The sequence below is a fragment of the Arvicola amphibius genome, chromosome 10 (genome assembly GCF_903992535.2).
Source record: "Arvicola amphibius chromosome 10, mArvAmp1.2, whole genome shotgun sequence".
Lineage (NCBI taxonomy): Eukaryota > Metazoa > Chordata > Mammalia > Rodentia > Cricetidae > Arvicola > Arvicola amphibius.
Genome location: NC_052056.1, coordinates 94,910,577 through 95,185,194, shown reverse-complemented (window position 1 = coordinate 95,185,194; position 274,618 = coordinate 94,910,577). Strand labels below are relative to the sequence as shown.

The window sequence follows — 274,618 nt, the reverse complement described above, 5'->3', positions numbered from 1 at the left end:
CTCACCAGAGATAAACACGGGAACCCAAATGGGGAGCATTAGAAATGTTTCCTTTACAAAGTCTCTTACACATTGGGCAGTGGGTGAAGCCAGAGGGATAGGGACACAGCGGGAGCTAAGTCTTAGAGAGAGACGCTCAGAGTGGAGGAGAGAAATGGGCAAGGAGAAAGGCAGTGCCTACGGATAAACAGAAGCTGAGGTGGGGGACCTGGGGCCAGCTCTGGGGCCCAGGGAGGGAGCAAGGATAAATACAGTAGGACTCTCCTACTAGGGGCTGAGTGCTGCACGCACTTTTGCTCGCTTCCACCAGGGGGTGTAAAAGAGAAGCCAAGAAGGACGTTCTTTGCTTTGGGACAGTGAAGAACTCTGAAGGGGCCTGTCTGTAGCCGAGGCACACAGATCGGGTAGCGGTCACACAAAGGAATCCCCTAAATCAGGAGCTGATGTGGGCAAGGGCATTTTGGGGTGCTTTTAGCAAGATAGGAAAAGTTAGGGGCTTAGGAATCAGAACCTGGGAGCTGAAGACATGGTTCGATGGTTAAGAGTACTGGCTGCTCTTCCAAAGCTCCTGGGTTTGGTTCCTAAGGCCCAGGTGGAGTCGCATAACCACCTGTAACTCCAGTCCCAAAAAATGCAGCGTCATCTTCTGGGCCCCTCTGGCACTGCACACACATTGCATACAGACATGCATGCAGAGAAAACACCCTTGCACATAAAATAAAAATACATTTTTAAATTTTTGTTTGTTTGGTTTTTGTTTTTCGAGACAGGGTTTCTCTGTAGCTTTTGGAGCTTGTCCTGAACTAGCTCTTGTAGACCAGGCTGGCCTCCAACTCACAGAGATCCTCCTGCTTCTGCCTCCTGAGTGCTGGGATTAAAGGCGTACGCCACCACCGCCGGGCCATTTTTTTTTTGAGAAAACAAACTATCTTTTTATTATTATTATACATACCCAATACAAGTTCCCACTCTCTCCCCACAACTTTTTTTAAGAAATTAAAAGCAAACCTTTAAAGGAGGAGAGGGGCTGGAGAGAAGGCTCAGCAGTTAAGAGCACTCTGTGCTCTTGCAGAGGACCCTGGTTCAGTTTCTGGCACCCACATGGTGGGGTGGCTCACAGTTGTCTGTAACTCTGATTTCAAAGGACCCAGTATCTTCTTCTGATCATTCTGGCACCAGCCACACATACAGTATATGTAGGCAAAACACTCATATGCACGAAATAAAATCAGTCTAAAAAAGAAAGAATTAGAGGTTCGGGCCCACAAGATGCCTGGTGGTCAAAGGCTCTTGTCACTCATCCTGACAACCTGAATTTGATTCCTTGGATCACAATAGCGGAAGGAAAGAACTCCCCCAAACCTCCCTCGGACCGTCACGCTCCTACAGTGACGCTCTCACACGTACACAAAATAATTAAATATGGGGGGCTGGAAAAATGGCTCAGTGGTTAAGAGCACTGACTGCTCTTCCAGAGGACCAGGGTTCAATTCCCAGCACCCACATGGAAGCTCACAACTGTCTGAAAATCCAGTTACAGGGGATCTGACACCTTCACACCAATGCACATAAAATAAAGATAAATAAATCATAAAAATTAAAAAAATAAATATGAAAACAAAACGTTGATATTGTTTGTTTTAAATATCAGTCTATTTCTGAGGGGCGGAGCTTGGGGCTGGCAGGGGTGGGGCTGCCTTAGGATCTGCAGGAGGGGAGGGGTCTAAAGAGCTTCTAGCTCCTTTTAGGAGGAGAGGCCTTAGACGTCCAGCCCTCCAGCAGGCACTGTGACCCTTGGCCAGCTCAACCCTCCTAGGCTAATCTGACAAGTCAGCCAGCTGTGAGCACGGGCGGGATGCCTGTAGAGCTGGTGCAGTCTAGGCAAGCTGCGGGTGCCACAGCTGCTGGCTCTGCACTTGCGCACAGGAGCTGCTGCGGAAGGCAATACTGGCCTTCTCCACCCGGCAGAATGCGGAAGGGACACAGGCACAGCCTGCGCGGTGGGCCTGCAGCTCCAGGCCTCTGGCCTTGAATAGCCACTGTTGATCACACCAATAGCCCTAACTAGCTGCGGTCGCGCTGCAGAGAGAGCGTCAGCAGCAGGAGGGCCGTGTCTTAGCTTGCCCTGGTATGAAGACGGTGGGCAGTGATGTTGACCATTGGCTTGGCTAGGCCGGGATCCTCCACTCAGTGAATGGGGCTAAAGGATGTCCAAGGGGACCATAACGGGTGTGCACCTGAGCCCAGAGGGCTGGTCTTCCTCAACATCATCGCTCCCACAGCATCTCACATGGGCCGATCCTCAAGAGGTTTGGCTTAAGGGATGAAGGTGAAGTAAGTTGGGTGAAAGTCTGGCTCCCCCCAAAGTACCAGGGCTGGACTAGAGTCAGAAGGGTCCCACTACCTGGATCCCCACAGAAAGATGGATGAGTTTGGAGCAAGCCAGGAATAAGGGTGTTTGGATCCCTGGGTCTCCAAAGGGGGACGAAATGAGGGAGATGGGATGTCGGGCCGTGGAGATGGGATGTCGGGCCGTCTGAGCATCCTCTATCTTCACCAGCTTGGGGGTTAAGAAGTATTTCCTCAGTTGGGGTTGGAGGAAAGATGGTTGCCCGGGAAAAGCCAAGCCAACTTGGTCCTCGGAGACTGTCCCTTGATTGGCTGTAAGCAGAAACAGCGCAGGAGCCGAGGCTGCCTCTGGTGCAGCGCCTTCAGGGTCTCCAGGTACGCCCGCAGGGTCTGGATCCAGGCTGGGAGTGGCTCCCGCTGCAGACGCCAGCTTCATCCTCGGCCGCTAGGGGGCTCTCTCCCAACCTCCGCCCCAGCCATCTCTGGGGGTTCACCTGGCCCACAAGCCCAGACCACACCACTCAGGTGACAGGCCAGATTCGAGGAGGCCAGTATAGCTGGGACTACAGGGCTGAAGGGAGTCGTTCGCTAGGACCCCTACCTCTTCGGCTTCGAGAGCATCCAGGCCCAGACCATTCACCACGTCCCGTAACTCTGGCTCTAGCCCCAAGACTTTACCCACACCCCCAGATTGCTACCGTATTTTTTCCTCTATTAAGCTACTGTAGAGATAAAATGTAGGTTATTGCTATCCCTTTTTAACAAATGGATGAATTGGAGAAGTGGTTCTCAACCTGTGGGTGGCCACCCCTTTGGGGGTTTTCTGTCCTTTGACAGAAGTTGCTTAAGATCATTGCTAAACACAGATTTTGCATTACGATTCATAACAGTAGCAAAATTACACAACAAAATTAATTTTATGGTTGGGTGGAGGATCACCACAACATGAGGAACACAGTGTTAAAGAGTAATTCCATTAGTCTAGGTCAACTCTGAGTTCTGGCTCCCAGCTTCCTGGTCCTCTGTAGGACCCCATGGAGCCTCTCTCCTCTTGCTTCCTCTCCCCGTTTTGTGCTTCTGCCCTGAGACCCTAATGGGCCAAATTCGAACCTTCACTCTGTTTCTCCTCCTTCTTGCCTCCTGATCCTCCTCCGGTTGTTTCTGTCCCCTTAGAGACTTCCCTACCTGCCTATTCCAAATCTGTCTGCCTTTTTGTAGGAATCAAACCACAAACTACTTCCTTCCCATTTGGAATTCTTCCTTCCCTCCCTCCCTCCCTCCCTCTCTCCCTCCCTCCCTCCCTCCCTCTCTCCCTCCCTCCCTCCCTCCCTCCCTCCCTCCCTCCCTTCCTTCCTCCTTTCCTTCCTTTTTCCTCCTTCTCTTCCTCCTCCTCCTCCTTGGCCTGGCCTGGAACTCCCTATGTGGCTAAACCAGGCTGGCCTTGAACTCAGGGATCAGCCCGCCTCCCTGTGCTGGATTTGAGTTTTGTGCCACCACGCATCAGGCTCCTCTTCCTCCTCCTCACCCTCCCGGACCACTGCTGATCCAGGACTCCTCTCTCACACCTCCGGCTTGACAGCTTCTTTCCACATCCCTTCCTCCAGGTCTCCTTCGAGTCCCTCCCTATGAACCTGGCATGCTCTTGGCGGCCAGTTCTTCTATTTTCCTCTGCCCAAAGACAAGGCCAAAGAGAAAGGACCTCCCTCCCCAAGTCCCGATGACTCCTATTCCGGACCTATTTCCTCTTATGACCCTCATAACCACCCAAATCCACCATGCTCCTCCAACCATTTCCAGCATTCCTCTCCAATGCCCTTAGCCAAGACCCCAGGGACACAGACCCCCAACTATGCAGGGGATGAGTAGCTTGGTTGGCTTAAAGGGGGTAACCAGCTGCGGCACAAAGAGCTGTTTGAGGGGAACACTGCTGGTTTTTTTCCTATGGGTGTTTTTCCTGCATGCATGTTTAGGGACAAGGTGCATACCTAGAGTGCCCAAGGACATCAGGGCATTGGATTCCCTGGGACTGGAAGTACAGAAAGTTTGCCCAGAGTGGGTGCTGGAAACAGAACTGAGGTCCTCTGGAAGAGTAGGAAGTGCTCTTAACGGCTTAAGCCAAGGGTTCTCAAGCTTTGGGCCACGACCCCTTTGGGGGTCAAACGACCCTTTGAGAGGGATCGCATATCAGATGATTTCATTACGATTGATAACAGCAGCAAAATTTACAGCTGTGAAGTTGCAATAGAAATTTTACAAGGGGGGGCCACTACAAGGTGAGGAGCTGCATTCAAGGGCCACAGCGTTAGGAAGGCTGAGAACCACTGGCTTTAGCCCGCTCTCCAGCTCCTGAAACATACTTCAAAGAAGGCCTCCAGCTCCCTTTTCCTTGTCTGAGTATTTGTAACCTGCCTCCAGTTAGGCCAGCCTGGGTGAGGGGAAGCAGCAACGTCTAAGAAAAGAAGGAACTAGGCTTAACCCTGTCTGAGTTCCTCTAGGGCCACTGAAGACTACAGGGCCCTAGCCAAAGATAAAAGACAAAGCTCACCCCATTGACATCCCGTTATGGAGGAGGGAAGGATTCATAAAGGCCTGACCCTCAAAGACGGGTAGGAGTTAATCACTGCTAGGCGGAGGGTGGGACAGTTTCCTCAATAATGCAGCCGCCACTGTTATCCATGTTCCCATGAATAACCTTCCATTCATCTTCTGTAATGAGCCCTGATGAAATGCATTGGTACACACACACACACCCCACACCACACACTATACACACACATGCCATACACACACACACCCCACACCATACACTATACATACACAAGCCATACATACACACACACATTGCACACTATACACACATACATATACGTCATCCATACACTGTGCACACACACACACACACCACACACACTCAAGCCATGAAAAGAGGAGGACTAACTGGGAAGAGGAAGGACCTCAGGGAGTGTGACAGCTAGTGTCATGTGTCCACTTGTCACAACCTAGAACCACCAAGAAAGAAAGTCTCAAGATCAGTCAAGTCATGATCAGGTAGGCCTAGGGATATGTCTGCACGGGGCTGTCCTGGTTCTGCATTAATAGACAGGGAAGACCCAGAGCACTGTGGGCAGCACCATTCCCTAGGCAAAGGATCCTGGGTTGTAGAAAAGTGGAGAAACCAAGCTGAGCGCTGAATGTGCATACATTCATTTCTCTGTGCTCTTGACTGTGCGTGTGATGTGAGCAGGCCCTGACCACTTGGGAGGGGGCTGCCTTAGAGGGCCATGTTAGGGAAGGAAAAGCAGCTTTTGGGAGGGCGTCTTCCTGGATGAGCCTTCCCTCCACCCCTTTCTCAGAATGAAGGAAGAGAGATTATGAAGGAACTTGTCTGTTTGGCAAGGGTCTCCTTGGGCGGGGAACCCCAGGGACAAGTGACAGAAACATGGAGACCAGAGACAGAGGCGGATAGGAAAGATGAAGTAGAAGGGCCTCTGACACGCGAGGCTGGCCCCACGCGAGAGTAGCTTTCTGCGCACCCATGCAGGGCTGCTCCTGTTCCCCAGTCCTCTGCTTTTCTGGAGCTGGATCCGGGATGTTGAGAAGTGGAGAGGGGGAGGCCAGTGCACACAGAGAAAGGTGTCAAGGCAGGGGCATCACGTCCAAGTCTGGAGAGCGTGGGAGGAAGATGAGCAGGCACCGAGCTGGATGCGCTCCCGGGTACTAGCTGGGACCTGTGCTTCATACAGCTCTGGGGAGCAGTGGGTTCAGAGTTCAGGTGATTCTCTGTGGTGTCTCAGAGAGTGACTCCGAACTGTGAAGTCCCTAGGGGTATGGAGCAGAAACCCTCCATATGGATCTGGGCCAACTGGAGCCCAAGAGAACTCCAGGGATAGGGGCAGCTGGGATGCGGGTGCCATGAAGTCCTATGAACAAAATTTTGGTCCTTGTCCTGGCTGGGGAACTGGATGGAAAAATGAGATTGGTTGATGGTTCCTTATTTGCTTGTTTTCCTTGGGTATGTGTGTGGGTGTTTGGCCTGTACATATGTCTGTGAACCACTTGTGCGGTTGGTACAGGTAGAGGCCAGAAAAAGGTGTCAGATCCCCTGGTGCTGGAGTTGCAGACAGTTGTGAGCCACCGCCGTGTGAGTGCCGGGAATTGAACCAGGTCCTTTGGAAGGGCAGCAAGTAGCACTCAGGAAGCTGAGGCAGGCAGATCTTTGTGAGTTCCAGGGCCACCAAACCCCACCATAAAGATCAGAGGACAGAGCCGGGCGGTGGTGGCGCACGCCTTTAATCCCAGCACTCGGGAGGCAGAGGCAGGCGGATCTCTGTGAGTTCGAGACCAGCCTGGTCTACAAGAGCTAGTTCCAGGATAGGCTTCAAAGCTACAGAGAAACCCTGTCTCGAAAAACCAAAAAAAAAAAAAAAAAAAAGATCAGAGGACAGCAACGATGGCTTTTTTAGATGCTAATTCTCATGGGATGCGGACCACACTTTGTTTTCTTTTTCTTCTCCTCCTCTTCCTCTTGGCACCAGCAATCCATCCCAGGAACTCGGGCATGGAAGACAAACACGCTGCCTCTGATAATACATCCTCAGCAGTAGCTAATATTAGCCAAGGCCTTTTGAGAGGCAGGAAAGAAGGCCTTTGACTCAGCAGCCCTGTGTGGGTCCCCTCCAGGCCATGATGCATTATGAATCACAGCCCCATCCAGAGTGTTCTCAAAGAGAATTGGCATAATTCTCAGAAGGCCGTAGGCGGATAGTTACGGTGGGTGTAAATGTCACCGCAGTCATGTGTGTCTGAACACTTGGTCTCCGGCAGGCGGCGCTGTTTGGGGGTGGGTTTGGAGCCCTGCTGTGATGGGGGTGTATTTGTTACTTTCATAGTCGCTATGACAAGATAAGATACTTGACAAATATCAGCTGCCCAGAAGACGGGTTTCCCTTGACCCACAGTTCGAAGGTAGAGGCCCTTGTGATGGTGGCAGCGAGTCACATTGTCTCCATGGCCAGGAAGTAGAGAAGAATGAAGACTCAATTTTCTCCTTTCTATTCAGTCTTGGACCCCAGCCCACAGGATGCTACTGCTCACATTCAGGGTGCATCCTCTCTCCTCAGTTAAACATACTCAGAGGTGTGTCTCCTACATGACTCCAGATCCAATCATCTTGACCGCTTGCTCCAGCAGGTCTCCACCTCCTAATGGTTCACAGTCTCTCAAACAGCGCCACCAGCTGGTGACCGAGTATTAAAGCACATGAGCTCAAGAAAGGCATTTCATAAAGGCCAACCACAGGTGGGGAGATCAGAAAGCCAGCTTCATCTCCAGACACACAGGAGGTTTGAGGTCAGCCTGGGCTGCAGGAGACCCTGTCTCAAAAGTAAGTCAGTGGGCACTGGAGAGACATCAGTGGCTAAGTGCACACTGCACGAGGGCTAGAGTTCAGGTCTTGGCCCCTGAAATAATCAGGGGATTGCACAAATGCCTATAACTCCAGTTCCACATGACCTGACAGCTTCTTCTGGTCTCTGTGAGAGCATACACACACACAAACACCTGCACACATGCATGCATACACACTCACAAAGATACATATGTGCACATACATATAAATAAAATTTAAAAATTACTATGAATTAAGAGAATAGGCCTTTTTTGTTGAATGGAGCCAGGCTCTTGCTATGCAGCCTAGGCTAGCCTTGAGTTTGTGACCCTCCTTCCTCATCCTCCCAAAAGTTGGGATTACAGATGCTCAAAATCAAACCAGCTCTCACCTGCTTAAAAAAAAAAAATTGTTGGTACTGGAGAGATGGTTCAGTGGGTAAGAGCACTGACTGCTCTTCCAGAAAACCTGGGTTGGAGTTCCAACACCCACGTGGTGGCTCACAACTGTCTGTAACTTCAGTTTTAAGGGATCTGATGCCCTCTCCTGGCCTCCATGCGCACTGCACCTATGTGGTGCATCACCGTACATGCAGGCAAAACACCCAGACACATAAAACAAAATAAAATACTTTCATGCCTTTAATCCCAGCACTTGGGAGGCAGAGGCAGGTGGCTTTCTGTGAGTTCGAGCCTGGTCTAGTCTATGGAGTGAGTTCCAACACAGCCAGGGAAACACAGAGAAGAAATCCTGTCTAAAAAACAAAAAATGAAAGAAAACAAAAAACAAAAACAAAACAAAAACTCTCATAACTTCTAAAAGTCCAATCATTTAAAAAATTACATTTGGGCCAGGCAGTGGTGGCGCATGCCTTTAATCCCAGCACTCGGGAGGCAGAGGCAGGCGGATCTCTGTGAGTTTGAGGCCAGCCTGGTGACAGACTGAGTTCCAGGACAGGCTCCAAAGCTACAGAGAGACCCTGTCTCGAAAAAAAAATTACATTTGCGAGCTGGAGAGACATCTCAGAGGTTAAGAGCACTGGCTGTTCTTCCAGAGGACCTGGGTTCAATTCCCAGTGTCCACATGGCAGCTCACAGCTATCTGTGACTCTGGTTCCTGGACACCTGACCCCCTCATGCAGACCAAACACCAATGCACATAAAACAAAAGCAAAAAAATTCCATTCACTTAATTATGGATGGGGCACCTGTGCGCCTTAGCACACACGTGGAGGTCAGAGAACAACTGTTAGGAGTTGGGTTCTCTTCCTCCACCTGGGGATGGAGACCAGGCTGTGGCGCTTGGCAGCCAGTGCCTTCAACCACTGAGCGAGCCATCCTGACAACCCCATATGCTTTAAAACAAAAACAGGGCCACCCATAGCCCAGGTTGGCATCTAGCTCCTTATATAGCCGAGGCTGCCTTTCAGTTCCCAATCTTCCTGTTCCTACCTCCCTAGCTCTGGGATTACAGGCGTGAACCGTGATTCCAGGCTCCACTTGGATTTCTGCAGTGCTGGAGATGGATGCTAAGGCCTCCTGCTTGCTGGGCGAGCGGTCCACCCACACTGACCTACACCCCCCAGCGTCTCTCAGGTGTTCCATCGCCCACCATCACGAGCTCCCTCTTCAGACAAGGGAGGAGACCAGACACAAAAGGGTTAAGCAATTGGCCCGTCATTGCAGAGCCGAAGGATGCCTAAAAGCCTGACTCAGAAGGACAGCACTTAGAGGAACGGCCTGGATGGCGCTGATGTCACGCTCGCTGGTGAATCACGACAGCTCCCTTTCCATAAAGAAGACCTAACGCCTCGCTTCCGGTAAGGGCTGAATGAGATGATGCATGGAGAGGGCTTTAGTGTTATATTTCTGGCACAGAGGCTCAGGTAATGGGAGGAATTATTATGTAGCCATTTGGAGCAGCCATTCTCCAGCAGGGTTCGTCACAGCCTGCACCGCACAATGCAGCCATACCGGAAGTCGCTCTTGTTGACTCCGTGGGCAGGATTGTACGATTCTCGGAACACGCTTGGGAGCTTCCTGAGTCAGAGATAGAAGAACCGTCAGCCTTGGTCGTGAACCCTTTTAGGACAGGGTCGTGTGGGAGACATGCCTGTATCTCTGTGTGTTCGGTAGTGGCCGTTCTCATCACGGTGGGAGAACGCCTGGCTTAGATTTGGACAGTTCTTTGTTTGTTTTATTTTATTTTTTTTTTTATTTTATTTTTTTTGGTTTTTCGAGACAGGGAGTTCTTTGTTTGTTAAGACTGTGTCTCCGCATGTAGCCTTGGCTGTCCTGGAACTGCATTCTGTAGACCAGGTTGGACTTGGACTCCCAGAGATCCACCTGCTTCTGCCTCCCAAGTGCTGAGGTTGAAGGTGCGCAACACCACACCCAGACAAATTTGGATTTTAAAGTTGGCAAATTGGAGCTGGGTGGTGGTGGCGTAAGCCTTAAATCCCAGCACCCAGGAGGCAGAGGTAGGCAGATCTCTGTGAGTTTGAGGTCAGCCTGGTCTACGGCATGAGTTCCAGGACAGCCAAGGATACACAGAGAAACCCTGTCTTGAAAAACAAACCAACTAACAAAAAAGTTTAGCAAAGGGCTGGAGAGATGGCTCAGAGGTTAAGAGCACTGCCTGCTCTTCCAAAGGTCCTGAGTTCAATTCCCAGCAACCACATGGTGGCTCACAACCATCTGTAATGAGGTCTGGTGCCCTCTTCTGGCATGCAGGCATATACACAGACATAATATCGTATACACAATTTAAAAAAAAAGTTTAGCAAATTGGACTGGTGATATTGTCAGCAGGGAAAGGCATTTGCGGCCAAAGGGGATGGTTCAAGGTCCATCCCCAGGATCCACATGGTGGAAGGAGAGAACTGGCTCCCAAAAGTTGTTTTCTGACCTCCGCAAGCTCCTCAGCAAGCGTGCACCCACCCACTACACAGATAAATAAAATGTAATAAAATATGCAAAACAAAAATGGTGTTTTCAGTGGGGTGGGGTGGTACAAGGCACACCTGTCTGTGATTCCAGCACTGGGAGGGAGATGGAGGTAGGTGGATCAGGAGTTCAAGGCCAGTCTTGGCTAGATAGCAGTTTGAGACCATCTAGGCTACGTGGGAACCTGTCTCAAAACGGAAACCAACAACTGGGATGTAGCTCAGGGGTCAGAGTTCATGCTCACCTTAAAAAACAAAACAAAAAAACAGGTGTTTTAAAATATGTCCTTCTCTCTCCCCCTCCCCCTTTCTCCCATCCCTCCCCTCCCCCTTCATGCGTACAAGCACATGTCACAGTGTACATGTGGGAGCCAGAGAACGATTTCTAAGACTCAGCTCTCTTCTTCCATCTTGTGGGCTCTGGGGATTGAACCCAGGTAATCGGGCTTAGAAGTAACTAACCACCTTTAACCCCTGAGCCATCAGCTCACTAGCCCTTTCGGATTTTGTTTTGTTTGTTTGCTTTTTTGTTATTCTAGACAGAGCTTCCCTGTGTAGACCAGGCTGGCCTCGAACTCTCAGAGAGCCACCCGTCTCTGCCTTAGGAGTGCTGGGATTAAACTCGCTCCCCGCCACCGCACCAAGCCTTATGCTTACCGTCTGCAGAGGCCTGAGTCCAAACTTCAGCTCCCTGACCGAGCGAACCAAAGTCAAACAACAAAGAAACAAGCAATATTTTCATCCCACTCGTCTGGAATCCCTGGTGGGAGGTTTGTCTTCCTTTACCATAAAGGTGCTGAGACAGCTTCTCAAGGCACGATGAATGGCAGGAAGTGTTTCCCCTATTATTTTTTAAATAGGGGCTGAACAGATGGCTAACTGGTTAAGAGTATTTGCTGCTCTCACAGGGGACCTGAGTTTGGCATCCGGGTGGTAGCTCACACCCACCGACAACTCCAGCATACACAAAATCAATAAAATCAGTCTTTAAAATAAAATAACCTTATAACCTTTCCTTTTTCTTTTCTTTTCTTTCCTTTGTGTGTGTGTGTGTGTGTGTGTGTGTGTGTGTGTGTGTGTGTGTGTGTGTGTTTCAAGACAAGGTTTCTCTGTAGCTTTGAAACCTATCCTGGAACTCGCTATGTAGACCAGTCTGGTCTCAAACTCACAGAGATCCACGTGTCTCTGCCTCCTGAGTGCTGGGATTAAAGACATAAACTACTACCACCTGACTAAAATAACCTTTTCAAATTAATGAGTTGTTCCATGTCCTTTAGTGAGATCATCAGACTTTTTTGATTTTATTATATATATATATATAAAATTATTATATGTAATTATAATTATAGGTATGATTATTTTTACACTATGAGGTCTTACTATGAGCCCTGGCTAACCTTGAATTCACCATTTTCCCACCTTGGCCTCCCTAGTGCCTAGGTGACTAACGTGTTCCACTTCACCCAGCCCTAGTCCTTACTTTTAGCTGGGGGCATCTTTAACATATTGCAGTCTAATACAGTAAATGGGATGCAGGGCATCTTTAAGGGAGGTCTTGAGCCACCTGGCAGGTTGCAGGCCTGGGAAGCCCCTCTGGAAACTGTGAATTGCACTGAGGTGTCCCCTCCAGGTAGGCTCCTGGTCTCTAGGGAAACCCAAGGCTCGGAGGCCTCCTACTCTGTGCACTTTTCAGGGTATAGCGGCTCAGCTCTCAGGAAGCTGAGGCTGGAGGTTCAGAAGTTCAAGACTAGCCTGTGCTCCAAAGTAAGATCCTATCTTAAAGGCTAAAACCAAATAATCCAAACAAGCATAGCCAGGCAGTGCTGGTGCACAACTTTAATCCCAGAACTCTGGAAGCAGAGGCAGCTGGATTTCTGTGAGTTTGAGACTAAGTGTGACTGTCCATTGGATCCTCCCAGTAAGCTGGCCTGGCCAGCAGCCAGAGTTTTTAAACTGGAGAGGGACACATTTGCCTTGTGAAAGAGATCGCCCTCTGGTGGCCATTTCGAGAATGGCAGGAAGAGAAGGGTCAAGAAGCTTAGCTCACGGAGCCTCCTGAGTGTCGTCCTCCAGACGGCAAGGGAGAACTGTTCACTGCATGGTGAGGAAGAGATCCACACCTCCGTGAACTCTAGGATACAGGGCTCTGGAAAAGGAAGGGAGGGAGAAGAGGGGGAAGGGAATGGAAAGGAATGGGTAGGGGAGGAAAGGAGAGAAGGGGGAGAAGGGAAGAGGAGGGGAATGAAGAGGAGTAGGAGAACTATCTGAGTCATGCCTGGATTCTCAGCCCTCAGCAATGCTTGTGAATTCCAGGATAGCTTGGCTGCATACTGAGATCTCACCTTTGAAAGGAAAAGACAGGCTAGCATGGAATGTTAGAGACCTGGCTGCAGCCGCACTTTCTAGATGGGGCGGCCTGCTTACAGATAATAACAGACTTATTAGTAATTATGAAAGTTTGGCCTTTACCTTAGGCTGTTCCTAAGCCTAAATTAACCTGTTTCTATTAATCTATGTTCTGCCACGTGGCTTTTGCCTTTTCTCAGTACAGGGTGACCGACTTCCTCTGAGTCTGCTCACAAAAACACCTTTCTTCTTCCCAGCATTCTCTATCTCTCCCAAAGTCCTGCCTATTCTCTCCTGCCTGGCCACTGGCTGTTCAGCTTTTTATTAAACCAATCACAGTGACCCATCTTCCTAGCGTGCAAAAGATTATCGCACAACATTTCCCCCTTTTTGTCTAAATTAAATAGAAAGGTTTTAACTCTAACATAGTAAAACTATATACAATAAGAACAATTATCAAGTAATAATTACACTCACAGTGTCCAGTCCATTTGTATTAGGCATTGCATTAGTTCTGTACCTCATTTACTTTCTACCATGACCAAGGAAAACTGTAACTTGCTAGTCTTCAATCCTGTCAGAGTCCTGAGAAGGATATAATATCACCTGAGTAAACAGGAAGTGCAGAGCAGACAATTTCCAAAACTATAAAGATGACAGAGACATCTGGCTGCCTGGACAGTCACCCCAGGTTCCTCTGCAATGTTGGGGCATCCGTCTTCAGCCTACGGGCCCAGAATATCTGACGGACCTTTCTGTGAAACAGGAATTTTGAAGGACTGTCCTAGCTTGCCTTGGCAAAGTTCAGCAGTCATGTATTTTGTGTTCTGTTTGTTCCGTTTAGACAGCTTACTGTCAGCAGTTGAGGCAAGGACAGTTTCTTTTTTTTTTTTTTTTTTTGTTTGTTTTTCGAGACAGGGTTTCCCTGTAGTTTCTAGAGCCTGTCCTGGAACTAGCTCTTGTAGACCAGGCTGGCCTCGAACTCAGAGATCCTCCTGCCTCTGCCTCCCGAGTGCTGGGATTAAAGGCGTGCGCCACCACCGCCCGGCAAGGGCAGTTTCTTTACCCAGCGGCTAACTCTGCCACAGTGAAAGCAAACTCCATGTGGAGATTCTTTGATTCCCATCATCTTTTTTTTTTTTTTAAGTAGATTGGTGCTGCCAGGAGCAGATGTGTTTCACTGTCATGAAAACCCTATGTTATTAAAACATTTTAAATTCCATAATATATAGCTCTTTGACGTGTTTAAAGACCATCTATCTATTTTAAATATATCTTTGTTTGACCTTGAAAATATCCCTAACATGACTGTAAGTATGACTGCTATAAAAGTCTAACTACTAACTTGTCTTCCTTTATTATCCTAATAGCTTTCAAGTACTAGGACCTTACATTATATTTTTAAATGAGCTGCATAGGTACAATACCTTAAACAAGAATATAACAAAAGTAATCTTAAATTTCTATTAATATATGAAAATATCTTAAACAAGAGTAGAAACATATATACAGTATAACAAAAATAGCATTAAATTTGTATGAATATACAAAAATCCATACCAGTATAAAATGTTTGAGACTACTAGTTGCCTTTTTAGTTTAAAAGTAGACTCGATAATCTCCCCTTTTATCTTATCATTCCTATACCCCCTTTTTTTCATAATGAGACTCCTGAATCTAATATATTTTGCTTAGTTTCCTCCACGATCATGACCCATAGCAACTTGTAACCAACCCCCCTAAATGATGGCAAACATCCACCACCAAACCCATCCCTTGGGAATGTGGGCATCATGTTCTTAAAATTACTTGCTGTTGTCTGGGGGCAATGGCATCTTTAGGAGACCCTGAAAAAATTGGGATAAAGACCATGTCCTGGGAGAGCTAGCTATTACCAGTCTCGGTGTGATGGGAAAGTACAGGGCTTAGCTGAAGTTCTGACTGGAGTGGTCTCTGAGGCTGGCTCATCCTATCTAACTGCCTTGAAATTGTCCTGAGCAGTTTGTAGTCCAAAGCTGATCTTTGGGTTGTGTTTGTCAGCTTAGTGGTGTAACCACAAACCAGGTAGAATCGTAACTTGGGGCCCCACCATTCTTTTGGAGACTTCAAAGGTTGCCGTTAGGATTGGTCATGGTTCACTGCAGACATATTATTGGTCCAGTGGTATTTAGATTCTTTAGTTAGGCCCTTTTATTCTCCTGGAAAGTCAAAAACAAAACCCTGCCCAACCTGACTTTGGAGAGGTTTTCTTTTTGGCAGGTTATGTCTGACTAAATGAAAGACATTTGCTACTCTTATAAGTTAATTTAGATGGAACAGTCATGCCAGGATGTCTAAGGAATTTGACCCACTGAAGGGAAGGGAGCTTGGGTAAGAGCCACTCAGAAAGAAGTATGTCCTAGTAGATCATGGGACTATAGTGATATTTTGTTTATGTTTTAATATTAAAGCTTGCCTAAAGATCAGAAGGGCAAGGTAAGCCACTAGAGGTCAGGCAGTGGTGGCATACACCTTTAATTCCAGGATTTGGAAGACAGAGGCAGGTGGATCTCTGTGAGTTCAAGGCTACCCTGAACTGCACAAGATCAATGCAGAAACAAATCCAAGTAGTGGTGGCCTACACCTTTAAGCCCAGTACTAGGGAGTCATATGTCTTTAATCCCAGCAGTAGAGGGAATATAAAACGAGAGGAGAAAGAAGTTTAGTCTTTTTAGTCTGCGGTTGCCCAGCCCTGGTAGAGGTAAGACTTCTCTAGTGACTTGGCTGCTTTGCTTTTCTGGTTTTCTTTTCTTTTCTTCCTTTCTTTCTTTTCTTTCTTTCTTTCTTTCTTTCTTTCTTTCTTTCTTTCTTTCTTTCTTTCAAGATTTTATTTATTATGTATACAGTGTTCTGTCTGCATGTACACCTGCATGCCAGAAGAGGGCACCAGATCTCATTACAGATGGTTGTGAGCCACCATGTGGTTGCTGGGAATTGAATTCAGGACCTCTGGAAGAGCAGACACTGCTCTTAACCTCTGAGCCATCTCTCCAGCCCCGCTTTTCTGGTTTTTGGATTGAACCCCAATATCTGTCTCTGGGTTTTTATTATTTGTGCTACATTGGACTATTTTTTTTGGGGGGGGGGTTCGAGACAGGGTTTCTCTGTGGCTTTGGAGCCTGTCCTGGAACTAGCTCTTGTAGACCAGGCTGGTCTCGAACTCACAGAGATCCGCCTGCCTCTGCCTCCCGAGTGCTGGGATTAAAGGCGTGCGCCACCATCGCCTGGCTTACATTGGACTCTTAAACCCAGGGTCATGGGTTCGTGTTCCATGTTGGGTCTCAAATGTAGGAGCAGTAAGCATTGGGACCTCCACTCGGCAAAAAAATGACAGAGACTTATTATTAATTATAAAAACTTGGCCTTTAGCTTAGGCTTGTTTCCAATTAGTTTAGAATTTAAATTAACCTGTTTCAGTTAATCTACTTTCTGCCACATGGTTTTTACCTTTTCTCAGTAGAGCACGTTTGACTTCCTCTAAGTCTGCTGGCAAAAATCCCTTTCTTCCCAGAATTCTCTCTCTCCCCAGAAGTTCCGCCTATTCTCTCCTGCCTAGCTATTGGCCGTTCAGTTTTTTATTAAACCAATCACAGAGACACATCTTCATAGTGTACAAAAAGACTATCCCACAACACCTGGCACTTGCCCTTTCCTGGAGAGGATTTACTATGAGCGAGGCAAGGAAGCAGAGTCTATCATCTCAAAACTTGGAAGGTGGAGACAGGAGTACAAGAGGAGCATTGGTTACACTGCAAGTTCAAGGCCAGCCTGAGCTACCTAAGACTTTGTCTCAAATAGAAGAGGAGAGAAGGAGCGGGGAGGGGGAGGAGATGAGAGTGAAGGGGGGAGTCAGGAGGCATGGGGCGGGGCATAGGGGGCATGAGCATCTTCCAGGCGTGTAACAAAGTAGCAAGGCAGGCCCTAGAGAACTGGAGCCAGTAGGAGGCAAGGCCCATTGGGCTGGAGCCCAGGAGGGTTTAATCTGACAAGCTTCATACATACATACCTGTAACCTCAGCCCAGGGGTAGCAGAGACAGAAGGATTGCTGGGGTTGCTGGCCAGCGACTGAGCTCCACCTTCAATGAGAGCAATAGAGGATGCTGAGTGTCCTCTAGCCTCACTCTCTCAGTATCACACGCACAGACACACACACGCACACACACACAGGTACACACACAAACACACACAGCCACACACAATCACACACAGATACACACACAGACACACACAGTCACACACAGATACACACACAAACACACACAGAGACACAGAGACACACACAGAGACACACATGCAGACACACACAGACACATACTCAGACACACACAGACACACACAGTCACACACAGATACACACACAAACACACACAGAGACACACACACAGACACACACAGAGACACACAGAGACACAAACACACAGAGACACACATAGACACCAGACACACACATACACACACACACACACACACTACAACAAAATATCAGGAGGGCTGGAGAGATGGCTCATTTGATAGGATGCTTGTTTAGCACACACAAAATAACCCTGGGTTCCATCCCCACCACAGACAGGAAGATCAGGAATTCAAAGGCACCCTCTCCTCACTCAGAAAGTTCGAAGGTAACCTGGGCTACATGAGACCCTGTCTTAAAAAAAACAAAAACAAAAATTTCCTATCTGAAGAGGACCAACAAAAGTTGTGAATTTACCCAAATTTTTGCCTGGAGATACGAGAAAATTCTTCCCCTGAATATATTTTTAGGACAGTGGATGACAAATAGCGTTGCATTTGGTTCGTGTTCAGACAAATTGGTATTATCGTTATTACTTGGGCCAGGATCTCACTGCGTAGCTCAGGCTGGTCTCCTACTTAAAGACGCAGCAGCTGATCACAGGCCTGAGTCACCAGGCCCAGCTGACAAGTCCTGGATGCAGGCAAACAGGTGAAGCCAAAGTGAAAGGATTCTGTGGCCACAGGAGGATTCAGACGACATCAGATCTTATCTGAGCCATTAACCCTACTTTGGTCTCCACCCTTATTTTAAGCCCTTAAATCTTCTTTTAATACAATATTTTATATTAATTTGGCGGGAGGAAATTTTATACATGAATACAAAGTATTTCAATTACATTGACTTCTCACTTCTCCCCATCCATCCCCCACCCCCCTCATCCCCTCTGAACTTGCTCTCTCTCTCTCTCTCTCTCTCTCTCTCTCTCTCTCTCTCTCTCTCTCTCTCTCTCTCTCTCTCTCCACTCTCTTTTTTTAGCTCACTGACTCCGATTTGCGGTGCCCATACACTCATGGGTATGCATGGATCACTGGAATAGGTCTACTTGCCAGGGCAGACACCCCTAAAGAAAACTGCCTCTCCCTTCCCCAGAAGCCTCTGTCAACAGAGGGCCTTGTGGGCCCCTCCCCCTTCCACGCCGGTTTGTACAGGCAACTGCAGTTGGTGTGAGCTCGTGGGTGGTGCATCCTGTCGTGTCCGGAAGACACTCTTATTCCTGTCTGCCCTGACCTCCGACTCCTACAGTCTTCCTGCTCCCCTCTTCCCAGATGGCCCCTGCACCTCGACAGTGTCCCTCCCGGGCCGCGCACTCCACTGACGCCTGGTCTCTGTGCTTTATTTAGTTACGTTTCTCCCTTCACCAACGTCCGTTACACAAGGGAGCTTTCTGAGAAGGTCTGGGAGCCGTGGCAATCTGTGGGTATGGAGATTAGCAATGGGATTGTAGCAGGCTCGCCCTTGGCCCCTACAAGCTCCACAGACTATTGGTTCTTGGCCAGATTTACTGGTACGAGGCATGTGTTTCCTCCTGTTTTGTTTTCAGTCTCTGTGTGGGGTGTTTGTGTGAATGCGGGTGTACACCTAGACGTCAGTACCGACTGTCCACCTTGTTTGAGGCAGGGTCTCTGGTTTGCCGTTGCGTATGCCAGGCTAGCTGGCCTATCAACTTTCGGGGAGTCGACTGTCTCCTCCTCCTGTCTCGCTGTAGGAGCCAGGACCTTCCTGCCTCAGTCTCCTTGGTGCTGGGGACAAAGGCGTGCACACCAGGACAGATCCCAAGCTTAGCCTTTGCTCATGGTATTCCAGTACCTACCCTCACTTCTCCTACTTCCAAAATTCTGCTCACCCTTCAAAGCTAACCTTCCACACAGCTCTGCACTGTAGCCTGCTAGTTCTCCAACCCCTTCCCCGTCCTCCCACCTCACGGAGACAGGGTTTCTCTGTGTAGTGCTGGCTGTCCTGGAACTCGCTCTGTAGACCAGGCTGGCCTTGAACTCACAGAGATCCACCTGTCTCTGTATCCTGAGTGCTGAAATTAAAAGCATGCACCACCACTGGGTACCTGGCAGTTCTTGGCTAAACTGTTAGCCACATTTACAGAAGGAGCAAAATTCTCAGCAAGGATTACAGCCTCTCAGCAACACTCAACTCTAATTCCAACACTTGGGGCGTGGAGACAAGAGGAGCAGGGATTCAAGGCCCACCTCCACAGGTCTCAAAAGAGGGGTGGTCATAGTCACATCTTTAATCTCAGCACTTGAGAGGCCTGCTTGTCTACACAGTGAGCTCCAGGTCAGCCAGAGACTCTGGCTCCAAAATGGGGGGTGGAGTGGAGCTTGATGTTTGCTAAGGGGGTGAGACATTCTCTGCAAGTGGAGCCACTGGAGGGATGCTCAAATGCCTGTAAATAACACTAATGAAACTCACTGGGTCCCCAAACCCTGCAAACAAACAAAAAAAGACATGGAAGCAGAAGACAGACCAGTTGGAAAGAGGAAAGGAGGGGGGCAAGAGAGGATTATGGGTATAAGTAAGGTCAAACGAATTACACACATGTATGAAAATGTTGCCGGGTGGTGGTGGCGCACGCCTTTAATCCCAGCACCCAGGAGGCATAGGGAGGCGGATCTCTGATAACAGCTTGGTCCTTGATCTATAGAGCGAGTTCCAGGACAGTCACGGCTATACAGAGAAACCCTGTCTTGAAAAATAAAAATGAAACCGAACAAACAAACAAAAACCCCAATAGCTAAGAGTTTTAGATTTATTTTATTTTATGTGAATGACTGTTTGCCTACATGAACGTGTGTGCACCATGTGCTTGCCTGGTGGTGCCAGTGGCGTTCAGAAGAGGACAATGGCTCCCTTAGAAGTCTAGAGTTGTGGGTGGTTGTGAGCCTCCAACCTGGATCCTCTGCAAGAGCAACAAGTGCTCTTGACTATTGCGCCATCTCTCCAGGCCCACGAGATCCCTATTATGTTAATAAAAACTTAAGCAGATAGAGTAATGACGTATCCAAGGTCAAAAAACAGCCAGGACTCACTGGGAAGAGATTTGGGGTTTGGGAGGGACCCAGAACGGGGGCAGGACACCTTCTGTAGCATCTCGGGATGGGAGTGGCCATGTCTGGACATGCTTGCCTGCAGAATTAGCATTTCTGAAGGAGCTGAGTCTGGCATGGTGGAACTCACACAGGCACAGGGTTCAGAGTCTCAGGTCTAGAAGAAGGTGAGGCGGGTGGAAGCTGGGACACCATAGGCCTCCTTGTGGTCTTCAAACAACTGCTCCAGAGCCTTCATGTAGAGTAGGTGATAATGATCCACTTGATCTTCGGTGGGCTTGAGGGACTGGGGCACAGGGATGGGGCCGCCCACTGCAGGGAGGGGAGATGTGGGTGGCAGGGCTCTCTTGCTGCAAAGGAAACTGACAGCAGCTCCCCTCCCCAGGGATCCCCACTCACCCACAGTAGTGATGGGTGGGCAAATGGTACCAGACCCCAGAGGTTGGCCGAGAAGAGACTACGGCCCCAGAAGATGCAGGGGGAAGATCCCGTGAGTCTCTTGAAGGCAACTTGGCACCGACACTGCCAGGAGTTTTGGTCAAAAGACTTGATTCTGTAGATATCATTCTCCCCAAAGGAATACACAGGCACGAGGGAGGCCCTGGAAGGGTGGCAAGAGGAAGAAGGGCTTGCTGCAGTTAGTATGTGTGTCTCCTTGTGCCTAAGTCTCCCAGGGTGCTGGGATTTGAGGCCTATCTCACCACACCTTGAGATGGGCTGAAGGCCTGGCAATACTGCCTAGTCAATGAAGTGCTGGCCGCAGAATGGTGAAGACCTGAGCTTGATCCCCAGAATCTGGGTTTTAAAATCCAGATGCACAGGATGGAGCTGGAGAGACCTGGGTTCGAGTCTTGGCACCCACGTGGTATCTTATAACTGTCTCTAACTCCAATTACAGGAGATCCAATACCCTTTTCTGGCCTCCTTGGGCACTGCACACACATAGCATATAAACATGCATGCAGGCAAACATACATGCACATAAAAATTAAAGACAAGAGTACTTGCTGCTATGACAGAAGACCAAGGTTGGGTTTCCATGGTATAGGAGTTCCTTCTGTTTGTGTGTTGCTTTCATTGGTTAATGAATAAAGAAACTGCCTTGGCCTAGTTGATAGGACAGAACTTAGGTAGGTGGAGAAGACAGAACTGAATGCTGGGAAGAAGGGCAGAGTAGCAGACGCCATGGATCTCCTGCCTGAGACAGACGCTGGTTAGAATCTTGCTGGTAAGCCACAGTCATGTGGCGATACACAGATTAATGGAGATGGGTTAAATTAAGATGTAAGAATTAGCCAATAAAAAGTTAGAGCTAATGGGCCAGGCAGTGTTTAAATGAATACAGTTTCCATGTGATTATTTCAGGTGTAAGCTAGCTGGGCAGCCAGGATGACAAGCAGCCCGCTCCTCCTGCAACATTTCCAGTCCCTTTGCTGAGCAGCTCACAGCTAGCTTCCTGTAACTCTAGACAGGGGACCTGGTGTGTTCTTACAGCTTTGTGTGTGTGTGTGTGTGTGTGTGTGTGTGTGTGTGTATGGTGTATGCAATATAGATATATTTATATTTTTCAGGTAGAACACTGCATGCATGCATGAAGCCCTGGGTTCTAATCCCAGTATTGCATAAACCTGACGTGACGGTGCACACTTATTATAATCCCAGTACTCAAGAGGTGGAGGCAGGAGGATCAGAAGTTCCAAGTCATTCTTGGCGACACAGTGAGTTCAAGGACAGCCTGGGTTACTTGAGACCCTGGTGTGGGAGATCCTTCTGTATATGTGTTGCTTTTATTGATTAATGAATAAAGAAGCTGCTTTCGGCCAATGGCTTAATAGAACACAGCCAGGCTGGAAGAGATATATATAGAGAGAGTAGGCGGAGTCAAGGAGATGCCATGGAGCCACCAGAAGAGAAAGACGCAAGCCACAGGTTGGAACCTTGCTGGTAGGCCACGAGCCTCGTGGTAAAATATAAAATAATAGAAATGGGTTAATCTAAGAGGTAAGAGTGAGCTAGAAACATGCATAAGCTAATAGGCCAAGCAGTGTTATAATTAATACAGTTTCTGTGTGGTTATTTCGGGAGTCTGGGCAGCCAGGAAACGAACGAGCGGCCTCCGCTCAACAAGACCCTGTTACAAAGCACACCCAACCTGAGAAGAACCTGTAGCCCTGCTCATCCGTGCCTTAGCGCCAGGCGCACAAAGCCTTTCCGTGTTCTCAGTGTGATGCAGTGCTCCCCTGGAACCACGTACAGGGCTTCCTGGGCACCCCCAATCAGGATGGTCACTGCCTGCTCAAGCTGGGGCTGGGGACAGAATGAAGTCGACTCACAGGACACAGCCCTGCGGACAGAAGTGGGCCACTGTCACCACCCTCTCCCCAGCTCCCTAGCCCTCCCACCTCCCCTCTGCAGTACCTGACCCTTCCGAGTCCTGCGGCCCCTGCATCCTGTGCACCACACACCAAGCCGGTTCTCTTAACCAAGTACCAACCAAGTACCGAGTCTGCTGTGTAAGGTCCTTGTTGGTTACAGAGGGGACACCCTATAATCCGTGGGCACTTCCGCCTTTCATCTCTGTTCCTGTGTTTTCTCTGACCCAACGCAACTTAGAGGAAGGAAGGGCTTGTTTCAGCTTCCATGCAGGAACCCAAGGAGGAACTTGAAGCAAAACCCATGGAGGAGCACTCCTCATAGGCTCCCTTGCAGACGCATGGCTTAGCTAACTTTCTTATGCAGGCCCAGGGAATGGTGCTGCCCACTGTGGACTGGGTCTTCCTCCCTCGACTAACAATCAAGACAGCGCCTCACAGACACAGCCACAGGCCAACCTGATCCGGGAAATCCCTCAACTGAGAGTCCCTCTCAAATGGCTGCAGGCTGTGTCAAGCGGACACTAGGCTCAGATAAGGCTCACCATTGAACATGAGGTAGTCTCGATAGAGAGGAAGGTAGAAGAGTCCAGCCAGCGTGGCCACCCAAGGCCTAAGCCCGGGAAAGAGCTGGGAGAAGGCGTTGCTTTCCGTGGAGAAATTACAGAAGATTCCTGTGCTCATGATCCCGTGGGGGTGGGCACCCAGCACGTAATTCCGGTCAGCCGGCAGCTCTGTGGTTTTCAGAAGCTTTGAGGTATTTGGGGAGATACGCAGAGGAAGAGGCACAGAAAGCAAGGTGAGGGCCCGACAACCTGAGTTCAACCCCTGGGACCCACGTGATGCGAAACCTGACTCTGACTGCTACCGGCATGCGGTGGCATGCACAAGCCCCTTCCCCACCCTCCAAATAAGTAAAATGTAAACTTATTTTTTTTTATTTAAAAGGTAAATAAAAAAAATACAAGGTAACTGCTAGGAAGAACTGCCCTTTACCCCCAGAGTTCAAAGTTCAAGGTCCTAAGATGGGACTAAGGGCAGAGGGGGTCACTCTCACATATCACCCCATCCCCCAGCTCAGACATCCAGTGCAGGCTCCAGCAGGCAGGAAGGTGAGTAGCCTTAGAGAGGAAGGAGACCGACTGCCTTACGAGAATTTGAACTCGTCACCAGATTGTCCACCTTCTCATCCACCTGCTATGCCTTCCACCTGCACATGGAGAGATGGGGCCCAGGTTGAAAGAATTCCCCCAGGGAAAACCATCTCTTCTGGACTGGGGCAGGCGGCTCAAGGACATTGTCATACGCACTTGCCAGACAAGCAAAGCGACCAGAGTTCGGATCTCCAGAACTCATGGAAATGCCAGGTGGGCATGGAAGTCACTGTGATTCCAGTCTCAGAAGGAGACAGGAATCCCCCAGCGCACGCTGGCTAGCAAAAACAGCCACATATCAGTATGCTCTGGGTTTGATTGAGAGACCCTGCTTCAGTGAACAAGGCGGAAGAGTGATGGAATCAACCTCTGGTTCCCACCAGCAGCACTGTGGGAACCCACACACCAGCACCTATGCACATTTAAAAACAAAAACAAACAGCCCACATGCACACACACGAACAGTGGGAAAACACATCTCATGACCGGAGACCTCTGCCCCAGACTTACCTTGGACGGGTGTGTTCCAGTCCAGGTACAGCCACACTAAATAGAGAACAGAGAAGGACCAGAGCCGGGTAAAAAGGAGACAGAACACCAGAGGGTGCAGGAAAGGCCTGGGTAAAAAGGAAAGAAGACTAGGCTTCTGTCTGTCATGCAATCAGTCGAAACAATCTGCTCCCTCCCCTCCCCCCCTGCTGCTGAGCAGACCTGTGGTCTCCTCTGGCCCTTTCCTGGTGCCTGGAGCCCACAGTGGTAATAGCCCAGACATATGGCCACCAATGTCCTTTTCTTAGATCCCTTGTCTCTGGGCTCCCATGTCCGCTGGCCACCCCCGCCAGTCACACTTACCCATAAAGAGAAAAGTGACCACGTATTGGTAGGCGACTATCACTTCAAGCCTTTGCTTCTGAGGTGTTTTCATGGTGAGAGAGGAGAGGGGATATGGGGACAGCGGTCCTAGTGACTCTGTGTCACCAGGACTCCAGGACCCAGGAAACAAAGGGTGAAGGTTTGGGGGTGTGATCTCACAGGGAGCAGATCACTTCTGAGGTGATCGAATGTTGGACCTGGAGTCCCAGAACTTTCCAGGCTCCTTCTTGGACTTACCTTTGAACTTCCTCGGTCAATGAGTCTGGGCAGGTTACTGGGAGGAGCTCTCAGTGGGGAAAGAGAGGTAGAAAAGGGACAGCCCTCGCCTCCCTGGTGACTGAGGCATTGAGGTAGGGAGTAGGCAAGAAGCAGGTACCCACTGGCAGGCAGGACCCGGACAATGGGGGGACCGGAGACTTTGATCTCTGAAATACAGGCCAGGCAGGGCAGGAGGACCCAGACACACAGGCAGGCAGGCAGGCATTGAAGATGTAATCTGTTTGCACATCTCTGGGAGTGGTCAAGGCTACCAGGATCAGTGGGGACAATGGGTCCCCCTGCCTGAGGCTTCTCTTCCCTCCCCTGAACTTGTACAAACGCACACATGCTTCCTGTCTATTCTCACATTTAATTTCATTTCCCACGCATCCTCATCTCCTCCCCCATCCCTTGCAGCAGTCACTCAGGAAGGCCAGGACACGGGGACATGGAGGAGCCTAGGTGAGAACAAGGTGTTGATCAGCAGGGACCCCAAATCGTGTCTTGTGTTTCTCAAACAGCTGTGTGAGACGCTCTACATACAACGCCTGCAGCTGGTCCACCTGTTCCCGGCTGGGCCTCGGGCTTCGCTGGACTGGAATCGGGGTGCCCACTGAGGACGGAACGGGACGGGAGACGGGATGGGAGAAGATTGACTGTTGAGGTGTCTCTAAATCTCCCACTAACTGGGGATCAGGCTAGAAAGTTTGGGGGAATAAATGCCAGACTCAGGGTCCAGAGAGCTAGCTTTAAAAAGGGAGATGGTGGGAAAGATACATGACTCACCCACAGTGTGGATGCGCTCGCGGAAGGGTGGCAGGAGACCCAGGCGACCATGAAAGAGAGGCAAGGCCACACAGCATCGCCTGAAGAGCTTCCTGTACCCTCCGCACCCAGGAGCCTGGCGGGTTAGGATATTGCTGGAAGAGCTCATTCTCGCCAAAGGAGAAGACCGGCACAAGCGATGCCCTGGAGGTGCAGGAAGAGACACGCCTGAGGCGGACTGGGGCCTGAAGGTACCTGCGCCACATTCCTCCCCTCTTGCAGAGCAGCTCCCGAGGATAAACCCTGCCGCCACCCGCCCACTCCTCACCCGTGTTCCAGTGATAATTTAATGAATCCTTTCTGGTTCCGGAGCCGCAAACTCGCTGTTCCTGGCTTTGCCTCCAAGGCCTCCAGGGGACCTGCCACAGCCAGGACGGCCACCTGGCCACCCTCGGGGTGGGTCAAGAGATAGGAAGCGCTACCCTTGTCAGAGGAGACTAAACCTGGGTGGGGAGGACAAAGGCAGGGTCACATGGATACCACCAAGATAGAGGTGAACACAGGCGCCCGCACCCCTCCCCCAGCCCAGGATAAGAAAGGTTAGGTAACATCCAGCGCCCGGGGTTCTCGAGAAGGGGCTTCCTTTACTGCTGGTCATGATGTAATCTCGGAAGACAGGCACTTGGAACCAACATGGCAGCATGAGTAGGTATGGCTTGAGCCCCCGAAAGAGGCGAGAGAAGCCTGTGGCCTCTGTACAGAAGCTGCTGAAGGCCCCAGCAACCAGGACCCCGTGAGGATGGAAACCAAAAATGGGGTTTTGGGATGGATCCAACTCGGCCGTTTTGACCAGCTGGAGAACAAAGGGTATGGATGTATCCCATTTCCCAGTGAGGAGCAGCTCCCGAAGTGGGAGAGAGGGGTGGCCACATTTGTCTCTTTTGGAACCCCACCCATCTATCAAGCCAGCGCACTTTCTGGGACCCTCACCGTGATGGGGAAGTAGTCTCGGAAACACCTCCAGATTGCCTAGTTCCGGACTCAGGCAGAGCGGGGCAGCCCCCGATCCTGGGTGTGTGTCTGTCTCTGTAGAGCCAGGTCAGGTAGAGGACCGCGAGGGTCCAGGCCTGGCCTAGGAGGCTAGGACCAAGGCCGCCAGACACAGCAGGGCTGCAGGACCAGATAGCGAGGCTTGCTAAGAACCCAAGTGTTAGAGCTGGCAAGATGGCTGAGATGATAAAGGTGCTTGCTGTCGAGTCTGGTGACCTAAGTTCGATCCCCCTCCCCATATAATGAAATCACAGACCCGATTACTTCAAGCTGCCCTCTGCTCTGCACACATTTGCTGTGGCATGAACATGCCTCCCCACAAATAAATACACATAATAACAAATATTTTTTAAAAGAGCCCAGATGTTTAGGCCCTTCTCTCCCCGCTGGCCCACTCTCCCAGTCCTACGGTATTCAAGCCCCAGGCTCCTGCTAGGACCCCAGAAATTCCTTCTCTGTCTCCTTGGGATCATGGGGAAGAAAAGCACCAATAGCCAGGTTTGTCTGATTCCAGGGGCTTTGGGGACTCACCAAGTCCCAGGAACGAAAACACCCACTGAAGCACAGCAAACACTTGAAGATTCTGATGCAGGGGGCTGGACGAGACCTCCATATTTTAGAAGGGAATTGCACAGGGGCCACCCACAGATTAAGTACACCCCCCCCCTTGACTCAATCCTCTGACTTTGACCCCCGAGCCTGGGCCCACCCCCCTTCCTACCCCCTTGCTCTGACCCACACATTGATCCGCGTGGACAGTAAACTGTGAACAGGGACAGGCAAAGCTAGCTATCTCTCCCCAGCTTTCAGGAGCTGACCAATAGTATGAAATGGGAATGACCCAGGGCGTGGCCAGGAGCCTAGAGCAAGGCATTTGGACTCCAGAGCGGTTAGGGCCTCTGGTCTCCCACTAATGGGCTGAAGTCAAGATCTGACGTGTACTGTGTAAGGCCCCATGGGCCGTTACAAGAACAGGTTTGAAAATCCCATAGTCGATGCCCAGATCTCATTAAGGTCAAATTCCCAAGGCTGTAAGCGTCAAGAGGCAGCTGTAGGGCCTGCGGACGGTTCTAGTGCCCAGCTGTTGGGGTACGCTGTCTTCAGGCACAGGATCTTGACCATCCTGAAATCAGCAGGGGCAGCGCACACAGGCCCTACACACGATTTGGCTCAGTAACTGTCGTTCACAGAAAGGGGTGGGCACAGAGAACCCGGAGCCATGGCTGGGCAGTTAAGAGCACTGACTGCGCCCAGTCAGGGTGGCACCTTTAATCCCAGCACTCGGGAGGCAGAGGCAGATGGATCGCCGTGTACTTGAGGCCAGCCTGGTCTACAGAGCGAGTTCCAGGACAGTCAGGGCTACACAGAGAAACACTGTAGAGCACTCACCGCTCTTGCTGAGGACCTCTGTTTGGTTCCTGCACCCTTGTTAGCTGTCTCACAACCACCTGTAACCCCAGCTCCAGGGGACTTGATGCCCTTTCCTGGCCTCCACAGGCACCTGCATGCCCCTGGACACACATGTGCACACACACGAACACAAACGCAAATAAAAAATAAATATTTTACAAAAAGATTTTTTAAAATTTATTTTAAATCATGTGTATGTGTGTTCGGGGTGGGAGGATGAACGCAGGAGCCTTGGCGGCCAGAGGCATCAGGTTCTCTGGAGCTGAAGTTACAGGTGGTTGTTGATAAGATTTTCGGATCCCCAGGAGTAGGTTTCTCTGTCAACACAGTAAGCCAGATCAAGCCAATTTCATAAGACCAGGTTTAATCTGAGCAAAGCACTCCCAGGTGACTCTCAGGAAGGGAGGAGAGAAATCACAGGGCAGGTCTGTGGGTGGAGCTTAAATATCCTGTAGGCGTGGTCTTAAGCAAATCCAGGGGAGGAGCCACCACTTGCCAGGCTTTCTGATGGGTTCGGAGAGGGAAGGGCACTGATGTGGATCTTCCAGCTGAACAACTGAGCCGTCTGACCTGAGTGCTGGGAACCAAACTCAGGTTCTCTGGGAGACCAATATATAACCTTGATGGCTGATCTTTTAAAAAGGCGTTGGGGGAGGGCTAGGGAGATAACTCAGTCAGCAAAGGGCTTGTCTTCTTGAGTTTGCTCCCCAAGAACTCACCCACGTCAAGAAGCTAGGCATGAGCCCAGCAGTGGTAGAGCATACCTTTAATGCAGCACCCTGGAGGAAGGCAGATCTCTGTGTGTTCGAGACCAGCATGGTCTACAGAGCTAGGACAGACAAGGCTACACAAAGAAACCCTGTCTCAACACACACGCACACGAAGCTGGGCATGGACGCTTACTGTAATCCCAGCACTGGAGGGAGAGGTGGGGACAGGTGACCCAGGTAATTGCTGAGTGCCAGGCCAATGAGAGACCCTGTCTAAAAACAAGGTGGATGGCAACTTGGAATGACACCTGACATTGACCACTGACCTCCACCCTATGCCCACCCCGACACGTGGGGTCGTTATCAGACATTGACCTGTGTTTCTGGCCTCTCACTCTGACTCAGTTCCTGTCCTGGCTGCACGCAGTCTCGAGAGAGGTGCCACGGTAGACTTGGGAGGTGGAAGATTAGCCCAGCAGGCACTTTAGTGACAGCTTTCATGGGTCACTGGCTCACCAAACCAGACTTGGGTGGGGTAATCTCTTTGGTCTTTTGTTGCCATTTCCTCCAGCACTGCCCCCTCCCCTTTTTAGGACACTATTTGATAAAGCCCAGGCTGCCATGACACTCATTTATGTAGCCAAGAATGACCTTGATCTCCTGCTGGGATTACAGTGTGCTCCGCCACTTGGGGCTTAGTGCAGCACTGGGCATAGAAGCCTGGACTTCAAGCATGCTGCGTGTGGTGGTTTGAAAGAAAATGACCCCCAAAGAGAGTGGCATTATTAGGTGTAGTCTTGTTGGAGTAGGTGTGGTCTTGTTAAAGGAAGTGTGTCACTGTGGAGGTGGGCTTTGAGGTCTCATATAGTACTTAAACCACACCCAGTGAGAGTTCACTTCCTGTTGCCTGCAAGATGTAGGACCCTCATCTCCTTCTCCAGTACCATGTCTGCCTGCATGCTAGCATGTCCCACCGTGATAATGAACTGAGCCTCTGAAAATGTAAGCCACCCTATTCAATGTTGTCCTTGGCCAGATGTGGTATACACCTTTAATCCCAGCACTCAGGAGACATAGGCCAAGGACTCTCTGAGTTTGAGGCCAGCATGGTCTAAAAGCAGGTTCCCGTACAGCCAGGGCTGTTACATAGAGAAACCCTGTCTTGAAAAACCAAAACAAAACAAAAGTTTTCCTTTATAAGAGTTGCCGCGGTCATGGTGGCCCTTCGCAGCAATGGAAACCCTAAATAAGACACAAGGCAAACTGTCTACCAACGAACCCGCATTCCCAGCTCCTTTTGCCCTCTCTAATGAATAGAAATCGACCCTCCAGGAAGTTACCGAATGCCAGCATGCCAGAGGTGATTGATACAAAATTCTGGGCCCCAGGCAGACAGGCAAAGCCAGTCCTGCTCTTCCCTCTGGCTCATGTAGAGTGCTCCTTCCAGGGACCTTGCCAAAGTCCCCACCCCACCCACCTTGCTCAGGTCACTGCCATACATGGGACAAAGCTCTGCCCAAGGCAAGGGATGGAGGTCAGCTGTGGGGCTCCTGCTGAGCCCCCAGTAAGAAGCTGGGGGTGGGGAGTGTGGATCAGCGGGTGAGCATCCGCCTAGCCTGCATAAGCACCACATACACAAACATACAGTCTCTGGCAAATGTGTCCAAACCATGTGTGGGTTATCTGCCACCACCAGGAAGGTTTTCCTAGGAGCCTGGGTGTCAGGTGCAAAGCAAACTCCATTTCCCCAAATTCCCGCAGTTAGGCAAAAGCCAGCATTCCTTAGGAACACGTGCTGCTGGTTCCCTTATCACTGGCAGAAAGAACAAACGGTTGTCTGCAGTGCCCATTGGCACAGCAAAGCGTATGCTGAGGGGACCTGTTTACCTGTCTCAGATTCCATGCTGGCATCCTGACTTCCTCCTCGGGAGCTTCCTTCCCTCCCCGGAGCGGCTCATTTTCCTCATAACCCTGTTATTTCAGCCATGCTCTCTTCTCTTCCTCTTTCTCTCTCATTTGTTTGCTTGTTTTTCAAGACAGGGTTTCTCTGTCTATGTAGCCCTAGCTGTCCTGGAACTCAATTTGTAGACCAGGCTGGCCTCGAACTCACAGAGATCCGCCTGCCTCTGCCTCCGGAGAGCTGGGATCTATGGCGTGCGGCACCAGTTTGCTGTCTTCTCTCTTGCCGGCACTCTGTCCTCCTCTCTCCCGCTCTGCGCTGCTTCTCTCCCAGCCAGGTCCAGTCTGCTATGTTCCCTCTCTTCTCTGGACTCCTCCAGATGCCTCTAACTGTCCTCGCCTGTATCTATAATAAAGATCTTCCCTTAACCGTGTGTGGATCGGTTATGTCATCAGCTTATACGCTGGGCAGAGAAGGGACTTGCTGTGAGCATGGAAGCGTTATAAGGCAGGTATGCATGACTGGTGATCATGTCTATTTGAGTCCAAAATTTTTTTTTTAACTTTTAGAGGATATTTGTGTGTGGGGTGGAAAACCTACGCACACTCACACACACGCTAAATAAAATAAATAATAAAAGGGGGTGTGGGCTGGAGAGATGGCTCAGAGGTAAGAGCGCTTGCTGCTCTTGCAGAGGACCAGCGTTTGGTCCCCACCTGACTCAAGTCAGGTGGCTCTCAACCCAAACTACCAAGTTGGTAGAGTACTTGCCACCACACAGGACTCTGGGTTTGATCCCAGCACTGCATGAACTGGGCGCGTGGTGCACAACCGTAATCCCTGTAGTGAGTTGGAGGCCTGCCTGGGCTACATGAGACCCTGACTTTACGTATATGACTCATGGACTCGAGACCTACAAAGACCCTTTTATTCAATGTGAGGCTGAGAAAGCTCAATAATTTATCAGGCAGGGAACCCTCAGAAGTCCACTCCCATGGGCAGCAGTGGCACACGCCTTTAATCCCAGCATTTGGGAGGAAGAGGCAGGTGGATCTCTGTGAGTTCAAGGCCAGCCTGGTCCACACAGTGAGTTCCAGGACAGCCAGGGATACACAGAGAAACCCTGTCTCGGAAAATAAACAAAAAACAAAAAATAAAACAACAACGAAAGTCCACCCTCCCTGAGTCCATTGGGTCGGTGGGAAGGTGGCAGACTCCAGGGACCTCCTGAGAGGGACGCTGAGGGCAGAATATTCAGTGCCAGGCAGACACACTCAGGGAATGAGAAGAGCTGGGCCCCTTTCTCAGAGAACGGCGCTCCTGGAGCCCAACAAGGCACAATGGCAGAGAAGGTTTGGCAGACTGGTTGAGTGTCAGGGGTCAACAAAGGACACCATGATGTATCGAGTGCCCCGGGTGGTGGGCAGCCCCTCGTGGTAGTGTGTGAGGCGGCCAGGGTGCAGGAGAGCCCAGCCCTTCCTCGGGGATGAGATTCTGCAGTCATAGCGCAGGAAGCGGCAGCCACCTCCCTGGGGAGATGAGAGAGAACATAAAAATGGAAGTAAGGTTAGCAGACATGGAGACGTGGGGGGCAGGGAGCAATAGGCACGGGAGAGGTGCCAATCAAACGGGCTGCTGAGACAGGCGAGAGAGGCTATGTGCTGGCTGATCTGCACGCCAACTTGATAGGATTTAGAGCCATCACACAAACATGTCTCTGGAAATATCTGAGAGGGAGTTCTAGAATGGGTTAAAGAGGGGCGGGGGGGGGGGGGAGACGCCCCCCACAAAGAAGGATGGTGCCCGCCGTCTCATCATCTAGGACTGATTAAAAGGACCAAGTAAGGAATGGAGAGATGGCTCAGCAGTTAAGAGCACTGCTTGCTCTTCCAGAGGACCCAGGTTCAATTCCCAGCACCCACAGCAGCTCACAACTGTAACTCGGGGGATCTGACACCCTCACACAGACACACATGTAGGCAAACACACCAATGAACATTAAATTTAAAAAAAAAAAAAAGGAAGAAGAAAGCGAGCTGGGCTTCGGGCTTCACCTGACTGTGGATACAATGTAACTAGCAGCCTCCCCCTGCCAACAGGCCTTCCCCACCCTGAGGGACTGTACTCCCAGACTGAACCAAAACAGACCTACCTACCTTCCTTCCTTCCTTCCTTCCTTCCTCCCCCCCTCCCTCCCCGTCATTGCTTTTGTGGCCACAACAGGAAAGTAACCAATTCAGACATGGCCAGCCAGAGGACGTAGGGAGGCAGCTGTAATGGCTGAGTTTACATCAACTTGACACAAGATGGGATCAGGGAGGAGGGCGTCTCAACAGAGGTAAAACCTCCATCGGGCCAGCCTGTGGGGCATTTTCTTGACTGATGATTGATGGGGGAGGGCCCAGCCCCAGCCCACTGTGGATGAAGCTATGAAGAACAAGCCAATAAGCAGCACCCCTCCAAGGTCTCTGCATCAGCTCCTGCCTCCAGGTTCCTGCCTTCCATGACTGTGAGCAGTCCAGCCATGACCTGATACAGCCAGAGGCTGGGAAAGGAGCTGAGACAGGGCTGCCAGGTGAAGGTGAAGTGTGTGCAGTGTCCCGAGACAGGAAGGACCCAGACTCACCTCATAATCCACGCCCTTGTGGTTGAGGGCGACGTTGAGGGTGAAGGTGGACGAGTCGTGGTGTGGCCGAAGTGAGGGCTGTTCATCTGGCCGGTAGCGGACCACAAAGTTCATCACTGCCCGTGTCTGTGGGGACATGGGGTAGAAGCCACAGGGCGGGCAAGGGAAGCCATGCCTCTTCCTTTCCTCATTTTCTTCTGTTTGTTTTTGTTTTTCAAGACAAGTTCTCACTGTGTAGCCCTGGCTGTCCTGGAACTCACTATATAGACCAGGCTGGCCTCGAACTCACAGAGCTCTTCCTGCCTCTGCTGTGCCACCAACCTGGGTCTACTTGTCCTCCTCCAACTCAGGTTCCTCCCTAGAACTGGGAGTACAGATGTGTAATGCCATTCCAGCTTTTCACACAGGTGCTGATGACATGAACTCAGGTCATCATGCTTACATGACAAGCACTTTACTGACCGTGCCATCTTCCCCAGCCCCATTTCTCCTGGTTTTTGAGACGGGCCATGAAGCCCGGGCCGGCCTTGAACTCACTATGTGACTACAAATGGCCCTGAACTTCTGATCCTCCTGCTCCTCCCTCCTGAGTGCTGGACGACTCCTGTGTTACGGTCCTATCACTTTTACACAGTGCTGGAGACAGAGCCAGGGCTCTGTGCACGCTGGGCAAGCATCTGACGGACTCACATCCCCAGCCCTTCCTTTCTGTTCTGAGACAGGGTTTCACTGATCAGCCCATGGTCTCCTCAAACCTTTACTCTTCGAGCCTCAGTCAGTCAGTCAGTCAGTCAGTCAGTCTGTCTCTCTCTCTCTCTCTCTCTCTCTGTGTGTGTGTGTGTGTATTTTATTGATAAAACTTTATTTTTGAGCCTCAGTTTATTTTTTAAAAAATATTTATTTATTATGTATACAATATTCTGTCTGTGTGTATGCCTGCAGGCCAGAAGAGGGCACCAGATCTCATTACAGATGGTTGTGAGCCACCATGTGGTTGCTGGGAATTGAACTCAGGACCTTGGAAGAGCAGGCAATGCTCTTAACCTCTGAGCCATCTCTCCAGCCCGAGCCTCAGTTTCTTAATCACTGAGGTTACAGGTGTCAGCATGCCCGGCCAGGGACTCTTCTAATGACAGAGCAGCCCAAGTTGGAGACCTTGCTTCTTCCCAAGCTCCAAGTCTTTGGAGCCTGAGTTGCTGCAGGGACTGAGAGGTTCCATGTGGAGCCTTCCGAGACTGGGGTACAAGAAAACAGCAGTGGCTGGACAGCTTACCTTGGTATGATAACCAGGGAACAGGTGCTCAGTCATGGGCCCCACATATGTCCTCAGCAGCTGAAGCCACTGGTCTTCGTACCCCACCTGCTTCATGTGGATATCCACGGTGGGCACATTCTCGTATCCTCCAGCCAACCTGGAATCCTGTGGACAACAGACACTGAGCTACTCACATTTGTGCTGGCCCATTCTTCCTCAGGGACAGTATCCACTTCTTCTTGCTGGTTCCCAGTCTTTGTTTGTTTTTCGAGATAGGGTTCTCTGTGTATTCCTGGCTGTCCTGGAACTCGCTCTGTAGACTAGGCTGGCTTCCAACTACTCAGAGATACGCTTGCCTCTGTCTCCAAGGGCTAGGACTAAAGGCTACGGCACCACTGCCAGCCAGAGTCACTCACTGTGCTGGACCTTTTGGTCTCTGGTGTCGTCAGCTCTCCTATGAAATGCTCTGGCCTTCCCATGTTATCTGGCCATGCTATCTAACTGAGCCATAGCCCATGAAATAAGCACTCTCTGTGTAAGACCTAATCTGGACTGTCCACTTGATGGGCCTCATCCGGACCACGTTAACAGAGACGGGAAGACCTGACCACTATGGGCAGCGCCATCCCACGTGCCAAGGTCCTGAGAAAAGGAGCTGAGCACCAGCACCCATCTCTGCTTCCGACTGCAGATGCCCTGTGATCAGCTGTGCCAGGCTCCCGCTGCCTCGCCTCCCCGCCCTCACCTCGTGCCGGCCTCCAGACCACTGGCCGTAGTGCTCCATCTCCTCCACCAGCTCGTCACACATCTGCTCCGTCAGCAGAGGGAACCAGTACACATCTGGGCAGGGCTGGGGACACAGCAAGATCAAACTCAAGGACGAGGGACAAGGGGTGGGACAGGCGACAGGACAGGACAAGGGAGACACACAGGAGAGATCTAAGGAAGGGCGACCTGCGCTCTCTAGGCAGCTGCTGGGGTGTAGTCAGCGAAGAGGCCCTCCATCCTTCTGCATCAGCTTCCGGCGGTCAGAGAGGGCAGAACTAGGTGCCTAGAGCCCCAGTATTAGGACAATGATCCTGTTTTGCCCCCCCACACACATTTTTTTGGAGACAGGGTCTTATGTAGCCCAGGCTAGCCTCAAATTCACTGTGTAGCCAAGGCTGGCCTTGAACTTCTGGTCCTCCTGCTTCCGCTTTCCAAGTGCTGAACTCATAGGCGGCAACACCGTGCTCGGTTTATACAGCACTGGGGATGGAACCTAGGGCTCTGTGAATGCCAGGCAAGTCCTCTACCGAGTGAGCTACATCCCCAGCCCCTTTATTTCTCTTCAGTTTTAGACAAGGTCTTACTACGTAATCCAGGATGGTCTTGAACTTGCTATGTGTCTGAGGCTGGCCTTCAACTCCTAACCCTCCTAGCTTCTTCCTTCCACTACCTGAATTCTGGGATTCCAGGCAAGTGCCACCTCTGTTTGTCTTCATGTGAGCATGGGCACAGCTGTGTAGGGCGTGCATGCTCAATGTGTGTATGTGCGGATCTGAGTTCGCCATGAGGAACTGCTCAACTTTTCCTGTGCCTTCTCCACCGAGGCAGAATCTCTTAATCAAACCCAGGGCTTACTGATGCAGCCAGTCTGGCTAGTCAGCTTGCTGAGAATCCTGAGTCTTTGCCTTTTAATGCTAGAATTAGACAGGCAACCACACATGCAGCATTTACTTGGGTTCTGGAGAGCTGAACTAGGTCCTCATGCTTATGTGTTAAGTGCTTAACCACAGAGTCGTCTCCTCTGCCCCATCTGTTTTATTGAGACTTGACGGTATGACACTCACTACGCAGTCCAGGCTAGCCTGGAACTCTCCATCCTTCTGCATCAGCTTCCAGACCGCTAGGACTACAGTGTTATACTCAGTGTGGCTATCAGCCTCCCTCCTGTCCAGACAGCAAACCCTCAGTCTTGGAACTCAGCCGGAACCCACCAGTCCCAGCGGTGGGCGCGTCACACAGGCCGTGGTCCTGGGGCAGCTTACCTGCTCCACCAGCCCCTCCCCATCCAGGGCCCGGCTGTAGTTCTCATGAATGTACTGCTCTTTCCAGTCCTGCAAAAGGGGTTGTGGCATTTGAGTGGCGCCTTCTGTACTCTCCCCATTGGGCTACCCACTCCCCGTAGTGTACAACAGATGGGGCCCTTCTCACCACAGGGTTGTCAAAGATCTGCCAGAGGTCTGGGTGTAAGTGGTCAGTGTCGTAGCGAGAAGTGGCCAGCAGCCGGCCAAACTCATGCTGGTTGCTGAGGTGGAGGAAGATGCCCTGGAGTGGGGTAAAGGGTGGGCATGCGTGAGGAGGACCACAGGAAGCTGTCGGCACAGCATCAAGTCCCAGACTTGGCAACCCATGCCAACCACCCCACTCACCCTATCCCGTAGACTCTTGCAGAAAGCCATATCTGGGTCAGTGTCACTGCCTGAGAACACCTCCCTCTGGGGCAGCTCTGTCCTCAGGGTCTCCCCGCGGATCACATATGCCTGCGATATGTAGGGCACATTCCACACGCCCCTGCAGACACCGAGTATCGTTAGCCAGGCGGACAACCCCTCAGATTATACTTTATTCACTGTAAAAGCTCCGTCCCTCAGGGTACCCCAGAACCCTGAGCCTGTGGCCATCACATCACTGATGGGAAGTCAGTCCCCACCCACAGCTGTGGCCTATCTAATGACCACACAGGATGCTACGAAGTGTGGATCCAGGGACGGCTCTGGTCCCTGCATGGTACATGTGGGAAGGACTCACACTCGCTTCCGCTGCACCAATTCCACGTAGTCTTCGGAGCGGGCATAGTACTCATCGGGGCTCAGGGCACCCCAGAAGTTGGACCAGAGCTTGCCATGGCGGGAAAGCATGGGGGCTATTACCTTCCTGGATAAAATAGAGGTGAAGGCTGGGCAGAGGGAAGTGAACAAGAGGGGACAGGACTATGTCCCACCCAGGGGAGGGGTGGAGCTCCTAAGCCTTCCTGGGGCTTCATGGATGCATAGGGTTGGCTGGTCACCTGTTTTGTTCAATCAAGATGCGCAGGGTCTCTGGGTTGGTAAGGACAGCATCAGCATCCAGGCTGAAGTAGAACTCACACTCGGGGTCCTGCCGACAGTTATCCCTGGAGGGGAAGACCCACAAATGGAGAGAGGAGTTCAAATGGGACGTGCGGGCATGGCAACGGGAACGGTGGGACTAGCGGGGCTCTCCCAGCTCTGAGAGGAAGACAAGAGTCAGTGCGTGTCTCCTTCCCCAGGGGCTCCACCGTCTATGGCAGATGAGGGAGATTCACTCACATGGCCATGTCCCTGGCCTCGCCTGGGCTCAGGGCTTCCTCTGGCCCCACTAGCTTTGCAGCTGAAAAGTGGTCTTGGAGCTGCGCCCAGGCATCTGCAATGTGAGGCTCATGGTACACCTCCTGAAGATGGACAGGGAGGAGGATGGGCTGACAGTTGGGCAGAGGTGGTACCCAGAGATGCAATCAGGGCAGGACAGATGGGAAAGGTGTAGGATGTGAGGGTGGGGAGGTCCCATGTCTCACGTTGTTATGAAGGAAGAGGGAGATCCTGTCTGGGGGGTAATCCAGGAGCAGTAGGCGCTGCAGGAATCGAGGCAGGAAGGGGGTGGGCTGCTCCACAAACACGGCCAGAAGCACCCGGGGGGGAGGCTGAGGATACCAAGGACAAGGCTCACAGATGCCCGGGCCTCTCTTGGCCCCACAGCCCGCACCGGCCACTGACCACACTGTCAGATCAGGACACCCAGGAGCTCGGCGACTGGGGCTGCCCAGCTTGTCCTCCCTCCTCACCTGCCCCCCCGGGAGTGCCCTCCGGTTCTGGTTGCAGAATCCACAGCCTCCCTGGGGAGTCCAGCCATTGGGGACATAGTTCCCCAGGTAGTTGAGCTGGAGCTGTTGGGACAGAGGGGGGGTAGCTGAAATGGAGGTGTCTGGGGACACAGGAAAGGCAAGCCGGGCTCAGCACAGGGTGGAGAGAGGCGGCTGTTCCAGCCACCTCTTCTACTGGGACTGGGGAGGACCAGATGGTCCAGGAGGGATGGGGTACCCAGGGCTCGAGACAAGCAAGGGCTTAGGACACCAGAGGCACCTTGGTGGGACCATTTCCATGGACCACAACAGGGAGAGTGTCGTACGCCACGTTTCGGATGCGCACACGATTCTGGTCGAACTTTAAGACCACTTCATCTGGGGGAGGAAAGGAGGTTTTCAGGAGTTCCTTATTCTGGGAACCACAGAGCAACAGGCTCTTTACGTGTGCGGTGGGGGTCCCAGCTCCTCTAGCGGACAGAGCAGCGTGGAGGCCCAATGGTCCAGACTACAGCTCAGTCAGGGCAGTGCTCTTTCTTTTGTTGCTGTTGTTGGGCTGGGATTTCCTTATAAAAGCATTATTATTATATTTATTTACGAACTCACAGAGATCCGCCTCCCTCTGCCTCCCAAGTGCTGGGATTAAAGGTGTGCGCCACCACTGCCCAGCTTATTTTATTTTTTTAAATCATCATATAGTGTGTCTGACTGGGACTGGTGGGTTGGCTCAACAGATAAAGGCACTGGCCACCAAGCCTGGCACCCGGCAACCACACAGAAGTAAAGATCAGTCTCAAGAGCTCTCTCTGACTCTGCACCGGGGCACGTGTGCTCCACTCCAAAACAAACACATGAGAAAAACAATATTTTTGGAGTTTTTCTGTGAGTCCTTTCTTTCCTTTGATCGGGTATCGCTATGTAGCCCAGGATGGACTACAACTCAAGGTCCTCCTGCCTCTGGGACCAGGGAACTCACACTATCCTTGCCTTGCCAGTCTGTCCAAGTTGCTGCCGCCTTAGAGAGGTCACTCTATCTGACCTGGGGTGACTCACTAGTCCCTAAGGGAGTCAGTTTTCTCACCTGCCAAAGGGTCTTCCAAGGTGGGAAGTCAGGGAACACTCCCTTTGCAGAAGCTCTGTGTTAATGAAATCACAGCGGTAGTGGAGTCCCTGACTGGGGACCTTAGCGTGTGTCTGCTAGATATGTGGATGGTGCTGGGGACTGAACCTAGGGTTTCTGTATGCTAGGCACACCTTCTATCCCTGAGTTCCTCGCTCTCCAGCCCCTCACTGGGGGATTCTAGGCAGGTGCTCTACCACTGAGCCACACCCCAGCCCCTCACTGGGGGATTCTAGGCAGGGGCTCTACCACTGAGCCACACCCCAGCCCTCACTGGGGGATTCTAGGCAGGGGCTCCATCACTGAGCCACACCCCAGCCCCTCACTGGGGGATTCTAGGCAGGGGCTCTACCACTGAGCCACACCCCAGCCCTCACTGGGGGATTCTAGGCAGGGGCTCCATCACTGAGCCACACCCCAGCCCTCACTGGGGGATTCTAGGCAGGGGCTCCATCACTGAGCCACCCCAGCCCCTCACTGGGGGATTCTAGGCAGGTGCTCTACCACTGAGCCACACCCCAACCCCTCACTGGGGGATTCTAGGCAGGGGCTCCACCACTGAGCCACTCCAGCCCCTCACTGGCAAACCTTCAGCATTCTGCTGCTGGGCCACACTCACAGTCTCACTATTGCTGACACAATATAATACGCTTAGGTGTTGGATAGGTTAGCACACTGGTCATCCGTAGACCAGCCCAGTTCTGGCAGGAACCCGTCCCTTATCACCTATTTTGAACTATCTTCTTCCTCACCTAAGGCTCCATTGAGGTTCTGGAAGATCCGGGACTTATGGTCCAGATTAAGTTTGAGCTTCTCCTAGATGGCACGAGATGGAGCAGTGAACAAAGGGGACAGGTGACACAGTGTCTTCCTGAAACCCCCCTCATGTCTTCCCTCCCACTCAGTCAGGGGACGCCGCCAGCCCAAGTCTCCGTACCCGCAGCCCCGGGTCCAGGTACAGGCGCGTGTAGAACAACTGGTCGTCATCGTCATCCTTGTATTTCCACTGACGCACAATTTGATGGATGGTCGGGGCGAAGCCAATGAATCCTGGGGGACAGAAGAGAAGTAGATCCCCCCAGGATGCCAGGATCCCACTCTCACTGGCTCACCACTGAGGGCAGGGGGTTCTGTCTCGGGCACTCTGCCACTCACCACCAGAGTTGAGGAAGCGCTTGCCCGTGCCCACCTCAGGGTACTGCTCGGCCAGCCCCCACTCAGGCCAGCAGAAGCTCTCGGCAGAGAACAGCAGGTGACTGCCACTCTGGACAAACTTCTTCAGCAGCTCTGTCGGGCTGCTGGCCAGAATCACATCGTAGCTGGAGGAGGAAAAGGGTCTCTTTTTCTCTCTGCTCTTCCGTTTTCCCTCTCCCTCCACCCAGACAGACCCTCTTTACCTGTCTACAAACATGATGATCATGTCTTCCCGATCCGCGTACTTCTCCATTTCCTTCTTCAGCCACCTGACCTTCTGGCCTCCACCAACTGTTCGAGCGACATCACCCCCTCGCCACTCGTGTCCCAGGCCCAGGGTCTGCAGGAAAGAACCCACCCCCATGCCATGAAGGAGGTTCAGCAGGCCAAGGTGGAGGCAACAGGACCAGCTCCCAGCCCACTCCTGATGCAACTTCTCCAGGAGTCCCCCACTCACCCGCACGGTGTAGTTAAAGAACTCTGCAGACTGTAGAAAACGCCGGTATCCCTCTGTCTCTGTCGTAGCCACAGTGATCACCAGCAATTTGTCTGACACAGCCACGGAATTAGCACTTAGGACCCACGTGTTTATCCCTGTGTATCCCCTCCACCTCCCTGTCATTTCACTGAAGTTCTCTCCCGTTCCCTCCTTAATTCCTGCTCAGGGACATTTGGTCTCCAGAAGAGTCGAGTGAGTAACAGGAATGGGGGCTGGGGTGTTCCTGTCTTTCCGGGGAGACTGGAAGCCCCTAGTTCAGCGTGGGGAGAGGGTGATGCGCTGGGTCCCCGGTGAAAATGGACACTCCCTCCCAGGCTGGCAGACGCGTCGACTCTGCCCCCTCGGCCTGCCGGGTTTTCACCTGGGTTGACAGGGTTCGAGCCCCGGGGTCGATCGGAGGCAGAAGTCACAGGGGGCAGCGGCGGCAGCAGCAGCAGCAGCAGGAGCAAAAACCGGGGTTCCGGACCCGAAGCAGCCATGGCCAGCAGCACCCTCAGGCGACACCCGGGCCCGCCACGGGGCTGAGCTCAGCGCCTGGATTCCGACTCTGGGAGAAGGTTCTGGGAAAAGGGAAGCCGTGCCCGCTGTGAGGAGGAGCTGGGCTTGGGACTCCGCCCTGGAAAAAAGGCGTAACCTGAGGCCACCGAAAAGCCGAGATGCAGACGGCGAGACAAGGCAAGGCTTGTCCCGTGGGCGCGGGCTGGGGGTGGGGAGGAGCCGGGGAACCGAGCCCCCCGGGGAGGGTCCAGGGGACGCGGGGGCGGGTCTTGGCCGCAGTCCGGACCCGGAGGAGGAGTGGACGGCGAGGCCTGCGAGGGCGCGCGGCGGGACGACGGGCCCGGAGAGGCGGGATCGCGCGGACATCGCTGCGGGCGGGGGTTCCACAAAGCCCCGAACCTGACCACCACGCCTCCCCGCTGCCCGGGCACACGCCCCGGGACCCCAGAGACCACCCGCACCACGTTTTAAAAGTGACCCTTGGCGGGGGGTCAGGGGTTCCTAGGGTTTTTTTTTTTTAAACAACTACACCGCGACCGGAAGTAGGTTTGCCCCTATCAAAGATGGCGGAAAAGCTTTCTGGTCTCCAAGGGAACCTCACGGCCTGACTTCAAGTAGGAGGGGCTTGACTGCGCACGCGCCCGAGTGCACGCCACCGGAAGGAATGCATTTGGGCGGAGGGGGGGGTGGTTAATACGCTTGCGCAGTAGACTCTTCCGACAACTGTTGCGCAAATGGTGGAGAAGAAACCCTCGGGTACGTGAGCCTTTAGAGGTTCGCCCTTTTCTGCATCTCAAGTTCGAATCCATCTTAACATTACCCCGCCGCCCGGTTATTCCTGTCAAATCCCCTTGCAGGCCCTCTCGCCCGGCGTTGGGGCAGCCCCGCAACCATTAATTCGTATTTGGTGAATGTTTGCCATAAGCTAGACGCCGGGGATGGAGAGGAGAGCCTTGTCATTCCAAATCCTGGGTGCAATTAGCATTTGTACGCACCCCAGCTTCTGGATGGAGGGAGACGGAGACGCTCAGGAAATCAAAGGCCTTGGCTTTAAGTTCCCCACCACCACGCATGCCACTCTCCAAGTTCTTTTTTATTTATCGAGACAAGTTTCACTTGTACCCTAGGCTGCCTGTGTAGTTAGGCTGGCCCTGCCTCAGCCTCTCGATGTCTAGTAACCAGGTCTGTGGTTTGAGAGGGTTCAGGCTTGAGACTGGCATGTTACGTGGAACACAGCTCTTTCTTTGCGTTAGAAGCACCAGGAATGGGCTGCCCAGGTGACCCAGTAGGTAAGGGTGTTTGCTGCCAAGCCTGAGTCAGTCAGTCCCTAGGACCCACATGATGGGAGAAAAAAAAATCCCACAAATTGTCCTCTGTCCTCCACCCGTGTACTGCGGTACCCACATGCGCACAGAAACACATAAAATAAATGAACTTTTTGAAGTATAAAATGCTAGAAAAAGAGGCTAAGGATTTGGCTCGACTGGTAGAGGGCTTGTCTGGCAGGCACAAAGCTCTGTTTCATTCCCCAGCACCACATAAACCACAGGCATGGTGGTGCACAAGAGGTCATTCAAAGTCGTGCTCAGCTACATAGTAAGTTCCAGGCCAGTCTGGGCCTCCTGAGACCCTACTGAAGGTTGGGGGGGGTGGGGCAGGGTTATTAATAGAAGAAGAACAAGCAGAGGTGGCCTGAAGAGCTAGAGGGGGCCAAGATGTGAGACTGGGAAGTGCAGCAACCGCGAGAGGAGGACAGTTGGAAGTCATGCCAAGGAACAGAGACGCTTAGATCAAGGAAGGTATTCAGTGCAGTCACACGGCATAGAAACACAGCTCAGGCTGAAGGAACATTCTAGAAACATACACTGCAAAGTCACAGGTGTGTTGAGTAGGGAAGCCAGAGGTCAACATAGTGTCAACCCTCTAAATACACTCCCTTATTTTTTAAAGTGTGTGTGTGTGTGTGTGTGTGTGTGTGTGTGACTATGTGCGAATGGAATGCTAGAAAAAGGCTAGGGATTTGTGCCCACGGAGGACCTGGAGCTGGAGTTACAGGTGGTTGTGAACCACCCTGGTGGTTGATGGTCCTGTGTACTAGAAACTGAACTCTAACTCTGCAAAAGCAGAGAGTGCTCTTAGCCCCTGCGCCATCTCTCCGGCTGCAATTTATCGTGTCTCTAGTCACTTCTGGTACTGAGGACAAAGCATGGAAGGCTGAAGTCGGCTCCCCCAGCTGAAAGGAAGCAGGGTCAAGAGCTGGGAACTTCCCGCAGCATAGTCATGGGGCGAGGCCAGGAGACTGGCTCTCTGCCCTGTCAGCCAAGCTGCTCTCCTTGTCTTCCATAACTCTCCTTTGTCCCATCTAGTTCGCTCCCAGGACCCTGGACAGCGGCGGGTGCTGGACCGAGCAGCCCGGCAGCGGCGGATCAATCGACAGCTCGAGGCTTTAGAGAACGACAATTTCCAGGATGACCCCCACGCAGGCCTTCCCCAGCTGGGCAAGAGGCTGCCTCAGTTTGATGACGATGCAGACACAGGTGTGGTGGACATTGTGGGAGAGAGGATGAGATGGTGTCGCAAAGTTCCTGGCAGCCTGTTATTGCAGATGCCATGGAGTAGAGATGGAAATTGAATCTTTGTTGTATTTTTTCATTTCTTGTGTGTGTGTGTTTATGCATGTGTGTATCTGTGGACATGCTTGCATATAGAGGTCAGACGGAAACTGGTTCTCGCCTTCTACCCTATGGCAGTGTTTGAACTAAGTAACTCAGGTTGCTGGGTTTGACTGCAGGTGCCCTTACCTGCTGGGCAATCTTGCCAGCCCCTGGTTCTTCAAAACTTCAACTTATTCAGAGAGTCGACAATCTGAAAAGACAATGCATTACTCTTCTAAAGAACTATCTTCAGTCAGCGGGTTATACACAGACAAAAGGCTGTCGGTCATTCTGGATTGATTGACTTCCAGTCTTTCCCCTCTGTGCCACGTTTTCGAGACTTGTGGTGGCCGTGTCTCTCATTGTCATCCCTTGATCTTGTCCCTCATTCTATGGATGTCTGAGCTGGTGGGCTAAGGCACTTTGAACCACTGAGTAACTTGGTGTCTGCTGGCGTTACCTTTGTCCTGCAAGGACACCTGGACTGGGAGGGCGGGATTAACTCGACAAAACAACCATCCACAGCTGTGTGCACTAAGCTAGTAATAAATGTGCATGCCTGTTCTTTCCCTGTTCTTCCTATTGTAGGGAGGGTTTTGTCTGTCTCTTGTAGACTATTATTTTAAGATGTGTTACATTTGTTTATGCTGTGGAATATATGTTTAATGATGCAAAGATGTGTTGTGTTCTTTTATGTTGCATTTGTTTTACTCTGTGAAGCTGGGTAACTTTGCCTGTCTAAAACACCTGATTGGTCTAGTAAAGAGCTGAACAGCCAATAGCAAGGCACGAGAAAGGATAGGTGGGGCTGGCAGGCAGAGGGAATAAACAGGAGAATAAGAGGGTTGAGGAAACAAGAGAGATCAAGGAGTGTAGAAGGAGGAGAGGAAGACTCCAGGGGCCAGCCACCCAGCTACACAGTAAGCAAAAGAGTAAGAAGTAAAGAAAGGTATATAGAAATAGAAAAAGATAAAAGCCCAGAGGCAAAAGGTAGACAGGATAATTTAAGAAAAGCTGGCAAGAAACAAGCCAAGCTAAGACTTGGCAGTTATAAGTAAGAAGAAGCCTCTGTGTGTGGATTTATTTGGGAGCTGTGTAGTGGGCTCCCCAAAGGAGCTAAAGAGCAAAGGAGTAAAACAACCAACTACAGTCTGTTTTTTGAGAAAGGGTGTCTCTATATAGACCACACACCTTTAATCCCTGCACTTGGGAGGCAGAGGCAGGCAGATCTCTGTGAGTTCAAGGCCAGCCTGGTCTATAAAAGTGAGTTCCAAAACAGGCTCCAAAGCCACAGAGAAACCCTGTCTTGAAATAAACAAACAAACAAATAAATGTGTCCCTGTTGGCCGGGTGGTAGTGGTACACTCCTTAAATCCCAAAACTTGGGAGGCAAAAGCAGGCAGAACTCTAGGAGTTCAAAGCCACCCTGGTCTACAGAACTAGTTCCAGAACAGCCAGGGCTACACGGAGAAATCCTGTCTCAAAAACAGACAAAAGCAAACTATCCCTGTCTTTGGGAAAGGAAAGGAGTCAAGGCTGTGGAGGACCATGTGGGATGGGTCCAGCAGAGACGTGGCTGGGAACCACTCCTGTCTTTGCCAATGACTAGTTCCTGTGCTGGGAGCAACTGTCTTCCCCTCTCTGCGCCTGTGTCTTTTTCATGTAGAATAAAATAGATGGAGCACCAGGTATGATGGTGTGTACACCAACACACAGAAAACTGAGGCAGGAGAATTGCCACGAATCTAAGGTAGCTGGTCTGTGTTGTGAGTTTGACATCAGCTTGGGGTATGTAATGAGAGCTTGTATCAAAATAGCGAAAATGAAAGGCCTGTGGTCTCAGCACATGAGAAGTGGGAGCAGGAGGACCAGTCCAGGGTCATCCATGTCTGCTTAGTGAGTTCATGGCCAGCCTGGGCTACCAGGATTGGAGATGTCAGGGTACAGGCAGATGCAGGCAGGGAGGGGCAGACCCCAAGTGTCACAGCAGCTGTGTAGCAGCTCCCTGTCCTTGGTTCCCCCAGGAAAGAAAAAGAAGAAAACTCGAGGTGACCATTTCAAGCTTCGCTTCCGGAAAAACTTCCAGGCTTTGCTGGAGGAGCAGGTGAGAGAGTCCATGGCCTGGTGGTGGTGGGGGGTTCCCTAGAAAGCAAAGGGGTGAGCCCATGCTCTTCAGGATCCTTGGTGGACATCGGCTGCATGGCAGGTCAGAGCACTCAAGATGCCTGTGCCTTCATGTCTCTGCAGAACCTGAGTGCGTCTGAGGGTCCCAACTACTTGACAGCCTGTGCGGGTCCCCCATCCCGACCCCAGCGCCCCTTCTGTGCTGTATGTGGCTTCCCATCCCCGTACACCTGTGTAAGCTGTGGTGCCCGGTACTGCACGGTGCGCTGCCTGGGCACCCACCAGGAGACCAGGTGAGCCCAACTCCAACCGTTCCCTAGGCTCATTCCACACAGCATCCAGGACCTCTCTCCGCCTCCAACGGGCTTCTTTTTCTGCAGGTGTCTGAAGTGGACCGTGTAAACCTGCATCAGGAGAGGAAGTGCCCCCCAGCCCTTCCCCCAGCTCATCCTCAAAGGGTAGAGAGAAGAGCCGTCCATTCACCCAGCGAAGCTGTCCTGCCCAACCAACGGAGACCACACGGACCCCAGGGACTGTTGTAGGATTGGTCTAACCCACAGAGTTATAATAGATGTAAATATAAAAAGTGATCATAAATGGCCCAGCGAAAAGAACCTGCCTGCTTTTTCTGAGGTGTTTGGAGGTGAAGGGCAGGGTTGACTGTCACTCCTGCGTGTCTGTCTTCCCTGGCCTGGCCTTCCGCTGTCTGCCCTCTGTGTTGTGGGGTTTGTGCCCCATCTCCAGCTATGCTGAAACTCACCTCTGCCTTTTGTAGCTGCTGCTTTAGTTTGAGGGACTCAGTTCTCCTACCTTGTTGAGACAAGATTTTTACTGTGTCTGCCCCTCAGTGGCCTTCAGGCTAGCTGTTCCACAAGCTTCCAAGTGAGCGTTCTATGTGTCATCTTACTGTAGAGGTGCTAGGATTGCAGATAGGAGCCATGGCACGTGTGGGGGCCTGCTACAGATGGACCCCAAGAAACAACAGCCACTTGAGTACCTTTGGAAAAAAATTTCCTGCTGGGCTAAAGAGATGGCTCAGTGGTTAATTCCCAGGTTCGATTCCCAGCACCCACACTACGATCTGTAACTAAAGTTTTAGGGGATCTGACACCCTCTTCTGAGGGTGCTCTATGCTCATGCTTGGGGTGCAAAGATATATGTGAAGACAAAACACACATACATAAAACAATAAACACATGCATAAAACAATAAAAACAATAAACATATACATAAAGCAATAAACACATACATAAAACAATAAACATACATAAAACAATAAACATACATAAAACAATAAACATACATGAGACAATAAACACATAAAACCAATAAACAAACAATAAACACACATTAAAAACAAACATAAGCAACACGTGCAGAGAACAATAAATACATATACATAAAAACAAACATATGCATAAGAACAAACATACATAAAAGCAATAAAAGTTTAAAAATTCCTCCTCTTGGGGCAGGCATCTCTTCACCAGAGACTGTAGCTTCTGGAAGCTTGTAGAGGGGCTAAGGAGGGAGGGATCCCAGCCAGCCAGCAAGGCCAGCTGCATCAACCCTGGTGGTTAGTCTCTTGTTACAACCCCTCTTCTTCACCTCCTGTTAGTTGCCTGTTGTTTTTCCCTTGGTTTTTTGTTTTTCGAGACAGAGTTTCTTCTGTAGCTTTTGGAGACTGTCCTGGAACTAGCTCTTGTAGCCCAGGTTGGCCTCGAACTCACAGAGATCCGCCTGCCTCTGCCTCCCGAGTGCTGGGATTAAAGGCGTGCGCCACCACCGCCCGGCTTTTCCCTTGTTTTTGAAAATTTAGCAGTGTGTGTGTGTTCCCACCGCACTGGTTCCAGGAGTTGGACTCAACTTGTCAGCCTTGGCAGCACGCATCTTTGCCCACTGAGCCATCTTTACCGGCCCTATTTCTTAGTTAGGAATTTAGTTTGGAAGGAAGTGGGGTTTTTTGATTTATTTGTTTTGAGACAGGGTTTCTCTGTGTAGCTCTGGTTGTCCTAGGACTCCCTCTGTAGACCAGGTTGGCTTTAGACTTAGAGATCTGCCTGCCTCTGCCTCCTGAGTGCTAGGATTTAAAGCATGTGCTACCATACCCGACTTGGAAGAGGTTTCTTTTCTTTTCTTTTTTTTTTTTTTTTTTTTTTTTTTTTTTGTTTTGTTTTGTTTTTTTGTTTTTCAAGACAGGGTTTCTCTGTGTAATAGTCCTAGCTGTCTTGGAACTAGCTCTTGTAGATCAGGCTAGCCTCAAACTCATATAAATCCACCTGCTTCTGACTTTTGAGTGCTGGGGATTAAAGGCATGTGCCACCACTGCCCAGCCCTGGAAGAAGATATTTTTAATCTTTCTGGTTCTGAGCTTATTTTCACTTCTTTCTCCTCCCTTCCTCCCCTCTACTCCTGTTCCCTCCTCTCTTGCATCTCTCTCTCTTTCTCTCTTGCTCTTTTTTATTTATTTTTTATGGAGTTTAAGATATTGCCCAAGCTCTTCTACAGAACCTCACCTAACAGGCTTCACCTGGAGGGTCCTGGGTAAACACTCCACCCCTGAGCTACATCTCCCCACCTCCAGCTCACTTTTTATTTTGCAGTTTAAACAGGATCTCACTAGGTGGCCCAGACTGACCTCACTGTAGCTCCTTCAGGCCTTGAACTCCTGATCTTCCTGCCTCTGCCTCCCCAGCAGCTGTGATTACAGACTGCACTATCACCAACCCTTCGTGTGTTTACAGTTTTGAGCTAGCTTCAAGGGCTGGGTAGCTGGGCAAGTGTAGCGAGGGCTGAGGAACGTTGCAAGATGATAGGAGAGGGAACCAGTTCTGTCTGACACTTAACTAAGTGGGATCAGTGAGGCTGGTTCTTGTCCCCATGCTCCTAGTGTACCGGGACGATTGTCCTTAGGATGTCAGAAGAGGAGTTGTGTGGATTCCTGCAGCGTACTTGTACGACTGAGCCGTTCCCGGGAAGTCAGAGGTCCCTTTGCTGATGGTGCAGGCTGCTGAGGCTGACTTGGCGGTTACAGATCACTGCTTCTCTAAGTGGATTGCAAGCTGTAATCACGTAATCCTGGAAATCACCCTGCTAAGCACAGCAGGGTGTCCTAAGTAGTTGTTGAACAAATGACCTTAATAAGCTACTAATGAAATCCAGCAAAGTTTTGTGAGGTTTTTTGTTTTGTTTTGTGTTTTGTTTTTTGGTTTTTTTTTTTTCTTTTTCTTTTTTGGTTTGCTCTTTGAGACAAGTTCTCCCTAAAATTTTGGTTGGTGAGATGGTATAGTGGCTCAGCACTTTTGGCTGAGTCTGAGAACCCTAGTTTGATCCCTGGGACTGACTCCCACAAGTTGTCCTCTGACTTCTGCATGTATGCTTGGCACACGTGTGTGTACTCTCTCTCACACACACAAAGTACCTAAATGTTTTCATTAGTCAGGCAGTGGTGGCGCACGGCCTTTAATTCCAGCACTCAGGAGGCAGAGGCAGGTGGATCTCTGCGTTTGAGGCCAGCCTGGTCTACAGAATGAGTTCCAGGACAGCCGGGGCTACACAGAGAAACTCTGTCTTAGAAAAGGGGGGGATGTTTTGTTTTGTTTTTTTTTAAAGTTGCCTTTGGTCTTTTATAGTTATGTGACCACACAGTGACTGAAGAAATAGAAGCCCAGCCCAACGGTCATGCTCAATACAGTTAAGTGTGCAGTTGTGCAACTCGGCTCAGGCTTTCTGAAAGGAAAAGGAAAGAAGAGGCAGGCAGGGGAGCCGATGCAAATGAGTGGATTTGTTATAGAAAAAGAAAAGGCTGCTTGGTAGAACCCAGAGGCAGACCCCGCCTGGTCACCACTCAGCTGCAGGAGGCACCAGTCAGGAGCCCCTCCCTTCCTCCCACTGGATTAGAGGTTTCTGTCTAGTGGCTTCATTTTCTTCCTCCCTTCCTTCCTCTTTTGGTGTGTGTGTATGTGTGTGTATTTGTATACATGGTAGGTGCAAAACAACCGTGGGTGTTCTGGTTCACTTCTGCTGTTAACTGACACAGCCCAAAATCTGAAGGAGTCTCAGTTGGGGGACTGTCTGGATCAGATTGGCCAGTGGGGGAGTTGCTAATTGATGAGGGCAGGTCCAGCCCACTGTGTGTGCGTTTCCATCCCTAGGCAGGTGTGCTCCGAGTCTTTTTGGAGGGGGTGTTAGGTTTCAACACAGGGTTAGGTTTCTCTCTGAAACAGTCCTGGCTGTTCTGGAACTCGCTCTGTAGACCAAGCTGGCCTCGAACTCACTGAGATCCGCCTGCTTCTGCCTCCCCCAAGAGCTGAGATAAAGGCATGCACAACCACTGGCCAGCAGGTATCACTTTCTTATGAGGTCCTCTCTCGACGCTTGAGCTTCCGTCTGTATTAGAATACCTTTATTAAGAGCTGAAGAATTGACTCTGCGGATAAGAGCCCTAGCAGCTGACAGAGGATCAAGGTTCTGCTCCCAACACCCACAGGCCTCTGTTGGTCTCTTCGGGTACCTGCAGGCACATGGGGCACAGAAACATACATACATGTAAATAATGCATCTTTTCAAATATCTTTATTAAACCCCAAATCTAGTTCACACACACATACACGCACACACAGACACCTGTTCTGGATCAATGGCTCCTCCATGCAGCTGGAAGAGCACAGGTTAAGAGTCGAGAGAGAGACGCCGGGGACATCCCAGCTAGCAATAATTCCCTGAGGTGGGCACTGGCAATGCCTTTTGTTGAGAACCTATGCATGCTGTTTGTGCACAGTCTGTGTGCCTGCACAGGTCAGAGGAGAGCTTCCAGCACTTATCATTCTCTGCCTTAGACAGGGTCTCACATTAAACCTGGAGATAGGCTGGAAGCCAGTAAGCCCCAGAGAGCCTTTCCAACAGCACTGGGGTTATGGGAGTGTAACCTTGCCTGGCTTTTTACATGGGTTCTGGGGATTTGAACTCAGATCCTCACTGGACGAGACAGCTCAAAAGTGGACAGTATTGACAGTCTGCGGTTTGAGAGTGAGCCCCTCACTCAGCTGCAACTTCATGGCCCCTGAACAATCACAATATACATTTATTTATGCATGTATTTATATGGCATCACAAGCTGCAGACACCTCTGTCCCCTTGGGTCCAGCTGTAGGAGGCCATGCAAGTTGCCCCCCCGCGGCTTCTGTTCCTGGGGGAGGCTGGAGTGCCAGAGAAGGTATACCCAGAGCAGGTCATGGCTTCCAGGCACAGGGTGGTGCCTGGAAATGGCCTGCCGTGAGGTCATCAACTGGAGACTGGTCCGAGCATCCTGGGGACACTTTTCCGCTGGGGACAGGAGGGCAGGAAACGGCATCCACCGGGCCAGAGCTCCTACACGTAGGCGTTTTTGCCATATTTGCCAAAGCTGACATTGCTTTCGTCCGAAGTGGTTTTGGGTATCACGACCGTAGAAGCCTTATAGGGAAGCCTGGCCCTGCGGAAATGAGAGGAAGGCAGGGTCACAGGTGGTCACAGCCCGTCGCCGTCCCGCTCCATCCTCCTTCCTCTGTCTCCTCACCTGGTGGCTGGTTCCTCCTTGGAGGCGCAGCAGCAGGTGGAAAAGAGACAAATGCCACCCAGAATGGAGAGCAGGGAGGCACTCCAGCCCAAGTAGAGAGCAGGACCTAGCTCGTACCTGGGGGGCGGAAGCGGTAAGTGCCAGCCCAGAGGGGCTAGGCCGAAACCTACCCGTTGTCCCCAAGGGCAGGGTTCCTCACTTACTTGGTTCCAACATACAAGGGGTTGAAGAAGTCAGTAGTGATGTTGACGGCGTACCAGGAGATAGCCACCATCCCGCAGGTACCTGCAGAAAAGGTGGGGGATGGTCCCCTGGGCCCTGCTCGCAGCCACAACCTCTCATAGCAAGCAAGCTCTGAGGGGTTTGAGGGACTACACACATGTCCAAGAGAAACAGTCGCTTTCCTCTGTCCCAGACACGGCCTGTGTCCCAGACACATTCAAACGCAGCCTTTAGGCCACTTGAGTCCTAGGGTATCTTACTTTTTTTGTTTGTTCTTTGTTTGATTTTATTTTTTTTTTTTTTTTGAGATAGGGTTTCCCTGTGTAACAGTCCTGGCCATCCCAGAACTTGCTCTGTAGACCAGGCTGGCCTCGAACTCACTGCCTCTGCTTCCCAAGTGCTGGGATTAACGGTGTGTGCGCCACCACTGCTCAGTGGGGTATCTTACAGTTTTAAAGATAATCTTATGAAGCCTAGGCTGTGTAAAACCCAGCCTCCATCTTTGGAGGCCCCTCTCCTGTGCCCCTTGAACCTTGACCCCTCCCCAGGAAAGGTCAAGACCATTCCCATGGGCTATTTAAACTGCTCCCCAAAAAATAAACACATGGTTTTCCCTTTTCTTCTCCAGTGGTCGCGTTGGCGACTTCCCGTTCCCCTCGGGGCCACCCAGGAGTGGAGATGTCTAATTAAATCTGGGTATTTTTTAATCTGGTCTGATTTGACTTAATTGGGATTATTTTGCGTTGGCAGAGAGCTCACGTTAGAAAATATTCTTAACAGGCTGTCCTTGAACTCACCATGTAGCCTAGCATGACCCTGATCCTGTTACCTCTTGAGATTATAGTTGTGAGCCACCACACAGAGTTAACTCAGTGCTGGGGATGGAACAACTGGGCTTTCAAGATGGGGGTCACGATTGGCTTCATTTTCTCTGCCAGTTAAAGAATTAAGAGGCAGGGAAAATCTCAAGCTGGACAGGTAGCAGTTGAAACCGCAAACACAGCAGATGAATCAGCAGGTGATTCCTGCCCCGGACATCCCTGTGGGTTATCATCCGTTGCTGGTCACATGGCTCTATGCCTGCTAGCCCTCATATACCGAGGGGCTAGGATTTCAAAAGATTCCCTGGGGGACAAGGAGAGCGGCCATGCCTAGGTAATGAAGATGGTGAGCTTCTAAGATGGTTGGCTTCCCCCTCCCTTCTGGACTTGGGACAAAAGCCTGGCAGCTTAAAACAAGGGCATTGTCGGCTTTTTTTCCTCCTGCCCATGGGTGAACTGGCTCATGGGTTCAGTGCTGGATCAGGACATGTTATGCAACCGTTGAGGGCCAATCAGCCATCCTGTCTTTCTTCACACTGACCAACCCTAAAGAGGAAAGGCTCTTCAGACTTAAACGTCCCGCCTTCAAAAGATCCTGGACTTTTGGCTTCTCAGTTCCCCGCTACCTTGCTGAGTGTTTCTCTGTGTGTCTGCTGCATGCGTGTGTCCCCTCATCCCCAATAAATGCCTTTTCTCAGCTGCTGATTCATCTGATATGTTCAAGGTTTCTCTCTGCTACCTGTCCATCTTGAGATTTTCCCTGCCTCTTAATTCTTTAACTGGCAGAGAAAATGATCATGACCCCCATCTTGAAAGCCTGGCTGTCGAGAAAGTCTTTCCTGCCCCGACATCCCTGTGGGTTATCACTTGTCACGCTGGCTGAGGGACCTTTCCAAACCTTCAGATCTAGAAAATGGGAAATACCCACCCTGTCTGGATTTTTTTTTTTTTTTTTTTTTTTTTTTTGGTTTTTCGAGACAGGGTTTCCCTGTAGTTTCTAGAGCCTGTCCTGGAACTAGCAATGACTATTTTTAATATTATTTTATTATTATTGGTGTGTGGGGGTATGTGTGTGAGTACAGGTGCTCCCTTTCAGAAGTTGGTTCTTTCCATGCACCCTGGAGATACCTGGACCAATCTTGGGTCATCACAAAATCCATTTCTTCGCTCACCGGTTCTGCATGGTTTATTGTGAAGAAATGTGTGCAGAAATGTAACAAGCTGGACAGTAAGGTATAGGCCATCTATAGCGTTGTTTGTGTTTGTGAGTGTGTGTGTATGTGTGTGTGTGTACACCCTGACTCTGATCCCCCATAAGTTTTGGAGGAAATAGCCTCTCAGGCCTGGCAGGGATGTTTCTCAGCTGTGTGCGGGGCAACCCTACTCTTGAACACTAAGTTGTGGTCTAGAGATTTGCTGAGTACAGACAGGGTAGGGAGCCGGAAGAGATGAACAAGAGACAGCAGGGGTCAACCAGGAGGAGGAGGTGAGGTACGCTTGAGAGCAGGAGAGGAGGACAAGAGAAGCCGGGGGCTGTGGCGAGGGCCTCCCTAACCCACGCACCCCCTGCTCCCTCATTACCAGCAAGGATGTGGAAGGTTCCTGCAATGGCCAGCATCTTGACCTTCACGGAGAGATCGATGTTTCCCACGTTGGTGCAGCGCAGCCCTACCATGCCCAGAAAGAGGCCCAGGAAGCCCAGGAGGATGGCAGTGATCATGAGGGCACGGCAGCCCTGGACATACCCTGGGGAGTGGGCGGGTGAAGCCGTCAGTGTTTCTCTTCCACATACCCCTCAGCCGGCATGCTTTCCCACTGGTCTCTAGCACCTAAACCTCCTAGCAATTTCCCCCTCCGGGATTCACGTCAACCTCCCTGGTTGGCTCCCTCGTCCTGCACCCCTCCGGTTGAAACTTTAAGAAAAGGAAGGAGCCGGGCGGTGGTGGCGCACGCCTTTAATCCCAGCACTCGGGAGGCAGAGGCAGGAGGATCTCTGTGAGTTCGAGACCAGCCTGGTCTACAAGAGCTAGTTCCAGGACAGGCTCCAAAGCCACAGAGAAACCCTGTCTCGAAAAACCAAAAAAAAAAAAAAAAAAAAAAAGAAAAGGAGGGGAGGGGGGGCTGGTGCTGGTGGTGGCCGACACCCTTAATCCCAGCACTTGAGGCCAGCCTGGTCTACAGAGTGAGTTTCAGGACAGCCAGGGCTACACAGAGAAACCCTGTCTTAAAAAACCAAAACCCAAAACAAACAAACAAACATAAAACCCAGGCCTCATATTTGTTAAATAGCTGAGCGTGACCCTAAGCTTCTGATCCTTTTGTCGTCGTCCCGTGTCCGTCCATGTCCCACCCACCCACCCCCGTTTCCACTGCTAGCGTGACAGGCACACACAACCAGACCTGGTTTATCTGGTGCTGGGGATGCAACCCAGGAGTTGCCAAAATTCCTTCCCTGGGGGGAATGTAATCAACATCTACTCCTTCCTCTTGAGGTCCCCAGGAGAACAAACCAAAGTAGGATTCCACCAAACACCACCTTAGGGGAACCAGCGAGTTAATTGGGCTGCCTCAGAGAGCACAGTGAGTGCTTAACTGGCAGAAGGATGGTTGACCCAAAGCAGCCACAGAAGTCAGTCTGCACCGGGCATAGACGGTGGTCCCATAGCCACAGAGATGAAGCCCCCATCTCCTAGCTGTCCCCTTGAGGGGAGACACACACACACACACGCACGCGCACACACATACACACATGCACGCGCATACACACGCATGCACACACATACACGCATACATGCACACACGCGCATACACACGTATGCACACACATACACGCATGCACGCACACACACACACACACACACACACACACACACACACACACACTCCAGCCTCTCCCTAAGACACCCATGCGATTAGGGTACAATTGCAAACAAATGGTTGGGAGGGGTGACTGGGAGGTTGGGGTGAGGGTTCCGTGCCTCCTCCCATCCTCTCCTTTTCTTAAAGAATGTTACCAGTCCACAACCCTGCCTCTGATGGACTCTAGCAAGCAAGCATACCGGATCTCACTAGAACTTCAGGCAGGTTAGGCAAGCACTCTACCAACAAGCAGCGCTACATCCCCTGCCTGTTTGTTTGTTTATTGGTTGATTGATTGATTGAGTCAAGGTCAAACTGGCTATGTTATCAAGACTGATCTTGAAGTAACTCCTGATTCTCCGGCCTCAGCCTCTGGGTTGCTGGGATTACAGGCCTGTGCGGACACTCCAACACCATGGACACTCTGGGTTGGAGTTGGGTTTCTTCTGGAGTAACCAGCAGGGGGCAGTAGTGACTCGGGACAGATGGTCTAGAGCCGGGGTGGTTGGGGGCTGGGGAGCTGGGAAATCTGAGTCAAAGAACTCATCCCAGTCAGCTCATAATCTTTTGCTGCCTCAGTTTCCCTTTTCTCAAAGATGAGGAAAGCTGCTACCTCCCCCTGCTTTTGACGGTTGTCAAGCACTCTTGGGGACCTTGTACCCCTTTCCCGGGTGGGGCCCACAGCACGGTGGAGTTACGAGGTAAGGAGGAGGGACAAAGTTCTCGGAGAGGACATTATGACTCCCAGCCACACCTTCTACAACTCCCCACCATTTTTGTTTGTTTGTTTTGGTTTGGTTTGGGTTTTGGTTTTTCCGAGACTGGGGTTTCTCGTGAAACAGTCCTGGTTATCCTGGAACTCACTCTGCAGACCAGGCTGGCCTTGAACTCTCAGAGATCTACCTGCCTCTGCCTCCTGAGTGTTGGGATTAAAGGTGTGTGCCACCACCTGGCTCCCCACCAATTATTTTCTTTTTAAATTTATTTATTCTTATTTCATGTACATTGGTGTTTTGCCTGCGTGTATGCCTGTGTGAGGGTGTCAGTTCCTGGGGAGTTAAGACAGTTGTGAGCTGCCATGTGGGTGCTGGGAATTGAACCAGTTGTCCTTTGGAAGAACAGTCAGTGCTCTTAACCGCTGAGCCATCTCTCCAGGACCCACCGATTCTTAATGTGCAGAGAATGCTGATGGACAAAGGAAAGATGACTAAAGGACCCACGGGTCCGTGGGTCCAGTGTCACAGTGCAGGGTGGCACAGGTGTGAAGTCACTAATTAATAGTTTTGGCTTGGTGAGCTGTGCTGGAAATCACCCCAGGAGCCGAGAGGTCGAGGCAAGAGGGCTGCAAGGTCAAGGCCAGCCTGGGCGTCTCAGCAAGACTGTCTCAAAACGAAAAATAAAAAGAAAGCCGGGCAGCGGTGGCGCACACCTTTAATCCCAGGACTTGGGAGGCAGAGGCAGGTGGATCTCTATGAGTTCGAGGCCAGCCTGGTCTACAGAGTGAGTTCCAGGACAGTCAAGGCTACACAGAGAAACCCTGTCTCAAAAACAAAAACAAAAAAAACAAAACAAAACAACCCAATAAAATAAAAATAATAAAAAGAAGAGGGCTGGGGCTCTACCTCAGAGGTAGAACATTTGCTTGTGATTCCCCAGTGAGGGGCTAGGGTAGGGTGGCTCTTAGTGCTCGAACACCAGCCTAGAATCCTCCAGTGAGGGACAGAGGGTAGTTCAGGGCTTGTCTAGCATGCATATAGTCCTTAGTTTAATCTCTAGTACTGGGTGCAGATAGGATCCCTCTTGGGACTCAGCCCAGACACGGTGGATTAGAATCACAGCTTCCTCTCCACTCCCTCGGCCTCTAGGCGGGGAGCTTAGCTCTGCAGAGTGGTCCAGCTAATAACGTAAATATTTCTGAAAAGCAGATGTACGTGGGGGCAGTGTCCATATAAAAGGAAAAGCTAGATACGGTGGTGCACACCTGTAATCCCAGCACCGAGGAGGCTGATGGAAGAGGATCTCTCCGAGTTTAGGGCCAGCCTAGGACCACAGTGAGGTCGGGGAACAAACGACATAGCAACCCCATGCCTTAAAATACCACACACACACACACACACACACACACACCCCACAAAACAACCCAAACCCAAAAAACACGAAAAGGAAGTGACTGCCGTCCTGGAGGCCTTGGGGACCTTAAGGCTTTCCATCACCCCCAGCAACCTCCCATGTGACTTTCCTCCAAATTCATGTTCTCTTGCAGGCAAAGAGCAGCAACACGGTGAGAGGCCCCTCTTGAGTGGCCAGGCTCACAACCAAAATGCCCTCTGCACACCGGGGATGCAGCAGGCTGGCTGGGCACTGAGTTGCCCCACATCTATGGTCCCTTCTGGGCACTTCCTGCTCTGAGTTTGTGATCCACTCAGACACCATCACTGCTCAGGGCACCTTCCAGACTGATGGGGCCATTTCCCAGTGTTCACTCTCCCACCCTGGGCTGGCCTCAGAGCCTCCTGCCCGCTCATCACCTACAGTTGGATTCCTAGAAAAGCAAGACCAGAACCTACTGGCAGGAGCAACCAGGGCAGGTTCGTGGTCATTGACTCTTGGTCTCTGTAGCATGGGGGAGACTAGGAGGTCCAAGTGGACCCCTTGGGGGAAATGACAGCACGGGGAGTGATGGAGTGTTATTGTGCAGGTGAGCAAGAGACAGGCAATGCAGGTAGCAAAGGAACGCCAGGGCCCAAGTTAGAGCTGTAGGCGGTGGGTAGTGTGTTAACATCGTCAAAGAAAACAAAACAACAAAAGCCACACTCTGAGCCCCAAATATACATGCGTGTCCACATAACCACCTCTCCAGCATCCACCCAGACTTTCAGGAGACTCTCCTCCACAATAAAGGAGCTGCATCGAGGGCCCTCAAGTTCAGCAGGGTAGGTAGACCACAGTCTGTTAATGTCCAGAGGGTTACTGGGGCTAGCAGTCAATCAACCAAGATGGAATCTTGGTCTCACCCATGCCAACTGAGCAAACACTCCCCAGAATAAAACACTAAAATATATATATATAGTCAACGTCCCATTCACGCCTGCAAGTTTTGTTGCCTAGCGGCCTCGTGACCACTCGCGCACCGTCACCGTGACTGCTCTTAGTTTGCGGATGGCCAAGACCAAATCCATCACCCAAGACCATCATTCACCTGTGGGCAGGAGCTAGCAAAGGCCTGAACTGCACCTGGAAGCTCCACTTAGCTAGGGAGGATCACACGTTAGGACAGGGAGCCATGTGTAGCTCTGGGTCAAGCAGGACTCTTCGCTGCAGCTGCTGCCCGGAACCGAGAGCTTGACCTGAACTTGTCATGACGGTGCCCAAGGCCACCCACTCTCCCTCTGTCCCCAGAGCCCCCTTCACCCCATACCAGAGAGGGCCAGCATGGAAGGGAACTCCCAGCAGTTGGAGACGCCCATGGAGTCAGTGGCACAGCTGTACCACAGGTTCTCAAAGATGGTGTTGGTGGTGATGACGTTCCCATTGACGGTAGACACTCTCCAGTAGCTGTTTGGTAGGGTCACCCCCAGCATCAGCAGTCCCAGGGCTGCCATGAAGAAGCCGAAGGTCTCCACAGCTATCGACATGCTGGGATGCAGATCCCCCAAGGGGCTGGAGCCCCAGGGATTGGGACAGATGTGGCACCTCCAGGTGAACTCTGGGGGCTTTGGAGACTAAGGAGGGAGAAGGGGTGTAGGACGGGCCGGGCAGCTGCGATCCTCGTCTGCCTTCTCCTCGAGCTCAGGTCTGATTGTCTCGGCCCAGTCTCTGGGACTCTCTCCTTCCTGGCAGGTCAGAGAGGAATGAGCCAAGCCTGCTCCGCTCAGCAGCTGTTGACTGCGATGGAGGGAATAAACGGGCCAAAAGTCCACCCCCTCCCCCGGCCTAGCCCGGGACTCCCCGCCCTAGGAGGGGGGGAGCTTGGACTTACTAGGAGACTCAGGGATACAGCCAAGGAAGGAGCAGCCCCCAGGGATCCATCAGGAATCCAGGGGAAGTGGCCTGTCTCTGACTCAGCTGTCACCAGGGTCGGGGAATGAAATGAGAGGGACGGAGAGTTTTCAGTAGCTGAGAGATCAGCGTGTCGAGAAAGAGGGAAACCTCCAACGGGCCCACCACAGGCTTCTGCGATGGACTGAGACCCCCAAGAGCAACCTAAGGCACTGAAGACCCCGAGTTGGGACACTTACATCCCCCGAGGCCCAGGAAGGTTGATTCCGGGGTGACAGAAGCTCTGGAACCCAGCCACCTGGTTCCCACTAGACTCCAGCATTATCAAAGGGCTGGAGGTTTTGGCCCTCAGCCTTGTTGACACAACATTATTGGCTTCTTAGGTTGTAATGGGAGTTGGGACCACAGATCACAGCTCCCGGCACACTCCCATCGCCACAGCAGTTGGTAATTGCCCTGGATCTGAAAGCCGCAGGCTGAGGTGAGGCCACCAAATGCTACTTTCCTCCAAACTTCCTGAATTGTCCCTCCCGGAGCTGACCTTTGACGCTTCGGTATTGAGCTTGATCTCGCTGCCAAGGGCCCAGGGGCCCAGGGTTGGGGAATGGATCACGGGCCTAGGAAATGATTCTGGTTGATCTCTCTGCCTATCCACTTACTGGGAACGTATCACCAGCTCTATTAATTCATTCTGATTAAACGGAAGCCTCTGGGTCCCCCACTCCATCCTGGCTGCGCACCTGTCCGAACATAAAGATTTCCTTCTCGACCACGTCTCGCTTGGCGAGTTGGCACCAGGGTTCCCTTTCCGGAGTATGTGAGACAAAGCCATGCCCTCTGACACCCCCACCCTTTTCCTGCATCAGACTCCTCCGTGCTCCCCCCACCCAGGTACCTCCTCCCACCCCCTAGCAAGCCTGGCAGAGGCTGTGGAATGATAAGTATGCTGGGAAGCCAAACAGGCCCACGCTGAGCCTGGCACAGGGGGCGTGGGGTGAGATCTGTGAGCTCTCTGCCTCCCGACCCACAGGATGGGATTGGGGTCTCCTGTGCCCAGCAACCCCCACAGCCCCTGCCATCTTCAGAAGGCTTCCTCTCTCACACTACGTCATCCATCCATGCCCCCCTGAGAAGGACTGGATAGAGGAAGGGGAGGGGGCAGGAAGACAAAGGGAGGGAAGGGCGGAGGTTTTCGGAGGAAGCCCAGTGGGGGCCCCCTGCAGTGGAAAACTCCAGGCGGCTTAGTGGGTCAGAGGAGACCACGGTCATAAATCCCAGACTGCTGTTCCCTCTTCTGTTTGCTGTTCTCCCAGGATTCTGGGGCAATGGAAAGGCCATGTACTCCGAGCTGTTCCCTGTTCCTGCCTTGTGCATTCAGGATAGGGGAGGAAGGAAGGGTGTGGGCTGGGATGTAGGCAAAGGAACCTGGAGGGGGGTAGCGGGGGCCACAGTGCACCCGGTGAACCCGCTCCTCCCTCAACAGACTCTCAGGCACAGAGGTTCCCAAGCCGCAGCCCAATTTTATTTACACTCATTGCAAAGCTTGACTCAGGGCTAAACAACAGGTGCTGGGGGATGAGAGGTTGAAGGTCACGGAGGCTGCAGAGATGGATGACAAGGGGTGGGGAGGAGAAGGGAAGGCGATGGCGAGGACGGACAGGACCCTCTTCCAGTGGCCCCCAGGCTCCCGGGCGCGCCAGGGCAGAGAGCGGGTGAGGCTGTCTTCAGGATTTGGACTTGGAGACAGCTAGTCCAATGAGTCCGGCCAGTCCCGCCACACCCAGGGCCATGCCACCAACAATGGCCATGCCCACTAGTCCGTCTGAAAAAGACAGAGGGAGCCGTGAGCAGATCGGTCCTGCCCCCCACAGAAGAGTCTGGGGGCTGGGGCTCCAGGGCCCCTCGAGGGGGTAGGTTTGATAAAGGACTATGTGGGGGTGTCACCTTTCTTCATAGCCTTGTCGATGAGGCGCTCCAGCTCCTTGGCCTGGGTGTTCTGGGGCTCAGTCTGCAGCAGTCCTCGCACATACTTTAGGGCCTTTTCATACTCCTGCAGTCAGAGGGAGAGCGCCTCACACCACGCTCGCTCCATCAGGATGCTGCCTGCCAGCCCCCACCCAGAGCTGTCCTCTGGCCCCAGCTCAGGCTCATCCTTCCTCCCCCACTCCTGCTACAGCCCCACCCCACGGAGTAGAGTCCACAAACAGCCCAGCTGTGGGGGGGTGATAAGCTAGTGGAGATAAGAGCCACAGGCACGGGGCTGCACCCCAACCCTGACGTCACCATGGTCTCCACACCCCGATACTCTCTCATCCTCCCTTAGAGTCTGTCCTGGAATTCCTCTATACCCATGCACGTACACCCCAGCCCCTGCCCACTGCCCGCTGCTAGCTTCCTGAGGGCCAGGGCTCTGTCTGGGGGACTCAAGCGGAATGAGCAATGGGAAGGACTCTGCGCCTTACCTTGAGTCGGTAGTTGCCTGCCGCCAGGTAGAAGACATAATCCCGCTGTTCCTCTTTGTTCCCTTTGGGCAACAGCTCTGGAGGGGGAAGGAAGAGGAGAAAGATAGATTCTCTCGCTCTTGTTTTTTAAATTTATATTTATTTATTTGATGTGCACTGGTGTTTTGCCTGTATGCATGTCTGTGTGAGGGTGCTTGGAGCCTCTGGAACTGGAGTTACAGATGGTTGTGAGCTGCCGTGTGGTAGCTGGGAGTTGAACCCAGGTCCTTGGGAAAAGCAGCTGGTGCTCTTAACTGCTGAGCCGTCTCTCCAGCCCCTGGATTCTCTTTTTAACACTGCACCCCACAGGTCCCGCCACGCTGACTCACTCCAGGATGCTGGGAAGGTCACTGTCCTAGAGCTCCATTATCAGCTTCTATCACCCTCTGCTTTCTAGTTACAGCCCCGTGCGGGTGCTGGGAACCAGCGACCTGGTCTGCACTGATGCAGTCTGCATGGAAGGGCGCATCCCCACTGGCCAGCTACTGGTCTCACCGGCAAAGTCACTCCTGCCTGACATTGCATTCCCTCTTTTGTGACAGCTACCCGAGGATGACCAGAACTCAAACCCTCCTGGGGCTGCCTCCTGAGTACAGGACCACACCTGGTTTCTGTGGTGCTGAGGGTGGAACTGGACCAGTGCTTCAGTCCCATACACAGGAGACAGGCACTCTGCTGACTGAGCTTTCCCCTTTCCCTGAGACGGGGTGTCTGTGTAGTCCTGTCTGTCCTGGAACTTGCTCTGTAGACCAGGCTGGCCTCGAACTCACAGAGACCCACCTGCCTCTGCCTCCCGAGTCCTGGAACTAAAGACACACACCACTACAACACACCCCTTTCTCTTAACTTTCCTGAGCGACCCTCACCTGACTTTTTTTTTTTTTTAATTTTCTCTCTCTCAGTATATGTGGGATAGGTAAGGGTTAAGATCAGGACTCAGAGCTATCAATGGTAGTGCACACATTTAACCCCAGCTCTGGAGAGACAGAGGCAGGGGGATCTCTGTGAGTCTGAGACTAGTCTGATCTACAGAGTAAGTTCCAGGACAGCCTGGACTACAAGAAGAAATCCTGTCTTAAAAATAGACAGACAGACAGACAGACAGACAGACAGACAGACAGACAGAATAAGATAGGGACTCACTATGCGGCCCAAGCTGATTTCAAACTCTCGATCAGGTGCCTGAGGCTCCTGAGTGCTGGAGTTACAGGTGTACGCAACCATACTTTGAGGCTAAGTTTTGCAGTGTTGAGACCTTCTCCGTGTCTGCACTGTGTCCCTCACGAGACTCAAACACTCCGAGGCCACTTTTCCTGCTGTGTCTGTCCTACTATACAAGAAACCTGAAGAACCCAAACTGATCTGAGCAGGGGACAGCATTGGCTTTTACGAGGATCCTGGAGCTCATAGCTCGCTTCCCAGCACTAAGGTGGCTGAAGGGGATGTGGAAGCGTCCCAAGCTACACAAAGACCCTGTGTCAAAATCAAAAACTAAATTACATAGGCATCTTTTGTTAGTATTGTTCTTTGATAGCCTCTGGCATTATCCCAAGATGTCCCTCAGATTCCAAAACCTACAGCTATAAAGGCCCTTATATAAAATTAAACAGTATTTGCATAGAACCTAGCTGTATTCCCCAAAGATGCCTTTTTAAGACAGGGAGCTCGGAGTTAGCCCAGGCTGAGCTTGAGTTTGATCAGTACGTAGCTGACTCTGGCCTTCAACTTCCTGCTTTCATCTCTGCAGATCATCACGTCCCCATGCCTCCACCTTTGGAGCGCTGGGATCACATGCCCTTAATACAACAGCCCCACAGATATTCTAATCTCTAGAACTTTCTTAATTATAGCTACTCAACACAATGTAAATGCTACATTAACAGCAATTAATGACCGAACAGGAAATGTTACGTGGATACTGTGTGTGTGGTATGTACGGGTAGCTGTGTGCACATGCACACACAGACCAGAGGCACTCTCTACCCCATTCCCTTGAGAAAGAGTCTTCCTCTGCACCTGGGCTAAGATTGCAGCAAGAAAGCCCCCAGCAATACCTCATTTCTATTCTCTACACAGACATTTGCAGCCACAACTATCAGCTTTTTCCATGGGTGCCGGGGATTTGAACTCAGGTCTTCATACCTGCCAGAAGCACTCTGAGTTGCCTGAGAAATGTGCTTTCTCCCACAGCCTTTTCCATCTGAATGAATGTTTGGATGATGAAACTGGGGATACAGAGGAGCAACCTAGTCCTCTGCTGCGGTGAATTTACTGGTGGTTACTGGGTGAGGAATGAGCCATGGGGTGAGGGTTCCATGTTGAAAGGGATCCTGGAGGGGTGAGGTCAAGGGACCCAGCGCCTTACCCTCCAGGAGCACGATGCCTTTACGGATGTCATCATTGTATTTGCTTCGTACCAGGCACCAGGCGTACTCAAACTGTGTGCTTTTGGATACAGAGCCAGCAGCCTGCTCAGCCTGAAATTTCCTTTCAAAATTCTGTCGTTAGAGAGAAAAGGCATCGTTTATAAGCAAAGGGCATCTACCGTTCTCCAGCTGAACTCGGTGTCTAGTCCCAGCTAGCCCACCTTCCCCTTGCAGAGCTTGGTACCCGGGCTCTGTGCCCTCCCCTCTGAAGGTCCCTGCACCCAGCCCCTAGTGGTACCAAGTGGAGATGCCACCTGGTGGCAGCTGCGGGCACTGCTCCCGGACCAGCTGACCCCTAGAAGCTGAACAGTAAACACACTGCCCCAGCAGCTAAATGACCTCCTACGCGACCTTCGCTTACGGCTGCTGGTCCCTTTCTACCCCCATTCTTTTGGGCCTGGATCTGCCTCACCTTAGTTCTAGAAGAGGAAAGAAAACGCCACTGCAAGGACGAAGGCTAGGCATGCAGTGAACCATGCCGGACTCAACACTAGCAAAAGCGTATGCCAGCGACTATGCTACCTCATCGCCTGCATGAGTACTCCAAATTCCCAACTCTGCATCACACTTAGCCCCCTAAGACTCCAGGCCTCAAGGCTGAGGTGCCGAAACCCTGGAAACTACAACTCCCATCAGGCCCAGGAACACAGCGCAAGTACCCACAAGAAGCAGGATACCGCAGAGGCTGCTGGGAGCCGTAGTCCAGCTTCCCCAACAAGTCGAAGCCGGCAGTGCTCGGCCTCGGCTAGCTCTCCTCAGGAGCTGCGCTTGCCGAGTCTGCTCTCCTCCTATGTCCCAGGCCTCACCTTCAGATCCTCCACAGACACCAGCTCGTTCAGCACGGCCTCCATGGCCACTGCCCCTGCAAGCCTCACACTAAGGTCTCTACTGGGCCACGGTCTCCATGGTCCAGTGGCAGGGACGGAGAGGCACTTCCGGCAACGACCTGTGGGGGCCCCGCCTCTTCCTCCTGTGCCTGGGGCGGGCGGTGGCGCTAGCGCCTACGCTGGGCTCCTCTGCCTTTGGCCTCCCCTGTTACCCTAGCTAGACCCTACGTCCTCAGAGGATCACGTTATCCTAGCGACCAGTCTAACAGCCCCTCACTGCGATGGATCCGTAGACCCCTGGAGGCTATTTATCTTCAGTGTTTGCAACAAAATCCTAATGGGTGCCAGGGACCCGAGGGCCTTGGCTTACACACTGCAAGAGGATTTGGTAACTACAGACTTGGGGCACATGACCACAGTGGTCACTAAGAGTAATATGAAGAAAAGCTGATGGGGCAGGAGAGACAGTGATGGGTTAAAGGCCCATACCGCTCTTGTGGAGGAGCCAAGTTCTGCTCCTAGCGCTCGCGCTGGCTCAGAGCTGCTGATGACTCCAGCTCCATGGAACCCAGTGCCCTTTTTTGACCTCCCCGGCAACTGCACTCCTGTGCATGTGTCCTCATGCAGACACATGGGTATGCACATAATTAAAAATAAAAGTTAGCTCTTGCAGGGTCAGATCTTTCCAATGTAGTTTAGCCAAACTATCTTCTTAGGGTATCTGAGGACCCGAGGCTTCAGCCGGAGGAGGAGAAGGGACGCGTGCTAACTTCTGGCATTTTAGTATTAGGAGCAGCGAGTAGCACACGGCCTGGGCCTTTCATCGTGCCCTTCAGGCACACAGTGGAATTTAATACTCAAAGACTCAGCACGCTTTTCTGTTGCTATGTTTTTGAGACAGAGTCTTCCTATGTTGCACTGGCTTGCCTTAAAACTCTGAGATCTGTCTGCCCCTGCCTCCCAAGCTGTATACCACCACACCCAGCAGCCTAATGCATTTTTGCCGAGTATGAAGAAAGTTATTACCAAAACCCTATTTGTGGCTGCACAAATTCCCCCTCCCTTCCGTGTGTGCACATGCTCCTGAGGCCCAAAGTCAGCCTTGGATGTTACTCCTGAGGTGCCAACCACCTGGGTTTGTTTTTTGAGACAGATTTTCTCACTGCCCAAGTCAGGGTGACGATGGCTGTGATGAAATACCACGGCCAAAGCAACCTGGGGAGGACAGGGCTCTCTGGGCTGACACACACGTCACAGTTCATCATCAAAGGAAGTCAGGACAGAACTCAAGCAGGGCAGGAGCCTGGAAGTCTGCAGCTGATGCAGAGGGCACGAAGGATGCTGCTCACTGGCTTGCTTCCCCTGGCTTGCTCAGCCTGCTTTCCTATAGAACCCAGGCCCGGCAGTCCAGAAATCACTCACAATGGGCTGGGCCCTCCGCCATCAATCACTAATAAAGAAAATGCCTTACAGCTGGCTCTTACGCAGGCATTTTTCTCAACTGAGGCTCCCTCCTTTCAGATAACTCTAGCTTGTGTGTCGAGTTGATTGACTAGTCGGCACACTCACTGCCCCGCCCTATGACTCTGAAACCCGCAATGATCAGAGGCCCTCCGCACGTGCAGCCCCTGGTATCCCTTCTACCCCTGCCCCTTGCTTATTGGCTGACTCATTCATTCATGACTGAGTATTTCCTGTATGCTGCTCACTATTTAAGTACCGAGTCTGACCCCGATAGAAATCAAACTCCCGTCCCCATGCATCTACACTGGGGGCATAAAATAAACAGAAGTAGAGTTGGGAATGGTGGTGCGCGCCTAAAATCCTGGCACTGGCAGGGGGATCACTAAGTTTAAGGCCATCCTTGGCTACACAGCTAGTTCAAATCTAGTCTAGGGTACATGAGACCCTGTCGGGAGACTGAGAATCCAAGGCTTTCTCAGAGGTCCGGATAAAAAGACAAAGGGGAGGTTAGTTGTGTGTCATTGTCCAGAAGCAGGCTTGGTAGGTCTGAGGCTGGGGCCTGTGCCGCGAAGGAGTGAAGACTGCAGTTTATTGGGATCCTGTTCTTCCCCGTGGGCTGTGGCTATCAGTCCTTGGGCAGATGTAAGTGTCTAAGGTATCATGTATTCTCTTTGCCAGCATCGTCTGATTTAGCTCTCCGCTACTTTGGCCCATTCTGCCCTTACAAATACTGTGTAAGATGCTGTATTTCTTTCTTAATGGCTCAGCATAAGCCACCAACTTCTGCAGCACCTCCCAGCCCCAGCTGTCTGTCTGTCTTTACTTCTCACTCCCAGGCCTGCCCCATGACACCTTTACTTCTATAGGTTCAGGTCAAGATCCTGTCTTTAAAAAAAATGAAAAATGAGCTAGAGATAGCTTAGTACTTAAGAAAACAGTCTGGCCAAGTGTGATGATACAGGCCTTTAATCCCAGCACTTGGGAGGCAGGTGGATCTCTGTGAGTTTGAGGCCAGCCTGGTCTACAGAGTGAGTTTCAGGACAGCCAGAGACATGCAGAAAGATCCTGTCTCAAAACACCAAAATACATAAAATAAAGAATGAAGAAAACAGCCTGCCCTTCAGAAGACCTGAGCTCAGTTCCCAATTCTCATGTCAGATGGTTCACAACCTCCTGTAACTCCAGTTCTGTGGATCCGATGCCTCTGGCTTCTGGGGGCTTCTCCACACATCATATACAGATAATTAAAACAAAACCCCAAACAGGGTGACAAGGTGACGGATGTATACAATCACTCCGACACAACGCTGGTGAGATCCCTGGCTTTGTTCTCTGAGGCAGTATTTTCACCGTGCAGCCCCGGCTGTCCCGGAATGGCCTACGTGGCCCAGGATCATCTTAAACTCATAGAAATCCACCTCCTCTGTCTCTTAAGTGCTGGGATTAAAGGTGTGGGCTACCACACCCACATAAAATCCCTGATGGGGGTCACGGGAACATCCTAGTCCTGAATCCCTTGGATCTTCCTGAGGAATGAGAACTTTTTCCATTCTCACGAGGTGGTGGGTCCTGGGTAGCTTCAGGACGGAGGCCCCTCCAGAAGACCACAGCCCAGATGAAAAGCTTGGGACTCTGTGCCCTACCCACCCCTTGTTCATTAGGGGAGTGAAGCTGCCATAAAAGGCTCTCCACTGCAGTTCAGGGCTTCTGAGCTGGTGATCACGTGGAAGTATCATGAAGGCCATGCATGAATTACCCTCTATGCCCACACACGGCCCACGCACGTCTTCCAGTTGGCCACTCCTGTGTTGTAATTTCCTAAGAAACCAGTGATGGCAGGTGCTTCCTTGAATCTCTCAGCTGTTACAGCTCTCAATCTGAAAACTAGGCACTCGGAGGTGCGGGGACAACCTGGGGCTTATGAGGGCCATCTGAAGCAGGCAATGAGTGTCTTGACGGACTGAGCGCTGCAACTTGTGGGTTCAGATGCCAGCATAGGGGAGACCCCCAAGATAGGGTCCACAAAATGGAGAATCACCTGGGATCTGGAGAAGTTTGAACCCAAGTTTGTGTGAGGTTTTGAGAGAAGAGAAATCGTTTTCTCGTTTAAGTGGGGGCTTGGGCTGTAGCTCAGTGTGCAGGGTGTTGCCTAGTAAGCATGAGCCCAGGGCTTGATCACTAGCACAAAAACACGGCTCAGTTGGTCAAGGTGCTAACTGCCAAGGCTGATGACTGAGCTTGCACCCATCTGGCGGAAAGAGCCGATTTTCCCTAAGCTGTCCTGGTGCCTCCACGCTCAGCCCCTGACCACGTGACTCCTACACTATAAATGAACAAATGAGGAGGGAAGGAAGGGAAAGAAAGCCAGAACCCACACAGATGCTCAGGGAGATGAAGGCGCAATGAAGCACTACAGGAAAGGGACCAAAGAAGGGAGGCTGCTGTAGGGCGCAGTGATGTGCTCAGAGAAAGCGGGATCCTGGCGTAACAATGGGAAGGAACGAGCAACACAGGCAAATGGGAGCAAATTCCAGGCCGACAAGGGCAAGGGCACTCTGGGACTGGAGGTTGTGAGCCCAGATCCTAGTTACTGCAGGAGCAGGCAAGGGGATCACAAGTTAAGGGCCCACCAGGGTCAAAGAATGAATTCAAGGCCAAGCGAACTTTAATGAGACCATGTCTCAAAATAATGAAAAGTATGTGTGTGTGTGTGTGTTGTTTAGTGGTTAAGAGAACTTAATTCTCTTGCAGAAGACCCATATTTGGTTCCCAGCAACCACAATGGTCCCAGAAGATGGGACACACCTCTGGTCTCCGAGGGCACCTGCATCATGTGCATGTGCACACACACTCACACAGGCACACACAGATACACATAATAAAAATAAAATAATTTTAATTAATTTATTTTATATGCATGAATGTTTTGTTTGCATGTATATATGCGCACTGTGTGCATGTCTAGTGCCATCAGAAGTTGGAAGAGGGGATCGCTCAAAACTGGAGTTATGTAAGGTGGTGAGCCACCATGTGGGTGATGTGAACTGAACCCGGGTCTTCTGTAAGAGCAGCAAGTGATCTTAACTGTGGAGCCATTCTCCTGCCCCAAATAAAATAACTATAAAAATAAACAGCGAACAAACAACTAAAGCTGGGTGTGGTAGCGCACGTCTTTAATCCCAACACTCAAGAGGTGGAGGCAGGAGGATCTCTATGAGCTCAAGCCCAACCTGGTCTATGCAGTGAGTTCCAGGCCAGCCAAAGCTAAATGGAAAGACCTTATCTCAAAAACAAACAAATAAAAAGGAAGGCTGAGGATATAACTTGGTCACAGAGCACCGGCCTAGAATCCCCAGTGAGGGCTGGGGCGTGGCTCAGTGGTAGAGCCCCTGCCTAGAATCCCCCAGTGAGGGGCTGGGTGTGGCTCAGTGTCAGAGTCCCTGCCTAGAATCCCCCAGTGAGGGGCTTGGGTGTGGCTCAGTGGTAGAGCCCCTGCCTAGAATCCCCCAGTGAGGGGCTGGGGTGTGCCTCAGTGGTAGAGCCCCTGCCTAGAATCCCCAGTGAGGGGCTGGGGTGTGGCTCTGTGGTAAAGCCCCTGCCTAGAATCCCCCAGTGAGGGGCTGGGGTGTGGCTCAGTGGTAGAGCCCCTGTCTAAAATCCCCCAGTGAGGGGCTGGGGTGTGGCTCAGTGGTAGAGCCCCTGCCTAAAATCCCCCAGTGAGGGGCTGGGGTGTGGCTCAGTGGTAAAGCATTTGCAGCTGCCTGGATTCTATCCCTAGCACTGAACAGAAACACACAAGGACTTCAGGAATCTGACCAGAGGGAGTTGGGGAACAGTGAGAGGACACGGGGTTGACAAGTGTTTGTCCTGGCAGACCTAATGGACACCCATTCAACTCCTCCTTGGGATAGGCCTCTGGGACCTAAGAAAAAGGCTCTAGAAAGTTACCGTTCTCACGTGGAGTCTAATATGCATGACAAAGGCCATAACACAAGTGTGGAGATCGGAGGACAATCCTGTAAAGTTCGCTCTCCCACTTAACATGGTGGAGGGGATCACTTGGGCGTCAGGCCTGTTCAGCAAGTTCTTCACCTACTGAGCATCTCTCCAGCCCCGGACCTGGGATTTTTAACCTCAGTTGTGCCTTAAAGGAGGTTTTCATTCTCTCACTCCATGTTTTCCCTGCTTTTTTTCCTTCCTTCCCAGTCTCTAGCTCAGGCTAGCCTCAAATTCACTAGGTAGCTGAGGCTAACCCTGAATGTCTGCCTGATCTTCTGGCTCCTACCTCTCAAGAGCTGGGATTACTGGTGTGGTACCACCACTTCTGGTTTATGTGGTGCTGGGGAGGGGAATGTAGGATTTCATGCAGGATTTCAAACATGTGTAGCGAGCACCCTACTGGCTGAGCAACACCCCCAATAGTCTCCTCCTCCTCTTCTACTTGCTTTGAACCAGAGCTGCCTTCAATTCTGTACCTGGTTCTTATGGTCACTTCAGATGAGAAAAGACAGAAGGGGCTATGTGCTTAGAGCCCACGCAGGAGGCAAAGTCAGTTATGTACAGTTACTCCTCTATAACAAAGTGTATGCCTCAGTCTTTACTCCGTTTTTGTGTTTTCTCTTTTCCTATGTAGCCCTGGTTGATCTAGAAGGTGCTACATAGACCAGACTGGCCTCGAACTGACAGAGATCCACCTGCCTCTGCTTTTCTAGGATTAAAGGTGTGCGTCACCATGGCCGGCAGGTGCGGGAGTGCTTGCGCGTGCCAAGACGTCCTCGTGGAGGTCGGAGGAAAACCTGCAGGAGGACTCGGTTCTCTCCTTCAACCACGTGGTCTCGGGATCAAATTCAAGTTGTCTGGCTTCGTGGCAAGCACTTACCTGCACATCCTGGTTGCATTTTATTGGTGCTACAGACTGTGACCAAAAGCAATTTAGGGAGGAAAGGGTTTGTCTGGTTTATATCCCGAACATCGTTCATTACCAGGGGAAGAGCAGGGCAGGGACCTAGAGGCAGAGGCCATGGAGCGGTGCTGACTACTGGCTTGCCCCTCATGGCTCATTCAGCCTGCTTTCTTATAGAACCCAGGACCACCAGCCCAGGGGTGGCGCCATCCACATTGGGCTGGGCCCTCCCCCATCAAAATTCAAGAAAATGCCCCACAGACTTGCCACATGCCAATCTGATGGAGCCATTTTCTCAACTGCAGTTCCCTGTTCCCAGCACACTGCTGAGCCATCTCGCTGGTCCCTAAGTTTGGAAGTACTTGTTCACTGTCTCCAACTAGAGGGGAAGTAGGAAGTCACAGTGCAGGTTAATTCAGAACCCAACCCCGGCGAAGCCATCGCGAAGAACTGGTTTTTAAGAGGGCGCAGTACTAAAATTACTCCCCAGCACCACTGCCCTCCTCCTCCTGAAACGGAAAATCTGATTTCATCCTCATTGCTAGTGACTCTGTTTGCTCTGTGCCGTTTTTCAGTGTGTCATCGGCCACTTTTGTTGACAATGGACTGAGTCCTGGCCTCCTGGCTTAGGCTGGGAGGTACCCGAGGGCAGGATCTACATCTGTCTGCCCTTCCTGAGCCCAGTTCAGTGCCTCACACCAGTAGACACTCAAGCCGTAATTATTGAGGAAACAGATTCTTGTCGTTAGTAACTTTAGAAACAATTATTTTTCATTTTATGTGTACGGATGTGCATGTGTATACGCGTATCACATATAAGCCTGGTGCCCTCAGAGGTCAGAAGATGGTGTTGGATAACTTGGAACTAGAATTATGGATGGTTGTGAATCACTATGTGGGTGCTGGGAATTGAACGTGGGTCTTCTGCAAGAGCAACAAGTGCTCTTAACCTATGAGCCAACTCCACCCCCTCAATATTAACTTTTAAAAATTATTATTAGAGAGAGAGTGTGTGTGTGTGTGTGTGCGCGTGTGGAGGTCAGAATCTGACATCCAATCTCTTCCACTACTGCCTCCCAACCGTATAGACCGGGTCTCTCTCACTGAACCCCGAGTGTACCCAGTAGACTGGCTACTTTGCCCCGGATCTACCTGTCCCCACACTCAGCGATAGGATCACAGGTGTGCACAAAAATATGGCTTTTATGTGGGTGCTGGAGATTAAATGCAGGTCATCAGCCTTGACAAGTGCCTTTATGAACAGAGACATTTCACCTGCCTCCCACGTATATGTACAGACACACACATGCATGTACACACACACACACACACACACACGTATACATACATATGGGAGGCAGGGTCCCAATACCCTAGGTCAGCTTTGAAGCCTTGTTTCTATTTATAGAAATGTCCATCATCACTATTAACTTTCTAGAAAACTAATACACAGGAAGTAACCTAAGAAGCAGTAAGACACAATATAATTTGGTCAAGTAATATAATCTTTGGGAAAATGTTCAATGAAAGGGGAAGAAAAGGACAGGCAGGCACGAAGATACTCATCTTGCATCGACTGAGAGGGAAACCATAGCGAACGGTCTTATTAAATGATTAAATGACGCTGCAGACGGCTTAAACAACACAAGCGTATTGGCTTTGGACCCGTAGATTGTAATATTCAAAGAAAACGAAAACATTTTCCAACACTGGCATGGGTGTGGGCACAAAGGACAGGGACACTGAAGGTCGGCGAGACTAAATTTAGCTGTGGTCCGGATTCTGGGCTCTGGGCCCCTCTCTTGACCTCATCGGAGCCTGTGCCAGGGGTCAGTTCAGGATGCTCAGCAAATCCTCCTGACCAGGACGCCGCTTTTGATATCTTCCAACCTTCAGTTACTTCTCAGTTGCTCTGGCAAAGCGGTAACTGAAGATGTAGCATCTAGAGTAAAACCACCCACACTGTTTATTAAGCAGCTACTATGTGCCAGGCATTCTTCTCAATGCTAGGTAGGAAAAGAGAACCCTTGTTCTCATGGAAGCTACACAGTAGTGGAAGAGCCGGAAGAGCTAATACTTATATAATCAGGTAGTTCCTGCTTCCAGCCCGTCAACACAGTCCAACCCAGTCTGGCACTAGCTGCATTTCATGGCCAAAATAGAGGCGCTAATGTCCTTATTGAAATACCGTCTACAGCCGAGAGTGGTGGTGGTGGATGCCTGTGGCCCTAGCACTTGGGAGGCTGAGGCAGGGGGATTCCTGAGTTCCAGGCTGGCCTGGGCTACATGGAAAGACCTTGCTTCAAAAAAATAAAAGGCTACTCAAGATAGTGTCTTGAATGTCTCAACCCTCAGCATCGACCCCACTTACCCTTGCAGCTTCATCTCTGGGCATCCATGTACCCTGCACCCGAGGATTATCTCATGTCAGCCTCCTTTGGTCTTATCCGCAGCGATCTAGCAACTAGAGCCAGGGCTAGGCCCAGGCTGTTCTCCATAGGCTCTCTGGGGGTTCGTCCCTTACCACGCAGCCCTGCGACCCTTCATGCGACAGCCACTGTGCCTCGTTCATTTTTCCTGTCAAAGGACAGCCACCTGAGGTCAGCCTCAGGGTACAGAGAGGAGGGCGAGCTTTACGGAATGCACGCTTGGGTCCCCTCTGGGAGCCTGAACTTCCGGGTGGCGCCTCTGCGGGGGCTGCTCTAGGAATCCGGCTCGGTGATCTGGAGGACCGGGAGCCCCTCCATTGGGAAGAGGAAGTCATTGCGTCTGCGCAGCAGCTGTCCTCCGCAGGGAGGCGGGATCAAGGGCGGAGCGAGAGGACCGCAGTGGCCAGTGAGCGCACGCTGTCCTACAAGGGGGCGGGGTGGGGCGAGGAGGACGGTGCGCGACCGGATGCTGGAGAGTATCTCCATCTATCAGATTTTTAGATTATTTTTACAGACCCACAAAATGGCTCCAGTGAGCCCCAGGACCCCCCTCCCCCCCACACACCTCTGCCTCTCCAGCACTGGGTTACAAATGCCTGCCCCACCATGCACAGCTCTTCACGTGGACTCTGGGCGTCCAGACTCAGGTCTTCATGCTCGCATGGCACGCGGGTTACCAACTAAGCCATTTCCCTGGCCCACAGCAAACACGCTTGGAGATAAGATCACAGGCCTTAGGCTAACAGGCAGTTCCCTATGATAACTAAGAGACCTGAAGCTACCTTTAGAGGATTTTGTATAAACTACTTAAAGCTGTCATAACTTTCTGGCTGGGACCCTTTTGCTCTACCATTCAACAGGAATTGTGGGTAGGTGAGGAGAAGTTCTTTTGGTGCTGACAGACCCAGAACTTAAGCGGTGAAAACTAGGGGCCTGTAGCTCCAGGCTTTAGGAGCCAGTGGCTGGCTCTTAGGTGCGCAGTCTGGGTTTACTGCACTGGGCTTTAACCAGCCGAGCCCCTGGTACTTGGCAGCTATGGTCATCTTTGGTTTCTAGCGGCAGGGGGTGGGATGTCTGAGAATTGGTCTTGAAGTTTTTTTTAAGTGCCACCATGAGAGCTGGAGAGATAGCCAACAGTGAAGAGCGCTTGCTGCTCTTCCACAGGACCTGAGTTCAGTTCCTCTAGTTGTTCTGTTTGTTTTTTAATACACTGAAATTTCATCTTATTTATGAATGCCCGGCCTTAGCAGCTTATTTCTTGTCAGATTTTCTAATTTAAAATTATCCCATTTATTTCTTTTTAACTATGTTTGCCTCTTTTTTTCCTTTTCTTTAGTCTATATTCTCTTTCCTTCTTACTCTGTGTCTAGCTGTGTGGGTGTGTGGCTGTGTGGCTGTGTGGCTGGTGCCCTTCTTCCCTTCTCTCTTTTCTTCTCGTTCTCTTTTAGCCTAGATTTCTCCTATTTGTCTCTCTTCCTGCCAGCTACACCTATTTTTCCCTCCTGCCTAGCCAATGACTGTTCAGCTCTTTAGTAGACCAAGCAGGCAAAGTAACACAGCTTTACAGAGTTAAACAAATGCCACATAAAAGAATGCAACACATCTTTGCATCGTTAAACAAATGTTCCACGGCATAACCAAATGTAACACATCTTAAGCTAATATTCCACAATAGGTTCCTAGTAGCCACACCTGGCCCCTGACAACTGCCTGCAACTCCAGTTCCAGAGGCTCCAATGCCCTCTTCTGGCCTCTTTGGGAACTTGCACACATGTGGTGCATATACATACACTCAGGCACACATAATACACATTAAATAACAAATCTTAAAAACAAAGCAGAACACAGGTACCAGTCACTGGAGGCACTTCAGGGGTTTCTCATGCCTGAAGAGCCAAGGTCTGAGATTCTGATTCCCAGGCAGGAGGGAGGATATGGTGGGGAACAGGATGTGTGGCTACCCACAGCCACTCCTGGGGAAGAGATCCTGGCAGCTGAAGTGTGTTATCTAGGGACTCACAATGTCTCCACAGGGTGCCTGTCAGGTGGGGGGGAGTGCACCGCTACAGGTATCCAGCCTCCAGCAGGTGGATTCAAACATATCTCTATAATTAGCTCTTCAAAGAGTTGAGGGCCCCAAAAATTCAAGACCAATTCTCAGATGCCCCACCCCCTGCCGCTAGAAGCCAAAGATGACCATAGCTGCCAAGTACCAGGGGCTCAGCTGGTTAAAGTCCAGTGCAGTAAACCCAGACTGCGCACCTAAGAGCCAGCCACTGGCCCCTTTCCTTAGCTTCAGCTCTCTGCTCTTCTGCTTCCACAGTGAACACACACACTCACACACACACACACACAGACACACATACACCACATAAATATATAAACAATTGATATTAAAAAAACAACAGCAAAAAGTATTTTCCAATTACCTTTAACCCCAGCACTCAGGAGACAGAGGCAGGCGGATCTCTGAGTTTGAGGCTAGAGCAAGTACCAACACAGCCAGAGCTACACAGAGAAACTCTGTCTTGAAAACCACACACACCCCCACACACGCACGCATGCACACACAAATGCACACAAAGTCTTCTCCTGTGTGCATTATTTGAGCCTTCCTCAGACCCTTCTGATGGAGGAGGGTCATTTGTCTATGTGTTACTTTTATTGGTTAATAAAGAAACTGCCTTGGCCCTTTGATAGAACAGAAAATTAGGTGGGTGGAGTAGACAGAAAAGAATGTTGGGAAGAAGGCAGTGAGGCAGACGCCTCAGGCAGTCATCATGATTTTTTGACCCAAGATGGATGTAGGCTAAGATCCCTTCTGGTAAGCCACCACCTTGTGGTGCTACACACATTAATAGAAATGGGTTAATCAAGATGTGAGAGTTAGCCAGTAAGAGGCTGAAACTAATGGGCCAGGCAGTGTTTAAAAGAATACAATTTGTGTGTTATTATTTCCGGGGCTAAGCTAGCCATGTGGGAGCCGGGCAGGACAGAAAGCACCCCTTCTACAGAGTGGCATCCAACATGGTAGCTAAATCCACTTAAAAACCTGAGAGGGCTTTTAAAAAAAAAAAAAGGGAGAGAGAGTTTAACACAGCTTTTTGCTGTTTGCTAGGACGTGCCGTAGAGAGATTCCCTGTTTCAACAATAGCGGCAGAAAAAAAGCTGAGTCATTTTAAAACGCGGCTTCCTGGGCCCTGCTGCCAGTACAAACTCTGGTTATGGAGCATTTCTGGGCCCACTCGGAGTCAGGAACAAAGTAGCTGAGACCATGCCTGTGGCTCAGCTCTTCCTGCCTGGGTAGGCTGCGGGATCAGGTCTACTAAAAAGTGACAATTTTAAAATGCCAGTTTCTGGGCTGTGCCACCATCACGATCTCTGTCTGGCTCCTGCGGGAGACAGAGCTTTTAAATGGAGCATTTGGAATAAAATGCTACGATTTGTTTGATGGCAGCTAGACTCGCTGTGTGCCTAAAAGGGGGACATTGCATGCCGCAGCTCAGAGACACAAACAGCTCCGCCATGCTAGTGATACAATATACAGGATCAGAGTCACAAGCGGCTCCGCCATGTTGGCCTGGGTGGGGTAAACAGACTGTACCTGTTTTGACCTAGGAATGTCACAACTTTGATTCTTAAATGCTTAGTGATTTAAAACTACAGAACAAAAATGCTCCTGGATAATAAAATATTACAGACGCACAATAGGACAGATTCAGACATAAAAGACCTTTAAATGGGTCACAATGTTGGATGAGTGTACATAAACTTGGGAGAAAAAAATAGAGAAAATAAAGTTAATGCCTAAAAAAGGGGGTAAAGTCTTTAAAGAGACAGAGTACACATAGTTATAGATTAAAATAAATAAAGAAAAATAAGCCATGTAAAAACGAAAAATTCACAGAGTTTGGATTCTGTATATTGTATTTTCTTTGAACTTTCTGACTGTAAAGGAGCTAAGTACAGAGAAACATTTCATTGTATGGGCTGCCAAACTAAACCAACATATATGTTCTAAAGGTATCTTGACTTCAGAATTTGGATCCAAGGACATGATGCTTTGGAAAAGAGTTTCTTCTTTTGTTTTCACAGAGGATGAGACCCTGTGGATTGCTTCTATCCCACTATGGTATGATAGACCACGCCCTCCTGAAAGGTTGCTGTGAACACCCTCAAAAAATTACTTCACCCAACTGATGACTTAGATAAACCTGGCACACAGGTTACACCATGAAAGATCTGATTAACAGCGCCCCCACTCAGCATAAACAGTTTGGAAGGTTCTGGACACTTTGGGAAGTGGGACATAGCTGGAGGAAGCAGGTCACCAAGGATAGGTCTTCCTTGTTCTTTACTTCCTGTCCTGTGTGATGATTGGTTAATTGTCAATACTGCAGATTGCCTGGAAGAAGGGCTCTGAGCAGTCTGTGAGGGGCCATCCTGATTAGGTCAACCGAGGTGGAAAAGCCTGTCTTCTTTCCCTTTCTTAATTTCTTTCTCTCTCTCTCTTTTTTGCCCTGGGTGTTCTGACTCTCACTGTGTGGACCAGGCTGGTCTCAGACTCACAGAGCTCCACCTGCTTCTGCAAGTGCTGGGATCAAAGGCGTGTGCTACCACACCTGGCCTTTCTTTTTAAAAAGATATTTACTTAGTGTGTATGTTTGTGTGTGTGTGTGTGTGTTATATGTACAAGAATGCAGATACCCAGAGAGGCCAGAAGAGGGCGTTGGATCCCCCTGGAGCTGGAGTTATAGGTGGTCATGATCTATATATGAAATTTATCGGGATGATTTCCAGGCTGCAGTGCAGCTAATCCAGCAATGGTGAACTATAAATGGAAAGTCCAAGAATCTAGAAGTTGCTCAGTTCCACAGGGCTGGATGTCTCTGTTGGCGGAGGTGGGTGAGCCAGCCCCGAAGTTGTAAGTTTGGGAGAACTGTCCCCACTACTCATTCATTATTCGGCCGTGTAGGTGAGAGAGAGATGCCCCATTAACTCCCTCCATCCCCCCAATCCTTACAGCCTGCCACAGATGTTTGAGATGACCTTCCCCCTTGCCAGCTGCAGCACTCAGGAAAGCAGGCCCTGCTCCTCTGATGTGGGATGTCCTTCTGTATATGTGTTGTGTTTATTGGTCGATGAATAAAGCTCTTTGGGTCAATGGCTTAGCAGAGTAAAGCCAGGTGGGAAATCAGAGCAGAGATACAGAGAGAGAGCAGGCGGAGTCAAATAGATGCCATGTAGCTGCTGAAGGAGAAAGATGCCCAGAACCTTTACAGGTAAGCCACAGCCTCATGGCAATACACAGATAAATAGAAATGGGTTAATTTAAAAGAAGAGCTAACTAGGAATGTACCTAAGTCATTGGCCAAACAGTGCAGTAATTAATATAGTTTCTGTGTGATTATTAGGGTCTGGGAGGCTGGGACACATAATAGGGGTCTCCTTTCTTCACTCCTCATGGAGGCAGAGCAACAGAACTGGCCCTGTTGTGGGAGGTGTGGGTGACCCAGCCCCTATGTTGGGAGCAAGAGAGAGCTGTCACCATTATTCATGTAGCAGCATGGACAGAGAAGGGATACCCTCTCCCCACCCCACCTCTTGCCCACCAATGGCCTGAGACAGGTGGAAGAGCTGACCCCGAGGGCATGAAAGCAGGAGAATTGGCCCCACCCCTCCCTCATAGCTGCAAGAGTGACGTAGTGGGGAGCGGGGCAATGCTGGAGAGCTCACCCTGGCGATGAAGACGGGAGAACTGGCAGGAAGAACAACCTTACAGTTGCCCAGGCCAAGAACCTGGGTTACGACTTGGCACGCCCCCATATCTACCTCATCTATGATCTACTGGTACACAGGAAGGGGCGTGACTGCAGGCCCAAAGCTGCAGGATCTCCACAGCACAGAGCAACAACAGGATAGCCAAGAAGAGTCCCTGTGAGGGCCCAGCATTGATAGAGTAGTTGAAACCAGAGGCCTCTAACTAGACCTCTGACTCAGCCATGAACACTTGCAAGTAAAGAAGCATGGACAAAGGAGCTCACTGCACGACTCTGTGTCACACCGCAGCTGCCACGGTGACATTTTTTTTTTAATTTGTTCCTTTTTTCCCTCTTTCTCTTTGATTTTGTTTTATTTGGGAGGAGTGTTGCAGGGGCAGGGGGCAGATGTGAAAGGATGGGGAAATGAATGGCATCAAGATGCGTGATGTGGGGGTTGGAGATGTGGCTCAGCGGTTGGGAGCACTGACTGCTCTTCCGGAGGATCCAGGTTCAACTTCCAGCACCCACATGGCAGCTCACAACTGTCTGTGCCTCCAAGATCTGACCCCTCACATAGACACACATGCAGGCAAAACACCAATGCAAATGAGAATAAGAATAAATAAAATGAAAAAAAAAAAGATGCATGATGTGAAGGACACATTGAATAAATAAAGAGAAAGTAAAAAGAAAAAGGTGAGCCTGGCCCAACTCTAAGGTCTTCTTCCTCCTTTACCAGATGACCTGTGCCCCCACCCCCCCCCCCACGTCATCTCCCATGTGTATCAGAGGCCCAGCCTGGTCCTGGACTTTCAGCCTTCCCAGCTTTAAGCTGGATAAACCTCATTGCTTCATGAGACATCCAATGTTGTGTATTTTGTCACAGCAACACAAACAAACTCTGGCTGCAAATCCTCATGTTCACGACTGGAGAGCCCTGTACACTTGGTCACTCCCGGGTTCAGACTGGAGCCCTGTACACTCAGTCACTCCCGGGTTCAGACTGGAGCCCTGCACACTCGGTCACTCCTGGGTTCAGACTGGAGCCCTGCACACTCGGTCACTCCTGGGTTCACGGCTGGAGCCCTTATACTTGGTCACTCCTGGGTTCACGGCTGGAGCCCTGCACACTCGGTCACTCCCGGGTTCAGACTGGAGCCCTGCACACTCTGTCACTCCTGGGTTCACGGCTGGAGCCCTTATACTCGGTCACTCCCGGGTGACAATTCGACATCAGGTGGGTAATGTTTCTGCGCATGTGCTTAGATTCACACTCTAGTGCAATCATTTCTTTTCTTCTTCCAATTTTTATGTGCGTTTGTGTTTGCAAGCACATGCATGCCACAGGATGCATGTGAAGGTCATAGGAGAGCCCACAGCGGTCAGTCTTTCCCTTTCCACTATGTGGGATCTTGGGGATTGAACTAAAGTTGTCAGGCTCCTTCACCCGCTGAGCTATACCCCTGACCCCATCTCACTTTTCTCCCTCCTCCTCTTCTTCCTTTTAAATATTTTATGTGTATGAGTGCTCTGCCTGCGTGTCTGTCTGTACACCATGTTTATGCCCATGTAGGGTGGCTCACAGCCAGTCACAGGCGGAGCTGAAGCTCTGGGACTTTTGCCTCCCTCTTCTGGCCTACTCAGGTATTGCACAAATTTGCACATTTTTTCCCCCACCCGCTAATAAACTGAAATAAATCTTAGAAAACCAAAAGTCGCTGCAATGCAAGTTCAACTATTTCTGTTTTGTTTTTGTTGCTGTTTGTTTGGTTTGGCTTTTTGGTGTTTTTTTTTTCTACAAAAACTCGGGGAGCTCATCGTGAAGAGGAAAGCTAACATAGTCAGGTTACCCCAAATGCCCCAGCCACCCGCACCACTGGGAAATGTACAGGTGCTAAGGAAGGACGTTCTAGAAGGCCAGCTATGACTAAGAGCGGAGTGGAGGCTGCTTCATCGGGAAAGCGCCTTCCAGCAGCCGAGCCAGTCTGAGAACTCGCTTAGGCACTCAGTGTTCTTCAGTGTCAAAGTTGCCCAAGTATTTTTAAACTGCGGAGACTTTTATTGATTTACCCAGCTGAAGATGGGATGAAGGCAGTTTGAAATCGCAAAGACATCTCTCGTTAGATGAGGCTTTTTCCTCCCCGACTATATACTTAGAAGGCTTTTGTTCAATACGGAACAAAACCACCCCCGAGCTTTCTGTGTGTTATGGGCAGAACAGTGCCCCGACTTCTGTCCCCAAAGTCACAGAGTGAAGTCCTAATTGAGGTTCCTCATAATAGACTATATTTAGGGCTTCCTTTCCACCTCCCCCGTCCCCCTTCCTCCCCTCCTCTACCCTTTATTCTTTGTTTTATTGTGCGTGGGTGGTTGGGGAGACTGTGCACGTGCGTCACATACGTATGGAGGTCAGAGATCCGTTTGTAGGAGTCTTCTCTCTCCTTCCACCAAGTGGGTGCCAGGGATCAAACTCAGGTCATCAGGCTTGGGTGGCTGGACCCTCCCCTGCTGAGCTATCTCACAGGCTCTCTTTATTCTCCATGTAGGCTTTTGCTGCATAGCCGAGGCTGGCCTTACATTCACACCCTTACATTTCCAGGGTGCTGGTCCCTGGTCACCTTCCCTCATCCTGAGACCCCAGCATCTCACACTTCAAGTGTCCTACCTCCAGCTAACGGAAGCTTCATGTAAGATCTCTGAAGAAAAATCATGTGTCTGAGTGTGCCCATGGATGCAGGTGCTCCCAGAGGCCAGAAAGCCGTGCTGTTTAACCCTGGAGCTGGAGTTACAGGCGGTTGTGAGCTGCTTGGGGTGGGTGCTGGGCAAGAGCAGAATGTGCTCTTAACCACTGAGCTATCTCTCCAGGCCCCAGTGTGTGTGTGTGTGTGTGTGTGTGTGTGTGTGTGTGTGTGAGAGAGAGAGAGAGAGAGAGAGAGAGAGAGAGAGAGAGAGAGAAAGAGAGAGAGAGACAGAGAGAGAGACAGAGAGAGAAACAGAGAGAAAGAGGAAGAGAGAGAGAGAGAGGAGAGAGAGAGAGAGAGAGAGAGAGAGAGAGAGAGAGAGAGAGAGAGAGAGGTGTTATCCTTAAGAACACTATCCACCTCCTTTGAGACAGTGTCTCTCCCTGGCCTGGGGTTCACCAATCAGGCTAGACTAGGCAGATGCAATACTATTAAGTCATGCCTCCAGCCCCTCACTGGGGGATTCTAGGCAGGGGCTCTACCACTGAGCCACACCCCAGCCCTGGGGTGTGCTTCTATTCCCACTAGAAGCACTTGAGAACTACAATTTCTCTGCATTCTTCCCAGGATTTGAAATTATCAGTGTTATTGCCTTAGTCATTTTTGGTTTGGTTTTGGTTTAGTTTTTTTGAGACAAGATTTCTCTGTGTAGCTCTGGCTGTCCTGAACTCTGCCTCCCGAGTGCTGGGATTAAGGGCGTGCGCCATCACCACCACCACCAGGCTATCTTAGTCATTCGAATACACGCTTAGCGTTACCTCATTGTGACTTCAATTGCCATCTTCCTAACGGCCAATCAGATTAATGCTATGTATCGACCTCGTCCACTGTCTATTTCACCCCCTCCCCTTCCCCCCATTTGTCCCCTCCCTGCTCTCTGTTATCCCTAATTTTTTCCTTCTCCTTCTCTTCTTGGGATGGGGCCCAAAGCCTTTGCATATGCTGAGTATGGTACCAATCACTTGTGGGATTGTTGATCTGCATCATTTCTGTCACTGTGAGAAAATACCCCGACAAGCCTGTCGTGGTGACGCACGCCTTTAATCCCAGCACCAGGGAGGCAGAGGCAGATCTCTGAGTTTGAAGCAAACCTGATCTACATAGAGAATTCCAGAAGAGCCAGGGCTACATAGTAAAAGCCTCTCTAAAATGAAACAAAACAAAACAGAAACTAAACAACAAAACTTCATCCATTGTTTGGGCTGGTCTTGAACTTCTGGTCCTCTGCCTGCCTTTAGAGACCTGGAATCATGGCTTTGCAGCACTGTGTTTATGAGCAGAATCCCTCAGTGAAACTGTCTGGCCTGGAGATTTCCTTTGTAGGAGTGAGGATAGAGTTAACTCAGCAAGTCTGTTTCGCTGCAGTTCCACGTATCCCTGTAGCCATGGCAATGACCCTTGGTCACATTCTGAAAACCGAATGAGCATCCGCACAGAGCTATTGGGAAGGAGTTATTCTCTGTGCCCAAAATAGAATCAAGACGAACCCGGCTGCAAATCAGCACAGAGGAGCACACCTGTGATCTTAGCCCTTGGGAGGTGGAGGCAGGAGGAGGAGGAGTTCATTTGGGTTACATAGCATGAGGCCAGCCTGGGCTACATGCAACCGTGTATCAGAAAAAGACAAACTAAGGGCCGGAGAGATGGTTCCGTGGCACGAGTACTTGCTATGTAAGCATGGGGACCTGAGTTTGAACCCCCACTGTGTAAAACGCTAAGCATGACCGTTTACATGCCTGTAACTCCAGGGCAGAGGGGGGCGGAGACGGGATTCTCAGGGACTTGCTGGCCAACAGTCTAGCTCCAAATGAAATGCAGTGAGAGACCTTGTGTCAAGGCCATACGGTGGGGTTGCTGACGTTCTCCTCATGGGCATGTGCGGCTGCGCACCCACGCGTGAGCACATGCAACAAACGCATCTGTGGAAAACCTAACGCCACGATGAGCTAGGCCATCCTGGCAGCTCTGGTTCGGGTTCAGGACGTACTCAACGGCTCACGCGTTGAAGACTGGGTGCCCAGTTGATGGTGAGACTGGGAAGTGTCGGGAACTTCCAGAGGCGAGGCCTGGTTGGAGGAATCCATCACTGTCGGACCTGGAAGGACTCATGGCACCCTCACCCCTTCCTCTTCCTCTCTGCTTTCCAGATGCCATTAGGTGAGCAGCCTTGCCGTCCCCCATTTCCTGGCGTTCCTCCCACCTTGTCAGAGCTGCACAGCAGCCCGGAGACCGGGCTGAAACTGGATCTCCAATAACCTTTTCCTCTTCTGGCTGGCTGCCCCAGAGCCACAGAGTTACTCTGTCAGAGTGACAGCCAACACAGCAGGTGTAGTTTTTAAAAGTTGTGATTAATGTGTGTGTGTGTGTGTGTGTGTGTGATTGTGTATGGCTGTGTAAGGAGGACAGAGAACAACTTGCAGAAGTCAGATCTCTCCTTCATGTGATCATGTGATTCCAGGGAATCAATCTCAGGTCACCAGCTTGGTGACAGATGCCAGTACTCCCACTTCTCACTAGCTCTTTGTGTACGCATATGCTATGTGCCCACATTTGCAAACGCAGCTGGTCCTACTCTGCCCCTTTCATCCTCATGCCCTTGAGGCCGGGTCTTTCAGGGAATCTGGAGCTGGGCTGGCAACTGGCAAGCCCCCAGTACCTGTCTCTGCTTCCACAGCACTGGGTTACAATGTGCCCTTGACTGGTTTATGTGGGGCCTGGGGATTTGAACTCAGGTCCTCCTGTTTGTTCAGCAAGCACTCTTACCCACTGAGCCATCTCTCCAGCCTGCCAGCCTGTTTAAAGAAGGCATGGGGATTCACCATACTCACCGGGCACTTTGTATGGGACCGTGGTGGTCACGCGCTTTGTATGGGACTGTGGTGGTCACAAAACAGGCATGTGACCAACTCCTGTGTAGAATTTGACGCTAGGACTCAAGTGAGATTTCCAGGACAAGGACATTCCAAACCAGCCTCTGCAGTTTGCTCCTGAAGCAAAAAGCGTGTGCCTGACCCCGCCACCTTCCAGCTATTTATATCTCTTTCCTGCTGTGCCTGCATTGAATGTTATCTGCTGAAATAAATCCTAACTGTGAAAATCCTTCCATGTGAGTTATGTGGGGCCAGCTGAAGTAGAACAGAAAGACAGGGAGAATTAAGGGGGAGGGGAGAGGAAAGGAGCAAATGCACACATGCACAGATGACATTCACGTGTGTTCATGCATGCACACACAGACATACACACACACACACACACACACATTCAATTGCTTGGTGTACTCAAAACTATTTTCCCAGGGGCAGCCAACAAGAGCACATGTTGCTCTCGCAGAGGAGCAAGGCTCAGGTCCCAGTATCTGCATGGCTACTCACAACCATCCAACTCCAGGAGATCCGGTGCCCTCTTTTGGTCTCTCACAGGCACTAAGCATGCGGTGCTCATGCACACATGGAGGCAAAACATACACACAAATAAAAATAATCTCTGTCAAAAACAAAACAACACAAAACCCATTGTCCCTATGAAGACAGAGAATATCCTCAAATGGTACAGGCCCTCTGAATAATTCCAAAGGCTCCTGCTGGCTTCAGGGAACTTTGTCAGATGACAAAGGTCCATTTTTGTTTTCTATGAAAAGATGGGCAGCTGAGACATAATTTGCTCACGATTCCACCAGAGCCTGAGAAAGGAAGTGCAATGGCTAAGGCTCCATTTGGCTTCGGTCACAGGGCTACTTCCGGAAGAGGCAGAAAGACAGGACAGTCTGGACACTGTGGCACAGTGTACCGAGGTCTGTGACGTCTCCAGTCCTGACAGGGCCATGTCACATGACCTAATGTCACCGCTGTATAATGGATGAAAATCAAAATCTCATTTGAAACTAAGTTTCTCATCCAGAGTCATTATTGACAACATGACAACAAATGGTTTCAGCAATACACTGTGGAGAAAAGAATCACCGCTTAAGACGAGAGCCGGTCCAACTGTTGTCTATATTGTGGTATCTTGTGCAGTTCCTAACATGGGGAATGCATTTTTTTTCTTCATGTATAGCGTGTCTCATCCCTTCACCGTATCCACTATCTTGTCCCTCTGGACGACTGGCCACAGACAAGAGTTGGCTAAGAATTTTTTTCAACCTCAGAGTAACTCTCATGAGCTCCAACTAGCTGCCTGTTTTTCATTGTGTGAATTTTGAAACAGAAAGAGGGAGAAGAATCGAATCAGATATCAAAGCAAATTATACAGTGAGATAATTAAGTGCTGGAGAAGGTTCAAGCAGATTCAAGGTTAACAGTCAACTTGAACAAGAATCTAACAATAAAAAAAAGAATCTAACAATAAAGGCAGAATTTCAAAATAGCTGGGAAGGGAGGGATTCATTAGAAACAATTGGATAATCACTGGAGAGAGGGGAAGAGTTGGTGCTTATTCTACTTGGACCCAAGCCAGGGCCTTATATATATATATATATATTAGGCAGGTGCTCTACCACTGAGCCACAGCCCAGCCCCTCACTGGGGGGGGGGGATTCTAGGCAGGTGCTTTAATAAAGTTAAAATTTTTTAAATTAATTAAAGCATGGTGGCTGTGTGGACAAGTAGGGAAGGCTAGGCATGGCGGCACACAGCCGTTAGCACAAATGAGGTCGAGACAGGAAGATCAGGAACACGGCAACCATGATGCTCAGTAAAGTGCTTGTGCACACACAAGTAGCAGGATTTGATCCTTAGAACCCATGAAAAAAAGTTGGGCCTGGTGGCATGCCCTTGTAGGTCATATGGTGGCAGACAGATCCCCAGGACTGCACTGCCCATAGGCCTGGTCTACTCAGTCAGCTCTGAACTGGAGAAAAACCATGACTCAGGAGACAATGTGGATTGTGTTGGAGGAAGATCATGTGACTCATGACCCATACACACGTCTGCACACATACCACACAATACCCTCCACAAAAGGCCAAATACATTTTTTTAAAGAAATAAGTGAGGCTGAGTCTCATGTCTGGATCGAGTTTATTCAGTATTACAGTGTCGGTACTGGCGGGAACAGCAGTGACTGTCGTAAACACAAAACAGTTTTCCTGGAGGCTCCTAACCTTCCGGACTTCATTACTTCTACCTTGGAGAGAATCCTGGGGATGTGGGAGGCATCAGTCGGCATCCCCACGCACCCTCGCTCCTTTCCACTCAACAGAAACCCACCACAGTGACCGCTTCTCGAAAGTGAAGGCTTTCGAGATCAGGAAACTCATTCAACCTCAGGGAATTCACACTGGGGAAAAGCCCTATGCTAGCCAAGGTACGTCAATCAATCCCTTTCCCTAGTACTTGGGAGCTAATTAGACAGCTGGGATTGTGTAGCAGACTGAGACCCAGGAGAGACAATGGGAGGTGAAGAGCCTTTGTCAGAATCCTAACCTACAGACTGTGTGGGCTACTTCATGTCAGACACTATCAGCTAAGTCATCTGAACCCTAAATCAGTCACAACTAAGGGCTATGACAATGCCCTTAGGAGAAGCTGGGGGTAATGTGCTCAGGCGGACTGTTTGCTTGGAAAGGAAGCTACAAGAGGAGTTGGCCTGCAGGGATGGCTCTGGGCTTCTCATCAGAGACCCACAGGAATGAAATGACACCCATAGAGGTGGGGGGCGCTTAACCACACCATCTCATGGCCTGAAGTCCTTGTGTGAAGGAGCAGGGAAAGCTGATGCTTCCCTTTATTGGATGTAAGAGAATACAAAGCTGTGATCTCTATAGGGAGGCTTGCTGGGGTTGGGAGTGGGTGAGACTTTGGGTTTCAAGTGTCAGCAATAGCTTGGTGAGTCTATTACAGTCTGGAGGCAAATCTATAATCCCAGTGACTCAGCAGGCTAAGCAGGAGAAAGGATGTGAGTCTAAGGCCAGCCTGGGCTACAGAGTGAGATTCAGGCCAGCCTAGGCAACTCATTAAGACCTTGTCTCAAAATCAAAAGTCAAAAGAGGCTGGGAGGTAGCTCAGTGGTAGAGCACCTGCCTAGAATCCCCCAGTGAGGGGCTGGGGTGTGGCTCAGTGGGAGAAAACTTTCCAGAATGCGTGAGGTCCAAGGTTTAATCTCTGGTACTATACATACAAAAAATTATCGGGGAGGGAGCGGCATTTAAATGCTTCTTTTTTGCCTTTTCACTCCCAGCCCAAGCTTCTGCTCCTTTTCTGCCTCACGGGAGTTTTTCCCCTCTGTGTGACTCATCTTCCTTGTCCCTTTCACAAGCTGAGATTCACTTTGCTGGTTTTAGTCTCTTCCCATCGAGCGAATGAAGTCTACACTAGACAACTGCGAGCTACCGGCCTTGGCATTTGGCTCCATACGCTCCCTGGGGTGCACAAGGCACATCCTGAGGGGCCAGGCCTTGAGTCCAGCTTCTCCAATGATCTTACCCTCCCGTCTCCACTCCCAAGGGGTAGGATTACAAGCCCATACAGCCGTGCCTAGTTTACGCGGTGCTGGGGATCAAAGCCAGGGCTTTGTGCCAGCTAGGCAAGCACTCTGCCAACCGAACCACACCCCAGCCTCCCCATCTCCCAGGGCTTAGCTGCGTGAAAGGGATGCAGGTTGGTGGCTCGCACTTCCAGCTCCTGCCTTCATCACTTGAACAAAAGGTAGAAGAAAAAAAGGGAGCGAGGGAGAAGAGGTGAGGAGTGTAGATGGTATATTGCCGGAGCACAGGAAGGGCAGCAGGCACCGGTTAGCACTGTTCCTCCCAAGAGGACCATCTGAAAACACTCGGGCTGGCTCCTGACCACGGCTTTTGCACCTGCTGCTAACAACAGCCAGCTGTAGATACTGGCACTGCCTTCAGAAGTCACTCACCCAGTCTATTCTGACTTCTCACTCTTTAGGCTCTGGGTCTCAGGCACTAACACCCACTACTGCCTCCCCCCCCAAAGTGTCTTTTCTTCTGAAAAGTTATGCCTCAGCCCTGTTTGAGAAGACTTGGGCTCATGCCTATGGAAATTTCCAGAACTATTTATCCTTCCTGGTCTTGTCCAGTAAGCCTGAAGGGTTATGACTGATCACTGAGGTTGGTTTGTTCCTGTTGATTTCCTACCATCTGAGCCGGGTTTCTCCCAACACTTAGGAAGAAAAGCAGCTGGGCTCGTTTCCTCTGCTTAGAGAGGCCCACAGAGCAGCAATGAGGGGCAGGGAGGCCGCCAAGTTCTGTGAAGAGCTGAGGAATGTTCCAGGCCACAGGGGCAGGATGGGACTCAGGGGACGGCAGTCTCGTACAGTCATCAGGTGTAAGGCAGGCAGGTATGGTGGCTCAACAGTGTCGTCAGGGACCACAGCTTCCGTCTCTCATCTTATCCTGGTCTCCCCGTAAGTCTATTAGCAGAACTGAATCGCACGGCCACTTCTAAGTCAATCAACAGCAAAAGCAAACAATACGAGCTTGCTCCAGTGACACAGACAGGCAAGGATGGGCCTGGTGGGGCACAGGACAGAGAGGCGGGCGGCTCACTAGTCATGGCCGGCTCTGAGCGTTCTCTCCTTTTCCTTTGTTCCACAGGAAGTGGATCTTCCCCATATCATAAACTTATTTCCTATTTCCTCACTAACTTTCTCCATTGTGATTGTGGCCAGAACATCAGACCATCAAAATCCTACTTACCAGCATAACATCTTGTTACGTACTGTCAATGAGTCAGATTTCAGGTTTAGATTCCCCAAAAAAGGGGGTGGGGGTGGGACCTAACCGGCCTGACTGGATTTCCTTCCATTTTTCAGTCAAATGACTTTAAAAGTTGCTGACCAGCCTGCATTAGATTCTGGTCCAAAGAAGAGAACTCATGCACAGAGGCAGAATCTTTCATCTGTGACTGCCTTAGGTGGCACTGGCTAGAGAGAGGCCAGGGAAAGTGGAGTGCAGTGGAGAGGGATAGTCCTAGTGTGGGCTCGGACAGCCCAGAGAGTGGACACATAAAAAAGGTAGAGGCACCAGGGACCTGCCCGCCAAAGCCCTTTCCGGCATCTTAGCCCCAGGTGATGTCACAGGGAGAAGATGACCCCAAAGGGAAGACATAGCAGAGGCTCCAGACATAGAGCCCTACTTGGACCGTGTCCACGATCTCCAGCCAATCCAGGGAGATCCCAGTGGAGCAAAGATCAACCCGAACAATGCCTGATTTGTGGAGTCGAGGGCATAACCGGAGGCTTCTGAATCTGCCTCAACTCAAGAATCCCTTCAGTTTCCATCCAGAACAGATATGTTAGTGTCTGCTGGCGGGGAGCTTATGTCTCTCAATGGGGAGCAGATGCTTTGCAAAGGACTGGGGCAGGTTTGGGGTAGGCTGAAGATGAGATTGTAGAGACAGGCCAGAGTCCTGGAAGCGGGCTACTTATCCCAGTGAATGAAACGGAAACTCCTGCAACCAACACCAGGACTGTGCGGGCAGTCACTGGGCTCCGTTACCCAGGAGTTTTGAGGCTTTGAGTGATGAGTAAAGCCCACGCCTGTCTCCCTCAGGAATCACGTGGGCCAAAGACTGTTTCCTAAGAATTGCTGAGAAGATTAAACGAGACACTGCATGGGACTCCCAGGTCACTGTGAGCACTAATAGTTAGGTACTGTTAAGAGCGACTCTCAATCTATCTACATGTGCTTGGGGAAAAAAAAGAAAAAGAAAGAGCACCTCTCACACACTTCGGAAGCAGAGGGCAGGCGGATCTCTGAGTTCGAGGCCAGCCTGGTCTACAAGAGCTAGCTCCAGGACAGGCTCCAAAGCTACAGAGAAACCCTGTCTCGAAAAACAAACAAAACCACAAACAATAGTGTGTGGGGGGAGTCAAGAATTCCTCAAGGGCTGGAGAGATGGCTCAGAGGTTAAGAGCATTGCCTGCTCTTCCAAGGGTCCTGAGTTCAATTCCCAGCAACCCCATGGTGGCTCACAACCATCTGCAGGCATACACACAGACAGAATATTGTACACATAATAAATAAATAAATATTTAAAAAAAAAAAAGAATTCCTCAAGAATGGCTGGGAGCCCTGCTGGTGATCTTGGAATGGGAAATTGGGTGAAGGGGAATGCAGCATGACGTTTAAATGAGTCTTGAGGAAGGGTTTCAAGTATGTCACCCAGGAAGGCCTCAGGTGCACTCTTAGCCAAGGATGACTTAGCTCTCTTGAGAAGCCTTGTTGCCATCTCCTAGGTGCTGAGACACCTGGTGTGTGTGCTGCCGAGACCAGCCAGGGGCATCTTTACAAATTTTTAGACTACTGTCTTGAGCAGGCTCCTAGAGGCCTCCTTTAGGGCAGACTTAGAGCTCCCTGGGGTGCCTGGTTGGGTGCACTCTCATTTTAGGCCTTCATTCCCTCAAGAGCTGAGCTCAAATTCCTCTACTTCTGTCTCCTCCTCTACCCACTTGTGCCATTTCTTATTGAATGTGGCCTTGGGACAGTCATTATAGATGCAACTAGAGAGAATGTTCTAGAGACTTAGTACAAATTACATTCTAGCAGTGCACTTCCAGGACAGGAGCATGGAACACTGGAGACAAAGGGTTTGTGTGTGGCCTGTCCACATGTCCCCAAGTGCTGGGATTACAAGCATGCACCACCACAGCTGGCTTATGGAACACGAGAAAAGGAGCCCAGGACTTTGGACCTACTAAGCGTGCACCCTATCAATTGAACTACACCCTGTCCCCTAATGTACTTCGCTTTAAAAAGGTTAGAAGGGAACAGTGGCCTACGAGAACTTGGGTTTAGAGACATTTGGCCACCACCCTCCTTTTCATCCATGACACAAGAGATAATTTTTTTACAACCAACAAGGACAGACAGACCCAGATCTCAGCCGTATACTGAAAGGAAGGGATGTGACCTTCACATAGGGATGGGGCAGGGCAGCTCAGTGCCCTCCTTCCCTTCAATTCTCTGTGTGTTACTGCCATAAACAGTCTGCCTAGGTGTCACAGAAGCCAAGCCAGCTTCCCCCACAACCTGGATGTGGTAAATAGACACACCAGTGCCCATTCTTGTTTACGCATCAAGTGTCCTTTCCCAAGGTCATTCCTTTGTCTGAGCTCACACGCCAACTAAGCAGTGACATCTCCTTGGTAGAAGGGAGGCAACAGGGCTCCTGTCACTTCATGGGGATCTTCAGGGCCTGGTGAGTGGGGTGGTAGGGCGGAAGAAGGAAGCAATAAGAAATTCCCTTCCTCCCTGTGCGACCTTGAAGGGAAAAGAAAGGAAGCCATCTGGAAAAGGCGAGCTTCATCTTCAAAGGCCAATGGCCACAGCCCTCTCCTTATGCCACAGTGTCCATAGCAACCACAGCTACCAAGCCCCAGCACCGTCCTTGAAGGCTCCATGGAGAACGCAAAGGACAAGATGTGGCTCACCTTCAAATGTTAGATCTGTCAGAGAAGGAAAAAATATGGTATAAATAGATCGTAGAAGAAGAGAACATTTGCAGACATCAAATTCTCACAGAAATGTGTCAGTGTGTAGAGCCCACAGAATCTCCGGAGGGCTTCCGAGAAGAGGGGGGCTTTGGGCAGGCTTGGAAGATGGGCAGAGAGCCAGGCATCTGCCTCTTACTTGTAATTCCATCGTTCAGTAGGCTGAGACAGGGGAATGGCAAGTTTGAGGCTAGCCTGCATTATATAGGTGGTCCTGGGCTGTATGAGAAAGGTCGCTGAATAAATCAGAGCAAGCGAGCTACACTCCTCCACGGTCCTGCTTCAGTTCCTGCCTCCAGTCCACTGCTCTCTGCTTTGCACTCCGGCCCTGGCTTCCCTATATGACGGATTGGACCTGTGGGACAAATCAATGAACTCTCTTCCTAGGTTGCCTTTGGTGGCGGTATTTACAACAGGCACAAGAAAAACACGCGAAGACAAAGCCCTAGCCCCTCTGGGATGGGACGCAGTAGCTAACCAACACATTTGCGTGGCTGAGCGGGTCTTTGAATGCTGTGAATAAGGGAAATTTTTCCATTCACTCCGTAATTCATACTGGAGAGACACCCGATGAATGCAGAGAGGGAGGACGCTCTTGGATGGAGGCGAGAGCAGCCATAGAGAGGGGAAAATCACAGGGCGATAGCAGCACCTGAATAGGCTCGAACCCACGTCAGAGTGCATCACTCCAGAGAGCGTCACAGGAGACAGCGCACCCTCTACATGTGGAAGCGGAAGCTCCGAGGGGGCCCCACCGCTCCCAGAAGCGTCAGATGAGCCATTTGGGAGTGAAAGCCTTTGAATGGAATGAATCGGGGGTGGTGACGGTTCAGGGGACAAATCAAGCCTTATTCATCAGCTGAAGGTTCCGGCTGGAAAGAGGGTGGATGCTGTGTCATCAGTGACGAAGCTCCGGGGGGCGCTCCCATCTCCCAAGACAAGGATAGCAAAAATGGGGCCCAAGGAGGACAGTGATGGAGCTTGGAGCACTTACGACTTAAAGTGCTCACACAGGAGGAGGCGGATTTAGAAGGTGGTCTCGACAGCCCTCATGCTCTGAGCAGCAGAAGTGACAGAGAGCCAGGTGTGGAGGTGGAGGCCTGCAATCCCGGCACTTGGGAGACCGAGGCAAAAGGATCAAGGGTTTGAGAGGGGCTGGTGAGGTGGCTCAGCGTGTAAAGGTGCTCGTGGCCCAAGCTGGGTCCTACCAGGAGGAAGGCGAGACCTGACGCCAGTAAGATGTCTTCTGACCTTCACACTCACACAGCAGATGTGTCCCCCCCCCCAATAAGTAACTGTAATTTAAAAACAGTAATATAAGTAAATAAATGAATTAATTTCAAGAGCCTTTGAGCCAAGCCAGAGCTACACAGAGACTCAGCCTCAAAATCAGGAAGGAACGTGAATTAGTGGAGCACTTGCTTGGCAGGCACAGGGTCCTGGGTACCCTTGGCAGCACCACATAATCTGGCCTAAGGACGCACTCCTGTGATGGCAGCATTTGGGAGGGAGGGAGGGGGGGGGGGGGGGGGGGGGGGGAGGGAGAGAGAGAGTTAGTTCAAGGTCATCTGTGACCACAGAGTGAAGACAGCCCCGAAGGCTAGCAGGCAGGGAGGGGGCGCAGGCAAAACCAGAAAGGCTAGGTTTAAAGGAGTAATGATGCCTTGGGGCAGAGATCTCCAGATGACTCACGGTCCTGCACAGGTGAGCTCTGGGGGCCACGAAGGGTCCCCCACCCCTGTATAGAAGAGAAGAATCCAGGCTCCACGGTTACAGAAGCTCCCTTCTCCCTCTGGGCTACATGCTTTCTTCATAGCCCCTCTCTCCTCTATCCCTCAGCAAAACTCAGGCCCTTTCCTTAGTCCCTTGTCTAGGCCTTGTGAGGGCTCCTAACACCCCAAACTGCATTCCATAAGCTGTCGCTATGGCTGGCTCACTTGTGACAAAATCTTCAGGGCACCTGTCCTATCTAGTACTGGTGCCAGGATACAAGACAAGGAAGAAGGCAGGGTCAGCTATACAAGTGGTGGGGTAGTCTGGGCTTCTAGGGGTACCTGTGTCCAGAGGTTGCAGAAAGAGATGTAGAAGAGAGAACTGCCTGAGCAGGGAGGGAGAACTGTGGCCCCATGGCCGCCCTCTGTGTGTTAGGCTGAGCTTATTCCTCCTGGCAGCCTGGCAATCCCAGCCACGGACTCTGCGCCTGTCAGAGATAAAGCTGGGTGTGGCAATGCAGGCTGTAATCCCTGCTCTCAGCTGAGGTAGCAGGATCTTGAGCTCCAGGCCAGTCTGAGCTTTAGTCAAGAGCGAGCGGTGGCTCAGGCCTGTAATCCTAGCACTCAGGACAGTAGGGGAGGAGGAGGTTCAGGGGTTCAAGGCCGGCATCAGCTATGCCATGAGTTTGAGGCTAGCATGGGTTATATGAGACGCTGTTTCAAAAACACAACAACCAGACAAAACAAAAACAGATACAGAACCCAAACCAAAGAAAGAAACTGAGTACGCGTGTAATCGAAAGTGGCAGAGCCCACACTGGAAGCTGCTGAAGCCATACCTGTCTTAGACCAAACCACATTGCCTCTCTAACACCAAAGGGGACAAGGGGCACAACTGGTGACATCACCCGCTACTGAGAATGTATTTTTAGAGACTCCAGGGGCACTAGGGAGCCGTGTGAACCGGAAGGTCAAGGGTGAAACAGACACGCACCCACTTAGCGCACCTCCCCCAACCCCCACAGGGGAACCCGGGCACTGTGGTGGTGGGGAAATGACAGGTCCGACCCCAGGCTCTCCATGGACTCCCGTCCTGGAAGAGGGGCAGGCAGTCCAGCTTGCTAAGTGTTTTGAAAGCGGATGTGCTGGGCCTCAGGGGAGCTGGGGGGGGGGGGGGGGAGAGAATTACATCATCTGACACCACAGAGTCCGCAGAGACTTCTGGGAAGGTGATCTCTGGTGTAATGCAGGGCAAGAACCTTCCAGGAAGTGCCTGGCGAGACCCGACATTGCAGGACAAGTGTGGAGGCTGCTGAAGGAAGCCTAAGGTGATCAGGAAATAGAAGAAGCTGGGTATGGGGTGCAAGCCTGGAACCCGGAACGGCAGAGGCAGAGGAAGAAGTCTAGCAAACTCCAGGCCAGCCAGAGCTTTGGAGTGAGACCCTGTCTTAAAACAAACACAAAGCCACCACCACCACCACCACCACACAACAACAACAACCAAACCCAAAAGGCAAAGAAATCAAGCAGGGGGAGGGAGATGAGGAGGCACCAGGGTTTGTCTACGTGACCCAGTGACCTTGGTAAGGTATTCCGACTCAATCCTTGGAGCCGAGTGGGGGAGTGGCAGAGGGCGTGAGCTTGAGGGAGCAATCTGAGTGGCTCTGTTACCCTGTTGTTAGAGCCCAAGGCTGCAAAATGAAGGAAGATCTGTCAAATGCAGGCAACATCAGTGAACAAGTGAATTCTCTTCTTCCTCACAAGCCAAGGTTTCTGTGTGTGTGCGCGCACATGCGTGCAACCTTGGTGATTGTTCTCAGACATGAAGCACTTTTCTCTCCTCTTTCTAGATTATTTACTTATCTTAGATGTGTTGGTGTTTTGCCTGCATGTGTGTCTGTGTGAGGGTGTCAGATCCCTGGGACTAGAGTTACAGACCATTGTGAGTTGCCAATGTGGGTACTGAGATTTGAACCCAGGTCCTCTGGAAGAACAGCCAAGTGTGCTTAACCACTGAGCCATCTCTCCAGCTCTGAGCTTGTCTCTTTTAAGGGCAGGGTCCCCTGAGTGGTCAGCCATTAGGCTAGGCTGTGGACCCCAGGGATTCTCCTGCCCCACCTCTCTGTTGACATTACAAGCATGAGGCCCCAAGCTGGCCTTTTGTGTGGTTTCTGGAGAGTCAATGCAGGTTTTTGTGCTTGTAAGGCAAGCAGTTTACCAGTGGAGCTAGCCCGTCAACAAGAATACAACACCCACCTCCAAACCCCAACAGGATCTCACCATGTACCCTCTGTCTGGATGTGCCAGAAGAAACTCTCCATGCTGGTCAGGATTGCCTCAAACCCACAGAGATCCACCTGCCTCTGCCACTGCCTGAGCTCCACGGCCCACTCCCAAGGTTTCTTATAAGTACAGAGAACAGAGTGAGCCAGGAGTGGCTGGGGGTGACCTGTTTTCTGTCCCTGGAGAAGGCTCCGAAGGCATGAGATCAGGTTCCTGGGCTGCTGTCTGCAGCAGCTTTGTGGGGGGACATTCATGGACACATATCGCCCCCTTGTGTCTGCATGCAGTATCGCCTAGAAGAGTAAGCTGGCCTGCTGATAAACAGGCCCAGCGTTTCTAGAGCCAGGCGCCCATGCCTGGGGTGGCACGGAGCTAGCGGCCTGATATTCCACTCTTGAGGGTCTTCAGCGAGGAAAGCGCACAACACACACGCGCGTGCTCATCTAGTCAGCAAGTGTCCCAGAGGTATCCAGATGTCACCCTGGTTCTTCACCATCACAAACTAGAAATCTTCCCGCATTATTATGTTTACTTTAGTTATTAATAGGAAAACTGTAATACAAAGATTAAAAAAAAAAAGCAGAAGTGGGGCTGGTGAGCTGGCTCAGTGGGTAAATGGTGTTTGCTGTGTACGTCTGACACCTGAATTTGATTCCTATAGCGAAAGAGCCAACTCCCAAAAGCTGGCCTGTGCAAGCCATACACACACACACACACCACACACCAATCCCCAAACACACAAAGGTCAGAAGCAATAGAACAGTGACTCAGGGGGCTCCTAAGTGGAAAGCCAGGCTGCTGAGATTGAGCTGATGCTGGCCCGTCAACCACCCTTCCAGCAGATTTCCAGCTCCTTCCTTCCAAATTGGGGCTGGTCACAAAGCTACAAGGAGGGCCTGCACTTGGGGCTAGGATTCCAGATGAATGGCTGCCCTCTGTGTTTCCTTGGGTCCTTCAGTTTGCACACCTGCCAAGGGGAGGGGCTGCCTTTCCTATTGTGGTCCTCAACTTCCCTCCAAAGCATCACATGTAAAGATCTTTCCTACAAAGTTACAGGGACGATTATACAAACCATAAAAATGTGCTGTTGCGGCCGGGCGGTGGTGGTGCACGCCTTTAATCCAGTACTTGGGAGGCAGAGGCAGGCAGATCTCTCTGAGTCTGAGTTTGCTAGCCTGGTCTAGCTATAGAGTGAATTTCAGAACATCTGGGGCTACATAGGAAACTGTCTCAAAAGGGGGGGGGCTGTTAGAAAGTGCATGTGTGTATGTGTGTGTGTGAGAGAGAGACAGACAGAGACATAGACAGACAGACAGAGGGGGCTGGCGAGATGGCTTCAGATGCTGCACAAGTCTGCGGACCTGGTTTGACCCCTGACACCTATATCAAAAAGCCCAGCAATGTGGTGTGTCACAGGGCTGTAAGTCCAGAGAGAAGATGAGAGGCCGAAAACAGGAAGGAAGCTTGGTCAGAAGTTCAGGGGCACTTAGTCTGGGTCCACAAGCATGGAAGGGGCAAGAGACACCCCCAACAAGAAGGAAGTTGTCTTCTGACTTCCACATGTGCTATGGCACGTGTGTGTGTCTTTATCTTTCTCTCAGATACATACACACAGACACACACTAAATCAAATAAATCAAGTAACACATAAATGAGCTAAATCGAAACAAGCTTGCTCGAGGTCAGCGTAAGTCATGGAGGTGAGTCAGAGCCTGGCCACCTCTGCGGGACCTGGAGCCAAGGCCAGGCTTCCATGCCCAACCCTTGTCAGTACCTATCAGCACGAGTCTGTCGTTCAGAGGGCATCGTCTTGGATCAGAGGGCTTGGGTCAATCTTCCATCAGCGTGGACTTGCTGTGCACAGGGCCAGATACAGTAAAAGGGACAGGGCACTGGCTTCTGATGCTTGGAGTCCTGACATCTGAGACAGGCTGACCTTGGGAGGCCTCTGGTCTGTGGCATCTTCTATGGAGCCAGGCCATTAGGGGAAATCCTGACTTCCGGCTTTCTTTCTCACTATGTGGCCCAGACAGGCCCTCGAACCTGTGGTCCTCCCACTTCAGCCTCCAGGGTGCCATGGTTACAGTGTGTACCACCGTGCCTGGCTCCCAGCAATTTTCCTTTCCTCTTCTTCTCCCCCAACCTATGTTTCCCTTCTTTGGACACAGAGTCTCGCTACGTAGCTTTGGCTGACCTAAAACTCACTATGAAGACCAGGCCGGCCTTGAACTCACAGAGATCCACTTCCTGTGCCTCCCCGGTGCTGGGACTGCGACATGCCAGCACATGCAGCTCTCAGCAAGGAGGCACCAGCTATGGTCTCTCCATGGGTCTCTCTGAAGCTCCCTGTGGAGCGGGTGCAGCTTCGAGTCAAGCCTATGATAAGCCTGGAATTGCCCACAATTCCAAGTGGGGTGTTTCAGGGACTGACCACGAACACAGAGTCTGCTCAGTCCCTGCAGATCACTCCCAAGGGTGGTTTTTGTCAAGTCCGACAGAGGAAGGGACAAAGGCCTTCTCACAATACGTGGCATTACTGTTTGATCTGAGATGTCCTCCGAAGGCTCACGTCTGAATGCGTGGTCCCTGGCCCGTGCTGCTGTTTTTCTTTTTCTTTTATGTGTATTTGTGTGGGTAGGCAGGACACATGAGGGCCAGCGTCTGAGAAAGCCAGAAGAGGCTGTCAGAGTGGGTTGCGAGCTGCCCAGTGTGGGTGCCAGGAACCAAACTCAGTCTTCTCTAAGAGCAGGGAGTGCTCTAACGGCGGGGCAGGCTCTCCTGGCTCTTGTGAAGGCTGTGGAGGCCTGGCTGGTGGAAGCAGGTCATGGTGGGCAGGCCTCTGAGGACTGTACCCACTTCAGTATCCACCACCACAGGAGTCTCTGCCACACCCTCCTGCTACCCTGAGCTCTGCCCTGCTTCCTGCTGTGATGGACTGAATCCTCCAGACCCTGCCTCTTGCCCTTCCTGAAGCTGCAAACCCTTTGACGCAACCGTCACATTGTTTCTTTGCTACTTCATAACTGTAATTTTGCTACTGTTATGAATCATAATGTAAATATCTGATATTAAGGAGATCTGATATGTGATCCCTATGGAAAGGCCATTTGACCACCTAAAGGGTTGTGACCCACAGGTTGAGAACCACTGCTTTAAACTATGAGCCTAAATAAACTCTTCTTCCCTTTAGCTGTTTTCTGTCTAACAAATTTTAAACTCTGTGTGTGTGTGTGTGTGTGTGTCTGTGTGTGTTCAGGTCACTGTGTGTCAAGTCCTTTGGCGCTGCAGTTACAGGTGGTTGTTAGCCAACCAATGTGGGTGCTGGGACCCACACTGGGGTCCTCTGCGAGAGCAGCAAGTGCTTGTAACTGCTGAGTCGTCTCTCCAGCCCTGTCAGGTATTTTGGCCAAGGGACAAGAAAAATAATCCATACTCATGGCTCACTGCTTCTCTTCCAGGCTAACGGAGGAGCGGCACCCTTGAAGACAGGGCTGTTTCTTTTGACCACTACAGCCAAGCTGTCCATCAGACCTTTTCCCTCAGACCCTCTCATTATTTGGCACGAGGCACACACGCAACACCCATGGGCCTCTGCCTACACGCTTCTGACTGGAACACGGGACTTACCTGGATCGCTCTTCCCTCTTCCGTCCTGCCTGGAGCCCCTTTCCCGGGAATGACATGGCTTAGTTTTTCCTCCAGGAGATCCTGAAGCCAGTGGAGGGTCCCTGAACGCGCTGTGGTATTGTTTGGCATGGGTGCTGCACGGCTTCTCCAGAGGTTCTATTTGAGGTCCCTCACGGGTAGCTTTCAGAAGGTTCCCAATTCAAGGTGAACTCTTTGGTCTTAAAAACAGAGAACATCCAAATGAGATCTATTGCCTCAGGGTCCATGAATAAGGCCTTTTCCCTCTGGACCCACCGAGGAACTATGGAGTACAGTACAATAATGAGATGTAAACTGGTATAATTTTTGTTGTTTGTGTTTTGTTTTTTGAGACAGGGTTTCTTGGTGAAGCCTTTGGCTGTCCTGGCACTCGCTTTGTAGACCAGGCTGGCCTTGAACTCACAGAGATCCACCAGCCTCTGCTTCCTGAGTGCTGGGATTAAAGGCTTGCGCCCACCACTACTGGTAAGTGTTAGGATCTTAAAGAATTAGAGTTCTTGTTTGTTTGTTTGCTCGTTTGTTTGCTTGTTTGTGACAAGGTCTCCTGTAGCCCAGGTTGGCCTTGAATTCTGTATAGCCAAGGATGCTCCTTTTTTTCTTTTTTTGAAAGACAGGGTTTCTCTCAGTAACCCTGGCTGTCTTAGAATTCACTACGTAGATCAGGCTGGCCTTGAAATCCTCCTGCCTCTATCTTCCCAGTGCTGGGATTAAAGGCGCGTGCCACCACCACTTAACACCAAGGATGCTTGTGAGCCTCCAACCGTCCTGCTTCTAACTCCCAGCAACACTAGGACTGCAGGTGTGTACCTGCACAGCCAGTTTAAGTACTTGGGGGATGCGGTGGGGGATAGAAACCAGGGATTTGCACACACTAGGCAAACACTCTAGAACATGAGCTATAGTCCAAGGCCTTAGTTATTTGATGATCCACCCTTACTAGGCCACAGCCACAGCAAGAGATGAATACTTTTATTTTTGAAACAGTAGTATTATGTAGCCCTGGCTGGCTTAGACTTCTCTAGGTAGACCAGGCTGGCCTTTAACTCACAGAGATCTCCTGCCTTTGCCTCTGAGTGCTGGGACTGAAGGCACAATCTACCATGCCTTAAAAAAAAAAAAGACTTAAAAAATATTTGTGTGCGTTTGTGCCTGAGTGTCTGTATAGAGGCCAATGGAAGCAGGGCCTCTCCCTGAACCTGGGGCTCATGATTTCTCAGGCTGGGAGGCAGCAAGTCCCAGCAATCCTCCTGTCTCTGACCCCTTGGGGCTGGGGTTGCAGGCCCGAGTATGACATGCAGCTTGTTGCGTAGGTGCTGACATCTGAACTACGCTCCTCATTACTGAGTAATAGAAACTCTTAACCACTGGGTTATCTTTTCAGGCGCTTTTCTCTTTCCTCCCACCCCAGGTCCTCCTACCTCAGTTTCACCACACCCGGCTGAGCACCAGAGCTGGTTATAAACTACGAGGACCTCAGTGAGCTTGCAACTCCCTTCCCTTCTCTTTCTAGGTTCATCTGGTTTTTTGTTTGTTTGTTTGTTTGTTTGTTTTTAACCCCTGGGAAAGCTCACTAGCTACTGTTTCACACCGCTGGGGTGGGGTGAGGAAAGAGGAGGTGGGAAGCGGTTTGGTAACACTAATTGACCACCAAGTGGAGGGTGTGGGCTGACAGCTACTTGGGATGGTGTGATGGGCACGTGAAGGGGTGCTGATTAATGATGCCAAGGGCAGAGTCCTGGTGGCCAAGCAGGTAGCAGCTGCGGTTATGAGACAGGGTGGAGGCTGTCCAGAGCTTAAGAGGACTTTAGTGGCGGCTGCAGGAGAGACCGGGGGCAACTGCGGGAAGAAGATAAGGCAGAAGTGGGAGGGAGGCTGCGCTTGAGACTGTGGCTGGGCAAAGAGCAAGCACCAATAATAAATAAGACTAACACCTGTGACCCCAAGCTTCCAGGAGCTGAGGCAAGAGACCACAGTTTGGGGGTCAGCCTTGTCTATACAGTGAAGCCCTGTTTAGACACCACACACACAAGTAACCAAAAAAACTTCCATGTGTTAGCACGCTGTAATTTATAAGTTCTTTTAAACTTACTACTTATTTCATATATCGTCTGGGCATCAAGATCAAACATAAGGCTTTATGTGTGTTAGGCAGGAGCTCTACCACTGAGCCACACTCCAGCCCCTCATTGAGGGATTCTAGGCAGGTGACCACCGCGGCACATTCCTGTACACAGGGAGCCAAAGCCTGACTCTAGCTAATTTTTGTGGACCACCGCGGCACATTCCTGCACACAGGGAGCCAAAGCCTGACTCTAGCTAATTTTTGTGGCTGTACATCATTGGGCTGGGCAGGTGGAGAGCAGCCATATGACACTAAAATCACCGAGAAGCTAGAGATTTCCACACACAAATGCTGCTCCAGTGATGGAGAAGGGTCCTGACCACCACTCGCTGCTGAACCATGGATGGGGCTGAGAGGGCGTGGCTAAAGAGGCTCTCATCTAGTTTTGTCTCAGATAGAGTTGCATTACATAGCTCAGACTGACCTCAAACTCCCACCAATGCCCCCGCCTCTGCCTCCCAAGATGCTGGGATCACAGGTGTGAAGCCCCACACCCAGCTGGGTCTCCTGTGTTCATCTGCAGCCCCTCTTTCCCTGGAACAGGCTCTTCTATGGATCCCCAAGAAAGGAACTGGATAGCCCACGGGGACACCACCTGGACACTGAGTCCAGGAGGAATGCCTGCTCAGGAACCACACTGCCATATGGGTTGCCTAGACAGTCATCAGCTTGACAGTGGTCCTAAAGCAACTCTTCAGGGATGGATAAGACAGCAGAGACAGGAGGGCCCCGCGCTCCCTCGGGGGTCGTAAGGTAGCGTGAGGACCACACCAGGCTCCATGTAGATCTCAGAGCTGAGGAGTGGGGTTAAACAGCTTGTTAGCCCTGGCAAGGAGGCACAGATGCTGCAGGGTCCAGTTCTTAACCAGGGCTCAAGAACACGTCTGAAGCTGGGGATGCAGATCTTGTTTCCATTGCAGAGGGGTCGTGTGTTCCAGAAGCTTCCTGAAACTGTGGACCGTGAAGAATAACAGAACATCAGGAACCCTAAAAGAAGTACGCCTCATGGGGGGGGGTGGGCTATGTAGCCTGTGTTTTCCCTCCCTTCCCTTCCTCTTTCTTCTCTCTCCACTTCTCAGGATTTACCTAGGTAGTCCTTGACTTTCAGGTACTGAAGGATTTTTGTCTGTCTACATAGCCCAGGTTGGCCTTGAACTCACTATGTAGCCAAGGCTAACCTCAAACTCCTGATCCTTTTGCCTCCACTTTCCAAGTGTTGGGATTACAGGCAGTCACCATCCCACCTACTGTGGTGCTGTGGACTGAACCTCGAGCTTTGGTGTGCTCGGCGAGCATTCTCACTGCATGTCCCCAGTCCTACTAGCTCCTCTAAGGAAATTTGTTAGTTCCCAAACACAGACCAGACTGGCATCAAACTCAGAGAGCTGGCTTCTGGGAGTGGGTGCCACAATGCTCGGCATGGTTTCAGTTCTCTCTCAGAGGGTCTTTACACACAGCCTTTCACTGTGATGGTCAGGCTGGTCTTGAACTTGTACCTCTGCTTCTGGAATAATGGGTGAGCCACTGTGCCCCACCCTAATGCCTCTTCCCACTCAGCGTATTTTTCTTTATTAAGAATTTTCTTTTTATTATTTTATTTATGCATATGGGTATATGTTTGTGTGAGTATATGTGTATATATGGAGTCCAGAAGAAGGCACCAGATCCCCTGGACCCAAGGTGGGTCCTGGGATCTGAACTCAGATATTCTGTGAGAACAGCATGCACTCCTAACTGCTGAGCCATTTCTCCGCCCCTAGGTTTTTGTTGTTGTTGTTGTTGTTTTGTTTTTTGTTTTTGTTTTAACAGCTTTCTGGCCAGAAAAGCAATGTTTATTTACTACAAATACCCACTACTAAGCAATAATAACTCACAGCCTTATAAAATGTGCCAAGACAGGGCTCCTGCGGCTTTACTAGAACACTTAGTGTGTGGAAGCCCCCGGATTCACCTGTACTGGAGAACGTATAAAGGAAATGCCCTTCGTGATCCTTAGCTCTCAGAGACAGTCTAAATTACAATTATTCAAATTTTAATAAGGTTTGAAAAACTAGAAAGCTTTAAAGGCTATGTAATCTGCATATACGTAAGGGTGTGGGGTTGCTGAGGTGGTCCAGTCAAGTGGTTGAGTCAGAACTCAAGATCTCAGGCCCAAATGCTGGCTCTCGTGTTTATGTATGTGCAGGTGCATGTGGAGGCCAGAGGTCAACCTTGGGTGTCCTTCTGTCCCTGTCCCTGTTTTTGAGACCTGTCTCGATAGCCTAATGATCCCTGACTTGGTGGGGTGGGGGCTGGCCATCCAGCTTTTGGGGTCTGCCTGTCTTGCTCCCCAGCATAGCACTGGGATTACAGGCGTGCCCCATTCTGCTTGACTTTGTTAGGTGGGGATTCCTTGCCTGGTGTTGGTGGTGTGGATCTTGCTATGTAGATCAGGAGAGCCTTAAATTAGCTTCGATCCTCCTGTCTCTGCTTCCCAAACACTGGCATCTCAGGCATGGACCACCAGCCTGGCGCTAAAGCCTGTAATCCCAGGACTGAGGGAAGCTGAGGCAGGAAGGTCAATACAAGTTTCAAGTAAGGCTAGGGTTACATATGCAGACCGTATTTCAAACAAACAAACAACAACCTCTGAAAAATCAAGATAGGTGGTGAGATAGTTCAGCAGGTAAATGTGATCCCTGCAAACCTTGACCACTTGAGCTCAAGCCCCAAGACCCACATTTCAAGCCAAAGGAAAGAATCAATCCGGAACCCAACAAGTTTTTTCTGACCTCTGCATGCTTTCCCCACATATTTAAAAAAAAAAAGAAAAACCCACAAACTTGTCATTTATTGGCTATTGTCTTTGTTTGCTTGAAGGAAACAGCCCGTGAAGCACAGCTGTGCAAGCGGACTGTCAGCCCAGCTGGACTGTGGATTTGGGGTACATTCTTGACTCTCTGACCCCCAGTACCCTCTTCTGTAAGAGAGGAATGACTTGCTGGGGCGGCACCCGTCATTATGTATTGTGTGTGGAATATGCTCACGTATATGTGTGCATCTGCAGAGGACCGAGGGAGGCCATGACTCGCAACCGTATTCCCTAGAAACAGGCCCTTCTCTAAACCTGCAGCTAGGCTAGGCTGGCGGCCCGAAAGCCCAGCGAGCCTCTCTGTCTCTACCCAACAGCGCTGGCGTCACTGGTGGGGTGTGTCCATGCCCAGGTTTTTGTTATTGTGTTTCCTGGCCTTTTGTTTGTTTGCTTGTTTGGAAGTGGGGTGCTGGGGATTTCGAACTCAGGTCCTCATGGTTGCACAACAAGCGCTCTTACCCCGAGTCATCTCCCCGGTCCCATGGACCGCATCTAAATGCTCCACTCTGGCCCTTCCTATGGGTTCGCTCTGATCACCATCTGGACTTCATGTGCTAGTCCAGACCAAATGAAGGAACCTGAACCGTGAACCCGAGGCGCAATCACCGGGGGGTGGGGGTGGGGTGGCGAGCACGACACCCGCTCAGGGCCCGGTTTCCCGCGCGTCCAACCCGGGTCTGGTCCCGATTTTCCCGGCTGAAAATCCTCACCGTGGGAGGACGATCCGAGCCGCAGGCAGCTGCGGAGCCGCCCCCGCGGTGCCCGCCGCAGACCCGCAGCTAACGGCTGCTGCTCGCGCCTAACTACATTTCCCAGAGCTCTCAGCGGCAAGCCGGTGACCGCACGGGGCTCGCGACAGGAAATTCAATGGCTCCGTGGTCGTCGGTGGCCCGCAAGGTGCTCTTAGGCAGATCTGTCACTAACCCTCATAGCTGCCACCCGTTTGTTCACGCGCTCGCCGTCACTGGACCGCCACGTTTGGTGCCGGAGGGAGGCGGAGCAAGACAAGCTACAGCCTGTAGGGAACCAGAACTACAACTCCCAGAATGCTCAGGCATGCTGGTACCGCAGAGACCGACCATTCCCAGGTTATTTGGGCTCCGAAAAGAGCAGAATCCAAATTAGAGGAACGAAGAAGGACAGAATACGATATATGATTTAAGCAATGCTGACAAGTACAGCGCCTCTTCCCACCGATGCTCAGGGACAGCCCAAAGGGCGAACAGCATTCTGGGAAGCATACGCGAAACTGCCTCAGGAGCTATGGGAAATGTAGTTCATTGATCACTGGCCAAACATTTAAGGGGGATAAAAATTCTTCCTTTAGATTCTTGACACAGAATTTGCCTCATAAGTACTTAGAGTAATTAGTACTCATAAGTCCCTTTTCTTTTTTGTATATTTCAAGACAGGGGTTTCTCTGTAGCTTTTTGGAGCCTGTCCTGGAACTAGCGCTTGTAGACCAGGCTGGCCTCGAACTCAGAGATCCGCCTGCTTCTGCCTCCCGAGTGCTGGGATTAAAGGCGTGCGCCATCACCGCCCGGCCATAAATCTCTTCTTAATGTCACCCTCGGGACTGTGTTCAGACTTGCCTTTCCTAAGTAGAGCATGTACCTGACTAGCCTGTCTCCAGCCGTCTTCTCAGGTTTGTTGAGCACAAAAGTAGCTCAAAGTAACCCGTGGATAATAGAATTAATAGACGCACTTCATAGCCTATATGGCAAACAATTCAGTAGGAATAAATTGCTAATGGCTTATTTGTTCTGAGTTTTTCTTCAATCTAGATGCCCTCTCCAGGCACAAGAAGACTGCAAGGCCTGGTATGTGAAACCCTCCTCCTGCTACACACTGAGAGACAATAAGTGGACTCTCAAGAGACAATGCCAACCATCTGACCAGAGGGGCAAGACTAAAGTCTGGATGACTGACGGCCTTTTGCTTCCCCTCCCTTATATAATATGCTGACTAGTCCAAGGGATCAGACGCCCTCTTCTGGCCTGTGTGTGCAGGTGCACGATGCCACTTGTCTGCCTCAACCAGGCTCACGGGGATCGCCATCTTAGTAGTTTGCTAACCTGGCTTGGCCAGCAAGCTACTGAGATTCTTCCTGGCTCTGCCCTGCTTCCCCCTTTCCCGAGTGTCTCAGTGCCTGGCTTTTGTGTGAGTGCTGGGAATCTAAACCCTGCTCCTCACATTACCTCTAAGCCGTTCTCCCTGTATGTCCATCAATCGTGCGTGCGTGAGGACACATCAATTGGCTAACTGGCTGCCTGCACATGCTGGGGAAATCTGTCCATCTCTGAGAATGCAGGAATCACCATCCTACCAGGTTGTTGTACGTGGAGGCTACGGGTCTGAACTCAGGTCCCCCTGCTCTCAGAGCAGATGCTGTACTGACTGGGCCATCTCCCCAACTCCCAAAAAGACACATACTTTCTTTCTTTTTGTTTTTTCAAGATAGAGTTTCTCTGTATAACAGTTCTTACTGTTCTGGAACTCACTCTGTAGGCCAGGTTGGCCTCGAACTCATAGAGTTTCTGCCTGCCTCTGCCTTCTGAGTTTCTGGGATTAAAGGCATTGGCCATCACAGCCAGGTTGTTTTTTTTTTTTTTTTTTTTTTTTTTTTTTTTTTTTTTTTTTTTTTTAAATTTAAACTTTATTTGCATTGTTGTGAAGGTATCAAATCCTTTGGCTGGAACTGGAGTTACAGACAGCTGTAAACTGCCATGTGGCTGTGGGGAACTGAATCCGGGTTCTCTGGAAGAGCAGCCAGTGCTCTTACCCACTAAGCCAATCTCTCCAGCCCCCTGAAACAGGTTTCTAGGAGTAAAAACTTAGCATGAAATTCAGACGAGGAGATGAGGCTTGTTTTGATTCCCACAGGTTTGGGTGTCTAGACTCTCCAAGTAGACCTGAACTGAAGAGTAAGTCTGCACCGAGCCTTAGAAACGGTGTGTGGTGTGTGTGTGTGTGTGTGTGTGTGTGTGTGTGTGTGTGCTGGACAGAGGCCTGGAGCTTGGTAGGCAGAGGACTTGTCTAACACGAAGCCCTAGGCTCCGTCTGCGGCATCACATCAACTCGGCATGGGAGCGCATGCCTGTAATCTTCCAAAGGGAAGTGGAGGGAGAAGGATCAGGAATTCAAGTTATCCTTTGCTATGTGGGGAGTTTGAGATCAGCTTGGGCTACACAGGACTCAAAAAAAAAAATATCCCAAAGCCTGGATTAGAACGAACTGAGAGTGCAGAGTGGATAGCGGATGTTTCTCACCTCAGACCACCAGGATAGCGGATGTTTCTCACCTCAGACCACCAGGATAGCGGATGTTTCTCACCTCAGAGCACCAGGGGCTTTGTCATTCCGCGGTGGGAAACAAGTGGCCAGAAACACGGCCATTGCTGCAACTTCAGCAGGAAAATGGTTCCCGCCTTAATACACGGAGAAACAGGACCACAGTCTTCTTCATATTAAAAGCAAGAATGCCTTCCCTGTGTGTGTGTTGCTACAGACTGAATTTAGGACCTCTCTCATGTTAGGCAAGCATGTTACACCTGAAGCTCATCCCCAGCCCCACACTGGGGGATTCTAGGCAAGCACTCTACCCTGAGCCACATCTCCCACCACCTTTTCATTCTGAGACAGCATCTCACGAAGTTGTCCAGGATGGCCTTGAATTTTCTCTGTAGACCAGGTGCTGTAGAATAATCCTTCTGCCCACTGTGTGAATATATGTCACTATGATTGGTTTAAAAAACAAGCTGACCGGCCAATAGCTGAACAGGATAGAGGTAGGCGGGAAAGCCAAAATGAGAAAGATGGGATGAGGAAAGGCGGAGTCAGGAGACGCCAGCCAGTTGCCAAAGAAGCAGGAAGTGTAGAAAGTGAGATAAGAAGGTATGAGCCACATGGCAAAACACAGATGAGAAATATGGGTTAATTTAGTTTAAGAGTTAGTAACAAAAGCCGGGCCGTGGTGGCACATGCCTTTAATCCCAGCACTCGGGAGGCAGAGGCAGGCGGGATCTCTGTGAGTTCGAGGCCAGCCTGGTCAACAGAGCTAGTTCCAGGACAGGCTCCAAAGCTACAGAGAAACCCTGTCTCGAAAAACCAAAAAAAAAAAAAAAAAAGAGTAACAAGCCTATCAATCGAGTGTTTATAATTAATATAAGCGTCTGTGTAAGTTATTTGGGAAGCTGCTAGTGGCTTGGGAAAACTCTGTCAACAACCGGGCAACTCTGGGTTTTTTTTTTTTTTTAATGTGTAAGATGTTGTTGTCTGCGTGCATGTATGTGTATAGTATGCATGCAGTGCCCATAGAAGCCAGAAGAGGGCATCAAACCCTCTGGAGTTGAAGTGACAGATGTCTGTAAGCTGCCAAGGGGTGCTGGGAAGGAAACCCAGGTCCTCTGCCAGAGCAGCCAGTGTGGCTGAGTCATCTCCATTTCGTTTTGGTTTTTATATGAGTCCAAGGGATATCCTCCTGCCTCTGTGTGTACACATGAGCTTGCATACTTGAATCCATGTGTATATGCAACATATGCATATACACACACACACAAAACATGGATCTGCGTGCTCCTGTGACCTAAAAAATTTTGTTAGAACAATTATCTGATCCTAAACACAGAATATAGTGATTTCCAGGGACTTTGCCTGATCAATTTAAGAAATGGATGTTTCAAATAATGATGTAAGCCACGCACAGGTTTTCTGTCCCAATGGGCTGTACTTCAGACCACTTCCTGTTACCTTACTGACACAAGGAAACATGATGCTTGTTCTTCCCGGACCCCTTACGGCCACTTTTTGGACTGGGTGCTTTTTCCCCATGGCTGATCCCAGTTGTGGCAGTGATTTCAATTACTGTAACAAAATACCTGAGGTGACCTCTGAGAGAGAGAAGGTCGCTCTTTGGCTTGTGGCCCCCCAGGTTTAAGTTGGTGGTGGGTTGTGTATAGGCTTGTGGAAAGAGACACACCATGGTGCAAGCAGAGTGGAGCAAATCTCCCTCCTCGTGGCCACAGAGCAGCATATGAAAGACTGGCCCCCCCATGGCCTCCTGTTAGGACGGACCTCTCAGAGATGTCCACCTTCCAACAGCCCCAGATCCATGGTCAAGTTTCCAACACTTGGGCCTTTGGGCTATTTAAGGTTCCATGTTGTGGAATATTTTAACTGGGCAAAGATGTGTTACATTGGTTTATGCTGTGGACTATTTAATTATGTGAAGGTGTGTTTATATTTGTTTATGCTGCATTTGTTTAATGATCTAAGATATATTTAATTATATAAAGATGTGTTGTATTTGTTGCATCTTGCCTGCCCAAGGCACCTGATTGTTCTAATAAAAATCTGAATGGCCAATAGCTAGGCAGGAGAGGGATAGGCAGGACTGATGGGCAGAGAGAATAAGTAGAAACAGAAATCTAGGCTCGAGAGAGAAAAGAAGAGAGAGAGAGAGGGGCACACCCTGGGCCAGAAGCCAGGCAGCAGCCAGCCAACCAGGCATGAGAAGCAGTAAAAGAAAGATACACAGAAGGAAAGAAAGGTAAAATGGTTAGGTGGTGGTGGTGACGCACGCCCTTAATCCCAGCACTGGGGAGGCAGAAGCTATCTGTGAGTTCATGACGAGCCTGGTCTAAAAAGTGAGTTCCGGGCCACCCAAGGCTACACAGAGTTGTCTCACAGTCAGCCCCCAAACAACAAAGCAAACAATAATTCTCTGAAATCATCTAGAGTGATTATGACTTGGGGGGTGGGGCATCTTGACTTGTACCCAGTAGCTATCAGTTTTGAACTTCTGACCTCTAGTGTTGAGAGTGGAGCCTTAAAATGAGAAGAGATCGAGGCAAGAATCATACTTTATTTTTATTTTCTGTGACCGTGTGTGTGCCTGAGGACACTTGCGAGCGTGCTGTGGGTGTGCGTGTGGAGGTCAGAGGACAGTTTGCAGGAGTTGGCTCTTTCCTGCCACCGCATGGGTTCTGCAGATCAAATTCGGGTCACCAGGCTTGGCAGCACACGCCATCACCTGCTGGGCCATGTCACCAGCCTTTTCTTGTTGACACGAGCAACATTCCTTCAAGTTACCCAGAATGGTGACTGCAGTGAACACTGGGACCCAATCCTGTTAGCCTGTCACACTTTCACCAGTGATCTCATGCACACGGTGTCTGCTTGCTGTTTAGAAATGATCCAGAGTCTCATGTAGCCCAGGTTAGCCTTGAGGTCCTGATTCTTCTCCTGCTTCTACTTCCTGCCAGCTGCGATACAAGCATGTGCCAAGATAACCAGTTTCCTTTGTATGATGCAAGTGTGCGCACATGGGTGTGAAGTCCAGGGCACAGCCTTGGAGATCAGCCCTTCAGGCACATCTACTTTGCTGTGTCCTTGCCTCAGTGTGTGTGTGTGAGCGCGTGCGCCTTCAGAGCCCAAAGATGACAGATCTTTCTTGATCCACTTTACTTACTAAGTCGGGGTCTTGAGCTGAACCCAGAGTTGGCGGATTCCAGCTTGTCCAGTCACCCAATTTGCCCTGGGGGTCCTGTCTTTGCTTCTCCTGTACTGGGATTACAGCAAGCTGTCACACTTGCCTGACTTTGATGAGTTCCGAGACTAAATCCAGTCCTCACCACCTGCTCGTGTGGCAAATGGATTGATCACTCAGCAGTCTCACCAGCCCACACCTTATATTTGAGACAGGGTCTCTCATGGGCTCAAAGCTCACAAAACAGAATGGGCTGTCCGGCCAGCAGTGCCCAGGATCTGTGTCTCTGGCTCCCCAGTACATGTCCACAAAGCCCAGCATCTTTACACTGGTTTGGGGATTGAACTTGGGTCCTCATGCTTGCAAGTCAAGTGCTCTACCAACTGAGCCATCTCCCTAACCCTTGTATTTCTTTAAAAGACACTTTGTATTGTTGATTTTTTTCTTTTCAGTTCTAGAAATGGAGCTGAAAGTCTCCTACATGCTAAACTAGTGATCTATTTCTAACCCGCACTCCAAGTCCCTCACTGGGGTCTCAAGCACATTCTCTACTGTGGAGCCACATAACTGGCCCAGTCCTTTGCTGAGCCCCTCCCTTAAAAAAACAAAGACTTATATTTGTGTTTGTGTGGCATTTTAAAAGAGATGTCCCTCATAGCCTTGGGCATTTGAATACTTGCCTCCTAGTTGGTGGCACCGTTTGGGAGTTCTAGGGGGTGCGGCCTTGCTTGAGGAACTACGGCTCTAGAGGTGGGTTTGGGGGCCACTCACTGTCTGCTCTCTCTGATGTATGTCTACAGTTCAATATGAGCCTCCGTTTCCTGTCCCTGGTGCCACGCTTCCCTGTCTTGATGGACTATCATCTCTCTGGAACCTGAAGCCCACATAAACTCTTCTTAGAATTGCCTTGGTCATGGTGTGTTATCACAGCAGTGGAAAAGTAGCTAACACAGTCTGTGTGAGTGTGTGAGAGAGCGTATGCTGTGTGTGAGTGTGTGTGTACCCCTGGGGACAAGAAAAAGGCTGGATCTCCTGGAGCTAGAGTTACTGGCATAGCTGCCCAATGTGGGATCCAAACTCAGGTCCTCAGCACAAGCAACGAGTGCTCCTAACCACTGACCCATCTTTCCAACTCATTCCTTTTTAAGGTTCTATATAGTGTGGTTTTGGTGTGTGTGTGTGGGGGGGGGGGGTTTGAATGGGGCAGAGCTCTCCTTCCACCTTTAAGTGGGATCTGGGGATTGAACTCAGGTTGTAAGGCTTGGCGGCAAGTGCATTCATCCACTGAGCCATCTCACTGGTCCCTGCTGTTGATTCCTTTATAGCGCACAGCACTGCTGTCAAGTCCAGAAGCAGCAGCTCTAGCTGGGTTCTCTGTAAGAAACACCACATCCTTTCTGCTCTCAAGGACATCAGAGATCACATCTCTCCACTCCGGCCATTTCATTCCTTAACCACCAACAAACAGCTCAATCTGAAAACAGCACCAAGAAGGTTGCTGGAAGGATGTGTTTATGGTGTGACAGCCGAGAGAGAGAGGGCGGGGTAGCTTCTTGCTTCTGGAGAGGGGCTGCGATAGGGGCTTCATCTGTAGCCCAGGCTGGCCTTGAATTCTCAACCCTTACCTCAGCCTCCCAAGAGCTGGGATCACAGGCCTGTGCCACCATGCCTGACTCTTACTGGCACCTTCTAGCAGATAAGGAACGCGTCTATAGCCACAGGGAGAAGGGCGTGTCAGCAGCTGGGTGGGGTTTCAGCTCTGCCTGGGGAAGTCAGCATCGTCTCAGGGGTGGCGGCACAGGCACACTAGGTGATGATGAGCATCTCCTCGCGGTCTCTGCTCTCCGACATGGAGTTGATGATGCTTTTTAAATACTTGATGAATTCCTCCCGGACCTCCTCGGGGTCTTCCTCCAGGTTCGAGTGCACCAGCTTCAGCTTGTTCAAGGGGGGAGCTCCACAGGGGAAACGAGGCTAATTAATTAGGCTTCAAGGTTGTACAAGGAGCTCTTTCTAGCACGTAACAACCCAGGCTACTGGAGAACCACTTTCTTCCACCCTCCCTCCCTGCTAGGTCTTGCAGTGTATCTAGGCATGCTTAGGATTGGTCTTCCTGCTCAATCTTGTCAGTGCTGAGATTTCATGCATGTGCTAGCACACCCGTGACATGCTGAACTCTTACAAGCTTTAACCTGCTTGACACACAGAGAACAGCATCGGTGGCAGTGCACGGCTTTAAACCCAGCACTGGGGAGGCAGAGGCAGACGGATCTCTGTGAGTTGGTGGCCAGCCTGGTCTACAAAGTGAGTTCTAGGACAGCCAGGGCTACCAGAGAAACCCTATCTCAAAAATCAAACCAAACCTAACAAAAAGTTGAAACCGCCCTTTGGCAATAGGAAAGATACCCAAGTAGGTACTGGCAGGTTCTTATTTTTGTCTTTTGTGTGGTGCTTCAGAAGGAACCAAGAGCCTTGTGCATATCAGACAGGTGCTCTGTAACAGAGCTGTTCCCTAATATATCACTGGGGATTCTAGGCAGGGGCTCTGCCACTGAGCCACACCCCAGCCCCTCAGTGGGGATTCTAGGCAAGCACCTTATGCATGCCTCTATGAAGACCTGGTATGTATAAGGTACATATGCATACACAGGCAGACACAAAAGATAAGTAAGGACAAAAAGATAAAATAAAAAATAAAGACCTGCCGGGCGGTGGTGGCGCACGTCTTTAATCCCAGCACTCGGGAGGCAGAGGCAGGCGGATCTCTGAGTTCGAGGCCAGCCTGGTCTACAAGAGCTAGCTCCAGGACAGGCTCTAGAAACTACAGGGAAACCCTGTCTCGAAAAACCAAAAAAAAAAAAATAAAATAAAATAAAGACCTAAGGTGAATGGCTTTCTTGAGAATGAGACTATGATTTCCAAAGAAACATAGAACTATGCTTTTGTGCACTTGTGCATGAGAGTGGGCACGCGCGCGCGTGCGCGCGCGCGCGCGCACACACACACACACACACACACACACACACACACACACAGAGAAATGCTTGAAACAGTAGAGACAAAAGCAAGGAAAGCAGTCTAGGGTGCTTACACAGAGCCAGGCTGCCCTTGTCACCTCCAGAGCCTGGTTTGTGGTGGGCCACGAGCATGCAGTGACTGTCTTGGAGGAACTGCTGCTGGACAAAGCAGGAATACCACATTTCGATTTCCTTTAGGTGGCTTGGGATATCAGCATTGAAGACAATCACCACTCCATGGGCATCCTTCATCAGGGCTGGCCAGCAGGACTCAAACCTGCCAAGAGGGAAGGAAGTCAAGAGACAATGGTAGGGCATCCTCGCTTCTCAATGTGGTTGTTGTTGTTGTTATTATTATTATTATTATTATTATTGCTGCACTCAGGGCTTTACACATGTGCAACCACTCTACCACTGAGCCACACCCCAGCCCCTCCCTGGGGATTCTGGGTAGGTCTCTACCACTGAGCCACACCCCAGCCCCTCCCTGGGGATTCTGGGTAGGTCTCTACCACTGAGCACCCAACCAGACCCTACTTTTTGTCAGTCAGCTGTTGGAGCAGAGCTATGTTAAAGAAAACCTACTTGGAGTCGCCACCGCAGTCCCAGAGCTCAAATTCACAGCCCGTGCCTTTGTTGTTGCTGGTGACATGTGGGTTCTCAAACTCTAGGATCCTGAAAATACAAAGAGGCAGCAGGACCTTCCTTAGGAAGCAGTCTTGGAACACACGGCTCCTGAGGTAGGGGTGCATGGTGCTCCACCACTGGTCTAGGTACAGAGACTGGACAGGCTCACCTCACACCTTGGGTTGGGTTGTATTCAGTGATGTCTGAAGATTCAGTCAGAAAGTTGGCCAACACTGTCTTGCCACTCTGTGAAAGAGCAAACGGAGCAGAGAAATAAACCACACAGGAGCCCTCACCTGCCAAGTACAGTGGCACACCCCTGTAACCCCCGCAACCCCAGCACTCAGGTGGCTGAGGCAGCGAGAGTGCCAGTACCAGGCTAGCCTGGGCTACATGGGGAGACCCTGAGGCCAGCCTGGGATAGGTGTGGTGAAGTACTGGCCAAGACTCCTTGAGATCTCTAGGACAGAGCTCTCGCTGTTGGAAGAATGCTGTTCTGCCCTAGCACAGTGGACAGCTTAGATTGGGATCACGCAAGCCTTTCTGATAGTCTGGCTGGTCCTCAGTTAACTTACCTGAGAACAGAAAACCAGAAACAACCACCACAAAAACCCAGGTACGTGTGTCCCGCCACCCCTCCCTGCCTCTCTCCACAGCTTTAGCCAATCAGTCTGTCACAGCTACGAGGTCAGGAAGAGGACCACGGTCAAGGCTGAGACCCAGGTTTGTGGACCGTGCTAGCTGGGTCACAAGGTCAGCAGTCTACTTCTTCTCATGTGTTATGTAAGTAATCAACATCCCTATAAAAAGTCAACAGGATTGTAAGACAGCCTTTCTGAGCCCTCTACTCAAAGCAGGTTTCCACCCTCCCTTCCGTCCATCCATTCAACACCCACTAACTTCCTCCATCCACTCACCGATCGACTCAACCACCCACTCACCCCATCTATCCACCTGTCTCCTCAACTATCCACTCACCTTCTCGTCCATCCACGTACTCAGCTACTCACTCACCCCATCCATCCACCCTTCCACCCATCCTTCGACCCACCTACTCATCCACCCACCCGTTCCCTCCTCAGAGCCATGGTCTGCTTTTCAGATCTCCTTTGCGTATTTGCACCGCCCACTGAACAAATACTGCATAGGCCTCAATATAAAACAAATAAAATTGTTCCTGAGAAGCCAGGGGCTTAAATCTGAGCAAGCCCTTACAAAACGCCACAGGACAGGAGAAAGGAATGAAGAGGAAGACAAAAGGGAAGGGGGGGGAGAAGGGTTGGAGAGGAGGTGAGAAGAGGCAGGAGGATTAGTAGGTCAGGTTCGATCTAGGCTCCTGAGATCTTGTTTCAACAAACAAACAAGCAAACCGAAAAGCCATTAGAAAAAAAACAGAGACAAGCACAAACCCCAAACCCCTCTGCACTTATACTCTGTACTCTAAACCACTTGTTTTGAGGTAAGGACTTGTTATGTAGCCCAAGCTGGTACCAATGGTCAATCTTTCTCCCCCGGCCTTCAAAATGATGAAATTACCACAGTCTACTGCCAAACCTAGATCTGTAACATATCTTGCAAACTTTCTCCAAACTACAACTGTGCTCTCTTTTAAATTTAATACACACACACACACACACACACACACACACACACACACACACGGTTTTACTATGTAGCCCTGGCTGGCCTAGAACATTATGTCAATCAGGCTGGCCCCCAGCTCAGACTCACCTGTCTCTGCCTTCTCAGTGCTGGAATTAAAGACATGTACCATTGTGCCCAGTCTGTGCATGCGTCTGTGTCTGTGTCTGTGCATGTGTCTGTGCGTGTTGAGGGCCTGAGCTGTCACATCTCCTGGAACTGGAAGTCATGGACAGTTGTGAGCCAGCTGGCACGGGAGCTTGTTGTGGAATTAGCTTAAGATGCGTTACATTCGGGGGCTGGAGAGATGGCTCAGAGGTTAAGAGCACTGACTGCTCTTTCAGAGGTCCTGAGTTCAATTCCCAGCAACCACATGGTGGCTCACAACCATCTATAATGAGATCTGGTGCCCTCTTCTGGCATGCAAGCATACAGGGAAGGAATGTTGTATACATAATAAATAAATAAATCTTTAAAAAAAAAGATGCGTTACATTCATTTAAGCTGTGGAATGTCTGTTTAATGATACAAAGGTGTGTTGCATTCTTTTATGTTGCATTTGTTTAATTCTGTGAAGCTGTGTTACTTTAGCTGCCTAAGACACCTGATTGGTCTAATAAAGAGCTGAATGGCCAATAACAAGGCAGGAGAGGGATAGGCAGGGTTGCCAGGCAAAGGATAAATAGGAGAAATGTAGGCTAGAAATGGATGCAAAAAGGGAGAGGAGTGAGAAAAGATGGTGAGGAGGACACCAGGGACCAGCCATGCAGCTGGTCACAGAGTGGGAAAGAAAGGTATATAGCATAAAGAAAGGTAAAAAGCCCAGCAGCAAAAGGTAGAAGAAGAGAAACAGGATAATGTAAGTCAGAAAAGCTGGCTAGAAACAAGCCAAGCTAAGGCTGGGCATTCATAAGTAAGAATGAGTCTCCGGTTATTTATTAGGGAGCTGGTGGTGGCCCTCAAAGAGTAAACAAACAGCTACAGTGCTGGGAACCAAACGAGGACCTGGGCAAGAGAAGAGCTGCTTGTATGTGATCTTAACCCCAAACCACCTTTCCAGTCCTTGCTGTCATTTCCATTGAGCCGCCTTCTCCTCCTCTCGGCTCCAAGCTAGCCTCAACAACCCGATGTAGCCCAGACTGCTTCGGAGTTGTGGCAATCCTCCTGTCTTAGTCTCCTGCGTGCTGAGGTCTGCATTACAATGCATGGCCCAGTCCTTCCTAGATTTTTTGTGTGCTGAACTCTTCCCTAACTTGGGATTAGAATTTTTTTCTTTGACAGGTTTTATGTATCCCAGGCCGGCCTCAGACTTGTTATTGTAGCCAGGAGTGTGATCTCCCAATCATCCTGCCTCCGCCTTCCAAATACCAGAATCGAGGCGTGTGCCACCATGAAAGTTTTATGTGGTGCTGAGGATTGAACCTAGGGATTCCCGTATGCCAGGCAAACATTCTATCATCCAGCCACATTCCCAGCCTCCTAATTTAAGATTAAGACCTCATCTTTGCCATATATTCACCCATGAATACACAATGGTTCTCAGTGGTTTCATGGACCAATCTACAAAATCTGAATTACTAAATTCTTCCCCAAACTACTTAGGAACAATAACTAGGCTATTTGAGGCATAGTGACACAGGCCTATAGCCCCAGTACTTGGGAAGCTGAAGCAGGCGGGTCTTGAGTTCAAGGCCAGCCTGAACTACTTTGTCACCAAATAACAAAACTTAACATAAGCTAACTTTCTGAGCTGGTACTCAGAGATTTGAGCTTTAACAAACCAGCTAGGTGATTTACATATTCACATATTCATCTTCTATTCTCTCTTTCTCTCTCTCTCTCTCTCTCTCTCTCTCTCACACACACACACACACACATTTTGGTACTTTCAGACAGCATCTCACATTGCAGCCCGGAATGTCCCAGAACTCAGCGCGTAGCCCAGGTTGTCCTTGAACTTGTGATGATTCTCCTCCCTTTGCCTCCTGAGTCTTGGTATTACAGGTATGTGCCAATACACCTAGCTTCTTTCTACAGTGAACTCATTTGCATGTTTAGTTTTGGCCCATTTGAGCTTTAATTTGGTGTATAGTGTGAATCACCTATGTAGTAATTCCCTCATAATTAATAGCCACTTGCTCCAGGACCCTATATTCAAAAATCTAGTTTTCTCAACCCGTTGACTGATTCCTTTTGCGGGGAAGGTTCGAAGGGGGAGTCATGAGATGCCCCTCACTCTCGTTGGCCTTCAGACCTGGGTACCTCAAGATTCTCCTCCACTACTGGGCGGGGGGTGGGGTGGGGTGGTGAAATAGATCAAGGCCCGGCAGCTCCGCAGGTCACGTAAGGCCAGCTGCAGCCCCCAGTGGGGACGCTGGTCCCAGTTGCACCTCCTGGAAACAACCCCAGTTCTAGGAGTCTCCCGAACCCGGCCGGTCTCACCTCGCAGGGCCCCACGAAGAGAATCTTAGCCTTTAGCATCGCTATCCGTTACCGAGATCCCGCGGAAGCCCACAGACACAGCACGCTGGATCCCGCCGCGTCAGCCGGTAGGGCCACACGCTCCGATTGGCTGATCGGTTTCCACGGCGACCGGGGGACAGCTGCGCAGAAACCCAAGACACTCGGCCAGTTCCGGGGTCTGAAACAGTGGGTCTGCTATGGAAGCCGAGGAGGACCAAAAGAGAAAAGCAAAGCTGGGTCTGCTGACTGCATTCTGGGCACTGGAAGGGGTTTCGGAATGATCAGGTTCCAATCTGCTTTATTTCTCCCGGTCACCGTGAATGTTCCAGGGAGTCGAGGAGCTGCTAAGCTGGACTGGAAGCCAGAACTGTGATTTTTTTTTTCTTTCATTCCTCGTACCGAGGGTTGAAATCCGGGGTCTCAGTCCAGATCGTGCGGATTTTAAAAGGTGGTTGTTGTTTTCCGTGGGTGCTGGAGAGCGAACTCAGGTGTTCATGCAGTCTCAGCGAGCACTCTGCTACTGAACCACACCCCCAGTCCAGCTCTCTCTGTGGACCGGGCTGACCTCGAGCTCACAGAGGTCACTTGCTCTGCCTCTGCCTCTCAAGTGCCAGCATTAAAGGCGTGAGCCACCACTCTCGACCTCCAACTTTTTTTTTTTTTTAATTGGTTTTTCGAGACAGGGTTTCTCTGTAGCCGTCAACTTTTTTTTTTTTTAATTTAAAAAGTTATATTTCTTTCTAAGCGTGTGCGCGCGCGCGCGCGTTATCTCTCGCATCTACCACGACACACACCTGAAGCTCAGAGGCCCACCCATAGGAGAAAGTTCTCTCCTTCCACCAGACACGTTTAGGATGAAGTTCTGGTCTTCAGGTCAGATGGCAAGGGCCTGTATCTGCTGAGCCACTTGCCAGCCCTGTCATTGTTTATCTCGATTGTTCTTGGCCATCCGGAGCTTCTCCATCGCGCTCAAGTTTGAGTGCTTAAGCAAGAATGGAGTGCCCTGGAGTTAGAGTTATTGATGTGGGAGGGTCTTCTGTTTGAGTTGATTTCATTGGTTAATGAAGAAACTGCCTGGCCCATTTGATTGGCCAGCCCTTAAGTGGGCGGAGTAGACAGAACAGAATGCTGGGAAGGGAAGTTAATAAATCGCCATGCCTCTGCTCTCTGAGCCAGACTGCCATGCCTCTCCTCAGGGAGAGAGCCGGGGATGAAGCTCCGGCCCAAGATGGACGTAAGCTAGAATCTTCCCGGTAAGGCACTTCGTGGTGCTACACAGATTATTAGATATGGGTTAATCAAGATGTGAGTAAGAGGCTGGAACTAATGGGCCAGGCAGTGTTTAAATGAATGCAGTTTGTGTGTTGTTATTTCGGGGCATAAGCTAGCCAGGGGGCTGGGAGCTGGGTGGGAATGCAGCCCGCAGCTCCCCACTACAAGTTATGGAAGGTGAGCTGCCCAAGCTGGGTGCTGGGAACCGAACTCAGGTTCCCTACAAGAGCAGCAAATGCTTTTAACCACGGAGCCATCTCTCCAGCCCCCTCTTTCATACTTTTTGGCACTATTGTATTGGTCCCAGGAGGTTCATTTTATTGCTTTTGCTTCATTGCGGCCATATATTACACACATTCTTTTGCATGCATTAAAAAAATTAAAAGTTTCAAAAGACCAGGGACCCTCAGAAAAGTTATTTATTCCTTTATACAACGTGGAAAAATTGAAGGGAACTTTATGCTCCCCACGCCAACTTTTGGCGTAAAACACTTAAGTCACTGGCAAGGCTGGGTTCAGAGATGGAACTCCTTAGCTCCTTTCCCATCTTGAGCTTCCTTTTTCTGATGAGAGACAAACTATAGGGTGCATTTCCCCTTGCCAAGAAGATTCCCATAGAATCGCTCATTCACTGTGTGTGTGTGCGCACGCGTGCTTGTCTCTCTGTCTTCCAGCGGAGCACAGAGGTTGGCTTTGTGCATCTTCATCACTCTCCACCTTCCTAGCTTGGCATCTCCCTGGGATCCCATCGCCTCTCCCCCCTCCAGTGCTGCCACTAGGCTTTTATGTGGATGCCAGGGATTAGAACTCAGATCCTCACGCTTGCATGGCAATCTCCTCAGTCCCTAGAGTCTTGTTTTTATTGGCCTATGCTAATCCCCAAAGTTAAGGTGTGCGGTTTAATTTATAAAGGAACCTCCCGGCTGCTCAGGTTAGGAATGTTTGCTCTGCAGCTGGGGGTGCTGTTTTATGAGGTTCTGCAAACACTAGGGGACAGAGCCTAGCTGAAGCAGAGAGGTCATGGGGGGCGGGGGCCCTGCAGGGTATATTATACCTGGCTACACTCCTGTCTTGCTTTCTGCTTCCTGGCCACTGTGTGGACTGAACTGCCACCATGACAGACTGAACTCTTTGAGACAAAATTCTTTCCCCCCATAAGTTGTGTAGTCTGGGCACTATAATAAAACATAAATGCAACTAACACCCAATGTAAGGGGTCTGTGGCTAAATTGGTAGCAGTAAGGAAGTCAGAACCACAGGCTAAGAGCCCAGCACCCTCCCTCCCTCCCTTCTCTGTGTGTACATGAATGTGTATGCACGTTTGTGTATGCATGTGCCCATGAAGATACATATACATGTGTGTTTGTGCACATGCATGTATACAGTGTACAGAGCTAGGGGTACATATCTGGTGTTTCCTATAACTTTCCACCTTTTGTTTGGTTTTGTTTTTTGAGACAGGGATTCTTTGTGTAGCCTTAGCTGTCCTGGAGCTCGCTCTGTAGATCAGGTTGGTCTCGAACTCACAGAAATCTACCTGCCTCTGTCTCCACAAGGTTGGGATTGAAGGCGTGTGCCACCACCGCCTGGCACTCTCTACCATTTTTCAAAAAAAGATCTTTAGCTTTTATTTTATATGTATGGATGGATGTCTTGGCTGCATGCATGTCTGTGCACTGTTTGCATGTGGTAACCGAGGAGGCCAGAAAGGCATCCGATCCCCTTGGAACTGGAGTTGACTGTTGACTGGGGGGAGATGGGAATCAAATCCCAGCTAAGAGCGGTGCTCTTACCCTTGAGTCCACCCTCCAGCCCCTTCCCTTTAAGTTTCTTTTTTCTTTTTTTTTTTTTTTGGTTTTTCGAGACATGGTTTCCCTGTAGTTTCTAGAGTCTGTCCTGGAACTAGCTCTTGTAGACCAGGCTGGCCTCGAACTCAGAGATCCGCCTGCCTCTGCCTCCCAAGTGCTGGGATTAAAGGCGTGCGCCACCACCACTGCCCGGCTCCCTTTAAGTTTCGAGACAGAATCTCTCACTGAACACGGAGCTCACCGGGTCAGCTGATCAGCAAGCTCCAGGCGTCTCCTTGTCGCCGCCTCCCCAGGCGTGAGACAACGGATGCTTGCCACGGTGTAGCTTGCCACCGTGTACACTTTTGTATAGCTTCTAGGAAGGAACTCAAGTCCTCACGTTTATGTGATAAGCACTTACTCACTGAGCCACACCCCAGCCTTCCCATCTCTCCTTTACGTGCAGAGATGCCCCGTTTCCTTTGTGTGCGGAAATGGCTTGCCTCTTTTCTGCTCCAGGCTGGTCCACAGCCCAGCCTGGGGGTTTGTTTTATCACACTGGGAAGAAGTTTCTGTCTTCCATCCTTTAACATTCTAGAAAAAGCCAAGTGCAGTATGCAAACCTGGGTAATCCTGCCACTAAGGGGTAGAGGCAGGAGGATTGGGAGTTCAAGGTCAGCCTCAGCTATATAAAAGTTCAAGGTCAACCTAGGCTGCACAAGACCTCATTAATAGGTTTTCTGTAACTCAATAATAGATTCCTTTACCGATGCAGTAAGCCAGATCAAGCCAAATTGAAAAAAGCAAAAAAGCAAAAAACAACAACAACAACAACAACAACAAAACCCAACAACAAAAAACCCAGGTTTATTTGAGCAAAGCAACTCCCAGGTGAGTCCTCCAGCCCCAGAGATCAGACCGGAGAAGTCACACACCTGAACTAAAGCAGAGAGCTTATGTACCCTCTAGGTGAGGGGTTGATGGCACAAGCTGGGTTTGTGCCCAAGTATGGTCAAAAGCTGATGGATTTAGGTAGAGTCTTGGGTTGCTGGCAGCTACAGGGGAGGAGCTGCCACAGCTGCCAAGAATGCAGAACTGAACCTTTTGGTGCCCTTTCTTTGTTGGAGATTCTCTGAGAGGACAGGATTTGCAGAGAGAGAGAGAGAGAGAGGGGGAGGGAGGAGGAGGGAGGGAGGGAGGGAAGGAGGGAAGGAAAAAGGGAGAGAGAGAGAAGAATGGAAATTTCTGAATCAAGGAGGAGGGAGCTGGCAGTTCCGACTGAACACTCAACTCAAACAACACCTCCCTCCCACCAAACAAACGGGGTTGCAGGGATGGCTCAGAGCAAAAATTTTTGTCACACATGCAGGAGAACCTGAGTTTGAATCCTTAGCACTCATGTAAGACGTTAGGGGTGACAGCGAGCACCCCTGTAATCCCACTGCTTGGGAGATGGAGGGAGCCAATCCCTGGAGCTAATGGCCATCCAATCTCGCTGAAGCAGTGAGCTCCAGGTTCACCGACTCTGCCCCAACAAATAAGGCAGAGGAGCTGGAGAGACGGCTCAGCAGTTAGGAGTCCTTTTGCTGCTCTTGCAAGAGGACCAGAGTTCGGTTCATGAATGCCTGCATGGGGAGTCTTCCAACCGCTTATAATTCCAGTAGCAGAGGATTCAACCCTCTGTTCTGTCCTCCTCAGGTACCTGCACCCACGTGCGTGTGTGTGTGTGTGTGTGTGTGTGTGTGTGCGCGCGTGCGTGCGTGCGTGCGTGTGTGTGTGTGTGTGTGTGTGTGTGTGTGAACATTGCCTTAGTCTGCTTTTCTATCTCTGAGATAAAACCTGGATCCAAACTAAGGTGGGGTAGGAAAAGGGTTTATCTAAATTGTTCTATCGATTAAAAACTCAGGAGTCAGATATTGGGGTAAAAACCTGATAGATCAAAAAAGCAGGGGTCTGGAGAGATAGTTCAGTGGTTAAGAGCACTGGCTGCCCAGCAACCACATGGTGGCTCACAACCATCTCTAATGGGACCTGATGCCCTCTTCTGGGTTTTATGAGATGGCTGCCAGACCCCAGAGCGGTTGCTGGTCCTGCCATGTGGGCCGCTGTGAGCAGGCGGTGGCAGGAAATGCTGGCAGGTTCCCAGCGGCAGTAAAAGGAAGGCATAAGGGCAGACACATCATACAGAATAAAACTGAATATTTATTACTTAGAGGAGAGAGAGTGTGGGGTGGGGGGAGAAGGAGAAGAGAAAGGAGAGAGAAGAGATGCGTGTGCCAAGCGGGGACAGTGAGAGATCTAAGATGGTGGGAGGAGGGCAGGGGTGGCTGGGAGTGGGCGTGGCTTGCCTCTTAAAGAGACGAAAACCATAACATTCCCAGCTCTTTTTTTAATTAATTTATTTATTATGTATACAATATTCTGTCTGTGTGTATGCCTGCAGGCCAGAAGAGGGCACCAGACCCCATTACAGATGGTTGTGAGCCACCATGTGGTTGCTGGGAATTGAACTCAGGACCTTTGGAAGAGCAGGCAATGCTCTTAACCTCTGAGCCATCTCTCCAGCCCCCCCCCCCCCAGCTCTTTTTTTTTTAATAATAAAAAGCAGGAGATTAGACATGACAGTTTGACGGAATTGGGGCAGTGGATTCTCAAAACTGCTTCCTGCTTATTGGTGGGTGTCATCTTTGGGGGGGATCCTGAGAAGGCTGGGTGTTGGCCACATCCTGGCATAGCTGGTCTCTTTGTTCCTGACCCGTGTCTGTGGCATGGAAATGTCTGGTGTCTCGTATCCTGTTTAAGGTATTGGCAGAACAAAGAACAAAGTTAAATTAAGTAAAAAATTTTTTTAGGACCAGGGAATTGAGGGGGATGTATCTGACCTGTTAGGACCAGGGAATTGAGGGGGATGTATCTGACCTGTTTAAGGTGAATTTTTTTTTTTTAATTCGGCTCCCTGGAACTCACAAGAATTCCTTGGTTTGTGAAAACAGAAGTTTTAGACACTGGGGCCTGCAGGTATGCATGGCGAGCATGCATACATGAAATAAAAATAAAAAATAAAAGAAAGCAGGGAAGAATGACCAACCGACACTCTCTCCACTCTTTCGAGACTGAAAAAGCCCTTGAATCTTGGGCCCTCCCTATCCCTTCCTGTGCCTCTCCACTGCATCTTGGGTCCTCCAAAATGTCTGTGACTAATTCCGGTCAGCTTCGTCACTGACTCTGTACCTGATTCAAGGTTAACTTTATTAACAGTCTTGGAGCGTGGCGGTACAACGGGTCTGAAGCTAAGACAGGATCTTGAAGCCAGGAACAGAGACATTGGGCATGGAGGAACTGCTGACCTGCTCCCCTTGGTTTGCTCAGCTGTCCTTACATGGCCCAGGCCCGCCTGCTCAGGGATGGCAACATCTACAGTGATTTGGGCCCTCCTATATCGACTGGCATTTAAGAAAGAGCCTCACAGAAAAGGCCATGGGCCAATCTGATCTACAGGTACTCAATACAGACAAATTCTTTTTTTTTTTGTCTCTTTCAAGGCACCTCCACACAGACACACCCCCCCATGATTTTTTTTTTTGTTGGTGTGCTTTTTTTTTTCCCTTTTTGAGACAGGGTTTCTTTGTACAGCCCTGGCTGTCCTGGAACTCACTCTGTAGACCCAGTTGGTCTTGAACTCTCAGAGATCCTCCTTCCTCTGCCTCCCAAGCACTGGGATTAAAGGTGTGTGCCTCTGCCACCACCGGCTTTGTTTTTGAACATGTCTGTACGTGTACATGTGTGTTTGTGCATGTGAGCGAAGGTACCTGTGGAGGCCAGGGAGGGTGTCAGAGTTTCTGGGATTATAGGCAGTTGGGAGCTGCCTGATGTGGGTGCTGAGGACTGAACCCCCATCCTCTGCAAGAGCAATAAGCACTCGGAGCTGCTGAGCCCTCACCCCAGCCCACTTGTCCTTTATATATCTAAGGATCTAAGCCAGTGGCTGCTGCTTCAGTCTTGCCAAAGCATTTTGGTTTTCAGTTTCCAGGTGAGAGAATTAAAAACGTGAAGTGTTTTGTTTTGCTTGGCTCGATGCACTATTTAAATCTGGGATTATTATGATCATCATAAATTATTAAAATACTTTAAGGCTTTCATTTATTCAGATGCGGTTGACTTGCTGCAGTTTAAGACTTGGGCAGTGTGAGGGGCAGTGTGATGCTGGCAGGGACAAGGGCTGCAGGGACTAAAACTCATTTCCCCCCGTTCAGTGATCAAGGCAATAAAATCTCTCACTTGACAAAAAATAAAGGAAAGAAATAAGTTTGACATATTTTAAATCCTTTCTATGAATTGTTGAAAAGATTTCATATAGCCAGCGGTCATAAAAGTCTATCATTTGAGCTGACACTCCACAGTCCCCGTGACAACACATGCTATTTTTACGACCAAAGAAAAAAAACTTGTGGATTTCCTGTGACTCACGGGAATAAAAACGACCTTCAAGAATTTCTTTGTGCAACACAGAGGTTTTCAGTCTATCCACGTCCGCTCTCAGCGATAAGAATGGCCCTGTAGCTGTTTGGAACCTGGGTCTGTTCCGTTCTCTATAAACATCTGCTGTCCTTTACAAATGAAGGGAAAGTGGGGGTGATGGGGGCATTGTCTTAGTCTGGGTTTCTATCGCTGGGAAGAGACACCATGACCTCGGCAACTCTTATAAAGGGAGACATTTCACTGGGGCTGGCTTACAGGTTCAGAGGTTTAGTCCATTATTGTCATGGCAGGAATCATGATGGCGTGAGGGCAGAAGTGACGATGGAGAAAGAACTGAGGGTTTTATCTCTGGATAGGCATGAAGCCGGGAGAGAATGTGACCCACTAGGTCTGGCTTCTGAGACCTCAAAGGCCACCCCCTAGCAATGCATTTCCTCCAGCAAACCATACCTACTCCAACAAGGCCACACCTCCTAATACTTCCACTCCCTGTGGACTTATGCTGGCCATTTTTATCAGACCACCACAGGCGTGATTCAGTGGCAGAGCACCTGCTTAGAATCCCCCAGGGAGGTCCTGGAGACGTGACCCAGTGTTAGGGATCGTGGTGTTTCATTAGAATACTGGCTTAGAATCTCTCTAAAAGGCCTGAAGTTCCATCTCTAGCCAAGGCCAAAAGGAAGAAGAGGTTCTGATCAGGAACTAGATCCAGAAATATGTGCTTTGGATTAAAACTTTTAAAAAATCTAATAAATTTAAAAAACTTAATGAAGTTTTATTTTTTATTTTTTTTTAAATATTTATTTATTTATTTATTATGTATACAATATATGCCTGCAGGCCAGAAGAGGGCACCAGACCCCATTACAGATGGTTGTGAGCCACCATGTGGTTGCTGGGAATTGAACTCAGGACCTTTGGAAGAGCAGGCAATGCTCTTAACCTCTGAGCCATCTCTCCAGCCCCTTAATGAAGTTTTAAAAAAAAAAAAAGAGCTCGAGACCAGCCTGGTCTACAAGAGCTAGTTTCAGGACAGGCTCCAAAGCCACAGAGAAACCCTGTCTCGAAAAACCAAAAAAAAAAGAAAAAAAAAACCTTTCATCAATTTTCATTAGGAAGCTTTCATATAAAAATATTTCCCAACAGAGTGAAAGAAACATATGTGAGTAACTTTGAACTCTGAGCTTAGCAGTGTTACCGAGAGGTGGGGAAGGATAGGCAAAGAAGCCAACACTCACAGTTTGGGAGTGACTCTCTCTAGGAATGAGTCAGCTGGGGTCCAGTTTGAGCCTTTCAGAAGTATAGGAAGTCCATTAATTTTAAAGTAGAAATCAAGGCCAGGAGATCTTTTTATGGGCTCTTTGATAAGTTGCACTGTCCTATAGTAAACCTGACATGAAATAAATATTGAATGTAAACTTAAAAAAATATTTCCCAACAGACTGATGGAAAAGCTTTTCTGGGATATTAGTCCCTAAAACCTGGCACTATTCTGGATGAAGACATTTGGGAGGAGCAGTACATGTTGGAAGGATAACTTACTTGGAAGTAAGACAATGGAAGATTCTGGGTAGATGCTCTATCACTGAGCTCCAGCCCCTCACTGGGGGATTCCAGGCAGGAGCTCTACCACTGTTACTCTCTTAGCTCTCTTTTGCTTTTAATTAAATTAATTTATCTATTTTGAGACAAGGTCTTTGTAACTTTATAACTTTGGGTGTCTTGGAACTATGTAGACAAGGCTGACCTTGAACCCACAGAGATCCACCTGTTTCCCTGTGCCGCCATATCTGGCTTTTCACTTTTTTTTAAAAAAAAATTTATCTAACTTTATTTTATGTGCATTGGTGTGAAGGTGTCAGATCTCGTGGAACTGCATTTTCAGACAGTTGTGAGCCGCCATGTGGGTGCTGGGAATTGAACTCAGGACCTCTGGAAGAGCAGCCCGTGCTCTTAACCGCTGAGCCATCTCTCCAGCCCTGGCTTTTCACTTTTTATTTCGAGACACGAGCTCTGTAAGTTGCCAGACTTGCTGTGACCTCACTCTTGTAGCCCAGCCTGGCCTTGAGTTTTTTTTTATCCTTCTCCTTCAGCTTCCTGAGGAGCTGAAATGACAAGGATGTACCACCAGGCCCGGACCAAAATGTCCCTTCAGCCCTCCTCCCTCACTTAGACACTGATTGGCTGGGCAAGACGGCTGATCAGAAAGGCACCAAGTCAGATGGTCTGAGTTCAGTCCTCAAGACTCAGATGATGGAAGGAGAGAACCGATTCCTGGAAGTGTCCTCTGACCTCTGCACAAGCGTGTGTGCACACCCACAGTCATACACACGTGCAAAACAAAACTTTAAAACAAAATAGAGCAAATAAAGAACAGTGATTTTTAAAGTCACATTTGATTTATCGGTGTATGTGTGGCCATGCATACTATGGTCCTGTGGGGTCAGTGGGCAGCTTGTGGGAACTGGTTCCCATGTGGGTCCTGGAAGAGAACTGCGGTTGTCAAGCTTGGGCAAGCGCCTTTGCTGGCGAGGCCGTCTCACCAGCCCTTTGTTTCCTTTCTCAGGCCTGAGACTCCAGTTGTCTCTCTGCTGGGTGTGGTAAAGTCTTGCTTTCTAGGCATCTCTTCCTTTTAATCATCTTCTACTTGTTACAAAGTGTCTTCCTGGATCTCTTTTTACCTTGCTTTGTTTTGTTTACTTCTGTATTTTCAGACAGGGTTTCTCTGTGTATCTAACTGTCCTGGAACTCGTTCTGTAGACCACAAAGATGCTCCTGCCTCTCTCTTCTGAGTGCTGAGGTTAAAGGTGTGCGCTACCACAACCGGGCTATTCACCTTTTTAAAGACAGGGGTCACACTATATAGCTCCTGCCGGCCTGGAACTTGCCACATAGACCAGGTTGGCCTTGAACTCACAGAGATTCACCTGCCTCTGTGTCCCAAGAGTTGTGATTAAAGGTGAGCGCCACCACCTCACGCAAAGTCACATATTGAAACTGCATAGGCATCAGCATTTCATGGACCAGGGTGTGGATGAAGTCACTTGAAAAAGTTTCTTGTTCTTCATAAACCAATCAGGCTGAAGGAAGACATGCTTGGGTGGGGGGCGGCACTTGGTGAAGAGCAACACTGGGTGGATGATGATGATGATGATGATGATGATGATGATGATGAAATCATCTCCTGGAGGAGATACTTTGTGGGAAAGGACTCCTTTTCCGTAGAAAGCAGCCAACCACCTGAGCAGACCGATTGATCAGCTCTTAATCTCTGAGAGCCAACCCAAACGCTCTGTGCTTCCTGCTTCCCCAATTCCGATCATCAAAGCCTTTGCCCTGCTGTATATAGTCAACACTCACAATAGGTTTTGGATGGAAGGCGTTTCCTCATGCCCGAGGCACGTGGTAAAGTCATGTGGGGCCATGTGGGGCCAGAGGCTCCATTACTGCCCCCTGAGAAAGGTCCCCTCCTCTGTGACCCTCTTCCAATCTCTCTGAAGCACTTGGAAGCTTGAGGCTCAGCCACACCTCTAATCTGTGAGCCAAAGGCATCCGTCTTCACCCTCGGCAGTTTACACGCATAAACCAAAAATGTAGCGTATGAGTGTATATCAAGGCGCTCCACACACAGCCGGGCATGAAAGCACCTAGTGATGTGGGAGGGTCTTCTGTTTGAGTTGATTTCATTTGTTAATAAAGAAACTGCCTTGGCCCATTTAATAGGCCCGTCCCTTAGGTGGGTGGAGTAGACAGAACAGGAAGAAGGAAGTGACATAGATGGCTCAGTCAGAATGCCATGCCTCTCCTCTCTGGGACAGTCGCCATGAAGCCAGCTACCAGGTTGGATGCAATGAAGCTCTGGCCCAAGATGGACATACACTAGAATCTTCCCAGTAAGGCACCACTTCATGGTGCTACACAGATTACTGGATATGGGTTAATCAAGATGTGAGTAAGAGGCTGAAACTAATGGGCCAGGCAGTGTTTAAATGAATACAATTTGTGTGTTGTTATTTCGGGGCATAAGCTAGCCAGGCGGCCGGGAGCCGGGCGGGAATGCAGTCCACCGCTCCCATCACTACAACCTAGGACAAAAATATCCAAGCAGTCTATCAAACAACAGCAGTGGCAACAAAACCAACCATAGAGTGGTTTGATCCAATCTGTCATATTGCCAGAAATGCTTCAGCCACAACTGGAGTGATGACCGTCTCAGTGCCTAGCTCCGAGACACATTTATAGCCCATAAACTGTTGTTGGTAGTATTCTCTCTCTCTCTCTCTCCCTCTCCCTCCCTCCCTCCCTCCCTCTCTCCCTCTCTCTCTCTCTCTCTCTCTCTCTCTCTCTCTCTCTCTCTCTCTCTCTCTCTCTCTCTGTGTGTGTGTATGCATGCATGCATGCAAAGGAACTAGTCTGTGCTGGTTTGCATGTGTGTGTGTGCATGTGTGTGCACATGGGGGCCACTGGTCAACTTCAGGTGTCGTCCTCAGGAACTGTCTACCTTGTCTTTCTTAAAAACAGGGTCTCTTGCTGGGACTTGAGCCTCACCACTTTGGTCAGTTTGGCTGGCCAGGAAGCCACAAGGATCCGCCCATCTCCACCGCCTCGGCACTGGGATTACAACAAGGTGCCACCAAAGCTGGCTTTTAAAATGTGGATTCTAGGGATCAAACTCAGGTTTGTTCATGCTTGTTCAGCAGGCATTTTACAGACTGATCCGTCGCCCAAGGACTGTTTTGGTTATTGGGACAGGGTTGTGTTAGAAAGCTTAGGCTGGCTTTGAACTCGCAATCTCCCTGCCTCAGAGGGCAGCAGTTACTGGATTACATCAACACTGAAGGCCCAGTGTTTGATTTTCCTCTTTTGCTTTTTATTTTATTTCTGTTTATGTCTGTGTGTATGCTTACATAAGTATAAATGCCTCTGTCACATGAACCCATAAGAGGTGTCAGGTCCCCTGGAGCTGGAGTTACAGGTGGCTTTGCGCACCCTACTCATGTGCTGGGAACTGAACTTTGGTCCTTTGGCAGAACAGCAAGCGTTCTCAACCGCTGAGCCATCTCGCCAGCCCACGATGTCTTGAACTCTTAGCTCCACTCATGGAGCCACGCCTCCTTTTTTCTTTTTTAAAGGTTTATTGATTCACTTATGTATTTTTGGTTATACACATGTGTGGAGTTGAGCACATCTGTCTGTACTCAGAGGCCGGAAGAGGATGTGGGATATCGTTCTCTGTTATAATTCTGTACCTGTTCCTTTGAGGTAGGGTTCCTCACTGAAACTGGCGCTTTTGATTTTTCTCCTAAGCTGAAAGCCACCAAGCCTCCTCAGCTGTCTCCACCTACCTCAAAGCTGGGGTTCCAGGCTGGACACTGATTCATTACATGAGTGTTGGAATCTGAGTGTTTTGTGACTGCACAGAAAGCTCTCTTAGCCAGCCTCCTCCACACGTTAGATTTCTAAAAAAGATTTTATTTTTTAATTATTTGTGTGCCTGTGTGTATGTGCACGTAAGTGCAGGTGCAAAAGAAGGCCAGAAGGGGGCGTTAGGCGTGCCTATTCCCTCCAATCTGGAGTTACAGGAGGTTGTGAGCTGGCTGACTTGCGGCTGAGAACTGACCCCACCCCCATCTTCTGCAAAGCAGTATACGCTCTTAACCACTGACCCTCTCTCCAGCCACTCCATATTAGATTTTTATAAATGTGAAACTTTGGTCTAAGTCCAATAGCATGTGTTTGTATTCCTGGACCAGTCTTTCTGTAGAAGGATAGAAAGATCCCAAAGAAAAGCATGTTGCATCGTTGCGAATTAGAAGCTTGGGAGAGTCAGGAAGTGGGTTGATTGCGCTGTGCAGAACAATCAAACATAAACCAATTAACTAAATATGCTGCAAAGAGCTGGTGTGCTCCGGGGAGGTTTCATATGTTAGGAGAGAATTTCTTTGAACATCCCCCATTCTGCCCGTAGTCCAGCTGTAAGGATAGACAGGATGCAGAGTTCCAGGATGCCAGACAGATCGTAATTCAAGGCATGTTCTCTTTTACATGGACATCGGGAGTGTCCACCCAGCGTGAAGGATGCACAGACAGACAAACGCCCCCATGCCCCCCCCCCCCCGTGAAATGAACCGCTGGAAATCCACGTCTCACTCTATCTGCTGTCTGTCGATTTTTGGCGGTTGCTCTTTGCAAGAGGGATTCCTCAGCGGAGTCTTTCGAGGCCGTGAAAAGGATTCGTCAAATTGCTTCTGACAATGACCGTGAAAACAAGAGACGTTAATTTGAACACGAGGAGCATGGGATAGACGAAAAGGCGCAGTTCTGGCCAGATGGCTGCGGGCGACTCGTAACATTCATATGGGATGCGTTATGGATCCAAGGAGAGGCAGGGACGTAAGCGCTCCCTGGCCATCAGCATGTGCAGGCCATGGCAGCTAAGCCTTTGTTCAAAGCAAAAGTATCTGTGCAACGGCCGTGAGAACTGTGGAAGGGTTTGCGTCCTTGCCTTCACTTTGCACATATCAGCTCACTTAAAAATTTCAAAATAGCTGGGCGTGATGGCCCATGCCTTTAATCCTACCACTCGGGAGGCAGAAGCAGTCAGCACTGAGTTCGAGGCCAGCCTGAATTACAGAGCAAGATCCAGGACAGTCAAGTATACACACAGAGAACCCGTCTTGAAAAAAAATTAAAAATATTGATTTGTGTTTGTATGTGTGTACACATGTACAACGAAGTTGGTTCTCTCCTTCCACTACTGTGGGTCACAGTGACCTCAGGGTCGTCAAGCACCTTAACCCACTGAGCCATTTTCTTTTCCCAAAACAGGATTTCTCTGTGTAGACTTGACTATCCTGGAACTCACTTTGTAGACCAGGTTGGCCTCGAACTCAGTGATCTGCCTGCCTCTGCCTCTCAAGTGCTGGGACTAAAGGTGTGTGCCACCACTGCCTGGCTCATGGAGCCATTTTCCTGGCCTCTCATTTAAAGTTGTCAACATCCTGTGTAGAAGATATTATCATTATGGTATATGTTTGTGTGGGTGTGGTACACACACACACGTATGTAGAACAATCTTAGGGGTTGTTCCTCAGGTGCTGTTTATGTAAAAAAAGTTTTACATTTATTCATTGTGTGTGTGTGTGTGTGTGTGTGGTGTGTGGTGTGTGTATGTGTGTATACATGCCATGGAGAACATATGGGGATCGGAGGAGAGCTTGCCAGAGTGGGTTCTCTCCTCTACCATCTGGGCTCCAGGAATTAACAGTCAGGATCCAGGGATCAGGCGTGGTGACAGGAACCTTTACCCACTGAGCTCCCTTGCCAGCTTCCAAATTTTCTTTCCTTTCTGAATTTCTCTCTTTTCCTTTCCAGTATGCTTTGTTGACTGAGACAGGGTGCCACTCTGTAGACCAGACTGGCATGGAAGTCACAGGGATCCACCTGCTTCTGCTTCCCAAGTGCTGGGATTAAAGACATGTACCACCATGCCTAGCTTTCTTCTACTTAAAAAAATTCATTATTATGGTATGTTGTGTGTGCACGCACTTGCGTGCGTGTGTGCATGTAACATGCTACAACCCTCCTGTTGAGACCAGTTCTCTCCTTGCACCATTAAGCTTGTTCCCAGACTTCAGTTCACTTGTGTGTCCATATGTGGCTATGTGCGGGTGAGAGTGGGTGCCCGTGGAGAAGCCAGAAGAGAGCATTGGAGCTTCTGAAGCTGGAATTGGAACTATAGAGCCCCCTGATGTGGGTGCAGGGAATTGAACTTGGGCCCTCTGGAAGAACAGCATAACCTCTTAACCACTGTACCATTTCTCCAGCCTTCCAAATTCCTAAACATTATGGGAGTACTCTGCCCCCCATGTGTGTCTGTCTGTCTGTCTGTCTGCCTGCCTGTCTGTCTCCCTGCCCCCCGTGTGTGGGGTGGGGTCAGAGGACAACTTTTGGGAGTTAGTTCTTTCCATCACCATGTAGTTCTGGAGCCTTGAACTCAGGTCATCAGGCTTGGCGGCAAGCACCTTCACCACTGAGCCATCTCAGTGGCCCAGAGTTAAAATATGTGTACAATCAACTACTTCATCAATGTCCAGCCGCTTTCAGTCTCGTTTTATTTATATACCATCAGCTTCTGTTTTTGTGGTGTTTATTTCTTCTTGTTGCTTGTTTTTGTTTGGGACAGGTGGGCCTTGAGCAATCCATGCAGTTGACCTTGAGCCTCTGGCCCTCAAACCTTCATCTCCCATCTCCCAAATGCTGGGACTAAGGCGTGCACTCCTACTGGGCCGCCAGCTCTGGTATATTTGAGAACAAATCCCAGACATCATGTCATTTAACCACTAAATGCCTGTGCTTACCAGAGAGATGCTTCAGACAAACACGAGCACGGCACCGTTATCATACTTAATAAAATGGTTAGTGATGTCTCCGTGTTATTCAATATCAAGTCTGCCCTCAAATTTCTCTGCCATCAAGATTCTTTCCGTTGCTTTGTTCAAAACTAAGATTTGAGCAAAGGCAACTGGTTGTGTTTGGATACGTACATACATACACATAGACACACATGCATGTGCACACGTGTGTACGCATGCATGTATACATAGGTGAACATGTGACTGTGGGCACACGTATGCTCTGATGCATGCGTGGAAGTCAGAGGACAGCCTGAGGTGCCGGTACTCACTTTTGACCTTGTTTGAGATCATGTCTCTCACTCATCACTGCACACTCCGGATCAGCTGGCCTGGGAGTATTCAGGATTCTCCCATCTCCTCCCATCTCTCCACAGGAGTGCTGGGATTCCAGATGTGAGCCACAGCATCCAGCTTTGCATGGGTTCTAAGGATCTTGGGTTAGCCCTTCACGTTTATGTAGCAGGTACTTTACCAACTGAGCAAACTCCCCAGCCCTTGGATACCATATTTATCCATTTCTCAATTTTTAGCTTTACAGAAAAGTCATGAAACAGGTACAGAGTGTTCTCATCTACCTTCTCCCCCGAGTTGTTCACTGATATTAAAATCTCACAGACTCATGATACTTTTGTCAAAATTAAGAGATTATGACTGGGGCTGGAAGGTAGTTAAGATGACTGCCCACTCTCTCAGAGGATCCGAGTTCAGGTCCCAACATCTGTGTTTGGAAGCTCACAAGAGCCTGAAACTCCAGCTCCCGGGATTGAATGCCCTCTTCTAGCTTCCAAAGGTAGCACTCAAAGTCAGGTTCCTATCGCTTGGACCTCCAGAGGGCCAGGATCACGGATCACTACATGTGGCTGTAGAAACACTGTAGGAAGAATGTGGTGGGAAAATCCTACTTTGGTGACTTGCTAATTGGCCCCATATAGTCCAATAGGTGCACAACCCATATGTACTTTCTTGCAGTAATGCAGGAGCTCGCTCTCTCTCTCTCTCTCTCTCTCTCTCTCTCTCTCTCTCTCTCACACACACACACACACACACACACACACACACACACACATATGAAAATAAACTTAATCCTTAAGAGGTTATGGGTTATGTCTGGTATGAAGGAGCTGCTCACAGTCAACCTTGGCTACATAGTAAAAATGAGTCCAGCCTGAGCTACATAAGATCCTGTCTCAAAAACACATGAAAAGTCTGAAGTAATGTCAGTGTAGAACCTTACTAATTGAAGACATTTAACTCTGAAGGAATTTTGAAAAATAGCTAGAAGATAGGCCACAAATATACAACAACAACAACATCAGCAACACAAATTCACAAAGAAATGATGTCTAGGCCATAAATCCATAGAGAAATTGATGGCAGACACTTATTCATAGACGCTTTTCCAGCCAGATTATTATTTAATGACTTTAAATTTTATAGTTGAAAAAGATGCAGAATCACCAAAACTACCTTTCAGTGTGAGGAAAAAAAACCCGGGGGGAGGAGAGAAAGAGGGGGACTGAGAGCGAGGAGGACTAACAGTGACATATTCCTTATTTTATTGACACGAAGTCTTGCTAGGTAGCCCAGGACAGCTGTATTAATTACTTTATCCGTTCCTGGGATAAAATACCCCAACTAAAGCAACTTAAGAAAGAAAGGGCTTATTTGGTTCAAAATTTCAGATTTCAGTCCTGCATAGCAGGTGCAGCAGGGGCAGCAGGGGTTTGAGAGAAGATTCCCGTGTCAACCACAGACAAGATCATAGAGTAATGCATGAATGCATGCACATATGTTGATGCCTACTTGGCTTCCTCCATGCTGATATAATCCAGGATCTCAGTCCAGGGAATGGTGCCACCCACAGTGTGCTGGGTCTTCCCACTGATCAAGACAATGCCTCACAGACATGCTCAAAGTCCAACTTGATCAAGAAAATCCTCATTGAAACTCCCTTTCCAGGTGACACTAGATTGTGTCAATTTGACAAAAGTAACCAAAACAATGGTCAGCTAATTCACTGTCTTCTTGTTTCTTTGTACTTTTTTTTTCTTTTTGAGACAGAGTCTCAGACAGATCTTTAACATTTATTTATTTAATTTCATTCTATTTCTTTGGGGGACAGAGTCTCATGTAGTCCAGGCAGGCCTGGGACTTGTTATTTCTACTAAGGATGACCCTGATCTGATCCTCCTGCCTCCGCCTCTTGAGTGTTGGGATTAGAGGTATGAGCTCCATGCCTGGTGTATGTGATGCTAGAGGAGGGAACCCCAGGTTTCCCTCTCACATCCGCTACTATCTGAGTTCCACCCCAATCCCTCTCCGGCCGTCTTTGGACCCTCTGGTTGTCTCTTGGCAGCACCAGGGCAATGGATTTCCATTTTGCAGACGTGCTCAGCAAAGGAGCCATTGCTTTCAGAGAGGCTGGGTGGAATTCTGAGGAGTAGAGATAAAGAAGAAAACTCGAGCCAGGCTCTTCTGTGATATCCACAGACAGCTTGCAGTTTTCCACAGTCAAGCACAGAGTACTCGGTGTAAAAGCAAGAAGTCCTTTGGGTCCGGCTTTGCTGTGCCCCGAGTGTGCTCCTTATCACTCTCCTGTTATTCTGGGACCTGAAACAGCTGGGAGCCCGTGTATATGGGAGAAAGAGTGCTAGCTAGCCTCCTCCCTCCGCCTTCCTGAGACCTGCAGAATCCGTGTCCTGTTATGGGGCAATCTGGGGCCCGTGGTCGTGGTTGGGAGAGATTCCTGTTTTAGATTAACAGGAAGATTTATCATGCCAAGAGGTCACTATTTACCTTGGCTTCAGCTTGCTCGCTATTTACTTCTCCGCTCAGTGGCTCTGCTGACTTCAGCAGAAGTGAAGGGTTGCTTTCTGTGGGCTAAAGAGGATGCTGCTGGCGAGATTTTCTTATCAGAAGAGCTAGCAAACTAGATTTGCAAAAACTTTCTCTGTGATAGTTTGCTTTTTCCTTCCTTCCTTCCTTCCTTCCTTCCTTCCTTCCTTCCTTCCTTCCTTCCTTCTTTCCTTCCTTCCTTCTTTCCTTCCTGCCTGCCTGCCTGCCTTTCTTCCGCCCTTCTCCTCCAACTCCCTCTCCTCTTTCTCTCTCTTTTTCTATTCTAGAGCTCATGATCCTCCTGCCTCAGCCTCCTGATTGCTGGAATGACAGGTCTTCACCACCATATCTAGCTCAAAAGCTTTTAGCAGTTTGTTACTGCTGTTTCCTCGTGGTGCTGGGCAGGGAATCCATGCAGGCCCCTTGTGTATGTGTATGCTAGTCAAAAACTCCACCATGGAGCTGCACACCCAGCTAGGACCAGAAACAGGCAAAGCAGGCTTCCCAAAGAGCTTCTTGTCCAGCATGTTCAACACCTTGGTCATGATCCCAGCACCAACCCCTCTTTGCACACGCAACTGCCTGTCCATCACGGAAGGGGAGGAGTCACTTCCATCTGTCAGATAGGGACGCTGCAAGCCCCGACCTGCCTACACAGAACCTTGTGAGAGAATGAGGATCTAAGAGTGAGGGAAAACCCTTGTCCAGATGCGTATACCTATTTGCGTGTGAACAGGTGTACATGCACATGGACATGTGTGTGTTGGAGGCCAGATGGCTGTATGAAATTTCATGTGACAGTCTTCCACTGGGACCTGGGGCTAGACTGGCTTCTCAGCCAGCCCAGGGATCCTCCTGCCCAATGCTGGGATTGCAGCTGTGCACCACCAGACCCTGATTTTATTTATTTTAATCACATTGTATTTATTAAGGCATGTGTGTGCTTGTATAAGGGGTACATGTGGAGGTCAAAGGACAACCCATGGCAGCCAGCTCTCCCCTTCCACCCTGTGTGTTCTGGGGATGGAACCCGCGACGTCAGGCTTGACTGTCAGCGCCTTTACCCACCAGGCCTTCTCACCAGCCCCCAGCTATTCTAACTCAAATCCTCATGCTCGCCAAGCAAGCATTTCACCGGCGGAGCTTTCTCCCCCCGCCCGTGGTGAACTCCCGGACAGTGACTACAGAGCCAGCTTCCGATCCCATCTCAGCTCCAGACTTGGGCTATTAGATTTCTGGGGCTCTTGGAAAATGAACAATGGCTTTCGCCTCTCCGGAAGTTTTCCCCTGTATCTCAGGAATGCTGGGAACACAGTTCTGAAACACAGACAACAAATGCCCGTGTGGAGAACTGATCAGAGGCCCCTGGGGCAGCCCTGCGGGGGCGGAGACGGCAGCTGTAGCAACAGCAGTTGTGAACATTCTAGTTTAGAGAATGCGTTTGTCTCTTGCTGGCTTCTCTAAGGAGTGCTGGCCTCCGAGGCTGCCGGAATGTCCCTAAATTTCTGCCCAACCCTTAGAGAGTTTATCCTTAATTTTTAAAGTTTTTAATTAATTTATTTTTTATTATTTTTTTCTAAGACAGTCCTCCATGGCTCAGGCTGGCCTTGAACTCACTGCGTCCCTGAGGCTGACCCCGAACTCCTGACCTTTTCTCAACCCCCAAGTGTTGGGATTGCAAGCATGCACCACCGCACCCCGCTTTACTTTATCTTTTAATAGAATTCTGACCTGAGAGGTGGCTCATGGAATAAAGGTGTTTGCCATCAAGCCTGCCACCTCCGCTTAATACCTGGGAGCTACATGGTGGGAAGAAAAGCAACTGGAAAGTCATACGAGTCGCATCTTCTCCTCCTCTGTCTCCTGAGTGCTAAGATTACAGCAGCTATGTACCAGCATGCCTGGCTTGTGTTTTCTTCAAAACAAGATTTTATTTTAAATTATTCTCCACACAGCAACAAAGATGTACCAGGGGCTCGGGATATAGCTCAACTGGTAGAGTGTTTGTCTTGCATTAACAAGGCCCTGCTGCATTCAATTTGCAGTACCGTGAACACACAAAAGATGTATTAAGCTTGGTCCTCTGAGAAAGAAAGCCTGCGTTCTGCCTGTGAGTCTATTGTCTGTTCCTGTCCATGGGGAGCTGAAAAACCTGGTGTGCTTCAGTTAATTAATAATACTCGTTAGTATTTATTGATGGTTGTAGTATTTTAGGCACATGGTTCCAAGTATATCATTTGAATAATTCATTTAATGCTTTCAGCAAATTCATAAATTAGATGCTGTTTATATTATTTTTGCTTCAGGGAGAAAAGGTCTCATGTAACCCAGGCAGGCCAAGGATGACCTTGAACTTCTGACATTCCTGTCTTCTCTCCATTTCTCTCTCTCTCTCTCTCTCTCTCTCTCCCTCCCTCCCTCCCTCCCTCCCTCCCTCCCTCCCTCCTTCCTTCCTTCCTTCCTTCTTTTCCTTCCTTCCTTCTTTTCCTTTGGCTTTTTGGTTTTTCGAGGTAAGATTTCTCTGTGTATCCTTGGCTATCCTGGGATTAGCTCTGTAGACCAGGCTGGACTTGAACTCACAGGCCAAGATTAAAGTTGTGTGCTACCAAGCCTGGCATGTCTCCTTCTCTGGCATGTGTCACCACGCCTAGTTCATGCAGTGTGGAGACCACAGCTCAAGATTATGCGCCTGCTAGGTAAGCCATCAGTTACTGAGCTCCAGCCCCTCCCAATGTTGTTAGTTTCTACATTTTCTAATTTTTATCAGTTGCTAAACAAAATCCTGGATTTCATTATGACGTTTGCACAAAACTACTGTGACTAGTCTTTTGATTTCCTAGATGAGGATGCTCAGAGAGGTTGAGTGACTTATCTAACGTTACACAGCGGGTGCTATGGAATGGGGTGCAGCAGCAGGTGTTCTCTTTGGGGGAGGGAGAGCAGATAGGCAGATGTCGCCATGCCTTCGCCTCTCTCCCATCCCCCGCTGATGGCTTTAAATCGTTGTGTGCATCCACAGCTGTCTGGGAGACAGGAGAAGACGGTTGACATCAAAACATGACATTGTCATCTACTAAATTCATGCTGGAGAACGGCACAACTGAGTTACAAAAGATTACCTAAAAAAGCTTGTTCTTGTGTCTCTGCGCGTGGCCTAAGTGTGTTCCTGTGGATGTGCTTGTGTGTGTGTGCGCACATGTGTGCTCACATATGCACGTGAGTGTGCCACGGTCCACAAGCGGAGGCCAGAGGACAGCTTGCTGGAGTTACTTCTCTCCACCGACTGTGCGAGACCCGAGGACCAAACTTGGGTGTCATGCTTGGCCTGACACACCTTTATCCACTGAGCCGTCTTGCCTTCCCCAATGCCATGTTGTACAGATGGAGACGCGGCTCTGAGTTGATTTGTGTGGGACTGTACCCTGTATGACACCAGATGGGACAGGAAACTTGGCCTGTGCTCTGCTTCCACAGGGTGGGAGCCTGTACTGGCTCTCCTGGTAGCTTCCTGAGGGTTGAGCAAGCTCTGAGATGATCTGACCCTGCCAAGGTAAGCTTCAGTCTGTTAGGTGTCTGCAACAGGGAAGCTGCAGAACATTTAACCTGCGCTTAAGGGATTACAGTAGATTTTGTAAAAGGATTGCAGTGTGTGTGTGTGTGTGTTGCTAGGGCTCAAATCTACATCATTGTACATGCTAAACAGGCAGTCTACCACTGAGCCACACCCCAGCCCCTCACTGGGGGATTCTAGGCAGGTGCTCTACCACTGAGTCACATCCCAGCCCCTCACTGGGGGATTCTAGGCAGGTGCTGTACCACTGAGCCACACCCCAGCCCCTCACTGGGAGATTCTAGGCAGGGGCTCTACCACTGAGCCACACCCCAGCCCCTCACTGGGGGATTCTAGGCTGGTGCTCTATCACATTCCAGCACCTTGCTGGGGGTGGGGATTCTGTATAGCAGCTACATCTTCAGTGCCCTCCTTGAGACTGAGTCTTGCTGTATAGCTCAGGTTGAACTCAAAGTCTCATTCCCGTTGCCTGAGGCTGGAATTGGCATCTACTTCACCATCTGGCTATAGCACTGTTAAGAAAATATGGTGGGCAGCCCACTCAGGTGTCTTGCTTGTGGTGATATTTGTTTGTGCTGTAACAAAAGAAAGCTTGCTTGGATATCAGAGTGTGGAGCTAGCCACAAGTTAGCCATAGAGGCCAGGGAGTGGCCTACACCTTTAATCCCAGCACTTGGGAGGCAGAGGCAGAGGCAGATGGATCTCTGTGAGTTCAAGGCCACTCTGGGCTACATGAGATTGATCTAATTTCAAAGAGAAACAGAGCCAGGTGGTGGTGGCTCACACCTTTAATTCTAGTACTTGGGAGTCACACGTCTTTAATCCCAACACTAGGGAGGTGGAGACAGGCAGGGATATGGCTGGGCCGAGAGAGGAATATAAGGTAGAAAGAGACAGGTACACAAGTCATTCAGTCTGAGGATTTACAGAGACAGGATCGCCCCTTAGGCCTGAGGATTCAGTAGAGGTAAGATCTAGTGGCTGGCTGTTCTGCTTCTGTGGTCTTTCAGCTTTCATCCCCTAATATCTGACTCTGGGTTTTTCTTATTAAGAGCAATTAGAATTCACACTACACTTGCTATCTGGTCTAATATTATCCCATAGATACATAACCCATAGGTACCTTCTTGTGTGGGTACACAAATACATTACACTCATCTCTCTTCCCCTTCTTTCCTAAATTGCCCATCCTGTGTCCCGAGTTTCTGCAGTTCCCAACTTAGTTGTTTTGCTTGTTTGTTACCAAGTCTTGCTACAGACCAGGCTCCTCCTGCTTCTGCCTCCCAGGTACTGAGATCACAGGCAAGCACCACCATGCTCAGCCCAACTCTATCTTATTCTGTGGAATGTCCACCCTTCCTGAGTTCTCAATAGTCTTGGAGGCCAGGTTAGTCATGGCAGAATGGAGAGCCCTTTCGTGGGATTAATGACTTAGACTTAGTGCCCTTTCTTACACGCTCCATCCATATCTCCCCCAAGGCCTGATGGATTTGGAGAACCTGCACTATGGGGAGTACCAGTGCTTCCTCCCAAAGGAATCTGAAGTGTGTTCTGTGGGCACTGGCTAAGTCCAATACATAGGTCACAGCCCCTCCTCCCCTGGGTTTGAAAGACACTGTCTTTGAGCCTTCCCTGGGCTCCTAGGATAGTGAAGAAGACAGGAAAACTCCATGCTGCTGTCACCTGGTCTGTGCTGTGGATGCTACAGTAAGAGAAGGAACTCCATTTTTTTGGCCATTGCTTGACACAGGGGCTCATTATACAGCTTAGGCTGACCCCCAAATTCATCATCGGTCTGTGGAGTCTTGGCTGAATGTGTGTGTGTGTGTTATGCATGTGCGTGTGCATGGGTGTGTGGAGGCCAGGAAGCAGCATAGGTGATCTGCCCTATTCCTCTTAGCTTCACTGCCTTCAGACAGGGTTTCTCTCACTGAACCTGGAGCTAGGTCAGAAGTTGGCAAGCCCCAGGGATCTTCCTGCTCCCACTCTTCCGACTGGGGGCTGCGGGATGGGGTCAGAGGCCACGCCTGGCGTTTTACATGGGTGTTGGGGATTTGTACTCAAGTCCGCAGGGTCTGTAGCGCACACTCTTACCCACAGAGCCATCTACCTAGCTCAACTTTTCTTGAGCCTCAGGTTCCATTTCTGAAAAATGGAGACGATAAGAATCGTAGACGGTGCGGCTCCATGGAAACCTGGATGTCTTTCTCACCTGGAAATGGAAAGTTCAAAATGTGTATTAAGGGCCCGGGATGTAAGATTTGGTGTTCAGAAGGATGCGTCCCCTGGGGCGCCCCCAGCTTGGTAGACGCTTCCTCAGCCCTGGACCTCCGAGGGTTAAAAAGAAAGACCCACGCCCCCTTTAACTGCGCAGAGCCCACCTCGCTGAATTTGAAAAGGCGGTCCTGGAGAGGCGTGGGCGACCCCCAGACGACTTCCACCTCAGACCCTGCCTTCACACCATCACCGGCTGGCTCCCTGCGCTCCAGCCTGGGGCCGCAGGATCGGTCCAGCCGTCCGGGGCACGCCTGATTGTCCCCAGCTCCCGGGACTCCAGGTTCCCGCGGGCGAGCTGCACAAAATGAAGCTCGTTTTGCTGTTACCATGGGCGTGCTGCTGCTTGTGCGGGTCGGCGCTGGCCACGGGTTTCCTCTACCCGTTCCCGGCAGCAGCCTTGCAGCAGCACGGCTACCCGGAGCAGGGCGCCGGCTCCCCCGGCAACAGCTACTCGAGTCGCCGGTGAGTAACGCCGGGCGCCGGGCCTGGGGGAGCGATGGCTAGATCCAGGGACAGCGGGAGCTTGCAAGAGTCATGGTCGGGTACTAGGGACACGGGACAGTGAGCAAGGGGCGCGGGGGAGCTGAATTCAGCGACATCGGGGACTGTGAGGAGCATTGGCCCGCTGCTGGGGTGGGGAGTGGGATAGAGGACCAAGGACTGGATAGAGACACTAAGGGTCACAGAGAAATTGTGGTCGAGGGTTGGGAGAACAGAGACTCGAAGGCGTGAGGGCCAGATCGAGAGACAACAGGGGATCTGAGGAGCGGTGGCCTGTTGTTGGGGTTGCAAGGGACGGGGCTTGGGGCTCTGCAGGAATGGATCGGGAGACAGTGGGAACTCCAAGGCGCGGTGGCTGGGTGCTGGGGACGCAGGAGCTGGATCAAGGGACAGTGAGGACTTCGAGGCGCGGTGGTTCGGTGTCGGGGAACTCAGGACACGGGGGGGGCGTGAGACTTCGAGCTAGTGCGCGCTTGATCCAAGGCGCTGTGACTCCACACTGAGTCCTCCGGGTTTGGGTACGCACCACGGAGATTCTGAGGCATAGTGGCCCAGTGTTGGGAAGGAGGGACATCGGGCTTGGAGCACGAGGCCTGGGGGCGCGGACACTGAAAGCGAGATAGGGTACAGTGGGGTGGCCTCTGAGACACAGTGGCTCGGTGCTGCGGACGCAGGCCTGTGTATTCGGGATGGCCAGAATGCACGATGGTAGAAGCTTTGTGGTCAGAATCAGGGGGTGAGAGAGAATACTGCGATCTTGCGCTGGGGACCCCAGGCCTAAGGAGGCCTGGGAGCCAGCTTGTGTTAGAGGGGTGCTGGGAACGCGTCGCCCCGGCTTAGGTGGTCTCCGTTCGCGCCCACTCCGTCTCTTCCCGTCCTGGTTTTCTTGCCCCTCAGCCCGGGGCTTCGAATGGAGATAGTACCGACTTGCATCCGGGAGTGGTAGAGAGAATTCCTCGCGCTCACAAGACTCGAGGTTCAGCCTCCACGAAGTTGCCAGGCTCACCTGTGCGGCCTTGGCTTTTTGTTCCACAGTTTCCAGAGTTACCAAGGCCGTGAGTCCTTTTGGCCACTTGGCGACACTAGAGAGGCCATTTCATCTAGTCTTTGGGGCCTTAGGCCACCTTGGCTGAGACTTCCCATTCACTCCGGGACGTGGTACCCGCCTGGATCCCAAGGCTTCGGTGTGGGGATGGAGGCGGCACCGGGTCACTCAACCCTCAGTGCCTGGACCCTCCCGCTGCTTCTATCTACCGCCAGGTGGCGCGCTGGCCTCCCCCGATGGCTTAACGCTGAGTCTTGCAGGCTTTTGAATTCCTAAAGAAAATGAAAAGCAATCAAATAAATGTTACTGACCGCCGTGTTTGCACATCTTTCTGAGTTCAGCGTTCCCATTTGACGGTATCTCCAATCTTCACACCTGTACCGGCGCCACGGCATATGTTTTAATCCTTACACCAGTTCAAGAGCCGCAAGAGAGTATTAAAGTACTGGTTTACTGCTCTTAATAAAAGACCAGAGTTGGGGTCCCAGCACCCAGGACATGGGGCTTGCAATCTCCTGTATCTCCAGCTCCAGGGCATTTGAGGCCCTTCTCTGGTCTCTGAGGAAACTGCACTCACATGCACGTGCACACACGCACACACACACACACACACACACACACACCCCGTCTTTTAAACTGAAGCCCTCATTCTCTAAGTTCATTGGCAGCACGCAGGGGCGACTCCCATCTTCTTTCTTCGGACATGTTCTATTGCTCCCCTCCCCTGTTATGAAAGCCAAGAACTAGGTCCCAGGTCCTATTGCCAGTTTGCTTGTAATTTTATTGCTTTTATTTTGTTGGAAAATTCTTTCTGGAAGCTTCTAGTGGGAGAGATCTCCAAACACCCATAGAAGTGTAGACTCTGCACACTTCCATCTGTGAAGATGGCAGCAAAGAAGCATTGGAAGCCGTAGAACATTCTGTATTGTGTGAGCCATGGTCTCATTTCGGAACAACTGAACATGGATGCTGGGGATTCAAACTCTGGTCCTCATGCTTATACAGCGAGCTCTCTTATTCACTGAGCCTTCTCCTTAGCTCCCTTCAAAACCCTTTAACATTTAGTGAGATGGAGTCTCATTAAAGTGTGTGGACTGGTCTTGAACTTGTATAGCATAGGCTGACCTCACTCTTCTGATCCCCCTGCCTCAACTTCCAAAGTAGCTAGAATTACAGTAAGGCATGTATGTTGTGCCTGACTTGGGAAGTAGTTTTGTGTGTGTGTAATTTAACTGTTAAACAGAGAGTCCTGAGACTAAACCAGAAGTCTGGAGTTACACACACACACACACACACACACACACACACACCTCCCCTGATGTATAGATTTGCATCTCTTGGATTCAGCCAACTTTGGATAAGTAGATACTAGACCCAATGACCATGAACAAGAATTTTATCAGCATTTTACAGCAAGGAGACCGGAACAGTTTGTGCTGGGAGCTGCGAATGCTTCGTGGATAGTGGATCCTTTTCCTCTGCCAAAATTTGCTTGCTGGAGTAAGGGAGGTGGTTTGGGTGGGTCTTCAGCGTGCGCCTGCAATGCTAGTGCTTGGGAGGCTGAGGTAGGAGGATTCCTGGGACTTGCTGGTCAGTGAGGCTAGCAGAGTCATTAGCTCCAGATTTAGTGAGAGACCCTGCTTCAGAAAAGTAAAGTTGAAGCCAGGCGGTGGTGGTGCTTGCCTTTAGACCCAGTCCTCAGGAGGCAGAGGCAGGCGGATCTCTGAGTTTGAGGCCAGCCTGGTCCATAGAGCAAGTTCCAGGACAGCCAGGGCTATGCAGAGAGACCTTGTCCCGAGAAACAAAAACAAAAAAGTAAAGTTGAGGGTGAGAGCGGTAAAGGTATCTGATCTGACTTCTGCCCAATACCTGTGTGCACACAGGGATGCACAACTAAACACACACACGTGCAACACACACACAGAAACGTGCATACTCACAAACACAAGTTTACATGGAACTTAACTGCCTTCGTTTTGTTCAGAAATATTTTGTAGAAGCTTCTATTAGAAGGATTCTCCAAACACACACAAATGTTTGTCTATGATTTTATCGCTTGCAATTTGTTCAGAAATGCTTTTTAGAAATTTCTGCTGGGAGAGGTCTCGGAACATGCACAGAAGTGTGGGCTCTGCATGCTTCCAGATGTGGAGATGGCAGTAAGCAAGCTTCATAAGTTGTAGAATAGTCTGTATAGTGTGATGTCGTTTACGGAACACAATAGTTCTACACAGCACCCCTCCCCCTATAATCATGTAGTTCAGGGATCGAACCCACTGCCTTGCATACATCAGGCAGGGGCTCTACCACTGTGACAGTCCCACCCTTTAATTTATCTTTATTTAAAAAACTATTAGCTAGTGTGTATGTGTGTGTATGGCATATGTGTTTGAATATGTATCTCTTTGCATGCATATGTGATGGCCAGAGGGAGTGTTCTGTACCTGTGCTGTCCCCCTGTGTCTCTCTCTGCTTTATTCTTCCATGAGATAACCTCTCATTGAACCGGGAACAGGACTGGCAGCCCGTATGCCTAGATACCTTCCTGTCTCTGCTTATGTTCCCCTTGCTCTCCCTGTGCTGAGCTTAAAGGTGCGCTCCCAAGGTCTGTTTTTTTTTTTTTTTTTTTTTTTTTTTTTTTTTTTTTTTATATATATATATGGGCACTGGGAATTCAAACTCAGGTCTTTAGGCTTGTGCAGCAAGCCCCCTTAGCCATTGAGCTTTTTCTCTACAGCTCCTTTTAAAACTTCTTTTTGGGAGAGGGTCTCACTAAGGTACTTGGGCTTGTCTTGAACTTGCTTGTGTAACACAGGCTGGCCTCCTGCCTCATCCTTCCCAAGTACCTGAAATTATGGTGTCTGGCTTGGAAAATAATCGTGTGTGTGTGTGTGTGTGTGTGTGTGTTACTCTTTTTGAGCCATTAAATATTATACAGAGAGTCCTAAGACAAGACCAGAGTCACACAACCCCATACAAATCTAGGGACTTGTATCTGTGCATCCAGCCAACTTTGGGTTGCAGCAGCAGCAGCAGCGTGAATGGGTGTGTGTTTCACTTGGATGTGAGTGCAGAGAGAGGGCTCAAGTTGGTGCAGGAATCACCGGCAACCACTCTTCCACCTCACTGAGGCAGGGTGTCTCAATCAAATCCAGAGCTTGCTGATGTGGTTGTTCTGGCTACCTAGCTGGGTTTGGGGATCCCTTGTTTCTGTCTTCCAGTGCTGTCTACAGGCTGACCACCTGGCCCTTATGTCGGTTCTGGGGATCTGAACACCAATCCTTATGTGTGTGGGGCAGTGTTTAACCAGTGAGCCATCTCTCCAGCCCTATTTTGCCATGTAACCTCCAGGACAGAACACCTGGGTCCCTGTACGAGAAATCCCGTTTCTCTGGTCTCTCTCACCAAACGCCATCATCAAACTATGAAACTAGAATAATCCATCCATTATGATGTTAGAGCCCTCATGATCCAGTCACCTGACTGTTGTTGGCTCTCTTTGATCACCTCTGTTAGAAGCCCAGCTTGGATCCAGTGTTGAAGTTGCTTTGACGAAACTACAGTGAAGTCTCCTAATTTTTTTTTTTTTTTTTGAGGACCATGTCAAGTACAATCTTAGTGGTCTGTTGATAGCTTACCCAAGAGCCTTGCCAGCTGGTCTTGTTCTGATAGCAGTCTTGTATAAGATGTTTAATCTCCCAGAGCCTGGCTTCTGGTCTATATGATAAGGATCCCATAGAGACCAGGATCTGGTTCATATGATAAGACTCTCATAGAGACTAGAATAGTCATGAGACTCTGGGAGTAGAAAGGGATGCAAGGATTTGAGGTTTGCAAAATACCCATCTAACCTCATTCATTTTTATAGGTTCCTTATTGTTTACACGTGAGAGGTGGCGTGAGCACTCACATGCTGATATCTATGGGAGTTCATATGTGCGTGCAAATGCACACATATGTGCAGGACAGAGGACGACTTTGTGTATCCTTTCTGAGACACAAAGTCTGAGATACGTTTTGAGAAAGGGTTTCTAACTGGCCTGGATCTCACCAAACAGGCTAGGCTGGCTGTCCGATACTGTCTCTGGCCCTAGAACTGCAAACATATACTGCCACATCTGTCCCCTCTCATAAAGTCTGGGCTGGCATCAAAATATGTTGCCAAGGATGGCATTGTACTCCCGATCCTCCTGGGATTGCAAGTGTGTACCACCACACCTGGTTTATGCATGGCTGGGGACGAACCCAGGGCCTTCTCCATGCCAGACAAGCGATCTACAACCTGAACTACACCTATGGCTCCGTTTATTTGTCTTTGTTTGCAGCTGCAACCAGGAGGGCCAGAAGTGCTTAGCCTGTGCTCAACCCTTCTCTCATCTGAGACAGATAGCCTCCTCTGCCTCCTGCCGCTCTCCATTGTCCCTTGCCCGCTGCAGGCTGAGCAGCCCCACCTGTGGGAGGTGGTCATGCAAGTGCCACATGCTCTTCTAAGTCCTAAGGTCAGTGGGGCTGACTGCCGTCGGTGTTAAGGTTCCTGTGTCTAACACAGTTAGGGTTTAGGGGGGCACACGTCCCACATTCACCTTTCAGAAATGAGGGGAAGCCGCAGGCAAGACCTCGGGGTGTGTTCCTATAGAATCTCAGTGGTAGGAAAGATGGCTCAGTGAGTTAAAATGTTTGCTGAGCAAACATTTGGACCTGAGTTCAAGTCTCTAGCATCCACACAGTAAACTGAGTATGGTCATGCAGGCACCTACGACTCCAGCACCATGTGGAGTAGAGACAGTAGGCTCACTGGTGATGGATCCCAGGCTTACATGTGCATATACACTCAAACACGTTGCATATACAGACAAACACATTGCATATACAGACAAACACATTGCATATACACACAAACACATTGCATACACACACAAACATATTGAGCCGGGCGGTGGTGGCGCACGCCTTTAATCCCAGCACTCAGGAGACAGAGGCAGGCGGATCTCTGAGTTCAAGGCCAGCCTGGTCTACAAGAGCTAGTTCCAGGACAGGCTCTAGAAACTACAGGGAAACCCTGTCTCGAAAAACCAAACCAAACAAACAAACAAACACACAAACATATTGCATACACACACAAACACATTGCATATACACACAAACACATTGCATACACACACAAACACATTGCATATACACACAAACACATTGTATACACACACAAACACATTGCATACACACACAAACACATTGCATACACACACAAACACATTGCATACACACGCAAACACATTGCAAATATACACACAAACACATTGCATACACCCACAAACACATTGCATACACACACAAACACATTGCATATACACACAAACACATTGCATACACACACAAACACATTGCATACACACACAAACACATTGCATATACACGCAAACACATTGCATATACACACACAAACACATTGCATATACACGCAAACATATTGCATATACACACACACAAACACATTGCATATACACAAAAACATTTCCTTTTTCACAAAAATAAACTCAATTAACTCTTGGCTCAATGTGCAAAGTCTTTGCCCATTTCCTGACCGTCCTCTGTACAGATGGATAGAGCAAATGCAGAACCTGAAACCGTTTTGTGGCCCACTGGGAAAGTGTCTGGCAGGTCTTTTTGGGAAAGGTTCTGAGCCTTGACGTGATGACAGGGCTATGTCCCCACTCTTTCTCCCCCTTCTCTCTTGCCTTCCCTTCCCTCCTCACTTCCTCTCCTTCCTGCTCTTTCTGCCTCCTCCCTCTCTACCTTTTCTTCACATCGCCTCAGGAAGGGCCAGCTTCTCAGGACATCTCTCAGGACAGTCCAGTATTTCCCAGTCAGGGTCCCACTCTCAGAAGGTGGAGATCATCTTGGACTAGTTGGTTCTCTTCTTCCACCAGGTATTGAACTCAGATCCCCAGTCTTAGTGGCAAGTGCCTTTACTTGCTGAGGTATTTTGCCCACCATGGGTTCTGGGGATCAAACTCAAGTCCTCAGGCTTTCAAGGCAAGCACTTTCTTGGCTGAACCATCGGCCCAGCCACTCAGTGTCCTAGTCTTGAACTCTGTAAGTGCTATCTGATGGAGCAATGGAATACCCGCTGATGGCCTGAACACCAGCTGAGGAGACATACTACTTCTTGCCGCCTCCTGGCCTTTCTTGGATGGTGATGTGTGACACCGTGTCTGGGGAGATATGAACAGACATCATCTACGTACCCAAGATATGGAACCAGCAGAGACTGAAGCAACAACACCATCAAAGTCCAGCTTGGTGAACTACTGAGTTCACTGTAGTTCCTCACTGGAGCGTGTGTGAGGAGTTAATTACAGGAACATGGATGTCTCAAAGTAGCGGGATCCCTGAGAGCATGGGTGATGGCTCATAAAAGATGTAGCTCTCTGTACAACCTGCAGGCAGATCAGCAGGCTGGAGAGTCTCCTCACTGGTCTTTATGATTTATATAACCTTGAGTGGGGAGGAGCTTTGTCAATCTGTTAAGTTTCAGGGACTTTCCAAGACTTGTGTGTTGTCTACTTCCTGAGTTTTAAGGAGTCTCCCTTCAGAACTTACTGAATTTTAAAGTGCTTCACTCAAGGTGGGATATTGAAGTTGGAGGAAATTGCTACCCAAGAGATAGGTTTCGAATCTCTCCACCTTGGAGCCTCTCAGACCCATCTTGGTGTCTCCTCTCCACCTCCCACTGAAGCCGATTGCCCCTGCATCTTGCTGGGGTCCAGGTGTGTGGTTCAGGCAGATAAGGGAATAGGCTCCTCAACTCAGGGCATCCTGACTGTGGTCTCTACCCTAAGCTGGCCATGCCAGGGCACACTCAAAGAGTGTCTTGCTGGAAACTGTGTCCCTCAGCTTGTCCCTTGCATTGCAGAGCAGTTGTGATACTGTTGGTGGCTTGGAGATCCTGAGCCACCTGGCAGGACTTCTCTATATGGGCTTCCCACAGTGAGCATGGGGCCCTTGACCGCTGGAAACATAACCCCGGTTAGTGGGTTACACATGGGCAGAAATACCTTGGAGTTGGTAGAAGGGGCCCTGGGTGTGCACACTTCTCATTTAGGACTGGAAACCTATTTCCTTTTTTTTAAAAAAATGACTTTTACTGGGGCTGAAGAGATGGCTCAGTGGCCTAGAGCTCTGGCTGCTCTTGCAGAGAACAGGAGTTCCGTTCCCAGCATCCTTGTGGGGCAGCTCACAACTGCCTGTAACTCCAGATCCAGGGGATCTGACGCCCTCTTGTGGCTCCTTCAGTTATACACACACACACACACACACACACACACACACAGAGAGAGAGAGAGAGAGAGAGAGAGAGAGAGATTTTAAAAAATTTCAATTCCATTTATGTGTGCATGCATGTGAGCTTGTATGCTATGTTGTTTGTGGAAGTTGATTTTTTTTCTTCGATCATGTGCGTTCTGGGTATTGAACTTAGGTCGTCAGGCTTGGTGGCAGTCACCTCTACCCACCGAGATGTCTCATGGGCCTGGCACTTTAGTTTTTGAGGCTCTGTCTCTAATTGAGCCTGGAGTTCACCATTTCAGCTAGACTGGCTAGTGAGCACCAAGGATTCTCCTGCCTCAGCAATGCCCAGAGCTGGCATTAGAGGAACACGTCAGTACACTTGGCTTTCCACTTGGGTCTTGAACTGAGGTCCCCATACGTGTTCCACAAGCACTTTACAGACTGAGCCGTTTCCTCCAGCATGGGATCACACAGGACGGTCTTCTCGGATGCGTGTGAGTGCGGGGAGGTGGGGAGCCTTCCTGTAAAGTCCCAGGGGTCTCTGACACACTCTCTCCCTCCCTCCCTCCCTCCCTCCCTCTCTCTCTCTCTCTCTCTCTCTCTCTCTCTCTCTCTCTCTCTCTCTCTCTCTCTCTCTCTCTCTCTCTCTCTCATCCTGTCCCTCTCTTCTCACAGCTTGTCTGTTATTTTAAAGATCGATTCCCAGAGAAAGAATTACTGTGGCAGTAGAAATCCCCATTAGCTTCTCTTGGCTCTGGCTGGCCCCACACTTCACTGCTGTTGGAAGAATGTGTGATCTGGATGCGGACCAGCTGCCCCTGGGGCGGTGACCCGAACCTCCATAAGGAACTGTTAGAGGATTTTCAGGAATGTTCGCACAGTGTGCCTGGGGAGGGGAGGACGGTCTGCAGCCTCATGGCAAACCTGCACATCATATACTGTTCTCTGAATCCCTGGGAGGGGGAGGGGGTGTCCCGCCCTTCTGGCTGCCTCTCCCTTTGGAATAAGCAACCTTCAGTCCAGGTTCCTCTGGCTTCTTGTATCTTCTCGTCTGTCTGATACTGTTACCTGAATTATCACGGTCAGAGCCTAGGCCATGTGCAGGGTTTTGTCTTTTTAATTGACAATTCAATATTGAAAACAGAAACAATTAATTCAGGACTGGTGAGATGGCTCAGCAAACAAAGGTGCTTGCTGTCAAGACTGACAACCCAAGTTCAAACCCTGAGACCCACATAGTGGGAAGAAATATTGACTCCTGTAAATGGTCCTTTGACCGCCACATGTGTCATGGAATGTACATACTCATGCACACACATGCATACACACGCATACACACACCATGCGAAAAGAGAGAGATTTATTCAACTGGTCACATTGGCCACATTGGGAAGAGGAACACAGTGACCCCTCCACCCCAAAGTCTATCTTTGGTATCCTAACATTTAGCTTTAAGTTTAAGTTAGGGCAAAAGGTATCCACAGCTAAGCAGCTCCGGTCAAGGTGTGGTTCTGCCTGCACTGGCCCACCGTTGTCTTGGCTCCTGTTTCTTCTCCAAAATGTTCTGATATGTCATCAGAACTATGTGAAATCTCTTCATATAGTTAGAGGAGATTTCAGTATAGCTCCTACCTCTGACTGGCAACAGGCTTCGGCTCTTTCCTTCTCTCAGCGTGAGATTCCTGGAGAAATTCCAATTTCTCCGGCACCATTGTCTCAATAGCCTGATAGCCAAAGGAAGGGGCCCAGTGTCTCTTAAAGTATCTCTGTTCCTGCTAGGACAGCTTCTCTTAAGAGGGGTAGCCGTGAAGGTCTTCTAAGACCCTGTGTGAGCTGAATGCTGTTGGAGCAGGGGTGATGGTTTCCTAGAACATGCTGAAGTCCTCATTTCAAAGCTGCAGGGTTTTCTTCCTAAAGAGAGAGACTGAGCCTGGATCCCAACTCTAGACAGCGTTCTGTGAAATCCTGGTCCCAGGATATGATTTAATCCTCAGAAATCTCAGGGCGGGCAACCTGAGGTCTGGAAGCTTCGTTGGGGGAAGGGGGAGGGAAGCGAGAATGTCACGTGTCACTCTCCTGGAATCCAGACACTTGTAAGTAAACTCACTGGAAGACTCTGGGTAGGATGTCTGCCTCTCTGGACAGCGGCGTGGACCTCCGAATCACCCAGGAGGATGGAGATAAAGCGTGCATCAAAGATGGGCACAACCTGAGCAGTATCTTAACTTCTTTCCTGGGTCCGGGTACGGGCAAGGGCAACTGTTAAAGATTCACAGACAGGCTCTGGGGGGTAGGGAGCTTGGCAGCAACTCATAAGGCTGTAGGTGAGTGCAAGCTGATTAGCCTTCTGGTTAAATCTAACATGAAAATGTGTGTGTGTGTGTGTGTGTGTGTGTGTGTGTATGTGTGTGTGTGTGCGCGCGCATGTGTATGCTTGCCTAGATTAGACGAAGGCCTTGGAGATTCGGGGCTTCTCCTGTCTCCACCTACCCCTTCTCACCGTAGCAACACCAGGGTGACAGCCACATCCTACCGTGTCTGTCTGGCTTTCTGAGGGTTCTGGGAATTTGAACTCAGGTTCTCATGATCACATGGGAAGTGCTTTATCCAGTGAGTCATATTCTTCCTGGGAGCCTTGTGGATGAGTCAGGCTTTCTTTCCTTGTCCCTAGAATGTTGCCAGATCTTCCCTGGTGCCCACCGGAGGGGCCTGGGCATGCTGACAATTCACACCTCGTGGGTACCAATGCTTGAGTGTAGCAGTTTCTTCCTGATTGGGCCCCACTGTCTACGCCCAGGCGTGTCACTTCTGGCTTCTGACACATTTGTCTTTCCTGCTCCACTGGCAGGCCTGTCTGTGGTTCTCCCCCCTGGTCCCTGTGATTGACTTGGCCATACGGCTGGTCACTGCAGGTCCCGGCTGGTCCCGGAGTCCATGAGGTCTTGGCTTGCCTGCGCACCCGGTTCTGGGGTGATGTGATCCTGGGCTGCTGGACTGTGTCAGCTGCATCCTCCCCTTTGTTCTGCAGCTGTTGGTGACAGTTCACTCAGACCCTGAGGATTTCTTCTTTGTGCGCACATGTGTGTGGTGCCTGTGCTCGTGTGCTCATGTGCAGAGGCCCAGAGGGTACCTCAGGTGCTCTGCTGTGCCACACCCCACTTGACTTCCTTGAGGTGGCCTATCACAGAGTCTGGAGCTAGGGAGGCGGCCAGCAAGCCCCAGTGGTCCTCCTCTCTCACCACCGACACGACCCTGGGGGTGCAGGTGGGCATGGCCGTGCCCGGCTTTCCACAAAGGGGCCGGGTAGCTGGATTCAGGTCCTCGTGCTTGCAATCGCAAGTGCGCTTGCGCACTAAGCCATCTCCTCACTTCCGAAGACTGGCAATCTGAGTTCCGTTTCCATAACTCACACAAAGGTGAAGGGAGAGAACCGACTCCATAGGGGTGTTCTCTGACCAGCACACGGAAAAGAAGCATGTGGCCTCCCAGCCCTTCACACACACACACACACACACACAGAGAGAGAGAGAGAGAGAGAGAGAGAAAGAGAGAGAGAGAGAGAAATAATAGAAAGTTGATTTTTTTTTTTTTTGGCAGGGTCTCACTATATAGCTCTGGCTGACCTCCAGCTCACAGATATTCCCCTGGCTCTGCCTCCTGAGTGCTGGGATTAAAGGCGTATGCCACCACACCCAGACTATTTTTGAGAAATTGTTTTAATTATTTTAATGTTTTACCAGGTGGTTTTCTAGGGCTTTTGAGAAAATCTTATAATCTCCCAAGTGTGTGTGTATGTGTTTGTGTGTGTGTGCATGTGTGTGCGCGTGTGCACCAAAGCCTGCCTTGACCCAGAACTGGACGCTCCATCTGATCACAAGAAAATTGTTCTAGACCCAGCAACTCAAGTTGAATGTGCGACCTTCCTGCCTCCATGGCCTGAGTGCTGGGCTCAGAGACCCAGGTCTAACACCAGTGCTACCTTTCCTTTTCTAAATTAGTTAATGAATTTTTTATTTGTTCATTTATTTTTGAGACTTGTCTATGTAGACCATGCTATCCCAGAACCCAGTATGCAGACCAGGCTGGCTTGGAACTCAGAGGTTCATCTGCCTCAGCCTCTGCCTCCCCAGTGCTGGGATTAGAGGTACGTGCCACTATGCCCAACCAAATGTGTGTGTGTGTGTGTGTGTGTGTGTGTGTGTCTGTGTCTGTATGTCTGTCTATGTATGTGAACGAAGCTATGGTGAGAGGCTGTTGGGTCACCTAGAGCTGGAGCTGTAGGCATCTGAGAGCCGCCTGACGTGGGTCTCTGGAGGAGCAGCAGGCACTCTTGACCACTGAGGTTTCTCTCCTGTCCCAGCTCCCAGTTTAACGTGGCACTAGGAATCTAACTTCATGCATGCTGGGCAAACACTCTGCCTCCTGAGCCACCTACCATAGCAGGTAATGCAGGATTGAGCAGGGCGTGGACTAAAGCAATGCCCTGTTCTGGTTTGTCATTTGTGGTGCTGGGGATGGAACCCAGGTCTTATGTGTGCTAGGTAACCACTGAGCCACACCCCAGCCCCTCATTGAAGGAGTCTAGGCAGGTGCTCTACCACTGAGCCACACCCCAGCTCCTCACTGGGGGATTCTAGGCAGGGGCTCTACCACTGAGCCACACCCCAGCCCCTCACTGGGGGATTCTAGGCAGGGGCTCTACCACTGAGTCACACCTCAGCCCCTCACTGGGGAATTCTAGGCAGCGGTAAAAGTTCTCAATCACTGAATTACATCCCAGTCCCAACAATCCCTTATTGATTCAATTTCAACGGAAACTCTGTTGTGTTCACTTTTCCGCCTGAGATGAGTATCTTGACCATGAACATCCATGAACTCTGGAGCCTGGAAATGTGTTTTAAGCACGGAGCCAGGAGCCCCTGCACACTGACAGTGTGAGGGTCTGCCTAGGCTGCTGCAGAACGAATGGCTCATACCTACTTTTTGTAATTTTTCCCCCCTCTCTCCATAAAAGTGATAACATTAGAAGTTGTCTGCCTGCTGTTTTTGGTCCTGGAACAGCTGCTCATGGGGACAGCTGTCTCAGCTTCAGGACACAGGATCTGCCGGAGATTAATAACAGAGCCCAGCCAAGCCCATGGGGAGCAGAGCCGGCTAGGATTACCTTGCACCAGGAAGTGTGCCTGCCCTGTTGACAGCGGGTGGGGAGCCTGCAGGATGGATGGGATTTGGGGGCGCCAGGGGGTGGCTGGGCAAGACAGCCCACTGGCTGGCCCAGTCAAATCCACCTCCCACCCCTTGAGATGCAAACTGACTCTCCCAAGAGCCTCTGGCTTCCGCTCGACCTGAAACCCTGCAAGAGCTGGTCTCTGAGAAAGATGTGAGGGGCCAGAAATGGAAGCCAAATGTTGGTGTCAGGTAGAGGAAGCTGGTGGGTGTTGCGGCTCTGCAGGCTGGGCAGCTGTGAGGGCTCAGGCTCCCGGGGCCGGCACAGCTGTGGAGGTGAGGCTCCCTCGTCTAGTTTTAAAAGTTCTGGCACACTGCGCATGTGCGAGCACACCAGTGGGTGGAGACCAGTGGCCAATTGTGAGTGTTGTTTTTCGAGTCTACATTTTGTATTTAAAAAGAAAAGTTTTATTTATTTGTATATTTATTTGTGTGTGTGCTCGCGCGCGTGCATGCACTTGCACGCGCAATGCGTGCCTGCATTTGGTGTGTTTGTGTGTATGCCTACTTGCTTGTATGTGCATTGCCTGCATGATGGCGCCTGCAGAGACCAGAAGAGGGAGGCAGATCTCCCAGAACTGGCCTTACAGGTGGTTGCAAACCACTGGGTATGGGTGCTGAGAACTGAACTCAGTTATCCCCTGCAGAGCAATGTCCTCTTAATTACCGAACCACCTCTCTAGCCCTTCCCCTCTCCATCTATTTATTTGTTCATTCATTCATTCATTCATTTAATTTGAGACAGAGTCTCTTGCTAGCTTGGAACTCACTGAATAAGCTAGTCTGTTTGGTCAGCAAATCTCAGGAATCTGCTAATCTCTGCCTCCCCAACACTGAGAATTCCCGGTGCACACCACTTCTAACTTTTTTATGTTGGTTTTGGAGATCAAACTAAGGTCCTTCTTGCTTGCTTACTTACTGAGGTAACGTCCAAACCTGTAACTCTGCTTGCCCGTGGGTGTTGCACATGTATGTGTTTGTGGATGCGTGTGTGTGTGTGCATGTGCATTGTGCATGCCTGTGTTCATGTGTGTTCATGTGTGTGTGTGTGTGTGTGTGTGTGTGTAAAACAGGATCTTGCTATGTGCTTCTGACTGTCATAGCATTGCTGCTAAGACTGCAGTTGGGTGAGCATCTTTTCTCATCCCTATCTTCAGCTCTTTTGGGTGCAAGTTCAGGGGCAGAATTGCTGGATCACAGCGCCAGTCTGATTTTGAGGATCCACTTCACAGTGGCAGTGACAGAATCCGGAATCCATCCCTATTAACAGTGAGGAGCTGTGTGCCAGTTGTTTCTGTCGTTTTCGTTGATTTTACCCTTTTGAGATAAGGCCTCACTTTCTAGTCCAGGTGGACCTTGAACTCGGAATCCTCCTGCCTCAGCTTCCTGAATGCTAAGATCATAGACATGCCCAGCTAAAACTACCTACTTCTTAAAAACCTGTGGGGCTGGAGAGATGGCTCAGTGGATAAGAGCACTTGCCACCCTTGCAGAGGGCCCAGGTTCAAGTCCCAGTACTCACATGGCGGCTCGTAAGTGTAGCTCTAGTTCCAGGGAACCCGATGTCTTCTTCTGGCCTTCACAGCCGCCAGGTATGCAAATGGTACGCAGACGTGCATACAGGCAAAACACCAATATACATCACAAGTGCAAATTAAAAAACTACCGTGTATGCAGTGCACGTGAAGTGTATGTGCGTGCATGTGACTGTGGCATAAACAAATATAAATTAAAAATGACTGTATATGTAGCGTACATGAAGTGCGTGTGTGTGTGCGCGTGCGTGCGTGTGCATGACTGTGTGAGTGCAGGCCAGAGGTTGATGCTGGGTGTCTTCCTCTATCACCCTCCATCTACTTTTCTTTTTTTTAAAGATCTCTACCTAAATAAGGAGATCGGTGAGTGATTAGATAAGGCTGGTCAGCAAGCGCTGGAAATCCTCTGGTCGCCATGCCGCAAATGCTGGGGTAACGAGTGTGCGCACCATGCCTGGCTTTTATACGTGGGTGCTTCATGCTCAAGATGCAACGAGTCCTTCACCGACTGAGCTGTCTCCCCAGACCCCACATGTTTCCAATTTTAACATAATCAAATGTATCTGCTTTTTCTTTTGTTGTTTGTGTTTTTAGTGTCATAGCCAAGAAACTCTCACCCAATCCAATGTCATGAAATTCTCCCCTGCATTTTCCTCTAAAGACTGAGGTAATTTGTGGTCTTGCATTAAGACCTTTAGCCTTAATTGGAGTTGCCTTCTTTCCTTTCTGTCTTCTGTCTGTTCTTTCTTTCGTCTTCATTCAATTCAAAGCAAATCCCAATCCCTCCCTCACCTCCCTCCCTCTCTCTCTTCTTCTCTCTTTCTTTCTTTCTTCTTCTTGTCTTTCTTTTTAGACTGCGTTGGTAGCCTAAGTTGGCCTTGAATTCTGTGTGTAGCTGAGGCTGGCATCAAAACCAGTATTTTCCTGCTACAGCTTCCCAGATGCTGGGAATAAGAGTGAGCTTGGGCAGTGGTGGCGCCCTCCTTTAATCCCAGCACTCAGAAGGCAGAGGCAGACAGATCTCTGTGAGTTCGAGGTCAGCCTGGTCTACAGAGTGAGTTCTGGGACAGACAGAGCTACACAGAAAAACCTTGTCTTGAAAAAAAAATAGTGAGCATGGTCATACCCAGCTGAGTTACTTTTCTGGTGTGCGTGCGTGCATGTGTGTGTGTGTGTATGTGTGTGTGTGTAGGGTGGAGGACTACCTCGGCTGTCATTCTTCAGGCATTTTCCACGGTTGATTTGTTTGCACAGGGTGTCTCATCTGGCCGGGCATCTCATGGACTGCACATCTCCTGAGCCTTTGCACCTTGTCTCTTCGGACAGGATGCCACTTGTGGAGCCCATGGATTTGCTGGCCTGGCTGGCTAAGGAACCCCAGGGATCCTCTTGTTTGCACCTCCCCAGGGCTGAGATTACAACCATGCAGGTGTTTTTGTTTTGGATTGAGAGACAGGGTTTCTCTGTGTAGCCCTGGCTGTCCTGGAACTCACTCTGTAGACCAGGCTGGCCTCGAACTCACAGAGACCCACCTGCCTCTGCCTCCCGAGTGCTGGGATTAAAGGCGTGCGCCACCCCCGCCCAGCTGTGCTCGGCTCTTCATATGGGGCTTTGAACTCTACGCTTGCACAGTGAGCACCTCACTGACGGAGCTGTCAACCCCAGACACAGCTCTTTCCTTCTTCCAGGATTATCATCTCAGGTCCTTTGTCACAGAAAGAAAATCTAAGTAGCATAAAGGGATCTGGAGAGACAGAGACGCTGACATCACTTCTGTGTTGAAGTTAAAGGTAAATGATAAACAGAACTGTCTCTACACATACGGTGTCACAGCGCTCAGTCATAACTTGAACTCTTGCTTTAACTATGATTTAGTCTCTTTGGAGGCACAGACTCATGTAGGCTGTGTCGAATTCCCTAAGAAGCCAGAGATGACCTTGAACTTCTTATCCTTCTGCTTCTGACTGCCTAGTCTGTCTGGTTTTATGTAGCGGTAGGGAGGAGCCCAGGGTTTCGTGGCTTTAGGGAATTGAATGCAGGTTGTCAGGTTTGGTGGCCAACACCCTTATCCACTGAACGGCCTTGCTAGCCCTTACCTCCTTCCTTGCCAACTTATCCATGTAGTAAATACTATGATGCATATTTTAACGTGTGTGTGTGTGTTATATAAGTATGTATTAACATTTTTTTGAAACAGAGGTTTACTATGTAACCATACCTAGCCTGAAGCTTGCTAGTATAGACCAGACTGGCCTAGAACTCGCTGTGATCACCTGCCTCTGCCTCCCGAGTGCTGGGATTAAAGGTGTGTGTGTCTGCTTGTATGTCTCCTAGAACTAGGCTGTTGTGAGCCAGCTGATGAGGGTGCTGGGAACTGAACTTGGATCCTCTATAAGAGCAGTAAGTGCTCTAACCGCTGTGCCCTCTCTCCAGCTTTGAACTTTTGCATTGGCATCATTCATTGCGTTGGGTCAGGAAGAGCTCTATTGGCAAATGGAATAGAGGCAGAGGAGGAAGTCAACCCAAAGAAGATGCTGATCTGATTCTTTCCCCAGTGATCCCAGGGTGGGGATGCTTGCCTCAGACACACTGCAGTGTGTGTGTGTGTGTGTGTGTGTGTGTGTTCGTGTGTGTGTGTGTGTTTGGGGGAGTTGTCTTCTGAGTGTTCAGGACTATGAGGTGTCTGAGGCAGATGCCTAGGGATTAGACACCACAAGATCAAAGAACCAAAATGCGGAGGGATGCAAACCTCCTAAGGTTAGGATGTTGTACGACTGGTAGAGCATCTTGCATGCGTGAAGCCCAGGGTGCCATCCTCGGCACTGCAGAAAACTGGGCATGGTGGCACACACCTGGAATCCCTGTCCTTGGGGGATGGAGCCGGGAGGCCATTCTCAGTAAACAATGTGTTCAAGGCCAGCCCAGGGTAAGGAAGACCTTGAGTCACATGACAGGACACTGCAGTGACAGGTGACGGGCGAGGACCAAAGGACCAACACCATCGACGGAGACCCTGAATACATCAGCACGGACCTGACACACACCCTGCCTCCCCCAGCTGTCAGACGCTTGCTCCTCACCGTGGGCAGGTTTGTGTACTGATATTTTATTTGTATGTTAATAAGTAAAGCCAACCCGAAGATCAGAAAAGCAAGACACTGGCTCTTACCTCTACCTCAGTCTGAAATGGCGATCCTGCCTCCAGGAATCTCAGAATGAGACTGACCAAGAGCTGTCTCCTCCCGTCTTATATTCCTCTCTAGAGCTGGGATTAAAGGCGTGCATCACTACAGCCGGTTTCTATGGCAAACTAGTGTGGCTACTGGGATTAAAGCTGTGTGTCACCACTGCCTGGTCTGTAACCACTGTGGCTGTTTTACTCTCTAAACCTCAGGCAAGCTTTATTAATTAAAATCCAAATGAAATATCACGACATTGTAATCTCAAGGGCTCCTGTCTGCTGTGTGTTGCCTCCCAGAGTCATTATTTGTGCTTGTGTGCTGTACGTGTGTGCGCACACTTGTGCGTGTGGGTACACATGCACACATGTGACCGTTCACGTGGAGGCCGGAAGTGGGTGTGAGGTGTCTTCCTCAGTTCCTCTCCACATTATTTATTATTTTTGAGACAAGGTCTCTCACTGCATCCAGTTCACCCATTGGCTACGGCCATTGAGCTCCAGGGACTTGCCCCTCTGGCTTGACCCACTAACCAAAGCCTTTTGTCCGGAGGTCAGCGCACTGCCCGGCTATGGTAACTGGACCCTCACAGGCTGGTGACAGATCAGCAGGAAGGAAGGGGGATGGGCCAGAGCCTCAGCCCTCTGAAAGCCAGAGCAGATGGTGAAGAAAAACAAGAGTCCGTTTGCCTCTCTGGGGCATCCGGTCCCAGTGCAAGGCTTGAGTATTTCTGGCTGGAGAGTTTACTCCCATATGACTGCATGGAGAGAGTTGGAGGTCACCTTCTCTGCTTTGGCCGTGTACCGGGGCCTGATGGAGAGCCTCCTTGTTTATGTTCTCCAGGATCTGGTTTGGTCGGAGCTGTCAGTTTTTCCAGGGCAGGGGCCACGACCCACCCTGAGGCCTGGAGGATCCCGTGCACCATCAGCCAAGGGCCTGTTGAGTGACAGCCGGGCCCAGGAAATTCCCAGAGCAAAGCCGTATCTCCCCCATCCAGCCCTTCCTGATCTCTGAGACCTGAGAAGGGGGCAGTTTCTGCGTTTGAACTCTATTTATAGTTACAAGGCCCACAGAATTCTACAGGCCAAAGTTTGGAAACAGTACCTCCCTCACTGCTGTAGGTTTAAAGATTTTAAAAAATCTATTCATTTATTTGATGAGCTTTCATGTGTGTGGGCATTGGTGCCATGGCGTGCCTGTGGAGGACAGAGAGCGATTTTCAGGACTCGGTTCTCACCTTTCCACCATATGGGTTCTGGGGATCGAACTCAAGGAGTCAAGCTTGGCGGCAAGCACCTTTCTCCACTGAAACATTTGCAGACTCCTACTGCTATAGTTCTTTTGTTTGTTTGCTTGCTTGCTGCTGTGTGTCCCTTGCTATGGGAATACAGGCTCTTTGTCTCAAGAAAGCGACAAGGAAGGATTTGCCCAAAAGTCTTACAGCTAGAGAATGGCTGAGCCAGGCAGAGCTGGAACCTGGGCTTTGTGTGTGTGTGTATGGGGAGGGGATGTAGGTTCAGGATGACTAGGTAGTCAAGGATGATCTTGAACCTCTGAACCTCCTGCCTCCACCTCTGGAGCAAGGTAATGCAGGTGTTTGCCGCAACTCCTGCTTTACGTGGTGCTGGGGGATGGAACTTGGGGTGTCATGAATGCTGGGCAAGCACTCCAACAACCATGACCTGAGCCCAGCTCAGAGCCTGTGTTTTCTGGCTTTGGGTACCACACCTTCTGCCTCTCTGCATCTTGGAGTCTTCATCTGGGTGGATGGAGTGGCAGTCCATCCTAACGTACAGAGTTTCCTCACCCTAGGGAGACGGCTCATGGGTGAGGGGCTTGCTGTGTACGCATGAGGACCTGAGTCTGGATCCTCACGCGCTGTAAAAGCTGGCTGTGGTTCTGCTTGTCTATGGCCTCAGCACTTGTGGGGTGGGGTGCAGCTGGACGTCCTTTGGATCACCAGTTCCCAAATAATGACACAAAGACTTCTTAATTATGAAGTCTTGGCCTTAGCTTAGGCTCATTCCCAACTCGCTCTTAAAACTTGAATTAACCCATTTATATTAATTTGCATTCTGCCAGGTGGCTCACTACCTCTCCTCCATGCCGTAGGTCTGACCTCCCTGTGGTCCACTGGCAGATTCCCCAGGCCTCAGATTCCTCAGAGTTCCTTTCTCTCTCCCAGGAAGTCCTGCCTATTCTCTCCTGCCTAGCTATTGGCCAGTCAGCTCTTTATTAAACCAATCAGAAGGCAGCGCAGACAGAGACACTTCTTCACAGTGTACCAAAAGATTATCCCACAACAGTCGGGCGCAGAGACAGGCACATCCCTGAAGGCAACTGACTAGTCAAACGGGTAAACTGAAGGTTCAGTGAGAGACTCCGTTTTAAAAAGGTGGAAAACCAGGCTGTTGTGGCTCACGCCTTTAATCCCAGCCCCAGCACATGGGAGGCAGAGGCAGGTGGATCTCTTTCTGAATTCGAGGCCAGCCTGGACTACAGAGTGAGTTCCAGGTCAGCCAGTGCAACACAGGGAAACCCTGCCTCAATAGAGGTGGAAAGAAATTGGGGAAGACACTCAACACTGACCTCTGGATGGCACGTGCTTGTGTTCTCAAGTGTACACATGCACACACACACACACACACACACACACACACTGCAGGATGAGTAGAAAAGTGAGGTACCGTAACATTTACATATCCAGAGACCATGCCATCATAAAGGAATCTGTTACACCTCTCAAGAGGAAGGGGTGTGACACAGGGGAAACAGAGTCATGGCCTCAGGTCAGGTAGAAAGCAAGGGACATGAGGTCAATGTGGGTAAGGTTGTTATTGTAGTTTCTTAAGAAAGATTTAGTTTTAATTGTGTGTGTGTGTGTGTGTGTGTGTGTGTGTGTGTGTGAACACAGGTGCCCCAAAAGCTAGAAGAGCATTGGACCCCATGGAGCTGGAGGTACAGGCTGTTGTGAGCTGTCTGAATGGGTGCTGGGAAATTGAATTTGGTCTCCTGCTGGGGACAGGTGTGTAACCCACGAACCTGGGTGGGATATTCCAGACTCAAACTATCGCTGTGCATCGCTGGGTCGTCTAGGACAAAGCGTGTCACCATGTATGTGTGCGGGACATAGGTTACCGCATCGAGGCTCCAGAAGCCAGAGACCTCATTAACATTTAGGATTCCACGACAGCCCATGTTGAGTGTCGCCTATGCAGAAGCAAGCAGGGGAGATGGCTCAGAGGGTAAAGATACTTGCTGATGTATCTCGGGACGTGAGTTCAATTCCTGGGACCCACATGGTAGAAGGAGAGAGGAAACTCTTGCAGGTTGTCCTCTGACCTCCATGTGCACACTCACTCACACACACATAAATAAAGTAAAACTGTAATAAAAGATGAGTAATCATGAATGCAGGGGATAGCAGTGACCCCCTTTACTGGTGTGGACCTCAGATGTTGTCGTGTGCCACTGTTCCTGGGAAGACTTGACACAAATACCTCTTTACCAAAGCTAGGAACCATTGACAGACCAGAGAAAAGGACACCACCATAGTCCAAACGGCTGAACTAGTGAGTTTCTTGGGGTTCCTTGCAGGAGTATGGGGTGACTCAAAGGTCTCCTCCTCATCGGTGAAAGTCCACCCAGCACTGGTGACTATTCAGGGAAGCTAGAGCAGAGCGGAAAGAAGAGGAGGAAGAATAGGGAGAGGAGGAGGAGGAGGGAGAAAAGAGCACTTTTTAGACTTCACTGCTTCAAATGTCCCATTGTGAGGTTCCCCTCCACAGGGAGAGAAACTTATCCCCAGGAATTCTAGCCCAGAGCCTGGCAAACCCACCCCAGGGTTGATTAAAGGAAACCTTTCTGGTAAGGCAACTGCAAGTCATTAGCGTTCAGATTTTTCATGGATGAGCCGAATTCGGCTCGTTCTGCAGCCTGCGATGGATTTAATTTTCTGTTTGATCCCACAGAGGAACCCACAAGCAAGCGCGGCGGTGGCTCCCGGGTCTAGGTGCGGAAGTCGGGGCTTCTCTGGCGCTCTGTGGGAATCTCCCTCGCTAGGGTCTGCAGGGGTTCCTGGAAGGAAAACCCTTTAATCAGTGAGACTGCAGGGTGTGTGGCATGGGAGGGAGGGAGGATGGCTCTGCAGGGACAAATCAAGAACTTAAAACAGCTGCAGATCCTCTGGGTGATTCTGGGTCTTTCTTGTGGTCTAGTGGTGGCGGCCCCCGCCGTGCCTGCAGGACTTGGGCGCGGCAGTCTGGGGAGATGGGAGAGAGCAGAGGCGGGCTCCTTGCACCTTCCACTAGGGGGACATCTGCCTTTGATCAACGCAGGAGAACAAAGGGGGGCAATTAATTGCCTGTAACAGGCTGAGGGCAGCTCGGATTTCTCCGGAGTCGCAGTGGGGGTAGGGGTCTCAGCTGCCCGGGCCACAGTGTCTGTGGAGGGGGCTGGAGAAAAAATTCTGATGCCTGCCTCAGTTCAGGTCCAGGCCTTACCAAAATGCCTTTACACGGTTTCCTACCGCCTCAGGCCAGCTCTCCAAGCTCAGGCCCAGCGGCCTTCTCTGGTTGGCTCTTTACTGATCCCGCCCCAGTCTCACTTCCCATCCCCTCAACTCGTCTTTCCAGCCACTCAGAGCTGTTCCTTACACTTCTAGGGCTTTTAAGTTTTTCCAAATTCTTATCTTTGAAAAGTAGAGCAGGGCGGTCCTCAGAAAAATGTGGCATGCTCCTATGCACATGCATCTGTCTGTCTGTCCATCTTGCAGTACTAAAGATGGAACTCAGGGTCTTTTAAGTGCTCTGCCTAGAGTCCCCAGTGAGGGGCTGGGGTGTGGCTCAGTGGTAGAGCCCCTGCCTAGAATCCTGCAATGAGTGGCTGAGGGTGTGTGTCATCTATACAATGTCAAGAAGATGTCACTGAAGGGCTGAGGGCATGGCTCGATGAATTCCAGTTTCAGTGGAATTAGAAAATATTGTTGAGGGCGATAGAGGCAGCCATTTTGACATCGACCATTGGTCTCCAATGCATTCACGCAGGCGAGTGCACCCACATGTGTATTTACACATACTTACTGTCACCCCAATTTAAAAATGCATGAGTTAGTCACCCTCTCTGTGCCTTCAAAAGCCAGTCAGTTCCCTCCATTGTCATCACGCCCAAAGTGGCACTGAGCATGCTCAGAGGGACTCCTTTCATAAGGAGGGGTGTGGTCTTTGTTGATCTGGGAACCCTAGTTAATTAGGTCTGTGCACGTGTGTGTGTGTGTGTGTGTGTGTGTGTGTGTGTGTGTGTATGTGCGTTGGAGCCCTGTGTTTCAGGACAGAAGCTACCAAAGGACCAGCCAGGACTCAGTCTGGGTGACTTCCGGAGGATGGGTGTTGTTCCTTGCAGACCAGTCCACCTTTCTCTTTATGTGTTCTTATCACTGTGTATCCTAAGCCACCCTTGGGCTGGGGAGCTGGGGACCAGAACTCTGGGATCTGCCCACCAGACGTGACAGTTGGAAGGAAGGGACAATGGAACGCGACCAGCACACGTACCTTTCTAGTTGACACCACTTGGCTGGAAGTTATCTCAGAGTCCCTGCGGACCTAGAGATGACCTCATCTTGCCAAATATTTGCTGGGTAAGCCCGAGGCTGTCCCTGTCTGAGGAACCCTGGGGGCAGTGGAAACTGGCCCCCAGACAACTATTCACTCGGCCGCTTTGGTTTTCACCTGCACAGTTGCCACAGCGCTCCAGCCTTTTATCCGCACATCAGCATGAAGGGCTCTGAAGCCCTCCCAGCCTCAAGGCCGCCCTTCCTGCTCCATAGGCTGCTGGCAGAAGAGAAGGAGCCGGGACCCTGGAGCCGGAGAAGGCTCGCCCCACACAAAGTCAGTGATTCCACAGAACGATCCTCACCCAACGCTTTGGTATTTGCTTCCTCGTCTTCAGCTGTGGGGTCTTAAGATGTTCAGCTCCGTCTGAACTCACAAGTCGGGAACTTCAGGAACCACCAGCCATGACCACCTCAAAGAGGCAGGGAAGAGAATCCAGGCTTGGAGAGACACAAAAGGCTAGCTTCAGAATCAGCGGGATGGATTCTGGAATTTGAGTTTATTCTTTCATTTGCATGAGTCCCTACACTTGGTGGCAAGTGCTTTAATCAGGAAGCCATTTCCCCAACCCCACCTTTATTTATTTTTTCCAGACAGTATTTCTCCCTGAACCTGGAGAGCATTGGTTTGTTTGGACTGGCTAGCTGGCAGGTCCCAGGAATTCTCTTGCCTCTGCCTCCCCAGTGCTGGGATCGTAGGTGTGCAGGGTACATGCATGCCTACGTTTGTAGATGCGTTATTTTGGATTCAGGACCGGGAGGTGCACTGCCCATGGTGAGATTCTCTGATTGCCATTCCCTGCCACCTTCCCAGCAGCCTCAGCAGCCCTGGGATATCCGATGCCAAATTCTGTGGTCATCCCTGTTCGGCACTCACTTGCATTCCACAGATTCTTATCGGATCTCTCTTTCCCTAGTGAACGCTGGAACCAGTCTCCCTGCCGATTGCAAGGGGATGGATGGCGAGAAAATGAAACACAGCAGTTTTGGGTTTTGCTGACTCTGCCCGTAGCTTGCTGGGCCGCTGTGGGCCGCCATTTCCTTCTCGGGGTCTTGATTTTCCTCACCTGTTAGAGGTTGGGGCCAGGCCTGGGGGTGCAACCTGTGATTTCAGTTTTTAGGGGGGTGGAAAAAGGAGGATCATGAGTTTAGGACTAGCTAAGGGTTACAGGGCGAGACCCTGTCCCAAGACAAGTAAGGAAAAGGAAGGAAAGAAGAACAGAGGTTAGGAGGGAGGGAGTGAGGCAAGAGAACCCTTTTTCTTTATCAGTGTGTTAGCGTGTGCAGATGCGTGCGTGTGTGTGGTGGGGGTGTCCTGTTTTCCACCTTATTCTCTGGAGACAGGATCTTGGCCAGTGAGCCCCAATGCTCCTCCTTTCCTAGTCAGGGTTTCTACCACTGCAGTGAAAACACCATAAGCAAAGGCAAGGGGGGAGGAAAGGGCTCCTTAGGCTCACACTTCAGCATTGCTGTTCATCCCTGAAGGAAGTCAGGACAGGAACTCAGACAGGGCAGGAACCTGGAGGCAGGAGCTGAGGCAGAGGCCATGGAAGAGTGCTGCTTACTGGTTTGTTTCCCATAGCTTGCTCAATTCACCTTCTTATGGAACCGAGGACCAGCAGACCTGGGATGGCACCACCCACCATGGGCTGGGCCCTTCCCCATTGATTACTAATTAAGAAAACGCCCTACAGCTGGATGTCGAAGAGGCATTTCCTCAATTGAGAGTTCTTCCTCTCTGATGACTCTTGCTTGTGTCAGCTGACTCACAAAACCAGCCAGTGCACAGCTGGTCTCAGCCATGCCCAGCTTTTTACACGGGGAGGCTGAGGATTTGAACTGGGGTACTCCAGCTCATGCAAGATGTGCTCTTAACCACTGGGGAATCTCAACAGTTTCGCCACCACCACCACCACCACCTCCTCCTCCACCACCTCCACCAACTCCACCATCATCACCACCACCTCTTCCTCCTCCTCTACCACCAACACCACCACCTCCTCCTCCTCCTCTACCACCAACACCACCTCCTCCACAACCTCCACCACCTTCACCACCACCACCACCTCCTCCTCCACCACCTCCACCAACTCCACCATCACCACCACCACCTCCTCCTCCTCCTCTACCACCAACACCACCTCCTCCACAACCTCCACCACCTTCACCACCACCACCACCTCCTCCTCCACCACCTCCACCAACTCCACCATCACCACCACCACCTCCTCCTCCTCCTCCACCACCACCCACCAAAGCCTTGCAGTACAAAGCCTTCTCTTGTCTCTACCAAGTCCACAACACAAAGCTTGTAGGAAACATTGAGACACATTCTTCTGCTTTCATCAGAGTATGAGAGACCTGCTCTCCACTGCCCCTGAGAGACGTGTCCTCTACTGCCCCAGACTTATGGACATCTGGTTCTCTGAAGAACAGTTATGGCGGAGATTGGCATACTTAGTTCCAAAGCACCAGGCACTCAGAGAACATTCTAGAGTCTTTGTAGCTCCCAGTCCAGCAGTTGGGCATATGGCTGCTGACTGTTAATCTCCACTCACTGGTGTGGCAGGGACTGCTAAGGACCCTTTACAAGTTACAACTCCTTGCACACTTGCTTATTCGTGTTGATCCTGGGTGCACTAATAGCAAATGTTTTTAGTGTGTGCACGCGGTCAGAGAATAGCCAAGTTTGTCCCAGGGATTGAACTCGGGCAGTCAGGCTTGGCAGCTCCTTTACCCACTGACCCATCTTGCTGGATATTTTTGTTCTGTGACAAGGGTCTTATTGTGTTGTTCAGGCTGGCCTTGAACTCCTGATCTGCTAATCATAAAGAAGTGAGGAGAAAGACCACCATCCCAAATCATCATGGCCAAACTAATTAAAGCAAGGTTTTTTAAAATATTTATTTATTTACTGTTTGTTTGTTTGTTTTTATTTATTTATTATGTATACCATATTCTGTCTGTGTGTATGCTGCAGGCCAGAAGAGGGCACCAGACTCCATTACAGATGGTTGTGAGCCACCATGTGGTTGCTGGGAATTGAACTCAGGACCTTTGAAGAGCAGACAATGCTCTTAACCTCTGAGCCATCTCTCCAGCCCCCAAAGCAAGTTTTTTTTTATTCATGTACCCAGGCTGCCTCCCTTTAAGGCGCGGTTCAAAAGGTCGGCTTCAGACATGGGGAAGATAAGGGTTTTTATAGCTCAGAGGTAGGGAGTTTCCAAATGGGGGATTTGGCAGGCAAATAGGTGGGTTTACAGAAGCAGACTATAAGGACAACAAATCGGTCATAAACATCTCCTGAAACAAAGGCATGGTTGTCACTTCCTGGATCAGGCAGGGCAGAATCATTTGTAGTGAAGTTATAGGTCGGGCACAGCCCAGGTCCTTGAGAAACAGATTAATCATAAACAGGAACGCATCTAGTTTGTCTTCACCGTAAGATGACTTTCAAGCCCAAGACGTAGGTAGATTGGTTCATAACCTCTTGCCTCATCCGGCCTCCCAAATGCTGGGGTTATTTATGTCAATCATCATGCCCAGCTCTAAGGTTCTTAAAACTGTTTTTATTAGCATATGTTAAGTGTACATAAGAGACACGTGCCCGCCATGGTGGAGCATGTGTGCAAGCAGGAGGAGAGCCTTCCATCTTGTTTGAGATAGGTCTCTTGTCTCTGCACTGCATAGTCCAGGCTGGCTTGTGGGCTTCTGGGGACTCTCCTGTTTCCACTTCCCATCTTCCTGTAGGAGATCTAGAATTACAGAGTCTCACACTCTCTGTCTGTGTTTTTTGCATGTGTTCCGAAGGTTTGAACTCAGGCCCTCGCATGTGCATGGCTTTTGTGCACTAAGCGATGGCTTCAAGCTTATGTAGTATATTACGATAATGTTCACCTCTGGTTACCCCTCCCACTATCTCTGATGCCCTTCCTCTTCCCACCTAATCTCCCTCCTGCTTTCTTGTAGGAAGGGGGCATGACTAGTGGGTGGGTGCCTCACCTGTAGAGCAGGGCCTAGAATCCCCCAGTGAGGGGCTGGGGTGTGGCTCAGTGGGAGAGCCCCTGCCTAGAATCCCCCAGTGAGGGGCTGGGGTGAGGCTCAGTGGTAGAGCACTGGGTTCTGGGTCCAGGATTTAAAGACAAGAAACAGCTATTCAGCCTTTCAGTTCTGTGGGCTTTGCCCAGATCCAGCCAGGACCTGTTCCTCAGTGTCCTGGATGTGTCACAGGGGCTGCTGATCCCAGGGGAGAGCATTTGGCACCCTCTTCTTCCACCGCTCCTCTTCAACACACCCATGAATGCTGTAGATCGTTGTCCTAATCGTAAAACCCCTCTGTGGCCCTGTTGGATAGGAAATCTGATTCCCAAATGGCCCTAACTATCTTTCTGGGTTGACCAGCATATTGGGGATGAGCTGATGGTTCACGGAAGGTTCGCTGCCATGGAGTAGGCTCTCGAATTCTCACCATGGAAGGTTCTGGTGAATGAATGCATGAAATAGTGAAGGGATAGGAGGAAGGGTCACAGTTTGCTCTCTCTGCAGGGTCACTGCAAGGGAGTGGCCCCTCTGGGACACAATTCCACACATGTTCTTCATCCTTCAAGGCTCAGTGGTGGCTCCCAGAATCCAGGCACTATGCTATTGCCTTCTTGTTTTGCCAGGAGATTTGGGCATTGGCCATGGAGGTCTCAGATCAGCACCCGGTCAATCTGAAATCAGCAGTTTGGGCTGGGTCACAGTTGGGGAAGTATTTTCCTTACAATCATGTGACCCCTGAGTTTGATCCCCGGACCCTGTAAAGACCCAGTTCCACACTGTCCCCTGGGCTCCACGACACACATGCCCACACCATACACATCATGTGTGCACTCACCTGCTCTGTAATAATAATGCAAACTTAAACAAGCAAACAAACAAAAACCAAAAACAGGCATGGCAGCTCATGATGTAATCCTGCAGCTGGGGAGGTGGAGTCAGGGGGCTCCCTAGGGTTCTCTGGCCGGCTATCCTACCTACCCTGCGTGGTGAGTCCCAGGCCAGGGAGAGACTCCGTCTTTAAACATCAAAGCAAGGGGGTTAGCACGCAATGGATAACATGTCTGACTGTATCAGAAGATTCTAGGTTCTACAGTTGGTTGGCTCCACCTGTCATTTGGCCAGGCATGTTGGCACGCAACTTTGATCCCACTACTTGGTTGGCAGAGTCAGGTAGATCTCTTTGAGTTTGTAGCCAGTCTGGTTCTGCATCGTGAGTCCTTGCCTCAAACAACGGCAAACTCAGTATGGCCGGGACCCGAGGAATGACAGCTGGGGTTGACCTCTGGCTTCTAACCATACTTGCACACTGGAGAGGTTTGACACCATCCCATGGGCTGGGGTCCTAGGTCAGAAACAAAGGAGAAAGTGAGCCGAGTATCCACTTCTCGCTGCTTCCTGGTTAAGGATGCGGTGTGACCGGCCACCTCACCCTCCTGTTGCCATGACGACTTCCTCCTGCAGTGGACTGTACCCTCAAGCTGTGAGCCAGGTGTTGAGATGGGTCAGTGGGTAGAGGCTGTGGAAGCCTGATGACCTGAGTTGGAGCCTCAGGACCCACAAGGTGGAAGGAGAGAAGCATGTCTCAGATGTCATCCTCTGACCGCCATGCACACTCCATAACAGACACATCCTTTCTTCCTTTCAGTTGCTTTTGTCAGGCATTTTATCCCATCAGTGACACGGGACATCTGAGTGGTCTATCCCAGCCTCCAGCACTCAAGGGTGGAGTGTGTGGAGGGGAGCATGGCTTATCCTCCGCATTAGGCTTACAATTTTTACTTATTATGGGCTGGAGAGATGGCTCAGCAGTTGAGAGCCCCGGCTGCTCTTGCAGAGGACCCGGCACCCACGTACGGCTCACAACCATCTGTAACTCCCATTCCATGGGGTCTGCTGGATTCTTCTGGCCTTCTTGGGTACCAGGCACACACTTCACACTTAGATGCAATCAGGAAAAGTGCCCATACATATAAACAATTTAAAACATGTAGTTCTTTGTTTCCTTACTCATTGTGTGTTTGCATGAGTGTGGCCGTGACTACCACGGTGAGCGTGTGGAAGTCGGGACAAACTTGGAGTCAGTTTTCCTTCTTCCCTGTGAGGCCTGGGGTTCAAATTCAGGTCATCAGGATTGGCAGCAAGCCTCTTTACCCACTGAGCCATCTTTCTTTGTCTTGATTCTGGATTCTGCCTTGGCTCCTTGGAGGCCACAACCCTGTGGTCTCACACTGAACTTATTGTTGGTGTGGATCTCTAAGTCCTGTGTGGTCTCTGGGTGTGGGAGCTGCAGCTCACCTGCATTCCCTGCTCCCAGGTGTGGGAGCTGCAGCTCACCTACATTCCCTGCTCCCAGGTGTGGGAGCTGCAGCCCACCTGCACAGGGTCATATTTTGCTCGGATAATGTCAAAAAGAATGGCAACCTGCTTCTTTCAACCAAGCATCTATCTTTTTCTCAGCCTGAGGAGCAGCTTGCCATCGCCGAGTTCTAAAGATTTATCTTATGTGTACAGATGTGTGTATGTGTGGGGTATATGCACATGAGTGCAGTGCAGTGCCATGGGAGGCCAGATGAGGGTGTCAGATTCCCTAGAGCTAGACTTATAGGTAGTTGTGTGCAGCCAGATATGGGTGCTGGGAACAGGAGTCAGATTCCCTGCAAGAACAGCAAGCATTTTGAACCCCTGAGCCCTTTTCCAGTCCTATTTTGTTTCTCTCTCTCTCTCTCTCTCTCTCTCTCTCTCTCTCTCTCTCTCTCTCTCTCTTCCCTCCCTCCTCCTCATCCCTCTCTTCTCTCGTCTCCTTTCCTCTCCTCTCTCTCTCTTCTCTTCTCTCTCTCCCGACTCTCCTCTCTCCTTCTCTCTCTCTGTATGTGTGTGTTGGTGTTGTTACAAGTTCTGTGTATCTGATCCATCCTCAAAGGGATGTCAGCAAGGAGCCACACCTCTCTTGCCAAACCTCTCTGGCTGGAATTATTCTGCAGTACAGACAGACTTGGGATGTGTGGGCAGGTGGTGGCATATGCCCCCCAGTGAACGGAAGACATGGGCGATGATACAGGACACAGAGATCTTAGGAAGGAGGCCATGAACTTGGAAAGGGCCATGGGATCCTAGGATGAAATGTCTTGTTTCTCTTTAATGTGTGTGTGTGTATGTGTGTGTGTTGTATGTGTGTGCGCATGTGAGTGTGGAGTCAGAGGTCAATGTCAAGTGCCTTCCATAGCTGCTCTCCACACTATTATTTTGTTATAATGTTTCTCGCTGAACCTATAGTTTTCTGATCCTTCTAGAATGACTGCAAGCCCTAGGGACCCCCCAGCTCTGCTCCCCTGGGGCTGGGATTACATGTGTGCCCCATTCCCGGTGGTTTTCACAAGGATACTGTGGTACCAGACTCAGGTCCTCATGCTTTCATGGCAATTCTTTCACTGCCTGAGCCACCTCCCCAGCACGGATGAGCTGGGTTTGCAAGTCTAACTGGACAGGCCCAGAGCCCTCTTTCTGTGTCTCCGTTTTGCTGTCTTCATCGTTTGGGGCCAGGTTTTGGTTGCTGGAAGCCATTGACAGCCCATGAAAACATCGGATGTCTGCAAAGGGTGATTCAAACCATTGGAAAATGTTTTCCAATTTGCAGTTCATTTCCCTGTGGAAACAACCTGGTGTGATCCAGAGGTGGCTGGACTCTTTGTCTGTTCTAGTGTCCATGGGAGGTGTTTCAAGGTTGGGCATTGTCCTCGGATTGGCAGTCGGTCATTTAGGAAAGAATCACAGCTCTGTGCCCTTTGGGCAGCACACACGGAGTGGTGATGTAGAAGCCATGCTATAGTGTAATGACGGGAAAGGGGCTGATGAGATAGCTCAGCTGGTAAAGATGGCTCTCTTGACTGAGTTCAGTTCCCCAGGACCCACGTGAAGTTGCTGCCTGACCTCTACAGGTGTGCCGTAATGTCCACCCAAACTGTGGAGGTCACACAACTTCAGGACTTGCTTTCCCTTCTGTGTTAAAGTCACCTCTGCTTTATCGTGGCCATAACAGCAAAGTGGTCAATGAAGGACAGAATGGTTCATTTTGGCTGCTTTCAGAGGATTTAATCCATCACTGTGGGGCCACATCATGGCCGATCAGGAAGGAGAGACTGACAGGAAGTAACCAGTTATAATAACTCCCATGCTGCATCCCTGGTGACCTACTTCCTTTAGCTAGGTCCTTTATTCTGAAGTCGCCACAAGCTTTCAAAATAGCACTACTGCCGAGCCAGGCGGTGGTGGCGCACGCCTTTAATCCCAGCACTCGGGAGGCAGAGACAGGCGAATCTCTGAGTTCGAGGCCAGCCTGGTCTACAAGAGCTAGTTCCAGGACAGACTCTAGAAACTACAGGGAAACCCTGTCTCAAAAAAAAAAAAAATAGCACTACTGCCAAGATTTGTTAGCCCTGGCTGTCCTGGGACTGCTCTGTAGACTAGGCTGGCCTCGAACTCCGAGATCTGCCTGCCTCTGCCTCCCAAGTACTCAGATTAAATAGGTGTGCCCTGCCACCACCCAGCTTCTGGTAAATTTTTCTTACTGTATTCTCCTCTGTCTTTCTTTTCTTCATCTCTTCTCTTCCCCTCACCCTCCCTGCTTCTTTTTGTTAGGATCTTATGTTGCCCAGGTCAAACTCAATAGATAGCAGAGGATGACTTTGAACTCCTGATCCTCCTGCCTCTACTTCCCCAAGTGCTAAGATGACAGGTATGTGCCATCGCACCTGGTTTCCTTGATCTTTTTTCTTTTCTTCTTTTCATGATAGGATTTCTCTTTATAGCCCTGGTTGTCCTGCAACTTGCTGTGTAGACCAGGCTGGACTCAAACTCAGGGAGCTGGCTGCCTCTGCTTCCTGAGTGCTGGGATTAAAGGCGTGCCCCAATAACTGCAAGAGGACACCTTGACTTTTGGTACACTGGTGGTATGGGTGAAAAACGGGGAACAAGTGTGTAAAAGACTTCAGATATCTGATTTGAGGGTGTATTGAAGGTTATCAGCTGGCTTTGAACTCACTGTGTAAACCCAAGATAGCTTCAAACTTCCATTCCTCCTGCCAGCGCCTTCCGAATACCAAGACTGTAGGTGTGCACCACTCCTCTCAGCTACGATGCTTGGTTCTTGATACCAGCAGGAATAGAGAGAGATGTGGTTCTTATTCCTGCCCTCTACCACTTCTGCTGTGGTCCCTGCCTTTCCCTCTGACGCTGTGGTGTGGTCCCTGCCTTACCCTCTGACGCTGTGGTCCCTGTCTTACCCTCTGACGCTGTAGTGTGGTCCCTGCCTTACCATCTGATAGTCACCTGGGATGGTTCTCTTCCATATTGGCCACATGTGTTGCTCCTGACCTGCCCCCATCATTAGTGCTGGTCCCGTTGGCTGCATATTTCCGGCTGTGCTCTCCTCCTCCAAATTGCTCCCATCTGCTTTCCGTCTCTCCTGGAAGCCTCAAAATGTCTAGCCCACTGCTTCTCATTTTCTAATATGGCTTGGGACTTATTTTTAGCTTTGAAATTTCTAGGATACGGTAGTAGGTGGAGGGGATGGGAGCATGTTCCTGCTAGACATCTTAGCCTAATCTTCATATTATTTGTTCTATCCCCTTCTCCACCTCTGCTCAGGTCTCCTTTCCTCTTACTTCCTGAGCCAGTCACTGTCCTGCTGAGTCATACTCTTGTCCCCTTCCTGGGGGATTCTAGGCAGGTGCTGTACCACTGAGCCACACCCCAGCCCCTCACTGGGGGATTCTAGGCAGTTGCTCTACCACTGAGCCACACCCTAGCCCCTCATTAGGGGATTCTAGGCAGGTGCCCTACTACTGAGTGGCCCTAGCCTCCAGAGGAGCTGATATGACAGGTCTGTGCCCTCCGGGACACTTCTAGTTCCACAGGGATTTCTGACATGCTTGTGTCTTTCTCACACTTGCTGGCCCACACTTACCTGTCTGTACTAATGCTGTCCCTTGATGACAGACATAGCTGCAGTTAATGAACTTGGTCTTTCCGTGCTTCGCTGGTAGCCTTTCCTAGAGCTGACCCTCCTCTGTTCCCGTAGCTCCTTGTACTCATCAGGTATTTGGACCTCCTCCCCTGTGTTCTGGTGCTGTAACCTTGTCCTTCTCTGTCATCCCCACTAGAGTAGCCTTTTGTGGCAAGGTGGGGTTGAGCCTCCTTCATGGGATCCGCAGGTCAGTGACTGGGATGAAAGCAGGGCTCAGAGCCCGAGGTCCTCTCCCTTCCTTTCAGTCCCTGACACGGGGTCTCTGGTATTTCATGCTGTCAACTTGACAAGACCTAGAATCACATGGAAACAAAACTGTGGACACATCTGGGAGGGAGTTTCTAGTCTGGGTTCATTCAGGCGAGAACGTGGGCAGGACCCTGAGGTAGCTGGTCATACTGTCTTCACCGTCAGGAAGCAGGGAGAGGTGGATGCCGGCAGTCAGCTTGCTTTCTCTGTCCCTGACTCCAGACCGACCACTGGATGATGCCACCCATATTCAGAGTGGGCCTCCCCACCTCAATTACACCGCTCTAAGGAGACCTCTCAGACACTTCCAGGGTGTGTCTTCTAGAAGATTCTAAAGAGGAACCACCACAGCTCAGTGTTAACTGACGTTCATCTGGGCTACCACACAAGCCTTTAATTTCAACACTCGGTGGAGGCGGTGACAGGGGCTCTCTGTGAGTGGGAGGCCAGTCTGGTCTACATAGCAACTTCCAGGCCAGCTAGGGCTACAACAGCAAGACTGTGTCTTGGGGGTAGGAAGAAACTAAGGATTTGAAGAAAAGAGAATGAAGTAGAAAAGTAGAAAATACCAATGATTCGATACTGATTTATTTGCTGATTTGCTTAAAGCACTGCTTGCCCTGCCTACTGGCCGAGCGTGACTTCGCTCGCTATCCAGAACAGAATGACTTCGGGAGGCAGAGGCAGGCGGATCTCTGTGAGTTCGAGACCAGCCTGGTCTACAAGAGCTAGTTCCAGGACAGGCTCCAAAGCTACAGAGAAACCCTGTCTCGGGAAAAAAAAAAAAAAACCAGAACAGAATGACCTGGGGAAATAGCTAATACAGCGGGTCGTTGCCCTTCACAATTTGCGGACTGCCACCTGAGGGACTGTAAAACCTCGCTTGCCTGCCCCACCTTGTGGTTTTAGAGTATAATATGAGAAGACAAAGTGGATCAGGGATCGAAGCCTTTCAAGGACTGTCCTGACTTGGGTCCACTGGTGTTGGGGACTCCATAAGCCTCACAGCTGGCTGGGAGAGGAAGAGGGAAACTCAAGTCAGTACCATCTTTGCAGACACTGGATCAAAAACGTCCAGCATCTGACCTCATGGTATATTGTTACACATTTAAACATAGTATCACCACAGAGCTTTAGGCGTGGCTACATAGAAACTTTGTAGCAAAGTAGCAAAGCACCTTATTTACCATAAGGATGAATTCTATTGGCTAAACGTATGAGCTCAGCTATCGGGCCTAGAGAGGAAGATTCTATAATGAACATAAGGATGGATCCTATTGGTGGAAGATGCCAAGTGCATGGGACCTCTTTGATAAGGATGGGTTCTACTCACTGAGAGATGTTGCTCAGGATTAGAGCCTAAACAATGCTCAGGATACTGAGAGAGGGGTTCAAGTGGGGGCTGGCTCCTAATAGAATAGCAAAGGATCACCAGGTCATCCATCATTCCAGGTGACCAGGCGCCATTCATTCTTCTTTGAAGACAATAGGCCCAAGGGATGTGGGATGCCCTTCAATATGCTGCAAATATGTGTTGCTTTTATTGGTTGATGAGTAAAGCTGCTTTGGCCTATGGCAGGGTAGAATATAGCTAGGCGGGAAATCCAAGCAAAGATACAGGGAGAGGAAGGCTGAGTCAAGAAGCCAGTTAGCCGCCACAGTAGCCAGATGTACTAGAATCCAGGTAACACCACCAAGCCATGTGGATACAGATGATTAGAAATGGGTTAATTTAATGTAAGAGCTAGCCAGTAATAAGCCTGAGCCATTTGCCAAATGATTATAATTATATTAAGGCTCTGAGTGATTATTTTATAAATGGCTGCAGGACCAGGCCAATAGCTTCCAGCTACACCCATGTAATTTCCAGTCCTGATTTCTCCAATGCATACTCTAAGCTGTGCTTCCTACAGACCTGCGTCATCTCCTCTCTTCCATTCTCTTTGGTATTGGATGCCTTTTCTAGAAAGAGTTCCACAGCAGACAGATCTGGTCCGGGCCTGACGATGGTGCTTAATATTGATTGCCAAGTTGACAGAATACAGAAGCACCCAGGAGCCATAGCTCTGAGTATGTTTCCAGATCAGGTTAATCGAAGTGGAAAGACCCACTCCAAATGGGCAGCATCATTCCCTAGGCTGGGGTCCTGGGCTGAATAAAAGGAGAAAGTGAGCTGAGCACCAGTATCCATCTCTTCCTCTGCTTCCTGACTGTGGTTGCCATGCTACCAGTTGCCACGCTTTACTGGCCATGATGGATGGACCACACCCACAGACTCTGAGCTCACATCAACCCTTCCTTCCTTAAGCTGTTTTTGTTGGGTATTTTGTTTTGACAGTACCCCTTTCCCCACAGCACAATCTTCTAGAATGCTGTTGGACCCTCTGAGAACGGCCAAGGCTAATGCAACTGTTGCTGTCCCCACAGGCACTGGTGCCATCACACCGTGACAAGGACAGTGTCCTGCCAGGTGCAGAACGGCTCGGAGACGGTGGTCCAGCGAGTCTACCAGAGCTGCCGGTGGCCTGGGCCCTGTGCCAACCTCGTGAGGTAAAGGCACCCGGGGTGCCCTGCCCTGCCTTGTCTTTCTGTTCCCTTGTATGGTATGACCCAAGGACAGCTCTGGGGTTGTCTGGCTTGATGCCTGGAGAGGAGAGGTGAGCGCAGATTCTGTGTGCAGCGAGTGAGGTGTCCCTGACGCCAAGAGAGGGACATATTCCTACCTGACACAGTGTTTAGGATTGTTATAGATGCTTGCAGGAGGGGTCAGAGGAGATGGTGAGGGTGGCGCTAAGGAAGAAAGTAAATAAAACAAAATTGTGGGGCTTGAAAATCCAGCTTTTAGAGCTGCCCCTCAGCAGCGCTAGTACAATTGCTCCTGAGGCTTCCACAGTCCGTCCTCCCACAACCACGCCCTCCCACAACCATGCCCCCTCACAGTCAAACCGTCCCACAGTCACGCCCCCAACAGCCATGCGCTCCCAAAGATCTGCACTCTCTTAGCCACAGCCACATGGACCAACAACCACGCCCCCTTAAAGCCACACCCACCCTGGCCCCACCCCGTCAAGCATGCCCACTCCCAGCCATCCTCCTCCCATTTCTCTCACAGCTCGACCTTCCCACAACCCAGCCTTCTCAGAGATTTCCCCTGATGTCTCATTGGCTAAGATTCATTCTGCAAGGCCTCAGTTTCCCTACTTTAAAGTGGAGGAAACAGAATACTGCCTAAAGATATTGCTGGAGCAGGAGATGAGGTTTCATGATGGAAGTCCCGCAGGAACCTAACTTCTAATCAATTCGGAGGCAGAGGCTTTTGCTTTTGATGTGTGGTGAAGAGCTTAGAAGCCAACTCCAGGCGCTCAGCCCCCAGGCAGCTCCTGATGCGGTTCAGGCCTGGGCCTGCATTCCTCATTCTGAGGTTAGGGAAGCAGGACCCCCACCCTACCCTGAGCTGATTCGGGACCTATTCTTTCACTGAGAATCCCAGTTGCTCAGCGTGTCTGGCCACGTTTCAACCGCAGCGTTTACACAGCAGCGTTCAGGTTTCCGTATTTCTCGTCTGTTTCTCCTCCCCATTTTTCTGAAGCTGTGTGGGGCCCAATTTTGGTTATTCCCATCCTTTGATGCATTCCTGGATGCCTTGATTTGGGTTGGCATAGAACCGTGGTAGGGAAAGCAGGATACATACAGAACCCACTTCACTAAGCCTGAGATCAGAGGCAAACGGCTTCTCTTGGTGTGCTTTCTCCATGATAGTAACATCGCTTCAATTTCTCAAGCCTGGGTCAGCCCTAGACAGTAAGGGGCTGTGGACGTGACTTAGTCGGTAGAGTGCTCACCTAGCATGCAGAAAGTCCTGGCTTCCATACCCAGCGCTGCATAAAGTAGGCATGGCGGAGCATGCTTAGAATCCCAGTATTGAGAACTGAAAGCAGGAGGATCAGAAGTTCAAGGTTATCCTCCACTACATAGCAAGGCCATCCTTGGCTACATGAGACCCTGTCTCAAAAAAATAAATAAGAAAGAAAAAAGAAAGAAAGAAAAGAAAAAGGGAGAAGGAAAAGGAAAGAGAGAGACCTTCAAGGAAGGCTGTTTGGGTGCCTGTAATCACAGCATTCAAGAGGCCAAGGCAGGGAGACTGAACTTCAGGCCAACCTGGGCTACATTGATGCTATGGAACAATCTTTTACACTGTAAATATGTATTGCTCTTAATGTTAATAAAAAGCTGATTGGCTGATAGTTGTTCAAGAAGAGATTGGAAAAGACAGCCTGACACAGAGAGAATGCTGGGAGGAAGAAGGGTGGAGAGAGGAGTTGGCAGCCAGATAGAAAGTAAACAAGATGTGCTGGAAAGGTAAATTCCCCAAGCCTTGGGGCAGCACATAAATTAATAGAAATGGGTTAATTTAAGTTGTAAGAGCTAGTTAGTAATAAGATTGAGCTATTGGCCACACATTTATAATTAATATTAAGACTCTGAATGGTTATTTGAGAGTGGCTGCCAGCACAGGAAAACTTGGCCCACAAATGATACCCAATATGGGGCTTGAACTCACAACCCTGAGATTAAGAGTCTCATGCTCCAGTCAAGATAATTAATCTGGGCTTGGGAGATGGCTCAGTGGGTAAAGTGCTTACTGTACAAACAAGAGACCTGAGTTCCATCTCCAGAACCCATGTAAAAGAGCTGGGTACAGTGGCACATGCCTGTAAGTAACCCCATAACTGCGGAGGCAGAGGAAGGTGGCTTCCCCGGTGCTCTCTGGTCATTCAGGGGAACAATACCAGAGGGTATAGCACTATGAGTTGCTGGGGACAGCAGTGGGTACCTTTCTGGGGAAGTGGTAGGTATGAGGATGGTATTGAACTGGGAGAAATTAAGAGTGAGGTGAGGTGAGGAAGTAAGGATTTGAGATTTTGCTGTGAACAGAGCAAGAATTGGGCCTGACTGAGGGACGTGGTTTTGTCAGTAAAGGGCTTGCCTCACAAGCTTGAGGACCTGAGTTCAAGTCCCAGAACCCAGGTTAAAAGCAGGGTGTGGTGGTGCCCACTTGTAACCCCAGCTCGGGGAAGGGGCGAACAGGTGGATCCCCAAGACTCACTGGCCAGCTCACCTATAGCCAGCCTGGCAGAATTGGCAAACCCCAGGCCAGTAAAAGACCTGTCTCCAAAACAAAACCAAGGTGGATGGTTGACCTCTGGCATGCATGCAGTACCTGCACACGTGTGCACACACAGACACACACACACACACACACAGACACACACACACAGGGGAGAGGGAGAGATGAATCAATAAAATAAAGTGAAAATTTAAAACGAGGAGAAAGTGAGTCAGGCTCACCCCCAGTGCTCAACACATCTTCCTGACTGGAGGCAACGTGCTGACTGCTCTCTCCTCATGGGCTGTGCCCTTGGACTGTGAGCCCAGGTCAACCCTTCCTGTACGGGCCAGCGCTCACGAAGGACCTGGAGACAGGATGGACCATCTGGGCTTCTTTGCTCAGTGCCTCGGTTTCTCAGCTGGGGCATGGAGACGATCCCTAACCTCTCTCTTGTGCGGCAGTGAAGAATAGGCTTGTGTCTGTTCTGTGCAGTGAATGTCAGGTGGTATGATGCCACCCTTGAGTGCCTCCACCCAGTCCCTCAGTCAACCACCGGCAGTGGTGGGCTGGCTTCAGGAGGTCTGCCAGACCTGGGTCACATAGGGACTGAGGGGTGGGTAACTTTGCTCCACCAGGCTTCCTCTGCCCTTGGCAGCTGGACTCTTTAGCCCCGTGGAGGTCTTTGATGGCATTCCAGCCAACCTCTTCCAGATGTGCGGAGTGGAAGGCTTTGTAGGAACTCTCTAGGGCGCCATCTGCCTCCCCATTCCTCCTCTGCCAGACGATCCCCTGCTGGCCGGCCCCCTGCTCTGGTGGGGATGCCTGCTACTCAGGGGGCTGATGCCTGCTGGGCTAAATGGAGTTCTGATTTAAATACTTTAAGATGCGGTCTTTCCTTCCTGTCCCTCCTCCTCTTCATCCCTCCCCCATTCTTCCTCCTTTTTCTTGTCCCTCCTCCTCCTCCTCTTCACCCTGACTGTGAAGTGGAAGCTCAGAGGCCCCCATGTCTGGGTGATGTCTCCCACCCCTGTGGACCTGAGCTAAAATGGAAGAAGCTGTGTGCTGCGTCTGCTGTATTTTCCCTGTTTTTCTTGCTGTGTGTGTGTGTGTGTGTGTGTGTGTGTGTGTGTGTGTGTGTTCACATGCATGAATATGTGTGCAGGTGTTCAGTTCTGTTTCAGGTGGTGCTAGAGTTTCCACCTTGGTTTTTGAGATATGATCTTTCATGTAGCTTCAAATTTACCAATTTGGCTCTGTTATCTGGCCAGCAAGCCCCAGGGATCCTCCTGTCTCCACCTTGACACTTAAATATTGTTGTAGTAGTAGTAGTAGTAGTAGTAGTTGTTGTTGTTGTTGTTGGTGGTGGTGGTGGTGGTGGTGTGTGTGTGTGTGTGTGTGTGTTAATGTGACTGTCAGAAGACAAACTTTATGAAGCCAGTTCTCTTCTTCTACATTTACATGGGTTCCAGGAATTGAACTCAGGTCTCTAGGCTTGTGTGGCAAGCCCTGCACTCGCTAAGCCATCTTGCTGGCCCATGACCAACACTTTTCATGTGGATACCGGGGATCAGGTTCTGATCCTAATCCTTTCAAAGGCTTTACTCAGCTCTCTCTCCAGCCTCCACCTGATTCCATCATTGTTTGAGATGAAACCTACCTACCTACTCACTCGGTAGCCTAGGCTGATCTCAAACTCACGATCCTCTTGCCTCAGTTTCTCAAGAGTGTTGAGCCACCCTGACTGGCCGGTTGCCCCTTTCATCTGACACTGGGGAGTGCCAGAGGCCAGAGACAACCCTTCCAGCCTCGGTATTGTGGTGGAACCACCCCTCCTTCCCTGCTGGTCTTCTGCAGCATTGCCTCCCCGGTTCCATCATTGAGTCTCAGGCCTGCCTTGCTACCTCCCAGCCTATTCCTCTTCGTTGTGTTCTCTGCTGAAGAAGCAGGGGCCCATGCAAGCCAGGGAGCCTGGAAGGATGGCCTGCCTAGTGAGAGACGGATGTCAGACTCTTTTGGATGAAGAATTAGGCCTGAGCCAGTGACTTCTGGATCATGTTGTATCCAGGATCCTATTAAGAGACTATGTTACTATTATGTTACTATAGGGAGTTCACCTTCGAAGGGCCGAGGGTTATGGCCTCAGCTCATATATCTCTAGTGTAAAGGTATCTTATGCCTGATGGGAATACCTCCTTCAAATCTCTTTTTTTTTAAATGTGTGTGTGTGCGTGTGCGTGTGCATGTACATGTGCGTGTGTCATGGCACACATGTTGAGGCCAGAGGACAATTTTCAGGAGTCGGGTCTCTCCTTCCACCAGGCAAGTTCTGGGATTTGAACTCAGGTTGTCAAGCTTGGCAGCCGGTATCTTTACTGCCTAGGCCATCTCGCCAGCCCTTCTAATCTCTTTTAATATAGCCTGCTTTTGGGGACACATTGGGCATGTCTGAAGCCTTCCAGGACAGTCCCTGCATAGCTGTGGGCCTGTAACAAGACCCCCTCAGAGTTCCCTTCATGCCCCATCCTTGTGATTTTGACCATTTCTTTGGAGGATCCGTGTGTCCTCGAAGGGTGTATTAGTATCTTAGGTCGGGTTTCCATCGCTGCGAGGACACACCATGACAAGGTCAATGCAGGAAAGACAGTGCTTATTTTATCGCTACCGCTTGTAACCCATCATCCACACGAGTTGAGGCAGGAACCGGGAGGCAGGAACAGACACAGAGGCCACCGCAGAGAGTTGCTTACTGGCGGGCTCACCATGGCTTGCGCAGCCTACTTTCTTATAGCACCCAGGACCACCAGCCCAGGGTTGGCACCACCCACAGTGAGCTCGGACCTCCTATACTACTCAGTCATCAGTCTAGAAGATGCACCGTAGGCTTACTTAAAGACTCATCTAGTGGGGGCATTTTCTCAATTAAGGTCCTCCCTTCCAAAACGACATTAGCCTGCATCATGTTGACATAAAACTCGACAGCACAATTAGTTGCTTTCCTCCTGGCTATGAGAAAATACCCCACAAAAGCAACTTGAGGGAGGAAGTTTGATTTGTGACCCATAGTCGCAAGGTACAGTCCAAGGTGGGGGACGGGGACGTGGCAACAGGAATGCATGGCAGCTGGTCACGTGGCATCCACAGTCAGGAAGGAGAGACAGACGCTGGTTCTCAGCTTGCTTTCTCCTTTCTATTCAGTCCAGGACCCCAGCCTAGGGAGTCACCCACATTTAGGGTGGGTCTTCCCACCTGCATTGACCTAATCTAGAAACTCTATGATGGACATGCCCAGAAATCTGTCTCCATGGTGACTCTAGGCCCCGTAAAGCTGACGATCAGCAGGAACTATCGCAGAGGGTCTCCGCAGGTTTGGGGGCGCTGCAGAAGGCAAGGCCTCTCTGACTGTTCAGGGTCCAGGTCCAGTGTGGAGGTGAGAGGAGACTGTTGTGTCCTGTCCTCTCACCTCCATCCTTTTCCCTTGAGACAGGCTCTCCACTTGATCCTGAGCTAGGCTGGCAACCGTCAGGTCCCGGCAATGCCCCTATCTTGACTGGTCACAGCTCTGAGGTTATAGGTGCATACAGCCAGGCCCAGGCTTTATAGTGGGGATTTGAACTCAGGTCCTCAGGTTTGTACAGAAAGTGCTCTTCCTCACAAAGCCCCCTCCCAAGACTCCAGCTGAGAGCCTTGATACATGGCTCAGCAGACAGGAGCACACCGGCTGGTCCCGTTGGGGGCTTGAGTTTGTCAAACCTATGCTACCTTGAGCCTCATTCTCCTCTGGGTATCACTTTTCTTCTGCCCATCTGTCCATCTGTCCCTGCTGGGTTCCTGCTTCTCAGTTAGCAGCCCCTGACTCCCTTTCATGCTTCTCTTCCTTTCCTGTCTGGCCTCAGGCGGAGGTGCACACGGTCACGGTGAGTCCCCTCACAGGGAGGGGTACTTGCCGCCAAGCTTAAGGACCCGAGTTTGCCCTCTGATCGTGGTAGAAGGAGAAAACTGACTCCCACAAGTTGCTTTGTGACCCTCCCACCCCCAGATGCAGTGGTTTGCACTCAAACAAAACTGGAGAAAGTCAGAATTTCCCTTCACCACACCCATCTGGTGTTGGCTCCTCACTTTTCTGTGCCTGCCTTGTATGTTATTTTTTTGTCTTTGGCCAGTGCGCTGGATAGTTTTATGTCAACTTGACACAAACAAAAGTCATCTGAGAGGAGGGAGCCTCGGTTAAGAAAATGCCTCCATAGGACAAGGCTGTGGGCAGTCCTGTAGAGCCTTTTCTTGATTAGTGATTGCTGGGGGAGGGCCCAGCCCTTGGTGGGTGGTGCCTCCCCGGTACGGCTGGTCCTGGGTTCTATAAGAAAGCAGGTTGAGCAAGCCATGGAGAGCAAGTCAGTAAGCAGCACCCCTCCATGGCCTCTGCATCAGCTCCTGCCTCCAGATTCCTGTCCTGCCTTCCTTCAGTGATGAACAGCAATGCTGACGTGTAAGCCTAATAAACCCTTTCCCCCTCTGCTTGCTTTTGGTCATGGTTTCGTCACAGCAATAGAAACCCTAGCCAGGACAGCCAGAGTCTCACTGTGTAGCCCCGGTTGACCTGTAACTTGCTATGGAGACCAGACTGGCCTTGAACCTACAGAGATCCGCTCGCTTCTGCCTCCCGAGTGCTGAGGTTAAAGGTGTACACGGCCGTGCCTGGCAACTTGTTCACTGACATTCCTATCTCCTGCACAAAGCAGGCTGTTGCTAATTGTTTGCTGACAGCAGGAATGACGTATAACCAAGCTCTCTCACAAGAAGTGTAGGAAGGGAAGAGGAGGGAGCTTGTCATCTCTGCCCAGAGGACAGAGGTGCTTCACAGAGGAGGGGACATTTGAGTTTCACTGTGAAGGGTCTTTGGGAAGAGGAAGGAAAGGCATATACAGAGGGGAACCTTCGTGGGCAAGACCAGGAGCAGGAGGCTTTATATAGAAGGGTGAAGCACCCTCAGGTTCCATCTTCCACGGGCTCACAAATTCACAAAGCCTTCTAGATATCCAGGAGACAAAATTTGTCCGTCAAAGAGCTTTGGTCGGTCAGACTGGTGAAACAGCGCCACCCACTGGTGGAGCCTGTGCCTGACATTGCGGTCCGCTAGGAGCCCAGAGTTCTGATGTCTGAGTGCCACCAGTCAGCAGCAGGGCTCCGAGAATAGGGACCAGAGGGAAGCTGTACTGGAGGGACAAGCTCTCCCCCTGCAGTCCAGGGGTCTGAAAGCAGAAGCCTCGGGCAGCTTCTGGAAGGAAAAGTGCTCCCTGGCACCGGATAGGCTGAATGGAATAACTGGGCCTTGGAACGGTTCCTCCGACTCAGTTCACAGGGCCACGGACTTGTAGCATCGCTGCTATGAAAGTTTCTTAACATCTTCCTGCCTCAGTTTCCTCATGTGCAAGCCTGGAACGGTAATGGTCTCTGCCTCTTGCCTTGTTCTGCATGAGTGTATATAAACCATCTGCTACGGTACCCCACTGGCCACTACTGAATCTCAACTTACTGTACTAGGGCCAGCGAGATGGCTCAGAGGGGAAAGGTGCTTGCTGCCAGGCCCGAGGACCGGAGTTTGATTCTCAGGACCCACACAATGGGAGGAGAAAGCCGACCCCTGAATGTTGTCCTGTGGCCACTGTATGTGTGCTCATGCACAGCCCTCTCTGCACAATAATACTACATAATTTTTTAATGTTCTGTATCGTGATAAAATTATTTTTATGGGCATGTGCAAATGCACTTGGATGCTGCCCGCTTTAGAAAAACAATTAAAGATTAAAAAATATTTTATTTGAGACAGGGTTTCAAAAAGAAATTTAAAAAAATTAAATTGTTTTTACTGAACTATATGTTTTTCTCTGCTTCCCTCCCTTCCTCTCCCCTCTCCTCCTTTTCTCTCCCATGGTCCCCATGATCCAAATTTACTCAGGAGATCTTGTTTTTTTCCATGTATCAAATCCATGTATGTCTCTCTTAGGGTCCTCTTTATTGTCTAGGGTCTCTGGGATTATGAATTATAGGCTGTTTTTTTTCCTCTTTATGTTTAAAAACCACCTATGAGTGAGTACATGTGATAATTGTCTTTCTGGGTCTGGGTTACCTCACTCAATATGATGTTTTCTAGATCCATCCATTTTCCTGCAAAATTCAAGATGTCATTATTTTTTTTTCTGCTGTGTAGTACTCCATTGTGTAATTGTACTACATTTTCCTTACCCAATCTCCGGTCGAGGGGGCATTTAGGTTGCTTCCAGGTTCTGGCTATGACAAACAATGCTGCTATGAACATAGTTGAGCACATGTCCTTGTGGCACGACTGAGCATCCTTTGGATATATACCCAAACGTGGTATTACTAGGTCTTGAAGAAGGTTGTTTCCTAATTTTCTGAGAAATCGTCACACTGACATCCAAAGGGGCTGTACCAGCTTGCACTCCCACCAGCAACGCAGAAGTGTTCCCTTTACCCCACAACCTCTCCAGCATAAGTTGTCATCAGTGTTTTTGATCTTGGCCATTCTTACAGGTGTAAGATGGAATCTCAGAGTTGTTTTGATTTGCATTTCTCTGATGGCTAAGGATGTTGAGCATTTCCTTAAGTAACTTTTCACCATTTTAGATTCCTCTTTGAGACAGGGTTTCTCTGTAGCTTTGGAACCTGTCCTGGAACTAGCTCTTGTAGACTGGGCTGGCCTTGAACTCACAGAGATCCACCTGCCTCTGCCTTAGAGGTGTGCACCATTACTGCCTGGCTTTAAACTTGTTTTTAACTAAGTGTATTGTGTGTGTCTGAGTATAGGTATGTCCACGTGAATTCAGGTGCCTGCGGAGGCCAGAGGCATTGAGTCCCCCGAGCTGGCGTTACAGGCAGTTGTGAGCTGCCCAGTGTGGGTTCTTAGAATCAAACTCGGGTCTTCTGGAAGGGCAGTACATATTTTTAATCACTGAGGCACCCTAAAGCCCCCCAGAACAATGTTAAAGATGTATTTTATTTTGTGTGTACGAGTGCTTTGCTTGCATGTGTATATGTGCACCATGTGTGTACGGCCTCAGAGTCCAGAAGAGGGAGTCTGATCCCGATCCCCTGGAACCGGAGTAATGGCTGTGAGCCAGGTGCTGGGAAATGAACCTGGGTTCTCTGTAAGAGCAACAAACACTCTTAACAATTGAGCCATCTCTCCAGCCCTCTGGCTACCTGTTTTGAGACAGGGTCTGTCACTGGCTTGGAACTCACAAGTAGGCTAGACTGGCTGGCCACTGAACATCAAGTGTCCTCCTATCTCTACCTCCCCCATTCTGGGATAACAGACGCACGCTGCCACATCCGGCATTTTTACACGAGTGCTGGGTATTTGAACTCAGATTCTCATGTTTGAACAGCGAGCACCTTACCCACTAAGCCATCCCTCCAGTCCGGTACTTGGATTCTGACCAGCATCATCACTTAAGACCTGGACTGGATGGAGGACCTCTGAGGCGCTCAGAGGCTGGGAGAGAGGGAGGCAGTGTGCACCACAGTCTGTAGAAGGGGCTGTCCCACCCCAAGGAAAGCAGGGGCTTGTGACAAAACACTGGAGCGCTTCTAAAACATAACTCGGAGAGGACGCTCAAGGATTCCCACAAGCCAAGCTCTATTTTCTGAAATCCAATTTTAGAAAACGGCCGTGATTTGTGTGTTCTCCTGTCAACAGGAGAGCTCCAGATGCTGCTACCAATTAATTCGTCCTCTCTCCGTTTGCCAGCTGAGTCACCCCGTGTCAGTGGATTCAAGAGTTTGTGAAGTCATGTAGCCTTCCGTGAAAGGGGGACTGGTGCAGACACGTTTGGGGAGAGCGTTGAAGTGACGCACAAGAACCCAGACTTGTGATCTTTGACCATATAGGTGCTTTCTTTGAGGCAGGGTCCCACTGTGACTAGCCTAGGCTGGCCTCAGACAGGAGGTCCTCCAGTCTCGGCCTCCCCAGGCACTGGGATCACGGGTGGGCACCATAACACTGAGCTGGATTTCATTTTTAACCTTTCTGTGTGTGTGTGTGTGTGTATACGTGTGTGTTCTCGAGTGTGCATACATGTAGATGCATGTATGCACAGTGCACTTGCAGCGGCAGAGACTGGGAGTTGGTCTCTACTTCCTGTGTGAGTCTAGGGGATTAAATTCAGGCCACCAGCCTGGCAGGAAATACCTGTTTACCCATCACACCTTTACACCAGCCCCTCAACCTCACTTTGTGAAACGCCATCTGGAGCTCATGGATTTGGGTAGACCAGTTGGCCAGCAAGCCTCGGGCATTCTCCTGTCTCCATTGAGAGCTAGGATCATGAGCATACACTACAACACCGGGCTTTTGAATGTGGGTTCTGCAGATCAAACTCATATCTTGTATGTGCAAGGCAAGCACTTTACCAACGAGGCTGTTCCTTCTTTTCACCTTCTTCATGTTTCTAGTAGCTTCAACTGTCTCCCGTGGCTGTCCGAGTTTTAATCAAAACGCATTTGCTGAGGGCGAGCACCTGCTGCGACCACAGTACAACCCCAGGATGACTCAAAAATTTAAGGCATCTCCCCACAATAAGTAGATGTATTTGGAGAGCTAGAGAAAGGAGGGGATGAGCGGGTTCTGCGGTACACACCTGGGTGAGTGTCTTAGTTAGGGTCACTACTGCTGCTACAAAACACCGTGACCTTTTAGCAAGTTGGGAAGGAAGGGGTTTCTTGGAGGAAGTCAGAACAGGAACTCAAGCAGGGCTAGAACCTGAAGGCAGGAGTTGAGGCAGAGGCCACGGAGCAAGCTTACTGGCTTGCTTCCCATAGCTTACTCAGCCTGCTTTCTTATAGAACCCAGGACCAGCAGCCTAGGGATGGCTCCACCCGCCATGGGCTGGGCCCTCCCCTGTGGATCACTAAATGAGAAAACGCCTTACAGCTGGATCTCATCGAGTTATTTCCCCAACTGAGGCTCCTTCCTCTGATGACTCCAGCTTGTGTCAAGTTGACACACAAACCCCAGCCAGTACAATGAGCAATCCAGATCCTCGGGGGCAGAGACCAAAAGATTTCACGTTCAAGGCTTACCTGGGAAGATACAGAATATGTTCAAGGCCAGTCTAGGCAACTTAGTAAGACCTTGTCTTAAACAGAGGGCTGAAGGTGTGGGAGAGCACCTGCCTAGAATCCCCCTAGAATCCCCCATTGAGGGGCTGGGGTGTGGCTCAGGTGTAGAGCCCCTGCCTAGAATCCCCTAGTGAGGGGCTGGGGTGGGGTGGGGATGAGGGCTTATCTCAGGGTGTTAAGAGTGCTTACCTAGGCTGGGCGGTGGTGGCGCGTGCCTTTAATCCCAGCACTCGGGAGGCAAAGGCAGGCGGATCTCTGTGAGTTCGAGACCAGCTGGTCTACAAGAGCTAGCTCCAGGACAGGCTCTAAAGCTGCAGAGAAACCCTGTCTCGAAAAACCAAAAAAAAAAAAAAAAAAAAAAAAAAACCAAAAAGAGTGCTTACCTAGCATCCTCCAATGAGGGGGTTTGAGGAAGCAGAGTGGTCTGGAAGAGCCTCTGATCCCTGCCTGGTTTCCAGGGCTGGTGATTTGTCTAGAACCACAGAGTCAGTGAGCACAAAGCCGGGGTGACATGTCCACTGTCCTGGTGACCTCCTGAACTCTAAGTAGGAACAGTGCCTTCAGTAGCCAGTCTGGCGTGGATAGGAGGAGTGTATCCCCACTGACCTCGTCCTTGTGTTAGTTACAGAACTCTCATCAGACCGACCTATCGGGTTTCCTACCGCACGGTGACTGCGCTGGAGTGGAGGTGTTGCCCTGGGTTTACTGGGAGCAACTGTGAAGAGGGTAAGTAAGGGGTGGGGCCCGTCATCTAGGCTGGAGGGGCGGTGGTGTTTCCGTCCTCATCCCCAGCTGCCCTGTGCCAGCTGCTCCCCTTTCTACGGACTTTGAGGATGCAGTTCTTTATTTTCCTAAAGATCCCCGAGCCCAGTGGATCTGGGTGCCGAGGTCTGCCATGTTTGTGGGTCCTGACTTGGGTTCCCATTTGCCTTGGTTGACTGCGTGATGAGGGAGCCTCATGAGTGGTAGCCCCGTTTCTTCTCCTTCTGGCTCGGACACACTCAGAACCGGGGCAGGTACTACTAGTTCTTTGTGGCCAAACAAATACAGATAAAGTTTAATTGGGTACAATCAGGCAGATGCCAAGCTGTGCCTGGCTTCCCTCAGTTTCAGAGGAAAAAAATGGATAGATGGGCCAGGCTCAGTCCTTCCTTCTCAGTGCCTCAGAGTCCTGGCACAGCCTGGCTCTGGTGCCCACATGTGCAACAACTCTTTCTCTGTACCGCCAGCTCCCAAATACCGACACAGAGACTTATTATTAATTATGAAAGCATGTCCTTAGCTTAGGCTTGTCCCAACAGTTCTTACAACTTACATTGACCCATTTATTTGAATCTACATTCCGTTGTGTAGCTCATCTCTCCATACTGCTGCTTCCTCTGTGTCTGGCTGGCCACTCCACCTTCTTCCCCAGAGTTCTCTTTCTGCCCAGAAGTCCCGCCTAGACCTCCTGGCTAGCTATTGGCTGTTCAGCCTTTTATTACACCAATCATAGCAGCACATTTTCACATAGTGAACAAATATTCCCACAACACATGGTGATATATATATATACATATATATATAATCACATTATGTTATCTATAATAAATGTATATCACATATATTAATACACATGTATATTATATATTAATATATGATAATTACATGCATTGCACACACAAAAGACTATGTAGGTACACATGTCTGTGTGCATATTGTGAAGGTCAGAAGTCGACCCTGGAACCATTAACCTCATTATTTTGAGACAAGGTTTCTCACTGGGACCTGGGGCTCACTGACTAAGGTAGGCTGGTTGGTTGGGCGATGGGTCACAGGGATACCCCAGCCTCCAGCTCCCCGGTATGGAGATAGCAGCCAGTGCAAGCACACACCCAGCTTAGTGGTCCTCAGGCCAAGGCTTGGGATCCCTCCAGCCCCTCAAGTGTGTGCTTGACATTTTAAATTTATGAAGAGTATATTTGGGAACTGTCCTGTTATAAATCAAAAAGCACCTATTTATGCTCAGTGCTGAAGTGTAGAAACTCGTACAATGCCTCTTTCAAAGTAGCCCCGAGTCTTCCTTTGGCAAAAAAATTAAAATAGAACAAAAAAGCGGCAACAACAGCAAACCTTGAGACCTTTTTTTGTGCTTACGGAACAATCATTCAAGGCCACGCCTTCTTGTGGACGCGTCTTCTGTAATGCCCTTTTCAGTGGTCGGGGAGACGGGAGCACACATCATCCATAACTGAACTCCTATTATAAGATATTTGATCCATTTCCAATTTTTTCATGGCATTCCTATAAACATATTTTTTAAAAAAAATAAATTTCCCATATACTTACAATGCACAAATGTTCTCTCTCTCTGTCTCTCTCTCTGTGTCTCTCTCTCCTCTCTCTCTCTCTCTCTCTCTCGCTCTCTCTCCCCATATGTATGTGGGGTGCATTGCCTGGGTGTGAGTGTGGGGGTCTAAAGAGGGCACTGGGCACCCTCTACCATTCTCTTACCTTAAAACTTTTTTTTAGATTTTTTTCTTTAACGTGTACGGTGTTTTGCTTGAATGTATGTCTGGGCATCGTGTGCATACTCGGTGCCCACAGAGGCCAGGAAAGGGCAGCAGATCCTTTGGAACTGGAGTTCTAGATGTTGGAGAGCTGCCATGTGGGTGCTGGGAATCAAACCCAGGTCCTCTGCAAGAGCAGCCAGTGCTCTTACCTGCTGAGCCATCCTCCAGCCCGCTTTTCCTGCTCTTTTGAGGCAGGGTCTCTCCCTGAATCTGAAGTTCATCTCATGTGTTCTTGACTTGGCTTGACCAGAAGCCTACAGGCTCCAGTTATCTTTCTGTCTTGTGCTTTTATGTATTTATTTGTTTGCTTGCTTGGGGATTCAATGAGTTTCTTTAAAGTTGCTTACAAAAACACGGTAGGGGATACTTACAGGGACATGGACAACTCACCAGAGGCTACAACAGAGAAGAAAATGCCTACCTTCCCCCAGGAACCACTCACTGCCTATAGATCTTTAGGGAGGGTGGAGCCTCCTGAGTCCCTCCCTCCTCCAGCATGGGGTCTTTTTTTTTTTTTAAATATTTATTATTTATTTATTATGTATACAATATTGTGTCTGTGTGTATGCCTGAAGGCCAGAAGAGGGCACCAGACCCCATTACAGATGGTTGTGAGCCACCATGTGGTTGCTGGGAATTGAACTCAGGACCTTTGGAAGAGCAGGCAATGCTCTTAACCGCTGAGCCATCTCTCCAGCCCAGCATGGGGTCTTGATGGGCCCAGTCTAGAGTGGGTCTCTTCAGGCAATCACACCTGACTGCTGCTGAGAGTCTGAGTCCTAATGCTGTGTCATTCCTACAAGACAGAATTCTGGGACACTTCCCACCTCCCTCCAACTCTTTCTTTCTTTCTGTCCCTTCCCCTGTGGTGTTCTCTGAGCCTTGGAGGGGGTGACACAGTTGATTCTAAATTGAGACAATATTGGCATAGTTCTGGAGTCTACCTAGTGCCCACCAGTAGATGAGGGGATGGAGAAGATGCGCCCGTACACACAGGGACTTTATTGAGCCACAAAGGAGAATGAAATGGTGTCATTTTGGGGGAAATTATTGGGGAGCAGAAGTTTATGTTGAGCAAAACCAGCCAGGCTCTGGGGGACCACTGGTCTGTGCTTCCTCTCACATCCAAAATCTAGATGACATGGTGCGCATGTGCGTAAGCCAAGGCTGATGCCGGGGTCCTCCCCGGGTTTTCTCCACCTTCTTTTCTGGGCCAGGGTCTGTCACTGAACATGAAGCTCATTGTTTCTGTTAGATTTACCGCCCAGTGAGCCCCAGCGATCCCTGTCTCTGCTTCTCCAGTGGTGGGATTTCAGGCTGTACACACCTCTTACATGTAGTGCTATTTCATTTGTATTTTAATAAATAAAACTTACCTGAAGATCAGAGAGTAAAACAGCCACACTGGTCAACTACACAGACCAGGCAGTGGTGGCACACACCTTTAATCCTGGTAGCCACACTCATTTACCATAGAACATAGGCAGTAGTGGTGCACGCCTTTAATCCCAGCCCTAGAGAGGAATATAAGATACAGCCTCATTCTGAGATTTCTGGAGGCAGGATGGCCATTTCAGACTGAGGTAGAGGTAAGAGCCAGTGGCTGGCTGATTTGCTTTCCTGGTCTTCAGGCTGAACCCCAATATCTGTCTCTGAGTTTTTATTATTCATGCTACATTTGGCACCCAATGTTTGGAGTATGAATTCATTTAAAAAAGTTTGCCTGAGACATTTTAGTCACTGGCACAGGCCAGAGCTGTGGGTGGGGCTGGAGCCCCACCTGGCCAGGCTTTCTTTTCTTCTTTCTCCAAACCTCTCCATGCCCTGTGAGTTTTCAGACAACCAGCTCTTTCTCCCTCTCTCTCCAGGGTGGGTTGGGGGCTCTCCCTGAACTCCCTTCATGGGCTGCTACCAAACTAGGTAACTACCTTGAAATCCAATCAGGTTTTTAACTGTTCTACACAGCAGCAATCAGCCTCACATATTCATCAACATTGTTAGTAGATTTGGTAAGACAATTGGGAATTCTTAAAGGGAGGAATTAGTTAAAAGAGAGAGTTTTTCCCTATATTAAAAATGGGAAAAACATTATAATGGAGGGATTTGGGTCTCTGTATGATAATATGCTAGACAGTTTGAAAATGGAACAATTAAATGAGAGGATATCTAATTTAGATGGAACTTATGTAATGTCAATTGAAAATATTATCAGCTTTATCATTTTTGTCTTATCACTAAAAAAAAGTTGGTTAATCTGGGTGCTAAGATACAGGCTATAGAAAAACCTAATAAAACAGATCCCAGAAATATTCAAATCCAGACAGAGAAATTTAATGGAGAACCAATTTCAGCATTGCATTGTAAGAATAGAGAGGAACAGCCTAAGGCTTTCAGACAACCAACTATAATATATCCTGTAACCTTACAGGAATTACCAAATGGTAGGGGCTCTGTTACAGCTAACTAGACTCCTGTGCCAGTGTTACATTTAAGGAGATTCAGGGAAGCAATAGTCTCATGAGGCTTGTATTCACCTTTTCTGAAGCAAATGTTAAACTCTGGCAGTTTGAGATAGAATTATTCCTAACAACTGGATAGAACTGGTTAAAGCTGTTTTAGAGCCTGGTCCACAATTACAATGGAGCATCTGGTTCAGAGAAGAGGCTAAGACTATTGAATGACAGAGTAAAGATAGAGGTAGGGAAATCTCCCAAGATCAAATTCTTGGAGAAGGAGATTATATCACCATAGAAAGGCAAGCTGTAAATGATGACCACACCCTGGATTTATGCCACACAGCAGCTTTGAATACTTGGCACAGAACTGGAGAAATAGGAAAGAAAAACTGAGTCATTTACTAAAGTTATACAGGGCCCAAAGGAAGCCTTTATGGATTTCTTACAAAGATTGACTTAAGCAGTAAATAGAATAATATCAAATTTAGAAACTAGACAAATAACAATTGAATCTCTGGCTTTTGAAAATGTCAATTTTCTATGCAAAAAGGATAATTAGGCTGGCAAAGGCAAAGTCAGTACTTTTGGGGGAATGGGTTCGAGATACAGTTAATACTCAATCTCATGACTGTGATGATGCATGGGTAGAGAGGTAATTTCCAGAGGTTTGAGGGAAAATTAAAATGTCAAGTGTTATAACTGTGGCAAGCAAGGTCACCATAAAAGGGATTGTAGACATGGCTCTCCTAGAAACAATGCTTTTTCTAAGAATATTCTGTTCAGAACACCCCTCCTTTCTGGATTATGTGGAAGGTGTAGCAAAGGCAGGTATTGGACTAATGAATGTAGGTCAACAAGGAATATTCATGGTACTCTTGCCATCGGGAAACTCCATGAAAGGCCTCTCACCCTAAACCAAATCCAGTTCAATTGTTTCCTGCCATAGGAGAGGAAACTCCTTCCTAGAGCAATTAAAGAACCTAATGACTAGTGTAAGAAACCATACCGCTCTAAATAATAGAGCAGCTATAGAAGATAAAACAAAAACTTCTGTAGAAACCATAAAGTAAGTATTTTGGCAAGTTTTATAAATGAACAAAGACCAAAATTAAAAATATGAATAAATGTCATTGTCATGAAGGTCTGGTAGACACAGGTGTGGATGTAACAATAATTTCATCAGAATCTTAACATCCAAATTGATCCCTTCAGGATGTAAATGTTCAATTTTTAGGGATTTGAAATTTATTTCAGGTAAAGCAGAGTGAAAGATTGGTCAAATGTAAAGACTGAGACAGATATTAAAGCCATATGTAGCTAACATAGCCGTGAATTTATGGGGATGTAATTTGTTGCAGCAATGGAATACTCAGATTATCATTCCCTGAATCTTAAAAACAAACCATAAATTAATGTATATTTTGGGAAAAAATATTAGAAGGTTTTATAAAGAACAGTCACTGACCATTCAGGTTGTACAAGAACAGGGCACAAGAGCTGCTGATCTTCCAAAGGCACCAACAGCCCCACCTTTAAAATGGTTGATAGGCATTATCAACCTGTGTGGGTTGCACAATAGCCTTTAACGACAGAGAAACTGCAGGATTTAGAACAGTTGGTACAGCAGCAACTAGATGCTCAGCATCTTGAAGAATCAACCAGCCCTTAGAATTCACCTGTATTTGTTTTTAAAAAGAAATCTGGAGAATGGTAACAGATCTAAGAGCTGTTAATAAGGTGATTCAGCCAATGGGCTCTCTACAGTCTGGCATTACTTTGCCTTCTCAATTGCCTAAATGGTGTCCTCTTATACCTTTGAAGCCTCCATAAGGAGGATAGGGTCCCATAACAATGACTCCTCCAGGACTATGATAACACCACTAAGCTGAAAAACACCACCTAAGCACACTTTTAATCTCAGCATTCAGGAGACAAGTCAGGTGGATATCTGTGATTCAAGGCTAGCCTGGTTTACGGAGCTAGTTTTAGGACAGGCTCCAAAGCTACACAGAGAAACCCTGTCTTGAAAACAACAACAACAAAAACAATAACAAAAAGTTCAGCTTTGAACTGCAAACTGCTCAGAACAATTTCTAGATGGCTAACTGAGATGATTCAGCCTCACAGACTACTCTAGCCAGGACTTGAGGCAAGCTCTGTACTTTCCTATTATGCAGAGACTAGACAAAAAATGATACAGCTACCTCTCCCAGGACTTGACAATTAACCCAATTTTTTTCAGGATCCCCTAAAGATGCCATCACCCCCAGAAAGTAGGAAGTAAATTTAAGAATATGATGCCCACATTCCCAAGAAGAGGGGTGGGTTTTTGGTTGTTCAGTGGGCTATGGATATTTGGCATTGTTTAGGGGATTGATTACAAGTTGTTATTGGTAATGGTCAGGAAAAAAGCTAAACAAAGGAAATTAGGGTCAAGGTTCTTGTTTTGAAAAGTAAGAAGGGAGGATATAGATATGATAAGATTAAAAGGTAGATTATTGAATCTACTTTTAAAAAGCAACTATTAGTTTTAAATGTTTTACATTGGATTGGATTTTTGTATACTGTGTACAAATTTTGTATATTGATACAAATTTGAGATCAATTTTGTTAGAACATACTGTACATACATTTCTACTCTTGTTCAAGGTATCGTACCTATACAACTAACTCATTTACCAATGTAATGCAAATTTCTAGTTCTTGAGAATTATTATTACCCACTGTTTTGGATAATAAGGAAATGAAGGTTAGTAGTTGATCACCTATTATAAACGAACTTGTAGTCACATTAGGGATGTTTTTAAGGTCAAACAAAGATACATTTTAGATAGACAGGTCATCTTCAAACATTTCAGAGTTCTACAGAATATGGCATTTAAGATGTTTTAGGTTTAGGTTCTTTTTTAATTTATTTTTTTTTTTACAACAATGAGACATGTGTGCTCCTGGCAGCACCAATCTGCTTCAGAGAAGATGATGGGCATCAAAGAAACTCCACATGGAGTTTACTTTCCTTGTGACAAAAGTAAGCCATGGGGCGAGAAAGTGCCCCTGCCTCAACTGCTGACAGTGTGCTGTCCTGACTGGACAAGCAGGACACAAGACAGTGACTTCCAAACCGTGCATAGACAAGGTGGGGACAGTCCTTCAGAAACCCTGCCTTATAGAAAAGTCTGTCAGATATTCTAGGCCTGTAGGCCAAATGAAGATGGATACCCCAAAATTGTAAAGGAACTTTAGGTGACTGTTCAGGCAGCCAGATGTTTCTATCATTTTCCACAATTTTTGGAAGTTGCTTGCTTGCACTTCCTGCTTACTCAGTTAATATTATTTCCTCCTTGGGTCTCTGAGGGGGTTGAAGACTAGAGAGTTACAGTTTTCCTTGTTTACCTGGTGTAGAAAGCAAGTTATGATGGAAAGTAAATTAGGTACAAGACTTTGGACTCACCAAGATAGGATAGATGTGAAGTATTTTCTCTGAATTTGTCAAATGCAAATGGACTAGACATTGTTGATGCATTTATTGTTTGTGTGTATTGTATATAGTCATTGTATTTATTGGATATAGTTTTTCTTATATTAGTTATAACCTTTTTTAATCTTAGACAAAGAGGGGAAATGTAGTGCATTTTAATAAATAAAGCTTGCAGGAAGATCAGAGAGTAAAACAGCCACACTGGTCAGCCTTACAGACCAGGCAGTAGTGGCACACACCTTTAATCCTAGTAGCCACACGAGTTAGCCACAGAAGCCGGGCGGTGGTGATGCACACCTTTAATCCCAGCGCCACAGAGGAATATAAAGCAGGAGGAGGCAGGTCTCAGGTGCAGTCTCATTCAGTTGATCCATGGAGGGAGGATCGCCATTTCAGTCTGAGGTGGAGGCTCTCCCTCCCCCACCCCACAAATGGCAGTGCTGGTGACTTCTCCTACACAGAAGAACTGTTCTGGGTAAGCAGAGGCCTAAACTCTGGGTTTGTTTACCAGAAACGTCTCTTGATCCTGCCCGAAGATCAACTAACTGCCTTAGGCAGGGGCATCTAATCCCGGTCAATCCTCACCAGCCCACGCCCCCATCCTGTCGATATAATAAAATCCGGCTCGCTATCCCCCATTTTGCTCTTCTTTCCCGTCCATCCCTTGGTCCCTAACAAACCTTTCTTTCCACCATGAAATTGTCTGGCTCAGACCACTTGTGCCCTTGTAGCTGGTTGCTTTCCTTTTCTGGTCTTCAGGTTGAACCCCAATATCTGTCTCTGGGTTTTTATTATTCACGCTACACTTGCATGGGTGCTGGGGATCCAACATGGGTCCTCATGCATGTACAGCAAACACTTTATGGGCTGAGCCGTACCCCTAGCCCCAAAAGACATTTTTTAAAGTTTCTGACTTGTGCTGAGCTCAGATGCTGATTTCTGTCAAAGCCAAGTGCGGGAGGCAGCACTGAACATAAGTACGGTTCTAGTCTCTCTTGTTAGGTCTGATTGAGGAGTGGCTCCAGAGGGCTGGAGAGACGGATCTGCAGTCAAGGGCGGTTGCTGTTCTTACAGAGGACTGGAGTTAGGCTCCCAGCACCCATACTGGATGACTCTCAACTGCCAATAACTCCAGCTCCGGGACATCTGATGCCTCTGGCCTCTTTGAGAACTCATACAACACATGTGCACACCCCCATACACACACATGCATGTATACATAAATATACATCTCTTTATAATACATGTATATTAATAATATATACAAATTTATGTACACAACACATATGCATCTGTGTGTGTGTATATATAGTTAGCTATATATATGGCTAGTAGGACATGGGATTTAATATATAAAATTTAATATATAAAATTAAATATATATTATATATATAAATTAAATCTCGTATCCTACTAACAGGTGTCCCTCTGGTTAGTCGTGTCCATGTCCCTTGCCTTGCATCTGATACAGTTTAGAGAGATCTTCCAGCCTGGTGCCACATATTGCCATTGGACAGCTCTGAGTGTCCACTACAGAGCTGGAACTGGCGCTGTAGGAAGTCCTACAGCTAATGGTTACCTGCCTACTGGGGCGTGGCCTCCTATACTATGTATGCTGATGCAGAGCCTGCGACCGCCCCCTTCCCCCCCCCCCTTTCAGGTTATGGATTTCGGTTTCCGATCTCCCTTCCAGCAGAGAATTCTGATTTGTGAGTTTACCCCTAAATAAATGACCATCTGTTTCTCAATTCTGAGCTAGTGTGGGATTTCTTTTAAGCGACTGGAATTTGGAAGGTTTAGGGATATCTCCCCAAAGCCATCCTAGCTGAAGCCTGGACGCGGTCCTTCCACGGTATCCACTGTGGCACTGCTCCTAGCGACTCCGCAACCAGATCAATCCCATTTTAGGTGCTTGTCATAGTTTGAATAGGAAGTGTCCCCCACAGGCTCACGTGTTTCGATACACGAGTCCCAGCTGGTGGCACTGTGTTTGAAGACTTGGGGACCTGGAGACTTGATGAAGGAAGTGAATAATGGGGGTGGGGTCAGATGGAGTGGCTGGGTGGGGTGGGATTGGGGGTTTGTTGTAAAATTTTTCTCCCTAATGGGGATACGAAGCAATGTCTACCCCCTGCCTTGTGAGGTGCCCATAACAAAGTAAAGTTCCATTCCACCAGAGTTCATCCTGTGGAACTGATGAGTTTTCTGAGTTTGCTGAGGTCAGAGGTTAGAGCATGGGTAACCCTAAAGTAGTTTTACTGGAAGGTCTGCCCAGCGAGGAGGGCAATTTCCGAGCCTATGTACCCTAGCCCCTTCCCCATGGCCACATGAAATTAGGGCATAATGTCTGGGGGAAGTGACCCTCTCCACCATATTGTTCTTTGCACCAATCCCGGCTGTGATGACTGCACGCCAACGGTCCTGTGAAGAACGTAGTTGTTTGGCTCCCAGACAGTGCAATGCAACAAGTTTCCAGCCCACTTCCTGTCTGCTCTCCGCTTCCTGTTCCTCTAAGATGGGAGGAGGCAGGGATTCCTAGGGGCACATTCTCCTACCACCATAGAGTTTCTTGCCGCTGTGCCTTCCTCTCCTCTCCTCCAGCGACTGTGGCTGGAAACCATGAGCCGGAATAGACCCCTGTTGGAGGGAGGCTGCCTGTTCTTCCCGGCCGCCCAGCTAGCTTAAACCCGAAATAATCACACGGAAACTGTATTATTTACAATACTGTTTGGCCAATAGCTTAAGTGTATTTCTGGCTAATTCATATCCTGAACTAACCCATCTTTATTAATCTGTGTATTGCCACGGGGCAGTGGCTTACTGGCTAAAGTTCCAGCATGTCTGTCTCCGATGGCAGCTCTATGGTGTCTCTCTGACTCCGCCCTTCTTTCTCCCATGCTATAGACCAAGCGGTTTCTTTATTCATTAACCAGTAAAAGCAACACATAGACAAAAGGACCGCCCACACCAGACTCCTGCCCTAAAGAGCTTCTTGTCAGGTATTTGGTCAGGGCAACCAGAAAAGTAACTGACAAGAGTGTCTGAGTGATTTGTAGGACTTGTAACAAGATGAAGGACTCAACCAGCAGGAGGTAAATTGAACCTAAATGTGGAATTGTTCTTTTTTTTTTTTTTCTTTCTTTGTTTCCAGCTGGAAATAAACCTGAGACGGCAGGAAACAAATCTCCAGGGTCTCTTTAGGGGCAAGGAAAGCCTGGGGCTGGGGGGGTTTAGCCAGTGCATTTGAGCATGGAGCTGATTGATTTGAGTCCAAATGAGGTTGCCCTTTCACCCGCTTATACGCTCTGTGTATGAGCCTGTTTATATTTTGAATGGCAGAGGGTTCAAAGCCAGAAGGAATTCTCCTGGGAGAGGCTGAGGCCACCCCTGGCCAATCTGCAGAGCTCAGGGTTTTAGGGAAATGGTTCCTAGTGAATCTAGGAGGTCTTTATGCCTTGTCTTTCATGGCTGCCATTGAAGTGGGACTTGAGCAGATATGGCCACTTACTAAAATGTATAGCAGACATAGGGGGTTCTAGACACTGTGCTGGACACATGTGTCACAATGACATCTCAGATGCAGGGTTGCAAGATGCACCTGGACAGCTGAGTGGAGGATTCAGTGCTGGGAAAGGTCTTAACTGTGTGTTTGAAACACTGCAGAAGCCCCAGGGGAGAGAGATTGGTGGGTAGGGTTTTCAAAACTCCAGGCTTGGCCCTATGGCTTCTACTTATTTGCACAGGGCCCTATTTCCTGGATATTACCATACATCTTTTTAAAATATTCACATCTCTTTCTCTCTAGTTCCTTCCCATTAGTGTTTTTTACCATCAAGAGAAGAATCTTCAGAGCTGGGGGTGTGGCTCAGTGGTAGAGCCCCTGCCTAGAATCCCCCAGTGAGGGGCTGGGGTGTGGCTCAGTGATAGAGCCCCTGCCTAGAATCCCCCAGTGAAGGGCATGACCAGGCCTTGAGCTCTGTCCCCAGTGCCTCAAACTCAAACTACAAAAATCAGCTTGACTGTCCATCACCTTTAGTGCTGCCTCCTCTTTGCTCTCTGCCTTTTGTGAGCCTCCCCTGCCTTCCCTGACTCAGGCTCTGGCCCTCCAGAATCTTTTCCAACCCATGAGGCCAGCCTCTGCCTCATTTTCTGTCTCAGCTATATCTTTAGGATTTTAACTTCTGGATGTGACCAATTGGCAGCATAGAGAGTTGGATTCCCTCAGGAGAATTTTCTCCTCACAGCTCGTGAGAGCAGGAACACTGACGATCTACCCTGAAAATAGAGGTCCCACTTCTTAAATGTCCCATGATGCCACAGAAGAGCATCACCTCCTGGGAGCCAAGTCTTCAAACACTGAGCCTGTGGGGACACCTGACATTTAGGTGATGATGAGAAGCCTGAAGGAAGGGGTGTCCCGTGATGTCATCTATAGGGGAGCAGCTGCGGTTTCAGAAAACGTTGGGGGTTGGGGCATATTGGTAATAACTCAGCGGATAATGTTCCCCCAGCATGCATGAAACCCTGGCTTCCACCAGTGGCACCACGTAAGCCAGACATAGTGGCCTTTGCCTCTTATCCCAGGTGGCAGGATGATCAGGATTTCAGGGTTATCCTCAGTTACATAGTTACAAAACCCAAACCAAAACAAAAAGGAAAAGCCATAAGAAATGTTGATATTTTTTACGTGAGGTCCTGCTGAGGTCACTGGAAAGTTGAGGCTGGTAACAAAAGAGCCATTGCTGCTGGCCCAGGTGAGCATTTCATAGGATCTGACTAATGCCACTTATTGCATGTGTGTGTGTACATTTGCATGTGAAGACACTGACTGTCATTCCTCAGGTGACACTCACCTTGTTTGCATGTGTGTGGTGTATGGACATGTCCAGGTGAGTGGGTGTATATGTGCATGCATGTGTGGAGGTCAGAGGTCAACGTCAGGGTTTTTGTCCATTGCTATCCACCTTATTGTCTGGAATAGGGTCTCTCCCTGAACCTAAGCTAGCTGATCAGCTAGTGAGCTACGGAGATGTCTCTGCACCCTAGTGCTGGGACCCAGATGTACCCCACATACCTGGCTTTTCACATGTATTTTCAGGATCATGCTTGGGTCTTTACAATCGCATGATAGCACTTTACTAGCCGGGCGGTGGTGGCGCACGCCTTTAATCCCAGCACTCGGGAGGCAGAGGCAGGCGGATCTCTGTGAGTTCGAGGCCAGCCTGGTCTACAAGAGCTAGGTCCAGGACAGATTCTAAAAAAGCTGCAGAGAAACCCTGTCTCGAAAAACCAAAAAAAAAAAAAAAAAAAAAAAAAAAAAAGAAGAAGAAAAATAAAGAAAGAAAGAAATCTTTTTTAAAAAAGATTCCATCTTCCCACAGGAGCCTAGCTTGTGTCAAATTGGCGTGAAAACTAGGCAGCACAATTTGCAAAGGTTGAGCTTGTGTTCGCTATTCCCGTGTACCATAGAGATGCTGGCCTCGAAGGCTGGGGAGACGGCTCGGCATTTTTGCTTGCCTGGCAACAGTAAAAACCTGGGTTCAGATCTCTAGAAGCCATAGGAAATAGTCAGGCATGGGGGTACGCACTTGTAACCCCAAATCCTGGGAGGCGGAGACAGGAGCTTTCCTGGAGCTCATTGGCCAGCCAGCCTCACAGAAATGGTGAGCTCCAGGTTCAGCGAGAGTCCTCGTCTCAAAGAATATAGCGGAGAGTGACTGAGGAAGACACTCAGTGCAGACTTCCGGCCCCCCATGCATGCATATGCTTGTATATATGAACACACACAATATATACTATATATGTGCATATATGTAATAAATACGGCAAACAAGGTGGCTCAGTGGGTAAAGGTGCCTGCCACTGAGCCTGACAGCCTGAGGTCCATCCTTGGAACCAGGCATTGAAAGGAGAGAATTCCTACAAGTTGTTCTCTGACTCCCACATATGTGCCCTGACACACACACTCTCTTTCTCTCTAGACACAGCAAATAAATACATACTAATATAAGTAGGGGCTGAAGATATGGCCCAGCGTTTAAGAGCAACACTGCTCTTCAGAGAACTCTTGCTGTGTCTCACAACTATCTGTAACTCTATTTCCGTGCGATCTGCTGCCCTCTTCTGGCCTCTCCAGGCATCTGCACACACATGATACCCAACACTCATGTAGGCACACACGTGCATATTTAAAAAAAAAATCTTTTAAAAAACAACCCAAGATTTAAAAGATTCCTGTGAGAGTGTTAGCTCTGAGTCAAAAGGTGGAGGAGGTGCTGGTATCTAATAGAGCACCCTGTGGTTCTGGCCTCTGATGAGGTCTCACCTAGGGGGTCTTTCCCCTGTCGTCAGGCCTTGAGCTTTGCTCTGACAATGCCCTTGGCTGAATGACAGGGCCATCTGGACCTGGTGGTTGGAGTCTCACAGTGGTCACATGTGGGTGGGTGTGGTCAATCAGTCATGGGACTACCTGATTCAGGCTCACATGAATCTTGTGTCTGAGGTCATTGTCTCTCATGTCCCCTCCAAGAGGACATGAGAACAGCTTCCTCCCAGCCAGCTTCTCCACTGTTCAATTCAATTCATGACGTGTGCCCACATGTTCCTTGGAGTCCTTAAACACTGGAATCCATGGCTCAGACCCTCCCACCTCCCAGCTAACGTGTTCCAGGGACTTCTAGAAGAGTCTCTAGCTCTGTGTCCCAGGGAATATGTTTGGCTCTTGGTTCTTAGCTCGCACAAGAATCCCCTCAATGTTCTTTATGGCCAAATATTGCCTGTATTTCCCCCGATGTGGGTTTGGAATGTTCCAGAATTTCGTGATCACTCTGCCTTTTTATAATGCAATCGTTTATTGCCCAGGCCTCTTGTTCCACACTCCTTTATAGCTCTGCAGTTTTCTTACTGCTGTCTTAATTGCCTCTGTGTTTGTCTTCCCAGCTGGTCAGCCTCCGAGAGAATAGCCTCTCTCTGCTGTTTAATTGTTGCCGGGACATTCTCAGCTCCCGCCGCCCCCACAGTGCTGAGGGTTGAACTCAAGATCTCCCGCAGACAAACAAATGCTCTACCACCGAACCACACCCTCAGACTCTGACTTGGGGGTTCCAGGCAAGCACTTTACTACTGAGCTACACCCCAGCCGTATTTAACGTCCTTCGACTTAATAGTATTTTCAGCGTATGAAGGATTTGTGGAGATGTAAACTCACTGTAGGCTGAGGAGCAATGCGTGTCCATTGGCATGTGTGTCTGGGTGGGACGAACACGCCGTGCACTTAGGGCGAGTGCGTCGCATCTGTGACGACCACGCATGTGTCTGTGCGTGAGAGCGTGGGGGTGCAGTGTGTAAGCCTCCTCTGAGGTGTATGTGTAACAAGCCGTTATGACCGCCTCTTGACGTGAACAGATTCCTCAGGAAATGTGTCTAACTGTACCTGCTGGGTGTGTCTGGCCACCGGCCATCTGGAAGCGGAGCCGGGAAAATGAAGGGTGGGAACCATCCGGCAAGTCGGTGCATCAGTTCACACCTCATTCCCTGGTCTCACCGTGCTCTCCATCCTCTCCATGGCTGGCGTCTTTCAGTGGTGAGCGATTTGCTTTTGGCCTCCGCAGAGAGTCCAGTTTTCTGTCCGAGGAGAGGTCGGTACCCAGGGATGTCCTCCCGCACGAACCCAGTCTGCACTCAGCACCGCTGTGTTCTCTCCCTTCAAGTCCAAGTCCGTGCCACACGCCACTAGGGATGGGGCTCTGCAGGGTCCAGAATTTATCAGTTCTTCCTGCTGCCAAACCAGGGCTCTCTCCTCCTCTCCCCTTCTTCCTCCTACTATGCCCTTCCTCCCCTTTCTTTCCTTTCTCCCTTTCCCCTCATGCCCCCCATTCCTGCTCATCTTCTTTTTCTACTGAGAGAAGCATGTTGTTTTTATAGGTTTTCCCCAAAGGTTTTAGTGTGTGTGTAGGTCAGAGGACAACATTCGGGAATCAGTTCTCCACCACATGGGTCCTGAGGATTGAGCTCAGGCCATCGGAGTTGGCTGCTGACACCTTCACTTGCTGAGTCCTTTTTCTGTCCCTGTCCCTGTCTCTGACTCCACCTGTGTCTATGCTCCTTGTCTCACTGTGTAGACCAGGCTGCCCTCAAGCACATGGTGCTGTCTCAGCCTCTGAGCGCTGGGATTGCCAGTGTGCACAGTGCACCCACTTTTGCCTTCCCAGACTGGGCATGCGCAGCAGCCATTTTTCTGTAGTTTCTGCGTTGGATTTTATATATATATATATATATATATATATATATACATACATATATATATACACATACACATACATATATATATATATATATATATATATATATATATATATATATATATATATACACCTTTGTGGATTTCTGTCTTTAAAGTTGATCCCTTTTGTCCCTTCAGTTGGGTTTCAGGAAATGCGGTAGTATCTGCCATCTGTGCCAAAAATAGCCTAGAAGAAAACCATGGAATGCACCCTTGCAGAGGCAGGTCACCACACAGGGCAGGCGGGCACAGTCAGCTTTAGCTAGCCTCCTGACATCCTGACGGTAATATTAAACTCTTAATTTTTAAACCTTATGTAAGAAATATTTCTGAGCTAAGAAGCAAATAAAACACCCCATAAAATACTCATATACCAACCGCTGAGATTAAATAGCTGTTAGCATTAAGTCATATTTGCTTCACTGTTTCCTTGACTTTTATTTTGAAAAAGTCCAGGGCAATGTATTTTTCTTTTTGAGACAGGGTCTTGCTATGTAGACCAGGCCGTATAGTTATAACTGTATTCTATATGCTTTTTTTAATTTTAAAAAGATGTATGTATTTTTAATTTATGTGGTTGGGTGTTTCGCCTGCTTGTATGTCTGTGCCCTCCGTACATGCAGTGCCCTCAGAGGCCAGAAGAGGGCGTCAGAACTGGATCTGGAGTTAAGGCAGCTGTGAGCTAGCTGCCTTGTAGGTGCTGGGAATTGAACCCAGGTCCTCTGCAAGAGCAACAAGAGACATGGCTCAGTGGCTAAGAGCCATGTCTCCAACCCCATATCTTTCTCCCTCCTTCCCTACCTCCCTCCGCCCCCCTCTGTGTATACAACATCCCTGTAAAGGTTAGAGGACAATTTCAGGAATTGCTTTTTCTTCCCCCTCAACATGTGGGTCCCAGGGACTGAGCTCATGTTCTCAGGATTATCAGCAAGCTCCTTTACCTGCTGAGCCATCTTGCTGGGCCCTTTCCTCTTTTTCCTTCCTAAGCGTAACACTAACTTATGGTTAGTGTGTATCTTCCTCAGGCTAAGTTTTGTGCTTTTGTGTTGTATATAAATTTGTATGACTGAGCCACGCATGGCATGGCGTGCCTTTGATCCCAGTGAGTGCTACGGAGGTGGATGTAGAAGGATTGGGAGTTCAAGATCATCTTTGGCTGCATATAGTGAGTTTAAGGCCAGCCTGAGCTATGTGGGACCCTGTTTGTTTGTTTGTTTGTTTGTTTGTTTTTTTAATAAAGTTTTGCTGAAGTTGTCTGCACAGCTTGCCTTTCCACATAAGACATTTGTGAGGCCCAGCCACATAGATCCTTTCTCCACCCGCTGATGTTTAACGGCTTTATAATATTCCCAACGCACGTGCACTCCGGCTTGTTTATCTGACGCTTATGAAAGACAAATGTTTTCTTACAATTGGGAGTGGAACTTTAGGGAGAAACGTTGTGGCATTTCTTGTTTTTGTTTTGAGACAGGGTTTATCTGTGTAGTCCTACCTGTCTGGGCACTCAGAACGTAGACCAGGCTGGCCTCGAACTCATAGAGATTCACCTGCCTCCTCCTCCCAAGTGCTGGGATTCACCAATGTGCCTGCTTGACTTTGGGGCTTTGCGCTCGTCAACAAAAGCTATTACGTTTCATTTGTAACTTTTTGTGTGTTTATGTTTGTACAGTGTGTGTGTGTGTATGATTTTTGTCTGTGTATATGCATGTGTGTATGATGCACACATGTGTGTGAATATGTGTGCACACAAGTAGGGCGTGTGTATGTGCGCGCGCAAGTGCAAACGTGTGCGAGTGTGTATGCACGAGTGTGGGGGTATGTGCATGTGTTATGTGTGTGTGTACACATGCAAAAGTCGGAGGTTGACGTGAGGTTATCTCTATTGATTGCGACAGGCTTTCTCAGTGAGCCGGAGCCGCTGATTGGCTAGACTGGCTGGCCAGGGAGTACCAGAGATCCACCTCTCTCCTTTCCCCCAACACTGGGATCACAGATAGCTGTCTTTGACATGGGTACCAAAGCTACGAAAGCAGGTGTCGCGCTTGTGTGGCAGACACTATCCACTGAGCCGTCTTGCCAGCCTCTGTCTAAGTCTGGCAGATGCTGTTGTTTCTTCTCCAAGCTCAGAGTTCAAACTTCCACCCCACCAGCAGTGAACTGAATTGAGGCTCCCTCCCTTCAGATAGCTCCAGCTTGTTTGTCAAGTTGGCAAAGGACCAGCCAGCACGCTTAGTTACTTTTCTCATTGTTGTAAGGAAACGTCTGAAAAATCACCGTAGGGAAAGAAAGGGTATGGAGAGGTGGCTGAGCGGGAAAAGTGCTCCTGACGCAAGCCGGAGGACCTGAGTCTCATCCCCAGAACGCACAGTGGACAGAGAGAACTGACTCCCAAAAGCTATCCTCCAGCCTGCACATGCGTGTTGTGGTATGCGCACACACATACACACCCCATATCATACACACAAGAAATGAATGAATATGTTTACAGAAATGTGGGTTGATTTTGGCTCCCATTTTAAGGGCGAGGCTCCGCATGGTGGGGAGGCACAGCGGCAGGGGTGCCCGCAGTCTGGAAGCACAGGGGTGGAGAGGATCACTGCCACTCAGCTCACTCTGTCCATTTTTATGCAGCTCAGAACCCCAGCCCGCATTTAGGATGAATCTTCGCACTTTAACAATCTCGCCTATTTAATTTTGTAAAAAAAAAAGGTTACATTTATTTTTTATTTGCATGTATGTGTTTGTGTGCATGCATGCACGCACCTGTGGAGGTCAGAGGACAACCTGTGGGAATCAGTTTTCTCCTTCCACCCTGTGGGTCCCATGGATTGAACTCAGGTAGTCGGGCTTGGCAGCAAGCACCTTCTCCCTGTAAACAATCTCACCAGCCCTCAACTAACCTAAGCATGACAATCCTTCATAGACAAGTGCAGAGGCTTGTTTTCATGGTGACTCTAAATCCCATCATGCTGACAACTAAGATCAGTCATCATACATGTATGTATGCATGTGTGATGTGTGTTCATGCCCAGTGGGTGTGTGTGTGTGTGTGTGGTGTAGTGTATGTATGTGCTCACTTGTCTTCACATGTGAAGGACAGAGATTTAAGCCAGGATGTCTTCTCCAATCCATCCAATAGAGTGGTGGCTCTCAGCCTTCCTGGTGCTATGACCCTTTAACACAGCTCGTCTTGTGGCGGTGACTCCAACCACACAATTGTTTTCATTGGGACGTCACGACTGCCATTTTGCTACGGTGATGAATCGTGATATGACTATCTGATACGCAGGATATCTGATCAGTGACCCCCCGTGAAAGGGTCGTTTGACCCCCTCCAAAGGAGTTGTGACCCCCAGCCTAGAGGAACCAAACTTCCCAGGAACCCAAGGCGTTCAGTGTCCTGCTCCGTCCCCTTGAGGTTCGCCGTCCCGGTCTGGAGCAGAGCAGGCACTGGATCATCATTGACCCTGAGTTAAGGGCCCCCCAACCCCATCAGCAGCTCTGCAAGGGAGGGCTGGGGCCTGAGCCCCCATCGGCCTGCTCTGCCTCCACCGCTGTCCCGCCGGCCGGCAGCTGCAGGAACGGGCCCTGGTCTGCATGTATGGAATTCCTGTCTGCAGAGCCCCACAGTTGTTTTCGATTAGCATACAAGTCGACATGCGTGTAGAACATCTGCTGTTAATCCGCGTCCCCGTGGAGGGGAGATGCCAACACGTCGTTTATTAGGCACGTCCATCCCATAATGTCCTCGCTCTGCCTTTGTCTTCCATGGAAGAGGCCGTAAGGGTTCCAGGATGCCTTTTATTTGGCTTCAGCCCACGTTTCCTCCTGCCTAACGGGATCAGGACAGAATGGATTCCAGGTTGTTAATGTATGCTATTTTGGAATCAGACTCTGCGGCTATTCATTTTGAAGTCTCTGGGCAAATATCCAGCTCATGTTCACCCCCTGGTCATCACAGCGGTATCAGAAACCTGGGCACAGTCCCTGGGCGGGGTGGGGGTGGGGGTAGGGGGCGGGGGGAGGAAACCCACATCCACAACTCCCAGTTCTACGAGAATTCCAAGCAGACGTGGGTAGAGAGGCCAGGGGGTGCAGCAGGACAAGGAGCCTTTGGAATACAGGTACCGGGCAGGGAGGAGGTGACATGGTACAGTTGAAGTGGGATGCCACTCAAAAACCACCGGAGGGGCTGGAGAGAAGGCTCAGTGGGTAAAGTCTGGCTCCACAAGCCTGTGGTCTAGGTTCTGATCCCCTAACACCCACATAAAATATGGCCTTGGGGCCACACATCTGTAACCCCAATGCTGGGGAAGGCAGAGATAGGCTGGTCCCTGAGGCCCACCAGCCAGTCTGTCTAACTGAAAGAGCCATCTCCAGCCTCCGGGAGAGACACTGTCTCAAAAAACCAAGGTGGGGCGTAAGTGAAGGGGGACACCAATGTCAACCTATGGTCTCCAAATGGGCCGTGTGAGCAAGTGCACATGCATACACCACACATACACACGCACACACGCATGCACACACGCACGCACACACACACACACACACACACACACACACAGACAGACAGACAGACGTGGGCGGGGAGATTCTTGTGGGTAGAAGGAATGCATTGCCTAGCGTGTCCCCAGCCATAGTGGCCCCCCTATACCTTTGTAAGCAGTGACCCTTCTCCTTTTCCCTTTTCATTGTGTGTCCGTGAATGTGTGGTGTGCAGTGTGTGTGTGTCTAAGTGTGGAGGACAGAGGGTTAAGTTGAGATGTCTTCCTCCATTCCTTAACCACCTTTCTTCTAGAGACAGGATCTCTTACTGACCCTGGAGCCCGCTGTTCTGGCTAGACTGGCTGGTTGGCTGCTGAGGACTGGGCTCCCCTTGTCTTTCCTCCCCAGCACTGGCTTTACAAGCATGGACCACTCTCTGTGGCTTTTCTGCTTCGGTTCTGGGGATTAAACTTGGGTTCTCATGCTTTCGAGGCAGGTGCTTTCCCAGCCCAGTGGGGGTTATCTTTAGGTCACATCCCAGGGCCAGAAAGAGGGTGTAGGGGAGAGGCTGAAACCTAGGTAATAGATAGCCCGTCCACATCGAGGAGAAGTGTGTGTCCTTGAGCAGTCTCTCTGAGCAGGCCCTGAAGATGCAGGCGGCACAAAGTTCCATCTTGCCCTGAGCCAGACCACGGAGACTAGACAGATCTCAGGGACCACTGATGGATGTGGCCCTGGGGGAAAGGGATTCCTCCTTCTCCATCCCTTCAACCTTTCTTCTCATGCTCTAGTTACCCTGGGCTCCTCAGACACACCCAAAGGGGCTATTGTGGGAGGTGGGACTCTCGATGGCACTCACTGCTTGGGTGCTTCTGTGACATGAGCAGGGTGGGGTCCTGGTAAGACACCTGAGGCCTTAGGCCCATTGCTCTGTGTCCCCAGAGTCCTCAGGCCTCTGTATGCCAGTCTTCTGCCTGGTCACTGCCCGTCTAAGGGAAGATCATCTTTGTCCTGGGGGTCTGGAGAGATTCTGATAGAAGAGGCAGCTTCTAGGGCAGTCACAGGACAGATCTACTTGTCACTGTTGGGCTATCAAGTGTTTTTTACACTACGGTCTTTTGTCGCCATTGTTCCTTGCCTGTGTTTCCAGCTCAGCCAGTTCCAGGCCTAAAGAAAAGTAGAGGCATTAGAGCAGAGAGGGAGCTCATGGGTCGGCCGCCTGCCTGGCAGGCATGGGGCCTTGAGGTTAAGCCCCAGAAATCTACTAACAAAAACCACAGGAAAAGACCGAGAGAAGGGTTTTATTAGGTACCACCAAGGCAGCGTAGAGGCAGTGTGTCCTGTCCCGTATTATTATTTAATGTGCATGTACTTAATTTAATGCAGGGGTGTACACACGGGTGCAGGTGCACACAGAGGTCATGGATCCTCTGCAGCTAGACTCACACGGGATGGTGAGCCACTCCAGTGGGTACAGGGAACTGAACTCAGGCTATCTCTTCTTTAAGTAGTGTGTTTGTAGGCACACGGGGCATGGCATACGTGTAGACATGGGAGGTCCACCTTGTTTAAGACCAGGTCTCTGTTAGCTGGTGAGTACTGCAGGATAGCTGGCCGGCAGGCTTCTCCCTCCAGGATAGCTGGTCTTCGGGCATCTTCCTCCAGGATAGCGGGTCTTCGGGCTTCTCCTTTTAAGGTGCTGGCCGGCAGGCTTCTCCCTTCAGGATAGTGGGCCTTCGGGCTTCTCCCTCCAGGATAGTGGGTCTTCAGGCTTCTCCTGGTCTTAGTCTCACATCCCTTTATAGGAGACCTGAAAGTACAGATGTTTACCACTGTGTGCAGCTTTTTGTGGGTCTGGAAGATCCAAACTCGGGTTTTTTTTTTAATTTGTTTATTTTTATTTTATGTGAATTGTATTTTGCCTGCATGTATATCTATGTGAGGGTGTCAGATCTTGGAGATACAGACCTTGTGAGCTGCTATGTGGGTGCTAGGAATTGAACCAGCTCTTCTGGAAGAGGAGTCAGTGCTCTTAACCACTGAGCCATCAACCCTTGCATGGCAAGCACTTTGCCCACAGAGGCGATTCCCAGTTTCTCTTTAATAGTGCTGTGTATATGAAATCGTCTACAGCCATACCAGCTTGAGGAAGCAATTCAACTGGTGAACCAGTTCCCAGAACTCAGGTTAAAAACAAAACAAAACAGAGCCAGGCGTGGCGGTGTGCCCTTGTAACTCCAGTGCTGGGGTCCCAGAAGCAGGACAAGCCTCAAGGCTCCCTGGGCAGCCATGCTAGGCTACTGGGTGAGTTCCAAGTCAGTTAATGACACTGTCTCCAAACACTGTGGCCGGTGACTGAAGGCTGACACCCAAGGCTGACTTCTGGCCCCTGGAAATGTGTGCACCGGGCACACATGGGTAAAGGCACACGCAGAGAGCAGGTAAGATGAAACTGATCACTTCAGCTGGTTTTCAGGTTGATTTGAATTATTTTGCGTTATGTGAACTTGTGTGTATCTGTGTGTGGGTGTGTACCCAGGAGTGCCAGTACGCTCAGAGGCCAGAAGATTCTGTCGGATCCCCCAGGGCTTCAGGTACAGCTGATTTTGAGCTGCCCAGCATGGGGGCTGGGAATGGAGCTCGGTCTTCCACAAGACCAGCAAGCACACATAACCACTCAGCCATCTCTCCCACTCCGAGAATTAATGTAGCTAGTTTCAAGTGTGTGGTTCAGTACCATCGAGTGCTTTTGCATTGTGGGTTCAACTGTCACTACTGGCTGTCTCCAGGATGTTCCCAGCACCCTGATTAAACTTTTAAGTGGGGGGGATTACCAGATGTTCTCTATCCAGCACACCCTCTAGGGTTATCACCTCCTTTTATGGTCTTTTAGCAATTTTATAAGCCTATGAAGTTGTACGAATGTCAGAATCGCTGTGCGCTACCCCGGTCCGAATGCACGTCTGTTAACTGCATCCTGTGGAATGTTCTTGGTTGCACCCCGGAGGGAGGCGCCTGTTTTGCATCTATTCATCCGCTCATTTTGTCATTCCGGTAGCATCCACGATCCCATAGTTCTGTGCGTTGGCCTGTGGACTGGTTGTGACAGACATCTCCCAGGCCCTGCCCCACTTTTAATTGAGAAACTGAGTCAAAGCTTTAGTGTTTGCTCATTTCGGGTGGGAGAGCTATATGTCTTGCTTGTGTGTGTGTGTGTGTGTGTGTGTGTGTGTGTAGGTGCATGCACACATGTGTGTAAAGGCATGTGGTGACCTCGGGCAGATGTCAGAACCCATTGTCTATAGCTCTTCCAGCTTATCCCTCACGGCAGGTCTCTCGACCAAACCACGAGCTCACTGGGACAGCCAGGCTCTGTAGCCACCTTGATCTGGGGATTCCCTGTCTCCACCTTCTGAGGTGGTCCTCCAGGACTACCTGGCGTTTGTGCGGCTCTCTAGGACCCGAACTCTGATCTTCAGGTAATGCACTCAGGTTCGTAAGCTTGCAAGGCAAGCAACTGGGCTCGTTCTCCAGCCCGATTTTGACTTTGTTATATAGGGTTTCACATAGTCCCCATCTGGCCTCAGATTCTCCACGTTAAAGAGGCTGGCCTTCAACTTTTCATCTTCCTGCCTCTACCTCCCAAGTGATGGGATTACAGACATGCATCACCTCACCCGGCCGAGGGCCAGAATTTTAATCTCCAGATTGGGGAAGTCTCCAGCTGTAGGACAGACCACGTAGCTAGGCAGCTGGGGACAGGACCGGCCTGCATCTTCCCTTTCTTTGGCACTGGTCTCAACAGGCAGCTGTCCTTTTTATGTGGCAGGTGAGGAAGTGAGGCAGCTGGGCTGGAGCCCAGACCTCCTCAGCCAGGGGGAAGGGGGACAAGGCGTGGGGCCTTCTCAGCTGTCACATTGTGCTAGGAAGAAGGGTAGCAGAGAATACCCCACCTCTGCCACTCTAAGAGTGAGTGACAGTATTTGCAGGGTCAGCTGGCCAGCGTTAAAAGGGGCTTGGGCTGGAGAGAGGGCTCAGTCACATGCTTGCCTGACAAGCGTGGGGGCCTGAGTTTGGTCAGATCCTCAGAGCCTGCATGAAAACATCTGGGCATAGAGGCATGGTCCTGTAATCCCAGGACTGAGGGGGCAGAATCAGGTGTATCCCTGGGTCTCATTGGTCGGCCAGCCTGGCTGAATCAGTAAATTCCAAGCCAGCGAGAGACCCTGCCTCAAAAAACAAGGTGGTTAGTACCTGAGGGATGACAGCCAAGGTTGATCTCTAGCCTCTACATGTGTATACATAGGTGTACTCTCGTGTGTACTTATACACAGGAAAAGCTTTCACATGTGTGTGTGTGTGTGCGCACACACACACACGGGGGCAGGGCAGACGGGGACAGCTTGAGACCGTCTCACTAACTGCTTCACTGCATTTCTGAGCTCAGACAGGCAAACCGGGAGCCTGCCTTTCATGCCTGTGGCCACACCGACATCCACCCGTGCTGACCTTGGGATATACCTGTGAAGTGTGGGTGGCTAGGAACACTGCCTATAGAGGAAGATACAGTCTCAGAAAGGTCAGAAGACCAGCCTTAGGGGCTGGAAAGAGGGCTCAGAGGCTAAGAGTATTTGCTGCTCTTGCAGAAACCTGAATTCTGTTCTTAACCTCATGTCAGGCAGCTCACAGCACCTGTAACTCTGGCTCCAGGGGCTCCTGTAAATGTGCATGTTCTATTCTCTCTGTCTCTCTTTTATCTTTCTTCCTCTTCCTCTGTCTTTCCTCCCCTCTCTTCTCTACCCTTAAATTGAAAGAGAGAGAGAGAGAGAGAGAGAGAGAGAGAGAGAGAGGGAGAGAAAGAAAAAGCTCCTCTGAGATCACAGGCAGGTGACACACACAGTGAGATCACAGCCTTATCCCCCAGTGATCTGGGGAGCGAGGAGGTTGGAGGGTGCAAGCACCCTCAGTGTGGCAAACAGGCATTTCTGGGTACATGGAGCAATTCCTCCAAGAAGGGGGGCTTTTGTTTGGCTCAGGAATAGTGGAGCTATAAAGAGAGAAATTTTAAGAAGTGAACAAATAGGACTTGCTAGAGAAGCGCAGGCAGTGTGTGCTGGTGTCTGGGTCGCTTCGTTGGAAAAGTGCATTTTTTTGTGATAGGGAAGAGGGGACCAGGATTTGCAGGCTCAGGTTCCCCTCGCGGCTCCTGCAGGCAGTCAGGCTACCTTGCATTTGTCCTGAAAACAGGCATCACCTCGGTCTTGTACATAGTGGGGCCTTCCACACTCCTAATGGGCTCCTAACCATGAGACCAGGTTTTCTTATGTAGCCCAGGCTGACCTGTTACTTTCTCTGTAGCCCAGGCTGACCTGTTACTTTCTCTGTAGCCCAGGCTGACCTGTTACTTTCTCTGTAGCCCAGGCTGACCTCCCACATGCAGCGCCCCCCCACCCTCAGCCTTGCAATTCAGACCCCTAATTCTAATTCTCCTCAAGTTCACCAGCCCCTGATTTATTTATTTGTTCATGTATTCTGCATGTGTGTTTGTATGTGTGTGTTTGTATGTGTTTGTGTGTATGTGTGTGCCCACATGTGCAGTATGCATGAGCATACATGCATAGGTATGTGGAAGTCAGAGACAACCCTCTGGTGCCATCCTTAGGAACACCATCCTCCTCTTTTCAGAAAGGGACCCTCATTAGCCTGGAGCTCACCAACAGGACTAACCTAGACCTCTAGTGCCTGGATCTCTCTGTCTCTGCCTCCCCTGTGCTGGGATTAAAGGTGCATGCTATCAGCTACCATGCCTGGCATCTTCCCTGGGTACCAGAGACAGAAGTCGAGACCTCATGCTTGCAAGCGAGCACTTTGCGGACTGAGCTGTCTCCAGTATTCACCGGCCCCTGATCCTTCCCCCCTCGAACTCCAGCTATGAACCTGAGTTCCAGAGACGGGGTCCCTCAAGGCTTTTGTCTGTATTTTTAGTATCTCAAATAACACGCGGTTTGTGCGCTGCAGACAGGCCGACTCTCCCGGGTTTGCTGAATGGGTGAGCGAGTGAGAGAATTAAGTCCAGGAAGGTATGGCAGGGGGCCAGGCCTGGCTCTTCCAACTGCGCTTGCTTAGTAGGACAGATGTGACTTGGGTTTACCCCATGTGGGTGATAAGCAGCACCTCCACAGGTTGCAAGCAAGACCTTGTGCTGCCCCCCCCCCCACCCAAATTGGCTGTGACCCTTCCCCTCGGCATGCAGAAGCCTGGCTTCTGCATACCTGGGTTGCTTCAGACCCCCTTCTGGGAAGGGCAACAGAAGAAAGTCCTTGACGTGATGCTACTCTGGCCCTGTGGGGGTAGGGGTGGGGGTCCAGGGAGAGACCTGGAGTGTTAGTGTCTTAAAGAGGTATTACACTATTCGCTGAGAAGGTTGGATTATCAGAGAGACTGTGGGAAGAGGAACCATTAGCCCTTGGCTGTAATCACCGAGTATGGTGGGTTATGAGGCTGTCTACCGTAACACAGCCTAGACACCAGGGAAACCAGCATGCTAACCTGATTTCTCCTCTTTGTTCGGGGCAGAGGACGGGGGTTCTTACCTATGCATGCAGAGGCCAGAGATGGACATTGGGCATCCTCTGCCAAGGGTCTTCTCACTGACCTGAGCTCATCAATTACACTCGACGGGTTGGCCAATCAACTCTAGGGATTGTCCCGTCCCTGCTTACACCCTGCCTCCATGGTGCTGGGGTTTTATAGTCATGCGTGATCCCGCCCTGCTTTTGTTAGTGGGTGCCGGAGATCAGAACTCAGGTCCTGACACTTGTGCGGCAGGTGCATTACCCACCAGGCTGTCTCCTCCCGCCCCTTGATTTTCCCTTGATGATAAGGAGAAACCACTTAGCTCTACAGATTTTCTGTACAGGAAACAGCTAGCCACCGCGGGTTGTGTGGGACATGCCGTCACCACATCTGGTCACTCTTGTCTTGGATACTTCAAAGGACTCATGCATAACCAGAAGGATGGCTCAGGATTGCAGGACAAGCCTGGACCCTGGGAGCCATGGTGGTTTTGTTACTGTCCAGAGTGGAGGAGCTTCCGCTGGGAAAGGACCCCAGTGAACGGACTTGTGGCCCGGGGCCACAGGGTCAGTAGTAGGCAACATCGGGCTGGTACCATGGATGCTTAGGAGAAACAGGGGCTCACAGTGCCCCCTCCAGTGCAGGCTGGCTGCAGTAGGCACCTGTTGGGCACCCCAACCACAGTGGGGAGAGCAGAGCTTAGGGTGTAGCAGAGGCCTGGAATAGGTCTATGATGTCAGGACAGGAAAGGTACTCGGGGGTAAACGGTGGTCACTGCTCCCTTTCCATCCAAGAAGGTGGGGTGCACTGGTGATGGTGTCCATGCCGGGGTCTACTCTGGGAATTTCCTTAAGCTTTTTAGTTTGTCTTATAGTTGACCCCAAAATGCAAAACCAAAGCAACTTTAGAGTTCTGGGTGACTTATTGGGGTGTGTGACCATCATCTCCCAGAAGAGGGGGCTCCCTGGCTCCAGAGATGCAGCCGTTGTGAGCTGTCATCTGGAGAGAGGCCTATAGGCTTCAGAACTTCCTGAAACTCACCAGTTTTGTTTGTGCCTTCTGAGTTATATTTTCTTCCCAAGTCTTAAAACATTTTTATTTGATTTTATCTATCTGGGGTGTGTTCTGTCTGCACAGGTGTCTGTCCGCCACATGCTTGCCAAGTGCATACAAAGGCCAGAATAAGGTGTTAGATCCCCTGTAACCGGAGCTATAGATGATTGTGAGCCACCATATGTGTGCTGGGATTTGAACTTGGGTCCTCTGGAAGAGCAGCCAGTGCGTTTAACCATGAGCCATCTCTCCTACGTCCTGAGTCTTAATGAGTCTCCTTCCATGGGGAAATGTTTCAATCCAGAGAGTATAGCTACACAGCACCTCCACTCCCTACCCCTGTGGGTCATCCAGGTTATGTCTAGTTCCTACGTCCTGAGTCTTAATGAGTCTCCTTCCATGGGGAAATGTTTCAATCCAGAGAGTATAGCTACACAGCACCTCCACTCCCTACCCCTGTGGATCATCCAAGTTATGTCAGGGAGATTAAGAACAGCAGACCCAACTGCAAAGTGGGTTTTTCCTAGGTAGGGGTGTGGACTGTGATGTCACACGGTCCTAGAGACTTAAGGCAGAGTGCGTCTGAGCGTGGACTCTAACAGATGATGAGCTTCTAGCTCCGCCCCCAGGCCTGGGGCCACCCAGGTTCTCATGGTAGCTCAGCACCTCCCTAAGACTTGCTGAGTAGCCAAGGCCTCTGAGTGACGTCACCACAGAACCCTGGCCACAGTACACACCCTGGATAGCACCCGGTGTCACTTTCTCTGTCGTTAGTCACCTTCAGGAAGGCTAATATCTGAAGACTAGCAAGATGGCTCCGTGGGTGGAAAGCTTCCTGTGTCGACATGAGACTCTGAGTCCCAGTCTCGGAAGCCATGTAAAGTCACGCGCCCATAATCTCAGCGTTCTCAGGGTGAGATGGGAGCAGCAATAGGAGACCCCTGGGAGCTCACAGGCCAGCTACCCTGGTTACACAGTGGCGAACAACCCAGGGTTCTATCTCCCAGCAAGGTGGAAGGTGAGACCCAATACCTGAGGTTGTCCTCTGGCATCTCCATTGTGGTACAGCACACACTCACACACACACACAGAGATTTTTTTTTTGAGAAATTATCTCAAGCAAGTAGGTATACGTTCTGAACTCAGAACATGATGTTACTGCTTGAGACAAGTCCCCACCACAGAAGATGCTGTCCTTTGGAGACCAGGTTGAAGACAGGCTTTACAAGGGTTTGCAGACAGAGGAGGCTTGGGGGTTGGCTACCCTCCACGCCGCACCCTGAGAATCTGGTCCCCATCAAGTGCTTCACTGGCAGAACGTGAACATAGGCCAATCCCAGTACAAAGACGGAGGGCGCATTCACGAAAGTTTTGACAGGGGGATTTCATTTTGGAGACACATTCCCCAGGGGGTTTGTAATGATTGCGCCTGAGATGGAGCCGTTCGCCCTCAATGCTTTCCAGATTGGGGGCGCCTTTCTCCAGGAGGACGGGCTGAGCAAGGGAGGCTGAGGGGAAGAGGCTGCTGGGTGAGGGAGCTCCCTTGGGTAGATGCAGGGCAGTGGTCACCCCACATGGTCCATCTGTAGCTTTCATCCCCTGTAATTTTTAGCACTGAGGTCCTGTTCAGAAGCAGGATGGGGGCAGAGTACTTGCCTACTATTCTTGCACTCTATTGCAGGAGTAAGCACTATGACCAAACGCCGCTTAAGAGAGGAAAGGGTTTACTTCAGCTTTACACTCCCACAGGTCATGGGCAGCACTGAGGGAAGCTGGGGTGGAAGGAAATCAAGGCAGGAATCTAGAGCGGAAACCACAGAGATGTTTTCTCAAACAGCCCTGACCCTCTCCCTAAAGATGACACCACTCACAGTGGCTTGGACATCAATCAACCATCAAGACAGTTCCTCATAGGTATGACCTAGGGATGACATCATTCATATTGGCTTGGACATCAATCAACCATCAAGACCGTTCCTCATAGGTATGACCTAGGGATGGCATCATTTATATTGGCTTGGACATCAATCAACCATCATGATGGTTCCTCATAGGTATGACCACAGGCCAGTGTGATCTGGGCAAGTGCACAACTGGACTCCCTCAGATGAGGCTGGGCTGTGTCAAGTTGACAGCTGAAGCTAGCTAGGACACCAAACATGCACTGTGTGAGGCCCTGGCTCCAAGTCCCTGGATTCAATCCCCAGCACAGAACAAACAAGCAAAACCCCACTTTATATTATTTTTAGGGGCTTGGAGAGGTGGCTCAATGCCTAAGAGTGCTTACTGTTCTTGCAAAGGACAGGAGTTCTGTTCCCAGAACCCACACTGTGAAGCGTATAGCCACGTGTAATTCCAGCTCCAGGGGACCTGGTGCCCTCTTCTGGCCATAAGGAGTACTGCACGCACATGTGCGCACTCACATGTGCATACTCACATAGATGAACACATACACAGGAATGAGACAGAGAGAGACATATAGAGGTAGAGATAGAAAAAGAGTCAGACAGACACACACACACACACACACACACACACACACAGAGAGAGAGAGAGAGAGAGAGAGAGAGAGAGAGAGAGAGAGCGCCTGTTTATAGTTGAGCAAAGAAAAGGTAGTAGCAGAATCTCTAGAATCAGAGCCTCAGATGGAATGGGGACAAACTTGGGACGTGTGTGTGTGTGTGTGTGTACAGAGATGTGTGAATGCCTTAGGACACTCGTAGATGTCAGAGGACAACCCAGTGTCAGTCATCACCTTCCTGAGTTTCTGAGTCTCAGTTTCCCCATCTGTAAAGCAGGACGCTCATCTCCAACAAGGTGGAAGGTCATTGTCTCTGTAGAAGGAAGCGGCGGGCTGTGTCCCGTCACCCGGCCGCCGGCTAGCTTTACACCCGAAATAATTACACGGAAACTGTATTCTTTTAAACACTGCCTGGCCCATTATCTGTAGCCTCTTATTGGCTAATTCTCACATCTTCCTTTAACCCATATTTAGTAATCTGTGTAGCACCACGAGGTGTGGCTTACCAGGAGAGATCTTAACCTGCGTCCATCTCGGAGAGGAGACTCATGGCGACTCACTATGGCGACTGCCTGAAGCGTCTCCCCAACTCTCCCAGAATTCTGTTCTGTCTATTCCGCCTACCTAATTTTCTGTTCTCTTAAAGGGCCAAGGCAGTTTTCTTTATTACTAATGAAAGTAACACATAGACACTCCTCCATCAATTGTCAGGTCTCTGGGGAGTCCACACCCCATTTGTCCCTGAAACAGGACAGTGTCTCTTCCATGCGCCCGGTTTGGCATCTCTTGGCTGTAAAATGACACGTGAGGCAGTGCCTTTCAAACTGTTTTTACATGGGAGGCACCTAGGCGAGCCACTGCCACAAAATTCAGTGGGTAGGGCGGGGGCAAGGCCTAGGAGCCTGCATTTGTTGTTGTTGGTGGTGTGTGTGTGAGTGTGTATTACGCATACATGTGTGTATATGTGAGTGTGGGGTGTGTGTATGTGAGTGGGTGTGCCTGGGCATGTGTATGTGTGCATGTGTATATGTGAGTGTGTGTGCACGTGCGTGAATGTGTGTGAGCATGTATGTGCATATGTGTGTATGAGTGTGTGTGTACGTGCATGTGTGATGTGAGTGGTGTGTATGAGTGTGTACATGTGTGTGTGCGTGTGTGAGAGTGTTATGTGTGTGTACGCACATGTGTGTATGTGAGTGGTGTGTGAGTGTGTACATGCGTGTGTGTGTGTGTGTGTGTGTGTAGGCCAGAGGACAACTTCGGCTGTTGTCCCTCAGATCCCAGCCCATGCTGTTTTTGAGACAGGGTCTCTCAGTGGCCTGGAGCTCACCAAGTAGGCAAAGCTGGCTGCCCTGTGAGCCCTAGGGACCCACAGTCTCCCCTCCCCAGCACTGGCATTGCGAGGAACACACTCCCACACCCCGTGATTTTTGTTGTTTATTTGTTGTGTTCTAGGGAGTGAACTCAGGTCCACGGACTTGCAAAGCAAACTCTTCCAGTCTCTCTTGGTTTGTTTGGTTTTGTTGTTACGGGTTTTTGCTTTGTTTTGTTTTCTTATGAAACAGGTTTGCACACGGCCCAGATTAGCCTCAGACTTGTTAGGAGCTGAGACCGGCCTTGAACCTCCCATCTCCACCTCCCAAGCAACCAGATTACAGACAGGTACTGCTGTGCCCAGCGCCAATGTGTGGGGTTTTTTTTTTTTTTTTGTCTTTTTTTTAGTTTTTAAAACTTTATTATAATCACATGTGTGTGACGGGGACATGTGGACATGCGGGAGTTAGAGCTCATGTGACTGCAGAATCAGTGGTCCTTTTACTCGGAGATCAGACTCAAGTCTTGCAAACGTGCATTGTGAGCGCTTTATTGGCTAAACCACCTAGCCTGAGGTTGGCTTTTGAGGTTTGTGATCTGGTTCCCACCTCCCGAGGGCCGAGGGCCGGGATTAGAGGCTGCACCACCCCCACCCCACCCCAGGCCACACCTGTGTTTCTAGCCAGCTTCCAGCACGTGCCACTGGTCTGGACCACACTGGGGGCAGTCAAGGTGTCAGTATAGTACCTCTAGGCTGACCCTGGGCCTCTGGCTGTGAGAAACCACCAGGGCAGGTTGGAGAAGAGGGAGGTGGCCCCAGGAAAGGCTGTGGGAGGGTAGCGTTCATCTTTCTCCTTGGAGAGACCATTGCCTTGACTATACCAAACGCAGCCCAATAGCATGGTAGAAACTTTGTGGGCACAACGGGTCTACAACAGGGGCCCATCAACAGTTGTGTTATGATATGGGCATTAGGAAGGGTCCTCAGACATGGATCATACAGGAGGCCTGACCTGCCTTTCTGCAGCTCTCTGGAGCGCTGCGGTTCAGGCGGCTTTGCGCCAGGCAGGCCTTTACTCTGCTGGCCTCCTCCAGAGCACAGACGCCTGGGTCACTGAGGGTTTGCTGCCCTACGTAAGCCAGCCACCTTCTCTACCACAGCCCACCCCTGTCTCTTTGGGACTCGGGACAAAGGCCCTCTCTATTACATTTTTATTTACTTTGGGTTGGGGTGGAGTTTGGTGCATGTGCTGTGGCACACGTGTGGGGGTCAGAGGACAACTTCTGGGAATCATGGGTTTTGTTTTGTTTTGTTTCCATCACGTGGGTCCCTGGGGACCAAACTCAGATCATCAGGCTGGGCAGCAGGCACCTTTAACCTCTGAGCCATCGCTCTCACCTGAGGAGTGTCTGGGTTGAGAGTCACACCTTGCCTTTCCCCGAGCCTGAGCTGCCAGCGTTCCCATATGTGGGGAATCTGTTGAAGCTGCAGCTGAGGGACATGCCGATGGGGGTCTGGGGTGCATGAAACACACCCCTCCTGTCATCTCCTCCGCCCTTCTGCAGAGCCTCATGAGGCCCAGCAGGCAGGGAGGATTTTTATGATGTTTTTACTTATTCGTTTCAAACATGAGGCCACTGAGCTCAGAGGAATTCAATGACCCATTCACAGTGCCTGTGAAGGCCCGAGCTTGGATTGATTCTTTAGTTATTTATTTCTTTTGTGGTGGTGGGGAATGAACCTAGGGTCTCATGCATGCACTATATCTCTGAACCAGCTGGGGGATTCTAGGCAAGCGTTCTACCACTGAGTCAAACTATCTCAGCTTTCTTAAGAAAAACTTTATTTTGAGACAGAATCCCACTAAGTTTTATCGGTTAGCCTTAAATACATTCTTAGCCCAAGCTTGCACCAACAGGACAGACTCAGTGGCAGAGTACTTGCCTGGCATGCCTGAGGCATCCACTCTCCTACCCACCCATCTACCCATCCACGCACACACCCATCCATCTGCCCACACACCCATCTACCCACCCATCCATCCATCCATCCATCCATCCATCCATCCATCCATCCATCCATCCATTCATCCATCCATCAGTCCATCCTTCCTTCCACCCACCCACCCACAAACCCACCCACCCATCCACCCATACACACACACACACACACACACACATGTATGCACGCACACATGCACATATGCACAAAAGAAGGGACTGGAGACATGGCTCAGCAGTTAAGAGTACTTGCTGCTCTGCCAGAGGACCCAGGTTCTGTTTCCAGCAGCTACATGGTGGCTCACAACCCTCTGTAGCTCCAATTCCAGGGATCTGATGCCCTCTTCTGGTCTTCTTGGGTGCTGCATGCATGTGGCATGCATATATTCATGCAGGCAAAACACTCATACACATTAAAAATTAACTTAAAAAAGAAGAGAAAAAAAGAAAAATTTAAAAACTAAGCCAAACACCTCTTTAAAGTTTTAAATTATCCATTTATTTATTTTGTGTACTTGTGTGCGTTGGGGGCTCAAATGCCACGACACACGTGTGGAGGTCAGAGGACAGCTTGTGGGAGTAGGTTCTCTCCTTCCACCACGAGGGTCCTGGGATCAGACTCGGGCTGACAGGCTGGGAGACAAGCGCATTTGCCGACTGAGTCATCTCACCAACAAGTAAACTCTTTTTTCAATTATTAAATAATTTTCTATTTATTTATTGAAATGTCATCTACTTATCTATTATTGTTTTTATTGAGTTATGTATTTTTCTCTGCTCCCCTTCATCCCTCTCCCCTCCCCTTCAACCCTCTTCCATGATCCCCAAGCTCCCAATTTACTCAGGAGATCTTGTCTTTTTCTACTTCCCATGTAGATAAGATCCATGTATGTCTCTCTCAGGGTCCTCATTGTTCTCTGGGATTGTGAATTGTAGGCTGGTTTTCCTTTGCTTTATATCTAAAAGTCACTTATGAGTGAATACATGTGATAATTGTCTTTCAGGGTCACTCAATATGATGTTTTCTAACTTGGTCCATTTGCCTGCAGATTTCAAGATATTATTTTTTCCTGCTGTGTAGTACTCCATGTGTAAATGTACCACATTTTCCTTATCCATTCTTCGGTCGAGGGGCATTTAGGTTGTTTCCAGGTTCTGGCTATGACAAACAATGCTGCTATGAACATAGTTGAGCACATGTCCTTGTGGTGTGATTGAGCATCCTTTGGATATATACCCAAAAGTGGTATTGCTGGGTCTTGAGGTAGGTTGTTTCCTAATTTTCTGAGAAAACGCCATACTGATTTCCAAAGCCAACAAATAACTCTTAAGGGTGGAGAAATTGAGGCCAAACAGCTAAGGGATGGACAGGAACTTGCCTGAGATGACCCAGTATTCTGACATGCCAGACCCTAAGTCGCCTCTGCAGGGGAGTATCCTGCCCACCTTGCTCTGCTTCTCATGGCTCTAAGAAGTTTGTGAGTGCTTGTGCATGTGTACGCATGTGCATGTGCATGTGCAGACGCGTGCAACAGAGCACACGTGAAAGTCAGGTGATAACTTCCTCATCTCCCATCTTGTCTAAAACAGAGTCTAAGCTGCCAGGCTTGACCAGGGGCCCCTTGTCTCTTCCTCCCTTCTCACCGAGGGGTCGGGAGTACAGAGGCGCCCTCCTGTGCCCAGACTTCTCAGTGGTTTCTGCGAATCCAAAGTCAGGTCCCTGTGCTTGTGAGGCAAGTGAACAGAAGCCACACTCGTGAGCTGTTTCCTACCCTGGAGGCTATGGCTCCTGAGTCATCCATCTGTCCGTCCTTCTCCCGTCCTATCAGGCTGGAGAAAAATCACGGGTCCCACGGGAGGTCGAAGTCTCTAGATGAAAACGCGTTCACCCACAGTCTTTCAGACAGATACCTCGGCCCTCAGTGACCTGATCCTTACAGCTCTGCCTCTAACTTCCTTCCTGCCGATTCCGGCTGCTAGCAGCCCCCCGGCCTCGGTCGCAGGCATATTGCGAGCACATGTTCTTATGCACACAGGCCTGTTCACAGTACGCCGGCACCGAAAACCACATGAAAATGAATCCGAGGAGAGGGAGGCACTCTCTAGCCTGATTTATTTTATTTTCGCTCAGACCTGGAAAGAAACGCGTCTTGGCTGCTAATCAAAGAGGTGGTGGGAGACTCTAAGCAGAAACCAAGTCACTCTTGCCTGTCTCTTGGGACAGTGGCTCCAGTGTGAAGCAGCTGAGAGAGCGGCTCCCCCAGACCGTGGTTGGTCTATCAGCTGGGATTTTCGGTGTCAGCCTGGGGTCTCTGTCCAAGCTATGCAACACTGGATCCCTTTCCTCTGCTGTCCCAGTCCGTGCCCCTCACAGCAGAAGGAGTTCCTGGGGAGGCAGGGGCTGGTAAGGATGGTGATGGGACTCCATTTACTTCTGGAAGTGCAAGCCCCTTTTCAGTCAGAAGACACTAGGGCTCCATGGAGAGACTGTATTAAAGGACAGGGGCTGGTGAGACAGCTCAGTGGGTAGTAGCGCTTGCTCGCAGCCTGAGGACCTGGGTTAGGATCCCACATAGCAGGTCAGGCATTGTCCCGTGCATGCCTTTAACTCTAGCACCGTGGAGGATCACTGGGGCTTGCAGGACGCTCGCCTGGCTGTAAAGCAACACAAGTGTCAGGGTTCAGGGGTGGACTCTGACTCAAATAATTCAGAAAGAAGTAATAAAGGAGGACCCACAACACTCTCCTCGGGTCTCTGTGTGCATGCACGTGTGCACATACACCGCACCCACATAGTAGGTGCTCCCCTCTAATCTCCCCCACAATCAGGAATGGCCGTGTGTGCTTATAATTCCAGCACTGGGGAGGCAGAGACAGGCAGACCCCCTGGACTCACTGGCCAGAAAGCAGTCCAGTGCAGTATGAGACCCTGTTTCCAAAAGCAAGGTGAACAGTGTGTGTGTGTGTGTGTGTGTGTGTGTGTGTGTGTGTGGTGTATGTGTGTATGTGTGTGCATATGCAAAATAAGGTCTTGGGCCAGAAAATGGACAGCAATCTGGAGTCCCACTGTAGCAGGATGGGAAGGCATTCTGTCTGAGTCTGGATTTGTGCTGTGGAACTTGCACCAGACTTTTGAGAAGTCTCAGACAGCTAGCAGCCACCATGAGCAAAGATTCAGATCTCTGCATCCTGACCTCCTCTGAGCATCCTTCTTGGGTGTCCAGCCTCCTTCTTGTGCGTTCCGTAGTCCCTTCATCCCCCACATTTGAGAAGCTACTCCCTAGCACATCCTGGGTTTCATCCTTAGCACCACGTAAAACTAGGCATGTTGGCACAGGTGTACAATCCCAGAGCGTGGGAGGATCAGGAGTTCAAGGTCATCCTCAGATACTAGTGAGTTCAAAGCCAGCCTGGGCTATGTGAGACCCTGTCCCAACAAAACAAAACCAACAAGTTACTCCACCCTGTTCCCTAGAACCGTTTCTAATTCTTGCTTGGTGACCCGCACCTCTCAACCTAACCCATTGGCTACTGAATCTGAAATCTCAAAGCCCTGGTTCCTTTTCTCAGTTGCTAGCCTATTGTTGTGCTGTCGGTGGGGCCTTTCTAAGTCCCTCAGCCATAACAGCGTCCTCCCGTCAAGAGTGAGCTGTCTAAAACGGAAAGCCAGCCATCCGCTCTTCCACTGGAGACCCTGCAGTGGAGGTCCACTCCGTTTGGCTACAAGCCAAACAGCAACTATGTTAGGGCACAGATGTCTTTGTGCAACGCAAAAAAAGACAGCCCCCCCCCCCCCCCCCCCGCAGAGGTGCAAGGCTGCCATCTGCTGGAGAGCTGTGGTAATGACCACAGACATCCATGATACCTGGTGGGGACTGTACAGGCCCAGTTGGCCGAATCGGTAGCCTGGGACCTGTTCACATCTTCTCTTCCAATGACCCGGAGTTGTTGCAGGTTCACCACAGGCGTAAGCACACGGCAGATAAGCACGTGCAATACTTTAGAGACAGAATCCCAGCGTCAGAGATGGGGCTGCGATCCAGCTGATAGAGAACTTGCCTGTCACTCAGGAGAACCTGGGTTCTGCCCAGCACCGCATAACCTGGATCTGAGGGTGCGCACCCCAGTGGCAGAAAGATCAAAGATCAAAGCGATCCATGAGCACGTGGGGGCCGGCTCGAGGGCAGTTTGTACTAACTGTAAGACACTGTCTAACAAAACAGCAAAACAAACCAAAAAACAAACCCCAGTTCCACCATGCTGCATTCCTTTGTGAACAATTTCCTCCGCAATAAAATGGGAATACTGGTAATACCTTCTTATAGGGCCGTGGTGAAGTTCCTCTGCGTGAATACTTGTGAAGTGTTTAAAATAGGCCTCAAGAGTCTGGGGTATAGCTCAGTGGGAGCTCACTTAACTAGTAGATGCTAGTAGATGCTTGGCCAGCCCTAGGTTCCATTCACTGCATTGTGATTTATATATATTTGTGTGTATGTGTTTTAAATATACTAATATATGGATACATATTATATTTATTAATATTAACACAATTCATGTGGTAATTATTAGATTTTGTATTGATGTGATATGTATAGAGACAGAAACAGAAGATGTATATATAGTAGATAGATACATAGATAATAAACATGATAGTTAGATCTATATATTGAAAATAGATGATAGATTTCTGGCCTCCATATGTGTGTGCGAGCACACACACGCACACGCACACAATGCGTATGTGCACATATGCATGTAGGCACTACACGAATACATGTACCGTGCACACATACACACATAAAATACTGACATGAACTGACCACCACAAGACATTGGTGTCTTCTCTCACTGAGTTAGTGAAAGTCTTTCTCAGAAAAACAAACAACAACAATAAAAACCCTCCAAAACAAAAAACATCAATAACAACTTCATATGTAGGCCCATTTTTCACAGCTCAGGACACTTTGGGGGGGGGGTTAAGTTGCTTGGGGCTCCTCAGCCAGGTAATGGGTTCTAAAATCTGGGTTCCTGCCTAGTATGACTGATTGCAAAGGTTGGCTTGGCCCATGCCCTGGACACCTTCCGGGGGAGGCACAGGGAAGCATGCTGGTCTCTGAGGGTTCCTGGGGTGGCGATGTAAGGGAAACGAGCGGGCGAGCGGGCAGGCAGAGCTTGGAGTCAAAGGGAAGGAAAGGAGAGTAAAGCAGGCACGGTAGGAAGGGACATGCCTGTCGTTTTTGTCGTTGTAGCAAGACTGTCCCTAGAGGACTGTGGGGTTGTACACACAGAGTTCGGTGCTCTGGTTTCATTTGTTGCGATGAGACACTCTGACCAAGAGGGACTTAGGGAAGGAAAGGGTTTGTTTGGGCCCATAGGGTCCCAGTCCATCATTGAAGGAAGTCAAGGCAGGTGTTCAGGCAGGAGCTAGAGGCTGAAGCCACGGAGGACCGCTGCTTGCTGGCTCGCTCCCAGGCTCATTCTTAGATATTATTAGCGTGGTGAAGCTGTCTGCAGAGGTTAGGGACTCCCTCTCCTGGTACCGTTCTTATAAAGTCCAGGACCACTTGCCTAGGGATGGAGCGGCCCACAGTGAGCTGGTCCCTCTTCCGTCAATCAGCAATCAAGACGATCGATCACCCGCAGACACGTACACGCAGTCAGTCCGATCTGTGGCAAGTCCGCAATTGAGATGGCCTTGCCAGGTGCTGTCACGTTGACAGATGAAGCTAAGCCTGGGCGCAGCTCCAGCTCTGCCATTGGCTTCAGCAGGGTAACGGGAGAGTCCCTAGCCTCTCCAGACAGCTTCATCACGCTAATAATATCTGCCTGGGGAATGAAGATTTTTGTCAATTGACTCCAAAGACAAGCTGTCCTCCTGGAGGGGTCCCGGTGAAACATCTGTGGACAGAAATTCTCTAGGAAGCTTGCTGATTGTCTCTTTGACAGGAAATGTAAGCCTGGAGCCGAGTGATGAAACCTCAAACGAGAAAGGGCGCTCTTTTTGAACAAAAATGGATGCCTTGAACCCGGAAGTTGCCTGATTTTAAACCAGAAACAGCGTGTTGAAAGTCAGAAACAGTATCATTTAAACCAGAAACACTGTTGCGTCCCATCAAGCCCTAGTCCTTCTGCAAGGTGCTCTTTCTCTGTCGCCTCTGATGCAGAACTCACACATAGCAAAACGCCTAAGACATTCAGTTTGGATGGTTCTGTTTTCCTGCTTAGCTAAAGGAAAAAGCTGGTTGTATTTCACAGGGATTGTGGGGTAAAGGTGTTGGTTGAGGAGCCTAAAATAAAAGGATGGTCAGCCTGGCAGTGGTGGCGCACGCCTTTAATCCCAGCACTCAGGAGGCAGAGGCAGGTGGATCTCTGTGAGTTCGAGGCCAGCCTGGTCTACAAGAGCTAGTTCCAGGACAGGCACCAAAGCTACAGAGAAACCCTGTCTCGAAAAATCAAAAAAAAAAAAAAAAAAAAAAAAAAAAAAAGAAGGATGGTCCAACCTGAGGAAGGAACATTTCGGGTTTTCAAGCTCAATTGATAAAGTGTAGGCAGACATTCTCCAATCTCAACTCCAAGTATTTGAAACATCATTCATCTAAGGGACTTGGTTTTTAGAACTGAGGTTAGAGTCACACAGTGCAAAACTAATCACTTTGAAGTGACTCAGATGTGTTTAGTTAAAAATAAACAAAAATACAAAAAACAACCCCCCACTATATTGTTTAATTGCTACCTGTGTCTTGTCCTAAATTGTTTTTATTTTAAATTTGATTTGTGTGTGTGTGTGTGTGTGTGTGTGTGTGTGTAAAGGTCAAAGGACAATTTACAAGAGTCAGTGGCATAGCATTTTGGGGATTTTGATATGTCTGTTAGAGAGAGATCTATACAGAAATGTCTTTTTAACATTTTTAAATTGAACTTTTGGGCCTGGTGGTTTGGGATGACTCGGTGGTTTACAGTGCTTGCTGCTCTTTCAGAGGACCTGAGTTCAGACCCTAGCAACTATGTCAGGTGGCTCAAACCACCTTTAATTCTAGCTCCAAGGGACCCAATGCCCTCTTCTGGCCTTGACAGACACTACACATGCGCGCGCGCGCGCGCACACACACACATCTTTTCTTTTAAATTGAGTTGCTTTGTTTTTGTTGAGCTATAAGGCAGACTCTGAATATTAAGGTCTCAGACATGTGGCTAATTTGTCCTCTTATCCTATAGCTTGCCTTTCCACTTTCCTTGTGATGTCTTGAGGTGTAGAGGTGTACAAGAACCCCTGTTTTACTCCTAGTGTCACTGAGTCTCCTCTTTATGTTTCGTCCATACAAGATTTCTTTCTGCAAAGCTCTGATTGACCTAGTACTCTGTGTGTGGCTTGGACTGCTCTGAAACTTGTGGCAATCCTCCTGCCTCAGCCCCTTGAATATTACAGGGATGGACCACCATGCACAACTAACAAAAGTGAGCTCCGTGTTCAGTGAGAGACCCTGTCTCAAAAATCAACCAGAGGGATTGGAGAGGGGACTGAGCAGCTGAGAGTGCACTGCACGCGTAGAGGACCCAGGCTATTGAGAGTGTGCACTGCTCATGTAGAGGACCCAGGCTTTCGAGAGTGTGCACTGCGTGTGTAGAGGACCCAGGCTGTTGAGAGTGTGCACTGCGTGTGTAGAGGACCCAGGCTTTCGAGAGTGTGCACTGCGTGTGTAGAGGACCCAGGCTGTTGAGAGTGTGCACTGCGTGTGTAGAGGACCCAGGGTGGGTTCCCAGCACCATGTCAGGAGCCCACCGCACACCTGTGTACTCCAGCTCCAGGGTTTTGAAGCTCTAGCTTCCGTGGGCATCTGTGCTCATGTGCATATACTCAAATTAAATGAATCTTTAAAAAAATTAAGGTGGGGAGTGACTGAGGAAGACACCGGGAGTTGATTTCTGGCCTCAACATACATTCCCACACAAATAAAATTACAAAAGGAGAGGTTTAATTAAATTGACAAGGTCATAGTCTTAGACTTCAGGGGTCATGTACTCCATTTCTCTGAAAATTCGGCAAAATCTTCTACATTCTTTACTAAAACACACCCCATACAGAGAATCTGCTTCCTAGAGGGTTCTGTGCTCTCTCACTAAATCTAGATCTTGGGTCTTCCAGAAAAGATGGCAGGATGAAGAGAAAGCCCGATTCCTCGTTGGGTCTCACTTTTTGTGGGATTGGTATTTCTCATGTTCTGTTCTCTCTTCTCCACGTCTTTCTTTGTTTCTCTTGTTTGGATTTTATGAACACAAGGACTCATGTAGCCCATCTGACCTAAACTCACTATGACCTGAAGGATGCGCCTGACCCCCCCGCCTCCTGAGCGCTGGGATTATAGGTGTGCACCATCTATGGGGTTGCTTTTCAAAGTCAGTTAAAGTGTCAACATGCTAAATCCTAGAATCACCTGAGACAGGAATCTCATTTGAGGGATTGTCCAAACCAAACTGTCTTGTTGGCCTGTTTGTAGGGGATCGTCTTGATTGTTTATTGATGTAGGAAGACCCAGCCCCTGTGGGCAGCACCATTCCCTAGGCCTTGATCTAAAGAAAGCTCTCTGAACAGCAGCATGGAGCATTCGTTTCTTTCTACTCTTGACTGTGAACACACACACACACATACACACACACACACACACACGACCTGCTTCAATTTCCTGCCTTGACTCCCATGCTAGAATGAGATATAACCTGGAAGTATAAGCCAAATAATCTCCCTTTCTCTCCTAAACTGTCTTTGGGCCCGCTGGACTTTGGAAATAGATACACTTAGCTCAAATGGAGCAGCAGTTCATTCAAGACCCAGACACGGGCCGCTGAGACGGTTCAGCAAGCACAGGCACTTGCCGTGCCAGCATGGTGGACTGAGTTTGATCCCTAGGACACAGGGAAAAGCGGAAGGAGAGAAATGACGCTCCGTGCTCTCTCTCCTCCACACCTGTGTCTGGCACACACGCAATAATAATTTAAAAATTTAAGACTCGCTCCCCTGTGCGTCCTTAAGAGGAGAAGAATCAGGACCATTTGAAATAAAAGCTCAGCTCGCTTCCTCTCAACCAGAAGCGTCTTCTGGAGCCAGCATCTCTTGTTCTGTCTGGAACATGAGACTCAACCAAGGCCTGGTTGAGGGAATGCATTGATCCGGGGACCATTGGTCTCCTTTGGCTGTGAGGGAAGAAAGGCATCCGCTGTTCCTTCTCCTAGGCAGAGCTCATGCCTGCTCTGCAGCTGGGGCTGAGTCACCCAAATTCTTTTATGATCCATTTTCTGGCCCTCACCCCTATTTTCTTTGGACATCTTAAGTATATCCTAAATTTCTCCTGCCTAATTTTAGTCTCTGGGAACTGAAGCCAAATGATGCCAGACTGGATTGTCGTGGTCATTGGTCTTTCTGAGACGGGCTGTGTCACCGGTTCCCTGCAGCCGTCTGTCCCACAGGGTGAGGTGTGGGGCTGAGAGATGCACTGTGATCATCACCGACAATAGCCCTAGAGCTGAGAGTGCCGGGGAGCTCGCTGCTCCATGGGAAATGCCTGAGTCCTCCAGTGTCACCCTGCGCACAGCCCTGGGAAAGTCCACCAAAGGCAGGACCCGGTCTCCACTCAGCAGGACTGTGTGCTAGACACCTACTGCAGGACGGTGGAGACGGCTCAGTGGCGGAAGTGCTTGCTTTGCGAGCTTGAGGATCTGAGTTCAAATCCTCCAGAACCCATGCAGGGGGTGGGGGGAGAGCTGAACATGGTGGTGCCTGCTTGTAATCCCAGGACTGGGTAAGACGAGACAAGAGGATCCTTAGGGTTCCCTAGCCAGCCAGCCCAGCTGAATCAGCAGGTCAGAGGCCAGTGAGGGATGCTGTCTCTAAAAACAAGATGGCGGTGAAGTGCCTCAGTGAAAACAGGCGCCTGCGGGCAAGGCTGATGCCAGGAGCCTCATGGTGGAAGGATAGAGCCACACATGTGCCACAGTGTGTGTGTGTGTGTGTGTGTGTGTGTGTGTGTGTGTGTGCGCCCACCCCAACTTGGGTGCCAGCTCACAAAAGCTGCATTCTTGGCGCTCTCAGAACAACTTGCAGGCAGCTCCATGCACCAGGCTCTCCTACCTCAGCAGGACCTGCTGTTTCTCTGACCTTGGGAAGGGCCTTAGAGAGTTCGTCGAGATTCAGGGACTTCCAGAGGCTTATGAGTCATTTATTTCCTTGGAGCCTCCCTCAGGGGTGGAGTGCTCCAGCTTGGAGCCCATAACCACACAACAGGGGCCTGCACCTGTAATTCCAGAACTGGAGAGGAAACTAACTGGCTGGCTAGCCTGGCCTGCATGGTGCAGTTCCAGGCTAAGGAGAGACCCTGCCTCAAACAGAAGATGGGCGGCATCTGAAGATTGACACCTAGGATGACCTCCACAGTGCACCTCCCCACACAGACACACACACACACACACAAAAACACACACACATGCATGAATGCACGCACGCACGTGCACACACACACACACAAAACCAAGAGATCAAGAAATTAAAAAAACATTTAAAAAAGCCAATCAGGGCTTTTTATTTTTTATTATAGGGACATGTCTATAATCCTATGGTGGAGATGGAGGCAGGAAAATCAGGAGTTCAAGGTCAGACCCAAACTCATAGTGAGTTCAAGGTCACCCTGGACCACATAAGATTCTGTCTCAAAACAAAACAAACACCTATGAGCCAATATGAGGGGAACTAGAACAATCCAATGGAGAAACGGTTGAAGAACACGAAGGGACACAGGGGAGGGAAGAGAAAAGGCTCACACACTGCTAGAAGATAACCAGTCTCTCTGGCAGCGCAGAAAAGAGAGATTCAGGGGCCGGAGAGATGGCTCAGTGGTTAAGAGCACTGGCTGCTCTTCAAGAGGACCCGCGTTTGACTCCCAGCACCAATGGCAGGTGGCTCCCTCCTGCCTGTAACTCCAGCTCCAGATCTGACTTGCTCTTCCAGCCTCTGTGGACACCTGGACTCATGGGCACATACACAAGCAGACACATGCACATAGTTAAAAACAAATCACTGCGCTCTGTTTGGTTGTGGGTTCTTCGTTGTCCTCCTCCTCCTCCTCCTCCTCCTCCTCCTCCTCCTCCTCCTCCTCCTCCTCCTCTTCCTCCTCCTCCTCCTCCTCCTCCTCTTCCTCCTCCTCCTCTTCCTTCTTTTGAGGCAGGATTTTACTGTGTAGCCCTGCCTGGCTTCAAAATTATGACACTGCCTCCTTCCCCTCCCCAGGGGTGAGATTACAGGCCAGTAAGAAGAAAATACAAATTCAACCACAGGAGATGTTGCCTCACACTCACCGGATTGGCAGAGATGTTGAATCCCAAGGCAGCTGCCTTGCTGAGCTCCAGGACATGATGAGGGAGGGCAGGGTACACGGTGCTGGTAGTTCCCACAGCTCGGGCTCAGCTGGACTTCTTAGGACTCAGCCAGCGCTGACCTAGCGGGCAGGGGGAAGCGGGGCAACAGCCAGGATGGCGCTGCTGTTTGAGTTGTTGTGTGTGTATGTGGGCACGTGCGTGCGTGCGTGCGTGTGTGTGTAACCCATCCAATGTCACAGCCTGACTGAAACCTAGGCAGTTATGGCTGCCTGATCCAGGCTCGGGCCTCAGTGGTGGTTTTCGGGATTAGATGCGTTCACACTAAACATGGGGCATGAGTATAGGTTTGGCACTTGAGACATCGTCCAATGAGGTTCCTTCACTCTAACCTGTATCCTCTCTGCCTAGGCTGCCCCTGGGCCCTCTCTCTCCTCTCTCCTCTCCTCTCTCGTGACACGAGCCAGGGCGTAGGACCGCCAGTCGTCTTTATCAAAGATCTTTATCTCCGTCTTTAATCCCTGTGCCTGCAACACGAGCTCTTCAGGAAATGGAGAACAGCTGTTGGGAGCGGGGGGGGGGGGGGGGGGGGTAGGGGGGGAACGACGAGGGGGATGAAATGGGAACGGTGCAGCTGGGCAGGGAGGCACTTCCTGTGCACGGGAGGAAGTTCCAGCGGGAAGCCCCAGGATGCACTGGATCAGCCAGCCTCAGAGAAGCAAGCTACCCTTTGGGTCAGCTGAGGGTCTCCTGGGAGGGGAGGGGAAGAGCAGATCTGACTGGAAAACCTGTGAGCAAGGCAGTGAGCCCTGTCCCTACTCTTGCTCAGCTGTGTACATAATAGGTGTCCGCAGTGTGTTTTGCACGCTAACCTCCTCTTACTTGTGTTTATAGTTAGAAATGTTTATTATTATCATTATTATTAATTATTTATTTAATGAGAATTGAACCTAGGACCTACTACATAACTAAGAAAGTATTTTGCTGATGAGAGACGCCCCCCAGCCCCTCACTGGGGGATTCTAGGCAGGGGCTCTACCATGAGCCACAGCCCAGCCCCTCACTGGGGGATTCTAGGCAGGGGCTCTACCTCTGAGCCACACCCCCAGCCCCTCACAGGCCATACTTCTGCATTAGCCTCCCAGGTATCTGAGATTGATGCCTGCACCATCATGCTGGGAATGATTTGGGAATCAATCTTTTTTCCTTGCCTCTGTCTCTCTTGCTTGATCCCTCTCACTCTGTGTGAGTGCACACATGTGACAACCTCAGGAAAGGATCCTTCCCCTCCACCTTGTTTGAGACAGGTCCTTTGCTGACTGTGGTCTGTAAATGCCACGCTAGCTGGCCTGAGAGGTTTTGTGGGTTCTCCTGTCTCTAATCTCACCATATGAGAGCCAGGATCACAGATGTCTGCTACCACATCCAGATGTATGTGGGTTCTGGGGATGCAAACTTAAGTCCTCATGCTTGTGGGCCAAGCTCTTTAGCCACTGGGCCGTTTCTCTAAGCCAAGAAGTCAGAGTTATTTGTAGCTTGGGCTACCATGAGCAAGATGGCTGAACTCATTCGCACGCACGCGTCTTGGCGAATGCATATATTCATTTTGTTTGGCATGTTAGTCAAGTTATCTTACAGTTAGACTTGCTAGAAACGGGAAGGATGTTCTTTAACAGAGGTTGCACCATGGGCTGGTAGGATGGCTCAATGGGTAAGGGTGTTGGCTACCAGGCCTCATGACCTGATATCAATCCCCAGACACCCTGAGTAGAAGGAGAGAGATGGCGCCTGTCCTCTGCCCTCTGACATCGATGCTATGGCATGCACACACATAGCCACCAGCAAATAATAAGTATACAAAGTAATAAGTTAATTCAAAAATGACTGCACACTGCCATGAAGTGTGAGCATCCCACCTGCTCCATTCATAATACAGATGCAGTTTGTTTGTAATTTTTTCCTATAGTATTATTTTTTCCCATTTAAAAAAAACAATGCAATTGAGCCAGGCAGTGGCGGTCCATGCTTTTAATCCCAGCACTTGGTACGCAGAGACAGGTGGATTTCTGTGAGCTCGAGGCCAGCCTGGTCTATGGAACTAGGTCCAGGACAGCCAAGGCTAAACAGAGAAACCCTGTCTCCAAAAACCAAAACAAACAAACAAATAAATAAAGTAACTGTGTCCTTGGGCTGGTGTGTAACTGATAGGGGGGATGCATACAGAGCCTACAGAGGGCTATGAGTTTAAATGCTGACAACCAAAAATAACATTTTTCAAATTATATCATATACAGGAAAAAGGCAGTTCTTCAAGGCTGCAAATTTTTGGTTTGTGTGTTTCTCAAGATGGGGTTTCTCTTTGTAGTCCTGGCTATCCTAGAACTTGCTCAGTAGACCATGCTGGCCTCAAACTCAGAGATCTGCCTGCTTCTGCCTCCTGAGAGCTGGGATTAAAGTCATGTGCCACCACCACCCGGCTAAGGCTTTGAACTTTTATAAAATAGAAGTGGGGGCTGAAGATGTAGCCCAGTTGGTAAAGGACCTACCTAGCATACTTGAAGCCCTGGGTATCATCCCCAGCATTGCATAAACCACACCGGGTGGCACACACCTGTGACCCCAGCACCAGGAGGATTTGGAGTAAAAAGTCATCCTGGGCTCTGTGATTCAAAACCAAGTTGAACTTCCCATTTTTGCATATTCATGTTTTGTTTTCTTCTCTCTAGCTTCCCCTCTTCTTTGGGTGATGTTCGTCCTTCACCATCTTTCTGAGAGGAGGGATGTGGAGTATAAATGTGTGTCTGAAACCAAGGCCTTCATTCTAGTCTCAGTTGTGCTGGGTATAGAATCCTAGCCAGAAAACCGTCTTTCTCAAGAGTACTGCTGGCTTCCACCTTCTACTTCCATCTGTTTGTTGCTGTTCGGGGTTGCAACACCAATCTGATTTCTGACATTTCCCTTAGGCCTCATTTGATCTTTGGAAACCGTGTTTTCCTTACCTCTGAGACTCTGAAATTTTACATTATGCCTATGCCTTTTTAAAGATTTGCCTTCATTTCTTTCTCTGTCGTGTGTGTGTGTGTGTGTGTGTGTGTGTGTGTGTGTGTGTGTGTGCAGGTGTCCATGAAGACCCCCTGGAGCTGGACTATAGGGTTGTGCACCATCTGATATGGTTGCAGGATACAGAACTTCGGTCTTATGGAAAAGCAGCTATTTCCCTAAATTACTAAACCATTTCCAGCCCCTGATATGTTTTTTAAAGTTATATTTATGGGAGGATGCATGCATGTGGAGGTCAGAGGACAACTTGCAGGAACTGGTTCTGTTCTTCTACCCTGTGGGTTCCAGGGATTGAGCGTTCCAGGCTTGGCCACTAGAGTATTACCTGCTGAGCCGTCTCACCAGCCCTCCATTTACAAATCCGCAAAAACATTTCCAGCTTAGGTAAACTTTTCCGATAACTTCTTGGCAACTTCCTTTCCCTCCCTTTGTCTGGTTCCTTTTCCTTTATCCGCGGACTGCCTATTAGTCTTCGAATTTCCTTTTTTTTCTTGTCAATTTTTACACTCTTTTTTCCCTACCAATCTTGTAAAAAAAAAAAAAAAGCCTAAATCTGTAATCCTTTACTGACTTTTCTATCTGCTTTTTTAAAAAAAATTATTTCCAAATGTGCATTTTTGTCTCTTTGCTGTAATTTAAAAAAAAAACCACCCTGACAAAATCAAGAGTTGTTGTTGTTTTTGTTGTTTGTTTTTCTGGCTCACAGTTGAAGGTACAACCATCATGGGAGAGAAGTCATTAAAGCAGGGACTTGAAAAAGCTGTTCCTGCACCCAGCTGTCGGGAAACAGCCAGGAATCCTCCAGAGCTCAGTTAATTGTCTCCTGCCCAGGTCACAATCTCACCCACGGTAAACTGTGGGTCTTTCTACATTAATTAACTTCACCATGGTAACCCCCTGCAGACATATGCAGATGCCTGTCTCCCAGGTGCTTGTAGGATCTGCCAAGTCCATCAGAAGCACTGCCCACCACCAGGGCCTGATGTGGGAGGGTCTTCTGTTTGCGTTGATTTCATTGGTTGATAAAGAAACTGCCTGGCCCATTTGATTGGCCAGCCCTTAGGTGGGCGGAGTAGACAGAACAGAATGCTGGGAAGTTAGTCAGACCGCCGTGCCTCTCCTCAGGGAGACAGTCGCCATGAAGCCAGCCACCAGGTCAGACGTGCTGAATCTTTCCTGGTAAGACACCACTTTGTGGTGCTACACAGATTATTAGAAATGGGTTAATCAAGATGTGAGAATTAGACAATAAGAGGCTGGAACTAATGGGCCAGGCAGTGCTTAAAAGAATACAATTTGTGTGTTGTTATTTCGGGGCATAAGCTAGCCAGGCAGCTGGGAGCAGGGCGGGAATGCAGCGCCCACCTCGCTCCACACTACAAGGGCCTAATTCTGCCTTCTGCCTATTGTACTGGAGACACTGAGCCCACACTAAGCTGCCTTTCTCCTGGGGCCACTGTGCTACACCCCACTCTGGCCTGGCAGCATCTTCCCCTGTGGCCTTGCATCTATTGTCTCCCAACAGGGCCTAGGAGTCTTGGCTGGGAACAAGGGTCTCCCCAATCTAAGAATCTCCTGGAAGTAGTCCTTGGCTGTGCTGGCTTACTGGTAACAGCACCCTGGCAGTGCCCACTGGCATCTATTCTGGGGACTCTAACAGAGGGAGCTGACTTCAGGGGAACAAGATTGCTGTTCCCTCAAATTCCCATGACAAAGCCTCCCAATGAGATTCTGCTGTCTCTTTAAGCTCCCTGAAGTAGCCAGCTCCTACCTTATCAACAAAGCCTTTCTCAGAGCCCACCCTCTGAAGTCCAGCCTCACACAGGAGGTGAGGCCTGAGTTCTGAGAGTGGATCCACCAGCAGCAGCAATGCTGGACAAACACAAGTAGCAGAAGGACCCATCGGCCACTCTCTCGGTGTGCGCAGGCAGAGGCTATGTCAGCGAGAAGCTAAAGACAGAGAAGGACCTCAGGATCATGACCAAGGCCCTGGGGCTGATCCAATGTTGATCCCTTTTACGGAAGGGGGAGCTGATGTCATCCTTCAGTGAGCAAGAGAGGGGTCAAGCCTACGCTCTCAATATGTAGCCCAGGGTGGCCCAAAGCCCACTGTAGCCCAAGCTAACTTCAGATTTTCAGTAATCCTTCTGTCCTGGAATTATAGGTGTGTGCCAACATGCCTGGTACTTCTCTCTCTCTCTCTCTCTCTCTCTCTCTCTCTCTCTCTCTCTCTCTCTCTCTCTCTCTTTGTGTGTGTGTGTGTGTGTGTGTGTAGACTAGAGGACAACTCAGTTCTCCCACTTTTATTTGGGTTCTGGGGATTGAACTTGGAACACCTTTACCCAGTGAGCCACCTTGTTAGTCCTGGCTGGCCTGGCTTGGGAACGCATAGTCCTCCTGCCTCCACCTCTCCATCTCCTACTGGTACGAACCGCCGCAATTGCCACCTTGTGTTTTTTTTTTTTGTTTGTTTGTTTGTTTTGTTTTTTCCAGACAGGGTTTCTCTGTGTCTCTAACTGTCCTGGAACTCGCTTTGTAGACCTGGCTGGTCTTGAACTCACAGAGATCCCCTTGCCTCTTTCTTCCAAGTGCTAGTATTAAAGGTGTGCGCCATCACCGCCCCACTGCCGCCTTAGTTTTTGAGACAAGGTTTCTCACTGGCCCGGAACTTAGTAAGTTTGATAGGCTAGGTGACCAGTTGGCCCCAGAGGCCCACAGGTGGGCACCACCTACATGCCTGTCTTTTTTATGTGGCCTCTGGGGATTGAACTCAAGCCCTCTTGCTTGTAAGGCAGGTGCATTGCTGAGAGCATCACCCCAGACACCTGGGGGTTTATAACTCACAGGGATCAACAGATCCTCCCCCCACCCCGGTCCATGTTCTAGATGCCCGGAATGTCCTTGGTCCCAGCTTCTCCTCCTGGCCTAAGTGTTTTGTGACAGTAATCAGGATGGGCTCAAACCTTCAGAGTCCCCCAAATTAAAGCCTGCATCTTACAGAGAGGGCCACTGAGGCCCAGAGCAAGGCAGATAAATCCTTGACTGGGTCCCAGAGCCAGGGGACAGAACCAGCCCCCCCACCTATGCTGCTTAATAATTAGAACAAGTTAAACAAACAGGCTTTAACTGCCTGTTGGTGACATATTCCAGGGGAGCCATAAACCAACCAGATGTGGAAGGCCTGCTCAGGCTGGTGGCATGGGGTGTCCGAGCTGGCTAGGTCTCTTAAGACACCCCTCTGAGGCTGGAGCATGGGACATGCCTCACCCACCCTGTCTTCCAAGGGCCAAGGCACTCCACACCTGCCAAAGCAGCCGGAGCCAGAGCAGACTGGGTTGGGCCCAACACATTTCTAGAAACAGGTCCCTGCAGACCTAAGGCTCCTCCCTCAGCTGCCCTTGCCCCCTGTGAAGGGTCTTATTTGTTGCTCTGGACCCTGGAAACAGCCCTTAGAAGCCTTTAGAGGCCTCAGGAATGGGCGGTTCACCCAGAGCCCTGGAAGGGCCAAGGTACTAACTTACCATGACCCAGGTCCACTGTGGCCTTTTGGCTCTTTGTGGTGGCCCCCTGGGGTAGGGTGGGGACTTCCCAATCTGGGCAGGGGGTGCCAAGGCTCAAAGTGAAAATCACTTTCACAACAACGGCCAAGTAGGGTGTGGTGGTGTGTGCTGTTAGTCCCAGCACTTAGGAGGCGGAGGTAGGAGAATCAGGAGTTCTTAGTCCTCCTTGGCTACACAATGAATTCAAGGCCAGCCTGGACTACGTAAAACCCGTCTCAGAAAAGAAAAAAAAGTAGATGATGGGTAGAGGATGAGATGGGGGGTGGGGGACGTCGGTGAGGGATAGATGAGGGTGCATGGGAAATGAACAAAAAGACGAGTAAAGAGCGCTGTCCCGCACAAGACGTGGCCTGGAATGACAGCCGGATGGTCTGCGCTCCTTTTGATTCTTGCCCACCCTGCTATGGTTTTCCTTTAAATGGCCCAGGAATCCTGGGCTGTGAGAGAGGAAAGAGACACCAGGAATCCTCCAGGGCCCCCGATCTTGATGCAGACCGGGTTTACCAACACATACCCCACACCCCCGCCACGCACTCACGCACGCACGCACACGCGCATGCGCGCCCCAAGAGTCAGCTCTCTTGGGACCCAGTGTTTCACCTGTGGCCTCTCTAAACTCCAGTGTCCATGGCCCTTTCCTTTTTGGCTGGTCCCATCCCAGTGAAGACCTGTCCCTGTCTGCTCCAGCCTTAGCTGGGCCCAATGGCTGTGACCTGGCTCTCACTGGTTTGCAAAGATGAGCTAGAACGCCTGACTGCACTCCGTCTCACAAGATGTCACTGGCGGCGGGCGTTTGCCGAGGTAGCCCCGGCCTTTTCGCTCTGCTGTACGTCTGCTGTATTTTTCTCTTTACCTCCGGTTCCCACTCTAGGAAACATGTGCATTTAATCTGCCAAGTTAAACCAGAAGACCACTTCCCGCTTGCTTTTCCTTTCTAAAGTCCTGCCGGTTTCTGCCTCGGATACTGTATACATCCTCATTCCTCTGCTTGTGTTAATATTCCGTGTTTATCGCTCCATCTTTAATCTGTTTTATGTATCGGGGCGACAGGATTTTATGGAGAGGGGGAAAGAGTCCTTGTTCCTAAAACCTGTTTATAAACCACTGATGCGGAACAGCCCGGGGTAGGAGGGAGGAATTGGGGTGTGTGTGTGTGTGTGTGTGTGTGTGTGTGTGTGTGTGTGCGTGCGTGTGTGTGCGCGCGCGCGCGCGTGCAGGGAGAGTTCCATGCAAGCTGTGCGATTCCTTCTACTAAGTCAAGTAGAGCTGGGAGCAGGAGGTGTGCTGGGCGCCATTATTCTTGCTAAGTAATTGTCAGCTTGAGCCTGGGGATGGAAGTGGAGGACCAGGTGGAGGACAAAGCCCCACTCACCTGTTCTCATAATCCTGCTGTAGCAGACACTTAGAGCTGGGCCAGGTGCCTCATGCCTGTCATCCCTGAGGCAAAGAAATGGAAAATTGTAGATCAGGCTGGACTACAGAATAAGTTCAGGACTAGCCTGAGCAAGTTAGTGAGATTTTTGTTTCAAAATACAGAGTAAAAAGAGAGCTGGGGATGGGGCTTAGTGGTAGAGCATTTGCCTAGAGCCCTCCCCGACCCTGCAATAAGGAGCCAGGAATGTAGTTCCATTGTAGAGCACTTGCTCTACCCCCAGTGTGGGGCTCAGGTGTGGCTCCGTGGGAGAGCACCTGCCTAGAATCCCCCAGTGAGGGGCTGAGGTGTGGCTCAGTGGGAGAATAGTTCAATACTCAGTATCTCAAAAACAAAACAAAACAACTGGACACTTCAAGCTTCTTGTGCTGAAAAGCACAGCCTCCTCACCTGGGCCTGTAAGGTAACTGAGAAGAAGCAGGCTGGAAGCCTGGTGTCTCTGCCTTCACTCTGCAGTCATCCTTTACCTGGGTCAGCTGCTACTCCTGCTCATGGGTCTATTAATCTCTCAGGGGCATCCATCTAAAACTTGGTGATGCCTGATCTAGCTTATCACCCTCACAGTGAAGTGAATGGTGAGACTAGAGTCACAGAGACACCTACTGTCAGCGTCTCCACCCTCCTGTTCCAGAACCCGCAGAGGATCCCGTCGTTGTGGACCTGTAGTTGTGTGGCTGGAGAGGTGGCTCAGTGGTTAGCACTCGCCATCATTGCAAAAGACAGAGTCCAGTTCCAAGAACTCATGCAACTCCTGTAACTCCAGTTCCAGGAGATAGTACGCCCTCTTCTGGCCAATGTTGGCATCTGCACTCATGCGCACACACATACATACATACATACACACACACACAGTCATACACACAGACACAAAAATGAAAGTAAAATAAATCTTAAAAAAAAAATAAACCTACAGTCGCCTTGAATTCCAGAAAGCGCAGATCAAAGCCCCTGCTGGAGTCTACACGCTCAGTTAGCCATAAAGAGGAGGGTTCTGAAGTAGCTTGCTTCTGAGAACTGACCTGTCCTCTCAAGCAACACGGCTTCCTTGGACCCCTTCGCAGAACCAGACCAAGACAGTGACCACCCAGACCCCACCTTGATCAGAACTGTGTAATTATACATGGCTCTCCCTCCCTGCCCTGACCCTTCCTCTTAGACCAAGAGTTTACGTCAGGGCCAGAGATGGACTTAGGGGCATGTGACCCCTTTATCTGCTCCCTTCCTGGTGTGCCCTGGCCAAGTCCCCTCTCGGCTTTTACTTATCACTCGCTGTCTCTTTGCATTTGATTTTACTCTCCTAATTTTGTTTCATTGTTTCGGGGCATGCATATGTGTGTGACACATGTACACATGCGTGTGCGGGTTCACGCACATGCGCACATGCTTGCAGAGGCCTGTGGAAGACATCAACTGTTCTGATCTGTCGTTCTTCACTTTCCTTTCTTGAGACCAAGTCCCCCACTGAACCTGGAGTTTGCTGTTTTCCTGCCTGGGCTGGCAGCCAGCAAGCCCCAGCCATCCTCCTGTCTGTGCTCCCCACAAGAGTTCCGGGGACTTGAACTCAGATTCTCATGCTTGTACACTGAGCCTCTTCCCCAGCTTTTACTTTTTTTTTGAGATAGAGGCTTCTGTACCCCCAGGTTGGCCTTGAACTTTCGACCTTCCTTCCTCCGCCTCTGGAGGGCTGGGATTATAAGTGTGCGCTATACCCATTTTATTTTCTCTTTGAGCGGGGCACAAGGCCAGTGCCTAGCTTAGCCTGTGCACACTCAGAGAGCTAGTGCTTTTGTCCTAACACTTGTTGCCCCAGGACTTACCACACCCCTCCTGAAGGGTAGCAACCTCTCAGCAGCCTGTGTCCAAGTCCCTGGCACCCACGTGGGCACCGCTATCCAGTCAGCCGGCAATGCCCCCCATGTCTCTGGGCATCTGTTTCTCCAGAAGGAGGTTCCTTCCTACAAATCTAGGCTTTGAACTGGGCAAAGAACAGAGAGCGACTGAGAGACAAATCTTGAGGTCTAAAGCAATCAAAGCTCTCTGGAGCGGCTTTGACCTCTGTTTCCACATTAAAGAGTTTTGGTCTGGGGAGATTGATGTAAACAGATAATTAAAGTCCAGAAGAGGGGAGGGCCTAGGGGAGCTTCATTACTGGTGTGTGTGTGTGTGTGTGTGTGTGTGTGTGTGTGTGTGTGTGTGGGAGAGAGAGATTGTGTGTGTGTGAGAGAGAGAGAGAGAGTGTGTGTGAGAGAGCTGTGTGTAAGACAGGGGTGTATGTGTGAGTGTGTTGTATGTCTAAGAGAGGGGTATGTATATAAGAGAGAAAGGTGTGTATATGTATGTAAGAGTGTGGGGTGTGTGTGTATGTGTGTGTGTGTGTGTGTGAGAGAGAGAGAGAGAGAGAGAGAGAGAGAGAGAGAGAGAGAAGAGAGAGAGAGTAGCCGTGTAGCCCAGTCTAGCCTGGAAGCTATTCTGGAGCCCAGGCTAGCCTGGAATTCTTGCTGACCCTCCTGTCCAGCCTCACACATACTGGAATCATAGGTATTAGCCACTATGCACAGACCCCAAGAATTTACAGGGCTTTTGTTGTTTGTTTTTAGATAGGTCTTATGTATCACAGGCTGGCCTTGAACTGGATATACAGTGGGGGTGCCTGGATTTTGCAGTGCTGGGGGTGGAAGACAGGGCTTCGTGCATGCTGGCTGGGCAAATGCCCTCCCTCCCTCCTTCCCAGCGGAGCCCTCAGAAGGAGCCTTACAGCCTGCAAACCCAACTTTCACCTTCTTGAAAGCTCTCCTTCCAATGATGCCCACAGCCTTCTGAAGACTGCCAGACCTGTCTCCCACACCCTCTGGGGTGAGGACAGGCTCATAGCCACCCCTCCCCCCAGCCCCCAGATGAGCTGGCTGGATATAGTTTTGCTCCTGTCTGGGTCTCTGCATGTGTTAACCACACTGCAGCCTTTAGCCCTCCCATTAGATGCCACCGTCTCCAGCATGTCCTGCTTGACTGTCCTCCACCCAGGCTGACCCAAGCACAGACGGGTGCGAGGAGGGGATAGGCCTCAAGGACAAAGCCCTGATGGATGGGGAGGATTTTCCAGACAATATCTTAGACATGTCTTATCCAGTTGTCACCAGAGGCTCTCCTTGTAGATGGGACTTCCCTTTCCCGGGGATGGGAGGGGGGTCCTATACTGTACCTCACTTTGGCTTCTTTCTTTTTTCTTTCCAGAGTGTATGAACTGTACCCGGCTTAGCGATATGAGTGAGCGCCTGACCACGCTGGAGGCCAAGGTCGGATGGTCTGGGGGGCCTGGGGAGCCACAGCGAGTGGGGAGGGAGGGACATGAGACACATCCCGGATGGAGCTAGAAAATGCCCCTCTCCCAGGAGCCCGGCTAGCCTGGGCAGACTGGTCTCAGGCACTGAGAACTTCTGAGGCCCAGTGGCTCTGGGTGGCCTTCAGTAGGGCAGCCTCCTAAGATAGGAAGAGATTAAGGTCTCAGGGAGTGGCTGTCCCCAGTTCCCACTGCTCCACCCAGCTAAGAGGACCTGCTCCGGACTGGGCATAGGAGAAGGTACTGGGAAAGACATGGGGGAGGGGCTGTCAGCCCAAGGGGCAAGTCCTCAATGGATGCTCCAGGGACCTAAGGACTTGTGGCTCGAGCCCCCCCACCCCATGCCAGGAGAGGGCAAAGGGTGCAGGGAACCCTGTGCATAGGACATGTGTGTTCACTGTCTGGGTACCTGCACAGGCCTTGAGGCTCCATATTGTGGTCCCACTAGGGAGTGTGTTGGGTGACAAGCCTTCCTGGGTTGACACGACACACTCACCCTAGATATGGAGCCCAGAACAACTACCACCAAAGTCCAACTTGATTAGCCGGTGAGTTTTATTGGGGTTACTCATAGGAATATAGGCAAAGGGTTACTATAGGAACAGAAATAGCTCAAAGACAACTGTATCACCAAAGCCCAGCGTGGTGACACAGCTCACAAAGCAGGAAGCCTGGAGTTCACTGCACAGCCTGCAGGCAGCTCACATTGGCAATAGGAGTCTACTTTACGGTTCCTCTTGGGGGCGCTGTGGAGCAATGCTGAGATATCACAAGCCCAGCAGCCTCTCTTGTTCCACACTGGGTGAAGTTTCTTCAGAGTCAGTCCCCCTCTCCCGTGACGACCCTGCTTTCATCCTGAATCACAGCGCCTCGCTAGCCAGAAAGCAGCGGGCAAAATCAAAGGTGTCTACAACAGGCCCCTTAGAGGGCCGTGCTCTGTTCCCACCACACCCAGAGGGCTGGTTGGTGAGCAGGAGGGGTGGTGTGTGTGTGAGTGCGCGCATGTGTCCTGCTGGGGTCACAGAGCCTTTTGAAGGCATAGGAACTTCTGTAGTGGCTTGGCTGTCTAGACAGAGCCAGCAGGGTTACGTGGGACTAACCTGAGCTCCAGAGAGAGAGAGAGAGAGAGAGAGAGAGAGAGAGAGAGAGAGAGAGGGAGGGAGGGAGGGAGGGAGGGAGGGAGGGAGGGAGGGAGGGAGGGAGGGAGGGAGGGAGGGGGAGGGGGAGGAAAGAGGAAGAAGAGGAGGAGGAGGAGCAGTGAGCCAGTGAGTAAGGGAGCTTGCTGCCCAGCCCCATGGCCTGAGTTCAGTTCCCAGCTTCCACATGGTGAAGGGGAAGAACCAACTCTTTCAAGCTTTCTGCTGACCACAGGTGCACTACCACACACCTTGTGCAAACACACACACACTTGTGTAATAAAAAAAAAGTTCAGGGACAGGCTGTGGGGGATATTATGCAGAACCTAGAATATTCAAGGCCCCTATACATGCACAGCCTTCTGTGCTCAAACCCCTATGTGATCAGGCAGGGTCTCCCAGCCCAGGCCCAGGGCATTGTGGGGAATGAGAGGCCCTCTGTCCCCCCGTCCCCCCCCCCCCAGAGTCAGGATTTCTTGGGGGCTTTGGGGTGGAAGGTTTCCCCAGCCAGAACCAGGTCCACCTTGGAAAGGGTGTGTAGGATGCTGGGAACAAGGCTGGGACAAACTTCTGCCCCTGAGGTTTTAGAGCAGGGAAGGAGAGTCGTCCTGATGGGCACTTTCCAAAGCCGTGGTAGGGTTTGGCACAGAGGAAAAGCTGACGATTTGGCCTGGCTCTGGTTCAGCATTCTGGGTGTTAAAAGTCACAGCTTTTGGGGGCCAACTGTCTTCCCTTGCACCTGGCCCTCATGCATGCTCTCTGGCTGGGAGCCATTCCCCCCCCCCCCGCCCCCGTCTCCTCACTCCTGACAACCCCTGCCACAAAGGGTCTCAACAGTGTAAGCAGCCGCCGCTAAAGGCTTGCCCTCCGTCCTTCAGGCTGGCAGAGAGACCTCAGGGTATCGTGAAATAGCCAGCTTCAACATGGGGTGGAGCATCCAGAAGCTTGGGGCATGGGATCCAGGGAGGTAGCTTGAATCTGGGGAGCATGGGGCCCATCCTGGAGCAGAGCCCAGCTCCTCGGCCCAGGTTGCTTTCAACAGACCCCTGAGTGCTTAGGTAGGGGCCGAGGACACTGTTCCTTGCTAGTGTCATTCCCCAGGTGCCTGTTCAGCGTGCATGTGCCCCCTGGCCTGGGGTTCAATCCCTGGCACAACAAAAGCAAAAATAAATAAATAAATAAATAAACCAGCAAACAAACAAAAACAGGCCTAGCCGGGCGGTGGTGGCGCACGCCTTTAATCCCAGCACTCGGGAGGCAGAGGCAGGCGGATCTCTGTGAGTTCGAGACCAGCCTGGTCTACAAGAGCTAGTTCCAGGACAGGCTCTAAAGCTGCAGAGAAACCCTGTCTCGGGAAAAAAAAAAAAAAAAAAAAAACCAGGCCTAATGAGGTAGCCTGCCTAAGAGCCGCAACACAGAAGCCTAGAGTCTGAGGCTTCTGTTTCCTCAGAATATGCTTCTGTGTGGTGCGTCAAGTTATAAGAGACAGACCCAGCCAACAGGAGTGAGCCAACGGATGCCCTACGTATGTCTGTTCAGACAGAAGTCCAGGAATTGGAAGTCTTGGGATTTGTTCAGTGCCTGTCATTGACCCCCTGTGCCTCCTCAATGAATCCCGCTCTGCAAGACGCCTCATGTTATAAAGTGGCTGCTGCAGCTCAAGCTCTCCCATCATCACCCTGTTTCAGTAATGTAGACAAAGCAAAGGTTAGACAGAGCGCACCAACAGAATCATTGTGTCCCACGGGCCAGCTCTGGGCAGTGGAATCCCCCAGGGGTCACCAGCCAGGAAGATGAACACCAGACCAGGGAGCAAGAGACCAACACCATTGACAGTTAATTGTGCTTCTGTCTCTGGACCACACATGCAGACACAACACAATGGGAAGTTCAAGAGCAAGGTATGAAGGGAAAGTTGATGGACAGGCAGCATTAGGGTAGGCTTCCTCTCATCCTGGGCAAGGATGGAAGACAAGAGGCCAGCAGGGGCCTGGCTTCTCTTCCACATTCTGTCCTCTTTTTCCAGTTCCCACTTCACAACCCCTAAGGATTGAGGGGGACCCCAAAAAGTGAAACTCACACAAATCCCAGCATTCAGGTCTCTGCTGGAGGAAGGTGGGGACCTAACTGTCATGACATCATCAGCCACTGTCTCAGAAGATGTATAATCTGGTTTTCCTCTCTCTCTCTCTCTCTCTCTCTCTCTCTCTCTCTCTCTCCCTCCCTCCCTCCCTCCCTCCCTCCCTCCTTCTCTCTCTTTTTCTTTCTTTTCTTCCCCCCCTCTCTTTCTTCCTTCTTTCCTTCCTGCTGTTTCTTTTCCTTGTTGCACTGGGTGTGAGCATGGTCACGCATATGCTCGTGAGTACAGGCACAAGTGCCACGTGCGTGTGTGTGTGTGTGTGTGTGTGTGTGTGTGTGTGTGCAAGCAGAGCACGCTTGCAGAAGTCGCTCCTTTCCTTTTACCATGTGGATCTTGGGGATGAAGTTCGGGCTGGCAAGCTTGGCAGCAAGCACCTCTACCCCCTGAGCCATCACACCAGCCCATAGTCTGGCTTTCTTGGACTATGCTCCATGGCAGTCTTCCCCCTGGGAAGTCAGCCATGCCAAGCCATGAGTGCAGGAGCTCAGGCTGTGGCAGACTCAACTTTAACCAAGACTGGGACACCTCTGCCTAGGTTCATGGGCTCTGTGGGCCATGGTGGCCGTGTGGAAGTATCTTGAAGGAGTCAGCCAAGCATTTTGTGCCAAAGCAAAGAGCTGGTGGCAGATCCCTTAGAAGGAGCCCAGAATTTAGCAGGAAAGAGTATCAGGGTCAATCCTCAGAGACACACAGGGTGGACACTTCTTCAGGGATCCCTCTGGCTTGCTCTTTGTCCCAGTTCCCTCCCCCATCCCCCGGGTCCCCATCCCCTCCCCCAACCTCTTATGTGGCTCTACTCCATTTCATGTACCTGGGACTGTCCCCTTGCTCATCTCTAGAGCCTGGGGGATACTGGGATATAGTGCACCCCAACTACTTGTCAACTGCACCCCAAGCCTGCCCCTGTTTAATGGACAACATCTTTATGTTCTCAGTACCCAGGCAAAAGTGGGGAACAGCCTTCCACCATACGCCACAGGGGCTTCAGGCTATGAGGTTCCTGTCACGCCATGTTCACACCCACTGCTCTGAGTCACCAAGCTCATGCCATCCGCAAACACACATTTCTTCCATTACCCCCCCACCCCCACTCCCCGCACCTCTGCAGCATACCCAACAGTAGCCAGAGGTCTGGGATGCCCACGGGGTGGAGCAGGATTCAAAACCCTCCCTTTGTCCTGCGGGCTACGGGGCGGCGGGGGGTGGGGTGGGGGGGGGGAAGGGGGCAGGGGCGGGGGGCGGGGCGGGGCAGGAGAACCAAGGCTTGGCCTGACCACTTGTTCCCTGGGTGACCTCAAAGGAGTTAAGTGCAGTCTCTGAACCTCCATTTCCAGTTCGTGTGTGGGGAGGATCCAGGGAGTCTTCCTGGCTCAAGGATCAAAGAGAGTGGATTAGGGGAGTGGCCCTGGTACCAGGTGGAGAGGGGTCTCACACAGCTGAATGGGAAAGGCATACCGCCTGTGGAACCTCAGGCTAGCCAAGGTCCCAGAGGGCTGTTTATCCCTTTGATTGTCAGCATCGTGGGAGTTACAGGGTTCCCAAGTGCACCCCTCTCTTCCCTAGGGCCCACCAGACTCCAGACTAGACGCCCAGAGCAGTGGTTGTCCTGTGCCCAGCTCAGACACACAGCGCCCTCTGCTGGACATAGCAGGAATAGCTAGGAGCCACTGGGTTTGGACATTTTAATTTAATTTATTTATTTATTATTGATGTTTCATCCGCACACGAAAGGGCTGGAGAAATAGCTCAACAGTTAGGAGCAGTTGGTGCTCTTCCTGAGGACCCAGGTTTGGATTTCAGCACCCACACGACGGCTCACAGTTCTCCATAACTCGGGTTCCAGGGGATCTGATACCCTGTTGTGACCTCCGTGGGCACCAGGCAAACACATGGTGCACAGACGTACGTGCAGGAAAAAATACTCACATAAAACAAAAATAAATAACTCTTTAAAAGTCAACACATAAAGTTATGGGTTTTGTTGTGGTATTACTTTAGAAAGTGAGTGGAGGAAAAGAGCTCCAGGCACAGGTCTTTGCCGTCTTTGAGCCTTCATTGAGGGGAGAGGGAAGGGCAGCGGGTACCGGGGAGCCACCGTCTCCTTGTAGTTTTGCTAGATGTTTATCAAGGGACACGGACCAAAACGAGCCATGTACATCTTCCTTCCTCATCAATCTCCCCATCTATGCATCTGTCCACTTACCCACCCACCCATCCCTATAGCAACCACCCACCCACCCATCCACCCACCCACCCACCCACCTATCCACCCACCTATCCACCACCCACCCACCCATCCCTATAGCAACCACCCACCCACCCATCCACCCACCCATCCACCCACCCACCCATCCCTATAGCAACCATCCTTCCTCCCATCTGTCTGTCTTCCTCCCATCTCCCATTTATCCATCCTCAGTTATTCCCCAGTGAAGGAATGTGAGCACCAAGCCACGAAGAGAGGGGACACAGCGCACGCTCACAGTCTCGCGTGTCAGTGAAGGGGGAGCTTGGCGTCACTCATTCACAGTGACGAGTGGCTGTAGAATGAACTAGAGGGTCTGGAGAGTCACAACTCCTCTGATGAGGACGGAGAGAGGAAGGACAGGGATGTACCTACCAAAGGATGTGTCCCAGCTCAGAGGTATAACCCACCGTGAGCAGGGGACAGCTGAGTCTCAGGGACCATCAGGGGCATGTGTCCATGCACATCCGTGTCCCTGTTCTGCTTCAACAACAGCAACAACAACACACACAGTCTCATGTAGCCCAGGCTAGCCATGAACTCCTATGTACCCCAGGCTGGCCTCAAACTCTTAACCTTCCTGTCACAGCATCCCAAATGCTGAGGACACGGGTATCCCCATCACGCCCAACTTTCTTTCCATTTTCGTTGAGTTTTAATTTTATTTATTTTTTGTGGATGAGGGGTTAGGGGCAGGCACATGCCACAGGGTGCATTTGGAGGCCAGAGGACGAGCAGTAGGAGTCGGCTTTCTCCTTGCACCGTGTGGATTTCAGGGATTGAACTCAGGTCGTCAGGTTTGGTGGCAAGCGTGTTTACTCTCTGAGCCATCTTGCCAGCCCATGTATGTTTTTAGTTGTCTAAAAGTGCGTGCTGTATTTTTTCATGTATTTTAATTGTATTCAACTCAGGAGCGAGAGAGAGAGAGAGAGAGAGAGAGAGAGAGAGAGAGAGAGAGAGAGATATGTATTTTAATTGTATTCAACTCAGGAGAGAGAGGGGGGAGAGGGAGAGGGAGACGGACAGAGAGAAAGAGACAGACAGACAGAGAGAGATATCGATCCTGAGTATGAGAGAAATGTACAGTATTTGTCTTTCCGAGTCCGTTATATTTTGATTAGCCTGACGATCTCTCTGCAAACGGCGCTCCACTTGATGACTGAATAATACTTGGTTGTGTACTTAGACCCTTTTTGCCTGTCATCTACCCCCGTCCTTGCTAGCCAGGGCCTGACCTTCCTCCGTTTTCTGACTAGGTCCTCTTGCTGGAAGCTGCTGAGCAGCCTTCAGGCCCAGACAATGACCTGCCACCCCCGCAGAGCACCCCGCCAACCTGGAATGAGGACTTCTTGCCAGATGCCATTCCCATTGCTCACCCAGGGCCCCGAAGGAGAAGACCCACAGGTCCAGCTGGTAAGCAGGGCCCACGGGGGAGGAATCCGGCCAGGGAGTGAGGTCAGAGTGGGCGCCCAGGGCCTCCACACATAGGCCACACCCTGGCCTCCTGGGTCTGATTTACTCTTGTAGTGTGTTGAAACTCGAAGTAATTGCTAAGAAATGGTGGATTAAGTATAACATCGGGAGTTCACATTCTTCTTAGAACGGTGCCAGGTCTGGTGCCATAGGTCTGTGACCCCAGCTACCTGGGAGGCTGAGGCAAGACCATTATAAGGTTTCTTCTTTTGTTTTGTTTTGATTTGGTTTTTGAGACAGGGTATCTCTGTGTATCTTTGGCTGTCCTGGAACTCACTCTGTAGACCAGGCTGGCCTCAAACTCATAGAGATCCACCTGCCTCTGCCTCCCAAGTGCTGGGATTAAAGACGTGCACCACCACTGCCCAGTTTCTATTTTTTTCTAATTGAAATAAATCCACAAACATAGAATTAACCGTTTATCCCATTTACAGTATAAGCTGAAGGGAGTAGGTATACCTTGGTGATGGAAAAGTGTCCTGGGTTCAATCCCCAGCACCCTTATGACCAACATAAAGGATCTTCTAAAAGGGCAATCAGAGGCTAGGAAGATGACTCAGCAGGTAAAGGCACTTGTCACCAAGCCTGAGAACCTGAGTTCAGTCCTCCAGCTCCACTTGGTAGAAGGGGAGAATTGAGGAGCCGGCATAGTGGCGCACACCTTTAATCCCAGCACTCAGGAGGCAAAGGCAGACAGATCTCTGTGAGTTGGAAGCTAGCCTGGTCTACAGAGTGAGTTCCAGGACAGCAGGACTGTTTCACAGAGAAACCCTGTCTTGGGGAAAAATCAACTCAAATCAAATAGAACAAAACTTTAGCTGGGTGGTGGTGGTGTATGCCTTTAATCCCAGCACTCGGGAGGCAGAGGCAGACAGATGTCTGTGAGTTCAAGGCCAGCCTGGTCTGGTCTATGAAGTGAGTTCCACGACAGCCTGTTTCACAGAAAGACCCTATCTCAAAAAAGAGGGCGGGGATTATAAACTTAAGGTGTGCCTGAGCCACGGAGTGAATTTAAGAGCAGCCTGAGCAACTTAGCAAAACACGACCCTGTCTCAAAGTATAAAATGGACTGGGGGCGTGGCTCAGTGGTAGAGCCCCTGCTTACTATGTGTTAGGTTCTGGGTTTATGTCCCAGGATGGTAATAAACAGAAAGACAAAAGAAAGGTCTGGAAGCATTCAGCTGCTCCTAAGACACATGGAGCCCTATAGATCCATTCTAAGCTCTGGTGTCCCACTCCCAAGCCTCCTGCTCCAGCCTTCTGTGTGCTAGAACTGCAGACCTGGGCCACCTTACTTGGCTTCTTGTCAAGAGCAAAAATAAAATGTCCTTTCTGTAGATTCTCCCTGGAGGTCCAGGCTCTGCGACCAGGCAGCAGAACGCCGCTGTCGTTTGTAGGGACTCTGTTGCAGCTGTCAGTGCCTGTTTGTCCTGGTGTCTTTCCTGTTGCTGGATGAAACAATCTTAAGGAAAAGCGGCTTAGGGGAAGTGAGGATTTGTTTCCATTTACAGATCAGTCCATTATTGAAGGAAGTCAGGGAAGGAAGCAAAAACCATGAAGAAACTTTTGCTTGCTGGCTAACTCCCAGTTCACTCCTGGCTCACACTCCCTGCTCACACTCCTGGCTCACTCCTGGCTCACTCCTGGCTCACTCCTGGCTCACAGCCAGCTCACTCATGGCTCACACTCCCAGCTCACTCCCAGGTTCACACTCCCGGCTCCCTCCCAGGCTCATGCTTAACTAGCTTTCATACGCAGACCAGACCACCCGCCTAGGATCGGCCTACCTCACAGTGTGCTGGGGCCTCCTGCTTCCAAGAAGACAAACCCCACAGACATGGCCCAGGCCAATCTTACCTAGGCAGTGATCAGCTGAGACTGGCTTGTCAGGTGACTCCAGGCTGCGTCAAGTTAAAGTTGATTAGGACACCTGGCTCATGCTGGCTTCAGGCTGTTGACTGGGGGGGGGAGGGGGGAGGGGAGGAGGGCAATTAAGTAGAAGGTTAACAGGGTCATTGTCTCCTCCGGGTTAGTCCCTAGATATTGTCATAAGTTCCTGTGTGTCCCCACACAAGGTCCATAGGAGGATGTCTGTCACCTTCCACCTTATTCCATTGAGACAGGGTCTCTAACGGAACCTGGATGTAAGCTGGAGGCCCACAAGTCCCCATTGTCCCCCCCCCCCGTCTCTGGCACATCACTCCACTAGTGCTGGGGTTACAGCGGCAGACAGTCAGGCCTGACTTTATCAAGGCCTGTGAACAGCAGAGTTAACAGAGGTAAACTGCCCCACGGTCACCCAGTTTGCTGGTGATCCACAGCCCCACAAGACTCTGGGGACACGATTTTCTCCTCTCTTTCTCCTCCCAGCGAATCCCAAGATTTACCTCTGAGATCACACTCTTGCCCTTTATCCCATCTCCCCAGTGACACGGGCCCCAAATCTCCTTCGTGGATTGTCTCAAAACTCACTAGTGCGGTTGCCTGAGACTTTATCAGAGAAAGTGAAGTTCCAGCAATGGCCAGAAGGTGGCAGACACTCCCTACTAATGGTGACTCCTGCCTCCCTGGCCTGAGGAAGTCCCCAGCAAGAGGCACTTTTTAGAACACACACACACACACACACACACACCACCACCACCACCACCACCACCACCACCACCACCACCAGCCCAACTCTTCCTCATGGACCAGGGTCTAATGCACTTTAAATGCTGAGCACCTTGAATGACCCTCAGTTGACTTAACTGTGAGATAAAGTTCCTGTCACCAGACTATCCCTGAACGTTTGTTTCTCCTGCTTCCGCTTCTGAAGCGCTGGGAAACTGGACCTGCTCCACGGCTGCTCTCAGGCCTCTAGAGCATTTCAAGAGGATAGAGGTTCAAGGCAGGAGGCCTGACCCTGCAGACCCTTCAGGGCAGCTTGGGCTCAGCTGCCACAAGTGCTGGACCTTAAGCAAGAAAGAAGAACGGATTTGACGTGTGAAAACAAGCTACAGCCTGGCTCTGTAGCCGAGAGCAGGAGGTCATGCCTCTCTGCTGCTCAGTTTACCCACGTGTAAAAGAGGAGAACAAACAAAGTTATTGGGATCCCAGAAGGGAAAGACAGCTTGTCAGCTCTAATGACTGGTACACCCAGGAGGCTGGGGTGTGGCTCATCAGTAGAGCACCTGCCTAGAATCCCCCAGTGAGGGGCTGGGGTGTGGCTCAGTGGTAGAGCCCTTGCCTAGAATCCCCCAGTGAGGGGCTGGGGTGTGGCTCAGGGGTAGAGCACCTGTCAACAAGCCTGAGCACATACTATATGTGCCCAGAACTGGAGCCTCCATGGCACTCTGAGTCCACAGTGTTTGTCCATTATTCTCTCCCTCAGGGCCTCCAGGACAGATGGGACCACCGGGACCTGCAGGGCCCCCAGGTTCCAAAGGTGACCGGGGCCAGACAGGAGAAAAGGGACCAGTGGGACCTCCAGGTAAGGAACCTTTGTCCCCTGGAGTAAGAGACTGTGATTTGCTTTGTACCTGAGCAGGGGTGCCATTCCGTGCACCCTAATCTTGCTTGTTAGCCTCAAATCTATTGCATTTCTCCTCACCTTCCTCCCTCTCCATTCTTGGGGTACTACAAGACAAAATTGCACAAAGGCCTTTGGGGTGGGGTGGGACTGCTAAGAACTAGGGATTTGTCCCAAGCACCTGAAACACCACCCAGGAATCCCATGATCCCCTGAGTGCTGCAGAGCCCGAGCCCCAGCCCCTGCTCAGAACTGGCCCACCCTCAGTCCTTGCTCCAGAGCTCAACTTCTCCAGAATCCTGATCCCACTTCTTCAAATGCTATCATGTCTGTCCTCTGCTGTCCCTATGTTCCCTGCCTGGAAGGGGAACCCTTCTCGTTAACCCTTGTTTGGTGCAGAGGCCTGTCACTGAGTGCCAAATGACCCCGGCCACTCCTCTGGCCTTTCAGGCCTTCGGTTACCCGTCTGTGACGTCACACTGGTCAGTCTCACTTAACCCTTTGCTCTGCATTGTAGGTCTCTTGGGGCCACCGGGGCCACGCGGGCTTCCTGGAGAGATGGGACGCCCGGGTCCACCAGGCCCTCCTGGCCCGGCAGGCAGTCCCAGCCTCTTGCCAAACAGCCCCCAAGGTGTCCTCTATTCCCTGCAGCCACCCACAGACAAGGAGAGTGAGTGCCGGGTGCCGGGTGGGAGGGACCGGCTGAGCCAAGTTGTCTGTTGGGGAAAACTTCTGGGAGCCCACCATGGTAGGGATCAGTCAGGAAATGAGACTTTGTTCTGAAGGAGGATTGCCTGAGAAAATGGCATGGTGTCCAACCCTGCTCTTGGCCTCAAGGCTCACCGTGCTGGGTCTAATACATCCCACTTAAAACTGCAATTGTCTCTATTAGCTGGCAAGGCAACCCCACGCTTCATTTCAAGGTCTCACCACAATGAGACTCCCAACTGTGTTCATTAAGCTCAAAATGTGACAAAATAGATCAACATGGTCTCTAGGGACCTCAGTGTGGCTATGAGCCAAAGAGGACAAAACATACCTGCTTTATGAGCCCCAAAGGGTCAAAGACTCAGGGTCTAAGGGACTGCTTGGAGGGTGAAAGTTTGTCACTCTGAAAGGAATAGCAAGTTTGAATAGGGACCAAACACTAACCCAAAGCCTAACCCTAACTATGCCCTGTCCCTAACCCAAATGATACCCTAGCCCTAACCATAACCATAACCATAACCATAACTCTAACCCTAACCCCTGGGGTTATTTTAAAATCTTGGAGAAGCTGGCCATGGTATCACAAACCTAAATTCCAGTTCTCAGGAAGTTGAGGCAGGACAATTATTGCTAGCTTTAAGCCAATCTGGAATACATAACAAACTCAAGGCCTGTCTAAGCTACACAGGGAAACCCTGTCTCAAAAAAAAAAATCAAGTGTATTTTTAAAACAATTAGGGCTGGGGCACATGGCTCAGTGGTAGAGCCCCTGCCTAGAATCCCCCAGTGAGGGGCTGTGGTGTATCTCAGTGGTAAGACATCTGTGTAGTATGCATGAGACGTGGGAATCAATCTCCAGTACCACATAAATAAATAAACAATTGCATCAGAAGAAGAGCAATCTAAATTAAGCTTACTATATTATTTACTTATCAGTAGGGGTGTGCCATCTTTCGCGTGTAGAGGTCATAGGACGAACCACTTGTAGAAGTCGGTTCTCTCCACCTACCATGAGGGTCCTTGGTATCAAACTCTGGCCGTCAGGCCTGATGGCAGATGCCACCTTTGGGCCATCTTGTCAGTTCCCAAAGCGAAATCCTAAAGAAGAGGACGGGTAGGGTCCGTGACTGACAGTATGGTATGGAGTTCATGTTGGCTGTCACAAGAATGGAGTAGGGGAGGCCCCTGTTCATCCCCAGTACACATAACGCAAACCTCACCTCAGCACTGATAACTTCCTGCATCCAGGCCTCAGTTTCCCCCAGTTGTAAAGCCAGGTGGCCATGATCCCTAAGGAAGCCACTCTGGAGTTTGAAACCCACAGTCCCTGAGTGCTTACAGTCAGAGTTGGGCTTGTCCCCAAGATCAGATGGGAGTCTAGGTGTATTCAGAGGGTCCCAGGTGGGGCAAAGACCAGTTCCGACTTGCGTCTGTAGCCCGGACTTCCTTGAAGAAATGCCCCTAGTTAGGGAACAGGCATATGTGCTGAGGAGTGGATAATGTTTGTAATGGCCACTAAAATATACCCATAAGCCATGAGGAGCTCAACAGAGGGTCCACCCTGATGTACATGTTTGCATGCATGCATGTGTACATGCGTGAACATGTATGTGCTATGTATGTGTTTGTGCAGGTGTGTACCTGCATGTGTAAAGGGCAGTGGTTGAGCTGAGTGTCTCCCTCCATTGCTCTCCACGTTATTATTAGAGACAGGGTCTCCCACTGCACCTGGAGCAAGCTGATTGGGCGGTCAACAAAGCTGGTGTTTCCAGGCCCCAGTGTTGAGATTGCAGGCAGGCACTACCACTCCCAGCTTTTATGTGGATGCTGGGGATTCAAACTTAGGTCTTCAAGTTTGTGTGACAAGTGCTCTAACCACTGATCCACCTCCCCACCCCTAACCCTGACTGCTTCTGAGCAATAAATGTAGTGTGTCCATTCACACACAGGGTGAGAAGGTGCTGGACTCAGCTCCGGGGAGCCCACTAACCCCTCAGACTTGGCTTCCAGATTGGCCACCTTCACCCCACCCGATCACTGATCATGTGACTCTCTCTGCAGATGGAGACTCCCAGCTGAACCCTGCTGTGGTTGACACAGTGCTGACAGGTGTCCCAGGTCCCCGGGGTCCCCCTGGCCCCCCTGGTGAGTGGATTGAAGATTCTTTCTTGGGCTGAGAACAAAGGTCTTTTTCCTACTTTAGCTATTTATTTGTTGAGACAAGGTAACATGTAGCCCAGGCTGGCCTCCCATTCTCTGTGTGACCAAGGATAACTGCCAACTTTCAATCCTCCTGCCTCTAGCTTCCAAGTTCTGGGATTGCTGAAGTAGTCCCACTCCACCTGGTTTGTGTTAAGCTAGGAACCCAACCAGTCAAGCACGCTACCTAACTTCATCCTCAGGTACTGAGCCCAGGGTTCTTGAGGGCAACTGAAGGGCAGCTGGGCTGTCTATGCCTCATCCTTCACAGACCCTCTGTGTACACAGAGGCACATGTGTGTGCCCCAAGGGTTCCATATGTGGACAGACAAGCAATGTAGGTGGCCACTGCCTCCCTGCTCCCCTCTGTTCTAGGAACAGGGGCAACGGTTGGGTGATGGGGTAGGAGTGTGGCTTGGTGGCACAGTCACTGCTCAACACGCACAAGGATCTGAATTCCCTCCCCACGCTTCTGTAAAACGGAAGAAAGCAATGGCGAGAGACAGATTTGGAAAGAAGATGAATGAGTTCCTACAGAAGATTACATTTGAGAGCGGTGAGGAAGCTGATTCATGGGGTACTGAGGACTCTGGGTGACATGCCACGTCTCTGCCATGTTTGGGATACAAGGACAGCACTTGTTTTATAACTAGACTGTGGTCTGGGACGTCTGCTCCCGAGAGCGGCCACATTGGCGCTCTGGTTAGGGCTCCGTGAGGCTTGGGAAGTGCAAGCCTGGTGGGGGGGGGGGGACAGGCATGGAGCCCATGATGGCCAAGAGCCGGGGCTGGCTCACACCAAAGAGATGTGGAGAATGGAGGGAGAAGCCCTGCGGGTTCCTCTTAGCCACTGCTGCCTAGGAGAACCAGGGAAGAACAATAGGGAGCTTGCTCATCAGCTGATGGGAAGAAGCTGGAACAGTGGAACTTTCCGGAAGGGTATCTGTGGGGTAAGGATGAAGAGGGCCTGACTTGCGACTTGGGAGTGGCGCAGTTTCTAGCCAGTTGCTCTGACAAACACCGTGCATGGCCAAAAGCAGCTTAGGGGAGGACAAGGTTTATTTCAGCTTACAGAACACAGTCTGTCATTGAAAGAAGCCAGGGCAGGAACCTGAGGCTGCAACCATGGAAGAATGCTGCTTATTGGCTCCCTCACAGGTTCAGGCTTGCACAGCAGGGATCACCTGCCTAGGGAGTGGTGCTGCCCACAGTAGGCTTGGCTCTCCTATGTCAACTAACAATCAAGACAATCTCCTAGACAGGCCCACACACCATTCTAATTTGGGCAATCCCTCAATTGGGGCATCTCTCAGATAATTCTCAAGATAACTGTCAAGTTAACAAGTCTATTCAAAATGGGGGGGGGCTTCAGAGACCCCGACAGAGTGTTTCTAAGTATGAGATTTTAATGGGCATGGTGGGTGCTTATGGTAACCAAGGCGAAATGGATGGGGCTTCAGAGGGGCTGGTTCTAGGTTTCCAAATTGGCAGGAGACGGACAGACAGGGCTGGGACATAGTGAACGAGCTCCCTTCTCAGTCTCCAGGTCTCAGATTTGGGGTGACCAGGTAGATTAGGAAGGGAAGGATATGGGTGGATGGAGGTGGGCCTCTGAGAGCTGAGGGTGGGAGGGGTATGGAGAATCTGAGTCTTTTCTGATATGCGCCAAATATTCATTTGCTACCAGTGGTCAGGGGGAAGACCCAGGGCAAGGTCAGAATGCTGGGAATGTTCTTGTTCAGACCCGATGGGGAGGCAGTGAGCTTTTCTGTCCTCAAGTGTTCACCAGTGACTCTACCCACAGGGCCCCCAGGACCACATGGTCCTCCAGGACCTCCAGGAGCACCTGGATTCCAGGTAAGGACTCAGCCATTTCTAGTGTAGTACAGGTGATAGCCTTCAGTGTTACTGTTCCAGTGTGGTACAACTCCCATTCTTTTGATGAGCTCAGTCCCCGAGAGCTTAGATGTTGCTGGAAGAAGCCACATAGACATTCTCAGCAGGTCACCCAGTGATGCCTGAACCCTTGTTTCTACCTGGAGATCACCTATTGGAGAGGAAGCAAGGCCCTAAGCCTAGAATTGCTCTGCCTCTCCAGCCATGTGGTCCATCAGTTTAGAGAAGGGAGTCCAAGTGCTGGCGCCCTGATCTAGGGACAAGGCTGGTAGTGAAAGCAGAGTGGGTTGTGAGACCAGGTGAGGTGTCTGGGTCTTATCTGTGGAGCTCTGTGAAGGTTTCTGTCATATAGATGGAACTGATTGAGCTGGGAGTGATTTCTTACGCAATTGTTTGCATTTCTAGAAGGTCCCTCTGGCTCACTGTATGAGTGTGGGAGCTCGGGTTGCAACTTGGTGAAAGGTTGAGGAGTACATTGTGATCATCTGGGTGCCAGGAGACAGCTGCATATTTAAGCTCTGGGTTCAGCACATGTAAATGCTGGATCAGCACATATAAGGCCGTTCCTGCCTTGGCCACTTGTAGGTTCTTCTGCCCCAGTGCTAAGTCACCTGTTTCCCTCCTCTGCTTAATACTCATGTTTGGCATTGATTTGCTGTATAAGAGATTAGATCAAAAGCTTGCCCAAGACTCGGTGTCAGACTTCTGTTGTGGATGTAATTGCAGACACAGTCAGGTCCCAGGTTTGAACTTCTAGCTTCCTCTTCTGCTGGGACCCAGTATATGTGGGGCCAGAGGCAGGAAACATCAAAGGCAGGAGAGCCCCACTGACCTTTTATTCCAGGGACTGATAATTGAGTGGGTTGTGGCAAGGTCATCTGTAAGTATGGGCTGGGCACTGGGAAATTGGGAGCCAGGTCTGTGTTCAACCCCATAGTGTCCTAAACATAGGCTTGTCTGTCCCAACTAGGAGAGGGTTTGGAGGGCAAGAACCAGGTACAGCCTGAGCTGCCCCAACGGAAAAGGGGTGACTTGGAGGTCACCCAGGACTCCTGCCAGGGAGTATGGCAAGAGTGGAAATAACCTCGTTTGGACTTGTCCTGGGAAGGTCTAGTCACAACTTACCTGGATTAATATGCCAAGTGGTCTGGAGTTTTATATTAATACTGTGTAGCATAAGGCCATAGATTTATAATCTGTGTGACTGGGAAGATCTCTTTGGTTCTGGACCTCCCAGAGTCTGGTGCTCAGACAGCTGGCCTCTATAATTCTTCTCAAACACAAGAATTTATGGATCACAGCTCCAGTCTCCAAGGCCAAAGAGACTGATACTTCATGTTCAAACCTAATATCAGGGTCAGGGAGTGGAAGATGGTCTCCGCTGAATACCTACTGTGTGCTGATACACACAGTATCAGGGAATAGCTTTCATCATGTATTTAAGGCTCACTACCTGCTATCCAGACTATATTTGATTATACTGATTTATCAGAACTGGCAGGTGATGCTCAGAGAGATTACATAATTTCCCCAAAGTCACACAGCTGCACAATAATAGAGCTGGAATTTTGGACTCAGGAGTGTTGGCCTCCAAAACTTACCTTCTCCTGTGTCTCTGCCTAGTGAAAAACTGGCAGCAACAGCTTTGACAACACTTCTAGAACCCAGGCTAGTTTAAGCTCCTGCTCAGCGTTAATCTACTCCATCCCCTTTATAGCAGTGAGATGGATATCATTATTAATCATCTTTAAAGGTGAGCAGTGGAGGCACAGAGAGGCTAAGCAACCCTCTCAAAGTCACAAAGTAGTCATTGGCCATGTATATGCTATGCTATGAGGCTAGTCTTACTGGTTCCATTTTATAGACAGAGAAACAGAGCCCAGAAGCAAAGGCGATTTAATGAACACCCACAAGAGCTAACACATGAATTCCCCAAGTCCCCCATTTCAGATCCAATACACGTCTCTATGAAGGACTGCACAAGTAATGTCCTGATGTATGCCCTCCCTCCCTGTCTCACCCCAGACCGTCTGCCTTCAGTCTCTGCATGTCCCTGTGGGTAGAGAGGTGCCCTTGTATCCTGCCCAATATCTTGACCATGAGACTTGCTTCCTAGGGTGAGCCCAGTGTGAAGGAAGGAGAAGAGGACAAAGCCGCCACCACTGCAGAGGTAACTGTGCCTGTTGGCAGTGTCTGTTGTGGGTGGAATTTTCCATCCTGTCAGCCAGCTCCCAAATAACCACACAGAGACTTATTAATTATAAATGTTTGGCTGATAGCTTAGGCTTGTTACTAACTAGTTCTTACTGCTTAAATTAACCTTTACTTCTAATCTACGTTGTACTGTGTTCTGGCGGTACCTTTTATCAGCCCAGCTTGTTCATATTTCCTCTTCCTGTGTCTCCTCGCGGCTCTGCCCCTCTTCATCCCAGAATTCTCTCACTCTGATCTCCTGCCTAACCACCTCCAACTGGCTTAGCTATTGGCCAGTTGGTGCTTTATTAAACCAATGATAGCAACACATCTTCACAGTGTACGAAAGGATTATTCCACAGCATCCTGTACTAGCGGTGAAAGCCGGGTGCCCCAAGGCCAGCCCTGGGCTGGGTACTGGCTGCTGAGGACAGAGTCTCTCTTAGTCCCCAGGTAATTCCCAGCCCAACAAGGTGAACACTCTTGCAACTATGTGTGTGCCACAGCTGCGGCAACTCACCCTGGGGTCTGGCATGGGAGGAGCTTTCTCAGGAGTGGCTGGTGGGGGCCCACAATCCTGTGGGGAAGATACTGCCCCTTATCAAGTCTCAGGTTACAAAGAGCAGCAGCCACCGTGACTTGGGGGATGGGGGCTGGTGGATGTGAGGCGTTACAGGTGGAGGAAGGGGCTTCAACTTCAGATCCTAATGAGGGAGGATGGGAACCAGAAAAGCCTGGGGCAAGCAAGAGAAAACTGGGCCAAAAGCTTGGAGGTGGAGAAAAGAGAACTAGGGTGCAGGGGGGGTCCTCCTGGGAATCTGTAAAAACAGGGCTGGGAACGTGGCTCAGCTGGTAGAGTACTTGCTCAGCATGGATGAAGTTCAAGGTTGTCCTCAGCCAGCATGGGGGACCTTGGGAGGTGGAGGTACAGTGAGGTGGGGACCAAGAAACAAATAAATGGCAACAGCAAAAATCGGCCAGGAAGGGAAGTGCCTGCTGAGGGCTTCCTGTATGTGTGCAAGGGATGAGCTGGGGGAGTGGGAGCAGGGTAGAGGAGGCCTGGGCTGCGGGAGCGAGGTTGAGCCAGGGCATGGGGAGTGGGATAAGAGCTTTGGGAAATTCTTGCTGTACTTAAGGAATGGGAGATCCTGGTGCTCAGGAGGCTAAGACAGAAGAGACATGGGTTCAAGGCTAGCCTGGGCTACATAATGAGCCCCTGTCTAAAAAACAACCACAGCGAAACAAAGCACACGAGGAAGGGAAGAAAAAGGGAAATCAAATGACAGAGAAAGAGGCAGAAAGATGGGAGAAAGGGCAAGAGGAGAGAGAGAGGGGGGTGAGGGCAAGGACAGGAAGAAAAGGGGAAAGGAAAAGAGAGAGGAAGGAAGTGGAAGGGAGGAAAGGAAGGGGGAGGGAGGAGAGGGAAAGGAGAGGAGGGGAGGGGAATGATGGGGAGAAAAGGGAAAAAAGAGGAGGAGGGGAGGGAGGGGAGGAAGCCTCTATTCTTTGATTGGCTTTTTCAAAAATGAGGAGGAGGGAGGGGAGTGAGGGGGGGAGGGAAGGAGAGGGGAAGGAGGGAAGGGGAAGAAGGACAGCTTGTCTGGAGCTCAGACAAACCCTGAAGACCCCATCCCCCACCCAGAGCCCCTCCCCAGCTAAGAGACATGGACCCTGCCCATAGCTGCCTTCTGTTTCCCACTGGGGACTTCACTCTTACCAACCAGTGAACTCTCTTTGACTCCTCTTTGACTCTGAGTGGAACAGCAGATCTGCCATGTACCACAGGCAGAGCCACACAGCCTCCCTGACTCCAGCTCGGGAGTGGCAGCCTTGCCCCTTGGCCATCTGGTTTGCTTGGCCCTGGTGTCTGTCTTCTCAAGGGCAGCAGCTCACCTTGGCATGGTCAGGTATCTCCACACACAAAGCCATGTGGAATGAAGCTCTGGATATGTGCTTGGCACGAGTTCCTACCAGCACTCTGGGGAGGTTTGACTGTTTCCAGTCTCCTTCTGGCTTAGCTCAGCCTGCTCCACAACACTGATGTGGCCAACGCTCTCAGTGGAGAGTCCAGGCAGGCGCTGTCACTTTCTCTGCCTGTAGGCCCTGAGTTGTGTGCTCTCGCTTCTTGGTGTTTTCTGGAAGATGGTGTCCTAGTTAGAGTTCTGTTGCTGTGATAAACATTGTGACCGAAGTGACTGGGGAGGAAAGGGTTTGTTTAGATTTCGGGTTACAGTCCGTCATCGGGGAAGCTAAAACTTGTAAGAGTTCTTCGTATATCCGGGTTAAAAGCAATCCAATAGTGTGTTCAATATTTGCAAAAGTTTTCTCCCATTTTATGAGTGAGTTTTCATTTTAACAGCACTCCTCACTGGGGAAGAATATCTCGTTTAAGGCACTTGAGTTGTCTTTGTTCCCAGTCATTGTTTGTATGTTAAGTGCTACATCAAAGAAGCCACCACCTAACCCAAGGTTACAATTACCAACACCTACATTTCCTTCTAAAGGCTTTATAGCTTGGGCTCTTGCATTTAGCTGCACGACCTTTCTGAGATGATCTTTTATGTGGTGGGAGGCGGAGGGCTGCTGGAGCTCCAGCCGTGGCTCTCAGGAACACGTGAGTCTGAGCTGGACAGACGGCTCGGCCGTTAATACATGCTGCTCGTCTGTTTGCCTTCTACTGCTGAGATAAACATGGTGACCAAAAGCAGCGTGGAGAGGAGAGGGGCGTTTCAGCTTACAGGTTACAGTCTATCATCAGGGGAAGTCGAGGCAGAGACTCAAGGCAGGAAGCTGGAGGCAGGAAGTGACGCAGAAGCCATGGAGGAGTGCCGCTTACGGGCTTGCTTCCCGTGGATTCCTCAGCTGGCTTTCTGATACAGTCCAGGGCCACCTGCCCAGGGGATGGCACCACCCACAGTGGACGGTGCCCTCCCACATCAACCAGAAATCAAAAAAATACCCCATGGGTTGGCCTAGAAGCCAATCTGATGGAGGCATTGTCTCAGCTGAGGGTACTCTTTCCAGATAACTCTACCCTGTGTCAAACTGAGAAACAAAATCATCATAGGGCATGCTGGGAAGGAACCCTTAGAAAACCATGGCAGGAGAAGAACCTAGGCTGGAGCCCATTGGGTCGAGAGGTGGCGCAATCCATGCAGTGTCGTTATGGGGATGCCGGCTGACTGGGTTTTGGGTTGGTCATTGGTGAACCCTGTTTGGAGCAGCCGGTACTTGGCTCCGATGTCTGTCTGTAGTGGTGTAGATATTGTAGAAGAGGCAGGGATGTGTGGAATGCCCACTGCGTCTGCATAGCCTCTGCTCCTGTCCCACTATGCCTTGACTGAGACCCTGAACTTGGCTTTTTATCCGCACCAGGGTGAGGGTGTGCAGCAGCTTCGAGAGGCCCTGAAGATCCTGGCAGAGAGGGTCCTCATCCTGGAACACATGATTGGGGTCCACGGTGAGTAACAACCAGGCCTCCCACTTTCCCATGACCTTGTGGGGGCTGCTAAAGCTGTGTGGTTCCCCCGCTTCAGGGACTCTACCATGTTACTGCCAGATGGCCCGCACTAAACCCCTCTGCTCAAGTCAGTGTCAAAACCCACTCCCCGGGCTCCCCGGGGATGACCGGCCACACCCACACAAGCCAGGCTGCCTCCCACCTCTGTGGCTTGCCCAGGCCCGTCCCTCCACCTGCTGACCACTCCTGCTGACCACTGACCCACAGCAGAATGTGGTGAAGCTGTCCTGAGTCCTCCTCTTTGTCCTTATCGTTCTTGTCACCATGGAAGGAGTTTCCCCCGCATCTTCCTGGGGAGTCCTTATCTAAGCTGGGGGTGGCTGGTTCCTCTGCAGGGTCTGAAGCTCAGGCCACTTGCTATTGGTTAAAGAATAAGTGGGCAGGTGACTCGAGAGGCAGTGACCGGAGGAGCAAACAGATGGGAGGGTGACTAGGAGGAAGAGTGGATGGGAGAAGGTGGAGGTGGATGAACGGGTGCACAGGGGGTGAGCACATGAATGAACGGGAAAGTGAATGAGCCTGACTACAGGGGTGAATGAATGGGAAAGAAGATGAATGGGTGGGGAAAGTTGAATGGGGAAGTGTATGTATGAATGGGTGAGCAAATTAATAGGTGAATGAGTGTGTGTGCTGCTGAATGAACAAATCAGTGAGTGCGTTAGTGAATGAGTGAGCGAGGCCTACTTGTCTCCTCTCACTGAACTTGCCCAGGCTCTGGGGGCAGAGCCCTCTGGGTAAACTGAGGCTGACTTGAACACCCCTGCTGCCCTTCTTCCAGATCCCCTGGCCTCCCCTGAAGGAGGCTCTGGGCAGGACGCGGCCCTGAGAGCCAATCTCAAGATGAAGCGGGGAGGCCCTCAACCTGATGGCATCCTGGCTGCCCTGCTGGGCCCTAACCCTGCACAAAAGAGCGTGGACCAGGCTGGCGACAGGAAGTAAGAACAAGCCCAGCCCTGGGGCTCAACAGCTGCCGCTTCCTGAAGACGCCCCATGTGGGGCTGGGCATCAGGCAGGGACGATTGTGAAAGACACTGGGAGCCTGGGGACCTTGGGGACAGATGCTGCCTCCAAGGGGCAAGGCCCAGCGCAGACTAGCACCCTGACAGGACCCTTCTTTGCCCCGTCCCCTCCCTCCCACTCCCGGCTGGAGACGGGGTCTGGGTGGGCTGGATGGCAGGCAGGAGAATAATCCTGATTCTCAATGGCTGAGCCCCAGCTCCATTAGGGGCCAGGGCCAGCCGAGGTGCTTTCCCTATATTGTCTCATTTAACCCTTAAAAGGTAGGTCTGTGATCCCCAAGCAGCGTGGGGAACGAGGTGTGGAGAGTACACGTGACCAGATCCTGGATATCAGTGGGGGCGGGTATGGTATCGTAACCCAGGCCTCCCTATTGCCGAAGCCATGACTTACGACCCTGGCTAGCTTCTTCCCCTCTTCATGAGGTATGTGGCCCAGGGCACTCCTGAGGCAGCGGGGCTGCTGGGAGGCAGGGCCACCCAGAAGACATGGGGCTCTACAGGATTTGGTCCTGCCTCTCTTCTTCCGGTCTCTTCCTGGATCTGGGGACAAGGGGCAGCTTCCAAGGGGACTTGGGGACCAAGAGGTAGGGTCTTTGGGGCTGAGAGAAGCAAAGGCTTTTGTATTTGATTGGTGGTGCTCCCTCCTGTCTCCCAGGCTTGCTGAGCCCACTGGCCCTCGCCTGTCCTCCTCCATGGAGAAGGAGAGAGCATTTAATGGGACTGTCCAGCCAGGGTAGGGCCTACAGCCTCCATCTCTGTCAGTCTTTCATGGAAGTCTCTAGAGCCTTCTGCTTGGATGGAACACAAGCCCATGTCCCCTTCACCGAGAATCCAGCTTCCCCGAGTCCTAGGCTCACTAGAGGCCATGCCTTGGGGCTGGGTCCTAGCAGGTTCCACAACAGAGCTGGTCCACAGTGCTGAAGGCCTCTCTGGCTTGTGCTTGGCTTCTTATGACCCACCTACCCTGGTGCT

At 50.1% G+C, this 274,618-nt stretch overlaps 7 protein-coding genes, 2 long non-coding RNA genes and 1 pseudogene across 14 annotated transcripts; 2 read left to right on the top strand and 8 right to left on the bottom strand.

Moving 5' to 3' along the window:
- Nucleotides 1–20,575: 20,575 nt before the first annotated feature.
- On the bottom strand, nucleotides 20,576–24,869 carry Mogat3 (monoacylglycerol O-acyltransferase 3). The gene is given in 8 exon segments (XM_038344466.1): nucleotides 20,576–20,730; nucleotides 20,818–20,835; nucleotides 20,838–21,019; nucleotides 22,589–22,742; nucleotides 22,745–22,762; nucleotides 23,336–23,605; nucleotides 24,455–24,561; nucleotides 24,793–24,869. Coding segments are annotated over 8 exon segments (981 nt in total).
- Nucleotides 24,870–25,533: 664 nt separating this feature from the next.
- Nucleotides 25,534–27,633, bottom strand: LOC119824346 (annotated as a pseudogene).
- Nucleotides 27,634–31,824: 4,191 nt separating this feature from the next.
- On the bottom strand, nucleotides 31,825–42,181 carry Plod3 (procollagen-lysine,2-oxoglutarate 5-dioxygenase 3). Its single transcript, XM_038345587.2, has 19 exons — nucleotides 41,828–42,181; nucleotides 41,425–41,516; nucleotides 41,171–41,307; nucleotides 40,929–41,092; nucleotides 40,711–40,823; nucleotides 40,526–40,589; nucleotides 38,934–39,031; nucleotides 38,636–38,737; nucleotides 38,369–38,494; nucleotides 38,124–38,245; nucleotides 37,844–37,948; nucleotides 37,585–37,710; nucleotides 37,206–37,347; nucleotides 36,988–37,101; nucleotides 36,822–36,890; nucleotides 35,537–35,641; nucleotides 34,810–34,956; nucleotides 33,537–33,662; nucleotides 31,825–32,439 (listed from the first exon to the last, which is right to left on the bottom strand). Exons 1-19 carry the CDS (start codon nucleotides 41,943–41,945, stop codon nucleotides 32,284–32,286), a joined length of 2,226 nt encoding a protein of 741 aa, XP_038201515.1. The 5' UTR covers nucleotides 41,946–42,181; the 3' UTR covers nucleotides 31,825–32,283.
- On the top strand, nucleotides 41,946–47,356 carry Znhit1 (zinc finger HIT-type containing 1). 2 transcript variants are annotated; one of them, XM_038345589.1, is made up of 5 exons: nucleotides 41,946–42,141; nucleotides 44,331–44,501; nucleotides 46,643–46,722; nucleotides 46,866–47,035; nucleotides 47,123–47,356. In XM_038345589.1, exons 1-5 carry the CDS (start codon nucleotides 42,123–42,125, stop codon nucleotides 47,142–47,144), a joined length of 462 nt encoding a protein of 153 aa, XP_038201517.1. In that variant the 5' UTR covers nucleotides 41,946–42,122; the 3' UTR covers nucleotides 47,145–47,356. The 2 variants fall into 2 exon arrangements, with proteins under 2 accessions (XP_038201517.1, XP_038201516.1); XM_038345588.1 differs by lacking the exon at nucleotides 41,946–42,141 and adding an exon at nucleotides 42,538–42,720.
- A 4,451-nt stretch (nucleotides 47,357–51,807) lies between these two features.
- Nucleotides 51,808–60,710, bottom strand: Cldn15 (claudin 15). Of its 4 annotated transcripts, XM_038346552.2 has the most exons (7): nucleotides 60,440–60,710; nucleotides 60,181–60,266; nucleotides 59,620–60,034; nucleotides 54,924–55,088; nucleotides 52,503–52,584; nucleotides 52,300–52,416; nucleotides 51,808–52,215 (listed from the first exon to the last, which is right to left on the bottom strand). In XM_038346552.2, exons 3-7 carry the CDS (start codon nucleotides 59,834–59,836, stop codon nucleotides 52,113–52,115), a joined length of 684 nt encoding a protein of 227 aa, XP_038202480.1. In that variant the 5' UTR covers nucleotides 59,837–60,034; nucleotides 60,181–60,266; nucleotides 60,440–60,710; the 3' UTR covers nucleotides 51,808–52,112. The 4 variants fall into 4 exon arrangements, with proteins under 4 accessions (XP_038202480.1, XP_038202481.1, XP_038202479.1 ...); XM_038346553.2 differs by lacking the exon at nucleotides 60,181–60,266; XM_038346551.2 differs by lacking the exon at nucleotides 60,440–60,710 and having other exon boundaries at nucleotides 60,181–60,428.
- A 990-nt stretch (nucleotides 60,711–61,700) lies between these two features.
- On the bottom strand, nucleotides 61,701–66,089 carry Fis1 (fission, mitochondrial 1). The gene is made up of 5 exons (XM_038346287.1): nucleotides 65,934–66,089; nucleotides 65,067–65,199; nucleotides 62,663–62,739; nucleotides 62,145–62,250; nucleotides 61,701–62,022 (listed from the first exon to the last, which is right to left on the bottom strand). The coding sequence occupies exons 1-5, from the start codon at nucleotides 65,976–65,978 to the stop codon at nucleotides 61,925–61,927; spliced, it is 459 nt and encodes a 152-aa protein (XP_038202215.1). The 5' UTR covers nucleotides 65,979–66,089; the 3' UTR covers nucleotides 61,701–61,924.
- Nucleotides 66,090–73,974: 7,885 nt separating this feature from the next.
- LOC119825437 lies at nucleotides 73,975–75,061 on the bottom strand. The gene is made up of 2 exons (XR_005287218.2): nucleotides 74,693–75,061; nucleotides 73,975–74,263 (listed from the first exon to the last, which is right to left on the bottom strand). It is a non-coding gene; the product is annotated as an uncharacterized LOC119825437 (long non-coding RNA).
- Nucleotides 75,062–88,251: 13,190 nt separating this feature from the next.
- Nucleotides 88,252–104,432, bottom strand: LOC119825154. Its single transcript, XR_005287174.1, has 3 exons — nucleotides 104,349–104,432; nucleotides 101,322–101,539; nucleotides 88,252–93,654 (listed from the first exon to the last, which is right to left on the bottom strand). It is a non-coding gene; the product is annotated as an uncharacterized LOC119825154 (long non-coding RNA).
- Nucleotides 104,433–112,182: 7,750 nt separating this feature from the next.
- Nucleotides 112,183–120,957, bottom strand: Ift22 (intraflagellar transport 22). The gene is made up of 5 exons (XM_038345676.1): nucleotides 120,547–120,957; nucleotides 116,633–116,709; nucleotides 116,422–116,511; nucleotides 115,911–116,113; nucleotides 112,183–114,774 (listed from the first exon to the last, which is right to left on the bottom strand). Exons 1-5 carry the CDS (start codon nucleotides 120,583–120,585, stop codon nucleotides 114,626–114,628), a joined length of 558 nt encoding a protein of 185 aa, XP_038201604.1. The 5' UTR covers nucleotides 120,586–120,957; the 3' UTR covers nucleotides 112,183–114,625.
- Nucleotides 120,958–145,509: 24,552 nt separating this feature from the next.
- Col26a1 (collagen type XXVI alpha 1 chain) lies at nucleotides 145,510–273,566 on the top strand. 2 transcript variants are annotated; one of them, XM_038346560.1, is made up of 13 exons: nucleotides 145,510–145,667; nucleotides 182,326–182,448; nucleotides 194,772–194,869; nucleotides 251,505–251,566; nucleotides 258,388–258,544; nucleotides 261,975–262,073; nucleotides 262,630–262,782; nucleotides 264,882–264,965; nucleotides 266,823–266,875; nucleotides 267,759–267,794; nucleotides 269,031–269,084; nucleotides 272,483–272,567; nucleotides 273,406–273,566. In XM_038346560.1, exons 1-13 carry the CDS (start codon nucleotides 145,510–145,512, stop codon nucleotides 273,564–273,566), a joined length of 1,323 nt encoding a protein of 440 aa, XP_038202488.1. The 2 variants fall into 2 exon arrangements, with proteins under 2 accessions (XP_038202488.1, XP_038202487.1); XM_038346559.1 differs by having other exon boundaries at nucleotides 194,766–194,869.
- Nucleotides 273,567–274,618: the final 1,052 nt, after the last annotated feature.

Excerpts from the sequence above, each read along its gene's own strand:
- Plod3 (XM_038345587.2), bottom strand. The coding sequence starts at position 41,945 with ATGGCTGCTTCGGGTCCGGAACCCCGGTTTTTGCTCCTGCTGCTGCTG. Across the intron at positions 41,308-41,424 it reads TCTTTAACTACACCGTGCGG|ACCCTGGGCCTGGGACACGA; the intron begins GTGAGTGGGGGA and ends TCTTTCCTGCAG. Across the intron at positions 33,663-34,809 it reads TCCCTGGTTATCATACCAAG|ACACGGGCAGTGATGAACTT; the intron begins GTAAGCTGTCCA and ends ATGTCCCCACAG.
- Znhit1 (XM_038345588.1), top strand. The coding sequence starts at position 42,699 with ATGGTGGAGAAGAAACCCTCGG. Across the intron at positions 42,721-44,330 it reads GGTGGAGAAGAAACCCTCGG|TTCGCTCCCAGGACCCTGGA; the intron begins GTACGTGAGCCT and ends TGTCCCATCTAG. Across the intron at positions 44,502-46,642 it reads TGATGACGATGCAGACACAG|GAAAGAAAAAGAAGAAAACT; the intron begins GTGTGGTGGACA and ends TGGTTCCCCCAG.
- Cldn15 (XM_038346552.2), bottom strand. The coding sequence starts at position 59,836 with ATGTCGATAGCTGTGGAGACCTTCGGCTTCTTCATGGCAGCCCTGGGA. Across the intron at positions 52,585-54,923 it reads AACCTTCCACATCCTTGCTG|GTACCTGCGGGATGGTGGCT; the intron begins GTAATGAGGGAG and ends CCTTTTCTGCAG. Across the intron at positions 52,417-52,502 it reads CCCTTGTATGTTGGAACCAA|GTACGAGCTAGGTCCTGCTC; the intron begins GTAAGTGAGGAA and ends TCCGCCCCCCAG.
- Fis1 (XM_038346287.1), bottom strand. The coding sequence starts at position 65,978 with ATGGAGGCCGTGCTGAACGAGCTGGTGTCTGTGGAGGATCTGAAG. Across the intron at positions 62,740-65,066 it reads AGGCATCGTGCTCCTGGAGG|AGCTGTTGCCCAAAGGGAAC; the intron begins GTAAGGCGCTGG and ends TTCCCCCTCCAG. Across the intron at positions 62,251-62,662 it reads CAGGCAACTACCGACTCAAG|GAGTATGAAAAGGCCCTAAA; the intron begins GTAAGGCGCAGA and ends CTCTGACTGCAG.
- Ift22 (XM_038345676.1), bottom strand. The coding sequence starts at position 120,585 with ATGCTAAAGGCTAAGATTCTCTTCGTGGGGCCCTGCGAG. Across the intron at positions 116,512-116,632 it reads AACCCAACCCAAGGTGTGAG|GATCCTAGAGTTTGAGAACC; the intron begins GTGAGCCTGTCC and ends TTGTATTTTCAG. Across the intron at positions 116,114-116,421 it reads GACTGCGGTGGCGACTCCAA|GTTTGAGTCCTGCTGGCCAG; the intron begins GTAGGTTTTCTT and ends CCCTCTTGGCAG.
- Col26a1 (XM_038346559.1), top strand. The coding sequence starts at position 145,510 with ATGAAGCTCGTTTTGCTGTTACCATGGGCGTGCTGCTGCTTGTGCGGG. Across the intron at positions 251,567-258,387 it reads TGACCACGCTGGAGGCCAAG|GTCCTCTTGCTGGAAGCTGC; the intron begins GTCGGATGGTCT and ends TTTTCTGACTAG. Across the intron at positions 264,966-266,822 it reads GGGTCCCCCTGGCCCCCCTG|GGCCCCCAGGACCACATGGT; the intron begins GTGAGTGGATTG and ends CTCTACCCACAG.